Source organism: Triticum aestivum, chromosome 7A (assembly GCF_018294505.1).
Source record: "Triticum aestivum cultivar Chinese Spring chromosome 7A, IWGSC CS RefSeq v2.1, whole genome shotgun sequence".
In the NCBI taxonomy this organism is placed as follows: Eukaryota; Viridiplantae; Streptophyta; class Magnoliopsida; order Poales; family Poaceae; genus Triticum; species Triticum aestivum.
In genome coordinates, this window is record NC_057812.1 from 374352031 (window position 1) to 374640388 (window position 288358).

Here is a 288358-nt window from a genome sequence, read left to right on the forward strand (position 1 = left end):
CGCGTACTTCGTTTGTGTCCAGCGACCAGACCAGGACGTCACAGAACCCCACCTTGATCAATAAAGCGTTCATCTTATATTCGCAATATCCAGATTGCAATCTCAGTTTCTTGCTTGTTCTTCGTTTGCTTGCAGGAAACAGGCCCTCGTGGTCAGGTTGATCGTGCTCAGGCGTGGCCAATAACCCCTCGGAGTTGGTTTAGCGATTGCTAAGGCGCGATGTCCTCGCACATTCGTAGTCGGATCGTCAAAGTCGACTTCCTCTAAAACGATAGCCACCATCTCATCGAAAGACGGGACACCTTTGCCTCTATGAAGTGGTATCAGATTTCCAGGTTGCTCGGTGAGATTTTACAATTTTTTGTAGTTTAGATCGAGTCCGTTCTTCATACCTAGAGTCCACGAAAAAAAAACCAAAAAAATTGGATTAGTTCATCATATCCGAACCAATCTGAGCCTTTCCATAGTCTTTTCAATATTTTGCTTTGTTGAATTTGCGGTTGCATTGTCGTGTCTAGTTGCTGGTCTTAGAGTCTAGTCTTTTAGAGTTTCGAGTTCTGTTCATAAGTTGTCACCCCGCCGCCGCACCATCATCATCGCCCCTGCCATCTACCACCACCGCTTATTCGCCATCGATCCGTCTCCATATACCATCACCAATCCGTATCCATATACTACCACCAATCCGTATCCATATACCACCACCAATTCGTATCCATGTACCACCACCAATCCGTATCCATATACCATCACCAATCTGTATCCATATACCACCACCGCTGCCATATCCTACCACCATATATCCACCACCAATCCGAGTTCCTTTCATATTAGGTTTGTTTTCGAGGTCCGTCTAATTTCCGATTCGTGTTTCCTTGCCTGAGTGGTTAGTCATGCCTTTTGGGTTAACTAATGCACCTGGTACTTTGATGAGACTAATGAACGAAGTTTTACGTGCTTTATTGGACGATTTGTGGTAGTCTATTTTGATGATATACTGATTTATAGCAAATCTTTGGAGGAACATTTGGAACATTTACGTGATGTTTTTATTGCTCTACGTGATGCACGTTTGTTTGGTAACCTTGGGAAGTGCACCTTTTGCACCGTCCGAGTATCTTTTCTTGGCTATGTTGTTACTCCACAGGGAATTGAAGTTGATAAAGCCAAGATTGAAGCTATTGAGAGTTGGCCGCAGCCCAAAACGGTCACACAAGTGAGGAGTTTTCTTGGCCTCGCTGGTTTCTATAGGCGTTTTTTGAGACATTTCAGCACCATTGCCGCACCTCTCAACGAGCTTACAAAGAAGGATGTGCCTTTTGTTTGGAGTACCGCACATGAAGAAGCCTTCACAGTATTGAAAGATAAGTTGACACATGCTCCTTTACTCCAACTTCATGATTTTAATAAAACTTTTGAGCTTGAATGTGATGCTAGTGGAATTGGATTAGCAGGTGTGTTATGACAAGACGGCAAACATGTTGCATACTTTTCTGAAAAATTGAGTGGGCCTAGTCTGAACTATTCTACTTATGATAAAGAATTATATGCTCTTGTTCGGACCTTAGAAACATGGCAACATTATTTATGGCCCAAGGAATTTGTTATACATTCTGATCATGAATCTTTGAAACACATTAAAAGTCAGGCAAAACTGAACCGTAGACATGCTAAATGGGTTGAATTCATTGAGACTTTCCCTTATATCATTAAACACAAGAAGGGTAAAGAAAATGTTATTGCTGATGCATTGTCTCGTCATTATACTATGCTTTCACAACTTCGCTTTAAAATATTTGGTTTGGAGACCATCAAAGATCAATATGTGCATGATGCTGAATTTAAAGATGTATTGCAGGATTTTAAGGAAGGGAGAACTTGGAACAAGTTCATTCTTAATGATGGATTTGTGTTTCGTGCTAACAAGCTATGCATTTCAGCTAGCTCCGTTCGTCTTTTGTTGTTGCAGGAGGCGCATGGAGGAGGATTAATGGGACACTTTGGCATCAAGAAGACGGAGGATATACTTGCTACACATTTCTTTTGGCCAAAGATGAGACGGGATGTTGAGTGTTTTGTTGCTCGCTGCACTACATGTCAAAAAGCTAAGTCACGACTCAATCCTCATGGTTTATATATGCCTTTGCCTGTACCTAGTGTTCCTTGGGAGGATATATGTGACAGCCTGATTGTTGGCCCTTTCTTTTTCTTTTGTTTTTCTGAGGTTTTTGCTTGAGTTTTCTTTTTCTGTGGCTTTGTGGTCTGGAAAGTGAAGAAGATGCCTTCTTCTTTGCTTCCAGAGTGGCTTGTCATATCCAAATCCTTCCCTAGACCCTGTCATTTTCATCCTAGCCCAAATCCCAATATTCTTTTCCTTGGGAATATTCCTTTTCTATTAAAGGAATAACCCAAATTGCCCTAGGTTGTGAAGCAACCTTAATTTCCATCACTCATAAAAATCCCAAATAATTCTCATAAATTGTTTGGGTCATATCTTTCTCAAATATGGCAAAATATTTAATTTGTCATGTTTATCACCATGCTCAAATAATTCATTTCCTATTCTGCCCTAAATGGCAGAATGTGAAGCAAGTGCCATTTATCTTTTCCCAATTGACCTAAAATTCCTTGGACACCGTTTCCTGTCCATATCATTGCCACATGCCAAAGTGCAACCTCTAATTATGATTTTCCAAAGTTCATGTCTGAGGGAACTGGTTGTGAAGAAAGCACAAGCTAGGCATATCCAAATGAGTTGCCATTTTTCGTGATCTCTCATATCATCATATCATAGCCCTCCACCAAATAATAGCTCATGTCATGCCTCCATGTGAGCTCACCTTCAATTCTTTGATTCTGCCCAAAATTTCAGATTGTGAAGCAAGTATATTTTATCTTGCTCCATTATGGATGCCAATTTTTCTAAGCCTTATTTTACCCTTATAACTTACCTCCACCCATTTTGGGCATGTTTGATCAAGCCATTTATCCTCTAGAATTTTTGCAAGTTTCTGGTCAGTGAAAATGTTTGTGAAGGAAGTACCATTTTTAGTTATCCAATTGGTATGAAACCTTTTGCAGCATCTTCATATGGCCAAATAAGCCTGCCTTGCCAAAGTTCAGCTCATGTGGCTTCTCGATTTGAGAGCATCATCATGATCTTCATTCTGGACCAGATTTGGCAGTTGCAAAGCAACTCCGTTAATCCTTGATCCAAATGCTCTCCAAGTTACCAGGATGTAAGTCCTTCTTACCCTGAAGTTACCAGACAACTCCATTTGACCTAATCACCTCCCTGTTGAGCAGAAGTACACGATCAAGTTTATTACAGTAAACTTCAGGTGTTAACTGCCATTCAACCGTGTCACTTTTAACCAATATACCACCACGTTTGCAACCTCCCCAGTAAGTACCAACCCCTAGACAACAATTGCCAGCCATTTGGCTCTTCTTGATGCCAGTCTGCGCGGTGACCACCGTTTTGGCGTGCAATGGCCGCGCCCAGAACGCTGTTTGTGCTGGACCCCCTCCTCCTCTTGGCGTCTTCGAGCTCGTGAGCATGTCCATTGTCCTCCTCTCGTCGTCGCCGATCACCTAGACCCCTCTCCCCCTCCGTCCGCTTTCTCACCGACGCAAGCCGCCGCGCGTCCACGAGCGCACAGTGCCGACAATGCATTAATGGCGTTCGGATTCTTCTCTCTGCACTCCCTTGGTCTCCTCTTCCCCGTGAAGCTCTCCCCTATGCCTCCACCGTCGCCTTCCCCCGAACTTGAGCGCGTGCACACGCGTCCGCGGCGCCGGACGCGCGTCCGCGGCGGTGCCAGCTCGACCTCCTCCCCTGCTGGCTATTTAAGCCGTCCCCGAGCACCTCCGAGCAAAGCACCAGCCTCACAACCCTCCTTCGGTCCCGCCTAGCCATCCCCTCGAGCCCAAGGAGCTCTCTGGAGTCTCCATTGGCGCCATGGCCGTCGCACGGCCTCGGTTAAATTCGGCCGACCCGAGCCTCCTCCCTCCCTCCTGACCTCACCAGAGGACTGCCCGGACCCCATATCTCCTCCCCCAACCCTCCATTCGTCGCCGGAACCACCATGGCCGCGGGTCTCCTCCTACCCGAGCCCTCGCCCGCGCCCTCTGTTCCCGTGCGTCGCCGCCTCCCTACTCCTCCCCGGCGCCGGACGACCCTCTGGATGGGTGCGGAAGGCCTCTGCGCACCCGCCGGTGCCATCATCCAGGCGGGAGATGGCCGGAGCCGGCCGGGCCCTCGCGGGCAGCGCTCTGCCTCCCCTCGCTCCTGTCCCCGATCGGGAGGAGGAAGACAGGCGCACGAGGAGAGAGAGACGACTCCGCGGGCCCCGCACGGCAGCCTCAGCAGCCTTGACCCCGGGCAGCCAGCGTGGATAAGTGACGGGCCCCACAGCCCGTGGGACCCGCCCGTCAGCCGCACAACGCCGCGGCCCCGCCCTACTGACTGGATAAGTGGAAGCGTACATCCCAGAAGTACGTTTTCATCTTCAGAAAGCGTATTCTCCTGCGAGTACGTTTTCTTTTAGAGAAAGCTTATTTCCGTTCTTCGTCAGCCCCAAATGCGTTTTCAATTCAGTGAAAGCGTATTTCGCTGATTGCGCTTTCTGCTTTTCTGTCCAGGCCCAGATTTTGAAGTTTTTCATTACAGATGGGTCCCTGGCAGAAAACACCTCATATCTTTTTAACCACAACTCCAAATGAGGGGATTTCAAAGCCCATTTCTTCGTCTCGTCGAACCCGTTCTGTTGGTTTCATTTTCACTATGGTTTGACACTACGAAAATGACCTTTTTGCCCTTGCACGTAAACAGCCCCTCTGAGAGGGAACTGTTTCCGACAAATCTTTTCGCGGCTTCACCACACTTCTTCCCGGAGTATTCTTCATCCCCAAGCAAGCCACAATACCCACTTGCATGATAGTCATGCAGCAGCCATGGTTTTCAACTTGAATATTTATTAAATGATTGCTTGTTTAAAAGATGGTTATCGTTGTTTCGGTAATGTTTCTGGGTTAGTGCTTACTTGTTTGCTATGTTGTTATGCACCTGGTTATCATGCCCTGCTAGTTGTTAGTATTACTTTAATATTGCCATGCTTGATAGTAGTACATGTTTGGTTGGTTATGCTCTTCGGTGCATGACTAACGTCGGTTACCGAGTACTGTTAATAGGCATTGTTCCATTGCTGTTAGTTGGTTAAGTGTTACTCGGTGATGTTATTGATAAGTTCTTGCATGTTATTTATGGTTAATGCTAGTGGTCATGTTATGTTATACTATGAGTAGTGTTGCACCTGTAATATTTATGCTCATCATTATGCCATGTTCAGTTTGAGATTATTTCATAGTTGATATGATGGACAGTTGTGTTGCATCATGTGCTTATGTTGATATCATGCTCATGCTTTGTAAATGCAGCATGCTATTTTATCATGGCTCAGCATATTGCATTCAAGTTTAACCAGATTTAATTGAACTTGAACAACTGTTGGCTGAGTCATGGTGTCGCCAGATCGAAACTGACCAGTGCAACCACGCTTACCGTATGGGTAAGGTCCTAACTGGGTCTATTGGCATGCATCTTGCCGGTGCCTCCAACTAGAGAAGGTTATGGGCGTGCGTACCCTGGCCCGGTAAGCAGACATAACCTTGTGTGCTTGTTGTTTTTATGGATCCGGTCCCCGTGAGGGAGTTTTTCCCGTGAGGGAGTTTTCCCCGTGAGGGAGTTTGACCACGACGGTGGTCGGGGTGTCTTTGGTAGACACGGGGCCACCCAGGACTAACCCAGTTGGGAGTGGGTCGGAGTGGCCGTGAGAGTGTCATGCCAATAGATCGGTTTTGTCGGAACGCCGTTGGTCCACCCGAATGGGAGTGCGAGGCCATGGGTTCCGTGGTGTGGGTATAGTGTGCTAACCTCTGCAGAGTCTATATTAATCTATCGATAGCCGTGCCCATGGATAAGGGCCCAGTTCACGTCAGTCCCACCGTGAGTCAACAGTATTAATAATAACTTGATTAATAACAACCCCGGTTCGAAGATGAGATAAGTTGGTTGTGATCGCTGTAAGGATCATGGGCCAAATATTGGTCGTGGTTGTGATCGCCGTAAGGATCATGGTTTGAGACCAAGTGTTGGTCGTGGTTGTGATCGCCGGAAGGATCACAGTGGTATCGAGGATACCGAGTTGTTGGATATTCGTGATGTTGTGCGAGAATCATGGGTAAAGATCAAGCTCCTTGTGGTCATTTAATGATTACTGCGGTATTGTTCATACCAAGCTTGATTTGATCCTGAGATGATCGTGTGATGTCCGAGGTTGGTAAGTGCTGTGTGTGATGGTTACGAGATAACCCGAGCAGAATAATTGGTGCATGTAGTGTTATCATGTTGCATGCTAGTATCATCAGATTCATATGTTCATGCTATGCTCATATTGTTCTAGAGGTATCATGTTCATGTTGCCTTTGGATTCTTAGTGGCTATTATGATTATTGTCATGATGGTAGATGGTATTATTTTGGGAGTACTACTTTGGATGTCATGTTGTTCATGTCATGTTATTATGAGGATCTCATGTTAATTCCTGCTTAACCTGTAATTTCCATGTTGTTGTTTGTCTTGAATGCTTCTGGTTTATTGTGAGATTGCAAGTACATTCAATGTACTGACCTGGCTTGTCATGCCAGCTTGCAGGTCGTTCCTGGATTGCATGCTTTTTTGCCGTGGATTCTTTGTTTGCGAGCTAGGATAAGCGTTCCAGCCAGAGTCCCTGCGGATTGGAGTTCACCGTCGTCGTTGTTGTTCCGCTGCCAATAGTTTTTCCGCTGCTAGAGTTATTCCGCTGCTTCGAGTTGTTCTGCTGCTTGCATAGAGCAACTGAGGATGGCGTAGTGTCGCCGTGCCGATGTTATTCATTGTAATATCGGAGACCTTGTAATCATATTCGTGTAATAATAGAAAGATGGTTTGTTCTATGCTAAGCAGTGCTGTATTCCACAAGACTTCTCCTCGATCTCTGGGCTGGAATACGGGGCGTTCCAGTTTTCTCTGAGCCGTGGTGCCACAATATATCTATGGACTTTGTTTTAAGATTACCTCGAACAAAGAAGGGGAGGGATAGCATATTTGTTGTCATGGATAGATTTTCGAAAAATGGCACACTTTATACCATGTCATAAAAGCGATGATGATGTTAATGTTGCTGATTTGTTCTTTCGTGAAATTATTCACTTGCGTGGTGTGCCAAATACTATTATTTCAGATCGTGATACTAAATTTCTTAGCCACTTTTGGAGATGTTTATGGGCTAACTTGGGGACTAAACTGCTTTTTAGTACTACTTGCCACCCCCAAACTGATGGACAAACTGAAGTAGTCAATAGAACTTTGTCTACTATACTTAGGGCTGTTTCGAAGAATAATAAGAAAATGTGGGAAGAATGCTTGCCTCATATTGAATTTGCTTATAATCGTTCATTGCATTCTACTACTAAGATGTGCCCTTTTGAAATTGTGTATGGTTTCCTACCTCGTGCACCTATTGATTTGTTGCCTCTTCCATCTTCAGAGAAGGTCAATTTTGATGCTAAAGAACATGCTGAATTGATTTTAAAAATGCATGAGTTAACTAAGGAAAACATTGAGCGTATGAATGCTAAATATAAACTTGCTGGAGATAAGGGTAGAAAACATGTTGTGTTTGCACCTGGAGATCTTGTTTGGTTAAATTTGCGTAAGGATAGATTTCCTAATTTGCGCAAATCAAAGCTAATGACACGTGCTGATGGTCCTTTTAAGGTGTTAGAGAAAATAAATGATAATGCATATAAACTTGAGCTGCCTGCAGATTTTGGGGTTAGTCCCACTTTTAACATTGCAGATTTGAAGCCTTATTTGGATTAGGAAGATGAGCTTTCATCGAGGACGACTTCATTTCAAGAAGGGGAGGATGATGAGGACATCAATACCATTGTTACAGCCACAACCCCTGCTGCTATATATACTGGACCAGTTACTAGAGCTCGGGCACGCCAATTGAATTATCAGGTACTTCCGTTTCTTGGTAACGATTCTAATGTTCATGAGAATATGATGTTGCCTAAATTGGATACATTTGTTTTGCTTACAAATGAAGTGCCTAGCTTGGACAAGACAGATGAACCTTGGAGCAAGTTCAAGCATGAAGATGATGGCATGCGCAAGAGGAACAAGAACGGAGTTACAAGTGATGATTCCAGGACTTTGAAGCCACCATAATGAGTGCATGAAGCCTTGGATGAAATATACAAGATGCCACTTCATAAATTTCGTCCAGAGGCTATTCTAGGTGCTGTGTCACCTTATTTTTGGGCCAAGCCCATGTAATTTCGAAATACTTGATTATAGGCAGTTTTTAGAGTCCGTATGTGTGGGGAAACAAGAGTTAGGGTTGGTTTCGGACCCCTCCTCCAAAGACCATGAAATCCCCCCTCTCTTCTCCATATATACAGCCCTTAGGGCATCGCTTATACTTTGAGTTTTGTTTAGATTAAAAGTTCGCCATAGCTGCAACTTCGCGTACTTCGTTTGTGTCCAGCGACCAGACCAAGACGTCACAGAACCCCACCTTGATCAATAAAGCTTTCATCTTATATTCGCAATATCCAGATTGCAATCTCAATTTCTTGCTTGTTCTTCGTTTGCTCGCATGAAACAGGCCCTCATGGTCAGGTTGGTCGTGCTCCGGCATGGTCAATAACCCCTCGGAGATGGTTTAGTGATTGCTAAGGTGCGACGTCCTCGCAGGTTCGTAGTCGGACCGTCAAAGTCGTCTTCCTCTAAAACAATAGCCACCATCTCATCGAAAGACGGGACACCTTTGCCTCTAGCACCTATTAGAAGTTATGATATTGAGTTGCCACCTGCTTTTCTGGATTATGAGGCTATGGTATGCCACCAGTTTCTTAAGAGGAACAAACAGATCCTCCAGTACCGACTAATCTTTGATAGACGGCGTGCCATCCTTGTTACTCTTCCCGCTCCTACTTTCTTTAACTTTCAGGCAAATGGACGATAATTTTATAACTAGAGACGAGGCAGACGAGTATGAGAGAATAGAGGAAGGTGCTCGCCTCCATGCTGCAGCCCTCCAAGCGGTAGCTGCCGCAGCATAGTACGACCCCAACCATGACTCCGGATATCATCCAGGCCAGTGGTGGCCGTAGACCAACTTAGGCCAAAAGCCTAAGCTTGGGGGAGTACATATTTCTCACCTACGTTACATTCATGTTCACACACTTATTATAGATGTCGGTGCTCATACTTTTTCATTGTAATATCCATGCTAGTTTATTTTCTTTTTCTGCTTTCTTCTTGTGTGTTTTATAAACCTTAAGAAAAACCAAAAAAATTTAGTGGTAGTTAGTTTACTTTATATGCATGCTTAGTAGTATTACTAAAAGAAAACCCAAAACGATTTCTCATTCTTCTTTTGTTTGTTGGGAGCTTTCCCGTGTAAATAGTTTCTCTCGTTATTGTTTTACTTTCTTTAGAAAAACAAAAACTCCAAAAACATTTCAGTGTGTTTCTTTGAATTTTTGTTCTTTTCTTTGGGGGTCGAGAAGAGAAGACCACAATGAAAATGTTGAGTGGCTCTCATATGCATTATTGTTGATCTAACAAGAGCCCATATAACCTTGTCTTCTCAATAAATGTTGCAGATCCATCTTAGTCTGATGCACGTGCACCATTATTATTTATCCACACCGTTTGGTCATGCAAGTGAAAGGCAATAATGACGATATATGATCAAATGATTGAGATGAGGAAATGCTGGTATGAACTCGACCTATCTTGTTTTTTGTAAATATGATTAGTTCATCATTCCTAATTCAGCTTATTATGAATGAAACATGTTTCAATGAAAATTAGAGATTATAGTTACTCATGCCATGCTTAATTAGCTAGGAGTTTATAATGGTTTACCTTGTGTGCCAACATGGAAATTAAAATGGTTGTGATGTCGTATGATAGGATGGTATCCTCCTTTGAACGATTCGAGTGGCTTGACTTGGCACATGTTCACGTATGTAGTTGAAACAAAATCAACATAGCCTATACGATATTTATGTTCATGGTGATTTGTATCCTACTCATGCTTGCATTCAATGTTGGTTAATCTCAATGCATGTTTATGACTGTTGTTGCTCTCTAGTTGGTCATTTCCCAGTCTCTTTCTAGCCTTCACTTGTACTAAGAGGGAATACTGCTTGTGCAACCACTTCCATAAACCCCAAATTGTTACATATGAGTCCACCATACCTACCTATATACAGTATTTACCTGCCGTTCCAAGTAAATTTGCATGTGCCAACCTCTAAACCTTCAAATAATAATCTGTTTTGTATGCTCAAATAGCTCATGTACCAACTAGAGCTGTCAATATCTTCCATGCTAGGTGGGTTATTCTCACGATGAGTGGACCCTACTCATCATTCACGAGAAAATGGCCGGTAACCGGGATGCCTAGTCCCTTGCTCAAAGCAAATCAAATCAAAATAATTGCAAACAAAACTCCCCAAGGATTGTTGTTAGTTGGACGGTACCCGTTGTTTCGGACCTGTCATGGAGTGTGCTTGTTGGTGGTGGGGAAGTATAAACTTCACCATTCTGTTTGGGAACCGCCTATAATGTATGTAGCATGGAAGATACCAAGATCTCTTGGTTGCTATGTTGATAATGAAAGCATACTGCTCAAAATATTATTCCTCTATTTCAAAACTCGAGCTCTGGCACCTCTGCAAATCCTTGTTTCCCTCTGCGAAGGGCCTATCTATTTACTTTTATTGCCGAGTCATCATCCTCTTATAAAAAGCACCAGTTAGAGAGCACACTGTCATTTGTATGCATTGTTATTAATTCATATTGAGTATGAATGGATCTCTTTCACCATGAATTACAACGTCTAGTCAGTCCTTGATCTTCAGGGGTGCTCTGCATTTATGTTTTGCGCTCTCAGAAAGGGCTAGCGAGATTACCATCTTGTTATATTATATGATGATTGTTTTGAGAAAAGTGTTGTCATCTGAGATTTTTATTATTATTGCTTGCTAGTTGATTATGCCATTGATATGAGTAAATGTGAGACCTAAGAGTTATTGTGAATATGGTTAGTTCATAATCTTTGCTGAAAACTTGAATGTTGGCTTTACATATTTGCAATAACAAGATTAAAAAGAGTTTGTAAAAGTTTTTCTTTATCACTTTCAGTTTGTCAACTAAATTGCTTGAGGACAAGCAAAGGTTTAAGCTTGGGGTAGTTGATACTTGTCCGTCGTATCTACTTTTCCAAACTCTTTTGCCCTTGTTTTGGACTCTAACTTGCATGATTTGAATGGAACTAACCCGGACTGACGCTGTTTTCAGCAGAATTTTCATGGTGTTATTTTTGTGCAGAATAAAAAGTTCTCGGAATGACCTGAAACTTCAAGGAGCCAAGTTTTGGAATTAATAAAAATATTGGCGAAAGAATGAGCATCAGGGGGCACACCCTAGCCACAAGGGTGGGGGCGCGCCCTCCGACCTTGTGGGCCCCTGGACCTCCACCGACCTCAACTCCAACTCCATATATTCTCTTTCGGGGAGAAAAAAATCAGAGAGATGGATTCATCATGCTTTACGATACGGAGCCTCCCTGTTCTTCCTCGGGAGGGATGATCTGGAGTCCATTTGGGGCTCCGGAGAGGGGAATCGGTTGCCATCATCATCATCAACCATCCTCCATCACCAATTTCATGATGCTCACCGTCGTGCGTGAGTAATTCCATTGTAGGCTTGCTGGACTGTGATGGGTTGGATGAGATCTACGATGGAATCAACTTAGTTTTGTTAGGGTTTGATCCCTAGTATCCACTATGTTCTAAGATTGATGTTGCTATGACTTTGCTATGCCTAATGATTGTCACTAGGGCCCGAGTGCCATGATTTCAGATCTAAACCTATTATGTTTTCATGAATATATTTGTGTTCTTGATCCGATATTGCAAGTTATAGTCACCTACTACGTGTTATGATCCGGCAACCCCAGAGTGACAATAGTTGGGACCACTCCAGATGATGGCTGTAGTTTGAGGACTTCATGTATTCACTAAGGCTAATGCTTTGGTCCGGTACTCTATTAAAAGGAGACCTTAATATCCCTTAGTTTCCAATAGGACCCTGCTGCCATGGGAGGGTAGGACAAAATATGTCATGCAAGTTCTTTTTCATAAGCACATATGACTATATTCAGAATACATGCCTACATTATATTGATGAACTGGAGCTAGTTCTGTGTCACCCTATGTTATAACCGTTGCATGATGAATGCCATCCGACATAATTATCCATCATGGATCCATTGCCTACGAGCTTTTCACATATTGATCTTTGCTTCATTACTTTTCCGTTGCCACTGTTATGATTGCTACAAAACTGCTACTATTACTTTTGCCATTGTTACCATTACTTCCATACTAGTTTGCTACTAAATACTTTGCTGCACATATTAAGTCTTTCAGGTGTGGTTGAATTGACAACTCAACTGCTAATACTTGAGAATATTATTTGGCTCCCCTTGTGTCGAATCAATAAATTTGAGTTGAATACTATACCCTCGAAAACTGTTGTGATCCCCTATACTTGTGGGTTATCAAGAGTGGTGCGCCGGGGAAGGGGGCCAGCGGGGGTGGAGGGGCGAGCGCCGGAAGTATGGGGCAGCAGCAGTTGGAAGCAGGGAGGCGGCGGTGGTTGGGTCGGGTCTGGCTGGGGGCGGCGACACGCGGTAGCGGGGATGAGGACAGCGGCACGCGGTGACCGGGCAGGGGCGACGGCGCGTGGCAGTCCGGCGGGGGAGGCAGTGCACGACAGCGGGGTTGGGGGTGGCGGCGCACTGAAAGAGATGGGATCGGGGCTCGGGATGTGGTGGGTGGTGTGTGGGCTAAATTCTTTGCGCACACGTATATATGACCTATACTTGAATATTGATAGAATATGCATATTGATAAAATATTATCAATAATATGGGCAGGGTAGACCCATACCAAAAAACACACGAATATTTCTGCAAGAAGCAAGCATCATCTGCAAAAAGGAGAAGAAGAATAAGACAAGAAGAGCAAGCTTGATCTTGGCCGCATACATCGTAGAAGAAGGCAGATGTCTGAGTCAAGACAGAATCTGAGTAACGAAGCTGAGAAGGCCGCAATGCAAGTAAGGAGGAGCTGAGAAGGCCGCAATGCAAATAACGAGAAGTTGTCGGTCATTCTTGTGAAGGCATCCTTATCATCGCTCTAGAAGGCTCTCCCATATGAATAAAGAAGAGAAGGCTCCCTAACGCCTCCCTCAACTATAAAAGGAGAGGCTGGCTTCACAAGAACGGAGCACCAGCACAAGTAGAGCCCAAAGTCTCGAGCAAGAAGAGCAGCCTCCAGACACTCTTAATAGTAGTACCACCACCACTTGTAGAATAACCGCCATATCAAAGGCATTGTAATCGCCAAGAAAAATAAGGTATCCTTCCTAGTTCGTGTAATCCCTTCGGGGCTTCCCGAAAGGGAAAGCCATATGTAAATTATGTTATTGAAATGAAGTAGTTTCGTTCTTCAATTGGAATTTTTATTTATGAATTTATAGGACGAGTTCCTATGCCAGGGATCCTATAGGAGAAACCTCTGCCAGTAGTTCTCTGTTTAGCCTTGTGTGGCGTTTGAAAGAGAACCTTGCAGCCGTAGAGAAGTGTTCCCTTCGAGTGGAACTGCCTGGGAAGATGACAAGAATTTACCCTATAAATTTGTATTAAAAATATCAAGTGAACGAACTTAGCTACATCTGAATACAACATAATGAGAAATATGGTGAGTACTGAGTGGGATATCACACCACCATGAACATCACCAATTGTACTATTGGCCTCACCAGCCCTCGATAGATCCTGCATTACAAAATGACCATCTTAATAAAGAATATGTGTAAACAGTAGTAAAGAATTGAATATTAGAGACTAAATAGAATACTACCCTAATCAACGTATTAGCCTAATTGCATATTAACCTAATCACAAATTAGCCTAATCGCATATTAGCTTAATCGCCTATTAACCTAAGCGCATATTAACCAATCTAATATTAATTTATTTAATTAAATAACATCTTTATATAGTTGGTATCAGGTCCAGTGTTTAATCATTGAAAGGTTAAGGTATTTGAATTTAGAAGTTAGTACAGGTAAGGTAATAAATAGTAAAGAAAATATTAATATAAGATGCAGAATTAATCCCTCTGAAGAACATATGTGGCATACTTCTCATAGCCAACTAAATTTAATTGTTGATATCAACCATAACTTTTACATATCTTGGGGGAAAAGGCAAGATAATTTAAACCAAAAATTTGAAAATTTGTTTAGAGAATATAAAAAATTAGCAAGAAAATACTCAGGTTTCAATAATAAAATTGATCTAGCTCTACATAAATTAGAAGAAGCAAAAGGAAGAAATCTTACAGTCAGTAAGAACAATGATTATATTAAAGAAGAAGTGGTATCCATAGGCAAGAATCTAAGTGGTGTCCTAAATAAAGGTAACGATCCATTATCAGGTGCTAACATAAGACGCAAAATATTTGAAGTCAAAAAGTTAGTCCAAGAGGTTAAAACCCTAGTTATATTGTAATTTATACGAGTGAATATAGTCAAGCATTAAACGAAGTAGAAAAATATTTATCACCCCCCATCGGCTTTCCTGATCATGACTCGCCGAAAGAAGACTCCAAAATAATAATAAGACAAAATAACACAATTATGTCAGTGTACACAAGTAGGGGCTCTCCTTTTTACCCCTCTACTTGTGCACGGGCAGTCAGAGCGGCACCCGCAGCCACACTTTGCGGGGCAAAGGGAGGAAGCAGAAGCATAAGAATAGCAGAGCAGCGCTCCAGCCAGGGGCGTAGAAGACGGAGCAGCAAAACGGGTTTTTCCCGGCAAGATCCTTGCAGGGGAAGCTTACGCAGCCCCGGCAAGAGCCTTGCCGGGGCAGCTCACCCAACGCTGATGAGGACATCAATACCATTTTTACACCCACAGCCCCTGTTGCTATACATACTGGACCAATTACTAGAGCTCGCGCACGCCAATTGAATTATCATGTACTTTCGTTTCTTGGTAACGATTCTAATGTTCATGAGAATATGATGCTGCCTAAATTGGATACATTTGTTTTGCTTACAAATGAAGGGCCTAGCTTGGACAAGAAAGATGAACCTTGAAGCAAGTTCAAGCATGGAGATGATGGCATGTGCTAGGGGATCAAGAACGAAGTTACAAGTGTTGATTTCAGGACTTTGAAGCCACCATAAGGAGTGCATGAATCCTTGGATGAAATATACAAGATGCCACTTCATAAATTTCGTCCAGAGGCTATTTTAGGTGCTGCGTCACCTTATTATTGGGCCATGCCCATGTATTTTTGAAATACTTAAGTATAGGCTATTTTTAGGTTCCGTATGTGTGGGGAAACAAGAGTTAGGGTTGGTTTTGGACCCCTCCTCCAAGGGCCACGAAAGCCCCCCTCTTCCTCCATATATACAGCCCTTCAGGCGTCGTTTAGACTTGGGGTTTTGTTTAGACTGAAAGTTCGCTATGGCTGCAACTTTGCGTACTTCGTTTGTGTCCAGCGACTAGACCAAGACGTCATAGAACCCCACCTTGATCAATAAAGCTTTCATATTATATTCACAATATCCAAATTGCAATCTCAGTTTCTTGCTTGTTCTTCATTTGCTCATAGGAAATAGGCCCTCGTGGTCAGGTTGATCGTGCTCTGGCATGGTCAATAACCCCTCGGAGTTGGTTTAGTGATTGCTAAGGCGCGACGTCCTCGCACGTTCGTAGTCGGATCGTCAAAGTCGACTTCCTCTAAAACGATAGCCACCATCTCATCGAAAGACGGGACACCTTTTCCTCTATCAAGTGGTATCAGATTTCCAGGTTGCTCGGTGAGATTTTTACAGCTTTTCGTAGTTTAGATCAAGTCTGTTCTTCATACCTACAGTCCACCAAAAAAGCCAAAAAAATTAGGGTTTGTTCATCATATCCGAACCAATCTGAGCCTTTGCATAGTCTTTTTAGAGTTTTGCTTTGTTGAATTTGCGGTTGCATCGTCGTATCGAGTTGCTGCTCTTAGCGTCTAGTCCCTTAGAGTTTCGAGTTCTGTTCACAGGTTGTCACGCTGCGGCTGCACCATCGTCATCATCATTACCTTATACCACCACCCCACCATATACATCGCCGCTGCCATATACAACCACCAATTCGAGTCCAGATATACCATCGCCATATACAACCACCAGTCCGAGTTCCACCAGATTCATCGCCGCCACCAGTCCGAGTTCTACCATATTCATCTCCGCCACCAGTCCTAGTCCGAGTCCAGTATTTTCTTACTCTGTTTTGGCTTTCCAGATCACGTGATACTCCGAGTCGTGACAGAGTAGGACTCCCAAACTTTCGTACTACCCGCAGAAGAAAAATAGTTCCAAACTCAAAAAAAAATTAAGTCTGGAAAATTCTGGCTAGGCAGTTTTTAGACCATTTGTAGACTTTTTCGAAAAAAATTGTTGCGGAGCAAAAAAAAGAGGAAAAAAGTGCAAAAAAGTGGAAAAAAATCAGAGCGTGCTCCTCCCTTGTTTACGTGCAGTGCCGTGATTTTGTTAGTGTTCTAGGCTCGCATCTCTAGCATGGTCTAGCCTAGGACCAGCACAGTACCGTCGTTGAGCATTTATTCAACTTTGCATCTCTGAATTGATTATTGATGACCCTTTTTTCTACCATATTATAAGCCTTCCTAGCTCCACATACATCTATGTCGTCCGTTTGACTCTCCCTGGTAATCGCTCGATACAAGCTTTCAGAATTTTGACTATGACGGTTGCCGATCACCACCTGCTGTTGGGTAAGAACTGGTAAGAATTTGAGATTCGCTTGCCGGATTTGTGATACACCGCCACCACCACCACCACTTCCTAGTAGTCTGTAGGATCATATTCTTGTGTGTTTCTATTGATGCTAACCATGGCAGGATCACAAGCCGATGAGACAGATTGGGAGAACATGACGAACAAAGAGCTACATGATAAATTTCAGCAAATGATGAGTGGACAGGTGCAAGATGTGCTAAACAGATTTGAAGAGGCCATGGAGAAGATAGATGGCATGGAGAAGACGTTCGAAACAAAGCTCGATAACAAGTTTAATGAATTGCTCGCGTGTCTTCCACCACCACCACCGGCTGCAGCTAACGCACCTCTACAACAACAACAACAACAACAACAACAACAACAACAACAACATCGCCTTCCAAATCAAGTGGGACGGGCACTGCGCATTCCCCTTGAGCCTGGTCAAAATTCTGGTGCCGCTGTTGATACTTCTGTAGCTCCTGCTGCTACTGCAGAGGTGGAGGACCATTATGAGGATGAGGTTGATCAAAATTAGAACTACGTGCAACCACCAGCACCACCGCCACCAGGTCGTCCTCATGCATATCATCGCAATGGTAGGGTTGCACAACCACCTCAGGTACGTGATCATGACCATCTCCTTAAACTGAAATTGAACATTCCACCATTTGAGGGTAGATATGTTCCTGATATATATCTTACTTGGGAGTTAGAAACTGAACAACGATTTACATGTTTACAATATCCTGAGGAGAGACGTGTTCCTGCTGCTGTTTGTGCTTTCACTAGCTTTGCATGTGTTTGGTGGTCTGAACATTGTAGATTATATCCTATTCCAGCTACTTGGGCTGCTTTGAAAACTGCTATGCGTACTCGTTGGGTTCCACCATATTATCAACGTGAATTACTTCAAAAATTGCAGCGTTTAAGACAAGGAAAAAATTCTGTAGAAGAATATTATCAGGAATTACAAACTGGCATGATTAGATGTGGTATTGTTGAGGAGAATGAAGCTATGCTTGCACGTTTTATGGGTGGATTAAATAGAGAGATTCAGACCATTCTAGAGTATAAGGAGTATACTAATATCACTCGTTTATTCCATCTTGCTTGTAAAGCTGAACGTGAAGTGCAGGATCGACAGGCATTGGCGCGAACTAACTTTTCTGCAGGTCGATCTTCATCATGGACACCACGTGCATCCTCAATTTCCAATGCACCAGCACCTCCATCAGGTGCCACCTCCACCCGTGATACAAGAAAGCAAGCACAACCACCACTATCTTCCAAGAGCACACCTGTTGGGCCACAGAGTTCTTCTTCCATGGCATCAACAGGGCACACAAGTGATACTATTTGTCGTCGTTGTAAGGGACGAGGAAATTTTGCGAGAGAATGCAAATCTCAGCGTGTGATGATTATTACTGAGGATGGTGGGTATGAGTCCGCTAGTGACTATGATGATGAGACTTTGGCTCTTACTACACATGAAGAACATGGTGGAGAGGATTCTGATCATGAGACGCAATACATGGCTGCTGAAGATGCTGATAGGTATGAATGTTTAGTTGCTCAACGTGTTTTGAGTGTGCAGGTTACACAAGCTGAGCAAAATCAGAGGCATAATTTGTTCCATACAAAGGGAGTTGTGAAGGAACGTTCTATTCATGTCATCATAGATGGAGGGAGCTGCAATAATTTGGCTAGCATGGAGATGGTGGAGAAGCTATCTCTCACCACAAGACCACATCCACATCCTTACTACATCCAATGGTTGAACAACAGTGGCAAGGTTAAGGTAACATGTACTGTTCGTGTGCATTTTAGTATCTCTATATATGCTGATTATGTTGATTGTGATGTGGTACCTATGCAAGCATGTTCCTTATTACTTGGTAGACCATGGCAATTTGATAAAAATTCTGTACACCATGGTAGAAACAATCAGTATACTCTTGTTCATAAGGATAAAAATATTACTTTGCTTCATATGACTCCTGATTCCATTTTGAAAGATGATATTAATAGAGCTAATAAAGCAAAACAGGAGAAAAATAAGAGTGAAAATCAGATTGTGGCAAAAGAATTTGAGCAACAAATGAAGCCTAATAATAAACCATTTAGTGTTGTTTCTGAAATTAAATTGAAAAGTGCATGTTTACTTGCCACCAAATCTGATATTGATGATCTAGATTTTAGCAAATCTGTTTGCTATGCTTTTGTGTGCAAAGAGGCATTATTTTCATTCGAGGACGTGCCTTCCTCTTTGCCTCTGCTGTCACTAACATTTTGCAGGAGTTTGCTGACGTCTTTCCACAAGACGTGCCACCGGGATTACCACCTATTAGAGGAATTGAACATCAAATTGACATAATTCCCGGTGCATCATTACCCAACCATGCACCATACCGTACCAATCCAGAGGAGACAAAGGAGATTATGCGTCAAGTACAAGAACTGCTCGACAAAGGTTATGTACGTGACTCCCTTAGTCCTTGTGCTGTTCCTATCATTTTAGTGCCGAAAAAGGATGGTACGTCGCGTATGTGTGTTGATTGTAGAGGCATTAATAATATTACTATTCGTTATCGTCATCCTATTCCTAGGCTAGATGATATGCTTGATGAATTGAGTGGCTCTACAATATTCTCCAAAGTTGATTTGCGTAGTGGCCCATCAAATTCGTATGAATTTGGGAGATGAATGGAAAACAACATTTAAAACTAAGTTTGGATTATATGAGTGGTTAGTCATGCCTTTTGGGTTAACTAATGCACCTAGTACTTTCATGAGATTAATGAACGAAGTTTTACGTGCTTTCATTGGATGATTTGTGGTAGTTTACTTTGATGACATACTGATTTATAGAAAATCTTTGGAGGAACATTTGGAACATTTACGTGCTGTTTTTATTGCTCTACATGATGCACGTTTGTTTGGTAACCTTGGAAAGTGCACCTTTTGCACCGACCGAGTATCTTTTCTTGGCTATGTTGTTACTCCACAGGGAATTGAAGTTGATAAAGCCAAGATTGAAGCTATTGAGAGTTGGCCGCAGCCCAAAACGGTCACACAAGTGAGGAGTTTCCTTGGCCTCGCTGGATTCTATAGGCGTTTTGTGAGAGATTTCAGCACCATTGTTGCACCTCTCAACGAGCTTACAAAGAAGGATGTGCCTTTTGTTTGGGGTACAGCACAGGAAGAAGCCTTCATAGTATTGAAAGATAAGTTGACACATGCTCCTTTACCCCAACTTCCTGATTTTAATAAGACTTTTGAGCTTGAATGTGATGCTAGTGGAATTGGGTTAGGAGGTGTGCTATTACAAGATGGCAAACCTCTTTCACACTTTTCTGAAAAATTGAGTGGGCCTAGTCTAAACTATTCTACTTATGATAAGGAATTATATGCTCTTGTTCGGACCTTAGAAACATGGCAACATTATTTATGGCCCAAGGAATTTGTTATACATTCTGATCATGAATCATTGAAACACATTAAAAGTCAAGCAAAACTGAACCGTAGACATGCTAAATGGGTTGAATTCATTAAGACTTTCCGTTATGTCATTAAACACAAGAAGGGTAAAGAAAATGTTATTGCTGATGCATTGTCTCGTCGTTATACTATGCTTTCACAACTTGACTTTAAAATATTTGGTTTGGAGACCATCAAAGATCAATATGTGCATGATGCTGAATTTAAAGATGTATTGCCGAATTGTAAGGAAGGGAGAACTTGGAACAAGTTCGTTCTTAATGATGGATTTGTGTTTCGTGCTAACAAGCTATGCATTCCAGCTAGCTCCGTTCGTCTTTTGTTGTTGCAGGAGGCGCATGGAGGAGGATTAATGGGACACTTTGGCGTCAAGAATATGGAGGATATACTTGCTACACATTTCTTTTGGCCAAAGATGAGACGGGATGTTCAACGTTTTGTTGCTCGCTGCACTACATGTCAAAAAGCTAAGTCACGACTCAATCCTCATGGTTTATATATGCCTTTGCCTGTACCTAGTGTTCCTTGGGAGGATATATCTATGGACTTTGTTTTAGGTTTACCTCGAACAAAGAAGGGGAGGGATAGCAGTTTTGTTGTCGTGGATAGGTTCTCGAAAATGGCACACTTTATACCATGTCATAAAAGCGATGATGCTGTTAATGTTGCTAATTTGTTCTTTCATGAAATTATTCGCTTGCATGGTGTGCCAAATACTATTGTTTCAGATCATGATACTAAATTTCTTAGCCACTTTTGGAGATGTTTATGGGCTAAGTTGGGGACTAAACTGCTTTTTAGTACTACTTGTCACCCCCAAACTGATGGACAAACTGAAGTAGTCAATAGAACATTGTCTACTATGCTTAGGGCTGTTTTGAAGAATAACAAGAAAATGTGGGAAGAATGCTTGCCTCATATTGAATTTTCTTATAATCGTTCATTGCATTCTACTACTAAGATGTGCCCTTTTGAAATTGTGTATGGTTTCCTACCTCGTGCACCTATTGATTTGTTGCCTCTTCCATCTTCGGAGAAGGTTAATTTTGATGCTAAAGAACGTGTTGAATTGATTTTAAAAATGCATGAGTTAACTAAGGAAAACATTGAGCGTATGAATGCTAAATATAAACTTGCTGGAGATAAGGGTAGAAAACATGTTGTGTTTGCACCTGGAGATCTTGTTTGGTTACATTTGCGTAAGGATAGATTTCCTAATTTGCGCAAATCAAAGCTAATGCCTTGTGTTGATGGTCCTTTTAAGGTGTTAGAGAAAATAAATGATAATGCATATAAACTTGAGCTGCCTGCACATTTTGGGGTTTGTCCCACTTTTAACATTGCAGATTTGAAGCCTTATTTGGGTGAGGACAATGAACTTTCGTTGAGGACATCAATACCATTGTTACACCCACAGCCCCTGCTACTATACATACTGGACCAATTACTAGAGCTCGCGCACGCCAATTGAATTATCAGGTACTTTCGTTTCTTGGTAACGATTCTAATGTTCATGAGAATATGATGCTGCCTAAATTGGATACATTTGTTTTGCTTACAAATGAAGGGACTAGCTTGGACAAGAAAGATGGACTTTGAAGCAAGTTCAAGCATGGAGATGATGGCATGCGTAAGGGGATCAAGAACAGAGTTACAAGTGATGATTCCAGGACTTTGATGCCACCATAATGAGTGCATGAAGCCTTGGACGAAATATACAAGATGGCACTTCATAAATTTCGTCCAGACACTATTTTAGGTGTTGCGTCACCTTATTATTGGGCCAGGCACATGTATTTTCGAAATACTTAAGTATAGGCTGTTTTTAGAGTCCGTATGTGTGGGCAAACAAGAGTTAGGGTTGGTTTCGGACCCCTCCTCCAAGGGCCACGAAAAACCCCCTCTTCCTCCATATATACAACCCTTAGAGCGTCGTTTAGACTTTGCGTTTTGTTTAGATTAAAAGTTCGCCATAGCTGCAACTTCGCGTACTTCGTTTGTGTCCAGCGACCAGACCAAGACGTCACAGAACCCCACCTTGATCAATAAAGCTTTCGTCTTATATTCGCAATATCCAGATTGCAATCTCAGTTTCTGGCTTGTTCTTCGTTTGCTCGCAGGAAACAGGCCCTCGTGGTCAAGTTGGTCGTGCTCCGGCGTGGTCAATAACCCCTCGGAGTTGGTTTAGCGATTGCTAAGGCGCGACGCCCTCGCACGTTCGTAGTCGGATCGTCAAAGTCGACTTCCTCTAAAACGATAGCCACCATCTCATCGAAAGACAGAACACCTTTGCCTCTATCAAACACCAACATCACGACCACCCTTGAGCCTAAGAGTACCGACACCATCGACATCATTGGAACCAAGGCTTGGGAAGCACCTGCATAGTTGGCATGCTGATATTTGTGAAGACAAAGAGCCCACAAGACTAGACGATGACCAGAAAACAAGACAATCGCAAGCCCCCTTGCCGAGGATGCCCCCGAGGCCCCAACAAGGCTCCTTGCCGAAAACGCTCATAAGGCCCCGGAAAGACTCTTGCCGAGGGCGCTCACAAGACCCTGGCAAGACCCTTGCCTGCAATATAAGTGGGACCGCTGATGAGGACATGACTACCTTGGATATGACCAAAAATATTGCATATATGCATATTTGTCAGGTGATTTCTAGTGCAAACTATTCAATAATCTATTTATGTTATCCAGAACAAAAATACTTCACACACTTTTGTGTTTGGTCTAATTGCAGGTGTATGGGACATTTGTACAATCCACATATGAACATAAGGAAGAAAGAGATGTTTATTTGCTGTCCAAAAAGTTCTCTCACGTCACTTTTGGCCCAAGAGAAGACAGAGTCCAAGTCTCTCACGTTCTGGATTCAGATTCGGACTGCACAGACATACCTGACTCAAAACGCACACAAGTTTTTCATACGGACTCCGAATTGGGTGATTCTTTTTTTGTTGGAAACTAGATTTCGTGCACTTTCCAACCCAATTGGAATCACCTTCAAATTCGTCCGGAGCATTGAGTTGTGGACGAAACAATCTGATGCTGCAGCAGAATCCGAGTCAAACTACAAGTCCAAAGGTGTTACATCACCTCCACTTGGGCCCATTGGCCTTGTACGACCTAGATTTAGTTTTAGGCTGCCTTGGGACGTCCTCCCACCTCCTTGGCCGCCACCCCTTGCTCCTATATAAGTAGATCCATCTAGTAGCTTTTCCTTGGGATTTGTTTAGTTAAAAGTTAGCCAACGCAACTTCGTGTACTTCGTTTGTGTCCAACGACCAGACCAAGACCGCTTTCGGATCCCCACCTTTATCAATACTTCATACATATTCGCGATATTCAGATTGCTTTTATCATATTCTTGCTTGTTCTTCGATTGCTTGCAGGAATAGACCTTCGTGGTCAGGTTGATCGTGCTCCGGCGTGGTCAATAACCTCTCGGAGTTGGTTTAGCGATTGCTAAGGCACAACGTCGTTGCACGTTTGTAGTCGGATCGTCAAAGTCGTCTCCACCAAATCGATAGTTATCATCTCATTGAAAGATCGGGACACCCCGCCTCTATCAAGTGGTATCAGTTTTCAGGTTGCTCGGTGAGAATTTCCAGTTTTTCCTAGATTAGATTTATTTTCTTACCTATTGTCCAAGAAAAAGCCACAAAAAAAGAGTTAGATCTATTCATCCTTGGTCCAAGCCAGTCTGAGCCTTTGCAATTTTCTTTTCATTGCTTGCATAGTTGAATTATCGGTTGCATCGTCGTGTCGAGTTGCTGGTCTTAGTGTCTAGTTCCTTTAGAGTTTCGAGTTCTGTTCACATTAGTCACGCAGCCGCTGCATCATTATCCCATCCGCTGTCCACCATCCAATCCACCAATTTCCACCACGTGCTACGCACTGTTTATTGTCATAATCATAGTTGAGGTCACTCACATCTTCGCCTGATCGAATCTGCATCTTATCTAGTTTGTCTTGGAAAGAGGGAGAAAAAGAAGATAAAGAAAAAAAAGAGAGAAAAAAGGAAAGAAAAAAAAAGAAAAAGAGGGAGAAGAAAAAGGAAAAAAAAGCGTGAGAAAAAAAAAAGAAGAAAAAAAATTGGATCTATCTAGAATCAATCTCGTACCTGAATTCGGATTGGAATCTGTTTTGTGCACTGTTCAGTAAAACAACTTGGCTATTGTTTCACATCATTATCTTTACTGCCGTTGTGATCTTCACTTATATCTTGCTGTCCAGAGCTACTTTGTATCCTTCATTGATGCTGGTTGTGCTACGACGTGACCTCATTAGTGTTCTAGGCTCGCGTCTCTAGTTCGGTCTAGCCTAGGACCAGCACAGTACCATCGTTGAGCGTTTATTCAACATTGCATCTTTGAATTGATTATTGCTAATCTTTTGCTACCATATATAGCCAACCCAGCTCCACATATTTCTACACCGTGTATACGTACGCTCCCCTAGCAATCGCTTTACTCAATATTCGGAGTTACTTGACACCGCTGGTTGCCAATCACCGCCTGCTGCATGGTAAGAACTTGTAAGACATTGATATTTGCTTTACTGTGAGCGTTTTACCACCACATCCTAGTAGTTATAGGAACATTATTTTTGGGTTTTGTTTCTTGTTCTACTAATCATGACAGGATCCAGAGTCAATTCATGGGCTTTGTCGATCGCGGGAGACGTGCCACCACCTTTGCAAATACCACAACCGTCACGAGAGGTGCACAAACATCCAAATGCACATGATCAGGAAATAAAACGACGTGTTGGCCACGAGGAGAACAAGCGCACGGTGCACATTCCAAGAGTTGATATGATTGTTCCTTCAACTACTAGGCATACTATGACAACCACATCCATTGTTGTCAGGACTACATCACCTCCACCATGTGACACATCGCCCCCGAGAGTGGCTACATCATCTGAGTTGATCATAAGAGGTAATGACAAAGGTACTGATCTTCCATCTCTACATGAGAATGATGAATGCCTTGTCAATTTGAATGCACCATCTGATGAGCTACCCACTACTTTGATCACACCACCTATTTTAGAGGACTACATTGATAATTTGACTTTGCCATGTGATCAAACAACTGAAATACCAACAATTTTGAGTGCACCCATTGAATTAACTATTGATGCAAAAGAACCAATGTTTAATCATTTTGATATGACCTCTAATCTTGGTGATGATTCTGTGTTGAATGACTTATTGCATGTTTGCTTATTTAAGCATGTTGTAGCATGTAAATTTGATGCAAGTAAGGTTTATTCACCAATGTTGGGATGGTTTAATGATGAACATTGTCAATCTTTTGAAATGAATAAGAGCTTCACTTATATGTGCAAACTGAGTTGCAACAAAAAAAAACTTGATAGAGGCGGGGTGTCCCGATCTTTCAGTGAGATGATAACTATCGATTTGGTGGAGACGACTTTGACGATCCGACTACAAACGTGCAATGACGTTGTGCCTTAGCAATCGCTAAACCAACTCCGAGAGGTTATTGACCACGCCGGAGCACGATCAACCTGACCACGAAGGTCTATTCCTGCAAGCAATCGAAGAACAAGCAAGAATATGATAAAAGCAATCTGAATATCGCGAATATGTATGAAGTATTGATAAAGGTGGGGATCCGAAAGCGGTCTTGGTCTGGTCGTTGGACACAAACGAAGTACACGAAGTTGCGTTGGCTAACTTTTAACTAAACAAATCCCAAGGAAAAGCTACTAGATGGATCTACTTATATAGGAGCAAGGGGTGGCGGCCAAGGAGGTGGGAGGACGTCCCAAGGCAGCCTAAAACTAAATCTAGGTCGTACAAGGCCAATGGGCCCAAGTGGAGGTGATGTAACACCTTTGGACTTGTAGTTTGACTCGGATTCTGCTGCAGCATCAGATTGTTTCGTCCACAACTCAACGCTCCGGACGAATTTGAAGGTGATTCCAATTGGGTTGGAAAGTGCACGAAATCTAGTTTCCAACAAAAAAAGAATCACCCAATTCGGAGTCCGTATGAAAAACTTGTGTGCGTTTTGAGTCAGGTATGTCTGTGCAGTCCGAATCTGAATCCAGAACGTGAGAGACTTGGACTCTATCTTCTCTTGGGCCAAAAGTGACGTGAGAGAACTTTTTGGACAGCAAATAAACATCTCTTTCTTCCTTATGTTCATATGTGGATTGTACAAATGTCCCATACACCTGCAATTAGACAAAACACAAAAGTGTGTGAAGTATTTTTGTTCTGGATAACATAAATAGATTATTGAATAGTTTGCACTAGAAATCACCTGACAAATATGCATATATGAAATATTTTTGGTCATATCCAAGGTAGTCATGTCCTCATCAACCGCGACAAGACCTTGCCGCCCCATCGCCGCCCCAGCTCAGCGGCCAACCCACCAACCGAGGCTAGTACCCACGTGGCAGTACGTGGATGCTAATCCAACTAGCCAAACACCAGCGTGGCGGCATGAAGATCTTTGTGAAGACCCTACCACCACGCCATCTCAGCAGCCTGCCAGCTTACGTGGCGCTGCATGCCTTGTTGGCCTGGCCGCGTGTCGGAGTGAGGCGGAGCGGCAACGGACGGGACATGCCTCGTTACCGCCCCCGATAAAGAAAGTGGACACCTAAGTAGTGCATTTAATGCACTTTTTCCTGTGATGACAGGAGATAAGCTTGTACACTGTATACCTTTCCACCTCCTATGTGCCACTGTGGTGACCCCTTTTGACTATAAAAGGAGGCCCACGATGTACTGAGAGAGGATTCAGATCTTTTGGACTACGCACGCACCGCAGCTAGTTCGATAGCTCAAGAACACTCAAATATACACCAAAGTAGGATTAGGGTATTACGCATCCTTGCAGCCCGAACCTGGGTAAAGGATCTTTGTGCTGGCTACTAGACCCGCTCTTTGCACAATCCCGCGCCTGCCAATCATAGAATGGATCCCAGTGATTCCATAGGTGTCGTTTTCACTGACATCTTTGGCGTGCCAGGTAGGGGGCGCAGTTGTGAAAATCAGTTCTAGCTGTTAGTTTAGCAGTTGTGAAAATCGGTTCATCGGGAGCTGAACGGCCCACACCAGTGCGGGCGAGTGGTGGGGCAGTCATGGTCGGAAGCCGAGGCGCAGCCCGCGAACACCCACATCGCACTGGCAGTCAAAGCATGGCGAGTGGCATCGTTTGTGCGCGAGATGACAGGCCGCACGCCACCAAATCCAAAGACGGAGCCCCCCCCCCCGCAGGCGGCCCGGGGCTCTCCAAGGTTGGCGTCGTGCCACCCATAGGCGGCGCGGCGACTTCCAAGACGCCTACGCCAGTGCCCACAATGCGCTCTTCCCAGGTTGTGCGCGACGAGTAGCGTCACCACACTGGTGACCCCGGGCGCCGCCGTGGGAAGAGTCCTGGGCCTCATCCGCGGGATGTAGAAGGCCAGCATGCACGCCAAGGCGCTGTCGAAAATGGCGCACAACCGCAAGGCCGTGATAGAGCTCCTTCTAACATGGTTAGAAGTCGGAGCGCGTCACGGTCCATGCATCTTTCGCCGCCACCCATGCTAGCAGAAGCTTTGCGCGCGCAGTTGCTCCTCGACTTTCCTCCTGCGGCAGAAAAGCTCGATGAGTGGAGAGCCACCATCCAGAGCCTCGTCGGCATTGCCAACAAAGATGAGCCGCGACCAGCAGGGCCCTCAGGGTGGCGCTCCATTGAGCCACCCCATGCCAGTGGTGGAAGGACCGGAGGTGCTGCGGGGAGAAGACCGGCAAGACCTCTCGCACCCACTCCGGCAAGCGCACCTCTTTGGAGTGTTGTGCTCCCGTCGAGGATGTGCCAGAGGGCTCCACCAGCAAGAGCAATAAATCCAGAGCTGCACCACCAGAGACCAAGAAGGTGTCCATCAAGGAGGATGGCACGGGAGGGGCTTTCACCATAAGCTCCTCCCTTGACATCAAATAGGAAGGCGCTCTCGTCACCTTCCTGCGGGCGAATGTCGATGTGTTTGCATGGCAAGCATCCGACATCCCCGGCGTTCCCAGGAAGGTGATTGAGCACCATCTTGCTGTCTGTCCTCATGCGCGACCCGTCAAGCAGAAGGTCAGGAAGCAAGCTTTGGAACGGCATAAGTTCATCAAGGAGGAGACCAGGAAGTTAGAAGCGGCAGGCGTGGTGAGGGGAGTACTTCATCCGACGTGGTTGGCCAATCCGGTGGTGGTGCGCAAGGCAAATGGGAAGTGGAGGCTGTGTATTGATTACACAGATATCAATAAGGCTTGTCCGAAGGACCCTTTCCAGTTGCCGTGCATTGACCAGATTGTTGACTCCAGGGCCGGGTGCGACTTGTTATCGTTCCTTGATGACTACTCAGGATACCACCAGATCTTCATGACGAGAGAAGATGAATAGAAGACAGCATTCATCACCCCATGTGGTACATATTGTTTTTTACGAATGCCTTTAGGGTTGAAGAGTGTTGGCTCAACGTTTGCAAGAGCAGTCCAAATTGGTTTTGAGCCCCAGCTACATAGAAATATGGAAGCTTATATGGATGACATAGTGGTCAAAACCAAGGACAGGGCAACCCTCATACAAGATTTAGAAGAGACATTTGCAAATTTGCGCAAGATCAACCTCAAGCTGAATCCTGAGAAGTGTGTCTTTGGTGTTTCGTCCGGCAAACTTCGCGGGTTCTTTTTGTCACAGCGTGGGATCGAGGCGAATCCAGACAAGATCAAGGCCATTGAGAAGATCGAGGCACCTAGGCGGATCAAGGATGTACGTCGGCTCGCTGGCTGCGTTGCCGCCATGAGCATATTCATCTCCAAGTCTGCTGAATGTGCCCTTCCCTTTTTCAAAATCTTGAAAAAGGCGGACCCAATGGAATGGACCCCAGAGGCCAAGCTGGCCCTGCAGGATTTGAAAAAGTACCTCTCCTCTACGCCAATACTAGTTGCGCCTAAACCACAAGAACCGTTGCTGCTATATCTAGCGGCAACGAACCAAGTGGTCAGCGCCGCGCTAGTGGCACAGAGGGAGGTCGATGAAGAGGCAATGGCAATGGCAGGGCTGGCGGATGGCAAACCAGAGCTCCCCCTGGCAGGGCCTGGTGCCGGTAAGGTAAGGCCCCCTGCAGAGTCTGGCGCTGGCGAAGCAGAAGCGATGCAACCAAATGAAATAGTGCATAAGAAGAAGATGATGCAGCACCCGGTTTACTTTGTCAGCTCCATCTTGTAGGGGGCTACGTCAAGGTACTCCGGTGTGCAGAAATTGCTCTTCGGCCTCCTTATGGCCTCGAGGAAGCTGTGTCATTACTTCCAAGCACACGAAATCACCGTAGTCACCCGCTTCCCATTGCAAAGGATATTGCATAACCCAAACGCAACCGGAGGATTGTGGAATGGGCTTTGGAACTGTCAAGCTTTGGTTTGAAGTTTGAAAGCACTTCGACAATTCAGAGTAGAGTCTTGGTGGAGTTCATTGCGGAATGGACCTCAACGCCCGACGAAGAGATTCAGGAGACCACTCTCCCCGGCAAGGAAACAAGTCGCGAATGGATTATGTACTTTGATGGGGCTTTCTCGCTGCAAGGCGCCGGTGCTGGTGTGCTGCTCGTCGCACCCATTGGAGAGCACCTCAAGTATGTAGTCCAGATGCACTTTCCCAGGGAGATGTCAACAAACAACACTGCTGAATACGAGGGTTGCTTGCCAGTCTCAGGATCACGATAGACCTCAGAATCAAGAAGATCATCGTCAGGGGTGATTCACAACTTGTCGTCAAGCAAGTTAACAAAGATTATCAAAGCCCATTGATGGAGGCCTACGTAGATGAAGTGAGGAAGCTGGAAGAGCATTTTGACGGTATACAAGCAGAGCATGTTCCCAGAGTGGAGAACGGCATCGCCGACTACTTGTTGAAACGTGTTGCCTTCAAATTGCCTGTGGAACCAGGTACTTTTGTGCTTCGATTAACTCAACCATCCGTTGAACCATCGACAGGGCAGAACAAGCGGAGGAAAACAGGCCTTGACAAGTGCTTTCCCACCGAGCTCCCTAGAACCGCCGGCAAATATGTTGCCATGGACACTAGGCCTGCCATGGGGCAACAGACTCCAGCAGGGCGTCAAGCCCTGGCCGTAGAGACAGCCGCTCCCATGGCAGAGGAAACGCCTTTAGCGCTTGTCGTCGAGCCTCGGGCTCTGGCATGGGCACAGCATACCGTCTGATTCCTCCAAACAGGGGAACTTCCTAAGGAGCAGGAAGAGGCGGAGAAAGTATCCCGTCGATCTGCCATGTATCAGTTCATCGACGATGTTCTGTATAGAAAAAGGAGTGCATTCCCCGGGAGGAAGGACTGGAGCTGTTGGCAGAGATCCACGGAGGCATATGTGGCTCCCACATAGGGTCAAGGGCCCTTGCCGACAAGGCATTCTAGCAAGGTTTCTTTTGGCCCACCGCCCTCCAGGATGCAACTGCCTTAGTAACCAAGTGTGAAGCGTGCCTGTTCCATTCAAAGAAGCATCGTCAACTAGCTCAAGCTCTCCAAACAATCCCTCTTTCCTGGCCATTATTGGTCTAGGGGCTCGACATACTGGGCCCCTTTCCCCGTGATGTCGGGGGCTTTGAGTACTTGTACATCGCAATCGACAAGTTCACGAAGTGTCCGGAGGTGGAGGCGGTGAGAAAGGTGACAGCACAGTCGACCATCAAATTCTTCAAGGGACTAGTCTGCCATTTTGGTGTGCCAAATAGAGTCATCACCGACAATGGCACGTAGTTCACGAGCCGCACCTTCATGCAGTACATCCAGGACCTCGGCAGCAAGGTCTGTTTTGCTTATGTTACACACCCATGAAGCAACGGCCAAGGCTGAGAGTGCGAATGCTGAAGTATTGCGAGGCCTCCGGACAAGAACTTTTGACAGGCTACACAGGTGCGGACGACACTGGTTTGATGAATTGCCAGTGGTTCTTTGGTCAATCAGAACGACACCAAATTGAGCCACCAGCCAGACCCCTTTCTCCCTTGTTTACGGGGCAGAATCAGTTCTCCCCACGGAACTCACGCACGGGTCACCTCGAGTGCTCGCTTATGATGATCTTGAGCAAGAGCAGTTGCGGCAAGATGACGCAACGCTCCTTGAGGAAGATCGTCTTCGGGCGGCTGTGCGAGCAGCACGCTACTAGCAAGCCTTGCGCTGCTACCATAACCACAAGGTTTGTGCCCGAAGCTTTGAGGAAGGCGACCTTATTCTTCGGCACGTTCAGTCAAGCAAGAATTCCAACAAGTTGACGCCAAAGTGGGAAGGCCCTTATCGGGTAATACGAGTCACCAGGCCCGGCGTAGTCCGCCTGGAGACCGAAGATGGCATTCCAGTGTGCAACTCCTGGAACATCGAACATCTTTGCAAGTTTTACCCATAAGGTGCGGTTGCCGGGCTCCCCGGCAAACCACCTTTTGTGCAAGCCTTGCCGGCAAGGCATGTAACCATTTGTACAAAGCCAGGCGCAGACCCTGAGCACAAAAAAATGAAGCGCTGGTGCGCTAAGTTTTAGCATGCATGCTAGGTTGAGTCTCTCTCTGTGTTAGGGTTGATAGTGCTTGGTGGCGACTAACCCTTAGCATAGAGGTCGAGTATGCATCTCTTTGTTCCTTCCCGTCTTTTTTGGTTCGCAGGGTGCATGGACATTTCTGCTGAGCTATTTTGGAAGAAAGAGAACAGGTCGACGCCCCGACCCCGACAAGCCAAGGTTGCCGGGGGCTGCAGGTCTAAGGATTCGATCACGGAAAGCCAAGGTTGCAGGGGGTTGTGACATCAGATAAGTTTTTTCCCCCACTCCGTGCCTCCGTATGAAACTTGAACGTACGAGACTTCGCTTGCTCTCATACCATCTTGCTCCGTCTGTCCCGTGTCCCAAAACCTTACTTTGGGCTGGAACTTGGTTGTAGTGCGATGAGAAGGGGATGAGCGATGGGCCTAATTCTACTCGGCCCCTACCTCCGCCAAGGGCGTGAGTGTAGCCGAGCTATAGAGCAGAAAGACGGCAAGGCCTGTTGCCGGGTTACAGTGTTTATCTTAAGATAACGAGGACTCGTTCATTGGTGTGGCCCTCGCCCACGCGCAAAAAAAACCCGGCAAACACCCTTCTCATCATTAATACGTTGCTAACAAGTACAATTCGTATGGGATGCATACATGAGCAAGGGGGTTACGAGATTTAAATCCTAGAAAGGCCCGTAGGCTTAAAAACTAAAAAGAGATAAGATGCCCGTAATCCCTTTCTTGTCGCTCTCCTCAAGAAACGGAGCAATATGGAGGAAGGGCAAAAGGAGTGCCTTGGCAAGGTACGAGTAGCAGTACACGCCAAGAGAACATATCGGCGATCATCCGAAAGGAGGCTGGTGATGACGGTGCCGGAGGAAGAGCCGAAAGACGAGGCAGCGGCCCGGCAATACGCAACGAAGGCGTCGAGGCCATCGTACTCCGACTTGACGGCCCGCCACACGCCTTCTTCGTCTTCCCCGTCCCTCCAACGCCAGCCGCCCAAGGTGACGACCCCGAGAAGTTCAAGGAGCTGGCGATGCAGATGATGGTGCTGCCGGAGTCGCCCAGCAACGGTGTGCCCGACGCTTAGTCGGACCCATCATCCTCCCTCCCACTACCCTCGTCGTCACTGTCGCTGTCCTCCTCGTCACTCTCGCCCGAAGAGGAGCTTTCTCCATCAGTCGAGCTCTCCGCACAACACCCTAGCCTGTGTCCCGAGCACCCGAAGACCTTGACGGAGAGCAAATCGCTCTCCGCTAGCTTGAAGCAGAGGACGTGCCCATCCATCAAGCAATGGGCGCGTGAAAAGGTTTTCCAGCCCCGGCGAAGGAGCATCACTTGAGGGGCGGGGAACCCTGTGTTCACCCACATATCGCCATGGCAACACCCCTTCATGTGAAGCCTCAGCCGCGGTGGCTGGTCGATCTCCAGCACCCTCGCAAACGCCCGAGGAAGACAAAGGCGGCGGCGCAGCGGCCCATGCAGCTGCAGGATAAACTCGAGCACCGAGTCCACGACATGGCCACTCGGCGAAGCAGGAGGAGTTGGCGGGGGAGATGACGACGGAGACGGAGACGACACAGGCATCCCCCTTCCACGCCCACCTCTGCCTCGGCTGCCTCTGCCTCGACCGCCTCACGGACCGCGGCCCCGTCCAGCGGCCCTGCCTCGAGCATGGCCGTCACCCTGGGCATCTAGCTCTTCCTTGACCGCTGCAGCTCTCTAGCGGGAGGAGGACCTGGTCGCCTCTGTAGAAGAACGGCCGCGACCATGCCCCCTCGCCATGATCGTGGGTGGGGATGGAGACAAAGGGGAGACGCAGGGAGATACTCTTCCTCCTACCCCTGAGTTCCCTTTTTATAGTTGGGGAGGGGAGGCCGAAAGACTAGCTCTATGCCCCTTAAGAGCCCGGTTGAATCCGGCTCATTAAAGTGGCAGGAAGCGAGGCCATCGAGCCCCTCCCTGCCCAATCGAAGGCACATGAGTATCGGCCCTCGCACGCCTTCCCATATTCCATGCGTCTGTCACCTACCCTGCGTCGTGCATGCGGCGTACGTGGCATAAGGAGCAGGCGTTGTGGGAAACATGGAATGACGGTTCCAAGGCGGAGAGAGTAAATGAGCGGCGGCTCTGCCATTTCGAGAGAACATGCAAGCCGCCTCTTTAATGTTCACCACGGATGATGCAAGCATGCTGCGGTCATGCCGCGCACGACCCCCATGTCACGCATTCAACACGGGTCGTGGGGAAGCGCGACAGGCGAGGGAATTACCATATTAAAACTCCGCCCCGCATGCCCGCACACCGTTCTGGGCCTGCTCCAACAACACGTTGCGCTTATATGTGGCCCATGCCTGGGGGCTCTTGTTGGTGTACAAAAGTAGGGGCTCTCCTTTTTACCGCTCTACTTGTGCACGGGCAGTCAGAGCCGCACCTGCGGCCACACTTAGCGGGGCAAAGGAAGGAAGCAGAAGCACAAGAATAATAGAGCAACGCTCCAGCCAGGGGTGCAGAAGATGGAGCAGCAAAATGGGGTTTCTCCCCGGCAAGGATCACATGCCCGACAAGAGCCTTGCCGGGGCAGCTCAGCCAACGCCAACATCGCGGCCACCCTTGAGCCTAAGAGTACCGACACCATCGACAACATTGGAAGTAAGGCTGGGGAAGCACCTGCATAGTTGGCATGCAAATCTTTGTGAAGACAAAGAGCCCACAAGACTAGACGATGACTAGAAAACAAGACAATCACAAGCCCCCTTGCCAAGGATGCCCCCGAGGCCCCGACAAGGCTCCTTGCCAAAAATGCTCACAGGGCCCCAACAAGACTCTTGCCGAGGGCGCTCACAAGACCCCAGCAAGACCCGTGCCGGAAATATACGCGGGACCGTGACAAGACTTTGCTGCCCCATCGCCGCCCCAGCTCAGCGGCCAACCCACCAACTGAGGCTAGTACCCACATGGCAGTACGTGGATGCTAATCCAACTAGCCAAACACCAGCGTGGCGACATGCAGATCTTTGTGAAGACCCTACCACCACACCATCTCAGCAGCCTGCCAGCTTACATGGCACTGCATGCCTCGTTGGCCTGGATGCGTGTCAGAGCGAGGCGGAGTGGCGACGGACGGGACGGGCCTCGTTACCGCCCCGATAAAGCAAGTGGACACCTAAGTAGTGCATTTAATGCATTTTGTCCTGTGATGACAGGCGATAGATTGTACACTGTATACCTTTTCACCTCCTGTGTGCCACTGTGGCGACCCCTTTTGACTATAAAAGGAGGCCCGCGGCGTACTGAGAGAGGATTCAGATCTTTTGGACTATGAACGCACCGCAGCTAGTTTGAAAGCTCAAGAACACTCAAATATACACCAAAGAAGGATTAGGGTATTACGCATCCTTGCATCCCGAACCTGGGTAAACGATCTTTGTGCTGGCTACTAGACCCGCTCTTTGCACAACCCTGCGCCCGCCAAACATAGAAGGGATCCCAGTGATTGCATAGGTGTCGTTTCCACCGACCTTTTCTCCATCTACTAATCCAGGTTTTAGATAAGATAAATAGTGTTCAAAGCAACAAAGAAATTGTCCTATCATCCTCCGGAATAGTATCCTCATCAAGAAATATTAATTCAGAAACATGGACATATCTAAAGGCTTCCTTAGAAGAGACAAAACCCTCCAATTAGTAAGGCAAGATTCAAGACCTCTAGCTATGAAGCATAGATTATCATGTAAAGCTAATGATATTGATAGTATTGAAGAAATTATAGATATTCGAAGAGACTTAGAGAGATATCAGAAGGACACTCTAAGAAAAATAAAACTGCAACAAGTATATCATATGGGTATGTTTGAAAGTTAGAGCGGTTTATACATAATATCTAGAGAAGTAGAGTTAAGTGTGTTAACGCAGCCAGTAGATTTAATAGTTGTGAGAAAAAATATTGAAAATGAACTAAATTATTTTGGTTATAAATATATTCATCAAGGTATATATATCATAGGAGTTAAAGGCATGACAAGAAAGAAATTAGGAGCGAAGGTACTAATAACGCTATTAGACAGAAGATGGGAAACCGTAGATAAAGCAGCATTAGGATTTTTGGAAGGAGACATGAACAAAAATAGTATAATAACATATATAGTTCCAGACCTAATGATGGTTGTAAAAGAATTTATTAAAAAATGAGTTTTGGTTTCCAAACTAAAAGATGTGAAGATTTTAAAGGAACAAATTTGTTAGTAAGCATAGAATTTATAGGAGGACTTAGTAACAGAAGTAGCTCTAGATATAGAGTGAATGTGAATGATGTTATTGATAGTATGCAATCAAAAAGTATAAAATTCATGAATCCGCTTAAAATTGCTTCTGAAGAAAGAGCGGGTGAAGAATGGAAGATAGGTGAACTAATAGAGAAAAAAATTAAAGTTACTTGAAAACTACATAAGCTATCAAAACTGTGAATGAAGTAGTAGTATTAGGTTCATGAACTATAAAGTTGGATTAATAGAAGATAAAGAATCTCTTATGTCAGAAACGGAAATTAGTAGTGACAAAGATAAAGGTGCAACTGAATGCATGGAAAAGACTAATTTAGATGATGAAATAAATCATTGGGAAAAGAAGCTTAAGCATATAGAATGGGAATATAGCAATTCTATGACAAAAGATTGGCCCAAGATAGGAGAAAGGGAATTTTATCATTAGAGAAATTGCAAGGTTAAAGAAACTAAAAAAATGAGAAAAAGTTAGCCACTAGCAGTCCAACCATATCAAGCAAAGCCATAGCATTGGTAGAAAGGAGAGAAGATATTAATATTAAAAATAATGCTATCATTAATAATAATAAGGATAAGAATATTGTTCAAAAAGACAAAGTTGTTAGTGAAGAAGAGCAATGGGACACAAATAATAAACTTTTACTAGCAAGTTATGAGGAGGAAGAAGAATTAATGAAAAAAAATGTTAATATAAGATCCAAATTATGATGATTCAGAACAAAATAGTGATGTGTTAAACTCACTAGATGATGTTGGTCTACATAATTTAGAGAATGCAATGGAAGCTATGGAAGTAGAAAGTAGTCATGAAAGAAAAAGATCATAAGGGGAAACCTCGGTAAAAAGAGAAGGTGAAAGAGAGAGAGAGACCTACTAGACCAGCTGGTGAAAGAGAGCGACCTACTAGATCAGCTGGTGAAAGCACAAGTGATACCTGGGTGATTTTGGTAATTAATGTCAACATATCTTTTGTTGGACTAATGTTTTTATCTAGTGTACGTCAGACAAGTTCAACAATGGCGTGGCATGGACAAGAGGATGTGGAACCCCTTCAAAATGCTAAGGACACATATTGGCAAAGCTCAAGAATCTTCATTTATATTTTAGTGATCCAAGATCACATTGAGTCCATAGGAAAGCCAATACTTTTAAAAGGGGACGAGGTGTTGCTTAATGGTCTACTTGCTCAAAATGCTTAGTGATATTGCTCCAAAGCCCTCAACCACTTTCTAATTTCCAAATATGTCCAAAACCCAAAGTCAAACTCGGCCCCACCAAAATATCCTATCTGGTGCCACCGAGTTCATTTGACATACCCACTGCCAGAAAACCTAACACCTCGGTCACACCGATACGGATCTTGGTCTCATGAGATGGCCCTGCAAACTCTCTGTTTCCCTTTTTGTAACATTTTGGTCTCACTAAAATGAGCGGTCGGACACACCGAGTTTGCTTGACCAACTCTTTGTTTGCTCTGTGCTGAAATCAGTCTCACCGAGTTCACGCAATCGGCTCCATCGAGATGATGTTTGGCCCTAGCCCTAGCACACTGGTCCCACCGAGTTGTTCCAGTCGGTCCCACCGAGATTCCTAACATTCACATTTTGAACTAAATCGGTCTCACCGAGTTCTTCTATTCGGTTTGACGGAGTTGGGTCAAATGTTTGTAATGATTGGATTTTTTGTGGAGGCTATATATACCCCTCCCCCCTTCTCCATATGTGAGAGAGCCATCAGAACGTGCCTACACTTCCAACCTACATTTTCTGAGTGAGAACCACCTACATGTGTTGAGATCAAGATATTCCAATCCAACTACAAGAATCTTGATTTCTAGCCTTCCCCAAGTTGCTTTCCACTCAAATCATCTTCCCACCATATCCAAATCCGTGAGAGAGAGTTGAGTGTTTGGGAGACTATCATTGGAAGCGCAAAATCAAGGAGTTCATCATCAACACAACATCTATTACCTTTTGGAGAGTGGTGTCTCCTAGATTGGTTAGGTGTCGCTTGGGAGCCTCCGACAAGATTGTGGAGTTGAACCAAGAAGTTTGTAAGGGCAAGGAGATCACCTACTTCGTGAAGATCTACCCGAGTGAGGCAAGTCCTTTGTGGGCGTTGGCCATGGTGGGATAGACAAGGTTGCTTCTTCGTGGACCCTTCGTGGGTGGAGCCCTCCGTGGACTCGCGCAACTATTACCCTTTGTGTGTTGAAGTCTCCATCAATGTGAATGTACGATAGCACCACCTATCGGAACCACGCCAAAAATCTCTGTGTCATCATCGCGTTTGCACTCTCCAAACCCTTCCCTTTACCTTCATATGCAATGTTTTACTTCCCGCTGCTACACTCTTAGATTTACATGTGTAGGTTGATTGCTTGACTTGTGTTAATTTCTAAAATCTTCCCACAACTAAAATTGGGAAAATGTTAGATTTTTATATGGTTAAGTAATCTAATCACCCCCCTCTAGACCTACTTTCGATCCTACAAGTGTACCAGTGCTTTGGTCTCCATTTGCCTTGATTTCCATAGCTTTGGGGATCATAGCCTTGGTTTCATAACCTAGGAGAGTAGGGTGTCTTGCGAGGGAAATTACCACTGTAGAGGTCCTTACTTTGATGGTACTAATTTTGCTAGTTGAAAGCATAAGATGAAAATACATATTCTTGGTCATAACCCCGTCGTTTGGGATCTTGTGCGTATTGGCTTGCAAGGTGATTTCTTCGAGGATGGAAAAAACCGGATCGTGAAGCAACAGTGGAAGAAATGAAGATGTTGGAATACATTGCTCAAGCTTGCGATATTCTCTTCAATGGATTGTGCCCCGAAGAATTCAACAAAATCAGCTGCCTTGAGAATGCAAAGGAAATTTGGGATACTTTGTTTGATATGCATGAAGGTACCGACTACGTCAAGGAATCCAAATTGGATGTGCTTCAAAGTCAACTTGACAAGCTCAAGATGAAGGATGGTGAAGGAGTTGCTGAGATGTACTCTAGGATTGCTCTCATCACAAATGAGATTGTCGGCTTAGGAAGCCAAGATATGACCGACAAATTCATCATCAAGAAGATCCTAAGAGCCTTGGATGGAAAAATATGATATTGTGTGCACCTTGATCCAAATGAGGCCCAATTACAAAGATCTCAAGCCCACGAAAGTCTTGGTAGAATTGTTGCTCATGAGATGTCACTCAAGGATAAGGAAGAGCTCCACAACAAGTATAGTGGTGCCTACAAAGCTTCAAGTGAAGATCCTACAACATCAAGTGAGAAACAAGTCTTCAATGAAGAATTGAGCTTAATGATGAAGAACTTCAACAAGTTCTACAAGAATAGAAGCAAAGGGAGAAGCTCCAAGTCAAGATCCTACAATGATAAAAAGATCTTCTACTCGTGATCGTAATTGCTACAATTGTGGAAGACCCGGACACTACTCAAATGAGTGTATGACTCCCTACAAGAAAAGAGAAGATTCACCTAAGAGAAGTAAAAGCGATGAATCACCACCAAGAGAGAGAAGGAGTAGAGATGATCATTATGAACGAAGACCCTCTTGTAGAAGCAAGGATTCGGAAAGGAAGGGCAAGTCATCAAAGAGCTACACAAGACGAAGACATCAAGCTCATGTTGGTGAATGGGTATCCGGTTCCGACTCCGACAACCAGTCTGAGAGAAGCTATCACTCAGACTCCGAATATACTCAAGATGAAGGTGTTGCCCGACTTGCACTTGTGTCATCCAACTCCTACAACATATTTGACTCACCAAATGAAGGAATTGGAAGATGCTTCATGGCTAAAGGCCCTAAGGTATCACACCTCGAGTATGTTGATTTCAATAGGGATGAAGATGATTTGCTAGGTGATGATGATTTACTTGTTGACAATACTAGTGATGAAAACTATGATGAAATTGCTAATATTCATGCTAATCGAGATGAAACGAATGACAATGATAAGAAGGAGATCGAGTGTCTAACCAAAGAAGTAAACACTCTTAAGTTAGCTAATGAAACAACTCTAGAGGATTATAGAGAGCTCTTAAAGACTCATGAGAATCTATGCTTCGAGAAGCTAAATTTAGAACGAGAGCATGAGTTCATAAAAGCTATCAATGATGATCTTCGAAAGAAGAGTTCTTCTTATCTTGCCAAACATCTCCTCTTGTCTACTTATATGCCAGAAGTAAAGGTTGGCCAAATCATAGAATATCATTTACCAATGGTATTATGTATCCTGGAAAGAACTCCTCGAGGTTTTTGTATACGAAGGACACTGTCAAATGATAATTCAACAAAGGATTTGATGGTTCATAACAAGCTGATGTGAGCATCGACACACAACCCGAGGAACAAAGAATGCAAGGAGATCCGACTATAGAACAACTGACTAATTCAAAGCTCAACTGCAAAGGAATTTATGATGTCCAAATCAAGGGATCAAAAGAAAACATTCTAATCGAAAATGAATAAGTTTAATAGACTTAGAAGCATAATCGATCAAGGCATTGATTGGTCAGGAACCAGCTCATATCCAAATGACGTCTGAGATGGAAGGATAAAACCCAAGGATTGCGAGCATCTGCAGCATACTGAGTCGACGGACTCAATATGATAGTAACAAAGGATGCCAATAAGATTACTAGACTTATGTGATTAACCATAATGTAAGCAAGAAAGAATTTCAAGAGCAATAGGCTGCTGAGGATTTTCGGAAGATCGAATAGAATTTTGAAGATTGGTGACATACATGAATCAAATGGGGATGAGTGGATACTCGGTAAGTGTAAGAAATTATCCGTAGGTGTATTCATGTGGCAAAGAACTGCAAGGCAGTAGGCACAAAGTATTATCTTAACAATGGAGAGAATTTCAGGGTATCTTGTAATAACAAGGTCAACGGGAAATGATTGTATGAATGTAAAGTGTACTTGGTTATCCAATTGGGGTTTATCGATGGAAAGGAATTGCAAAAGCGATGGCACAAAGTATCGAGGGAACATCAGAGAGTAACTTCGGAATCTTCTAGTGCACCAAGTAATCATCTGGAGTGAGGGGCTCTCCGGGACGAAGTAGTTACGAGAACCTAGAGTCAAAGTTAGTAAAATCATTTAACCCGAATAGAAGAGAGATCAGAGTCCCAGAGTAAAGACGGGGAATAAAAGATCCTAATACCAACCAATGGCGACGTGGGCCTGTAAGACACACAACCATGTTGGTAAAAGTTTTGTAGTGACTAGACTCGACTTCGGCCAAGGAGTTTGGAAGGGGGATTCCTATACGCAGTCGGCTCTAATACCAACTTGTGACGCCCTCGATTTAATTGTACACTAATCATACACGCAAATGCGTACGATCAAGATCAAGGATTCATGGGAAGATATCGCAACACAACTCTAGACACAAATAAAATAATACAAGCTTTATATTACAAGCCAGGGGCCTTGAGGGCTCGAGTACAAGCACTCTATCATAAACGAGTTATAGGAAGCAATAATATTTGAGTACCGACATAAGTTAAACAAGTTTGCCTTAAGAAGGCTATCACAAAAGTAGCAATGATCAAAAAGGCAAGGCCTCCTGCCTAGGACCTCCTAACTACTCCTCGAAGTCAAACTCCACATAGAATCATCCTCGGGATGCTCTAGCTCCTGGACTCCATCATCTGGTTGCGACATCCGAGAAGAGAAGGAAAGGGGGAAAAGAGGGAGCAAAGCAACTGTGAGTACTCATCCAAAGTACTCGCAAGTAAGGATCTACACTACATATGCATTGGTATCAATGAAATGGGTAGTATGTGTAGACTGAACTGCAGAATGCCAAAATAAGAGGGGGATAGCTAGGCCTATCAAAGACTATGCTTCTAGCAGCCTCCGTCTTGAAGCATGTAGAAGAGAGTTGCAAGTAGTAACAAGTGTCAACGCATAGCATAATCCTACCCGGCGATCCTCCCCTCGTCCCCCTATGGGAAAGCGATCACCGGGTTGTATTTGGAACTTGTAAGAGGTGTGTTTTATTAACTATCCGATTCTAGTTGTCATAAGGATGAATTACAACTCTGGGTCGTCCTTTTACCGAGGGACACAACTATTTGAATAGATAAACTTCCCAGGGGTGCACCACAATACCCAACATGCTCAATCCCTCTAGTCGGGCACGCGTTACTGGGTCATACCCGGCCTCAGAAGATCAACACGTCGCAGCCCTACCTAGGCTCAATAGAGAGGTCAGCACGCCGGTCTAAATCCAAAGCGCGCAGGGGTATGGGCCCATCGCCCATTGCACACCTGCACGTTGCGAATGCGACCGGTGAGCAGACCTAGCCCCCTTATACAAGATCAGGCATTCTAGTCCAACCCGACGCGCACCGCTCAGTCGCTGACGTCAAGAAGGCTTCGGCTGATACCACGACGTCAAGTGCCCATAACTGTTCCCGCATAATTGGTTAGTGCATATAGGCTAGTGGCCAGACTCAGATCAAATACCAAGATCTCGGTAAGCATCTTAATTTGAAGTAACCGCGGACGTCGACCAGGTACCAGATCCACCTGTCTCCTAGGTGGTCGCAACCTCCCCTGTCACTCGGCCACAAAGTAACAATCAGGGGGCTTCTAGGAACCCAGGCCCATCACTACCTAGATGGAACCACTTTCCCCTTCAGCCCCCCACATCAAAATCACTTGCGGGTACTCAATGAGCCGACCCGACTTTAGTCACATCATGTAACCTATATAATATGTATGTATGTATGTATGTATATACCCGTGATCACCTCCCGAGTGATCACGGCCCAATAGTATAGCATGGCAGACGGACAAGAATGTAGGACCACTGATGGAATACTAGCATCCTATACTAAGCATTTAGGATTGCAGGTATAGGTAACAACAGTAGCAACAATGACATGCTAATGCAACAGAATAGGAGCTATCGAATCAAAAATAGTAGCAAACCTAATGCAAGAATAAGAGAGAAGAGAGTGGGTGATATCTGGTTGATCAAGGGGGGTTTGCTAGCCTGGAAGCTCTGCTGAGAAGGAGGGGTGGTCTACACCGTAGTCGAACTGGGGGTCGTCAGCAGTCTCGGGGTCTATCGGAAAGAAGTAACGGAGGGGGAACACAACGAATAACAGAGTAATCAAAGCATCACAAAGCATAACATGGATGTCGGATCATGGGTTCCAGCAAACCCTTGAGGTTCAAACACTGGGGTGCGCATGAAGATCTCTCTCTTCCTCGCTCACTCTCGCAATGATACCTAGGCCTAGCTGGCCGAACCCAAGGAACAAGAGACACGAGAGTTTATACTGGTTCGGGCCACCGTTGTGGTGTAATACCCTACTCCAGTGTGGTGTGGTGGATTGCCTCGCGGGCTGAGAATGAACTAGTACAAGGGATGAATAGACTCCTGAGGAGAGGTGTTCTTTAGCTCGGTGAGCTTGGGTGTGTGAGGATGGTCTCAATGATCCATCCCAGATGAGCCAATCCTTGACTACGGTGGTGGCTATCCCTATTTATAGAGGCCCTGGTCCTCTTCCTAAATGTTTAGGCGGGAAGGGATCCCACAACGGCCAATTTCGAAGGGGGACAACTAGTACAAGCTATCCTGACAAAATGTGGTCTTCACCTGCCAAAGGTGATGTAGGGTAGGAACCCTATCACCCGATCTTTCACGAAAGGAGCGGAATCCCGCGAAGAACACGAAGAACACAAAGGGGAAAACGAGGGAAACACAAAGGAAGACAAAGAGGAACACTCAAACCACCATGAATAGATCACACATGTGCTAGATCCTCGGATACATAGGAACGATACACGATCCAAAGTCAACGACGGACGATACACGATAACCGGTCTTCTCCGTGAGGATGTCTTGAATCCACGAGGGGATCTTCCCTTAGAAAGGGGGCTTGAATCCAAAGGGATCTTCTCCGAAGAGGCCGCGGTCTCTCGCAAGGAGGAGATCCTAAGTGGATGAGCGTAGCTCTATCTCTGAAATGAGCTAGACCAATGCTAACCCTCAAATGGTGGAGGTGGAGGAGTATATATAGTCTAGGGCCACGAAGGGGTAAATGAGGGAGAAGGGATACATGGGCTCGGCCCGATACACTATGCATAGACAGGCGTCGGACGTTCGACGGGTACCGGACATCCAGTGGCTCACGAGGGTCCGGTCGTCCGGTACTTGTCGGACGTCTGGAGTTTTGGCTCGTTTGACGTGGCGCCGGATTTCCGGAGACGGTCGGACGTCCGGTCGTTGGAGTGTGTCGGACGTCCGGGACTTGTCAAACGTCCGCTCGTTTGGCTCGGGTGCGGGATTGTCGGTCGTCCGGGCCGGGCCGGTCGTCCGGTGGGTCTTCAGGCGTCGGACGTCTGGTCCCGACCGGTCGTCCGGTGGCTGGAGCTTCTTCCGTGGCTCTTCTTCTCGTTCCTCGCGCTTGGTGTCCTCGCCTTCTTGTCCAAGGGCTTCCTCTTGGTTCCTGGTCATGCATAGCACACATGTTTGAGGTAGTAGCCATGTCTCACGTATGGAAAGTGATGGTTCGAAGATGAGCGAGTTCACATTGTGTCCAATGGTGTATAGATGAGGTCTCGTCTTATGTTCTCTTAGGGCTTGGAGAGTAGTCAGAGTGTACATGGGGATGAACGTGGGATGCTCCGCATCAAAAGGCTCTGGTGGTGATGTAGCTATGGACTCCGTGGTGACCTCCGTCCTGCTGGTCTTGGTCTTGTTGCACTGATATGGAAACCATTGCCTGATGCCTCGAGACTCCTCACCTGCGCTTGCCCCTTTAGCACCAAAGAGGAAACTGGCACCCTGCGCCCACTGGCGCCCGCCTGGCCTTGGTCGTCATGGCTCACGTCACGCTGGCCTCGCGAGGTGCATCTTGCATAGATATCTTCGCTCCTCTGGAGCCAACCTAGGGAGACTGCCCTAGAGAAGGTCTTGTGTCGTCCGCCTCGCGAGGCTTGGCCCCTCGCGAGGGTCTTGAGTGGTTGTTGATGAAGATGGGCCGTACCAGGCCACTGGATAAGCCACACCCTAGGCCGCAGGCAGGCAAGTCTGGGTGATGCGGAGGATCCTACGATCATCCCCATGTACACTCAAGCATACGCCTTTGGACCTAAGGTGAACTCGCTCCTTTCCGAATCTTCCTTTTCCACATGTAAGACATGGATGCTACTTCAAGTGCGGACCTTGTGCATACTCAGGTATACCCAATGAGACCATGGAGAGCCAAAGGACCAAGGCCAAGTGTGCACGGAAGTGAAGGAAGGAGAAGGAAGAAGGGCCAGCTACTACAGCGGCCGGACATCCGGCCTAGCCCGGACATCTGGCCCGACCCCCGGAAATCCGGCATCAGCCATCCAGAGAGCAGCGCAAAGGCCCAGCGCAGCCCGGACATCCGGCTCCTCCCGAAGCCCCAGACATCCGGCCCCCTTCGCCTAGAAATCCGGCCCCTCCATCACCGAATGCATCTGGAAGACCCAGGCCAGCCCGGACATCCGGCCCCTTGCCCTGGACATCTGGCCCGTCCTGAAGCCCCGGACATCCGGCCCCCAGACCGGACATCCGGCCCCTGCCTGTGTGCAGAGAACGGGCCAAGGGCCCATGTATCCTCTCCCACTTACCCCTTCGTGGCTAAGGCCTATATATACTCCTCCACCTCCTTCTAGTTAGGGTTAGCATCGTGATAGCTCATTTGAGAGATAGAGCTTCGCTCATCCATATCGGATCTACTCCACGAGAGAGACTGCGACCCCTCTACAAAGAAGATCCACCTTGGATTCAAGACCTCACGGAGGAGACATCAAGACCTCCTCACGGAGAAGAACTAGTTACCCTTTGTATCGTCCCTTGTTGATCGTGGATCTTGTATCTCTCTTTGTGTTTCGAGGATCTAGCACATGTGTGATCATTCTTGTTGGTTTTAGTGTTTCTCTCGTGTTTCCCCTCGTGATTCCCCTCGTTTTCCCCCTCGTGTTCTTCATGTTCATCGCGGGATCCACTCCTTTCGTGAAAGATCGGCTGATTAGGTTCTACCCTACATCATCTTGGTATCATGAGCCACGTTGATCATGATTCAAGAGCCTCCCCTCGTAGTTTTCTAGCCTAATTTTGTTATGTTCTTCCCCAATTTCGAAAATCCCCACCAAAAATAGCCCCAATTTTTTTGTGATTTGTTGGTTTGACAAAGTTTTGTTGATTTTGATCCATGGATTTGCTTGGTTTCGAGTGGATCTAGCATATTCCCAATTTTCCCCACTTTCCATCCACAAAATCCATAAAATTTTGCCCTTGGAATCATCAATTTCCGCCCCTAATTCGAAAATTTCCGCCCCAAACGAGATCTGGATTCGTCGGGCCGGACATCCGGGGCAAAGGGCGGACATCCGGGCCATTGGGCTGGACATCCGGGTCCCCGTCCGGACATCCGGCTCCTGGAGCACCAAATCTGTTCGGTTCTGGACATCAGGTCCCGGATTTCCGGCCCTGAGCCCGGATGTCCGGCCCCTGACATCTTAGCCACCCCCGTTTCACCATTTTGTCCATAACTAATTCATTTGAAGTCCGATTTCCACGTTCTTTAGCTCGTTGAAAAGCTCTTGACATACCCCTTCACACACAAATACTACCAACACCATTTGTCTCCATCGAATTTTTGGAACTTTGGCATCTTTGCCTAGGGCTTCCACCACAACCTCCACATAACCACCACCGACTTCCGCAACCTAACCAATTTTGTTCCTTATAGCATTTGTGGTTGCTTTAGTAGTGATTCGAGTCTCCTAAGGTGTTTAGGCTACTTAGGGACGGTTGCTTCTTCATCAACCACTACCACCATAACTCCCACATAGGCTTTCCCACCATACACTTCCACCACCCCAACTTAACCCAATTTTGTTAGTGTTGTGAGTTGTGTCTCCTAAGGTGTTTCGGCTACTTAGGGACCGTTCTTCCAACTCTGACACTGTGTATAGTCCACCACCTTACCCTCCATTTCCGCATTGCGTACTCCACAACCCATCATTGCCATTCCGCAATTCCATTGAGCTTTCACAAAACCACCACCGCATTCCCGCTACCACCATTTGACATTTGACATTTGAGATTTTGAGTTCGCGGTTTTTCCGTTTCCTAAGGTGTTTCGGCTACTTAGGGACGAGTCTCCATCATCTTGGTATCTCCATCAAGATCACCGCCACTCATCATCGACATGGACGGTAACCTCCATATCATCTTGGTATCATGGTATCCCTCCATTGTATATTCCCTTGCCATTGCATTGATAACCCCTAGCCCATTTTGCGTCACTTGCCTATCGAGACTATCCATTTGAGTATTGCCGGCAACATTACTTGTGCACATTAGTGATCTACACCATACATTGCATACATACCATATCATATTGGTATCATATCATCCCTTGTGTCACAAGATTGTTCCCGTATATACCCAATTGCTATCTTGGTTTGTGCATTTCGCATTGTGGCCATACAAAAAAAAAGAATAGGCTTTTAAGCAAAAGAGTTAACAAAGAGCTTGTAAGCAAGTGCCATATCATCATACCACATTGCATAAGATTGTGATATCCGATCATCTTGGATCATACCACCGGAACATCATATACATAGCATTGGGATAGAAGTCGTTGCATTTTTGTCTCCTATAGGTTGTGCACAAGTGTCGTATCCGCCTATTGAGCAATCGTGCTAGCGTCTCTCTAGAGTTGTGCACCAAGAGCATTTTCCGTGGATTCCACATTTTGAGCTCATCCCTTGGTTGCACGACCCCATTTATCTATCCATGTGTGTGTTTCCATGTGCCACATATTGCTATTTGTCTACTTGTTACACTTGCGAATTTGTGAATATCTTTCAACATTATTGACTCTTGCTAATATTTTGCATTAAATTTTTCGTGCCACTATCCTCACCGAGCTCCACCATAAGCCTTATTTGTGTAGGTGTGAGAAACCGACAAGAATTGGTACCAATTGTGCTATTTCCTTGTCCACATTGGAGTGATCATTGATCCACTTTCAAATTCGGTCAAGGTACATTTGGTATTCGTTCTTCTCTTTCTACCACTCACATTTTTCTCTTGGAGTGATGGATAGGCAAGGCATTTCATCTCCAGTCTTCCACAACAACGATGGCGTGAACAACTACATCACCAAAGCGTCAATCTTCGATCTACAATGACAAATGCAAGGCGCACAATCAAGATTGCGAGAGCGCATCGAGAACCTCTCCATTGACATTCGCTACTCCAAAGCGAGGAAAAGGGACTACATCGACAACAAGCTTTCCGCACAAAAGGAGGAGCAAGATGCAAGGATGGAGGAGATTCGGACCTTGTTGATCAACCGTTCTTCTCCTTCATCATCCTCAAGGTGGCGACATTCCAATCACAAGTCTTCGGAGTGCAAAAATGATGCAAGCGCAAGTCGTCCATGTCCACATCTCCATGGCGACCACCATCGCGTTCGTGATCCACCTTGTCATGAAGGGCAAGTCACCTTGAAGCAACATGTGCACGACGACGACGAACGACATCTACTACGAGCTCAAGTGCGACAACGCCAACATCATCATGACGATGCTCACCAAGAGCAAATGCACAAGTCCCAACAAGCCCTACTTCACGCCAAGTTCAAACTTCATGAGCACAAGAGAAGACCACGAGACGAGCACCACCAAGATGGTGCTACGGCTACTACCACCACCACTTTGGCATCTTCGCCAAGTTCTATCAAGGCATCTTCGCCTTTGGACGTACGGCATCTTCGCCTACTTTCTGTGAGTTCGCCTACATCGACATCATCAAGTACAAGGCGACCACCTACAAGCGAGGGCGATACTTCCATCTTCGGGAGCCCCCCCCCCAAGGAAGATGGTCGAGCATGGGACATTCCCTTCGGTCATGGAGACAAGCTACAAGGTGCCACATCATATGGGCCTCCTACAAGCGACAAGAAGGTCGAGCAAGGGCCATCCCCTTAGACCACGGCGATGAGCATGAGCCTCTTCAACAACATGAAGACGGCGCCCCCAAAGGACTCATACTCATAGTCAAGCTACAAGACCGCACATGAGACCTTATCTTTGGTCTTAGAGGAGAGTGATGATGTGCCATCTTCGACCTTCATCCACGGGTACGACCACGACATGATTGAACATGAAGACATTTGCACCTACATCTCTCCGACACCCATATGTCATGAGATGCCCAAATTGCCATGTGAGGAAAGCCACCAACACATGAGTGACATGTGTGACTCCACCATACATGACATTGAGAGCATTTCCTATGAGAGGATGAGTGTGACCACCACTAGCCCCACACTTGAGAGCATGCCGCACATCCTATGTGAGGTTGAGAGCCATTTGAGTGACTCCACCATCCATATGAGTGAGAGCATCCAAGAGGGAGTGAGTGAGCCACCAAACTTAGTGAGTGAGGTAGTTGACACGGCACGTGAGGCCACTATGATTTACAATAACTTAACCTCTACTCTGAGTGTGTTTTCTTTCGTGTTAGGTCTCCTACATGATGACACGCCTATCCTCGACGAGTCCATACCTCCAATGGAGACAACGATGGCCATGGTGGAAGAAGATGCACCCCCATGTGGTTCCATCAAGATGAAGATGACCACGACTTGGTCTTCGACACCTCACCTACAACACATGAGCGATGCTCCAAAGGTAACATAGGCGATGGTGCTTCTCTTGTCCCACTAGTGGACTATTTTATGAATGATTGCTTGCATGATGTTGACACACCTATACCCATGCTTCATGCTAGTGCGACTTCTTCATGTCATGACTTACCTATTTATGATGAATATGATGACGAGCATGTCGAGTTGCCTAGTTGTGATGCTATGCGCCATAGGATATCATGTGGAAATTCTTTTCGTCACATCATGTTTGACAATCCATTAACCTTGTCATATGCTATGAGTGAGATATCCCATATTGCATCTTTTGAATCTCAACATAGTAACTATGCCTGCCCCATTAAAATCAATCCCATTTGCACTTATGGCATAGATGACGAGATGATGGTCATTGGCTTTTATTTTTCATGTGATGATATTGCTATGCTTCCTTTACAAAATTTGCACAATTCATCTCATATGCCATGCCATGAAAATTATTGTGTATCGCATGATTACATCCCTTGTGTGCACCATATGCATACCTTTCCTCACAATGCTCTAGATATTGCGAGTGATGCATTACATCCTTTGAGTCTCCATTATGCCATACACAACAACAAACGTATCATGATGGATGACATGTTTCTATATGATGCATCTCATTTATTTGAGCATTGGATATTTTGTGCTAACCGACACAAGCATGTGAGCATCATGATGGATGATGTGTACATCTACCACGCACACACAATTTTCCCGTTGTCTTTGTTTTGTGTAGGTACTCACGTATACTCGTCAACCTCTCAATCCCAAGAGTTGATGAAACAAGCTCTTGAGAGCAAAGATGAGTTGAGATTCCGTGGACTATCCTTACCACCGTTCCTTTTGCGCAATGACTGCGCGCATCTCTCTCACTTGGATCTCACACGGCTATGGGCTATATACTGCTTGTCGCTTCATGCTCATTTTTACCGTGTTCACTTTGCATGCTATGCTTGCTTCTATGCCTTTGCCATGCAATTGTGACCCTTGATTGCATCTACCCATGATTCACAATTATGTTACTCCTATGTGTATTTGCATGCTTGGTGGAGATCCTTGTTGCTATTGCCATGTTTATCATGTGCCTCATGCTATTGATGCTATTTTGCTCATATCCTCCTTTCATGCTTGTGCTATGTCATGTGAATTATTCATGCACACGTTTTGCACCCATGATATGCTTGCCATGATTCCTTCTAGTATTTTGCATCTTCGCACTACTAGCTTGCTTGACTTGATCACCATGATTGCTTGCTTTGTCGCATCACCCACGTTCAACTCTTACTCGCTTTCTTGGGTTGATGACATATATGTTTGTGCCTCTCACATGATACATCTTGTTCATTGTCGCTTGCCTCCAATTGTTGCATCTATGCTCATTGATGTTGGAGACTTGGACATATTACTTGTGATGCATGCTTGTTTACTTGAGCCTATTGTCTTTGGTTGTTGTCGCATCTTATGCTTTCATACCATGCCACATATTGTACTTTCTTATGATAAGCATGATGACAACACTTGTTGGGTATCTCACCATTCGAATGATAGGTGTTGCATTTGCACTAACCTCATTTGTTTTTCCGAGTGTTTGTCATGTTCTTTCATTTTAAAGGATTCACACGGTGGCACCGTCATGAAACACCTTGGTCATGTGAAGGCGTACATGATGCACAACACCAACATTTTCGACATCCTCATAGAGGTGAACTCATTCCCTTTGAGCCATCCTCAAATATGCATATTGGATGGGTCACTCTTTCATTGTTGTTTCCTTCTTGTTGTTTACATGGTACATCTCGCGAACGGAGGAGCGTCATTGAAGATTGGCTCTATGGACCTTCACATTGAGGAGCGCTCGGACTTATTGGATGCACCTTCGAACCTCCACTCATGCCATGACATTGAGCATTGGTACACCAACACCTCCATATTTGTTGATTGTGCTCACACATGTCATGCTCGATGGACATATCATACACATGACAAATTTGCATCTTATGCATGGATTGACTCACATCATGATTGCCTTGTTGCATCTTGTATTCGCATGTCATCCATGATATATGAGCTTGTGCATTTCCTTAGCAAATTTGTCGTGATCTTTCTTGATGGCATATTCATACATCATGATCTTATTGCCTACCATCAATTTCATGATCACATGACATTGAGCATCCATTACCATATTCATGCTATTGATAAACCGTCTCACTATGACATCATTTTGCACGGTGGTTGCATTGCTCATATTCACAACACATTTGGGTGTGCAATGAATGATTTTGCTCCCATGAATGCTTTGCATATCATTCTCTATCATCTTGATAAGCTTCATGTGTTTTGTCATGAACAATCTTGACGCACGGACTCATTCTTACATGATGGATACTTTGTGCGTGCTAACCATTGTATTTCCAAGTGTCGTTTGTGTTTGCTCTTTTTGCATGTATACCACTCTGGCAACACCTTGGAGTACTTGGATTGCGCCATGTCTTCCTCTTCGTCCAACTACAAGTCCGTCCACGACAACCGTTTCCATGGTGATCAGGTTTTCGATCCGAGGTCGGATCTTTCCCAAGGGAGGGGAGATGATGCGGAGCATCCTACGATCATCCCCATGTACACTCAAGCATACGCCTTTGGACCTAAGGTGAAGTCGCTCCTTTCCGAATCTTCCTTTTCCGCATGTAAGACATGGATGCTACTTCAAGCGCGGACCTTGTGCATACTCAGGTACACCCGAGGAGACCATGGAGAGCCCAAGGACCAATGCCAAGGGTGCACAGAAGTGAAGGAAGGAGAAGGAAGAAGGGCCAGCTCCTACAGCGACCGGACATCCGGCCCCGCCCGGACATCCGGCCCGACCCCCAGAAATCCGGCATCGGCCATCCAGAGAGCATCGCAAAGGCCCAGCACAGCCTGAACATCCGGCCATCACCCCAGACATCCAGCTCCTCCCGAAACCCTGGATATCCGGCCCCCTTCGCCCGAAAATCCGGCCCCTCCATCACCGAATGCATCTGGAAGACCCAGGCCAGCCCAGACATCCGGCCCGTCCTAAATCCTTGGACATCTGACCCCTGCCTGTGTGTAGAGAATGGGCCAAGGGCCCATGTATCCTCTCCCACTTACCCCTTCGTGGCTAAGGCCTATATACACTCCTCCACCTCCTTCTAGTTAGGGTTAGCGTTTTGATAGCTCATTTGAGAGATACAGCTTCGCTCATCCATATCGGATCTACTCCGTGAGAGAGACCGCATCCCCTCCACGGAGAAGATCCACCTTGGATTCAAGACCTCCTCACGGAGAAGACATCAAGACCTCCTCACAGAGAAGAACCGGTTACCCTTTGTATCGTCCCTTGTTGATCGTGGATCTTGTATCTCTCTTTGTGTTTCGAGGATCTAGCACATGTGTGATCATTCTTGTTGGTTTTAGTGTTTCTCTCGTGTTTCCCCTGGTGATTCCCCTTGTTTTCCCCCTCGTGTTCTTCGTGTTCATCGCGGGATCCGCTCCTTTCGTGAAAGATCGGCCGATTAGGGTTCTACCCTACATCACTGGGTACCCCTGTTCCTAGGATGCCGACAGTAGCCCCTGGGCCCAAGGCGCGCTCAGACTTGGCTTCGAGGCGAAGCCAAGGGTCAAGTGTGGAGCGCCGCGGGCCCCAATAGCATGTGGCCTTGATTGAAGCATGGTGATTGATAGGTTGTGCGCATCTCCACTTCCCCACGCTGCCTCGGCAACTTCCCGACTTGACGAGACCCTGCTGCATGCAGAAGAAAATAATCATTACCTTAGATCATGGAGGCCGGCGGTTGGCCTCCCTCTGGCTATAAATGAGGAAGGGGCGGAGCCCCCGTTGCTCATTTCCTCCTCCACTCTGCTTGCTTCTTCTTCTTCCTCCTTGCTGCGACATCCATGGCGCTGATATGGAGATTTTCTGCCGCCGAGAAGGGAAAAGCCCCTCGCGAAGAACTTGGGCCACTCCCACCAAAGAAGAGGCCGGTCCTCTCCCGCGACATCGTCGTGAGGCCAAAGGTGACAAGGCCTTGGTACGAGCGGCCTCCCCCGGGCTACCCGCTGCCCTTGTACGCTCAGGCAGAAGGCTTCGGAGGAGGAGGCAGCGACCAACGCCTCTCGCGCCACGGCTGCGATGGCCGTGTAGTCGTGGCATGCGCCGCCGCCCTACAAACCCACGCCGAGGGCTCCTCGTGAGAACTTGTGATGTGGGTGGCGATGCCACCGCGCACATGGATCCACTTCCCACCGTTATTTGCCAAAGTGATGCCGCTAAGGGGACCACTCGAGTTGTGCCTGCAGCATGCCGGGTGCGACACCCCAGCGACGGGAGCAAAGGTCGAGGTCGTCTCCTAGGCAAGATCTTCATGACCCGCGGATGGGGCAAGGTCGCCCGCGTCTGCCACACGGAGGGGGCCCTCGTCATCCATTTCGAGTATGACGGCGCCTCCATGCTGTTCTTCAAGGTCTTCGACGAGTAGGGCAGTCGCCTGGAGTGTTGCCCTCGAGGGGGCCGTCAGGGCGGTGCAGCGCCAGGCGCTCAGCCCGCCCTTGGTTATGCCAACAACTCCTCCAGCAGCAGCGGCGGCTCCTGGGATTCCAGCGACTCTCCCGAGCCTGACAAGACTCCGGAGACGAGTGATGATAGCTATGTGCCCCGAGCTCCCATCGTGCGCGGAGCACAGCAGCGGCGTCCACTCATCGTCGTCGCTGATCTGGATGGGGTTGGTGCCGGTCCCTCGTGGCCCACTGTTGATGGTGGTGCCGATGGTGATGCTGGTAGATAGGGCTCCTAGAAACTTCCTTCTTTTATTCCCTGCGAGGAATCAAGACGAACCCCGTGGGGGCGTGTAAAGGATCTGTAATGCTTTGCATCAATATTATCTTCACTGCGGAATCCGTGATTGCACGTCTTGCTCTGGCACTGAGGTGTTGTAGGAGACGTAGTTGGGTCCATGAGGATGGCCTTGGGATGCTCCGCATCACCCTCCTATTGAAATGGCTGATAAACAAGAAAAGTAATTGAATGTACAGACATTGTAAGATAGATAGGTGCAATGGATAGTAGGGAAGGAAACATGGCATGAAATAATTCACATTTATGTTGTCTAACCAAAGAGAATAGCATGACATAATTTCGCATATATGATGGCTAATTAAACATGATAGCATGACACAATTTCACATGTATGATTGATAGAGGCGAGGGGCCCAATCTTTTGATGAGATGGTGGCTATCGTTTTGGTGGACGTCGACTTTGACGATCCGACTACGAACGTGCGAGGACGTCGCGCCTTAGTAATCGCTAAACCAACTCCGAGAGATTATTGACCACGCCGGAGCATGATCAACCTGACCACGAGGGTCTATTTCCTGCAAGCAACGAAGAACAAGCAAGAAATTGAAATTGCAATATGGATATTGCGAATATAAGAGGAAAGCTTTATTAATGAAGGTGGGGTTCTGTGACGTCTTGGTCTGGTCGTTGGACACAAACGAAGTACGTGAAGTTGCAGCTATGGAGAACTTTTAATCTAAACAAAACCGAAAGTCTAAACGATGCCCTAAGGGCTGTATATATGGAGGAAGAGGGGGGAATTTCGTGGCCCTTGGAGTAGGGGTTCGAAACCAACCCTAACTCTTGTTTCCCCACACATACGGACTCTAAAAATAGCCTATACTTAAATATTTCAAAAATACATGGGCCTGGCCCAATAATAAGGTGACGCAACACCTAGAATAGCCTCTGGACGAAATTTATGAAGTGGCATCTTGTATATTATGTCCAAGGCTTCATGCACTCATTATGGTGGCTTCAAAATCCCGTAATCATCACTTGTAACTCCGTTCTTGCGCACGCCATCATCTCCATGCTTGAACTTGCTCCAAGGTTCATCTTTTTTGTCCAAGCTAGGCCCTTCATTTGTAAGCAAAACAAATGTATCCAATTTAGGCAGCATCATATTCTCATGAACATTAGAATCATTACCAAGAAACGAAAGTACCTGGTAATTTAATTGGTGTGCGCGAGCTCTAGTAATTGGTCCAGTATGTATAGCAGCAGGGGTTGTGGGTGTAACAATGGTATTGTTGTCCTCATCAATGATGGCTAGCTAAACATGATAGTATGACATACTTCAAAATATGAAGACTATGTAAATAGGATGACATGATATAACTATACGATGTGTCTATTAAAGTTGCTGGCATGCCATAAATCACAAACATGCCATCGATGGAAACATGATGGCATGATATAATTCATGGATAGAATCACATAATTCAAAATATGATGACTATGCGAAGTGTGAACAAGATGAGATGATATAACTATATTATGTCTTTAGAAAATGGGTTGGCATGTCATAATTCAGATACATGATGTCTATGTAAACATCATGGCATGGTATAATTCAAATATATTATTTATATACTAAGGAAGTGAGCAGAGGGCAATCGCATATATGATGTGTCAACTAAGGAGATGGCATTCAGTATCGTGTATATGATGTAAAAACTAAGCATTGCAATACAACATATGCATGATATGAGTAATATAACCCTACCATGTTTGAGCATACACCTCAGGGGGATAATAGGACTGGTCATCTGGCTCTGAATCCTCCTTTGAAGAGCTATCTGTAACCAGCAAGATATCTGCTTCACCAGGTAGCATTGTCTGCTCTGAAGACCTTGTTTTCACTCCAAATTTCTCCATCACCAATTCAAATGGCTGATGCACAGGAAGAGCAGTTGAATATACAAACATTGTCGACAAAACCAATGAGAAATACAAAAAAAGGACGGCATGATATAATTCACATATATGACGCTTGGCTAAACAACATGGCATTGCATAATTCACATATATAATGCCTTGCAACAAGATAGCATTGCATAATTCACATATATAATGTCTTGCAACAAGATGGCATTGCATAATTCACATATATGGTAATTAGACACTAAACAGGTGGCATTCACACAAAGCATGTCTAAACTAAGCAAATGACATATCAATGCAAGATACCATATGCACGATATGAGCAACATAACCCTTACAAGTTAGAGCATGCACCTCGGGGAGGGGGGGAATAGGACTGGTCATTTGATAGAGGCAAAGGTGTCCCATCTTTCGATGAGATGGTGGCTATCATTTTGGAGGAATTCGACTTTGACGATCCGACTACGAACGTGCCAGGACGTCGCGCCTTAGCAATCGCTAAACCAACTCCGAGAGGTTATTGACCACGCCGAAGCACGATCAACCTGACCACGAAGGTCTGTTTCCTGCAGGCAAAGGAAGAACAACCAAGAAACTGATATTGCAATCTGGATATTGCGAATATAAGACGAAAGCTTTATTGATCAAGGTGGGGTTCTGTGACGCCTTGGTCTGGTCGTTGGACACAAACGAAGTATGTGAAGTTGCAGCTATGGCGAACTTTTAATCTAAACAAAACCCAAGGAAAAAGCTACTAGATGGATCTACTTATATAGGAGCAAGGGGTGGCTGCCAAGGAGGTGGGAGGACGTCCCAAGGCAGCCTAAAACTAACCCCAGATCGTACAAGGCTCATGGGCCCAAGTGGAGGTGGTGCAACACCTTTGGACTTGTTGTTTGACTCGGATTCTGCTGCAGCGTCAGATTGTTTCATCGATATCTCAATGCTCCGGACGAATTTGAAGGTGATTCCAATTGGGTTGGAAAGATCACGAAATCTACTTTCCAACAAAAAAAGAATCACCCAATTTGGAGTCCGTATGAAAAAGTTGTTGACGTTTTGAGTCAGGTATGTCTGTGCAGTCCGAATCTGAATCCAGAATATGAGAGACTTGGACTCTATCTTCTCTTGGCCCAAAAGTGACGTGAGAGAACTTTTTGAACAGAACCTAAACTTATCCTTTTCCCTTATCTTCATATGTGGATTGTACAAATGTCCCATACACCTACAATTAGAAAAAACACAAAAGTGTGTGAAGTATTTTTGTTCTGGATAACATAAATAGATTATTGAAAAGTTTGCACTAGAAATCACCTAACAAATATGCATGTATGAAATATTTTTGGTTGTATCCAAGGTAGTAATGTCCTCATCATCATTTGTCTCTGAATCCTCCTCTGAGGAGCTATCTATAACCAGCAAGACATGCACTTCGTCAAATAGCATTGTCTGCTGTGAAGACCTTGCTTCCACTCCAGATTTTTCCATGACCGTGTCGAATGGCTGATGCACAGGAAGAGTAATTGAATGTACTAAAATTGTTGAAAAATTTAACATGTAATAAAAATGATGTCATGATATAATTCACATATAAGATGACTGGCTAACCAGGGTGGCATTTCACATATATGATGCCTGGCTAAGCAAGATGGCATTGCATGATTCACATATACGATAAAGAAACTAAACAGATAGCATTGACACAAAGCATGTCTAAACTAAGCAGATGACATCTTTGATGTATACAGTAAGCAATGCAAGGCACCATATGCATGATTTTACCAACATCAGCATGCCAAGTTAGAGCGAAGACCTCATGGGATAAATAGGAGTGGTCTTCCGCTTCTGAATCCACCTCAGAACAGTTATCTTCCTCTTGATTACGATCCAAAATGGGTGGAGGGGGGCTGCCTTTGCGCCCACCATGGAGCGACATCTGCATGAAATTTTATTTCCACGCAAGGCTCGTCTCTTTTGCTCTGCATGTTCAGTACCATTATGTACAATAACTGACATGCATAGGGATAAAACATAGTGAGATTATGTAAGGAGTGCATGCACAAATCCAGAGTGATGGTAGCAAACTGTGGATAGACCCAAAACAAATGATAGCAGGCAGATAATAGCTTTAATTAAAAAAATACAGATAATGGCTCCTTTAATGTTTGTTTGCACCCAACATGAAACTCATAGTAGACACCCGAGATTAACCCGATAGTAGACAGATAGTACTGATTGTTGTCCCAATATGTACCCCACAACCATTTAAAAACTCAAGTTTCAGCATAAGTTTGGACCTGAGTCGGAGTCTAATAGGTGAACACGACGATAAAGTAGCATGTCATCATATTAAGCAATGCATAACATAAGCAGACACGAAAGAGTGCGACCTCTCTTGCGGACCCGTGTAGTCCTCAAGGTTATCTGCTCAGTTGATGATGGTAATGCAATTGTCATGGCTGCCGGCGGCGGGGAAGAAGATCTGAGGTGGCGAAAGACTGTCTGGAGAGCGGATCCCTGCTGTGGTGAACCCTTCCGTCGTTGGAGCAGCTGAGCTGGGGTGGAACACAGCACCGCAGGAGCAGGACAAACCACACAAGGTTTTCTTTGACACATATCTGTAACAGAAGTAATTGTGTAAGGGCTTGTTTGAATTTGAGGATTCTAACAATGCAGGGATAGGAAATAGACAGGAATAGGATAGGAATGCACGTGCAAAACAGAGAATTTAAAAACACAGGATTTCTATCAATCTGGGTGTTTGGTTCACAAGAATTGGAAGATCAGAGGATGCAAAGAAGCATGGTGAGATTAAGTCAAACCACAAGAAGTGTACAACCTCTTTGGCGAAGCCATGTTGATCTCTGCGTGATTGGGTTGGCCGGTGAGGATGCTCCGTCTGACTTGGCTATCGGAGGAGGGGAAGAAGATCTTAGGCTCCGGTGTCATGGAGGGTTTCGTCGTTGGAGCAGCTCCGGTGAGTTGTACGATGCCAAGGCTGAAGCAGGACAAGAGAGACAACGTTAACCTAAGTGGACTTCTAATAGCATCTCCAATAGATGACGTAAAATACATAACCACAAAGTGCTAGATGTATATATCAGCCACTCATTTCTGAACTTAACTGTCGAAACTGAATTTAATTGTCGAAACTGAACTTAACTGTCGAAACTGAATTTTGCTGTCGAAACTGAATTTTACTATCGAAACTGAACGCAGTAGAGGTGAGGCTACACGTCAGTCGTGTAAGTGCATCTAGTGCCACCCCTAGTTGGTTTTGGAGTATTGACGACAAACCTAGTTGAGAGACTAATGTGTTTGTGAGAATTGCAGGATAACACAGGTAGAAGTCCCTCATTGATTCGGTTTTCCTACCAGAGATGACCCCTAAAAATGTATGAAGACATTGAAGTCAAAGGTGGTATATGAAGACATTCACATTGAAGACTATGACAAGAGAAGACATCGCACGAAGCCTATGGAGCTCGAAGACTTAGATCTTTCGTAGTTCTTTTTCTTCTTTGTTGAGTCATAGGAACCACCGTACTGTTAAGTGGGGTCCAAGAGAACCGTTCAGAATGACTGAAGTGATGCCTAACCAAAACCTATGTCTTCGAGTGAAGACTATGAGAGCGAATCTTGTCCAGAGTCGGACAAGTCAGCTTTGCTTGCAGCCCAAGTAAAGTTGCCGTGTGAGTTTGAAATCTGACTGTTGGAACACGTGTCAGTTCCTTAGTGACCCAGGGTCATTTCGGACAAATCAGGTCGGGTTGCCTTGTGGCTATAAATAGCCCACCCCCTACAACCATAAATGGTTGGCTGCTCAGAGTTAGTGTATGGCTTTTGTCATTTGAGAGCAACCCACCTCGAAGCATTTGAGAGAGAATTCCTTGCGAGGATAAAGCCCTAACCACCCAGATCCAAAGAGAATTAGGCATCACTTAAGTCTTCTTGTCTGTGTGATCTAAAGACTTATTACACTTGAGGACTGTGCATCCTCCAGCCGGTTAGGCGTCGCGTTCTGAGCATCCAAGAGACATTGTGGATTGCCGGTGAACGAAGTCTGTGAAGGTTTGGGAGTCTACCTTGAAGACTTACCAGAGTGATTGGGCGAGGTCTGTGTGACCTTAGCTCAGGGGGAATACGGTGAGGACTGGGTGTCCTGAGCTGCGTGTTCAGGACTGGGTGTCCGGGACTGTGTGTCCTCAGGTTTAAATACCTAGCTGCCCTAACCAGACGTACAGTTGTCACAGCAACTGGAACTGGTCCAACACATCATTGTCTTCAACAAGTCACTGGTTTCATCCTTCCCTTCTCTTTATGTACTGTTACTCCTTGTGAAGACATTGTATGATTGCACTATCTTTTATCTTCACTGAGTGACTGCGTGTTCTGTTTGGCTTCATAATTTCTTCCTACTTGATCCTTACTACATTACTGCTCTTAGTCATTGTACTCTCACTCTATTGAATACTTGACTATGGCTTGCCTAGTGTAGTCTACCTTCTGCTGCAGGGTAATAGGTTTATTTCGGTCGTTTGTCTTCATAACTTCCACGTTTTGAAGACTTTCATAAAAATCGCCTATTCACCCCCCCTCTAGTCGATATAACGCACTTTCAATTGGTATCAGAGCAAGGTACTCCCTTGTTCTGTGTGATTCGGTTTAACCACCTGGAGTTTTAGCTATGTCGACTGCAGGGATAATTAAAGTCTCCGCTGCGTGCCCCGTCTTCGATGGAACTGAATATCCCTACTGGAAGAATAAGATGTGCATGCATCTTGAAGCCATTGACGTCGACCTATGGTATGTCATCAAGAACGGCGTTCCCAAGGCTGGAGAAGGTGTCACTGCTGCTAACGTCAAGAAGTTCGTTCAACTGGACTCTACTGCCAAGAATATCATCTGTGGTCATCTGACCAAAGGACAGTATGGCCGCGTGAGTGCTTTGGAAACATCTAAGCTAGTCTGGGACTGGCTCTCCAAGGTCAACGAAGGTGTCTCAACCCAGAGAGATCAGAGAATCAGTGTCCTTCGCAACCTCTTCAACCGCTTCAAGAGAAATGACAATGAGAATGTCCAGCTCACATTTGATCGACTCACTAACATCACGAATGAGCTTCAAGCCCTTGGCACTACTGAGATCACCAAGCATGAAGTCGTCAAGACACTACTGAGATCACTTGACAGTTCGTTTGACACCCTAGCCCTGATGATTCAAGAACGTCCTGATTTCAAGACACTCAAGCCGTCTGACATACCGGAGAGGCTCAACACACATGCGATTCAGCTTTCTGAGAAAAGAGATATCTACGGTCCAAACTATGGGCGAACTCGTGCCTTGAAGGCAAAAGCTGTTTCCTCATCTGAAGAAGAATCTGACAGCAGTTCTGATGATCCTGAAGACATTGGAAGGGAACTTGCTATGCTTGTCAAGAAGTTCCAAAAATTCACCAAGAAGAAAGGCTTCAGAAAGTCTTCCCGATCAAGCTCAAGGAATGATGAAGCTTCTGCTCATGACTACAAGAAGAAAACATGTCACAAGTGCAAGAAACCTGGCCACTTCATTTCTGAGTGTCCACAGTGGGACAATGAGAACAAAAAGAAGAAGAATAGCAAGGAATATGACTCTGACGACAAGAAGAAGAAGAAATACTCAAAGTCCTCTTCCAAGTCTTCTTCAAAGTCTTCATCACACAAGAAGAGCTCATCTGGCAAGGCACGTGCGTTTGTTGGCAAGGAAATGGATTCAGAGGAGGAGTCCGCTTCTGAGGAGGCGGAGGTGGAGTCTGAGGAGGAGTCCGATTCTTGCGTCGCAAGTCTGGCTACAGCATACGTTGCCAAGTCCATCTTGAACACTGAAGACAATGACCTCATCACCGACACCGATGCAAATGACAAGGACTACTCCGCTCCTACCTACTGCTTCATGGCACGCGGTGCCAAGGTAAACACACGCACTACTCACTATCAAACATCCAGTGACGATGACTCTGATTGTGGTTCAAAACCCAGCTACAAAACACTTGCTAAAATTGCAACTGAGCAACAGAAAGCCATGGAACATATTCAAAAACTATTAGACAAAAGCGATGATCTGTTAGGCGCTGAAATGACTCGTTCTGAGTCTTTAATTGAAGATATAAAAAATCTTCACGTTAAGTATGAGGAACTTGAAAGTCGTCATGAAGCGCTCTCAACAACTCATGAAAAGCTTTCCTATGATTATCTTCAAAGGAAGCAAGATCTTGAGAAATTGAGAGCGGCTCATGAAGATCTTCAAAAGGAAAATGAGTCACTTCGCTCCAAACAGACCAGTTCTGCTCAGGAAGGATTTGAACCACCATTTCTTAAGTGCATTGAGCGTGATAATGCTACTACTATTGTTGAATGTTCTACTGCAGCTACTGTTGCAATATCTTCAACTGTTGATGTGGGAACTAACCCCTCTGCTGAGGATTCCACTGCTATTGCTTATGAGAATGCTAGGTTGAAGACATTGCTTGAAACAGGGATGTACAAAAGTCTTAAAGGGCATCAGACACTATGTGATGTCCTCAAAAAGCAGATCTTGAACCGAAACCCTAGGAAAGAGGGTGTTGGGTTCGTAAGGAAAATGAATGCTGATGGCTCTTACTGGAAACCTGAGCAGTACCCCAAAACCACATGGGTTGCTGCAAAGGAATATTCAGCAGATCTATCCAATCTATCTGGCTTCTCTTGTGCAAATCCCATTGTCATTGATGAATCCTTTGATGCAAACTATAAACTGTTTAAGAATCAAAATGGTGAAGTGTTTGCCAGGTACATTGGTACTAACTGCAGGAATGGACCGCCTATGAAGAAGATCTGGGTTCCGAAGAAGTGTCTGGAGAATCTTCCTGTGAATGTCATCATGACACCACACGTGAAGAAGACAAACCTCAGACCACAGACTTCACACGGTCAAAAGGCTTCATACAGACAGAGGACTCACCTGAGTCGCACTAACGCAAATGTTTTGCAGGGAAAACGTACTTAGGCCTATGAATATGAGCGCGGTTCATCAAACCGCCATGTTCATAAGACCAAGAACTATTCTGCTTATTCTTATGAGTACTATTGTCCGCCTGCAAGACTTTTTGCTAGGGCTCCAAAGCCAAAATTCTCAGACACTGCACTTAGACTTATTGCTTCTAAGCCACCCTTGAAGATGTGGGTGGCTAAGAAAGCTTAACTCTCTTTTGCAGGGAAAGGTCTCCAGCAGAAAACCAAAATCATCTGACGCTATTGCTGGGGACCTTAAATATCTTGTAGGGCACAAGATCAAATGCCCGAATGGTCTTACTATGTACTTCGTTCCTGAATCGCTTGCTACTCTCCCTATCAGTCCTAATCTGGATCTAAGCTTTCATAACCCACTGGTTCATCAAATGTTTTTGCTTCACAATTCTCTTCATGAAGCCTATCCCCCTAACTGCACTATAGGGTACGACACCAGCGTCTTCAGAATGGATTATTGATAGTGGGTGTACCAACCACATGACTGGCAAAAGAAGCCTTCTTATGGACTCAACCTTACGTCCATCCGACAAGAGTCACATCACATTTGCTGACACTGGTAAAAGTAAGGTATTGGGTCTAGGTAGAGTTGCAATCTCAAAGGATCAACACATGGATAAAGTCATGCTTGTTGAATCCCTTGGCTTCAACTTAATGTCTGTCTCAATGCTTTGCGATTTGAACATGATCGTAATATTTGGAAAATATCGTTGCCTTGTACTAATGGAATCTGACAAGTCTCTAGTGTTTGAAGGGTATCGGAAAGATGATTTGTACGTGGTAGATTTTTCGGCAGGACCACAGCTTGCCATATGTCTTCTAGCAAAGGCTTCAGAATGCTGGCTCTGGCATCGGAGGCTAGGGCATGCTGGCATGAGGAACCTCCACACCCTTGCAAAAAAGAAGCATGTCATAGGCATCGAGGGCGTCAAGTTCAAGAAAGATCACTTATGCGGTGCCTGTGAAGCAGGGAAGATGACGAGGGCCAAACATCCCTCGAAGACAATCATGACAACCACTCGACCCTTCGAACTTCTCCACATGGATCTTTTCGGTCCCACTCATTACTCAACTCTTACTACTACTGCTTGCCTCTATGTCTTTGTTATTGTTGATGATTATTCTAGATATACTTGGGTGCACATAATCCTTTACAAGACTGAAGTGCAGGATGTCTTCAGACGCTTCGCCAATCGAGCTACGAACAATTATGGCGCCAAGATAAAGCACATCAGAAGTGACAATGGCACTGAATTCAAGAACACTGGCCTTGATACATATCTTGATACCTTGGGCATCACACATGAATTCTCGGCCCCGTACACGCCACAGCAGAATGGCGTCGTCGAACGCAAGAACAGAACACTCATTGAGATGGCCAGAACGATGCTAGATGAATACAAGACCCCAAGAAAATTCTGGCCTGAAGCCATTGATACTGCATGCCATACAATCAATCGTGTTTATCTTCACAAGCTTCTAAACAAGACATCTTATGAGCTCCTTACTGGCAAGAAGCCAAATGTCAGTTACTTCAAAGTATTTGGTGCCACGTGCTGGATCAAGGATCCACATCACACTTCAAAATTTGCACCAAAAGCACATGAGGGTTTTATGCTTGGATATGGAAAGGATTCGCACTCCTACAGAGTCTTCAATCTCTTTCTCTATAAAGTGGTTGAAATAGTGGATGTGCGATTTGATGAGACTAACACTTCACAAAGAGAGCACCTGCCAAATGTGCTAGATGAAGTTCCATCCAGTGAATCAATCAAGCTAATGGGAACTGGAGAAATCATACCCTCTGAAGCTCAACCTGAAGAGGAACTTATCATCTCCGCACCTGATCAACCTGAAGACAATGCTCAGTCTGAAGACAATCCCACTAACAATGACAATGATCAGCAAGAGCAAAATCTTCGCCCTGTACATCCTCGTGTTGCCAATGAAGTGCAGATTGAGAGAATAATTGATAGCATCAATGCACCTGGTCCGCTTACTCGCTCAAGGGCGACTCAGCTGGCAAATTTCTGTGGGCACTTCGCATTCGTCTCAATAACAGAACCCAAGAAAGTTGAAGAAGCCTTCATGGAACCTGAATGGATTCAAGCTATGCAAGAAGAGCTTCAACAATTTGAGCTGAATAATGTATGGGAACTGGTTAAGCGTCCTCATCCTCGGAAGCACAACATAGTTGGCACCAAATGGATATACCGCAACAAGCAAGATGAGCATGGTCAAGTTGTCAGAAACAAAGCTCGCCTCGTTGCTCAAGGATATACTCAAGTAGAAGGCATTGACTTCGATGAAACATTTGCTCCTATGGCTTGACTTGAAGCCATACGCATACTACTGGCCTATGCAAATCATCATAACATACTTCTATATCAAATGGATGTGAAGAGTGCTTTTCTCAATGGCAAGATCGAAGAAGAAGTGTATGTTGCACAACCGCCTGGTTTTGAAGATCCAAAACATCCTAACATGGTATACAAGCTCAACAAGGCACTGTATGGCCTCAAACAAGCCCCTTGGGCTTGGTATGACACACTCAAATACTTCCTGAAGAGCAAAGGCTTCATACCTGGTTCCCTCGACCCCACTCTCTTCACGAAGACATATGATGGTGAACTGTTTGTGTGCCAAATATATGTGGATGACATTATCTTTGGCTGCACCAATCAGAAGTACAATGAAGAGTTTGGATATATGATGTAAGAGAAATATTAGATGTCCATGATGGGAGAGCTGAAGTTCTTCCTCGGTCTCCAAATACGACAGCAATGCAACAACATCTTCATATCTCAAGAGAAGTATCTCAAAGATTGCCTGAAGAAGTTTGGTATGCAAGACTGCAAAGGCTTCACGACGCCAATGCCAGCCAAACATCATCTGGGTCCCGACGACAATGGTAAAGAGTTCGATCAAAAGGTATACCGCTCCATGATTGGTTCTTTACTTTATCTATGTGCATCTAGGCTAGATATTATGCTTAGTGTTTGCATGTGTGCTCGATTCCAAGCGGCACCAAAGGAGTCGCATCACTTAGCTGTGAAGCGAATTCTTCGATATTTGGCTCACACCCCAACTCTAGGATTATGGTATCCAAAGGGCTCATAGTTTGATCTGGTTGGATTCTCGGATGCTGATTATGCTGGTGACAAGGTGGATCGCAAGTCTACATCAGGCACATGTCATTTTCTGGGACGATCACTTGTATGTTGGTCTTCAAAGAAGCAGAACTGTGTATCTCTCTCCACTGCTGAATCTGAATACATTGCTGCTGGATCTTGCTACGCTCAGCTTCTGTGGATGAAGCAAACACTCAAGGACTATGGCATTCATCTGAAGCTAGTGCCACTCTACTGCGACAACAAAAGCGCCATCAAGATTGCCAACAACCCAGTTCAGCACTCAAAGACAAAGCACATTGAAATTCGTCATCACTTTCTCAGAGATCATGTTGTGAAGGAAGATATTGATATCATACCGTCAACACTGAAGAGCAATTGGCAGATATCTTCACCAAGCCCTTGGATGAGAAGAGATTTTGCAAGTTACGGTGTGAGCTAAATATCTTGGAATCCTCAAATGTCCTGTGATTAGGCACACATCCTAACACTTATGCATATTGATGACTTAGATGTGCAACACACGAAGAAAAGTATATCTTCAATCAATGAAGACATACATTCTAAGTGTGAATACATTAATGTGGAATTTGACTTCGGAGCGCCACGATAATTGTGCGCCGTGTCTGGGTCTAATACTTCCTATACGGTGGGTAAAGCCACCACCAAACTTTCTGTTTGAAGTGCTTCACTCATGGTGTTACATTAGCTATGTCTTCACATTTGGTTTGGCTTCAATCTCAACATGTCTTCATGATTATCTTCACTATGTTGATTATATATATACATATACTAGTGTTCTGTCCTCTACAGCATTCACTTATAGCTATGTCTTCTTGTTGAATCTTTTGAACTAAGTGAATGTGATTGGACCCTAACCTCTCTATGCTTTCTATCTCAAACTCTATCTCTCCAAATCATATGCATTCTATTGAAACTGTCGAATGTCTTCTCTGCATCCTTGTCAGCAGAAGATATAGAGACAACCATTAAGTCCGTTTTCAATGCTCATTCCTTCACCTGAAACCCGGAGAAGTGGGAACGACCACCCAACAATCCAGGCGTGCATGGGACGTGGAACAACCCCCGATATGCTGCATGACGGCCACGTGCCCATCATATGTGAATCGCCAGGGGCACCTGTGTAATAACGCAGTGCCGCCCCTGTACCTATAAATACACGCCTCACCATAGTCATTATCTCTTCTTCCACTCTCGCACGAACCCTAGCGCCACCGCTAGCACTCGACGACGCCGGCGACGAAGCGCTTTGCTGCCGCAACCTCTCCGACACCGTCTTCATGTCGACCGCGGACATCGTCCTCTCCGCCGTCGCCGTAGGTGTCCTCCGTTGCCAAGTTAGGGCACGGAAGATCGAACTGCTCGGCCTCCTCTTCAACTCCGTCTAGCAGTTCTTCGTGTGGTAAATAAAACCTCCTTTTACGGCCCCCCTTTGATCCTATAGCTTTATCACTTTCTACCACAAGCAGTTTCTATTCACACAAGTTGGATCCCTTTCATACTACATCTCATAACATGCCTAGTATATTCAGTTATGTTTCACAAAGTAGTTAGATTCCTCACTTGTACTGATATGTGGATTCGTACAAATCTGGAACCAACTCCTTATCTATGAGTGAATGTCTTTGCACGATGAGGTCAATGTCTTCTAAACTGATTTATCTTCAAAATCGTCTGAGAATGCATATGACCTCTTCCCCTTCCCTCGCACCTTAATGCTGTCACGGGTACATGTCCGTGGGAGAATCCCTTGGTTCTCATAGTCTGCATTCATTTGCAGAATTCTTACAGCATCACATAAATTCTCCCGAAGCCAGTTCCTGTTTGTCCAGCAAGCGAAAACCTTTGAAGCCTCTGAACATATTGAAGCCTTTCAGATTAAGGTTCATGGCTTCAGAAAAATCAGCAAGGAAGGGTGGCAGAAAGCGTCAAGGAGAAACATCAAGAGATCTTCCCGATGACCTCTCAGAGCTATACAAGACAGATCCTGAAGAGGATTACAATCAGCGCAAGACACGAATCCAATGGATTCAACGCTATTGGGCAGAACAGTGGTTCAAGTACAGATTTGTGACCAAGGAATATGCTGAAAAGAATGCCATCAAGCGACCATGGGGAGACATCCTCTACAAAAATCTTCAACCCAGAACCAGAGATGAAGCCATTGAACAAGGCTTCTATCCCTGCATGGTCTGTGGACCACAACCTGCGGATGCTGACCCATCGTCCCTGCTATGGTGTCGTGACGACATTCTGTTCAAGCGCAACTTCCAGTTTGCCCAGAACTCAGCAAAGCAGAACAAGAAGACATTGGGACTAGACTTCAACCCTGGTCCTTCTGCTCCAAGGGTTGACAACACACGTGATGCAGAACCCAATGTCGTGGGTCCTTTCTACAACCTTGAAGGTCTCATCACCCATATCTTGGTTCAAGGGACTGCCGTGAACGAGCCTACAGATGACGCTGAATCAGATGAAGCGCCTACATCACCGAAGCCAAAGAAGCAGCCAAAAGCTTCAAAGCCTGCCTCTACTCCAAAACTCTCACGGGCGAAGCCACTGGCAACTGCACCTCCTGAAGACAGTGTGCAGTCTGAAGATTTGTCACGCATCTCCAAGCCCCAGAAGGTCAAGATGCCTCTACCACACACCGGCCAAGAGCTAATAGCTACTGCCATTCTGCGCAATGATGCCATTGATCTGTCAAGTGATGAAGATCTTGCAGATGACGCTCTTGAGCAACTCATCAAGAGCAAAGAAGAAGCAGAAATCTTCAATGATCTGCCTCTATTTGATGTAACAATCATCCACAACTTCATTGATGAATGGTTTGACACGCCAAACATCAGCTTTGACGATCTACAACTACCCATTGGCCTCAGTGTCGCCTTCCATGGCGCCATTGCTTCAGAGTTAGCTATCGCCCATCGCATTGTTGGAGTAAAGCAAAAGACTGACTATGAAAAGGCTCAGTTCAAGAAGCATATGGCCAAGCTCAACGTGCAAGAGGTGAAGAACTTCAAGATTATGCTGCACGAGCTCAAGGAAGCCTTTCTCAAGAAACATGCAGAAGCTCAGGGTTCTCGTGAGCGCATGAAGGTTCTGGATGACAAATGTGTGCAGGCCTACAATGAGGCTGAGAAGCGCAAGGCCCTTGGGCGTCCTGGCATCGACCCCAGGATGGCAGCAAAGAAGATGAAGAAGCCCGCTACGGCTGCACCTGACGCACCAAGGCAGGAAGCAGATCCCATTGTCTTCCCAAATAGAATGACTGGCTCGAAGCCAAAAATCCGGTCAACCGCTTCAGAGCTCAAGAAGACGAGGACTGCTGAGGCTGAAGCCAGGAAGAGGAAACATCCAGAAGCCTCTCCTACTTCCCCCTCCAAGAAGAAGAGGAAGACCAAGAAAGATCGGGCTGCTCCCACAGAGCCTTTGATAGTTGAACCCATTTCCATGGTTCGTCCTAACCTTGAACGCCAACTGACAATCCATGAGCCTGCTTTCACAGAGGCTCATGAAGCTGAAGACTTTCTAGCAGCTGATCCCATCGCTGCTGAAGACATTGGTCAACATGACCATGTAGAAGACGGTGCAGTCCTTCCTTAGCTTGAGAACAACGAACTCATCAGCATTGGTCGTCCTCTGACGCCAATCGCTCATGATGCTTCATGGGCTGATCGCCCACAAGAGGAAGAAGACTTTGAGGCCCAGCCAACTCCAACTACATAGGCGTCGCCTGCGTTGCGCAGGCTTCGCAAAGGACCTAGGCCTCCAGTCTCTGCGTCTGAAGCTCTAACTACTGAAGGCATTCCGGCTGCATCAGCCGATGAAGAAGAAGTCCCACAAGCTGCTACTCCCCTGTCCCACCAAGAAGCGGTTCTCGAGGAGAACGTGATTGTGACCGACCCTCCAGCTCGTCAAGTGGAGGTTGAAAATCTTGAGGCTGCCACCACCACCACCAATGAAGCCACTGACGCTGTCATGGCTGAAGCTAATGTGGAGCCCTCCCCAACAAAAGTATCAGAAGTCAGCGAAGCCACTGATCCCACTGCTTCTGTTCCTGCACCTACTGCCGGTCCCCAGTTCTACTATCATGTTGAGCACAGGCCTTAGGTACAGAAGCCAATCCCAAGATTGCCCAGGTTCCCAGGTCCTGCATCAGCACCTGGATCCTTCAATATCAATGGCTTCAGAGCAGACAACACATTCTTCAATAGCTCCAGGAACCCCTACTCAAGGGAAAGGATATCATCTGATCGGTTCTGGAGCTATCCGCAGCGAAGCTATTACTCCTGCATTCTATACAATCAAGGTCGCATCTTCCCCCACAAGCGTCTTGACATTGAAGCTATCGCTGGTCTTCCCTGTCAGGAAGAAGCTCTGGATTGCTTCAAAAAAGTTGGATTACTGCCATTCGTCACTGACCAAGAGCATTGGAATGAAGAGTTGCTGCTCCAATTCTATGCCACACTTCACATCTGCGGGTATAACAGAGATCCGAAGACTTGGGTCCTGGAGTGGATGACAGGAAATGTTCATCACGAAGCTAAAGCCTTTGACATCATTGAGCTCACTGGTCTGCCCACTCCCGGAGATCTCTACGAATCTAGCTGTCAACTTCACAGTGAAGCTGTGGAGAGCATCTTTCAGAAGCCTGAACCTAACATGAGTCAGATGCTCAGTATGATGAAGCCATTACCCCAAGATGCTGCATATCCCAAAGAGTTCTTTGTTGAAGACCTAGAGTATCTGCCAAGGACTATTTATCACATCACAAGGCGAACTCTCTGGCCCATCAAAGGGCACTCTCCACATGCCAAGCTTGAAGGTGCAATGAAGACTTTGGTCTTCTATATTCTTCATGGAAAATGCTTCAATGCACATGACTTCTTCATTCGCCAACTTGCTACATCAGGCTCTGATCTTTTTGGCTTGAAGTTCTACGCCCCATGGATAATGCGGCTGATCAAACTTCACTCTGCTATCTCATATCAGCCATCTGCTCGCAATCATCGGATTTTTTTTCCTGATGTGGATATGTCTATTGAAGCCATCTATCCTGAGCCTGCCAAGGAACCTCTAAGTCTTCAGAATGCGGAGCATCAATGTTTTTCTCAGAACATTGAAGGAGTTGAAGCAGTCACTCGTGTGTATCCTTTGGCTGGCACTACACGTGCACCGCATCCTGCTCTCACTGAAGCCACTGACAGTACAACTGCTCCACGACCCAAGAAGCACACTCGTGTTCTCAATGACCGAGAGCTTCTTGTGGCTCTTCATCAGAAACAGGATAGGCATCATGACTGGCTGAAGCGTCAAATGCAAAGCCTCTTGGTGGATGTTAATCGCATTCGCAATCTTGCCACCAAGAATGCTTTTGTTGCCCATGAAACTTCTCGCCGCACATGGAAAGGGCTGACACTGATGTGTTCTGAAGATGATCTTCAAGAGGATATCTTCACTGAGCGCTTCAAGTTTGACTCCACACCTCCTCGAAGGGCAGTGCTGCGACAAACTCCATCTCTTGAAGACTCTGAGTTCTCTTCCTCTGCTGCAACTGTAAATGCCAGAGTGATCGAGGATGACGACGATGCTACTTCACCGCCGCCTCCTTTAGCAAGCTTCGACACTGCTCCAAGCTCTTCTGCACCGCCAAACACCACCGACGACCCTGCTGCATCACCTACTCTTCATGAGGACGAGTAGATGCTCTATGTCTACGAACCTTTTTGGTCCTTACTGACAAAAGGGGGAGAAGCATACGAGTTTGATAGTCTTCAAGCGGGTCCATATGGGCGGGTGCTTTATATTTTGCTTCGTGTTTACAACTCTCGTTTTGATACATTTGGTTCTTTGAGTTGTAACACTTAAAACTTGATGGTCATCTGCTACTTATTTGCCACCTTGTGATGCGATGATAAATTCTACATGTGCGACGATAAATTCCGCACTTAGATCATTTTGCAGACGTCAATTTTCCATTATGCATGCCATTATCTTCACATACCCTTTTCATGCATAGTGGATTGTCAGCATAAGTTGAAGAGGATCTCCACAAGCACAACCTGCCATGTGCATTTGCATTCCAAAAGCAAATTACTTATATGCACATCTTCAAGGGGAGCCCTTGCAACTTATGAAGACAATTCCTTATCCTTTACAATTTCACATATTATATTCCCCGTTGAAAACTTCAACTAGTTTGTCATCAATCACCAAAAAGGGGGAGATTGTAAGTGCATCTAGTGCCACCCCTAGTTGGTTTTGGAGTATTGACGACAAACCTAGTTGAGGGACTAATGTGTTTGTGAGAATTGCAGGATAACACAGGTAGAAGTCCCTGATTGATTCGGTTTTCCTACCAGAGATGACCCCTAAAAATGTATGAAGACATTGAAGTCAAAGGTGGTATATGAAGACATTCACATTGAAGACTATGACAAGAGAAGACATCGCATGAAGCCTATGGAGCTCGAAGACTTAGATCTTTCATAGTTCTTTTTCTTCTTTGTTGAGTCATAGGAACCACCGTACTGTTAAGTGGGGTCCAAGAGAACCATTCAGAATGACTGAAGTGATGCCTAACCAAAACCTATGTCTTCGAGTGAAGACTATGAGAGCGAATCTTGCCCAGAGTCGGACAAGTCAGCTTTGCTTGCAGCCTAAGTAAAGTTGCCGTGTGAGTTTGAAATCTGACCGTTGGAACACGTGTCAGTTCCTTAGTGACCCAGGGTCATTTCGGACAAATCAGGTCGGGTTGCCTTGTGGCTATAAATAGACCACCCCCTACAACCATAAATGGTTGGCTGCTCAGAGTTAGTGTATGGCTTTTGTCGTTTGAGAGCAACCCACCTTAAAGCATTTGAGAGAGAATTCCTTGCGAGGATAAAGCCCTAACCACCCAGAGCCAAAGAGAATTAGGCATCACTTAAGTCTTCTTGTCTGTGTGATCTGAAGACTTATTACACTTGAGGACTGTGCATCCTCCAGCCGGTTAGGCGTCGCGTTCTGAGCATCCAAGAGACATTGTGGATCGCCGGTGAACGAAGTCTGTGAAGGTTTGGGAGTCTACCTTGAAGACTTACCAGAGTGATTGGGCGAGGTCTGTGTGACCTTAGCTCAGGGGGAATACGGTGAGGACTGGGTGTCCTGAGCTGCGTGTTCAGGACTGGGTGTCCGGGCTGTGTGTCCTCAGGTTTAAATACCTAGCCGCCCTAACCAGACGTACAGTTGTCACAGCAACTAGAACTGGTCCAACACATCATTGTCTTCAATAAGTCACTGGTTTCATCCTTCCCTTCTCTTTACGTACTTTTACTCCCTGTGAAGACATTGTATGATTGCACTATCTTTTATCTTCACTGAGTGACTGCGTGTTCTGTTCGGCTTCATAATTTCTTCCTACTTGATCCTTACTACATTACTGCTCTTAGTCATTGTACTCTCACTCTATTGAATACTTGACTATGGCTTTCCTAGTGTAGTCTACCTTCCGCTGCAGGGTAATAGGTTTATTTCGGTCGTTTGTCTTCATAACTTCCACGTTTTGAAGACTTTCATAAAAATCGCCTATTCACCCCCCCTCTAGTCGATATAACGCACTTTCAAGTCGACTGACTTTTTCATCTCTGGTCAGTCGATTTTGCAGCCGTTGGATACGAAATCAAGGGCCTGCAGTTCATCTTCATCCTCGACCCCCCTGAGCCGCCAGCCAACACCGGCCAAACAGCCGCACCACGCTGCCCGCGGCCGGCGGTGGGTCGCCCCGCTCGCCCCGAAAACACTCCCCACCGCCGGTCCGCCGCCGCCCCGACTATCCCTGTAGGGCCCCCCAAGCCGAGAGTTTTCTCCGGCGATCCCCACGCCACCGCCCCACCACCGGCGGCAACCACCGCCCCCACCCTGAACCCTAAGATAGATAGTGGGGTACCTCTCCGTCGAGCCCCCTCCCCGATGCGGCTGGTTCTTCCTTAACTCCAGCGAGCCCCCCCACCTCGTGAAAATTGACTGACCCAAAAGTCGATTCAGTCAACTGAAGTGTAGCTAAATCGGAGCAGCATCGCAAGCAAGAGCAAGAGCGAGAGCAACAGCAGACCAGGCAGGGGACCGAGAGCAAGAGCAGAGCAGCAGCGCAAGCGAGAGCTATAGCAGCAGCAGCTCCTACAGATGTGGACGCGCCACCGAGGGAGCGACATCATGGAGGAAGTGGCCGGCGCTGCCGCCGTGGATGGAGCCGCGCCGTGTCGGCTCGGGACCGAGCGCAGGCAGCACTGTGAGATCGAATCAAGAAGAAAATGCGGTGATTAGTGTACAACCCTTTGGTGGCACCGATTAGGCCGCAGCTTCATCCAAGGAAATAGTGATGATGATGCTCTTCCGGTGGTGCAGGTGAAGACGGTGGTGTGGAAATGGAGGTGGCGCGAAAGACGAGGGGAACGTCGGGGCAGCTCCTTGGAGGTGGAGGACGAGGTTGCTGAACTGGCAGGACGACCAGATCGACGACGGATCCTCATCCGGTACGGTGGATAAAGGACGTCGAGGTGTTGCTGTGGACTACGTCGTCGGGGAAGAGGCTCCGGCTGGGTGGCTAATGTAGGGTAGAACACTAATCGCCCGATCTTTCACAAAAGGAGCAGATCCCGCGATGAACACGAAGAACACGAGGGGAAAAAGAGGGAAAACACAAGGGAAACATAAGAGAATCACTAAACCAACACAAGAAAGTCACACATGTGCTAGATCCTCGGATACATAAAGTTCACACGGTACACGATCAACTAAGGACGATACAAGGGTAACGGTCTTCTGCGTGAGGAGGTCTTGATGTTCTTCCCTAAAGAGGGGTCTTGAATCCGCTTGGGGGATCTTCTCCATAGGAGGCTCGAATCTCCGAGGAGAAGGTAACCAAGTGGATGAGCAAAGCTCTCACACGAAAAATGAGCTAATCCTTTGCTAACCCTAGAAAGGAGGAGGGAGAGGTCTATTTATAATCTTAGTGCAAAAGAGGAGGGCGAAGGGGTACATGGGCTACGGCCCAACACGAAACAGCACACAGGCGTTGGACGTCCGGTAGTCACCGGTCGTCCGGAGGCTCGTGAGGGTCCGGACGTCCGGTGCCTGTCGGACGTCCGTAGATTCGGCTCGGGTGGACTTCAGTCGGACGTCCGGACGGGGTCAGACGTCCGTAGCCTGGAGGTCGTCGGTCGTTCGTAGCGCTTCGGAAGTCCGTAGTTTTGGCTCGGGTGTGGAAGAGTCAGTCGTCCGGAGGGGGCCGGACTTCCGGAGCCTGGAGGTTGTCGGACGTCTGGGGTCTGTCGGTCGTTCGGAGCCTGGGGACTTCGAGCAGTTCTTCTTCTTGTTCCGTGAACTTGGCGTCCTCACCGTCTTGTCCGTTGAGTGTAGTAGCCAATTCTCATGCATGGGAAGTGGAAGTTCGGAGAGCAGTGGTTCACCTTATCTTTGATAGCCTTGGCTCAGGCTCCTGTCATTGGTCCAAGTGGTGACGTTGGAGGTGTAGGTGCGTCCATGGGGATGATCGTGGGAAGATACGTCTCCAACGTATCTATAATTTTTGATTGCTCCATGCTATAGTATCTACTGTTTTGGGCAATATTGGGCTTTATTATCCACTTTTATATTATTTTTGGGACTACCCTATTAACCAGAGGCCCAACCCAGATTTGTTGTTTTATGCCTATTTCAGTGTTTTGAAGAAAAGGAATATCAGACGGAGTCGAAACGGAACGAAATCAACTGGAGAAGTTATTTTTGGAAGGAAACACACCTGATAGACTTGGACCCCATGTCAGAAGATACGGGAGCTACCCACGAGGGTGGGGGCGCCCCCCTAGAGCGCGCCCCCTGCCTCGTGGGGCCCCTGTGGCTCCCCTGACGTGCTTCTTCTGCCTATATAACTCCATATACCCTAAAACTCCCAAAAACACACATTAGATCAGGAGTTCTGCCGCCAGAAGCCTCAGCAGCCACCGAAAACCAATCTACACCCGTTCCGGGACCCTACCGGAGGGGGCAATCCCTCTTCGGTGGCCATCTTCATCATCCTGGTGCTCTCCATGATGGGGAGGGAGTAGTTCTCCCTCGGGGCTGAGGGTATGTACCAGTAGCTATGTGTTTGATCTGTCTCTCTCTCTTGTGTTCTTGATTTGGCACAATCTTGATGTATCACGAGCTTTGCTATTATAGTTGGATCTTATGTTTCTCCTCCCCCTCTTCTCTCTTGTAATGAATTGAGTTTCGCCTTTGAAGTAATCTTATCGGATTGAGTCTTTAAAGACTTGAGAACACTTGATGTATGTCTTGCCGTGAATATCTGTGGTGACAATGGGATATCACATGCTACTTGATGTATGTTTTGGTGACCAACTTGCGGGTTTCGTGACATTGGGAACCTATGCATAGGGGTTGGCACACGTTTTCATCGTGATTCTCCGGTAGAACTTTGGCGCACTCTTTGAGGTCCTTTGTGTTGGTTGAATAGATGAATCTGAGATTGTGTGATGCAAATCGTATAATCATACCCACAGATACTTGAGGTGACATTGGAGTATCTAGGTGACATTAGGGTTTTGGTTGATTTGTGTCTTAAGGTGTTATTCTAGTACGAACTCCAGGGCTGTTTGTGACACTTATAGGAATAGCCCAACGGATTGATTGGAAAGAATAACTTTGAGGTGGTTTCGTACCCTACCATAATCTCTTCATTCGTTCTCCGCTATTAGTGACTTTGGAGTGACTCTTTGTTGCATGTTGATGGATAGTTATGTGATCCAATTATGTTAGTATTGTTGAGGGAACTTACACTAGAGAAAGTATGAACCCTAGGCCTTGTTTCAACACATTGCAATACCGTTTATGCTCACTTTTATCACTTGCTACCTTGCTGTTTTATTATTTCAGATTACAAAAACTATTATCTACTATCCATGTACCACTTGTATCACCATCTCTTCGCCGAACTAGTGCACCTATACAATTTACCATTGTATTGGGTGTGTTGGGGACATAAGAGACTCTTTGTTATTTGGTTGCAAGGTTGCTTGAGAGAGACCATCTTGATCCTACGCCTCCTACGGATTGATAAACCTTAGGTCATCCACTTGAGGGAAATTTGCTACTGTCCTACAAACCTCTGCACTTGGAGGCCCAACAACGTCTACAAGAAGAAGGTTGTGTAGTAGACGTCAAGCTCTTTTCTGGCGCCATTGCCGGGGAGGTGAGTGCTTGAAGGTATATCTTTAGATCTTGCAATCGAGTCTTTTAGTTTCTTATTTTATCACTAGTTTAGTTTATAAAAGAAAACTATAAAAAATGAAATTAAGTTTATCTCATACGCTTCACCTTTTTAATATCTTTCGTGAGTATGATGGAAAGGATAATTGTGCTCAAGTGCTAGAAGAAGAAATCTATAAAATGTTTGGCACTAAATATTTGAATGATGAGCATGATTGCAATGTTATTAGTATGAATTCCTTGAATATCCATGATGCTAATGATATGCAAAGCCACAAGCTTGGGGAAGCTACGTTTGATGAAGATGATATTTTTTGTCCCCCAAGTTTTGATGAGCAAATTTATTATGATGATACAATGCCTCCTATTTATGATGATTATGTTGAAGAAAGTGGTTTCGGAGAGGTCATGACTTTATTTTGTGATGAATCCACTATTCCGGAAGAGGTTCCAATTGATTATGAGAATAAAGTTGCTATCTATGATGCTTATTATGATGACTTGTATGCTGTAAAGAATAATTATATCCATGAAACTTGTCATCATGATTTTAGTTTTCAATTGGATTATGCCTCACTTGATAATTATTTTGTTGAGTTTGCTCCAACTATTATTCATGAGAAGAATTTTGCTTATGTGGAGAGTACTAAATTTTCTATGCTTGTAGATCATGAAAGTAATGCTTTAGGTGCTGGTTATATTGTTGAATTCATTCATGATGCTACTGAAACTTATTATGAGGGAGGAACTTATGCTTGTAAGAATTGCAATAATATCAAGTTTCCTCTCTATGTGCTTAAAATTTTGAAGTTATCCTTGTTTTACCTTCCTATGCAAGTTGATTCTTGTTCCCACAAGTTGTTTGCTCACGAAATCCCTATGCATAGGAAGTATGTTAGACTTAAATATGCTAGTCATATTCTTCATGATGCTCTCTTTATATTTTAATTCTTTTCTTTTATGTGAGCATCATTGAAATCATCATGCCTAGCTAGGGGCATTATACGATAGCGCTTGTTGGGAGGCAACCCAATTTTATTTTTGTTCCTTACTTTTTGCTCCTGTTTAGTAATAAATAATTCATCTAGCCTCTGTTTAGATGTGGTTTTATGCTTTTAATTAGTGTTTCTGCCAAGTAGAACCTTTGGGAAGACTTGGGGATAGTCTTGTAGATCTTGCTGTAAAAAACAGAAACTTTAGCGCTCACGAGAATTGCTGCCATTTTTATTTGGAGAGTGATATATAGTTAATTCTTTTTGCAGATGATTAATAGATAAATTCCTCAGGTCCAGAAATGTATTTGAGAATTTTATGAGTTCCAGAAGTATACGTTTGATCCAGATTACTACAGACTGTTCTGTTTTTGACAGATTCTGTTTTCGATGTGTTGTTTGGTTATTTTGATGAATCTATGGCTAGTAAAATAGTTTATAAACCATAGAGAAGTTGGAATAAAGTATGTTTAAAACCAATATAAATAAAGAATGAGTTCATTACAGTACCTTGAAGTGGTGTTTTGTTTTCTTATACTAACGGAGCTTACGAGTTTTCTACTTTAAGTTTTGTGTTGTGAAGTTTTCAAGTTTTGGGTAAGGATTTGATGGACTATGGAATAAGGAGTGGCAAGAGCCTAAGCTTGGGGATTTCCAAGGCACCCCAATGTAATATTCAAGGATAGCCAAGAGCCTAAGCTTGGGGATGCCCCGGAAGGCATCCCCTCTTTCGTCTTCGTTCATCGGTAACTTTAATTGGAGCTATATTTTTATTCGCCACATGATATGTGTTTCGCTTGGAGCGTCAATTTATTTTGTTAGGATTTGCTTGCTGTTATTTATAAAAATGTTTTGCATCTTTTATTTCAATAAAAGTTGCATTGATAGTCTTTACTATGCCTATGTTACAAGTATACATGTTGCTGTCTGAAAACAGAAAGTTTACCGCTGTTGCAATAATTCCCTAGAAAAGTCAGAATGTGATAAAATGTTGAAACCTTTTGCATATTAAGCTCTGATAAATTTACTACAGTGTGAATTTTATTTCATAATTTTTGGAGCTAGGGAAGTATGGATGTTGCAATATTCTTTACAGACTATCCTTTTTAGGCAGATTGCTGTTATGTTTGCATTGTTTGCATATGTTTGCTTCTTTAATGATTCTATTTGAGGATAGGAATATTAAATATGCAGAGGCATTTAGTATGCAATGTTTAATAATAATTTTAGTGATTTTCTACAGTAGAGTATGATAAGGTTTTGGCAATGGTTTATACTAACTTATCTCACGAGTCCTTGTTGAGTTTTGTGTGGATGAAGCTTTTGAGATTTAGGGAGACCGTGATATGAGAGGAATTAAAGAGACACAAAAGCTCAAGATTGGGGATTCCCAAGGCATACCAAGATAATATTTCAATAAGTCTCAAGCATCTAAGATTGGGGATGCCCCGGTTGGCATCCCACCTTTCTTCTTCAACAATTATCGATTAGTATCGGTTGATCCTAAGTTTTTGCTTCTTCACATGATGTTTGCTATTCTTAGAATGTCATTTTATTTTGCTTTGCTTGATGTTTGGATAAAATACCAAGATCTGAAATTATTAAATGTTAGAGAGCCTTCACATAGTTGCATAATTATTTGACTACTCATTGATCTTCACTTATATCTTTCGGAGTAGTTTGTCATTTGCTCTAGTGCTTCACTTATATCTTTTAGAGCATGGTGGTAGTTTTATTTTGAATAAATAGATGAACTCTCATGTTTCACTTAGATCATTTTGAGAGTCTTAAATAGCATGGTAATTTGCTTAAAATCCTAATATGCTAGGTATTCAAGAATAATAAAATTCTCTTATGAGTGTGTTGAATACTATGAGAAGTTTGATACTTGATAATTGTTTTGAGATATGGAGATGGTGATATTAGAGTCATGCTAGTTGAGTAGTTGTGAATTTGAGAAATACTTGTGTTGAAGTTTGTGACTCCCGTAGCATGCATGTATGGTGAACCGTTATGTGATGAATTCGGAGCATGATTTATTTATTGATTGTTTTCCTTATGAGTGGTGGTCGGGGATGAGCAATGGTCTTTTCCTACCAATCTATCCCTCTAGGAGCATGCGTGTAGTACTTTGTTTCGATAACTAATAGATTTTTGCAATAATTATGTGAGTTCTTTATGACTAATGTTGAGTCCATGGATTATACGCACTCTCACCCTTCCACCATTGTTAGCCTCTCTAGTACCGCACAACTTTCGCCGGTACCATAAACCCACCATATACCTTCCTCAAAACAGCCACCATACCTACCTATTATGGCATTTCCATAGCCATTCGGAGATATATTGCCATGCAACTTTCCACCATCTAGTTCATCATGACACATTCATCATTGTCATATTGCTTAGCATGATCATGTAGTTGACATCGTATTTGTGGCAAAGCCACCATTCATAATTCTTTCATACATGTCACTCATGCATCATCGCACATCCCGGTACACCGCCGGAGGCATTCATATAGAGTCATATCTTGTTCTAAGTATTGAGTTGTAATTCTCGAGTTGTAAGTAAATAAAAGTGTGATGATCATCATTATTAGAGCATTGTCCCAGTGAGGAAAGGATGATGGAGACTATGATTCCCCCACAAGTCGGGATGAGACTCCGGACGAAAAAAAGAGGCCAAAGAAGCCCAAATAAAAAAAGAGGCCATAAAAAAAGAGAAGGCCCAAATAAAAAATATATAAAAAATAAAAAAAATAAAAAATGAGAGAAAAAGAGAGAAGGGACAATGCTACTATCCTTTTACCACACTTGTGCTTCAAAGTAGCACCATGATCTTCATGATAGAGAGTCTCCTATGTTGTCACTTTCATATACTAGTGGGAATCTTTCATTATAGAACCTGGCTTGTATATTCCAATGATGGGCTTCCTCAAAATGCCCTAGGTCTTCATGAGCAAGCGAGTTGGATGCACACCCACTAGTTTCTTTTGTTGAGCTTTCATACATTTATAGCTCTAGTGCATCCGTTGCATGGCAATCTCCCATTAATATCTATTGATGGGAATCTCCATAGCCCGTTGATACGCCTAGTTGATGTGAGACTATCTTCCCCCTTTTCTGCCTTCTCCACAACCACCACTCTATTCCACCTATAGTGCTATATCCATGGCTCACGCTCATGTATTGTGTGAAGATTGAAAAAGTTTGAGAACATCAAAAGTATGAAACAATTGCTTGGCTTGTCATCGGGGTTGTGCATGATTTAAATATTTTTCATGGTGAAGATGGAGCATAGTCAGACTATATGATTTTGTAGGGATAACCTTCTTTGGCCATGTTATTTTGAGAAGACATGATTGCTTTGTTAGTATGCTTGAAGTATTATTATTTCTACGTCAATATGAACTTTTGTCTTGAATCTTATGGATCTGAATATTCATACCACAATTAAGAAGAATTACATTGAAATTATGCCAACTAGCATTCCACATCAATTTTTTTATCATTTACCTACTCGAGGACAAGCAGGAATTAAGCTTGGGGATGCTTGATACGTCTCCAACGTATCTATAATTTTTGATTGCTCCATGCTATATTATCTACTGTTTTGGGCAATATTGGGCTTTATTATCCACTTTTATATTATTTTTGGGACTAACCTATTAACCGGAGGCCTAGCCCAGATTTGTTGTTTTATGCCTATTTCAGTGTTTTGAAGAAAAGGAATATCAGATGGAGTCGAAAAGGAATGAAATCAACTGGAGAAGTTGTTTTTGGAAGGAAACACACCTGATAGACTTGGACCCTACGTCAGAAGATACAGGAGCTGCCCACGAGGGTAGGCCCCACCCCTAGGGCGCGCCCCCTGCCTCGTGGAGCCCCAGTGGCTCCCTTGACGTGCTTATTCTGCCTATATAACTCCATATACCATTAAACTCCCAAAAACACACATTAGATCGGGAGTTCCACCGCCAGAAGCCTCCGTAGCCACCGAAAACCAATCTAGACCCGTTCCGGCACCCTGCCGGAGGGGGAAATCCCTCTCCGATGGCCATCTTCATCATCCCGGTGCTCTCCATGACGAGGAGGGAGTAGTTCTCCCTCGGGGCTGAGGGTATGTACCAGTAGCTATGTGTTTCATCTCTCTCTCTCTCGTGTTCTTGATTTGGCACGATCTTGACGTATCGCGAGCTTTGCTATTATAGTTGGATCTTATGTTTCTCCTCCCCCTCTTTTCTCTTGTAATGAATTGAGTTTCCCCTTTGAAGTAATCTTATCGGATTGAGTCTTTAAAGACTTGAGAACACTTGATGTATGTCTTGCCGTGAATATCTATGGTGACAATGGGATATCACGTGCCACTTGATGTATGTTTTGGTGACCAACTTGCGGGTTTTGTGACATTGGGAACCTATGCATAGGGGTTGGCACACGTTTTCGTCGTGATTCTCCGGTAGAACTTTGGGGCACTCTTTGAGGTCCTTTGTGTTGGTTGAATAGATGAATCTGAGATTGTGTGATGCATATCATATAATCATACCCACGGATACTTGAGGTGACATTGGAGTATCTAGGTGACATTAGGGTTTTGGTTGATTTGTGTCTTAAGGTGTTATTCTAGTACGAACTCCAGGGCTGTTTGTGACACTTATAGGAATAGCCCAACGGATTGATTGGAAAGAATAACTTTGAGGTGGTTTCGTACCCTACCATAATATCTTCGTTCGTTCTCCGCCATTAGTGACTTTGGAGTGACTCTTTGTTGCATGTTGAGGGATAGTTATGTGATCCAATTATGTTAGTATTGTTGAGGGAACTTACACTAGCGAAAGTATGAACCTTAGGCCTTGTTTCAACACATTGCAATACCGTTTACGCTCACTTTTATCACTTGCTACCTTGCTATTTCTATTATTTCATATTACAAAAGCTATTATCTACTATCCATATACCACTTGTATCACCATCTCTTCGCCGAACTAGTTCACCTATACAATTTACCATTGTATTGGGTGTGTTGGGGACATAAGAGACTCTTTGTTATTTGGTTGCTGGGTTGCTTGAGAGAGACCATCTTCATCCTACGCCTCCTACAGATTGATGAACCTTAGGTCATCCACTTGAGGGAAATTTGCTACTGTCCTACAAACCTCTGCACTTGGAGGCCCAACAATGTCTACAAGAAGAAGGTTGTGTAGTAGACATCATGGGATGCTCCGCATCATCTCCGCTCCCTTGGGGAAGATCCGTCCTTGGATCAAATTCTTCATCACCATAGTACGGGGGTAGATCTTTGACATTGAAGGCGTATTCAGCGATCGGTAGGCACGGTTGCAAGATTTCTCTTCAAAATAGATGTGTAATATGTGAAGTATCGTCTATCTTGTGGCAAGATATGAAATGAGCTTTGGTGGAGAATCGGTTCACAACAAAAAACACGGAATCCTTTCCATTCCTATTTCTAGGCAACCCAAGCACAAAATCCATATGAAAATCCTCCCATGGGTGATATGCAATTGGAAGTGGCAATGAAGGGCCATGAGATTGAGCTTTGTACTTAGCTTTGCGATATGTAGGGTATTGGTTGGTGAAGCGGTTGATGTCGCGAAGCATCGAGTGCCAAGAATAGGGCTGGGAGATCATAGCAAGTGTCTTGTCGTGTCCAAGGTGGATGAGTAGTTGATCTTGCCATTGGATCTCTTTAGGTTCCTCGGGGTTGACGCGGTAGGGAACCTTGTTAGGAAGGGGCGCTCCGGGGATGATGTCGAGTCGGTGCTTAATGCCTTGTAGTGGAGGTAGTCCCGGAGGTAGCTCGTCGGGGAAAACATCGTGAAATTCCTGCAAAAGAGAAGACAACACTAGAGGAAGAGTGTGAGACGTGTTAGTTTGTGGTGCATTGTCCTTGCACACGAGGACGTAGTGTAGGACCCTAGATGGGTTCTCACACACTCCTCTTATCTCACTTTTGGTGGCAAATAGGACTAGGTTCTTCTTTTTGCTCATCGTGGAGGTGTTCGATTTGGGCTTGTGGCGCTCACTCTCTTCTTGGTGGCTCGCTCTCTCACTATGATCTCCACGATGGGTGTCTTTCTTGTCGGCGATCACTTGACATTAGCGACATTGAAGATGTAGTGGTTCGTTTGGCCGTTGTGGATTACTCCTCTATCGAATTGCCATGGGCGTCCAAGGAGAAGATGGCAAGCGGTCATTGGAACGACGTCACACTCCAAGGTGTCTTCGTAGGCGCCAATTTTGAAGGAGACTTGTACTCGGTGCTCGACTTGGATGGTCGCACTCCAAGGTGTCTTCGTAGGCGCCAATTTTGCATGACACTAGATGGGTTCCCACACACTTCTCTCATCTCACATGTGGTGGAAAATAGAACGAAGTACTTCGTGTCGCTCATCGTGGATTCTCTCAATTTGGGCTTGTGGCACTCACTTTCTTTTTGGTGGTTCGCTCTCTCACTATTTTCTCCATGATGGGTGGCTTGCTTGTCGGCGATCACTTGGCTTGGCGACATGGGGCGAAGTACGTACTCCTTTCCCTTCATCTTGAAGATGTAGTGGTTCGTTCGGCCGTTGAATGACTCCTCTATCAAATTTCTATGGGCGTCCAAGGAGAAGGTGGCAAACGGTCATTGGAACGACGTCACACTCCAAAATGTCTTCGTAGGCACCAATGTTGAACGAGACTTGTACTCGATGCTCGACTTGGATAGTTCCGGAGTCGCCAAGCCATTGCACTTTGTATGGATGTGGGTGCTTCATCTTGGGCAATTGGAGCTTGGAGCAGAGTTCTTCGCTTGCGAGATTATGACAACTCCCTCCATCGATGATGATCTTGACGGATCTTCCATTGATGCCGGCCTTGGTGTGGAATATGTGGCATCTTTGGTCTTCGTCCTGGTGATGTTGAAGAGTCAAGACCTTGGAGACAACGAGAGCGGGACTTGAATCTTCGACTTGATTCTCTTCTTCTTCGGTCACGCACCGGTGCCTTGCCACTTGCTCAAGGGCTTTCATCTCCTCATCACTCATGGAGTCGTATGTACCATCGTCATTGAGGATCATGGTTCGCTTGTTGGTACACTCGGATGACTTGTGGCCTTGGACGCCGCATGTGAAGCATTTGAAGGAACTCGTCTTAACAGTCTCATCGGTTGGGGGAGATGATGATGAAGCTCTCGGCTTGAAGTTGCTTGTAGTAGGATGATGACTTGGGGTGGTCGAAGATGTTGGAGTCATTGAATCTTGATTGTTGGAGAAGCCGTCGGACTTGGATGAGAACTTGGCATACTTGAAATCGTTTTACACTTGACGTTCCGCTTTGGTATCTTGATGCACTAGCTCGATGAGGTTCCAGTATGGTTGGAAGTCGGCGATCTTCTGGATAGGATGGTTGAGTCCATTCAAAAAACATGCCATAGTTTGCTCATCATCTTCCGTGCCATTGACTCGTATCATGGCAATCTCCATCTCCTTGTAGTACTCTTCAACGCTCTTGGTTCCTTGATTGAGTAGTTGGAGTTTCTTGAAGAGGTCACGGTTGTAGTAGGTAGGCACGAAGCGTGCTCTCATGACATCCTTCATTTGTGCCCAAGTAGTGATGGGTGGTTCACCTCTTGCCTCACGGCGCTCGATGACTTGTTCACACCAAATGAGGACATAGTCTTGAAACTCAAGTGATGCCATCACAATCTTATTCTCTTCTTTATAGTTGTGCAAACGGAAGATCTTGTCAACCTTCAATGCCCATGATAGGTACTCTTCGGGGTCGTTGCTTCCATTGAACTTGGGCATGGTGAACTTTAGCTTCCCGTAGTGTTGCTCTTCATTGTGTTGGGGTCGAGGGTGATGACGCCCATGTTGTTGATGATTGTCAAGCTCATGTTGCTCTTGGTGAGGAGGGTTGTCAACCTCATGTTGCTCTTGTCATGGAGGATTTCCATTTTCTTCATGCTCTTGATGACCTTGATGTTCTTGGCCAGCTTGTGGAGGAGCTTGTCGAGCTCGAGGAGGAACTTGAGGGACGTGACGGTGCATGTGAGCTTGATGTCGTCATTCATGAAGTTCTTCGCAAAATGCTTCTTCTTGTTCTCGAGCTTGTCGGCCTCGATAGGCTATGGCTCGACTTGAATCTCGTAGGGCTTGTTGCGCCGCAAGTGCTTGAGCTTCACGGAGTAGTTGTTCTTGGCGTTGTGCTTCGGCATCTTGTGTTTCTTGGTGTAGATGCGCGCGCTCTTCCTCGTCATGTTGGCGTTGTCGTTGCCGTTCTCGCGCTAGTGCAAAAGCCTCTTGAGTTTGACGTTGTCGGTGCTCTTGAGAGTCGGTATCGCATAGAGGATTGAGGCTTTCTTGACGATCATTGCGCGCGACGTGGCAAAGAGTGTTCGATGTCGGTGTACTTGAGCCAGAGAGGGTGAAGTCGGAGTGTCGACTTGAGCGGGTCCTTTTTGATGAAGACGAAGTGGAAGAAGAGCGGTTGAGCAACAAAGCATGAATCTCGTCCATTCTTGCGTGATTCTCTTGCTTGTGATCGTCGACCTTGTGGTCGAAGTTGTCCCTTGTACGTTGCTCGGAGAGTTGCAAGTTGGTGGTGGGGTTGTCGATGCGTTCACTCATTGCTTGTTGCTCTTGATGCAAAGAACGTTGTGCACCAAAGAGGTGCCTCTTGGTGACGTAGGAGTTCATATCGTCATCGTGCTCAATGAAGAGTGGGTTGGTAGAAGTACTTGGCCTATCCATCGTTCCAAGAAAAATGTGAGTGGTAGAAAGAGAAGAACGAATACCAAATGTACCTTGACCGAAGTTGGAAGTGGATCGATGATCACTCCAATGCAAGACAAGGAAATAGCACAATTGGTACTAGCTCTTGTCAGTTTCTCACACCTACACAAGTAAAAGCTTATGGTGGAGCTTGGTTAGGATGGTGGCACAAAATTTGATGCAATTGTAAGAGAGCTTCAACAATGTTGCAAAAGATTCGCAAGATGCAATGTAACAAGTAGACCAATCATATAAGGTACATGGAAACACACACGCAAAAAGATGAGTGGGGTTGTGCAACGAAGGATGAGCCAAAATGTGGAATCCACAAAAATTCTCTTGTTGCACAACACTAGAGAGACGCTAGCACGATTTCTCAATAGGCGGATACAAAGAACTTGTGCACAACCTACTTAGCAAAAATGCAACGACTTCTATCCCAAGTATGCTCTATGCAAGGTGTTTCTATGATATGATCCAAGATGATCTAGTATTACAATCTTAATGTTGTATGATGCTATGGTTCTTGCTTAAAAGCTCTTTGCTTATCTTTCCTCTTTGCTTAAAAGCTTGTTTGGCTCTTTGATGTTGGAGCTCTTTTCTCATGCGATGCTTCACGAACCAAGATAGCAATTGTGTATGCGATGAGAACTTTGGGACACAAGAGATGATACCAATATATGCAACAATGATGTATGTATGATATGGGAAGTATGATCACTAATGTGCACAAGTCTCGTTGTTGACAATACTCAATGGCTAGTCTCGATGGGTAAGCAACGCATAGGAGTAAGGCTATGATAGCGATCAATGTAATGGCAAGAGTGATATGTCCAATACCAAGACGAGGTTACCGGTCTTGATTCCGGTATGGTGTCAAAATGGTGGCACGAATACCAAGATGTAGTTGAGGTGGTCGTTGTCGATGATGCGTCTGTGGCGAAGATGAGCGACGGTGATGTTGATGTCGAACCGTACCTAGATGGCCGAAACACAAAAGGATACAGAACCGCAACTCAAATTCTCAAAGCGCGAAGTGGAAACACTTGTAGTTGTGCAAAATGGGTAAGCAATGGTGGTGGTATGCGGAAGTGGTGATGGTGTATTGGTGGTAGGAGTGTGTATGCGGAAATGTGGGGCGGTGGTGGTGACTATACTGAAATAAATTCAGTTTCGTCAAGGTTCGTCGGACATCCGGGCTGGGTCGGACGTCTGGTGCCTGGGCGAAATTCGGGCATGGGATGAACAGCTAGGGTTCGAGGTGGAGATGGCGAAAATGGTCAAATCCGGAGGGTTTTGTGGATGGAAATGGTGGGGAAAGGGGGGGAAAGCTAGATCCACTCAAAACAAAGCAAACCCACAGATCCAAACCAACAAAATCTCAACACACTAACAAATCACAAAAAAATTAGGGCTATTTTTGTGGGGAATTTTCAAATTAGGAGGAAAAACAACAAAATAAGGCTAGAAACACAACGGGGAGGCTCTGAAATCGTGATCAACGTGGCTTTAGATACCAAGATGATGTAGGCTAGAACCCTAATCGCCCGATCTTTCACGAAAGGAGCGGATCCCGCGATGAACACGAAGAACACGAGGGGGGAGAGGGAAAACACACGGGAAACACAAGAGAATCACTAAACCAACGCAAAAAAGTCACACATGTGCTAGATCCTAGGATACATAGAGTTTACAGGGTACACGATCAACTAAGGACGATACAAGGGTAACGGTCTTCTGCGTGAGGAGGTCTCGATGTTCTTCCCTAAAGAGGGGTCTTGAATCCACTTGGGGGATCTTCTCCCTAGGAGGCTCGAATCTCCAAGGAGAAGGTAACCAAAGTGGATGAGCAAAGCTCTCACACGAAATATAAGCTAATCCTTTGCTAACCCTAGAAAGGAGGGAGAGGTCTATTTATAGTCTTAGTGCAAAAGAGGAGGGCGAAGGGGTACATGGGCTGTGGCCCAACACGAAACAGCACACAGGTGTCGGACGTCCGGTTGTCACTAGTCGTCCGGAGGCTCGTGAGGGTCCGGACGTCCGGTCCCTGTTGGACGTCCGTAGATTTGGCTCAGGTGGACTTCGGTCGGACGTCCAGACGGGGTCAGACATTCGGAGCCTGGAGGTTGTCGGTCGTCCGTAGCGCTTCGGAAGTCCGTAGTTTTGGCTCGGGTGTGGAAGCGTCGGTCGTCCTGAGGGGGGCGGACGTCCGGAGCCTGGAGGTCGTCGGACGTCCGGGGTCTGTCGGTCGTCCGGAGCCTGGGGACTTCGAGCAGTTCTTCTTCTTGTCCCGTGAACTTGGCGTCCTCACCGTCTTTTCCGTTGAGTGTAGTTGGTTCGTGGCTTTCCTCCAAGTACCTGATCACACATAGGGTTTCCACTTGAGGTAGTAGCCAATTCTCATGCATGGAAAGTGGAAGTTTGGAGAGGAGTATGTTCACCTTATCTTTGATAGCCTTGGCTCGGGCTCTTGTCATTGGTATAAGTGGTGACGTTGGAGGTGTAGATGCGTCCATGGGAATGATCATGGGATGCTCTACATCAGTGGCGGATGGAGGAGGGTGTGGGGCTTCACGGGTTTTGCCGGCCTCGGTGTATGAATGGGTGGGAGGATGGGATGGGAGTGGGGGAACCATGGCTTAGGGGCGCGCTTGTCCGAAATGTGGGGTAAGTTACGAAAGTACCCCCACCGATTTGAGACGGTTCTTCCGGTTCAGGGGTATCACGGGCATTTCACGTGTCAGGATTTCACAGGAGGTGGGAGTTTCCGCGCGCATTGTAATTTTGGAATAGCAAGGCGCGGGTTGAGATGGAGGGAGTTGTCGGAGCACAACGAGACAAAGATTTATCTTAAATATTTCAGGGTAACAAGGCACGGGTTGAAGAGGTCGGAGTTTCACAGCACGATAGACAAAGACGCTAGCTTGAAATTTCGGCATAACAAGGCACGGCTTGAAATTTCGGGAGAACAAGCTTAACGTGTACCCAAAAGAAAAAAAACAAAATTTAGACTAGTATGATATACTACGTACAATGTGTTTAACACGAACAACACACACACACACACAGACACCATTTAGACTAGTAAGGTACACGTGCATTGCACACATGAGATTTGGCAACCAAATTATGAATAAATACCACATTATAACATGTAAGCTTTGAGTCATATATGCATGATGTAGATGTTCATTTAATTCTTATAGTTCATTTCGTTCAAAATCATCTAGTTTTTATAAGAAAGCTAATCTATTTTAAGATTCATGGAATTGTGCGTTGTAAGTCATAAAGTAAAAACAAATCATGTAGAAAAACATTTGGGCAATTTAGATACAGAAGATTCTAGAACAAAGAATAAGTGCTTGTGTTTTGAGGTTTGTGCATTATGCTTAAGTTCAACCATAGAGTCTTCTAGATTGTACATGTGGCCAAATCTGGTGGAATCTAGATGATATCCAACGGCCGGTAGTGCTCAAATTTTCCAGCTCTGCACCATCGGATTGGCCTCATCCAACGACCATCTTTCAAAGTTAAAGTTATCTGCACACTATATAGAAAATATAAAATATAATATATATGTATAGGGGTACAGATATAGATATGTGACGCGACAGCCACCCATCATCTCCAATTAGAATAGTGTGTCCATGCACGGATGCAATGTGGCCAAACGATGTCTGCCATTGGTATCTCAAATTCAAACCAGCCTGACCTTGTTCAATGTGTATGCATTACAACATGCTCGTTTCCAAACCACACCGCGCAGATCTCCGTTATATTCATGCATGCATGGGTTTCAAACATCATGATCTCTTATTCAAATATTTGAATTCAACTTTACATTGATTATGACCTCACCTAGTCTTTTACACCCACACATTGGTCTTCTCTTTATAATTGTACCATTAACTTTCTCTCGTGCATGCATGCACACACACTACCAGTCGGCATTATCGATCGCACACATGCAATCTTTTTCTTCAGGTCGGTCTCCCATGAAGGCACCCACACACACACATCCCCCTCTCCATCACATCGGGCATTCTTTATCTCTCACATGCATGCGCAACGATCGATGTTCCTCTATGTGTGTGTGTGTGTGTGTGTATAGCTAGGTCTTTCATAGTTTTCCACATAAACCGATCAATCTATATATCTAGTGAGGTCTCACCCTCTTTCCCACGTCCACATCGATCAATCTATACCTCTGATGAGGACATCAATACCATTGTTACACCCACAACCCCTGTTGCTATACATACTGGACCAATTACTAGAGCTCGTGCACGCCAATTGAATTATCAGGTACTTTCGTTTCTTGGTAACGATTCTAATGTTCATGAGAATATGATGCTGCCTAAATTGGATACATTTGTTTTGCTTACAAATGAAGGGCCTAGCTTGGACAAGAAAGATGAACCTTGGAGCAAGTTCAAGCATGTAGATGATGGCATGCGCAAGGGGATCAAGAACGGAGTTACAAGTGATGATTTCAGGACTTTATAGCCACCATAAGGAGTGCATGAAGCCATGGACGAAATATACAAGATGCCACTTCATAAATTTCGTCCAGAGGCTATTTTAGGTGCTGAGTCACCTTATTATTGGGCCAGGCCCATGTATTTTCGAAATACTTAAGTATAGGTTGTTTTTAGAGTCTGTATGTGTGGGGAACAAGAGTTAGGGTTGGTTTCGGACCCCTCTTCCAAGGGCCACGAAATCCCCCCTCTCCTCCATATATACAACCCTTAGGGCGTCGTTTAGACTTTGGGTTTTGTTTAGATTAAAAGTTCGCCATAGCTGCAACTTTGCGTACTTTGTTTGTGTCCAGCGACCAGACCAAGACGTCACAGAACCCCACCTTGATCAATAAAGCTTTCATCTTATATTCGCAATATCCAGATTGCAATCTCATTTTCTTGCTTGTTCTTCGTTTGCTCACAGGAAACAGTCCCTCGTGGTCAGGTTGATCGTGCTCCGGCGTGGTCAATAACGCCTCGGAGTTGGTTTAGTGATTGCTAAGGCGCGACGTCCTCGCACGTTCGTAGTCGGATCAGCAAAGTCGACTTCCTCTAAAACGATAGCCACCATCTCATCGAAAGACGGGACACCTTTGCCTCTATCAAGTGGTATCCGATTTCCAGGTTGCTCGGTGAGATTTTATAGTTTTTCGTAGTTTAGGTCGAGTCTGTTCTTCATACCTATAGTCCATGAAAAAGCCAAAAAAATTAGGGTTAGGTCATCATATCCGAACCAATCTGAGCCTTTGCATAGTCTTTTTAGAGTTTTGCTTTGTTGAATTTGCGATTGCATCGTCGTGTCGAGTTGCTGGTCTTAGCATCTAGTCCCTTAGAGTTTCGAGTTCTGTTCACAGGTTGTCACGCCGCCGCCGCAGCATCATCATCATCATTACCATATACCACCACCCCACCATATACATCACCGCTGCCATATACAACCACCAATCCGAGTCCACATATACCATCGCCATATACCACCACCAATCCAAGTCCAGATATACCATCACCATATACAACCACCAGTCCGAGTTCCACCAGATTCATCTCCGCCACCAGTCCTAGTTCGAGTCCACTATTTGTTGCCTTGTTTTCGAGTTCCAGATCACGCGATACTTCGAGTCGTGACCAAGTCGGATTCCCCAACTTCCGTGCTATCCACAGTAGAAAAATAGTTCCAAAATAAAAAAAATAAGTCTGGAAAATTCTGGCTAGGCAGTTTTAGACCATTTGTAGACTTTTTTGAAAAACAAATTGTTGCGGAGCAAAAAAAGAGGAAAAAAGTGCAAAAAAGTGAAAAAAAGGAAAAGAAAATTCAGAGAATGCTCCTCTCTTGTTTACGTTCCGCGCTGTGATTTTGTTCATGTTCTAGGCTCGCGTCTCTAGTACGGTCTAGCCTAGGACCAGCACACTACCGTCGTTGAGCGTTTATTCAACTTTGCATCTCTGGATTGATTATTGCTGACATTTTTGCTACCATATCATAAGCCTTCCCAGCTCCACATACATCTACATCATGCGTTTGACACCACCTGGCAATCGCTCTATCCAATCTTTGAGAGTTTTGACTACGACGGTTGCCGATCACCACCTGCTACTAGGTAAGAACTGGTAAGAATTTGAGATTCTCTTGCCGGATTTGTGATACACCACCACCACCACTTCCTAGTAGTCTGTAGGATCATATTCTTGTGTGTTTCTATTGCTGCTAACCATGGCTGGATCACAAGCCGATGAGACAGATTGGGAGAACATGACGAACAAAGAGCTACATGATAAATTTCAGCAAATGATGAGTGGACAAGTGCAAGATGTGCTAAACAGATTTGAAGAGGCCATGGCGAAGATAGATGGCATGGAGAAGACGTTTGAAACATAGCTCGATAACAAGTCTAATGAATTGCTCGCGCGTCTTCCACCACCACCACCGCCTGCACCTAACGCACCTCTACAACAACAACTACAACAACAACATCGCCTTCCAAATCAAGTGGGACGGGCACTGCGCATTCCCCTTGAGCCTGGTCAAAATTCTGGTGCCGCTGTTGATGCTTCTATAGCTCCAGCTGCTACTGCAGAGGTGGAGGACCATTACGAGGATGAGGTTGATCAAAATCAGAACTACGTGCAACCACCAGCACCACCGCCACCAGGTCGTCCTCATGCATATCATCGCAATGGTAGGGCTGCACAACCACCTCAGGTACATGATCATGACCATCTCCCTAAACTGAAATTGAACATTCCACCATTTGAGGGTAGATATGTTCCTGATATATATCTTACTTGGGAGTTAGAAACTGAACAACGATTTACATGTTTACAATATCCTGAGGAGAGACGTGTTCCTGCTGCTGTTTGTTCTTTCATTAGCTTTGCATGTGTTTGGTGGTCTAAACATTGTAGATTATATCCTTTTCTAGCTACTTGGGCTGCTTTGGAAACTGCTATGCGTACTCGTTGGGTTCCACCATATTATCAACGTGAATTACTTCAAAAATTGCAGCATTTAAGACAAGGAAAAAATTCTGTAGAAGAATATTATCAGGAATTACAAACTGGCATTATTAGATGTGGTATTGTTGAGGAGAATGAAGCTATGCTTGCACATTTTATGGGTGGATTAACTAGAGAGATTCAGACCATTCTAGAGTATAAGGAGTATACTAATACCACTCGTTTATTCCATTTTTCTTGTAAAGCTGAACGTGAAGTGCAGGATCGACAGGCATTGGCGCGAACTAACTTTTCTGTAGGTCGATCTTCATCATGGACACCACGTGCATCCTCTATTTCCACTGCACCGGCACCTCCATCAGGTGCCACCTCCAGCCATGATACAAGAAAGCAAGCACAACCACCACTATCTACCAAGAGCACACCTGCTGGGCCTGCACAGAGTTCTTCTTCTTCCATGGCATCAATAGAGCTCACAAGTGATATTATTTGTCGTCGTTGTAAGGGAAGAGGACATTTTGCGAGAGAATGCAAATCTCAGCGTGTGATCGTTGTTACTGAGGATGTGTAACATCCCAAATTTTCAATTTGGAATGTTATACATTAGATCATCATTGAATATCATATTTTATTTTGCTTTTGGTTGATCCTAGAAATTCTACGCAACTCAATGACCCACGGAGAGAGTTGGGGATTTTGTTATTTTCATATTTGAGTTTTCTCAAATTTTGAGAATAGGGTCATTTGATTTTATTTATTTCATCATCAATTATTTCTATTACAAAAATATGAGAGAGGGAATAAAATGACTTTCCCAAAATAAAGAAATATTGAGGATTTAATAATAAAATCAAATAAGATTTTATTTCAGAGTTTTTCGGTGTTTTATTTGAATTTAGGAAAAATGTGCGTTTTTTAAAATTGCATTTAGGTCCCACATAAATGTTCACCTTGTGCAGCTTGATTTTAGAAGCCCGTGAAAATTTATTTCAGAATTTTTGGAGTCAGTTTAGTATTTCTTTTTATTTTTCTTCCGAGCGGAATAAATAAAAAAACGAACCGACCTACAGGCCCTGTCCGACTAGGACTCCGGCCCGAGGGGTCGGGGCAGCCCACCCGGGGAAACCCTAGACCAGCCGCCGCCCTAGCCGCCGCCCCAGCCGCCGCTTCCGCCGCCGCCCGCCGCCGCCGCTGCCGCTCGCCGCCGCGCTGCCCCGCACCGCCGTCGCCGAGGTTCGCCGCCACCTCGACTTTCATGCCAACGTTTTTATAAAAAAAATCGATTTTTGTTGGTTTTTTTAGATTCGATTTTTTTAAATAGATCGGTTTTTCTGGTTTATTTAAATAGCGAGCGTTCGTCCGTTCGTTCGTTCTAGCGAGCGTTCATCGTTTTTCTTTTTCTCAGATTAAATCCACGATTTTTCTGATCGCGATTCCTGATCCGATTTTCGTTTTAGTTTAACTTTTTGCTCGTTTATCGGAATCAGGCGATTCAAGCGCCTAGAGATTCGTCTCGAAACCCTCTATCCGTTTAACCAACTTAAACAAGATTTTGCTACTGTAAAATTTGCCCTAGATCCAGATTACTAGAACGAAGTTGTTTTCTTTCGCCGTTTGACTTTTGTTGCTTCGTTCGATTTGATTCTTTTTGCCAACCGGAGTTCTTAAGATGAACCTTCTGGTTAGATCTCTTATTTGCGTTTTACCCGTGCATTAGATGATTACTTATTGTATGCTTGTTTGTTTGTCTGCGATAGAATATCCGGAATGCGCCGCCTGTTACTTCGAATCGTTAGGTTTCGCGGATCATCAGCAAGGCAAGTAACACTTTGATCATACCTTTCTACTACCCAGTTTTATTGCATTAGATCAATCCTCACACATTGCATGATTAGGATCTAATTAAATTGTGGGATGGGAAGTAGATGAGGTAGTACCTATTACCTATTATTATCAAATCTTTGGGAGTTACTTCTACGTTTGCTTATTATGCCATGCTATGCTAGTAGACGTGGATTGGGTGAGTGATATCCATGACAGATGTGAGATTGTTAATTAATGGTTTATCTAAGGTGGCAACTTAAACACACATCTGGGTGGATTGAGGCACCTGGGTATTCCAGGACTTGCCTGTTTTCTTTTGGACCGCCACCCAGGCTCAAAGGGATCATGAGACTATTCATACTAGAAACTTCCGTGTGCAGCCACAAGCTATTATGGGCTCTAGCATAGTTGACTAAGTTGTGCGAACTCTTACAGTGGTAGACTAGCAGATGTAGGGGATGTAGGTGGTACGGTCTACCCGATCGTAAGGTGCTAGCGCTTCTGAAAGACTATGTCTCGGTCATCCGTCTTCTCAAACACCATGTAGTGCGAGAAACCAAACGGAGGCGATCGAGTCTTGTGGGGAAAAGTGCGCAAACCTCTGCAGAGTGTAATAAACTAATCATGGTTAGCCGTGTCCCCGGTTATGGACATCTTGAGTATCTAGTACTTGGATTATCATGTGAATCTCAACATGTTACTCTAAATTAATTTTGTTGGGTTATGTTTAATGATGATGCTTAATTGGGATTGAGAATGCTGTCAACCATTCTCAATGTTTAACAACTACCATGATAGTTAAATAAATTTATTCCTTTGAAGTAGGGAAAAATTGGCTTTACGCAAAACTGTAACCATAGAGCTTTCCACCAGCCAAATATGCATATAGTATAGCTGTTTCATTCCATTACTCTCTATGTGTTACCTTGCCAGCATATTCCATGTGCTGACCCGTTTCGGGCTGCAACGTTAATGTTGCAGACTTTTCAGACGATGATTAAGGAGTTTTTAGGTCGTGGTTCTATACTCAGTGATGCCGTTGGAGTTGATGGACTCACTTATCTTCCAAGCCTTCCGCTGTTATCGTTATTAGATGGCCTTAAGCCATATTTATTGTAATAAGTTCTCTTTTGAGACACTCGATGTAATAAGTGTGTGATTGCTACTCTGCTATAAATCCTCCGAGTACTGTGTGGTGTCAGCATTACTGATCCAGGGATGACACCGGAGCACAGAGATCAGACTGTTTGAGGTCTGGTCGCTACAGAGATGGTATCAGAGCACACGCTGACTGTAGGACACGACCACTAAGTTAAAGACCTAGATCACTATTCACTCTCTTCTCTTCTGACCTCTCATCTTTTCTACTCTTTAGGATGGCGGATGCAAGGAACAAGTTCACACAACCGGATGAAGATACACCCTTTGGACGACACTTGAAGGAAGTCACTAGATACCTGAACATAGGAGTACCAAGCTTCACGGGAACCTACAACGCCACTTTACCTGAAGAAGAGCGCTGGATGATTCAAGTTCAAGTTCCAGGAAGGACGTTCATGCCAGTCACTGAGCCCATAGAGTTTTCTTTTGATGCACCAACTTGGAGTCTAGGAAAGAGCATGGCAGCTCACATCGCCATGGGACGCATTGGAGAAGTCTACCGCAAGGATCTCAAGGATACTATCTACCAGATTTGTGGGCGCCGAGATGAACACTGGGAGATGATCAGCACCAGGAAGGATAGATCAATCGCAGCTTTTATCCAGGAGTTAAATCAGCACATTCGACGACAGGAGAACCAGATGTGCGCCGACATGATAGATCTGAAGAAGGCTAAGACTAGAATCAAGGAACTGGAGGAAGAACTCAAGGCTACACGTGAAGATTATGAAGAGGAAATTGAAGTATTGGTGGAGAAGAATGACGACCTGATCAAGAAGATTGGAATATTTATGGGAGGCCCTACGCCAGTAGATGAAGACGAAGAACCCCAGGAGATTAGCCCGGAAGACTACATCATCATCGACGGCACCGACTCGGAACCAGATAGTAGCGATGATGACTATGTTGATGAAGCTGGAGCAGATATCATGGAGTCTGCAACCGAAGAATATTTCTAGTAGACCACCTCATCAGTAGTAGTAGTCCACCATGTAAATATAGTAGTCCGAGCACTTTTGCGATAGATTAGATCGATTGTATGCCCTTGTTTGATTGATTGAAGTGAATTGTTTGTTTTTGCCTCATGTGCATATGGGTAGTGTTTTCTCTTTAGACCCCCTCTATTCTTATATCTCATCTTTTCTAAACCCTCAGATGCCTCCGAGACGTGACCCCGGATTTACCTTTCCACCGGAGCTCACCCAGTTGATCCAGCAGCAGAACACATTGATGCAGTTGCTAGTCCAGAATCAGAATCAGGGGAACAACAACAACAACCCACCACCACCACCACCACCTGTTGACCACTTAGCCCGTTTTCTTAGGCTGAATCCGCCGGTGTTTTCCAGTAGCACCGAGCCGATAGTAGCAGATGATTGGCTCCGCAAGACAGCTAGGGAGTTGACCACAGCAGGATGCACAGATGCGGAGAAGGTGAAGTTTGCCGCACATCAGCTAGAAGGACCCGCAGCATCATGGTGGGAGAATTTCACAGCCACTTTCCCTGTCGACACTGTCACATGGGACCAGTTTCAGCAGGCTTTTCGTACTGCACATGTTTCAGCAGGAGCTATGGCCATGAAGAAGCGTGAGTTTCGCAACTTGCGCCAAGGAGGACGGACAGTTGGCCAGTATGTGGAGGACTTTAGTAAGCTAGCACGTTATGCCCCAGATGACGTCGCTACGGATGCAGCTAAGCAGGAGAAGTTTCTGGAAGGACTGAATGATGAGTTGAGCATGCAGTTGATGGTAGCAACCTTCAACAACTACCAGGAGTTGGTAGATCGTGCTCTTATGATTGAAGGCAAGCAGCAGCAAATTGAGAACCGCAAGAGGAAGTATGGACAAGGAAAGTACAATTCAGGAGCTCAGCAGAAGCCATGTTTTACCCCTAGACCGGGAGGACATTTTCAGCATACCCATGGAGGAGGTAGCTCGCACAATCACAATGGCACCAAGAATGGTAATGGCAATGGAGGAAGCAACGGCCAGAATCGCACCAACCCATCAACCCCAGCCAAGAAGGACCTAAGCCAAGTCACTTGTTTTAAGTGTCAGAAGACCGGACATTATGCCAATGAATGTCCTGAAGGCCAAAATGGCAATGGAAGTTCTGGGAAGAAGCCGAACCCTTTCAACAGGGGACAGGTGAACCACGTTAGCGTGGAGGAGGTTGAAGCTCAGCCCGATGCAGTAATAGGTAAGTTTTTGGTTAAGTCATTTACTGCACTCGTTCTTTTTGATACTGGTGCATCGCATTCATACATCTCAAGGGGATTTGTGGATAAGTATAACCTACCAACCCAAGCCCTTAGGTCACCCATGTTAGTAACCTCGCCCGGAGCAGAGTATGTGGCTAGTCTATGGTGTGATCGGTTACCATTAAGGATTGGTAACTATGTTTTTCCCTCAGACCTAATAGTATTGGAATCTCAAGGATTGGATGTGATATTAGGCATGGATTGGTTATCAAAGTATGAAGGGAATATTGAGTGTGCTAGTAAGTCAATTTTGCTTACCACCCAGAAGGGAGAAGGATCAAGTATGTATCCCGACATGTGCCAAAGAGGACTCAAGTAAATTGCTTAACAGGAGTTGTGCAGGAGGAAGTACCGGTGGTAAGGGATTTCCCTGATGTATTTCCAGAAGAGTTGCCAGGCATGCCACCGGATAGAGATATTGAGTTTTTGATTGAGCTATTGCCAGGCACAGGGCCAATATCAAAGAGACCATATAGGATGCCAGCAAAGGATTTGGTGGAAATTAAGAAGCAGATTAAGGAGTTACTGGATAAGGGATATATTCGCCCAAGTTCTTCGCCTTGGGGATCGCCAGTACTACTAGTGGAGAAGAAGGATGGATCGTTAAGGATGGTTGTTGATTATCGAGGATTGAATGAAGTAACGATCAAGAACAAGTACCCACTACCAATGATCAACGATCTGTTTGATCGATTGCAAGGAGCTAAGGTATTTTCCAAGATCGATCTGCGATCAGGATACCACCAGTTGAAGATTCGAGAACAGGATATTCCGAAGACAGCTTTTACCACCAGGTATGGGCTGTATGAGTATACCGTTATGTCATTTGGTCTGACTAACGCACCTGCCTATTTTATGAACATGATGAACAAAGTGTTTATGGAGTTTTTGGATAAGTTCGTCGTAGTGTTCATTGATGATATCCTGGTTTATTCGAAGAATGAAGAGGAGCATAAGGAGCATTTGCGTTTGGTACTTGGAAAGCTCAGAGAACATCAATTATATGCCAAGTTTAGCAAATGTGAGTTTTGGTTGAAGAAAGTAGGATTCCTCGGACACGTTATATCTGGAGAAGGTATAGCAGTTGATCCCACTAAAGTTGATACCATGACCAAGTGGGAAGACCCAACAACAGTTGGAGAGATCCAGAGTTTTCTTGGACTCGCATGATACTACTGGAGATTTATTGAGAATTTCTCAAAGATTGCAAAGCCTATGATTGAGTTCTTAAAGAAGGATACCAAGTTCATATGGACAGAGGAATGTGAGGCTAGTTTCCAGGAGTTGAATAAATGCTTGGTTACCTCACCAGTGTTAATTTTGCCAGACCAGACCAAGGATTATGAGGTGTATTGCGACGCTTCACGTCGAGGACTTGGAGCAGTGCTTATGCAAGAAGGGAGAGTTGTTTCATATGCCTCAAGACAACTGAAGCCTCATGAGTTGAATTATGCTACGCATGATTTGGAGTTAGCAGCCGTAGTGCATGCTTTGAAAACATGGAGACATTTTCTCATTGGAAACCATTGTGAGGTGTACATGGATCATAAGAATTTGAAGTACATTTTCACACAGAAGGAGTTGAATCTCAGACAAAGGAGATGGTTGGAGCTTATCAAGGATTATGATATGAAATTGCATTATCACCCCGGAAAGGCTAATGTAGTAGCTGACGCATTAAGCCGTAAGAGCCATGTCAATACGTTAATGACGGGAGAAATACCCAAGGAGTTAGTAGAAAATCTTCGTGAACTATGTTTGGAAATAGTTCCGAGAGGCTATGTAGCAGCATTGGAGATTCAGTCAACTTTGATGGATAGAATCAGAGAAGCTCAGAAAGCTGACAAAGAGATTGCCGCTATAAAGGAGAAACTGAGCAAAGGAAAAGCTAAAGGATTTCGTGAGGATGAGCACGACACCCTATGGTTTGAAGACTGCGTTTACGTGCCCAATGACCCAAAGATCAGGAAGTTGATTTTGCAAGAGGCACATGACTCACCGTATTCAATTCACCTAGGAAATACCAAGATGTATTTGGATTTGAAGGATATTTTCTGGTGGACCGGAATGAAGAAGGATATTGCGGAGTATGTAGCAGTTTGTGATGTATGTCAGAGAGTAAAGGCAGAGCATCAGAAGCCAGCAGGATTGTTACAACCATTGCCGATACCCGAATGGAAGTGGGATAAGCTAGGCATGGATTTTATCACGGGATTGCCCAGGACTCGTTCAGGCTATGACTCGATTTGGGTTGTAGTCGATCGATTGACGAAAGTAGCTCATTTCATCCCAGTAAAGAGCATTTACACCAGTGCTAAGTTGGCAAAGATATACATGACCAGGATCGTATGTTTGCATGGAGTTCCAAGGAGTATCGTATTAGATAGAGGAACCCAGTTTACCTCAAAGTTCTGGAAGCAGTTGCACGAAACTTTGGGAACCAGGCTAGAATTCAGTACAACTTTTCATCCACAGACAGATGGACAGACCGAGAGAGTCAATCAGATTTTGGAGGATATGCTGAGAGCTTGTGCGCTAGATTATGGATCTAGTTGGGACGATAATTTGCCATATGCAGAGTTCTCTTACAACAATAGTTGCCAAACCAGTTTGAAGATGGCCCCTTTCGAAGCCTTGTACGGAAGGAGGTGCAGGACACCGTTGTCGTGGGACGAAGTTGGAGACCGCTAGTTGTTTGGTCCTGACTTGATTAAAGAGTCTGAATAGAAGGTGAAGTTGATTCGCGATAGGCTCAAGGTAGCCCAGTCCAGACAGAAAAGTTATGCCGATTCTAAACTTAAGGAGACAGTTTACGAAGTCGGAGATAGAGCTTATCTTTGAGTATCTCCACTTCGAGGAACAAAGCGTTTTGGAGTTAAAGGGAAGTTAGCGCCACGATTTGTAGGACCATATCGAGTTTTGGAGCGTATGGGAGAAGTGGCCTACAAGTTGGAATTGCCCGAAGGATTGTCAGGAGTTCATGATGTGTTCCACGTTTCTCAGTTAAAGAAGTGTCACGCGGAGATGGCTGACATACCCTTGAGAGACACAGTGCCATTGGAAACTATTCAGTTGGGTAACGATTTGACCTACGAGGAGAAACCAATTAAGATCCTCGAGTTTGCTAGCCGAGTTACCCGCAGCAAGGTTATCAAGTTTTGCAAAGTTCAGTGGAGCCACCACACGGAGGATGAAGCCACCTGGGAGCGAGAGGAAGATTTGCTCAAAGACCACACTCCCTATTTTCTAGCGAACCCGAATCTCGAGGGCAAGATTCATCTTAAGGGGGTGGTAGGTTTGTAACATCCCAAATTTTCAATTTGGAATGTTATACATTAGATCATCATTGCATATCATATTTTATTTTGCTTTTGGTTGATCCTAGAAATTCTACGCAACTCAATGACCCACGGAGAGAGTTGGGGATTTCGTTATTTTCATATTTGAGTTTTCTCAAATTTTGAGAATAGGGTCATTTGATTTTATTTATTTTATCATCAATTATTTCTATTACAAAAATATGAGAGAGGGAATAAAATGACTTTCCCAAAATAAAGAAATATTGAGGATTTAATAATAAAATCAAATAAGATTTTATTTCAGAGTTTTTCGATGTTTTATTTGAATTTAGGAAAAATGTGCGTTTTTCAAAATTTCATTTAGGTCCCAAATAAATGGTCACCTTGTGCGGCTTGATTTTAGAAGCCCGTGAAAATTTATTTCGGAATTTTTGGAGTCCGTTTAGTATTTCTTTTTATTTTTCTTCCGAGCGGAATAAATAAATAAATAAACGAACCGACCTACGGGCCGTGTCCGACTAGGACTCCGGCCCGAGGGGGGGCCTTTATAAGCCGGGGCAGCCCACCCGGGGAAACCCTAGCCCAGCCGCCGCCCTAGCCGCCGCCCCAGCCGCCGCTTCCGCCGCCGCCGCTGCCGCTCGCCGCCGCGCCGCCGTCGGCGGACGCTGCCGCCGCCGCCGAGTTTCGCTGCTGCCTCGACTTCCGTGCCAACGTTTTTATATATAAAAAATCGGTTTTCGTCGGTTTTTTTAGATTCGGTTTTTTTAAATAGATCAGTTTTTCCAGTTTATTTAAATAGCGAGCGTTCGTCCGTTCGTTCATTCTAGCGAGCGTTCGTCGTTTTTCTTTTTCTCGGATTAAATCCGCGATTTTTCTGATCGTGATTCCTGATCCAATTTTCGTTTTAGTTTAGCTTTTCACTCGTTTATCGGAATCAGGCGATTCAAGCACCTAGAGATTCGTCTCAAAACCCTCTATCCGTTTAACCAACTTAAACAAGATTTTGCTACTATAAAATTTGCCCTAGATCCAGATTACTAGAACGAAGTTGTTTTCTTTCGCCGTTTGACTTTCATTGCTTCGTTCGATTTGATTCTTTTTGCCAACCGGAGTTCTTAAGATGAACCTTTTGGTTAGATCTCTTATTTGTGTTTTACCCGTGCATTAGATGAGTACTTATTGTATGCTTGTTTGTTTGTCTGCGATAGAATACCCGGAGTGCGCCGCCTGTTACTTCGAATCGTTAGGTTTCGCGGATCATCAGCAAGGCAAGTAACACTTTGATCATACCTTTCTACTACCCAGTTTTATTGCATTAGATCAATCCTCACACATTGCATGGTTAGGATCTAATTAAATTTTGGGATGGGAAGTAGATGAGGTAGTACCTATTACCTGTTATTATCAAACCTTTGGGAGTTACTTCTACGTTTGCTTATTATGCCATGCTATGCTAGTAGACGTGGATTGGGTGAGTGATATCCATGACAGATGTGAGGTTGTTAATTAATGGTTTATCTAAGGTGGCAACTTAAACACACATCTAGGTGGATTGAGGCACCTGGGTATTCCAGGACTTGCCTGTTTTCTTTTGGACCGCCACCCAGGCTCAAAGGGATCATGAGACTATTCATACTAGAAACTTCCGTGTGCAGCCACAAGCTATTATGGGCTCTAGCATAGTTGACTAAGTTGTGCGAACTCTTACAGTGGTAGACTAGCAGATGTAAGGGATGTAGGTGGTACGGTCTACCCGATCGTAAGGTGCTAGCGCTTCTGAAAGACTATGTCTCGGTCATCCGTCTTCTCAAACACCATGTAGTGCGAGAAACCAAATGGAGGCGGTCGAGTCTTGTGGGGAAAAGTGTGAAACCTCTGAAGAGTGTAATAAACTAATCATGGTTAGCCGTGTCCCCGGTTATGGACATGTTACTCTAAATTAATTTTGTTGGGTTATGTTTAATGATGATGTTTAATTGGGATTGAGAATGCTGTCAACCATTCTCAATGTTTAACAACTAATATGATAGTTAAATAAATTTATTCCTTTGAAGTAGGGAAAAATTGGCTTTACGCAAAACTGTAACCATAGAGCTTTCCACCAGCCAAATATGCATATAGTATAGCTATTTCATTCCATTACTCTCTATGTGTTACCTTGCCAGCATATTCCATGTGCTGAGCCATTTCGGGTTGCAACGTTAATGTTGCAGACTTTTCAGACGACGATTAAGGAGTTTTTAGGTCATGGTTCTGTACTCAGTGATGCCGTTGGAGTTGATGGACTCACTTATCTTCCAAGCCTTCTGCTGTTATCGTTATTAGATGGCCTTAAGCCATATTTATTGTAATAAGTTCTCTTTTGAGACACTCGATGTAATAAGTGTGTGATTGCTACTCTACTATAAATCCCCTCCGAGTACTGTGTGGTGTCAGCATTACTGATCCAGGGATGACACCGGAGCACAGAGATCAGACTGTTTGAGGTCTGGTCGCTACAGGATGATGGGTATGAGTCCGCTAGTGACTATGATGAGGAGACTTTGGCTCTTATTACACATGAAGAACACGGTGGAGAGGATTCTGATCATGAAACACAATACATGGCTGCTGAAGATGTTGACATGTATGAATGTTTAGTTGCTCAATGTGTTTTGAGTGTGCAGGTTACACAAGCTGAGCAAAATCAGAGGCATAATTTGTTACATACAAAGGGAGTTGTGAAGGAACGTTCTATTCGCGTCATCATAGATGGAGGGAGCTGCAATAACTTGGCTAGCATGGAGAAGGTGGAGAAGCTATCCCTCACCACAAGACCACATCCACATCCTTACTACATCCAATGGTTCAACAACAGTGGCAAGGTTAAGGTAACACGTACTATTCGTGTGCATTTTAGTATCTCTACATATGCTGATTTTGTTGATTGTGATGTGGTACCTATGCAAGCATGTTCCTTATTACTTTGTAGACCATGGCAATTTGATAAAAATTCTATACACAATGGTAGAAACAATCAATATACTCTTGTTCATAAGGATAAAAATATTACTTACGCAGGGGAAGCTTACGCAGCCCCGGCAAGAGCCTTGCCGGGGCAGCTCACCCAACGCTGATGAGGACATCAATACCATTGTTACAACCACAACCCCTGTTGCTATACATACTGGACCAATTACTAGAGCTCGCGCACGCCAATTGAATTATCATGTACTTTCGTTTCTTGGTAACGATTCTAATGTTCATGAGAATATGATGCTACCTAAATTGGATACATTTGTTTTGCTTACAAATGAAGGGCCTAGCGTGGACAAGAAAGATGAACCTTGAAGCAAGTTCAAGCATGGAGATGATGGCATGTGCTAGGGGATCAAGAACGAAGTTACAAGTGATGATTTCAGGACTTTGAAGCCACCATAAGGAGTGCATGAAGCCTTGGATGAAATATACAAGATGCCACTTCATAAATTTCGTCCAGAGGCTATTTTAGGTGCTGCGTCACCTTATTATTGGGCCAGGCCCATGTATTTTCGAAATACTTAAGTATAGGCTATTTTTAGGTTCCGTATGTGTGGGTAAACAAGAGTTAGGGTTGGTTTTGGACCCCTCCTCCAAGGGCCACGAAAGCCCCCCTCTTCCTCCATATATACAACCCTTAGGGCGTCGTTTAGACTTGGGGTTTTGTTTAGACTAAAAGTTCGCTATAGCTGCAACTTTGCGTACTTCGTTTGTGTCCAGCGACTAGACCAAGACGTCATAGAACCCCACCTTGATCAATAAAGCTTTCATATTATATTCACAATATCCAAATTGCAATCTCAGTTTCTTGCTTGTTCTTCATTTGCTCGCAGGAAATAGGCCCTCGTGGTCAGGTTGATCGTGCTCTGGCATGGTCAATAACCCCTCGGAGTTGGTTTAGTGATTGCTAAGGAGCGACGTCCTCGCACGTTCGTAGTCGGATCGTCAAAGTCGACTTCCTCTAAAACGATAGCCACCATCTCATCGAAAGACGGGACACCTTTTCCTCTATCAAGTGGTATCAGATTTCCAGGTTGCTCGGTGAGATTTTTACAGTTTTTCGTAGTTTAGATCAAGTATGTTCTTCATACCTACAGTCCACCAAAAAAGCCAAAAAAATTAGGGTTTGTTCATCATATCCGAACCAATCTGAGCCTTTGCATAGTCTTTTTAGAGTTTTGCTTTGTTGAATTTGCGGTTGCATCGTCGTATCGAGTTGCTGCTCTTAGCATCTAGTCCCTTAGAGTTTCAAGTTCTGTTCACAGGTTGTCACGCTGCGGCTGCACCATCGTCATCATCATTACCTTATACCACCACCCCACCATATACATCGCCGCTGCCATATACAACCACCAATCCGAGTCCAGATATACCATCGCCATATACAACCACCAGTGCGAGTTCTACCATATTCATCTCCGCCACCAGTCCTAGTCCGAGTCCAGTATTTTCTTACTCTGTTTTGGCTTTCCAGATCACGTGATACTCCGAGTCGTGACAGAGTAGGACTCCCAAACTTTCGTACTACCCGCAGAAGAAAAATAGTTCCAAACTCAAAAAAAAAATTAAGTCTGGAAAATTCTGGCTAGGCAGTTTTTAGACCATTTGTAGACTTTTTCGAAAAAAATTGTTGCGGAGCAAAAAAAAGAGGAAAAAAGTGCAAAAAAGTGCAAAAAATAAAAAAAATCAGAGCGTGCTCCTCCCTTGTTTACGTGCAGTGCCGTGATTTTGTTAGTGTTCTAGGCTCGCATCTCTAGCATGGTCTAGCCTAGGACCAGCACAGTACCGTCGTTGAGCATTTATTCAACTTTGCATCTCTGAATTGATTATTGATGACCTTTTTTCTACCATATTATAAGCCTTCCTAGCTCCACATACATCTACGTCGTCCGTTTGACTCTCCCTAGTAATCGCTCGATACAAGCTTTCAGAGTTTTGACTATGACGGTTGCCGATCACCACCTACTGTTGGGTAAGAACTGGTAAGAATTTGAGATTCGCTTGCCGGATTTGTGATACACCGCCACCACCACCACCACTTCCTAGTAGTCTGTAGGATCATATTCTTGTGTGTTTCTATTGATGCTAACCATGGCAGGATCACAAGCCGATGAGACAGATTGGGAGAACATGACGAACAAAGAGCTACATGATAAATTTCAGCAAATGATGAGTGGACAGGTGCAAGATGTGCTAAACAGATTTGAAGAGGCCATGGAGAAGATAGATGGCATGGAGAAGACGTTCGAAACAAAGCTTGATAACAAGTTTAATGAATTGCTCGCGTGTCTTCCACCACCACCACCGGCTGCAGCTAACGCACCTCTACAACAACAACAACATCGCCTTCCAAATCAAGTGGGACGGGCACTGCGGATTCCCCTTGAGCCTGGTCAAAATTCTGGTGCCGCTGTTGATACTTCTGTAGCTCCTGCTGCTACTGCAGAGGTGGAGGACCATTATGAGGATGAGGTTGATCAAAATTAGAACTACGTGCAACCACCAGCACCACCGCCACCAGGTCGTCCTCATGCATATCATCGCAATGGTAGGGCTGCACAACCACCTCAGGTACGTGATCATGACCATCTCCTTAAACTGAAATTGAACATTCCACCATTTGAGGGTAGATATGTTCCTGATATATATCTTACTTGGGAGTTAGAAACTGAACAATGATTCACATGTTTACAATATCCTGAGGAGAGACGTGTTCCTGCAGCTGTTTGTGCTTTCACTAGCTTTGCATGTGTTTGGTGGTCTGAACATTGTAGATTATATCCTATTCCGGCTACTTGGGCTGCTTTGAAAACTGCTATGTGTACTCGTTGGGTTCCACCATATTATCAACGTGAATTACTTCAAAAATTGCAGCATTTAAGACAAGGAAAAAATTCTGTAGAAGAATATTATCAGGAATTACAAACCGGCATGATTAGATGTGGTATTGTTGAGGAGAATGAAGCTATGCTTGCACGTTTTATGGGTGGATTAAATAGAGAGATTCAAACCATTCTAGAGTATAAGGAGTATACTAATATCACTCGTTTATTCCATCTTGCTTGTAAAGATGAACGTGAAGTGCAGGATCGACAGGCATTGGCGCGAACTAACTTTTCTGCAGGTCGATCTTCATCATGGACACCACGTGCATCCTCAATTTCCAATGCACCAGCACCTCCATCAGGTGCCACCTCCAGCCATGATACAAGAAAGCAAGCACAACCACCACTATCTGCTAAGAGCACACCTGTTGGGCCACAGAGTTCTTCTTCTTCCATGGCATCAACAGGGCACACAAGTGATACTATTTGTCGTCGTTGTAAGGGAAGAGGACATTTTGCGAGAGAATGCAAATCTCAGCGTGTGATGATTATTACTGAGGATGGTGGGTATGAGTCCGCTAGTGACTATGATGATGAGACTTTGGCTCTTACTACACATGAAGAACATGGTGGAGAGGATTCTGATCATGAGACGCAATACATGGCTGCTGAAGATGCTGATAGGTATGAATGTTTAGTTGCTCAACGTGTTTTGAGTGTGCAGGTTACACAAGCTGAGCAAAATCAGAGGCATAATTTGTTCCATACAAAGGGAGTTGTGAAGGAACGTTCTATTCACGTCATCATAGATGGAGGGAGCTGCAATAATTTGGCTAGCATGGAGATGGTGGAGAAGCTATCTCTCACCACAGGACCACATCCACATCCTTACTACATCCAATGGTTGAACAACAGTGGCAAGGTTAAGGTAACACGTACTGTTCGTGTGCATTTTAGTATCTCTATATATGCTGATTATGTTGATTGTGATGTGGTACCTATGCAAGCATGTTCCTTATTACTTGGTAGACCATGGCAATTTGATAAAAATTCTGTACACCATGGTAGAAACAATCAGTATACTCTTGTTCATAAGGATAAAAATATTACTTTGCTTCCTATGACTCCTCATTCCATTTTGAAAGATGATATTAATAGAGCTAATAAAGCAAAACAGGAGAAAAATAAGAGTGAAAATCAGATTGTGGCAAAAGAATTTGAGCAACAAATGAAGCCTAATAATAAACCATCTAGTGTTGTTTCTGAAATTAAATTGAAAAGTGCATGTTTACTTGCCTCCAAATCTGATATTGATGATCTAGATTTTAGCAAATCTGTTTGCTATGCTTTTGTGTGCAAAGAGGCATTATTTACATTTGAGGACGTGCCTTCCTCTTTGCCTCCTGCTGTCACTAGCATTTTGCAGGAGTTCGCTGACGTCTTTCCACAAGACGTGCCACCGAGATTACCACCTATTAGAGGAATTGAGCATCAAATTGACTTAATTCTCGATGCATCATTACCCAACCATGCACCATACCTTACCAATCCAGAGGAGACGAAGGAGATTATGCGTCAAGTACAAGAACTGCTCGAATAAGGTTATATAGACGAATCCCTTAATCCTTGTGCTGTTCCTATCATTTTAGTGCCAAAAAAGGATGGTACGTCGCGTATGTGCATTGATTGTAGAGGCATTAATAATATTACTATTCGTTATCATCATCCTATTCCTAGGTTAGATGATATGCTTGATGAATTGAGTGGCTCTACAATATTCTCCAAAGTTGATTTACGTAGTGGATACCATCAAATTCGTATGAAATTGGGAGATGAATGGAAAACAACATTTAAAACTAAGTTTGGATTATATGAGTGGTTAGTCATGCCTTTTGGGTTAACTAATGCACCTAGTACTTTCATGAGATTAATGAACGAAGTTTTACGTGCTTTCATTGGATGATTTGTGGTAGTTTACTTTGATGACATATTGATTTATAGCAAATCTTTGGAGGAACATTTGGAACATTTACGTGCTGTTTTTATTGCTCTACGTGATGCACATTTGTTTGGTAACCTTGGAAAGTGCACCTTTTGCATCGACCGAGTATCTTTTCTTGGCTATGTTGTTACTCCACAGGGAATTAAAGTTGATAAAGCCAAGATCGAAGCTATTGAGAGTTGGCCGCAGCCCAAAACGGACACACAAGTGAGGAGTTTCCTTGGCCTCGCTGGATTCTATAGGCGTTTTGTGAGATATTTCAGCGCCATTGCTGCACCTCTCAATGAGCTTACAAAGAAGGAGGTGCCTTTTGTTTGGGGTACCGCATAGGAAGAAGCCTTCACGGTATTGAAAGATAAGTTGACACATGCTCCTTTACTCCAACTTCCTGATTTTAATAGGACTTTTGAGCTTGAATGTGATGCTAGTGGAATTGGATTAGGAGGTGATAAAGGCAAAGGTGTCCCATCTTTCGATGAGATGGTGGCTATCGTTTTAGAGGAAGTCGACTTTGACGATTCGACTACGAACGTGCGAGGATGTCGCGCCTTAGCAATCACTAAACCAACTCCGAGGGTTTATTGACCACACCGGAGCATGATCAACCTGACCACGAGGGCCTGTTTCCTGCGAGCAAATGAAGAACAAGCAAGAAACTGAGATTGCAATCTGGATATTGCAAATATAAGATGAAAGCTTTATTGATCGAGGTGGGGTTCTGTGACGTCTTGGTTTGGTCGCTGGACACAAACAAAGTACGCGAAGTTGCAGCTATGGTGAACTTTTAATCTAAACAAAACCCAAAGTCTAAACGACGCCCTAACGACTGTATATATGGAGGAAGAGGGGGGGATTTCGTGGCCCTTGGAGGAGGGGTCCGAAACCACCCCCAACTCTTGTTTCCCCACACATATGGACTCTAAAAACATCCTATAATTAAGTATTTGGAAAATACATGGGCCTGGCCCAATAATAAGGTGAAGCAGCACCTAAAATAGCCTCTGGACGAAATTTATGAAGTGGCATCTTGTATATTTCGTCCAAGGCTTCATGCACTCCTTATGGTGGCTTCAAAGTCCTGAAATCATCACTTGTAACTCCGTTCTTGATCCCCTTGTGCATGCCATCATCTCCATGCTTGAACTTGCTCCAAGGTTCATCTTTCTTGTCCAAGCTAGGCCCTTCATTTGTAAGCAAAACAAATGTATCCAATTTAGGCAGCATCATATTCTCATGAACATTAGAATCGTTACCAAGAAAAAAAAGTACCTAATAATTCAATTGGCGTGCGCGAGCTCTACTAATTGGTCCAGTATGTATAGCAGCAGGGGATGTGGGTGTAACAATGGTATTGATGTCCTCATCATCCTCCCCTTCTTGAAATGAAGTCGTCCTCGACGAAAGTTCATCGTCCTCGCCCAAATAAGGCTTCAAATTTGCAATGTTAAAAGTGGGACTAACCCCAAAATCTGCAGGTAGCTCAAGTTTATATGCATTATCATTTATTTTCTCTAACACCTTAAAAGGACCATCATCACGTGACATTAGCTTTGATTTGCGCAAATTAGGAAATCTATCCCTACGCAAATGTAACCAAACAAGATCTCCAGGTGCAAACACAACATGTTTTCTACCCTTATCTCCAACAAGTTTATATTTAGCATTCATACGCTCAATGTTTTCCTTAGTTAACTCATTCATTTTTAAATTCAATTCAACATGTTCTTTAGCATCAAAATTAACCTTCTCTGAAGATGTAAGAGGCAACAAATCAATAGGTGCACGAGGTAGGAAACCATACACAATTTCAAAAGGGCACATCTTAGTAGTAGAATGCAATGAACGATTATAAGCAAATTCAATATGAGGCAAGCATTCTTCCCACATTTTCTTGTTATTCTTCAAAACATCCCTAAGCATAGTAGACAATGTTCTATTGACTACTTCAGTTTGTCCATTAGTTTGGGGGTGACAAGTAGTACTAAAAAGCAGTTTAGTCCCCAACTTAGCCCATAAACATCTCCAAAAGTGGCTATGAAATTTAGTATCACGATCTGAAACAATAGTATTTGGCACACCATGCAAGCGAATAATTTCACGAAAGAACAAATTAGCAACATTAACATCATCATCGCTTTTATGACATGGTATAAAGTGTGCCATTTTCGAGAACCTATCCACGACAACAAAAATGCTATCCCTCCCCTTCTTTGTTCGAGGTAAACCTAAAACAAAGTCCATAGATATATCCTCCCAAGGAACACTAGGTACAGGCAAAGGCATATATAAACCATTTGGATTGAGTCGTGACTTAGCTTTTTGACATGTAGTGCAGCGAGCAACAAAATGCTCAACATCCCATCTCATCTTTGGCCAAAAGAAATGTGTAGCAAGTATATTCTCCGTCTCCTTGACGCCAAAGTGTCCCATTAATCCTCCTCCATGCGCCTCCTGCAACAACAAAAGACGAACGAAGCTAGCTGGAATGCATAGCTTGTTAGCACGAAACACAAATCCATCGTTAAGAACGAACTTGTTCCAAGTTCTCCCTTCCTTACAATTCTGCAATACATCTTTAAATTCCGCATCATGCACATATTGATCTTTGATGGTCTCCAAACCAAATATTTTAAAGTCAAGTTGTGAAAGCATAGTATAATGACGAGACAATGCATCAGCAATAACATTTTCTTTACCCTCTTGTGTTTAATGACATAAGGGAAAGTCTCAATGAATTCAACCCATTTAGCATGTCTACGGTTCAGTTTTGCTTGACTTTTAATGTGTTTCAAAGATTCATGATCAGAATGTATAACAAATTCCTTGGGCCATAAATAATGTTGCCATGTTTCTAAGGTCCGAACAAGAGCATATAATTCTTTATCATAAGTAGAATAGTTCAGACTAGGCCCACTCAATTTTTCAGAAAAGTATGCAACATGTTTGCCATCTTGTAATAACACATTATTTATGGCCCAAGGAATTTTTCTTCTACGGGTAGCATGAAAGTTCGGGAGTTCTACTCTGTCACGACTCAGAGTACCGCATGATCTGGAAAGCTAAGTCACGACTCAATCCTCATGGTTTAGGTTGAGCGTTTTGTTGCTTGCTGCACTACATGTCAAAAAGCTAAGTCACGACTCAATCCTCATGGTTTATATATGCCTTTGCATGTACCTAGTGTTCCTTGGGAGGATATATCTATGGAGTTTGTTTTAGGTTTACCTCAAACAAAGAAGGGGAGGGATAGCATTTTTGTTGTCGTGGATAGGTTCTCGAAAATGGCACACTTTATACCACGTCATAAAAGCGATGATGTTGCTAATGTTGCTGATTTGTTCTTTCGTGATATTATTTGCTTGCATGGTGTGCCAAATACTATTGTTTCAGATCATGATACTAAATTTCTTAGCCATTTTTGGAGATGTTTATGGGCTAAGTTGGGGACTAAACTACTTTTTAGTACTACTTGTCAACCCCAAACTGATGGACAAACTGAAGTAGTCAATAGAACATTGTCTACTATGCTTGGGGCTGTTTTGAAGAATAACAAGAAAATGTAGGAAGAATGCTTGCCTCATATTGAATTTTCTTATAATCGTTCATTGCATTCTAGTACTAAGATGTGCCCTTTTGAAATTGTGTATGGTTTCCTACCTCGTGCACCTATTGTTTTGTTGCCTCTTCCATCTTCGGAGAAGGTTAATTTTGATGCTAAAGAACGTGCTGAATTGATTTTAAAAATGCATGAGTTAACAAAGGAAAACATTGAGCGTATGAATGCTAAATATAAACTTGCTGGAGATAAGGGTAGAAAACATGTTGTGTTTGCACCTGGAGATCTTGTTTGGTTACATTTGCGTAAGGATAGATTTCCTAATTTGCGCAAATCAAAGCTAATGCCACGTGTTGATGGTCCTTTTAAGGTGTTAGAGAAAATAAATGATAATGCATATAAACTTGAGCCGCCTGCAGATTTTGGGGTTAGTCCCACTTTTAACATTGCAGATTTGAAGCCTTTTTGGGTGAGGACGATGAACTTTTGTCGAGGATGACTTCATTTCAAGAAGGGGAGGATGATGAGGACATCAATACCATTGTTACACCCACAGCCGCTGCTGCTATACATACTAGACAATCAGGTACTTCCGTTTCTTGGTAACGATTCTAATGTTCATGAGAATATAATGCCGCCTAAATTGGATACATTTGTTTTGCTTACAAATGAAGGGCCTAGCTTGGACAAGAAAGATGAACCTTGGAGCAAGTTCAAGCATGGAGATGATGGCATGCGCAAGGGGATCAAGAACGGAGTTACAAATGATGATTTCAGGACTTTGAAGCCACCATAAGGAGTGCATGATGCCTTGGACGAAATATACAAGATGCCACTTCATAAATTTTGTCCAGAGGCTATTTTAGCTGTTGCGTCACCTTATTATTGGGCTAGGCCCATGTATTTTCGAAATACTTAAGTATAGTCTGTTTTCAAAGTCCGTATGTGTGGGGAAACAAGAGTTAGGGTTGGTTTCGGACCCCTCCTCCAAGGGCCATGAAATGCCCCCTCTTCCTCCATATATACAACCCTTAGGGAGTCGTTTAGACTTTGGGTTTTTCTTAGGTTAAAAGTTCGCCATAGCTGCAACTTCGCGTACTTCGTTTGTGTCCAGCGACCAGACCAAGACGTCATAGAACCCCACCTTGATCAATAAAGCTTTCATCTTATATTCGCAATATCCAGATTGCAATCTCAGTTTCTTGCTTGTTCTTCGTTTGCTCGCAGGAAACAAGCCCTCGTGGTCAGGTTGATCGTTCTCCGGCGTGGTCAATAACCCCTCGGAGTGGTTTAGCGATTGCTAAGGCGCGACGTCCTCGCACGTTCGTAGTCGGATCATCAAAGTCGACTTCCTCTAAAACGATAGCCACCATCTCATCGAAAGACGGGACACCTTTGCCTCTATCAACCTCTCTCTATAGGATTACATATATAGCTAATACACCCACATTAATTATATATCCAACGCCCCCCTCTCATCATCCATGCCTTCCGCTTCATCTCTCAGACGCGCGGACAATGGCGAAGACAGGGGGCAGCAAGGGCCCTGCCCCCCGCCCTAAAATCACTATATATCGAGGCAGATATGAATGTGATCATTAGAAAATTGCTGGTAAAAATGGTTTAAGTTGATGAATTGGCCCTCCTCGTAAAGGATTAGCAATGCTTGCCCCCCTAGCCCATGGGACATTTTTCATGGCTCCCCCACTGCGCACAACAGCGCACGTTCTCGCCCCCTCTATCTAAATATCAATCTCGCAGTTGTGCACTCCTTCGTAGTCTCCCTCCACTCGGCCCCTCGCACCATCTTCTAGCCCCCCATCAGATTTTGCCACATGTACAATCGAGCAGACTCCATGGTTGAACTTAAGCATAATGCACAAATCTCAAAACAACAGTGGTTCTCCTTTGTTCTAGAATCTTCTGTATCATAACTGCGCAAACTTTTTTTCTAGTTGAATTGCCATTATTTGTTTTTACTTTATGCTTTACAATGCACAATTCCATGAATCATAAAATAGATTAAGGGCTTCTTTGATTCAAAGGATTCTCGAAGGAATTTTGGAGGATTCTAGTCCTTAGGAATTTTTCGTATCTTGGTTGTTTGATTCATAGGATTGTAAACCATAGGAATTTTTCCATATGATTCATTTGCACTAGATCATAGGAAACATCCCATCCACTCAAACCTCTTTGAAAGAATTCTGTGTTTTTTCTATGCACAATCAAACACTCTTACCATCCTATAGGATTCAAGATGACATTCCACTCTAATCCCGAGTTCTTCCTATTCCCGTGTTTTGGAAATCCTATGAATCAAAGAGGCCCTAGGTTTTTTGTAAAAACTAACTGATTTTGAATGAGATGAACTATAAGAATTAAACGAAGGTCTACATCAGGCATATATGACTCAGAGCTTACATGCTATAGTGTGGTATTTATTCATAATTTGGATGCAAAATCTGACGCGTGCAATGCACGTGTACCTTACTAGTACTTTTAGTATGTGCAAAAGACAATGGCACACTACACAGTGTCTCTCTTACAGTTCAGGAAGCCACGTGGCACATGTGGAGGTGTGGTCGTGACATCCTTGTGTGGCTTGATCACAGTGATGTGCTGCTGGTTCCAGAAGAATGTACTCGTCCTCCCTGAGCTGCACTGGCGGTACATGCACGAAGCGAAGATGTGCACGCATGCCATGCACGCACTCATTCCCTCGCACACACACGCGGTTACATGGGGGGACACAATTTTGTACCAAGATCCACCCCATGTGATAATTTGATGCGTGTAAAGTCCTTCACTTCATTGATGGTTAATTAATACAACGCATGCAAATTGAGTGGACGCGAGGGCGGAAGAAAGACATGCGCGTACTACTGCGCGCATGCGAGTAGTTAAATCATGGGTTGCTAGTAGTACTTCCATTGGTCTCCTTCGTATTTTGTGCCAATTTTTGACAGTAACATAATATTTACGCATCTGAGTAGTGTAGTCTACTTGAAATTTATGTTCCACTAAACTCATCGGGAGCCGTTTCGGGCCTCGAAACAAAAAAACATCAATTAATTTTTACCTTGTTCTCATCACATTCGAAAGTACTAGTGCTACAATTAAGTGCAAACCTTCTCACACCTACCAGTACGTACCAAACCTGAACATGTTCCCACTATGCAAGTTTTAGTACTAGTGCTAGTACTTAGGTTATAAAAAGGGAAACCACCTAACCGAAAATTACTCTACCTTCCTCCTCATAAGTCCTCCTTCTTCGTCCGTCCTTGCCATGGCCGTTGTGCAGAGCTCTAGGTCGAGAACTACTCGTAACAAGGGAGTGGCAACCAAGGCTGCAAAAAAAAGAGAGGGATCGCCGCCACGCAGAGACCTCGAAAGATCTCTCACGGGTAGGCGATGGCTCCCAGGAGCGCCCTAGACGCGGAGGCAAACATGTGGCGCTGGAGTCGTTATCCCTCGACGGCATGCCCGATCAGCTCAATAAGCACCTCAATAAGTAGAAGGAGTTCATCCACGGCTTGGTGGAGCTGCTGAAGGAGAGCCTCGACGACATGCCCGCTGAGCTCAATGAGCAGGGGGAGTTGACCTCCGGCTTGGTGATGCTGCTGAAGAAGAGCATTGCCTCGGAGAAGAAGGCGACCGACAAAATCCTGCAACTTCAGGAGGACAAGGCGAAGCTCTGCCACGAGCTCGACCTGCTAAAGGAGGAGAATGCCGGCTAGAAGAAGCTGCATGAGAATAGTAGTTCCTCGATGAAGATGTTGCAGGCCGTCGTCATGGAATAGAAGGAGGAGTTGGCGAAGCTCCGCATCGAGCACTCGGCTACTGTCAAGGTACGTAATGCGGCCGTGGAACAGATGATGAAGGCTCACGTCGAGAAATCCCGCGGCATGGACACAATGATGAAGATGGCGTAGGAGACGCGCAAGGAGATGGAGGTCGTGGAGGCAATGAAGAAGCAGTTACGACTCCGCAGCCAGCAACCCTTCATGTAGTGAGAGCAGCGCCCCAGACTTGTGTGTGCGTCTTCCTTCTTTTTTGGGGGTGATAATCCTCCTTCTTCTTTTGCTCCTATTTTCTTATTTTGCTTCGGGTGTTTGGCCGCATGTGTGACCTTCTCTGCGAGGAATGAATAGAACAATGCTAAAAATGAGATGACTAGCAAATTAGATCATTCTTTATCACCAATAGAACAATGCCTCTTACTAGTAATATATAATAAGAGTAGAGAGTAGAGGATATGGCACTGGGCTGCCGTGTTTCGTGCTCCTCCGTCGTACTCCAGTGGAAACCTTGAGTATACCGCATGGTTCTTTGCTCCTCCTCAGGTCGTCAGCACATTTATACGAGCAGTCAAATCACAAGGCCCCGCTTTCCAGCAGTAATGAGCCTTCAAATCACAAAGGCCTTCGGCTCTCGTGAAAAGGACCAAGCTAGACTGCCCTGCCCTTTAGCCTTTTAAAAAATGTATACATTTGTACAGTAGTAGTATTGATGGATTGCGCCATGGAGCAAAACTAACAAGATGTAATTAAAGAAAAAAGGTGGTACATATAGAGAGCGCTCGTCGCCAAATTATGCATATACTATATGACACTACCCACTACAAAGGTACTAGTAACATAGACTAGTAACTAGTCTATGCTACTATCCACTATGACCAGCCAAAGTCAAGGCGCGGATACCAACGAGGGCCTGGTTGTGTCTATACTTGGAGAACTCACCCAACTGCATGCACACTAGGCAGACGAAGCTCGTGTCGTGTTGGTGCCGTGTGCGGCCCGCACATTCATCAGTCTTGCTATAAGTCCCAGTAGATGCTATATAGGTCCGTCAGATCTTACATCAAGATCCATGCAAAATTTTCTTTTCAGATTTTCTTTTCTCTCTCTTAAATCTCAGTCAAGTGAGACATTGCCACGCCATTAAACAGAGGCTCGGGTGCCATTAATGGAGACCTTGGGAGAGAGGTGGACGACAGATGGAGGTCAAAGGGCTCGCACGCCTCCCGTACTCAAATAGCTACCCTGCACGGTGCCTCCTAGCTAATAAAAAAAGGGGACGCATGGCGGCACGTAAATGGTAAATAGAACACCCACGATTTCAATAATACTTATGTTTCCGATTGTAACGTGACAGCACTTGTTCCAAAATGACTTTGTTGATTGTTAACGTGTGCGCCTTTGCAAATCGAAAAGCAAAATTACCACAACATGTTGGTGCCATGTCATGACACCAAGCCAAGTTTCATGATTTTCATGCGTGTTTCGGATTTACAGGAATTAAAAAACCAAGTTTCTCAATGTTTCCAGCCGAGCCATGACGCCGAGATGTTTGAATTCCATTCCCATTTCTGGCATGGGACCTAGAAATTTACCCGAGACACACATGTGATTTTTCAACCAGCTTTGGTGCACTGGAGCATGTGCTTGTATTTAAAATTTGAATTATGCACACAAAGGTGTCATGTTCCCTCTCAGAACCACGAGCCTTCTTGAGGGAAGCTTCGGTTTGCAAGAAACTTTACCAAAACTTGTTCCTATTCTGCAATTTTTTTACCACATCATGGTAGTACCATGAAATGACACCATGCCAAGTTTCATGATTTTCAGGCGTGTTTGGGATTTACAAGAATTTTAAAACCAAGCTTCTCAATGTTCTCGGCTGAACCACGATGCCCAGATGTTTGAATTTCATTCCCATTTCTTGCATGTGACCTAGAAATTCACCTGAGGACACACATGTGATTTTTCAATCAACTTTGGTGCACGGGAGCATGTGTTTGTAGTTCAAATTTGAATTATGCACATTAAATGACTAGAAACTCAATTAATGTATAAAAAGGCCAAACGAACCCGGAATAATTCCAAAATTTAACAAGGCACTCATATAGTTCTATGTTGCCTCTGTAAAGAAAATCTGGGGGGAGCCAGCGTATATTAGAAATGCCATTAGACATTGTTATTTTCACGTCAAACCCGTTGACCATGTTACATGACAAAAATAAGCCGATTCTCACAATGATAAGTTAATGGTCTCCAGAACAACACACCTTCAAATAAAACTAAGCACCCTGGAATTCTTTGACAAAACTAAGCACCCTAAAATTCTTTGACAACTAAACTGCTGGCTATATGATGTTGGTCTGTACGTATGCAATGTGAAGAAATGAGTGGTAGTACTATACCATCTAAAAGATGAAATGTACAAAATATAACGAGAAGAAACATAACATAGTTCTGTTGAGGGCTCAGCACAACACACCCCTCAAATAAAACTAAGCACACCTGAAATTAAACTAAGAAACTAATCCGGTAGACACTGCATTAGAACAACCATGAGCAACGACACTGCCACCTTACTCGGACTCCTCATTGACGTCCTCGACTTCGTCCTTGTCTCTCTTCCTCTTGGCCGATACTTCTTTGCTTGAACCGCACACTTGGCTCTTGCTCTTCATCCAATCCTTGTAGATATTGAAACAAAGGTAGCCATCCACTGCAGCGTAGTGGATGTGGTCTATATCTAGTACATTCCACTCCCATGCACGATGAAACCTGAACGGAGGTTTCTTCAGTGTACCGTACGAAGGATGAACCATGGCTGCTGCCAGGGTCAGCATTGGAGGCTGATCACGGGAGGGCACCAGCCCTTTCTTCTCGAGGTCGAAGGGGTCGCCTACAACAAGGCCTATCCGACCCAGGATTTCCTTGTCGTTCCTAAAGTCTACAGTAACGAATTTGACTTGGCCGTCCTTGAGGAAATTCTTAAAGTGCTGGCACTCAACATCGGCATGGCATATGTGGTAGACCAATCATAAGTCATGCACACAAACCTGGATCATGACGGGCTTCTTCTTCTCTGCCTCCTTTAGATTCTTCTCTCTTCCCAGGACGATGGTGTACTCAAAATCTAGCCCAGCGACCCACTCATCATTTGAGTTTTCGAACATGCGTTTGAAGCAAGCAAGGCATTCTTTCACCGTTGTGGAAGAACGGGTGTAGATGATGTCGAACTCATCGCCGGCGATGGTTCTAACCTTGTACTCGCTGCCAATCATGGACATTTGGGACGCCATGGATTTGGGAGGAGGGTTAGGATTAGTGGAACTGCAGTAATGTGAAAGGAAGGGACGACAAGGAGAGTTTTATCGATTGTAAAAATGTCGAGTGGGGGGCGCGTGTGAATGGCATGGTAGTGGCTTGCCTAGTGGATAAATGGATTCATGCACAGTACTATGGGGCCCCAATTAGATGTCATGTCTACTCGATGCCCAATTAAATGGCTTTCGATGTCATGTCAAGTGTCGGGAAAATTACAGGTGATACGAAGCTTTCCATTCTCCCATGATATGGGCTTCCGAGAGCCCTTGGATCTGAGATCGAATGGTTGCATGGCGTGATTCTAGACCTATGGGTGAATATCCTATCCTGGAGGGTTATTGTGCAAATTTTCAGCAACTTAGCATGTGATCGTTCGATCTCATATCCAAGGACTGCCAGCAGCCCGTATCATGGTCGCGCCTACCATGACCGTCGCCTCGCTCGCGCAGCTGCGCCCTTGGAGATTTAACATGGTGCGTTAGGCTATCTGATGTTGGCATGTCATACATAGTCATCACTTAGTCACTCATACAACAAGGTTAGCTATAAGGTTGGCTATAAGAGTATTTTTTTGTTTACTTCTCTCTATCTCTTTCTTCATAGTATTTATTGCATTTGCCAAGGAGTAAGCTCTTCCAATGAAATGGTGCTTAGATGAGGTGCTATGGGCATTAAATGGCTTAGCAACTCAAGTCCCCAATGCATAGGTGCTTAGTTTTTTGTTGCTAAGTTTGCTTCATCTAGGTACATGGGCTTATCACCGTTTCTTCCTGGGGTCACCAAACTAGTCTGTCTCTTCTTAATTAACTTGCCAGATCAGACTTTATGCCTATGTGGCAGGCTTAGCACCTATAGGATCAAGTACAATAGTGGGCTATAAGCCCGCTTTACATGGCATTTTTGCATATCTGGGGGAAAGAGGCAAGGAAAAAGTGGAGGAGTGGGCTCTCAAGCAAGAGCCAGCCTCTACACAGTGGAGCATCGGGAGAGGCACTTGTATGGAGGTGGTTAGGAATCGGTACACATGTACGGAGTATACAGCACGCCCGTCGCGTACGCGTCGCACCCCAGACGGTCGGTCGGTCTGGCACGCTACTCTCCGAATGGAACGCGCATCATATTGCGTTTGCACACACATGTGGGCGTGCAATTGAGAACCGACCATAGGCACACTCCCCGGCCCCGCAAGTCGGGTGAGTTAATAGAAGTAGTACATACGTTGGTACCTGGACGATCCCTGCAAGACACGGAAGATCAGTTCGTCCATGCATGTGACCAGACTCCAGCAGACATGCCTGGATTGGCTATTGTCTACATATCATGCAGGCTGTGTTGTACATGGCTGTAGTTCTGGTGATAAATCTAAAAAAAGGTTTCTTGTCATCTCGCAAAATTAGGTGTCATGTGCTTCGGATCACTGCGAGGGTTAAATAGGGACAACTGAGTTGGGCTAGTCATTGGGGGCACATGCACGAAGACTACTCAGCTGCCATCTAGGTCAAGCCGGCTATGTTAATTAGGACATCTATCGACGGACCCCTTTTCTACGAGTTTATCTTTAATTTGAGCTTTGATCCTCGTCTAGTTTGTCCGCCGGGATTCATCTTGATAGAGGCGAGGGTGTCCAGATGTTTTGATGAGATGATAACAATCAATTTGGCGGAGACGACTTTGATGATCCGACTACAAACATGCACGACGTTGCGCCTTAGCAATCACTAAACCAATCTCCTGAGGTTACTGACAATGCCGGAAGCACGGTCAGCCTGACCACGAAGGTCTATTCCTGCAAGGAATCGAAGAACGAGCAATAATATGATAAAGCAATCTAAATATTGCGAATATATATGAAGTATTGATAATGGTGGGGATCCGTAAACGGTCTTGATCTGGTCGTTGGACAAAAACGAAGTACACGAAGTTGCAATGGCTAACTTTTAACTATACAAATCCCAAGGAAAAAGCTACTAGTTGGATATAATTATATATGAGCAAGGGGTGGTGGCCAAGGAGGTGGAAGGACATCCCAAGGCAGCCTAAAACTAACCCTAGGTCGTACAAGGCTCATGGGCCCAAGTGGAGGTGGTGTAACACCTTTGGACTTGTTGTTTGACTCAGATTCTGCTGCATCGTCATATTGTTTCGTCGATATCTCAATGCTCTGGACAAATTTGAAGGTGATTCCAATTGGGTTAGAAAGAGCACGAAATCTACTTTCCAACAAAAAAAGAATCACCCAATTCGGAGTCATTATGAAGAAGTTGTTGATGTTTTGAGTCAGGTATGTTTGTGCAGTCTGAATCTGAATGCAGAACGTGAGAGACTTGGACTCTATCTTCTCTTGGCCCAAAAGTGACGCGAGAGGACTTTTTGAACAGAACCTAAACTTCTCCTTTTCCCTTATCTTCATATGTTGATTGTACAAATGTCCCATACAGCTGCAATTAGACAAAACACAAAAGTGTGTGAAGTATTTTTTTTCTGGATAACATAAATAGATTATTGGATAGTTTGCACTAGAAATCACTAGACAAATATGCATGTATGCAATATTTTTGGTCATATCCAAGGTAGTCATGTCCTCATCATCCTCCCGTTCTTGAAAACAAAGCCGTCCTCGGCATTGATTAATCTGAAATGTGGCTAACAAAAGAGACAAGGTGTACATGTTGTATATGTATATTTCATCCATTTTTACTTCCCTTGATTTTTGTACATATGACACATGTATACATGAGTAACTTTCATAGTTCATAAAATCTAAAGCCAAAAAATTATCACAAGTAGAAGGCATGAAAATATTGCAACTCAGTTTGCACATATAAGTGAAACTCTTATTCATATCAAAAGATTGACAATATTCATCATTAAACCATCCCAACATTGCTGAATAAATCTTACTTGCATCAAATTTACATGCGACAACATGCTTAAATAAGCAAACATGCAATTAGTCATTGGACACAGAATCATCACCAAGATTAGAGGTCATATCCAAATGATTAAACATTGTTTCTTTTACATCAACAGTTAATTCAATGGGCGCACTCAAAATTGATAGTATTTCAGTTATTTGATCACATGACGCATTCATGATAGTAAGAAGATTCTCTAAAATAGGTGGTGTGCTCAAATCAATAGGTAAATCAACACATGATGCATTCAAGTCAACTAGGCATGCATCATTCTCATGTGAAGTTATATCATCAATACCTTTATTGTTACCTTGTCGCAAAGACGTAGCTGATGTAAGTACGGATGTTGACAATGTACCATACTCTTGAGATGATGTCGTGCTCACAATCTGAGGTGGGGCTGCTCTAGTAGGTGCAACGGTGGAGGAACCAACCGACGGTGGTGAGCATGAACTGGAATAGTAGTAGTAGTTGTCACCCAATGCATCCTCCTATATCTGTCTCTCAAAGGTACAAGCACGAACATACATACCAGTAATGCAACGAGGAATATACTGAAATCTTGCACGGATATCATGGTTCAAACCACCAAAAAATCTATTCATTGTATCATCCTCAGATTCTTCCATGTCACAATGATGCATATAAGATTTGAACTCTTGGTAGTAAGCATGAACAACGTTACTGCCTTATTTTAATTGTTCCAATTTGCGAAGCAATTCACGATGATAGTGAGGAGGAAAAAATTGTTGTCTCGTTACAGCTTTCAAAACTTTCCAAGTTGTGGGTTGGTTAGCAATGTTTTTCTTACAATGTACACTCCACCAAACAGAAGCAAAACCAGTAAATGCTCTAGTGGTAGCTCGTACTCTCTCAAGTTCAGAAAAATCATGGTGAGTAAATACTTGTTCTACTTCAAGCTCCCAAGCTAGATAAATAGCAGGATTAAATCTACCCTCAAATGACGGTAAAGAGATAACCTGACCATGTGCATGTGTGTGTTGTCCCAACTCTCGTGATGGTGAAGATGTGTCCGTCGTCCAAGAACTTCTATCTCCAGAAACTGTCATGATTAGTAGAAACAAGAAACAAAATTCAAGAATAATGTTCCTATAAACTACTAGGATGTGGTTGTAAAGTGCTCACAGTAAAGCAAATATCAATATCTTACACGTTCTAACCATGCGGCAGGTGGTGACAGGCAACCAGCGGTGTCAAATAACTCCGAAGATTATATAAAGTGATTGCCAAGGGAACATACGTATACACGGTGTAGAAATATGTGAAGCTGGGTTGGCTATATATGGTAGCAAAAGATTAGCAATAATCAATTCAGAGATGCAATGTTGAATAAACGCTCAACGACGGTACTATGATGGTCCTAGGCTAGACCGGACTAGAGACGCAAGCCTAGAACACTAATGAGGTCACGGCGTAGCACAACTAGCATCAATAAAGGATATGAAGTAACTCTGGATAGTAAGATATAAGTGAATATCAGAATAGCAGTAAAGATAATGATATGAAACAACAACCAAGAATGATATATCAACAATTTTCTCTCCAACATTCCTCTGGAAAAAGTTTGTGCCAATTTTTTTGATATTTTTTCAAGAATGGTATTGACTCAAGCTTTCAAACGCAAAAGGAATCACTCAATTCCGAGTTGATATGAGGAGTCAAAAAATTCGAAAACTAGCGTGAAAAACTGGAATAAGCTGTGTTCATGCACTTCGGAGAGCAAAAAGACCTATTTAGAAGCCAATTTTGAGGTGCCAAATATTGAACAAGCTTTTGCAACTATTTAGATGCAGCTCGTCGCTACCTTTCATTTGAGTACTTCCGAAGCCAAAACGGATTTCGTATGAGAGAGTTATGCCTGTTTTAATGAACAGTGCACAAAACAGATTCTAATCTGAATTCAACTACGAGATTGAGTCTAGATAGATCCGAATTTTGTTTTTTTTCTTCTCTCTTTTTTTCCTCACACTTTTTTCTTTTTCTTTCTCTTTTTTTCTGACTTTTTCTTTTCTTTTTTTTCTTTTTTTTCTCTCTCCTTCTTTCCAAAACAAACTAGATAAGATGCAGATTGGATCAAGCGAAGATGTGAACGATCTCAACTATGATTATGACAATGAACGGAGGGTAGCACGTGGTGGAAATTGATGGATGGGTGGTGGACAGTGTAAGAGATAACGATGCAGCGGCGGCGTGACTAATGTGAACAGAACTCAAAACTCTAAACGAACTAGACTCTAAGACCAGCAACTCGACATGACGATGCAACCGATAATTCAACTATGCAAGCAATGAAAAGAAAATTGCAAAGGCTCAGACTGGCTTGGACACAGGATGAATAGATCTAACTTTTTTGTGGCTTTTTCTTAGACAATAGGTAAGAAAATAAATCTAATCTAGGAAAAACTGGAAATTCTCACCGAGCAACCTGAAAACTGATACCACTTGATAGAAGCGAGGGTGTCCCGATCTTTCGATGACATGATAACAATCAATTTGGTGGAGACGACTTTGATGATCCAACTACAAATGTGCATGACGTTGCGCCTTAGCAATCGCTAAACGAATCTCCTGAGGTTACTGACGATGCCGGAAGCACGGTCAGCCTGACCACCAAGGTCTATTCCTGCAAGCAATCGAAGAACGCGCAAGAATATGATAAAGCAATCTAAATATTGCGAATATATATGAAGTATTGATAATGGTGGGGATCCGTAAGCGGTCTTGGTCTGGTCGTTGGACACGAACGGAGTACACGAAGTTGCAATGGCTAACTTTTAACTAAACAAATCCAAGGAAAAAGCTACTAGATGGATCTACTTATATAGGAGCAAGGGGTGGCGGCCAAGGAGGCGTAAGGACATCCCAAGGCAGCCTAAAACTAACCCTAGGTCGTACAAGGCTCATGGGCCCAAGTGGAGGAGGTGCAACACCTTTGGACTTGTTGTTTGACTCGGATTCTGCTGCAGCGTCAGATTATTTCGTCGATATCTCAATGCTCCGGACGAATTTGAAGGTGATTCCAATTGGGTTGGAAAGAGCACGAAATCTACTTTCCAACGAAAAAAGAACCACCCAATTCGGAGTCCGTATGAAAGTGCAAAATGCTCATCCCCTGTTTATTTTTTGATAATATTGTTGCGCCCACCCCAACATTATAATTATAATAAGCCGAGCAAAATCATGTATTTCGAGAAAGTGCAAACGGCCTGTAATTTTTTAGGAAAAACATAAATGGGCCGCATGGACGCTACATTATTTGTTCACCCAACCCATCTAATGGACTGTAATTCAAAAAAAAAGATCAAATGGACTATAAATTCTACCCCGCAAAAAAAGACTGTAAATTCTGAAAAAATGGGTTGAATACGTGCCACATTTTTGGAGGCTGAAATGTGGGCCAATAGGTCGAAGCCAATGCAAGTCGTTGTCAACTTAGTCAACAAATGATTCTGACATCGTTAGGCATTGGATTTACATCCAACGACCGGCATCCATCTTCAATCTCTCGTCTTCTTCCTCCAGCGCCGACGGGTCCACCTGCTCCCGCCTCCACCCCCCCACACCTCCTGTTCTTCTGCACCGACTGCCGAATCACACCGCACCAGAACCAGTTAACCCTCGTACACCTCTCTGTCTGCGACTCTACTCCCGTGCCTTCCCATCTCCGGCTCATTGTTGTCCGGGGCCTCGCTGTCGTCCACCACCTTGGATGTGCTCGGCGCGAAGTGGTCAACATGGTTAACGAACGACACTAGCGGAAGTAGACTGTGCGTGGAGAGGTTGACAGCTGGGTCCACGGCCGCACACAAGGAAATGCCTCCTTATTACGCGCAAAATAATGATTCCTCCACCTGACAGCTGGGACCCACCGGAAGGGCCTCTGTATTTCACGAAAAATGTTCCCATCACTGACAGGTCGGACCCACCAGCTATATCTCCGCACGCAGGGAAGTGCCTCCTTATTACGCACAAAAAAAAATGAATACCCCCTACTAGATGGGACCCATAATAGTGGGAGGCTGACTTGCGGGCAAACTAAGTTGACGGGGACGGAGGACTATGTCAACTTAGTCAATATGAACGATTCTAACTCAAGTGACCATACGATGTCCATCCAACGGCCATAGTGCTTCTTCAACCTCTGGTCTTCTTGCTCCAGCCATCCAAAGCAGTGCTGGTCGTCCCTCGTGCTCCTGCCTCCTGTGGCCGGCTGCGATGCCGCGGAGGCCTCACCGCCCCCTACTACTCCCACCGCTGGCCAGGCCATCCCTCTACTCACCCACACCCCCTCTAATTCTACGGCGATGGCAGCCTCACACCACAGCGAACCAGCGAACCCTCGTACTCCTCTACCCGTGGGCATCCACGGCCACATCTTCCCCGGCTCGACGTCGTCCCCTTCCTAGGCCTCGCCATCGTCCACAGCCCTGGTGCTCTCAGCGTGGCATGGTCAACATGGTCAAGGAACGACTTCCATCGGAAGAGTACTGTACATGGAGAGGCTGACAGCTGGGTCCACGGCAGCCGCAAGGAAGTGCCTCCTTATTACACGAAAAATAATTATTGCTCCACCTAACAGCAGGGACCCACCAGACGGGCCACCGTATTTGGTAAAAAAATGTTTCCCCCTGACTGCTGGGACCCACTGGACGGGCCATCGTATTTCATGAAAAAAACATTCCCCCCGCTGTCAGCTCGGACCCACCGGAAGTGCCTCCTTATTACGCACACAAAATGAATACTCTCCCTACTAGTTGGGACCCACCTTGGTGGGTGGCTGACTTGTGGGCCTACTAATTTGACAGGGACGGAGTGCTTTGTCAACTTAGTCAATATGAACGATTCTAGCTCCAGTGACCGTACGATGTCCATCCAACGGCCGTAGTGCTTCTTCAACCTCTGGTCTTCTTGCTCCAGCCGCCCAAAGAAGCGCCAGTCGTGCCGCATGCTCCTGCCTCCCATGGTTGGCTGTGCTGCCGCGAAGGCCTCATCGCCCCCCTACTATTCCCACCGCTGGCCAGGCCCTGCGGCGACGGCAGCCTCACACCGCAGCCGAACCAGTGAACCCTCGTACTCCTCTCCACGCGGGCTTCCACTGTCGCGTCTTCTCCGGCTCCGTGTCGTCCCCTTCCTAAGCCTCGCCGTCGTCCACCGCCCTGGGGCTCTCGGCGCAGCGTGGTCAACGTGGTCAAGGAATGACTTCCATCGGACCTGGACTATATGTGGAGAGGCTGACAACTGGGTCCACGGCCGTAGCAAGGAAGTGCCTCCTTATTATGCACAAAATAATTATTCCTCCACCCGATAGCAGGGACCCACCGGACGGACCACCATATTTCGCAAAAAAAATATTCCCCCTGACTACTGGGACCCACCAGCTACATCTTCGCACACAATGAAGTGCGTCCGAGCAAAAAAAAATGATTCGCCCCCCTGACTGCTGGGACCCACCAGCTACATCTTCGCACGCAGGGAAGTGCCTGACAGTCAGGACACACCTGGTCGAAGCGTACGTAGCATTGTCATTCTGGTCGCGAATGTGTACATACATACTGGTCGATGTAGAGGCGTGCACGTGTCGTAGCAGAGGCGCGCACGTAGCATGTACACGTACGTACAGCGGCCAGGGTGCAAGAAAGTAAGTATGGCCACGTACGTACATACGGGCGGGGTCTCGAACGCCTACTCACGCGTACGTACGGCCAGGGCTCATGTACATGGCTGGGTCGGAACGGAGAAACAGCGTCTTCGTCGTGTTCATGGGGAGCCAACCGCCTGGGTCGGAACGAAATGCGTCGTCGTGTTCATCGGGAGGGCCTGGATGGAACAGCCGATGGAAACGAGGCCTTGCGTACCACAGAACAGAGGAAACGGCTTTGTGTTCGACCGGCCACGGTCCAAACGGGATCCTTTTCATCGGGAGGGGTCTGGCGTACTGCAAAACTGTCAGGACCCCGATTCCAAGCCACATCGATCTAGCCGGTAACACCTCATATCACTTTGCAACGTCACGCACAGTATCCCACGGGTGTCGCCTTACCATGGCCCGGGACCGTTTGCGCCTTTTGGCTCACGTATATGATAGTGTCGCTAGCATCCATATGATAGAGAACCCGGGCCGACATGGCTAGTCGTGAACCCAAAGCGGCACAGACCTATGGAGACAGGCATACATGAATCACATCGAGCATGTCGGTCATCAGCGAGTGATTTCGGGCTTTAGCACTAGGCTAACAGGACTCCGGAAGTCTCCGCGTGACATTTCCCTGAAGGGACAGACATAGGAACGAAGTGAAACACATGCCGTCCAGTCAAGTGTCCTGCACAGTAGTGCTGGGCTAGCAGGACTCCGGTGAACCGGGCTGTAGCGGACTACTATGGCTCGAGGAACACTAGACTACATTTCCCCATAAGAAAGGCTGCCAAGGATAAACAACTAGATTGTCGGATCCCACTCATACCAAGCATTTCAATCATACGCACAATATGCCCGATATGAGTACATCCAACATGGCATCACAACAAAACTCTACAACTCAAGTACTTTATTTAAAGGCTCCAGAGAGCCATACATAACATGTTCATACAGACAGGGGTCACATGACCCGACACTCAAGTCATACAATCATACAAGCACATGCGGAAGCAACTAGTCTGAGTACAGACACTAGAAAGAAAGAAAGCTTCTCGAAGCCTGTCTATCTACATAGGGCCCTTCATGGCCAGGATCACCACCTGGGTGGCTAGTCACTCATCGACGTCAAGGTCTACGTAGAACCCATCGGAGGGGGCGGTGTTGTCGTCTGAAAATAGTAATTAAGCAAACATGAGTACAAGGGTACTCAGCAAGTCTTACAACAGAACCTACTATACATGCTTATTATAAAGAAGGAGGTGGGGTTATTGCAGCAAGCCAGCTTTGACTCTTGGCTAAGCTATCCTACGGAACTCCACCAGTAAAATAGTTTTCGCACACGAGTCCACTACTCACCAACACAATACTCCACCGAGGATCCTCCCTCGTCATCCTACGAGAGGGCCATTCTCGGTACTCACACTTATCTTGAGTCTTTTAGTAGTATCCATTAACTTGTCTATGAACTGCATAGGCAACCAAGTAGTCCTTTACCGCGGACGCGGCTATTCGAATAGTTTTATACCCTGCAGGGGTGTACTTCGTCACACATGTTTCCACCACTTAGCGTCTGCACACGACATGTGCTCGGCAGACTTCAAGCGAAAATCGACGTGGGTGTAGACCACGACCTGACTAACCTCACAAGTCTCTAGTCCAGGTTTATCGCCTATTCAGGTTCCATCCGCAAGGAAATCCGGCCGGGGTGTCCTCAACGGCCCCAAACGATGTGTACAGGGTCCCGAGACGCCAAACGGGCGCCCGACATACCCGGCCACAGTGTATGTTCCGCATCATAGCCCACCCCTAGGGCAGCGCTACGCACGGCCGCCAACACATGTCCTACAAACACCAGAAACTAGTTGCAACTCCTGGACAGAGGGCGAGAGGGGTCAGTAAGTCGAGCGGGGTCATATTTCAGGGCCCAATGTGTGGTAGTAGCTGAATCTTAAATCACGCATACAGATCTAAGTTCTTATGGACGGTCTCACTGAAACAACCCACCATGTACTCCTACATGGCCTCTCATCGATACCTTTACCAAAACATGTTCAACACATTCCTCACATTATCGACATATCATATCACTCTAGCCCATCACCCAGATGAACCAGACCTGACACAACTCTAAGCATAGCAGGCATAGCAAGGTAGGAATCACATACATGGCTCAATCAACTCCTACACATGCTAGTGGGTTTCATCTAGTTACTATGGCAATGACAGGTCATGCAGAGGATAAGGGTTCAACTACCGTAACACACAGTAGTTTGAATCGCGTTGTCTTAATGCAGTAAACCAGAGCAGAAGCGAGAACATGGTTTTGTATCGGAATGATCAATGGGTTGCTTGCCTGTTGTAGTGGTAGTAGGGTACTGCCCTTCAGACGGATACTCGGGGTTATCCTCGGAGGCAGAACCTACCACGAAAGACACACCGAAACATAATGAACACATGACAATATGCAACAATATGATGCATGCTATGACATGGCAAGATGAAGATGTCTTGGCCTAATGCAAGCTAAAACAGAAAGGGATGAACTCATTTGAGTCAAAGATTCAATTATTAGCTTATTAAACATGGCTTTATTAGTGCATTACCTTATTCTGCTTAAACAGCAAGGTTAACTTGTTTTGTCATGCATGAAACCATTACAGATGGATAGATTGAATTTTTCTAATCATTTTTCATATATAAATCTTTGCATTTGGAGCTATGGTTGATTTTCTATGATTTTTAGAAGTTCTGATTATTTTTTGGAATTTCCTATTAAAGAATAAATCCAGAAATTGAATTAATTCATCGGCACTGCGTCACTGTGACGTCAGCGGGTCAAAGGCACCAGCCCAGGTCAAACCTGACTGGTGGGCCCCTTCCGTCAGTCTCTCAGCTAACTAACAGAGTTGGTTAGTGTTTAGTTAGCACTAAACTGGGTTAGTTAGGCTCTGGGCCCACATGTCGGTGAGAGAGGGGTAGTTAACAGCGTCATTAACCTCTAACAGAGTGATTAGATCTAATTTAAACTAATCTAAATTAGTTAGAAGCCAGCCCCACACATCAGTGTCTCAGATGGAGTCAAACTAGGGTTAAACCCCTGGTCAGCGGGGCTAATCCCGCCGGCGTTGAGTCGCCGGCGAGGCCGAGATGGCGGAGAGCTTCAGATTTGGTCCTCCGGTGACCAAATCGCCGGTGGAGACGTGCTACGCGTAGCTGGGGAGTTACCGCATCCAGTGGTGCAAGTGGTTGGACACGGGAACGCCGGAAACGACGCCGGCGAGCTCGGCAGCGACAGCCGGAGTTCGGATGAGGTTGGGTTCGACGCTACGGTGCACGGGAGAAAGAGCTGGTGGTGGCTACGGGCTCCTGGTGCTGCGCTGAGCACAACAGTGAGCTTGGCTTCGAGCCACTGTGGCTCTAGCCACGACGGCGCCATGGCCGGCGGCGGGGAGCTTTCGGGTGCGGTGGAAGTGGTGACTACAGAGGCCAAACAAGCACGGGAGCTAGGGGAAGAGGAAGAGGAGCTCACAGCAGGGTCAGAGAGGGGGTCAGCGAGCTCGGGGAGGTCCTGGCGGCGACGAATCGACCGGAGACGGCTCGGGTGCCCGAGGTTGAAGACGAGGGAGAAGACGGCGTTCGGCGGCGTTTGGAGTCGCGTGGGTCAGCGGAGAGGTCCAGGGCGATGAGGCGGAGCTATTGGGCTTGTCGGAGGGGCGAGGGGGTGGCTCTGGTGACGTCTACGGCGAACGGCGGTGAGGATCGCGCTCGGCCATCGCGGGAGAGGGTGAGGGAGACGAGGGGGAGAGTGAGGGAGGATGAGAGGAGGACGTGGGGGTCGGCGTGGCATCCCTGGACGTCTCTAGGGCGTCGGCAGAAGCAGGAGGTGGCCGGTGTGTGGCCGTGGGCGCCGGCCACGCGCTCCTCGTCCTCCTGGCGGGAGGAGGACGACGACTGGCAAGGCCAGTCGGCTGGGCCGAGCCAGGTGGGCTGGGCCAGCACAGGCAAGGCCCAGGTGGGCTTCCCTCTCTCTTTTTTTTGATTTGTTTCTGTTTTTCTATTTAACTGCAACTGTTGGGCTTTATTAAAAATACTAAAACGGTTCCAAAAATCCTGAAAATAAATGTGGGCTCTGTTTAGAATATTTCCAACAGTATACATTTATTTCCAGAATTATTTGAGCATTTAAATTATTTTATAGCATTTAAATGCCCAAAATCAAATACTTATGATTTAATTCAATGACCTTCTATTGACCTAGAAAATTGTGCACCAATTTTGCCAGAGGTTCTATCCCAAGACAAAGAGAGTGAACTTTTTAGAAGGGAATTTCAGGTTCATTGAAAAATAATTTTAGTAAACCCTAGTTGTTTTCAGGGGGGGGTGTTGGGGGTTCTGTCTTCCCCATTTCAAATTTAAGAGGAATTTAAACATGATGCACACTCTAATGCTTGAACTAACTAGGGTGTGACAACTCACCCCCACTCAAAAGAATCTCGTCCCGAGATTTAGGATCCTCCGGGAAGAAGGTGGGGTACTCGAGTCGAAGACGATCCTCCCTTTCCCAAGTGGCTTCTTTCTCGGAATGGTGTGACCATTGAACCTTGAGAAACTTGATATTATGACGTCGAGTGGTACGCTCGACTTGATCAAGGATACGAATGGGATATTCCCGATAGGAGAGGTTATCTTGTAGATCAAGCGTTTCGTGGTCCACTCCACGGATGGGATCCGTGAAGCAATGCCTGAGTTGAGAAACGTGGAAGACATCGTGAACTCTGGAAAGATGCAAAGGTAGTTCCAATTGGTAGGCAACTTCTCCTCGTTTGGCAAGAATGCGAAAGGGTCCAATGTAACGAGGAGCCAATTTGCCTTTGATACCGAAACGATGGGTTCCCTTTAACGGAGTAACCCGAAGGTAAGCCTTCTCGTCAACTTCATAAGTCATAGGCTTATGTTTACGATCATATTGACTCTTTTGACGAGATTGGGCTGTTTTCAATTTCTCACGAATAACGCGAACCTGCTCTTCTGCTTCCTGAATCATATCCGGGCCAAAGAGTTGTCTTTCCCCGGTTTCTGACCAGTTAAGAGGCGTTCGACATTTTCGTCCATAGAGAACTTCGAAAGGAGCCTTGCCCAAGCTGGCTTGATAACTATTGTTATAAGCAAACTCCGCGAATGGAAGGCATTTCTCCCAACTCATTCCGAACGAGATAACAGAAGCTCGGAGCATATCTTCCAGAATTTGATTAACTCGTTCTACTTGACCACTTGATTGAGGATGGAAGGCGGTACTAAAAGAGAGACGAGTTCCCATAGCATTTTGGAAACTTTCCCAAAATCGAGAGGTGAAGAGACTCCCACGGTCTGAGTTAATTTCCAATGGAACACCATGAAGAGACACTATTCGGGAGATGTATAAATCGGCTAGCTGGCTAGCGGTGATACTCTCACGAACAGGTAGGAAATGGGCTACTTTGGAAAGTCGGTCGATCACGACGAAGATGGCATTATTCCCTCTCTTGGTTCTGGGAAACCCAGTGATGAAATCCATACTGATTTTATCCCATTTCCATTCAGGAATAGCCAAAGGTTGAAGGGTGCCAGCAGGCCGTTGATGCTCTGCTTTAACACGACGACAAACGTCGCAATTAGCAATGTATTGAGCGATTTCTCTCTTCATCCTAGTCCACCAAAACCTCTGGCGTAGGTCTTGATACATTTTAGTACTACCGGGATGGATGGTGAGAGGGGATTCATGAGCTTCCTTAAGGATCAACTGGCGTAGATGTTGTTTCTTGGGAACCACCAAACGGTTCTCGAAGAAGACAGCACCCCGCTTATCCATGGAAAAACATTTAGCAACTCCGCTAGCAATGTTTTCCCTAATCCGGGATATGCCCTTATCACGCTTCTGGGCAGCTATGATTTGATCCATAAGGGTAGGTTTCGCCACCAGGGTGGATAGGAATCCTCGAGGAACAATGTGAAGATTAAGCTTACGGAATTCCTCATGGAGAAGTGGTTGACTTTGTTGTAACATCAGGTTGTTACAATAGGATTTACGACTTAGTGCATCAGCCATGACATTGGCTTTGCCCGGGGTGTAAGTTATTCCTAAGTCGTAATCCGAGATCAACTCGACCCAACGTCTTTGCCTGAGATTCAAATCTGGTTGGGTGAAGATATATTTCAAACTTTGGTGATCGGTGAAGATCTCGCAACGATTACCGAGGAGGTAATGTCGCCAAGTTTTAAGTGCATGGACTACAGCTGCAAGCTCTAGATCATGTGTGGGATAATTTTCCTCATGTGGGTGTAATTGCCGTGAAGCATAGGCAATTACCTGACGATCTTGCATGAGTATGCAACCTAGTCCTTGTCGCGAGGCGTCGCAATAGATAATAAAGTCCTTGGAGAAATCTGGTGGTACCAGTACGGGAGCAGATGTCAGGCGTCTTTTCAGTTCCTGAAAGCTGAACTCGCACTGTGGAGTCCACTCGAACTTTTTATCTTTCTTGAGGAGTTCAGTTAAAGGTTTAGCAACCTTGGAGAAATTCTCGACGAAGCGGCGGCAATAGCTCGCTAAGCCAAGGAAGCTCCGAACTTGCTTAACCGTCTCAGGTGGAGTCCAATCAAGGACGGCTTGAACTCGCTCGGGATTGACAGCAATACCCTTACCAGAGATTACATGGCCTAGATAGGTCACTTCTGGCAACCAAAATTCACACTTGGAGAATTTGGCATAAAGGCGATGCTCTCGAAGTTTCATCAATACCAGCCTTAGATGTTCGGCATGTTCCTCTTCATTCTTGGAGTAGATGAGTATGTCATCGAGGTATACTACGACGAATTTATCCAAGTACTCCATGAAGACCGAGTTCATTAACCGAGAGAAGGTAGCTGGGGCATTTGTTAAACCGAAGGACATGACGGTGTACTCGTATTGGCCATAACGAGTAACAAAGGCCGTTTTGGGAATGTCCCCGTTTCTGATTTTGATTTGATGGTAGCCCAACCTCAAATCCATCTTGGAAAAGACTGAGGATCCAGCGAGCTGATCATACAGATCGTTGATCCTGGGAAGCGGGTATTTGTTCTTGATGGTGACCAAGTTGACAGGTCGGTAATCCACAACCATTCGATCCGTTCCATCCTTCTTCTTAACGAAGAGGACGGGGCAAGCCCAAGGAGAGGAACTAGGACGGATGAAACCCTTTTTCAAGGACTCATCGAGTTGGTTCTTAAGCTCGGCTAGTTCTAAGGGTGCCATCTTGTAGGGTCTTCTAGAAATTGGAACGGTTCCTGGAACAAGGTCTATCACAAACTCAACATCCCTGTCAGGTGGAACACCTGGCAGTTCTTCTGGAAAGACATCCGGAAAGTCTCGGACTACCGGAACATCCTCAAGGTCTGGAAGGGGGTTGGCATTTAGGGAGTAAAGTTGGCGCTTGGCCACTCGGGTTAAGACATTGACTGTCTTGCCCGATGGGTGAGTAAGTTGAACGGTTCTAGTGGCACAATCGATCTTAGCATAATGAGCTGACATCCAGTCCATACCCAAGATGATGTTTATGTCCGAGGACTTGAGAGCTATTAAGGATGCAAGGAAGACAAGTCTATCGACAAGAATTTCGTTCCCATGGCTTACTCTAGAAGTTTGCCATCTAGAGCCAGGGGTTTGAATTTCCATAGCAGAGGGCATGTCACAGAATGTCGTGTTATGCAATCGAGCATAGTTGTCGGATATGAATGAATGAGATGCTCCAGTATCGAAAAGAACAGATGCCGGATGGCAGTTAACAAGGAGCGTACCAAGGACGACGTTAGGATCCTCATGAGCCTCCTCGGCTGAAACATAGTTGACATGGCCACGTGCAGTGGTGGCTGGCTTGGCGTAGAATGTTTTTCCCGCGGGCTTACCACGGCCAACGGACTTTCCAGTTTGATTGGAGTTGTTGTTCTGGGGACACTCTCGACTATAGTGACCCGGCTCTCCACACTTAAAGCATGTCACCATATTGGGGCGTGGAGCAGCGTTAGCAGCGGGGCCACCATAGGGCTTGGGTGGTGCAAATTGCTGGTTAGGACGAGGCGCCTCAAAGGATGGCCTCGGAATGAACCTGGGTGGCAGCGCCGTGCTTGGGATCCACACCCGGCGCTTCTGAGCTCCAGAGCCGGATGAAGAGCCAAAATCACGGGAGTGCTTGCGTGAAGCGTCATAATCAGTCTGGCCTGTCTCAGCACTGATGGCTTTATTGACCAACTTCTGAAAAGAGGTGCACTCGTGCAGACGAAGATCGCGGCGAAGCTCAGGGCTAAGTCCCTTGCGGAACCTTGCCTGCTTCTTAGCGTCAGTAGATACCTCTTCAGGGGCATAACGTGCCAGATTCCCAAATTCACGACTATAAGCATCCACAGTCAGTCTTCCTTGGGTGAAGTTGCAGAACTCCTCCCTCTTGCGATCCATGAGACCTTCCGGAATGTGATGCTCACGGAAAGCCTCACTGAATTCAGCCCAAGTAGTAATTTGGCCGACCGGGCGCATAGCTTCAAAATTTTCCCACCAGAGGCTAGCAGGGCCTTCGAGATGGTAGGCAGCGTAAGTAACCTTGTCGGCTTCGGCTACGTTGGCAGAACGTAGCTTGTGGGTGATGCTGCGAAGCCAGTCATCCGCGTCGAGGGGCTCGACGGAATGGTTAAACTTTGGTGGGTACAGCTTGATAAAGTCATTGATTGACACCAAGTCATTTCGCGGATGGCGTGCAGTGTTCTGCTCAATCCGCTCTAGCAGGCGGTTCTCACGCTTGTTTCTTTCCGCCTCCAGCATTACTTCGGCCAGAGAAGGCGGGTGAGGCAGATTTTCACCCCTAGCTGCACTGGCTTCCCCCTGCTCCGAGGCAGCAGGGTTGCTGCGGGTGTTGACCATCCTAGGAGAAAACAAGACAACGGTTTAGATAAGGATGGCTCAAGCTTAGCAAGGAAGTGCAGAATGTAATGGATAACACGGAATGCAGAGATGTTCATCCGTATGTCATGGTAATATAAAACTGCCATATATATACCAACGGTCATACACATCATACATAGTTTAGTACAAGCCCAGGCTACAGTACAACTATGATGAAAGACGTTACATCTCATCAGAGGCATCCCAAGCTCCTATACATTATTTGTCTACACCTCCGGAATTGATTACACACAAAGTCATATTCCACAAGTCACGCAGGACAGTGGAGATACAACTACTACAATACTAGTGGTACTACTACTAACTCAGACAGCTCCGTAGTAGTCCTCATAGAAATCACCTCCATAGCCTGGAAGTTCAACATGACCATCCGGGAACAGACGGTCCTGAGGAGCCTGTGGACCATAGGGGCTAGGATGAGGTCTTGGACCAACAAACGGTGGCCTGCGGGGACCACGGGGTGGGGTGATGCCTCCCACATCACGCCAATCCACCATGTCTGGCAAAGCAGATCTCACAGGATACAGATCCCTTGTATCCATACATCCAGCTTGCACCGCAGGTGCAAACCGAGTCAATGTAGCCCAATGATCAACACGGGTATTGAAAAGCTCCAGCCTCAAGGCCCGATTCTCTCGGTCCTTATCTTCGAGCATCTCGGCAGTGGTACGAGTTAATGAGTCCTCCTGAGTGGAGTCAGCATAGATAGCCTGAAGATACCCTTGCGCTCCCGGAAGTGAAGCTGGCATGTAACGGAAGTCGGTGTTCCGAAGCAGGCCAGTCCGGACTCGCATGATGGTCATCATGGAATAGGCAGCATCCTGCACAGCCATCTCAACAGTAACCCCGAGTCCATAGGAACAGTGAAGGGGCTCGGTAGATCCAGGATAAGAAGGAAATATCCTGACGGTGCAGAAATATTGGCTTTGATTAAAGTCTCGGAATTGCTCTTCGACGGTGTATTCGGGATACCAACGGTAACCCGTCTCGATCATTACCCGGACTAACATAGCAGTATGACCGGGCACGTCGAGGCACCGGGTCAGGCGAACCACTTGGTTTTGAACACGGTTGGCCATCTGAAAGCACAACCACAATGCAAAGACATCAGAATTTCTAGGGAAAATTGGACAGCATAACAGCTGTAAATGCTCAGAAAAAGATTTGAGACATCCACAACAGTTCGCAATACCACTCAACAACATCATATCAAGGTTCTGATCCAAATAGCAACATACTAAAATAGTAGAAACTGAACTGGGGCTTGTAGCAACAATCCTATAAGCTACTACGGATTAGTAACACGTGAACCTGATAGAAGAAGAGAGCCTAGTCCTTAACCCACGTTGAATGAGAAGAGAATGACTCAGATCAGAGGCATAGGGTAAAGGAGTAAAAGAGCCTTACGTTCCCTCCCACAATCAATTCCCCTACATATTACTAAAGCATTTCTAGACTCGACATCGACCAGCTTGGCTCAATGAACCTACAGGCAGTCCGGCTCTGATGCCAACGCTGTCAGGACCCCGATTCCAAGCCACATCGATCTAGCCGGTAACACCTCATATCACTTTGCGGCCTCACGCATGGTATCCCACGGGTGTCGCCTTACCATGGCCCGGGACCGTTTGCGCCTTTTGGCTCACGTATATGATAGTGTCGCTAGCATCCATATGACAGAGAACCCGGGCCGACATGGCTAGTCGTGAACCCAAAGCGGCACAGACCTATGGAGACAGGCATACATGAATCACATCGAGCATGTCGGTCATCAGCGAGTGATTCCGGGCTGTAGCACTGGGCTAACAGGACTCCGGAAGTCTCTGCGTGACATTTCCCCGAAGGGACAGACATAGGAACGAAGTGAAACACATGCAGGCCAGTCAAGTGTCCTAAACAGTAGTGCTGGGCTAGCAGGACTCCGGTGAACCGGGCTGTAGCGGACTACTATGGCTCGAGGAACACTAGACTACATTTCCCCATAAGAAAGGCTGCCAAGGATAAACAACTAGATTGTCGGATCCCACTCATACCAAGCATTTCAATCATACACACAATATGCCCGATATGAGTACATACAACATGGCATCACAACAAAACTCTACAACTCAAGTACTTTATTTAAAGGCTCTAGAGAGCCATACATAACATGTTCATACAGACAGGGGTCACATGACCCGACACTCAAGTCATACAATCATACAAGCACATGCGGAAGCAACTAGTCTGAGTACAGACACTAGAAAGAAAGAAAGCTTCTCGAAGCCTGTCTATCTACATAGGGCCCTCCATGGCCAGGATCACCACCTGGGTGGCTAGTCACTCGTCGACGTCAAGGTCTACGTAGAACCCATCGGAGGGGGCGGTGTTGTCGTCTGAAAACAGTAATTAAGCAAACATGAGTACAAGGGTACTCAGCAAGTCTTACAACAGAACCTACTATACATGCTTATTCTCAAGAAGGAGGTGGGGTTATTGCAGCAAGCCAGCTTTGACTCTTGGCTAAGCTATCCTACGGAACTCCACCAGTAAAATAGTTTTCGCACACGAGTCCACTACTCACCAACACAATACTCCACCGAGGATCCTCCCTCGTCATCCTACGAGAGGGCCATTCTCGGTACTCACACTTATCTTGAGTCTTTTAGTAGTATCCATTAACTTGTCTATGAACTGCATAGGCAACCAAGTAGTCCTTTACCGCGGACGCGGCTATTCGAATAGTTTTATACCCTGCAGGGGTGTACTTCGTCACACATGTTTCCACCACTTAGCGTCTGCACACGACATGTGCTCGGCAGACTTCAAGCGAAAACCGACGTGGGTGTAGACCACGACCTGACTAACCTCACAAGTCTCTAGTCCAGGTTTATCGCCTATTCAGGTTCCATCCGCAAGGAAATCCGGCCGGGGTGTCCTCAACGGCCCCAAACGATGTGTACAGGGTCCCGAGACGCCAAACGGGCGCCCGGCATACCCGGCCACAGTGTATCTACCGCATCATAGCCCACCCCTAGGGTCAGCGCTACGCACGGCCGCCAACACATGTCCTACAAACACCAGAAACTAGTTGCAACTCCTGGACAGAGGGCGAGAGTGGTCAGTAAGTCGAGCGGGGTCATATTTCAGGGCCCAATGTGTGGTAGTAGCTGAATCTTAAATCACGCATACAGATCTCAGTTCTTATGGACGGTCTCAATGAAACAACCCACCATGTACTCCTACATGGCCTCTCATCGATACCTTTACCAAAACATGTTCAACACATTCCTCACATTACCGACATATCATATCACTCTAGCCCATCACCCAGATGAACCAGACCTGACACAACTCTAAGCATAGCAGGCATAGCAAGGTAGGAATCACATACATGGCTCAATCAACTCCTACACATGCTAGTGGGTTTCATCTAGTTACTGTGGCAATGACAGGTCATGCAGAGGATAAGGGTTCAACTACCGTAACACACATCAGTTTGAATCGCGTTGTCTTAATGCAGTAAACCAGAGCAGAAGCGAGAACATGGTTTTGTATCGGAATGATCAATGGGTTGCTTGCCTGTTGTAGTGGTAGTAGGGTACTGCCCTTCAGACGGATACTCGGGGTTATCCTCGGAGGCAGAACCTACCACGAAAGACACACCGAAACATAATCAACACATGGCAATATGCAACAATATGATGCATGCTATGACATGGCAAGATGAAGGTGTCTTGGCCTAATGCAAGCTAAAACAGAAAGGGATGAACTCATTTGAGTCAAAGATTCAATTATTAGCTTATTAAACATGGCTTTATTAGTGCATTACCTCATTCTGCTTAAACAGCAAGGTTAACTTGTTTTGTCATGCATGAAACCATTACAGATGGATAGATTGAATTTTTCTGATCATTTTTCATATATAAATCTTTGCATTTGGAGCTATGGTTGATTTTCTATGATTTTTAGAAGTTTTGATTATTTTCTGGAATTTCCTATTAAAGAATAAATCCAGAAATTGAATTAATGCGTCAGCACTGCGTCACTGTGACGTCAGCGGGTCAAAGGCGCCAGCCCAGGTCAAACCTGACTGGTGGGCCCCTTCTGTCAGTCTCTCAGCTAACTAACAGAGTTGGTTAGTGTTTAGTTAGCACTAAACTGGGTTAGTTAGGCTCTGGGCCCACATGTCAGTGAGAGAGGGGTAGTTAACGGCGTCATTAACCTCTAACAGAGTGATTAGCTCTAATTTAAACTAATCTAAATTAGTTAGAAGCCGGCCCCACACATCAGTGTCTCAGATGGAGTCAAACTGGGGTCAAACCCCTGGTCAGCGGGGCTAATCCCGCCGGCGTTGAGTCGCCGGCGAGGCCGAGACGGCGGAGAGCTTCGGATTTGGTCCTCCGGTGACCAAATCGCCGGTGGAGACGTGCTACGCGTAGCTGGGGAGCTGCCGCATCCAGTGGTGCAAGTGGTTGGACACGGGAACGCCGGAAACGACGCCGGCGAGCTCGGCAGCGGCGGCCGGAGTTCGGACGGGGTTGGGTTCGACGCTACGGTGCACGGGAGAAAGAGCTGGTGGTGGCTACGGGCTCCTGGTGCTGCGCTGAGCACAACGGTGAGCTTGGCTTCGAGCCACTGTGGCTCTAGCCACGACGGCGCCATGGCCGGCGGCGGGGAGCTTTCGGGTGCGGTGGAAGTGGCGACTACAGAGGCCAAACGAGCACGGGAGCTAGGGGAAGAGGAAGAGGAGCTCACAGCGGGGTCGGAGAGGGGGTCAGCGAGCTCGGGGAGGTCCTGGCGGCGACGAATCGACCGGAGACGGCTCGGGTGCCCGAGGTTGAAGACGAGGGCGAAGACGGCGTTCGGCGGCGTTTGGAGTCGCGTGGGTCAGCGGAGAGGTCCAGGGCGACGAGGCGGAGCTATTGGGCTTGTCGGAGGGGCGAGGGGGTGGCTCTGGTGACGTCTACGGCGAACGGCGGTGAGGATCGCGCTCGGCCATCGCGGGAGAGGGTGAGGGAGACGAGGGGGAGAGTGAGGGAGGATGAGAGGGGGACGTGGGGGTCGGCGTGGCATCCCTGGACGTCTCCAGGGCATCGGCAGAAGCAGGAGGTGGCCGGCGTGTGGCCACGGGCGCCGGCCATGCGCTCCTCGTCCTCCTGGCAGGAGGACGACGACGACTCACAAGGCCAGTCGGCTGGGCCGAGCCAGGTGAGCTGGGCCAGCACAGGTAAGGCCCAGGTGGGCTTCCCTCTCTCTCTCTCTCTCTTTTTGATTTGTTTCTGTTTTTCTATTTAACTGCAACTGTTGGGCTTTATTAAAAATACTAAAACGTTTCCAAAAATCCTGAAAATAAATCTGGGCTCTGTTTAGAATATTTCCAATAGTATACATTTATTTCCAGAATTATTTGAGCATTTAAATTATTTTATAGCATTTAAATGCCTAAAATCAAATACTTATGATTTAATTCAATGACCTTCTATTGACCTAGAAAATTGTGCACCAATTTTGCAAGAGGTTCTAACCCAAGACAAAGAGAGTGAACTTTTTAGAAGGACATTTCAGGTTCATTGAAAAATAATTTTAGTAAACCCTAGTTGTTTTCAGGGGGGTGTTGGGGGTTCTGTCTTCCCCATTTCAAATTTAAGAGGAATTTAAACATGATGCACACTCTAATGCTTGAACTAACTAGGGTGTGACAAAAACGGAGGAAACGGACTTCCTACGGTCGAAACGGGGGTCCTGTTGATTGGGAGGGGTGTGGCGTACCACAAAAAGGGACTCCACGGGATACTGTTCATCACCACCATCAACCCCCTCCAGCCTCCACGGGCTAATGTTCATCCACTGTAGACCTCCTCCAGCCTCCAATTGCGACTGTTCATCCACGGGCTCCTGTTCATCCAGCCTCCACCGAGCGCTACTCCATCGGCTACTATTCAACCAGCCCTCTCCACGGGCTCCTGTTCAACCACCCCTCCACGGGCTACTGTTCATCCAGCCCTCCACCGTCTACTGTTCATCCTGCCCTCCATGGGGTGGTCCTGTTCATCCAGCCCTCCGTGGGGTCCTTCGTCCAGCCCCAACCGGCTCGATCGATCGGGGTCCTGTTCATCCAGAGGCAATACCACGGGGTCCTGTTCATCCACCCCCATTGGGAACTGCTCATCCAAACCCCCCAGCAATGCTCACTGTTCATCCAGAGGCAGCATCGATCGGCTTCAGTTAGCAGCAGTAGCAAAGGAATCGCTCGATCGGATTCAGTTAACAACCTTCAACCGTTCGCTTGGGTTCAGTAACGCGTAGCCTGCAGTGCCATCGCTCGGGTTCAGTTAGAGCCCAACACCTCGCTCGGGATCAGTTAGAGCCCAACGCCTCGCACCCACGCGTGTGCGTGTACGAGAGAAACGCGCATCGCTTGGCCCCGACCACCCACCGTAACCGGGAACACCCTGATATTTTCCTCGCCCTCGCTTCTACCATAGTTTTTTCAGTCATGGACAACCCAAAGAATGTCATGCAGCTACGTCTCCAGCCCGCCCAGGACGAAAAGCCCATTTTCTGTCATGACTTTTTGCCATAGAAGTAGGAACCCACCACATCTATGATGATACCGTGTTTTGTCACAATTATTGTCATAGAAGTGTCATAAGTATGATAGAAAAAAAATTCGTTCGGCCCAAAATGTCACGGATGTGTCTTTTTTTGTAGTGCTATGGCTGGCAACGTCTCGTTGCCCTTAAAGAGCAACTTCCAGGCATCTTCGTGAGTGGTTCCGAAGAGCCTTTCCAAGGTTCGGTGCTTCTTCGGATCGAATTCCCATAAAGGGAAGCTTCGGCTTTGGCATGAGAGGATCCGGCGAACCAGCATCACCTGGATTACGTCGACGAGCTTGATGTTTTTATCCACCATGCTTTGAATGCACGTTTGCAACGCTATCATCTCGTCCGACGAAGACCAATTTGGGCCGTTCTCCATCCAGGAGGTGAGCCGCATTGGAGCTCCGGAGTTGAACTCAGAAGCCGCGGCCCAGGTGGCATCGCGGGGCTCTGTCATATAGAACCACAGTTTCTGCCACTCCTTATCGCATTGGGTAGCTTGCTCACCATGGCGCCTCCGCACTCCGTGTGTTGGCTGTCCAGCACCTTCGGCTTCACGTTGAAAATCTTGAGCCACAGTCCCAAGTGGGGTTGGATGCAGGAGAAGGCCTCACACACGACAATGAATGCCGAGATGTTGAGGAAAGAATTCGGGGCTAGGTCATGGAAATCTAGCCCGTAATAGAACATAAGCCCACGGACGAAAGGGTGGAGAGGAAACCTTAACCCACAGACGAAATGGGGGATGAAGACCACCCTCTCGTTGGGCTTCGGGGTGGGAACGATTTATCCCTTGGCTGGAAGCCGGTGGGCGATTTCTTTCGCCAGATACCCGGCCTCCCGAAGCTTGGTGATGTCCTTCTCCCTAATGGAGGAGGCCATCCACTTGCCTTGCCCTCCAGATCTGGACATGGCTGAGTGCTTCCTTGAGGCGGAAAGAATGAGGACTTGGGCGCTGGAGCTAGAGAATGGAAGGGCGGAGGAAGAGAGAAGGCGTGGGTGAAGAAAAGGGAATCCTTATCTCCTTATAAAGGCAGTGAATATCAAGCGCCTCCCCACTCGCCTTAAAACTCGCATGTTCCCAAGGGCTGTGTAAACAGCACGGTTAGATTACCCATGCCCGTATTGATGAGAATCCCGCAATAAGGGGACACGATCTCTGCTTCGACAACACGTGCCTATGAAAATTGCGTCTCGAAACATGGAACGGCAGACGAAAAACGGTTCGAAATGATGACCAAGCAGATGTGATGTCACATTACAAAAAGTTGTTTGCGGATTGGACTTGTGCAATATTATATTCTCTGTGATTGTGTGTGGTACTTGTGTTGCAGATCCGGACACGTTCATTGCGTCTGAAGACTTTCTTGGAGTATTCGGAGAGGGGAACCCGCCTTGCAATGCCAAAGACAATCTGCGCTGCGGACACCTCGTCATTGAAGCTTGGTTCAGGGGCTACTGAGGGACTCCTGGACTAAGGGGTCCTCGAGCGTCCGACCTGCTAGACATGGACCGGACTGATGGGCTATGAAGATACAAAGACCGAAGACTCTACCCGTGTCCGGATGGGACTCTCCTTGGCGTGGAAGGCAAGCTCGGCATCCAAATATGAAGATTCCTTTCTCTGTAACTGACCTTATGTAACCCTATATCCCTCTAGTGTCTATATAAACCGGAGGGCTAGGTCCATAGACATAGATCCTCATAATCATAGTCAGACAGGCAATACTTTTAGGGTTTAGCCATTATGATCTCGTGGTAGATCAACTCTTGTAATACTCATATTCTTCAAGATCAATCAAGCAGGAAGTAGGGTATTACCTCCATAGAGAGGGCCCGAACCTGGGAAATATTGTGTCCCCTGCCTCCTGTTACCATCGACCTTAGACGCACGGTTCGGGACTCCCTACCCGAGATCCGTCGGTTTTTACACCGACACCTGCCTAGCCTTGGTCGTCATGGCTTGCGTCACAGGAACCTCGCGAGGTGCCCCTTGCCTTGATCTCTCCGCCCCTCGCGAGCAAGCCTGGTGAGGCCGCCCCCGAGGAGGTCTTGCATCATTCGCCTCGCGAGGCTCGGCTCCTCGCGAGGGTCTTGAGTGTTTGCTGGTGAAGATTGGCCGTACCAGGCTGGTGGAGGAGGCACACCGTGGGCCGCAGGCAGGCAAGTCTGGGGACCCCCATTCCCAAAACACCGACAGTAGCCCCCGGACCCAAGGCGTGCTCGGAGTTGGCCTCGAGGCGAAGCCAAATGTCAAGTGCGGAGCGCTGCGGGCCCCAATAGCCTGCGGCCTCTATTGATGCGTGGCGACTGACGGGACGTGGGCACCTCCGCTTCCCCATGCTGCCTTGATATCTGCCTGGCTAGGCGGCCACCGCGACCTACACAGTTATTCCCTTGTCGTTGACGACGTACTCATCCAACTCTTCCGCCTCCCCACAACGACAGCTTGTTCTTCCAATCTGCCCTGGGCTCCTTCCTCTTCATTGCCATGGCGCCGAGCCGGACGAGGAAGGGGAAGAAGAAGCCCCAGCCCTCATCCGAACCACCTCCGGCCTTTGGGCCAGCCGTCGAACAGTCGGTGGTGCTCAACCAGGAAGCCATGGACAAGGTTCGCCTTGCGCTCGCCGCCGATTTCAACGAGTGGGGGAAGACGGTGGCCTGGCCCACGTCCCGTGCCTCCGTTGACAGGACAGTCACTGAGGTCCATGTTTTCCTTGATGCCCTATGGGCCGCCCTGATCCCCCTTTCTCCACCTTCTTCAACACCGTGCTTTCTCATTACCAGATCCATATGCTTCACCTAGATCCTCAATCCATCACCCTCCTTGCTGTCTTCGCCTTCGTCTGCGAGGCCTTGGTGGGCATTGCTCCTTCTGTGGCCCTACTTCGCCACTTCTTCTCACTGCACCTAACCGACCCTCACCAGTGCTCGGGATGCCTGAGCTTCCAGGCCGTGGCTGCGACGGCCGGCTCGGGGATTGACCTTGAGCCCCCGCCGCCAACAAGGGGGTTCCAGAAGCGATGGTATTCATGGACGTCGGCGTGCTCAGCCCCTGCTCTCGCTTTCGTCTACACCCGCCATTCCCAGCTCTGGCTGGGGCCACGTGAGGCTCGTTGACCCGCGTCTTGCCTACGTCTGGTTCCGGTTGAAGAGGCTGAAGGATCTTGGCGTGTCTTCCCCCATGGTGGTGAAGGAGTTCGTCCGGCGCCGTGTTTCCCCGCTTCAACGCCATTCTCGACCAATGTGGACCTTGTCCGGCAGCAAGGACCGCATGAGGCTTCATGAGTCCGGGCTTCCCCTTGAGGCGCAGAAAACCGTGCTTCGGATCCTGACGGGCGACCCGTCTCCAGCCAGCATGCCTGAGGAGGGTTGTCTCTTGTATTGCTGCTCGAACAAGGTGGATTTTGCGAGGCAAATGCCCTCCTTCGATGAGTGGGGTCTGCAGCCGACCGACCATGAAGGGCCTCACGAGAACCCGGTCCCTATGGCTGCCTTGCCCGCCACCAGCGAGGCGACCCCCCTGGAAGTGGGCGCAGGGGGGCAACCACCGTCGGCCGCTGCGTCACGGCCGCTGAGGAGTCGCGCTGCTCGGGGCTCCCGGAGGGCCACCCCACGGCCCTCCAGAGAGCCGTCTTGAAGAAGCCGCCAGAGGGGCCTCGCATCCTGATACTCCTAAGGCTACAACCCCTGAGGCCCCGGCGGATCGCCGCGAGGCGGAGTATGGCACCCCCGAGGTCGCCTCCTCAGGAGTTACCCCAGCTACGCCCGGAGCTGGTGACCGTGCCCTGGGCTTCGGACGGCTTCGACTGAACTTTGATATGCTCTGGAAGAGGAAGGGGTCTCCAAGATGCAGTGGTGATGCCTACCGACCATTGAAACAAAGGAAGTATATCGCCATAGACGAGTGAGTACCTTATCTTTGAAGTTTCCCGTGTGCTGCTTCCCCTTCTGACTATGGTTCCTTAGGGTCCCTTCTGCTAGGGCGGCGAAATCTCTCAAGAAGCCACTTCCTCCTTCTTCGAGTCCCCCGCCGGTCTTGAGCGCTCCCAGTCAGCACGTCGCGCTTGGCGCGAGGTCTGCCGGAGAGGCAAGCATGCCCTCCTGGTGCCTCGAACCTGCGTTCCTGCCGTTTCTTCTTCGTGGCCTTGCCTGGGGGCCAGGAGGTGTGCCAAGGGCTCCTCTCCTGGTTATTGACGGTGGTCTAATCACCTTGGTCCTAGCCTCTTCTTCGAGCGACGAGCCCTCGCCCCTCCGAGCCTCCGTTGAGGCCCGAAGGGTGACTGGGAAGGCGCCAGCCCCCAGCCCCCTGCTGGGAGGAAGCGAGCCTCTTCAGACCCCTTCGACATCCTCTGGCATGGAGGATGGACCTGGTCGCGTGCTCGAGCTTGTGCGCAAGCGGGGTGCCGTCCGCCACGACCTCTTCCGGGAGGCAATGGGCGCGCTAAGCAAGCTTGGGGAGGAGCTCGTGGATGTTGATGCTCGTCTTGAAACCAAGGGCCTCCGGCTGGTGGACGAATGGGATCAATTGAAGGTGGGCATCAACCTCGGACGCCTCCAGCATGAGCATGCTAGTGAGGACGCCGAGGCATACCTCGAAACCTCGTGCGAGGCCAGCGCCCATGCCTTGTAGGAGGCCAGGGAGGTAGACCACCATCGCGAGGTTGCCGAGGAGCACAGGCGGGACTCCAGGCCCTGAATGCCTCCCTGGAGTAGCAAGTGGAGGCCCGTAGAGCTGCCTTGGCAACGATGAAGGGAGCACCATCCGACGAGGGGGAGATCTTGAGGCGCGAGGTAGAGCTGATGTTGGAGATCTTGAGGAGCGGTTGGAGACGAGGGAGATTCAGGTTGCTCAGGCGGAAGATGCCGCCAGTGTGCGTGAGGCCAGGATCTAGGAGGAAGTGGACCGCGGGGTGGCAGAGGCTCGCGCTGATCTTGCCAATAGGTATGACCTGAAGCTAAAGCTCGTGGAGGCCGAAGCTAAGGGCAGGACCACCGCCCTCAGGTCAAGGCTGACGGAGACGGAGCAGCGCGAGAAAGCCGTCACAGCTACCCTAATCTCCATGCAGGCTGAGTTAGCCGCCACCCGTGCCGAGCTGCTCCTGCTGCAGCAGCGGGTTACTGCTGATGAGTCCCTTGCGCAGCAGAGTAGGGAGGAGGTGCTTCGATGACAGAGGCTGCTGCGCGAGCATGCCCCCATGCTCCGGGACCTGAGGACGAGGGCCAACCAGGCGCTGGGCGCCGTTTGCGACGAACACACCCCTCATCCCCACATAGAAGACTACGCCAGCCACCTTCGCTTCTTCACTGATGTCGTGACGCGCCTAGAGAACTGGGCTGAGAGGGCTCGTGAGCTTGTCGAGGAGAAGAGCCGAGACCTCCTCAGGCTTGCGTTTTCCTGCATTTTCAGCCATCTCCTGAATATCAATCCTGATTTTTACTTTGACGCCGCCATCGCTCCGGTGCTCAAGGACATCCGGGACAACCTAGCACGTTGGGTGGACGACAATGTGGATGCTCTGGTCAGGGCTTTCTCCTCCAAGGACGATGCACTGGTGGTCATAGCAGACGAGGGTGGCGCGATTGATGATGGTGAAGATGGTGCCAGTGACAACGACAGCGGTGCCAGTGGTGAGGACATCAATACCATTGTGACACCCACAGCCCCTGCTGTTATACATATAGGACCAATTACTAGAGCTCGCGCACGCCAATTAAATTATCAGGTACTTCCGTTTCTTGATAATGATTCTAATGTTCATGAGAATATGATGTTGCCTAAATTGGATACATTTGTTTTGCTTACAAATGAAGGGCCTAGCTTGGACAGGAAAGATGAACCTTGGAGCAAGTTCAAGCATGGAGATGATGGCATGCGCAAGGGGAACAAGAACGGAGTTACAAGTGATGATTCCAGGACTTTGAAGCCACCATAATGAGTGCATGAAGCCTTGGAGGAAATATACAAGATGACACTTCATAAATTTCGTCCAGAGGCTATTCTAGGTGCTGCGTCACCTTATTATTGGGCCAGGCCCATGTATTTTTCGAAATACTTATGTATAGGCTGTTTTTAGAGTCCGTATGTGTGGGAAAACAAGAGTTAGGGTTTGTTTCGGACCCCTCCACCAAGGGCCACGAAATTCCCCCTGTCCCCTCCATATATACAGCCCTTAGGGCATCGTTTCGACTTTGGTTTTTGTTTAGATTGAAAGTTCGCCATAGCTGCAACTTCATGTACTTCGTTTGTGTCCAACGACCAGACCAAGACGTCACAGAACCCCACCTTCATCAATAAAGTTTTCCTCTTATATTCGCCATATCCAGATTGCAATTTCAACTTGTTGCTTGTTCTTCGTTGCTTGCAGGAAATAGACCCTCGTGGTCAGGTTGATCGTGCTCCGGCGTGATCAATAACATCTCGGAGTTGGTTTAGCGATTGCTAAGGCGCGACGTCCTCGCACGTTCGTAGTCGGATCGTCAAAGTCGACTTCCACCAAAACGATAGCCACCATCTCATCGAAAGATCGGGCCCCTCGCCTCTATCAGCCAGTGACGCACCTGATAATGACCCGGAGGACGCGGTGAGCGACATGTCCGACTCAGCCCGCACTCCTTTGTTTCGAACCTGCATGCAAAAGCTGGTGCACGGCCCCTCAAGGCGTAAGAGCATTTTGGGGAGGGGGAGCCACTCATGTAATCAGACTACTGTTTTATTCCACGAACCATACGTAAAGCATGCTTTTGCATGCTCACGAGCCCCTTGCGAGCGTGCGATTGTGACTTACCTCGGCCCAGGCAGGTTTTACACTGATTTGGCTGCTGCAGACGTGCATTTTCTCAAGGGGAGTCCTTTATGGGCTCGGGAGGCTTGGGGATCCTGAGGTGTCTGCTAGCCCGCCCGAGAGGGCCTCGCAAGGAGCGAGCGCCAGTCATGGCGGGGTGCGCGCGCGGCACGTGCACGCAACACCCAAACCCGGCTCGCGAGGTCCTCGAAAGGGGGGAGGTGGCAGATGCGAACCTCAAAACAAGGCACGAATTCAGAAAACTCATGAAACTAATACGAATGAGAAAAGACACCCCCCGCGATTACCAATGAAAACATGATTTCAAATTCAAATCCAAAGGCTGCAAATTGAGCTACAGAAAAAGGGGCTGGAAACAAAAGGCCGCATCTGGCACCTAGCTAGTCTTCTTGTCTTCTCACCAGCGTGGAGCCTAGTGCCTTCGTTAGTCATGAGCTTAATCATTGGGGGACAGTGTCGATGGCCAGCTCGAAGCATGGTGCTTCCACTAGGACATGGGCGGGAGCCCCCGAGGCCCGAGGGCGGCTCTCCGGAGACTCCAGGGCATGTACAGCCCCACTCATTATTACACGAGAGTGTCACGGGTAGAGACCTTCACATGCGTGAGCCTTGCTTCATATCGCTAGATGAGGGCCCCGCCTTGCGCCACCCTCGACCACCGTTGGGGCGTCTGGAAACCAGGACGAGACCAAGGGGCAGAGAGGATGCCAGCGGCGCCCTCGGCGACCATGGGCCCTTTGCCGGGGGGATGGCTCGGCAGCGCCTCCCCGGCAGAGGACCTACCTTTGGGTGATGCCTTGCCCCGCGTGACATGGGGGTGGGTGACGGTGTCCTGGACTAGGGGGTACTCACCACGTCGTCTCCTGACCAGCTGGATCGGGCCAAAGACCCCCATGGCGGTTCACTCATGGGCCACTTCGGGCAGCCCATGCCGCATACAAGGAGGTTTATACAAGACTTGGCACCCAAGCCAAGGGCTCTCCAAAACCCTAGGCCTCCGGTGTATTATATTAACCAAGGCCAGGCTAGTCAATAGGGGAGGATATTCATTAGGTCAATCTCGTTGTACACACATGTACCCTGTACCACACCCATATCAATATAATCAAAAGCAGGATGTAGGGTTTTACCTCCATCAAGAGGGCCCGGACCTGGGTAAAATCCCGTGTCCATGTTACCATCGCTCCAAGACGCCTAGCTTAGGACCCCTACTACGAGATATCCCGGATATAGAACCAACAATGGTCCTTTCATTGAGAGCCTGCTAGGTGTTCGTCGCGGTTTGGTGGGAATTGAATTCAACGATCAAGTGATATCTTTTGGGTTAGATCTGTTCTATGTAAATTATCTTGTTTTTTCCAAATCCTTGCTGCTGGTTCCGCGCTATTTTGGTTGCAGGCGGATCGAGACAATAAAAATTGGCGGCGACTGTCGTACTCGACGCCTGGCAATACAATGAACCCATGCGCCGCATGGAGATCCCGAAGAAGCTAGCGCACATGCAACCGTTTGTGAAAAACAGGCTAAAGGAATCCAATCCATCAAGTGACGCGCCGGCCAAAGGATCACAATCGGATTAGCAAGGCCATAAAAGAAACACCCCTATGCACGAATTCGAAAAGGCATCATGACGTAAAGCTTCCCAAGCTAAGTATCCAACTTGGTTTTCTTTCTTTTTGTACTAGTACTTTCTCCCGTACTAGAAGTTGAGACCAATTAAATTTCGGTACTGGTTCTCTTACTTGCTAATTGCTGCCATCAGTATAACCCTATGTTTTTCGATTAAATTCATTTTCGTGTAAGTTTTTCTCTCCTGCAAAAGCGTTACTGCTATGTCGTGCTATCTATTTGCAGCCAGATCGGATCGAGATAATTTTTGAACGGCAGCGACCATATCCGCCATCTGGTAGAACATCAGATCCGAGCTACCTTGCGTGCTGTAAAGATCCTGGTGATATGTTTTGTAACCGGCGGCATAGTTGACGGACTGGCTACAAGACGACGGCGACCCGGCCAAGGAGAGCGTGAAAGCAATAGGGAGGCTCTCTTCCTTTTTCCTTTTCTTTCCTACTAGTATCTACGCTGTCGTTCATGGCCTGCCACTTCTTATTGAGCATGCATAAGACAAGTGCTAATGTACTAGTACTAATTTGAAACACGTTTTTCAAGGTTTGCTTGATTAAAGGTGCGGCTAGCTTTGCGCGTACCACTTGATGTTAGGGAAACCACACGGCGACACACCAAACCGTGAAGAAGCCAATCTTTTCGGTCGATCTGTCTGCTGGCCGAGGCGTCAGACTAGGCCGACGTGCCTGTGCACAAGGTCCAAGGAGCGAGAGGCGATGATGCTTCGCAATGCAAATACTGATCACCTAAACCGTTAGTGGTCAGCTTCCTCGTATGAATGCCTGGTGCCATCTCTCCAAAGTACTTTCAATGTATAATATTTTTCTTTGAGGAGCGAATTATTGCTTGGGCCAGTGTTATTTTCTCTACACAGGTTAGCTAATTTGTGGCCACAATGATATCGCCCTGCAAATTCATGTTTCATCATGCTGCCACTGCGCTACATCCGTGTCGTTATCCCGGGCACCCTGAGTCCAGCTGAGGAGGACGAGCACGTCCGTGTACAGTCCGCGCCGAGCAGTGCCCGTAGCTAACACCAATTCAGCCATGCAGCAACCCACAGGGAGATAAATCCTTCCTTTTCTTTATTAAGAATCCTCGGGTGCTATTCTTCGTAATAATTATATGCAGTACAAATTATCTGTGCCATTATGTTTTCTATTAGGTGTGTACTGCTATATGTATATAGATTGCAATACGGTCTATGTTCGCGTCTGTTGCTTGATGGTACATTGAATCCGGATACATCGGATCCGGACTCAATCTGACCAACATGCGATCTAGCCGAAGAGATAGTGCGGAAGTAGTACCCTTGCAGTGACTTGGCTCCAAGACAGCACACAAACAGAGAGATTTAATTATTTTTTCCTTTTTAATTCAGCTCTTCGTCGGCTGCTGGCAGCTCCTAGTACTCCTTTTCGAAAAGTGCATAGACCTAGAGTATTTCTAACCTAATTAAATACTTGTTTTGCAAGCACGGTCCTTGTGGTCTAACCTGCAAACACTACTTCACGTATTGATGAGTGCTAATAGTCCAACTAGAACTACTTCAGGCAACGACCAAAGTTCGACCGTTGTTTCTTTATTTGCTTCGGTCCTCCACGATCATCGCCGTCCAGGTTTTATTTTTCTTAGCTATTTGTTTAGCACATAAATTATTATACAAAGAATATTTTCTGTTCTTTTGTGCTGCATTATTTTGTAGAGAATTTTTTTCCGATGTTGTCGTACCGCGCATGGCGACCTGCATCGACACCTCCGGGCTACCACTTCGTCGAACTGATCTTGGCGCCCAGGCCAAACTTACCTGATTAATTATGTAAAAATAATATTTCTCAATTATTATTGTTTCTTGCTCGCAATGTTTTATGTGTGCATGTAATGAATTTCGACTACGTCACGTGGTCACTTCGGTCTGCCGATGTCATCATCCTGCCTCCGATGACCAAATTACTGCGGGTTTCACCTTGCCACAGCGTTCATGATGTGTAGTCACTTCGGAGTGTCGAGCTCCCCGCTTGGCCACCTCAGGACTAGCCTGGGGGCTGGAATCTTGTCCCGCACCAAGCCTGGACCGCGTCCTCAACACCGAGAACATTAACCAGCTAAGTCTCTTTCATGCTCAAAAACTTTTAGTTTTAAATTTTGTCTGGTTCGACCAAGCATTATACTTTTTTGGCGAAAAGTTGTTTGTGAAAAACTTCCTTGTCAAAACTTTGTTTGTGACACACAAATTCAAATACCTCGTCTACTTGGGGACTTCCTTTATGAAGCCTTTCCTCTTGCATATGGTTGTACTTGTATGGCTTCGTTCCTTGTTCGTGTATTACGCCACAATATGCACCATGTTGACTTAAGTGTTTCGCAAGCTGGGTTGCCTTTCTCCTATGTTTACCCCTACGTTCCCGATTATTCGGCTAGGGAGTAAAGGGAGCACCTCTGCGATAGTCATGATCGGGTCATTCGAGCTCGAACGTCAGACTGTGTGAAGCCGAAAGCTAGCGCTCTTATTGTTTTCAATCATGGTCGGCACACAACGGAACTCATGAGTACAAAAAATCTATTGCACAAGTCTCATAGTAATAATGAGCAACCGAAGAAAGGTATCAGTGGGGGTACTATTTTCTTCGAACATGCTTCTTACACTTTGTTGGTAATGTAGAATAAGTTCCCTGAGCGCGCTTTGTCTGTTACAGCCTTATGGCCTGATTGCCTGGTTATCAGAAACACCATCGATATTCTTCACAGGTGTTGTACATAACACTTTTTGGCCCTTGAACAAAGAGGGAGAAGCCGACGGTCGGTTAAGACGTGTTTAAAGTTCGGGTGAACACAGATATGATACAAGTACTTCGGTACATACAATCATTATACATACTTTTTTTACCCAAGTGACTTGGGGGTTCTTAAATTAGTACACTCCATTTTATAATAGATGTTTTCTTCTTAGTCGCTGCACAGTCTTTTTCTACCACTCCTTTCTTGACTCGGGTGTATGATCAATAGCCGGGTAGCCTGGTTTCTCTCTAAAGCCGCTTGCGTTTAGTTCGCTAAACTGGCCCGAGAAACACTCCGCCTTTGGGATAGGGACGTTGAAGCCGAAGGCTGACCCACTTGAAGTCTAGAGATCAGATGTGTCATGTCAAAGCACGACGGAAGTACAAATTTAAGACCAATTTCATATTGGCACCAAGACAGCTTGACTCAATCTAGACGTAAAGTTTTTTACGCATGTTTGTTGGCCTTTTTTTGAGCTGATAACATCTTTCACCTATTTTTCAAGAAGCGGGACATTCTCTTGGTTGAGGTGTTCGGCGTGAAACTCTTTTCTAAAACTACAGTTCGGCATCTTTCCTACTGAACTCCATCTCGGTATTGTCAAAACATACATGACAATTAAACTTGTTCCCGAGGAGGTACGATCCTAGGGTCAGCCATTTTGCCCAACCCAATTCTCAGGGGCTACCGCATTGACCATCCAATGCAGAAAATTTAAAGTGCAATATAGTTTTAGAGGAGATTATGATCCTCGGGTTGGTCGGCCGCACCCAACCTGAGTCTCGAGGACTTTGCACACCGCTTTTTGTGTCCCGAAGTATTCTGCCGAGCTAGGAGTTGATCCTCAGGCAGATTTTGCGAATCAACCTGAGTCTCAGGGGCTACTCGGAAAAGTGGTCTTATGTCATCCTTCAGGTGCATCTCGGGTTTTAGACCGATACACACCTTGAGGGCTACTGGCTATATATCTCGGCAGAGAATAAATGGCACCAATCAAAAATATTGACAAAAAATCAGCCCGCAGTCGGGATGGTGCACCACCTTGGAAGCAGTCTGGCATAAAGCTCGACCGCCAGTGGCTGGCTCTATAGAGGGCACTTCTGGCATTAAGCTCGGCTAAACTCCTTCGACTTTTTTGAGCCAAGGTGATGAAACCTCAGATACAGTCCGGCGTTGGAGCTCGGATATAGTCCGACGTTGGAGCTCGGATACAGTTCGGCGTGGGAGCTTGGATACAGTCTGGTGTTGGAGCTTGGATACAGTTCGGCGTTGGAGCTCGGATACAGTCCGGCGTCGGTGCTCGGCTACAAAGGATACCTCGAATGTAGTCCGACGTTGGGCCTCGGATGCAAGAGGACACTGTCGCACGGGAACAACTTCTAATCCGAGGTGTGGTGTAAAAATAATAAGGCATTGTTAAAGGCCGAAGACTTAAAGGGGCTCCTCGGTTACCCGACGTGTAAACTCTTCGGATTCACTTCGACGATCCTCAAGATTAAAAGATTTGTTGAACCATTTTTCAAGACCAACGACCGAAGATGAAGAATGGTTTGGAAGAATTGAGGAGCGTCCCCAACTTGAAGACCGGTTCAGGGGGCTACTGACGGTGTCCTGGACTAGGGGGTACTCACCACATCGTCTCCCGACCAGCTGGATCGGGCCGAGGACCCCTATGGCGGTTCACTCATGGGCCACTTCGGGCAGCCTATGCCGCATACAAGGAGGTTTCTACAAGACTTGGCACCCAAGCCAAGGGATCTACTAAACCCTAGGCCTCTGGTGTATTATATAAACTAAGGTCAGGCTAGTCAATAGGGGAGGATATTCATTAGATCAATCTCGTGGTAGACACATGTACCCTGTACCACACCCATATCAATATAATCAAAAGCAGGATGTAGGGTTTTACCTCCATCAAGAGGGCCTGAACCTGGGTAAAATCCCATGTCCATGTTACCATCGCTCCAAGACGCCTAGCTTAGGACCCTACTATGAGATACACCGGATATAGAACCGACAGTGGGCCTTGGTCCGGACCCCTTCTGCGCAGCCCCCAGTGCGCCGCCCCTAGCTGGGGTGGGGCCTCAGCGCTGGGGGCTCCATCCGCTGACACGGCCTGGTCCACCTGCGATTCATGGTTAGCGTAAGCCTGCTCCTGAGTAATTAGTGGTACCCTATGGTGGTTGGCATCGGCGGGGTCGGCGAGGCTCTTGGGTGGCTCGTAGGAGGCCTTGGCTTCGAACATCTATTCTTCCCAGCCCAGTTCATGGAACATGCAGGGGTCATCCTCTGGCGCGTACTCCCGACTCACCATGCGGGGCACATAGGCTTCCTGGGCTGCCTCACCGGGACCTCCGCTAAGGCACCCCGCGCCCCACGCCGCCGAGCCCGGCGTGCCTTCCTGGTGGCCGTGGGGTGGTGCTCGATTGGGACCGTGGGGAGCAACACCCGCGCCCACGCCACCTAAGGGAGGCGAGGGTGCGGCCGGGTGTCCGACGCCGCCGGTCATGCCAACGCTGGCGAGCCCTCCTGGAGCACGCGGGTGCAACGAGGCCCGTCGTGTGACCTAGCCACAACTTGAGATGTCAGTGGGGAGCAGAAAGGTGGTGTACCCCTGGCCGCAGCATCCAATAGCTCGGCGACACGTTCCTGCAGCGCGTCGCGGCCGCTCTCCATCAGCCGGCATCGCAGCAGCTCCCGCGCCACCAGGAGCGCGGCTCGCATGTTCGCCTGTTCCCGTCAGGTGTGTGGCATCGTCGCTGCTGCGTAGCTTGCGGATCTTGCAGCGGCCCGCGCGTGCCGCAGCGTGAGGGCGGCGGACGTCGATTTGGGCCGCCTACGTCCGCGGGCGTTGGGCGGCGTGCGGGCCGCCTAGAGCGTGGAGTTGAGGTCTTCTGGAACTGATGGAGGTGCTCGAGCTGGCCGGGCCGCCCAGCGGTCGGTCTGGGCCCTCAGATAGTCACACATCGGAGGTGTGGGGCGACGACAGATCAGTCGATGGGGGAGAAAAACTCGGCGCACCCCTACTTGGCGCGCGAAATGTCAGATTTCGGGTTCCGGCAAAACCCTTGAGGTTCGAACACTGGGGTGCACACAAAGATCTCTCCTCCCCCTTTGCACTCTCCCTCACCGCGATCTCAAGGCTCAGCGCGTCAAACTCGCAGAACAAAGGTGATAGGGGCGAGGGTCCCGATCTTTTGATGAGATGATAACTATCGATTTGGTGGAGTCAACTTTGACGATCCGACTACAAACGTGCACGACGTTGCGCCTTAGCAATCGCTAAACCAATTTCCCGAGGTTACTGACGATGCTGGAAGCACGATCAGCCTGACCACAAAGATCTATTCCTATATGCAATCTAAGAAAAAGCAAGAATATGATAATGCAATCTGAATATTGCGAATATAGATGAAGTATTGATAAAGGTGGGGATCCGGAAGCGGTCTTGGTCTGGTCGTTGGACACAAACGAAGTACACGAAGTTGCAATGGCTAACTTTTAACTAAACAAATCCCAAGCAAAAAGCTACTAGATGGATCTACTTATATAGGATCAAGGGGTGGCGGCCAAGGAGGTGGGAGGACATCCCAAGGCAGCCTAAAACTAACTCTAGGTCGTACAAGGCTCATGGGCACAAGGGGAGGTGATGCAACACCTTTGGGCTTGTAGTTTGATTCGGATTCTGCTACAACGTCATATTGTTTCATCCGTCTCTCAATGCTCCGAACAAATTTTAAGGTGAATCCAATTGGGTTGGAAAGAGCACGAAATCTAGTTTCCAACAAAAAAAGAATCACCCAATTCGGAGTACATATGAAAAAGTTGTTGGCGTTTTGAGTCAGGTATGTCTGTGCTGTCCGAATCTGAATCCAGAACGTGAGAGACTTGGACTCTATCTTCTCTTGACCCAACAGTGACGTGAGAGAACTTTTTGAACAGAACTTAAACTTCTCCTTTGCCCTTATCTTCATATGTGGATTGTTCAAATGTCCCATACACCTGCAATTAGACAAAACACAAAAGTGTGTGAAGTACTTTTGTTCTGGATAACATAAATAGATTATTGAATAGTTTGCACTAGAAATCACCTGACAAATATGCATGCATGCAATATTTTTTGTCATATCCAAGGTAGTCATGTCCTCATCACAAGTGACACAAGATTATACTGGTTCCGGCCACCGATGTGGTGTAATACCCTAATCCAGTGTGGTGTGGTGGATTGCCTCTTGGGCTGAGGATGGACAGTTACAAGGGAAGAACAACCTCCTGAGGAGAGGTACTCTTGTGCTTGGAGAGTTTGTGTGGATGAGGATGATCTGAATGGCCTCGGATCCATCCCAAGATGAGCTCCCTCCTACTGTAGTGGCTAGTCCTATTTATAGAGGCCCTGGTCCTCTTCCCAAATGCTGGCGGGAAGGGATGCCACAACGGCCAAATTTGAAGGGAGACAACTAGTATAAGTTATCCTGACTAAAGGTGGTCTTCGCCTACCAAAGGCTCTGGTGGTGACGCCGTCCTGGGCTCCACGGTGACCTCCGTCCTGCCGTCCTGCTGGTCTTGGTCTCGTTGCACCGATATGGAAACCTTTGTCTGATGCCTCGGGACTCCTCACCTGCGCTTGCCTCTTTAACACAAAAGAGGAAGTGAGGACACTGTGCGCGCTGGCGCCCGCCTGTCCTTGGTCGTCATGGCTTGCATCGCAGGAACCTCACGAGGTGCCCCTTGCCTTGATCTCTCCGCCCCTCGCGAGCCAGTGATAGAGGCGAGGGTCCCAATTTTTTGATGAGATGATAACTATCGATTTGGTGGAGACGACTTTGACGATCTGACTACAAACGTGCATGACATTGCGCCTTAGCAATTGCTAAACCAATCTCCTGAGGTTACTGACGATGCCTGAAGCACGGTCAGCCTGACCACGAAGGTCTATTCCTGCAAGCAATCGAAGAACGAGCAAGAATATGATAAAGCAATATGCATATTGCGAATATATATGAAGTATTGATAATGGTGGGGATCCATAAGCAGTCTTGGTCTGGTCGTTGGACACAAACGAAGTACACGAAGTTGCAGTGGCTAACTTTTAACTAAACAAATCCAAGGAAAAAAGCTAGTAGATGGATCTATTTATATAGGAGTAAGGGGTGGCGGCCAAGGAGGTGGAAGGACGTCCCAAGGCAACCTAAAACCAACCCTAGGGCGTATAAGGCTCATGGGTCCAAGTGGAGGTGATGCAACACCTTTGGACTTGTTGTTTGACTCGGATTCTGCTGCAACTTCAGATTGTTTCATTGATATCTCAATGCCTCGGATGAATTTGAAGGTGAATCCAATTGGGTTGGAAAGAACATGAAATCTACTTTCCAACAAAAACAGAATCACCCAATTCGGAGTCCGTATGAAAAAGTTGTGGATGTTTTGAGTCAGGTATGTCTGTGCAGTCCGAATCTGAATCCAAAACGTGAAAGACTTGGACTCTATCTTCTCTTGGACCAAAAGTGACGTGAGAGGACTTTTTGAACAGAACCTAAACTTCTCCTTTTCCCTTATCTTCATATGTGGATTATACAAATGTCTCATACACCTGTAATTAGACAAAACACAAAAGTGTGTAAAATATGTTTGTTCAGGATAACATAAATAGATTATTGAATAGTTTGCACTAGAAATCACCTGACAAATATGCATGTATGCAATATTTTTGGTCGTATCCAAGGTATTCGTGTCCTCATCATCCTCCCCTTCTTGAAAACAAAGCCGTCATCGGCGTTGCTTAATCTGAAATGTGGCTAACAAAAGAGACAAGGTGTACATGTTGTATATGTATATGTCATCCATTTTTACTTCCCTTGATTTTTGCACATATGACACATGTATACATGAGTAAGTTTCATAGATCATAAAATATAAAGCCAAAATATCATCTTAAGTAGAAGGCATGAAAATATTACAACTCAGTTTGCACATATAAGTGAAGCTCTTATTCATATCAAAAGATTGACAATATTCATCATTAAACCATCCCAACATTGGTGAATAAATCTTACTTCCATCAAATTTACATGCGACAACATGCTTAAATAAGCAAACATGCAATAAGTCATTGGACATAGAATCATCACCAAGATTAGAGGTCATATCAAATGATTAAACATTGGTTCTTTTGCATCAATAGTTAATTCAATGGGTGCACTCAAAATTGTTGGTATTTTAGTTGTTTGATCACATGGCAAAGTCAAATTATTCACATAGTCCTCTAAAATAGGTGGTACGAGCAAAGTAGTGGGTAGCTCATCACATGGTGCATTCAAATTGACAATGCATTCATCATTCTCATGTAGAGATGGAAGAACAGTACCTTTGTCATTACCGCTTATGATCAACTCAGATGATGTAGCGACTCTCGGGGGCGATGTGTCACATGGTGGAGGTGATGTAGTATGCCTAGTAGTTGAAGGAACAATCGTATCAACTCTTGGAATGTGCACCATGCGCTTGTTATCCTCGTGAGCAACACGTCATTTTATTTCCTGTTCAGCTTTGCAAGAAAGACGAAATAAATGGTCCATAGGATAACACTCTTCATGAATTAATATCTCTTGAATATCACGGTTTAATCCTCCCCAAAATCTATCCATAAAATCATCTTCACTTTCTTCTAAAGAGGAATGCAACAAGGTAGTTTGTAAATCATCATAATATTTTGTTACAGTGTCACTACCTTGTTTTAAATGTTGTAACTTCTTAATCATGTCATGAGTATAATAAGCGGGAACGAAAGTATGGCGCATGGCAAGTTTCAAATCATCCCAAGTAGTAGGTATATAATCAGGGTGTAACCGACAATATTCACTCCACCAAACCAAAGCATAACCAGTGAAAGAACCAACCGCAACCTTAACCTTTTTATGTTCATCAAAATTATGGGAAGCAAATATATTTTTTATGTTGAACTCCCATTCAATATATAAAGGAGGTCTAAAATGACCATTAAATGGTGGTATAGATACATTAACCTGGTCATGTGCATTTGGATGTTTATGCACCTCTTGTGACGATTGTGGTATTTGCAAAGGTGGTGGCCCGTCTCCCACGATCGACAAAGCCCATGAATTAACTCTGGATCCTGTCATGATTAGTAGAAACAAGAAACAAAATCCAAAAAAGTTCCTATGAACTACTTGGAAGTGGTGGTAAAACGCTCACAATATAGCAAATCTCAATATCTTACAAGTTCTTACCATGCAGCAGATGGTGATCGGCAACCAGCGGTGTCAAATAACTCTGAAGGTTGAGTAAAATGATTGCCAAGGGAACGTACGTATACATGGTGCAGAAATATGTGGAGCTGGGTTGGCTATATATGGTAGCAAAAGATTAGCAATAATCAATTCAGAGATGCAATATTGAATAAACGCTCAACGATGGCATTGTGCTGGTCCTAGGCTAGACCGTACTAAAGACGCGAGCCTAGAACACTAATGAGGTCACGTCATAGCACAACTAGCATCAATAAAGGATAAGAAGTAGCTCTAGACAGCAAAATATAAGTGAAGATCACAATAGCCGTAAATATAATGATGTGAAACAACAACCAAGTAGGATATATCAACAACTTTCTCTCCAACTTTCCTCTAGAAAAGTTTGTGCCAATTTTTTGATAATTTTTTCAAGAATGGTATTGACTCAAGTTTTCAAATGCAAAAGGAATCACTCAATTCCAAGTTGATATGACGAGTCAAAAAATTCTAAAACTGGCCAGAAAAACTGGAATAAGTTGTGTTCGTGAACTTTGGAGGGCAAAAAGACCTATTTAGAAGCCGATTTTGAGGTGACAAATATTGAACTCGCTTCTGCAATTATTTAGATGCGGCTCGTCGCTAGCTCTCATTTGAGTACTCACATGGCCCAAACGGACTTCGTATGAAAAAGTTAAGCCTGTTTTACTCAACAGTGCACAAAACAGATTCCAATCTGAATTCAACTACGAGATTGAGTCTAGATGGATACAAATTTTGTTTTTTTCTCCTCTTTTTTTTCCTCACACTTTTTTCCTTTTTCTTTCTTATTTTTTTCTCTAACTTTTTCTCTCTCTCGTTTTTTCTCTGTCTTTTTTTCTCTCTCCCTCTTTCCAAAATAAACTATATAAGATGCAGATTGGATCAAGCGAAGGTGTCAATGATCTCAACTATGATTATGACACTGAATGATGGGTGGCACATGGTGGAAATTGATGGATGGGTGGTGGATAGCGGAAGGGATAACGATGCAGCGGCGGCATGACTAATGTGAACAGAACTCGAAACTCTAAATGAACTAGACACTAAGACCAGCAACTCGACACGACGATGCAACCGATAATTCAACTATGCAAGCAATGAAAAGAAAATTGCAAAGCCTCAGACTGGCTTGGCAAAAGGATGAATAGATCTAATTTTTTTTGTGGCTTTTTCTTGGACAATAGGTAAGAAAATAAATCTAATCTAGGAAAAACTGGAAATTCTCACCGAGCAACCTGAAAACTGATACCACTGAATAGAGGCGAGGGTCCCGATCTTTCGATGAGATGATAACTATCGATTTGGTGGAGACGACTTTGACGATCCGACTACAAACATGCACGACGTTGCGCCTTAGCAATCGCTAAACCAATCTCCTGAGGTTACTGACGATACCGGAAGCACGGTCAGCCTGACCACGAAGGTCTATTCCTGCAAGCAATCGAAGAACGAACAAGAATATGATAAAGGAATCTGAATATTGCGAATATATATGAAGTATTGATAATGGTGGGGATCCGTAAGCGGTCTTGGTCTGGTCGTTGGACACAAACGAAGTACACGAAGTTGCAATGGCTAACTTTTAACTAAACAAATCCCAAGGAAAAAGCTACTAGATGGATCTACTTATATAGGAGCAAGGGGTGGCGGCCAAGGAGGTGAAAGGACGTCCCAAGACAACCTAAAACCAACCCTAGGGCGTACAAGGTTCATGGGCCCAAGTGGAGGTGATGCAACACCTTTGGACTTGTTGTTTGACTCGGATTCTGCTGCAGCGTCCGATTGTTTTGTCGATATCTCAATGCTCCGAACGAATTTGAAGGTGAATCTAATTGGGATGGAAAGAGCACGAAATCTACTTTCCACCAAAAAAAGAATCACCCAATTGGGAGTCCGTATGAAAAAGTTGTTGGCGTTTTGAGTCAGGTATGTCTATGCAGTCCGAATCTGAATCCAAAACGTGAAAGACTTGGACTCTATCTTCTCTTGGCCCAAAAGTGACGTGAGAGGACTTTTTGAACAGAACCTAAACTTGTCCTTTTCCCTTATGTTCATATGTGGATTGTACAAATGTCCCATACACCTGCAATTACACAAAACACAAACGTGTGTGAAGTATTTTTATTCTGAATAATATAAATAGATTATTGAATAGTTTGCACTAGAAATCACCTGACAAATATGCACGTATGCAATATTTTTGGTCGTATCCAAGGTAGTCATGTCCTCATCAGCCAGCCTGGTGAGGCCGCCCACGAGGAGGTCTTGCGTCGTTCGCCTCGCGAGGTTCTTGAGTGTTTGCTGGTGAAGATGGGTCGTACCAGGCCGGTGGAGGAGCCACGCCGTGGGCCGCAGGCAGTCAAGTCTAGGGACCCCCATTCCTGGAACGCCGACAACACTATTCACGTGCTATCGAGGATAAAAAATATTGCGTAGTAGGTGCCATCAAAGTGCACGATTCACTTATGCACTGCTTATCTGATTATCTCCATTTTCTTGCATGACACGTGCACCTTAATGCTAGATGTCTCGCGTGTTGGCAAAAGGATGAACATATATTCCCAATGACCGAGAAGGAGCAAGGAACCATGCGCGTTATCCCCTATTTTTTGCCACCTGCCCACTTATAAACAAATAGAAGAACATGAACTCTTTGCTAAACACTAGAGACGATACGGCAGGATGCTAAGTTGAAGATGTTTTATAGTTTATATTGATAACCACGCAAGAAGCCACGCATGTACAGGACGCATGCAGCCACGCGTGTACACATGCCAATGCACTAACTCATGCCGATCCAACTCGTGCACATACACGCACAGCATGGAGCACACAACGCATGTACATAACACATGCATGCACACACACTCGGCCATAGAATGCACGTGAATAACACATGCATGCGCACACACTCGGCTGCATGAAGGCGTGCGCCATCTGCGGCAGCGTCTGGTTCGTCGTGCTACGGCGAAGCTCGCACACAACAGCGCCTACACATCTCTTGTAGCACCTCTTTGCCATCGTTGCTCAACGACTAGTCGGAGATGAAGATGACCACAACATCGGCCTTAGAGCTAACAACGATGGAAAAGCACGCATGTTGCATGCACACGAACACGTACGGAGTGCCCACGACATGGTGCCCCCCCAGTCGCCTCTAGTCCATCTGCGCACGTTGTCTATCAAGGCGGCTGCATGTCTAATGATGATGTGGGTGAGATCTTCTAGGACTCAGATGATGACGAGGAAAATTATGGGGAGTGGGCTCTCATGCAAGAGCCTAATTATTGCGGATTCCTAGACAAATAGAACAAATGTGAAGAAAGAGAAAGAGAGAAGGTTGAAAAAGGTACTAAGTGATGTTATAGCCAACCTTGTAGCCCACACTACTATATGAGTGACTACTAGCAATGTGCCCATGCGTTGCAAAGGATTCAAAATAGAATAATACATGTTCACAAACTTGAAAGAAAAACACTCTAGTTTGGTGTATATATCACTAAAAATATACTCATATTAGGTTTCACTCAAAATATATTCCTTATGGCTGTTTTGATGAGGTCGGGGCGGATGTGGTTAGTTTCAAGATACTATGGGGTTTCTGCAAATTGGAGCAGAGAAGTGGGGTCTTGTTGCAAAAAATGCCACGACTTACATCATAGTCGTTAGATGTCGATCTGATGGTCATAAATGACGGATGGCAGACACACCATCATCACCAACTGGGTGTTTTATAGGATTAATTATAGGAGTAGAGATAAATGGTGGCTATACATGACATGGCAGTTTCTTATAGCCATCAGCTGGCTATAGTATTAAACATGCTCTTAGGCTGGTCAGAGTGCAGAGTAACTTAGACTTGTGTTATGCATATGACACTAGTCTAAATTACTACATCCATAATGCAAAGTAACATAGTAGTAGTGTCATACTAGTTGGCTTCATTTATTACCTTGTAGACTCATCCTCTCTTGGAAAGCGTTGTGTTATAGTAACATATTTTTTTCTCGAATACGCACGAGTGTGTGTATCATTCATTAAAGAAGAGAGGGGAAAGAGCCTCAAATCCACGGTTACAAGCTTATTTACATGCGGAATTAATATGTCACCACCATTGTTTCTACTCCCTCTGTCCCATAATATAAGAGCATTTTGACACTACACTAGTGTAAAAAAGATCTTATATTATGGGACGGAGGGAGTACAATGGACTACTCGCTTGTGCCCCACAATATGTTACTCTAAACACATCTCTCCTCATTAAATACATGCCATATAAGCAAACTTGTCATGGACTACGCTATGTTACTCCCACTATGAACTGTTGCACGTCCACCGCAGCAAAAGTTTCTCCTCGTGTTGCGGGCCACTGCACACGCGTTGGCGAGGGAGAAGGCGTAGTAAACAAGCTTCTCGTCGTTCTGCGAGTTGCCGCGTGTTGGCAAAAGGATGAACAAACCTCACGTCAATAAAAAAGAGTGGAAGAGTATAGATACCCGACGACCGAGAAGGAGCAAGGAACCTCATGGTGGAGCGTCTGCACTCATAATATTTTATATTATACAACGATATAAAATCAACCAATCATCTCCATAGTGGACTAGAAGAGTACGAAACACGGCAGCCCAGTGTAGTTACATCATACTACATGGCTAACCCATGCTATCACCATTTTTCTTTGCCTCCGTGCGACACCTAGCTCTAGTAATCCAGCAGCCCGTATCGCTTCTCGCTCCTCATCTCTCTCAAAGTGCGGCGGCCTAGCGTTTTTGCTTTCTATTGAGGTCGGTTAACTTGTGAGAGACTAGCAAGATGCCCATGCATTGCACGGAACATCAAGATGCATTTGTATGAGTAGTTTATCTTGTGAGAGAAAAGGATGAACGAGGGAAGGCCTTATTTGCAAATGTGGAGAGGGGTGTGGGTATCTTTTTGCAAAATTGCCATAGTTTCCTTCCTATCCGTTAGATATAAATCGGACGGCCTATTTTGCAGGATGGCAGGGACACCATCATCACCAACTCTGTTTTTATCACTAACTCCTATAAAAGACTCAGTTGGTGAGGATGGTGTGTCTGCCATCCGTCATTTCTGACCATCAGATCTGCATCTAGCGACTATGATGTAAGTCGTGGCATTTCTGCAACAAGACCCCACTTCTCTGTTCCAATTTGCAGAAACCCCTTAGTATCTTGAAACCAACCACATCCCTCCCACGCCTCATCAAAACAGCCACAAGGAATATATTTTGAGTGAAACCTAATACGAGTATATTTTTAGTGATATATACACCAAACTAGAGTGTTTTTCTTTCAAGTTTGTGAACATGTATTATTCTATTTTGGATCCATTGCAATGCACGGGCACATTGCTAGTAAGAGTAGAGAAAGGGATGAACAAGGGAAGGCCTTATTTGCAAACATGGAGAGAGGTGTGGGTATCTTTTTGCAAAATTGCGATAGTTTCCTGCCTATCCGTTAGATATAAATCCAACGGCCTATATTGCAAAATGGCACGCACACCATCATCACCAACTCTGTTTTCTACTCCCCCCATTCCTAAATATTTGTCTTTTTAGAGATTTCAACAAGTGACTACATATAGTGCAAAATGAGTGAATCTACACTCTAAAATATGTCTACATACACATCCGTATGTGGTACTCCATTTGAAATATGAAAAAGACAAATATTTAGGAACAAATGGAGTATAAGAGTAGACATGGAGATATATCTCCAGCATGGTAGTCTTTAACTTTTGATTTCTGTATTATATATTACTTATTTAATATATACTTCTTTCGCTACTGTACTGATAGTGGAACTCACACAGTACTTAGAATACAAGATTAAGATGGACTTGTTTCTTTTTAACTTTCTGTATGAAGCTGTAGCCACCCTGCAAGTCACATGTACACCATACATGCATATAACGTTTTACAGAGGGAGAATCATACACGCAATTAACTCAAATGGATTGGATGTGACTCTATTATTTCCAGCATAAGAGCATCTCCAATGGCAGCCAGCAAATTTCCTCCCGCTTCCTTCCGTGGAGGACGACATCAAATGCCAGCGGCATCCATTTTCACAACTCTAACCAACTAGATGAAATTCATGCAAACACGGTCTGTTTTCATATAAGCATGCAGGATTTTGTATAAAAAAGCCAGATCTTCATATAAACATGATGGATTTCATTACATTTATAGGAACTAAGTGGTGCTAATCCAGCTCTCTTGGTATAATGAATACTCCCTCCGTCCGGAAATACTTGTCCTAGAAATGGATGTGTCTAGACTTATTTTAGTTATAGACACGTTGATACGTCCATTTTGCATCATGCTTTTATATTGATATTTATTGCATTATGGGTTGTCATTACACATTATGTCACAATACTTATGCATATTCTCTTGTATTTTACAAGGTTTACATGAAGAGGAAGAACGTCGGTAGCTGGAATTCTAGGCTGGAAACGGAGCAAATGTTAGAGACCTATTCTGCATAGCTCCAAAAGTCCCGAAACTTCACGGAAGTTATTTTTGGAATTAATAAAAAATACTGATGAAAGAATCCACCAGAGGGGGCCCACACCCTGGCCACGAGGGTGGGGGGCGCGCCCCCTGCCTCGTGGGCCCCCTGGCTGGCCTCCGGTGCCCATCTTCTGCTATATGATGTCTTTCGTCCGAGAAAAAATTATAAGAAAGCTTTCGGAAGAAACTCCGCCGCCACGAGGCGGAACCTTGGCGGAACCAATCTAGGGCTCCGGCAGAGCTGTTCTGCCGGGGAAACATCCCTCCGGGAGGGGGAAATCATCACCATCATCATCACCAACGATCCTCTCATCGGGAGGGGGTCAATCTCCATCAACATCTTCACCAACACCATCTCATCTCAAACCCTAGTTCATCTCTTGTATCCAATCTTTGTATCCAAACCTCAGATTGGTACCTGTGGGTTGCTAGTAGTGTTGATTACTCCTTGTAGTTGATGCTAGTTGGTTTACTTGGTGGAAGATCGTATGTTCAGATCCATTATGCATATTAATACCCCTCTGATTATGAACATGAATATGCTTTTAAGTAGTTACGTTTGTTCCTGAGGACATGGGAGAAGTCTTGCTATAAGTAGTCATGTGAATTTGGTATTCGTTCGATATTTGATGAGATGTATGTTGTCATCCCTCTAGTGGTGTCATGTGAACGTCGACTACATGACACTTCACCATTGTTTGGGCATAGAGGGAGGCATTGGGAATTAATAAGTAGATGATGGGTTGCTAGAGTGACAGAAGTTTAAACCCTAGTTTATGCGTTGCCCCGTAAGGGTCTGATTTGGATCCATATGTTTCATGCTATGGTTAGGTTTACCTTAATACTTCTGTTGTAGTTGTGGATGCTTGCAATGGAGGTTAATCATAAGTGGGATGCTTGTCCAAGTAAGGACAGTACCCAAGCACCGGTCCACCCACATATCAAATTATCAAAGTTCCGAACGCGAAGCATATGAACGTGATGAAAACTAGCTTGACGATAATTCCCATGTGTCCTCGGGAGCGCTTTCCTTCATATAAGAGTTTGTCCAGGCTTGTCCTTTGCTACAAAAAGGATTGGGCCATCTTGCTACACCTTATTTACTTTTATTACTTGCTACTCGTTACAAATTACCTTATCACAAAACTATCTGTTACCCATAATTTCTGTGCTTGCAGAAAATACCTTACTTAAAACTGCTTATCATTTCCCTTCTGCTCCTCGTTGGCTACGATATATCCCCTACACTTGTGGGTCATCCAGACTCTTTTCTGGCGCCGTTGCTGGGGAGTGAAGCACCTTTGGTAGATGGAATTTGGTAAGGAAAAATTTATATAGTGTGCTGAAATTTACTGTCAATTGTTTCTATGGAACATAATCCTTTGAGGGGCTTGTTCAGGGTATCTTCACCCCGACCAATAGAGCAAAGAGTTTCTCCTCAACCTATTGAACCTACTGAAATTTTTTACTTTGAAATTCCTTTGGGCATGATAGAGAAACTGCTAGCTAATCCTTTTGCAGGAGATGGAACATTGCATCCCGATTTACAATTAATCTATGTGGATGAAGTTTGTGGATTATTGAAGCTTGCAGGTATGCCCGATGATGTTATCAAGAAGAAGGTCTTCCCTTCATCTTTGAAGGGAGAGGCATTGACATGGTATAGGCTATGTGATGATATGGGATCATGGAACTACAAACGATTGAAATTGGAATTTCATCAGAAGTTTTGTCCTATGCATCTTATTCATTGTGATCGTAATTAGATATATAATTTTTGGCCTCGCGAAGCAAAAAGCATGGCTCAAGCTTGGGCAAAGCCTAAGTTAATGTTATATTCATGCCCCAATCATGAGCTCTCAAGAGAAATGATTATTCAAAAAATTTATGCTCGGCTTTCTCTCAATAATCGCTCCATGCTCGATACTTCTTGTACTGGATCTTTTATGATGAAGACTATTGAATTCAAATGGGATTTATTGGAAAGAATTAAACACAACTCTGAAGATTGGGACCTCGATGAAGGTAAGGTGTCAGGTATAACACCTAAGTTTGATTGTGTTAAATCTTTTATGGATATCGATGTTTTCCATGAATTTAGCACTAAATATGGACTTCACTCTGAGATAGTAGCTTCTTTCTGTGAATCCTTTGCTACTCATGTTGATCTCCCAAAGGAGAAGTGGTTTAAATATAATCCTCCCACTGAGGTAAAAGTAGTTTCTCCTATTAAAGTTGAAGAAAAGACTATGACTTATGATGATCCTGTTGTTCCTGCTGCTTATATTGAGAAGCCACCTTTCCCTATTAGAATAAAGGATCATGCTATAGCTTCAATTGTAGTCAAAAAAGTAATATTAGGACACACAAACCCCCTGAGCAAGTTAAAGTTGAACCTAAAATTGCTATGGTTAAAGATCTCTTGGCCGATAATATAAATGGGCATGTTATTTACTTCTGCAATGAAGCTGCTAGAATTGCTAGACCTGATGCTAAAAATAAACATAGACCTATTGTAGGCATGCATGTTATTTCTGTTAAAATAGGAGATCATTGTTATCATGGCTTATGTGATATGGGTGCTAGTGCAAGTGCAATACCTCATTCCATATATGAAGAAATTATGCATGATATTGCACCTGCTGAGATAAAAGATATCGATGTTACCATTAAACTTGCAAATAGAGATACTATTTCACCGGTTGGGATTGTTAGAGATGTTGAAGTCTTGTGTGGGAAGGTTAAATATCCTGCTGATTTTCTTGTTCTTGGTTCCCCACAAGATAAGTTTTGTCCATTATATTTGGTAGACCCTTCTTGAACACTGTTAATGCTAGGATAGACTGCGAAAAGGATGTTACTAATGGTTTGGGTGATATGTCTCATGAGTTTAATTTTGCTAAATTTTGTAGACAACCCCGTGATGAGGAATTGCCTAGTAAAGATGAAATTATTGGTCTTGCTTCAATTGCCGTGCCTCCTAGTGATCCTTTAGAACAATATTTGCTAGACCATGAAAATGATACATATATGAATGAAAGAAGGGAAATAGATGAAGTATTCTTTAAACAGGGACCTATTCTGAAATCCTAGGGGATCCTCCTCCACCTAAGGGTGATCCCGTGTTTGAGCTTAAACCATTGCTTGATACTCTTAAATATTCTTATCTTGATGAAAAGAAGATATATCCAGTTATTATTAGAGCTAACATTTCAGAGCATGAAGAAGAGAAATTATTGAAAACTCTGAAGAAGCACCGTGCTGCTATTGGATATACTCTTGATGATCTTAAGGGCATTTATCCCACTCTATGTCAACACAAAATAAATTTGGAGAAAGACGCCAAACCAGTTATTTATCACCAACGACGGCTAAATCCTAAGATGAAAGAAGTGGTAAGAAAGGAAATATTAAAAGCTCCTTGAAGCAGGTATAATTTATCCCGTTGCTGATAGTCAGTGGGTAAGCCCTGTCCATTGTGTCCCTAAGAAGGGAGGTATTACTGTCATTCCTAATGATAAAGATGAATTGATTCCGCAAAGAATTATTACATGTTATAGGATGGTGATTGATTTCCGCATATTAAATAAAGCTACTAAAAAAGATCATTACCCTTTGCCTTTCATTGATCAAATGCTAGAAAGATTATCCAAACATACACATTTTTGATTTCTAGATGGTTACTCTGGTTTCTCTCAAATACCCGTGTCAGCTGATGATCAAGAAAAGACTACTTTTACTTGCCCTTTCGGTACCGTTGCTTATAGAAGTATGTTTTTGGTTTATGTAATGCACATGCTAGCTTTCAAAGATGCATGATGGCTATATTCTCTGACTTTTGTGAAAAGATTTGTGAAGTTTTCATGGATGATTTCTCTATCTATGGATCTTCTTTTGATGATTGCTTGAGAAACCTTGATCGAGTTTTGTAGCAATGTGAAGAAACTAACCTTGTCTTGGATTGGGAGAAGTGCCACTTTATGGTTAATGAAGGTATTGTCTTGGGGCATAAAATTTCTGAAAGAGGTATTGAAGTTGACAAATCTAAAGTTGATGCTATTGAAAAGATGCCGTGTCCCAAGGACATCAAAGGTATAAGAAGTTTCCTTGGTCATGCCGGTTTTTATAGGAGGTTCATTAAGGACTTCTCAAAAATTTCCAGGCCTCTGACTAACCTATTACAAAAAGATATTCCTTTTGTCTTTGATGATGATTGTGTGGAAGCATTTGAAATACTTAAGAAAGCCTTGATTTCTGCACCTATTGTTCAGCCACCTGATTGGAATTTACCCTTTGAAAGCATGCGTGATTCTGGTGACTATGCTGTAGGTGTTGTTCTAGGACAAAGAGTTGATAAAAAATTAAATGTTATTCAATATGCTAGTAAAACTCTAGACAATGCCCAATGAAATTATGCTACTACTGAAAAGGAATTCTTAGCAGTTGTATTTGCTTGTGATAAGTTTAGACCTTATATTGTTGATTATAAAGTAACTATTCACACTGATCATGTTGCTATTAAATATCTTATGGAAAAGAAAGATGCTAAACCTCGACTTATTAGATGGGTTCTCCGGCTACAAGAATTTGATTTGCATATTATTGACAGAAAGGGAGATGAGAATCCCATTGCAGACAACTTGTCTAGGTTAGAGAATGTTCTTGATGACCCAGTACCTATTGATGATAGCTTTCCGGATGAACAAGCTGTCATAAATACTTCTCATACTGCTCCATGGTATGCTGATTACGCTAATTACATTGTTGCTAAATTTATACCACCTAGTTTCACGTACCAGCAAAAGAAAAAGTTTTTCTATGATTTAAGACATTACTTCTGGGATGACCGACACCTTTATAAAGGAGTAGATGGTGTTATTAGACGTTGTATACCTGAGCATGAATAGGAACATATCCTACGCAAGTGTCACTCCGAAGCTTATGGAGGGCACCATGCTGGAGATAGAACTGCGCATAAGGTATTGCAATCTGGTTTTTATTGGCCTACTCTCTTCAAGGATGCCCGTAAGTTTGTCTTATCTTGTGATGAATGTCAAAGAATTGGTAATATTAGTAGATGTCAAGAAATGCCTATAAATTATTCACTCGTTATTGAACCATTTGATGTTTGGGGCTTTGATTATATGGGACCGTTTCCTTCCTCTAATGGGTATACACATATTTTAGTTGCTGTTGATTACGTTACTAAGTGGGTAGAAGCTATTCCAACTAGTAGTGCTGATCATAACACCTCTATTAAGATGCCTAAAGAAGTTATTTTTACGAGGTTTGGAGTCTGTAGATATTTAATGACTGTTGGTGGTTCACATTTTATTCATGGTGCCTTTCGTAAAATGCTTGCTAAGTATGATGTTAATCATAGAATTGCATCTCCATATCACCCGCAGTCTAGTGGTAAAGTAGAATTGAGTAACAGAGAGATCAAATTAATTTTGCAAAAGACTGTTAATAGACCTAGAAAGAATTTGTCCAAGAAACTTGATGATGCATTATGGGCTTATAGAACTGCATATAAAAATCCTATGGGTTTGTCTCCGTATAAATTGGTTTATGGAAAAGCATGTCACTTACCTATCGAATTAGAACATAAGGCATATTGGGCCATCAAGGAGATTAATTATGATTTCAAACTTGCCGATGAGAAGAGGTTATTTCATATTAGCTCACTTGATGAATGGAGAACTCAGGCCTATGAGAATGCCAAACTGTTTAAAGAAAAAGTTAAAAGATGGCATGACAAAAGGATACAAAAGCGTGAGTTTAATGTAGGTGATTATGTGTTGCTATTCAACTCTCGTTTAAGATTTTTTGCAGGCAAACTTCTCTCTAAATGGGAAGGTCCTTACGTTATCGAGGAGTTCTATCGTTCCAGTGCCGTAAAAATCAACAACTTCGAAGGCACAAATCCGAAGGTGGTGAACGGTCAAAGAATCAAACATTATATCTCAGGTAATCCTATAAATGTTGAAACCAATGTTATTGAAACCGCAACCCCGGAGGAATACATAAGAGACACTTTCCAGAACGTTTCAGACTCCAAAAAGAAATAGGTATGTGGTACAGTAAGTAAACCGACTCCAAAACAGTTCTAATGGAAATTTTTCTCCGTTTTGGAATATTTAAGAAAATAGGAAAATAAGAAATAGTTAGGGAAGGACACGAGGCTTCCACGACGATGCGGAGCATCCCAGGATCATCCCCATGGACACCACCTCAACTATCCAAGCTCCAAGTGGGCCCATGACAAAAGCTAGGGCACGTGCTATTCAATTCGAGGTGACATCACTCCTACTTGAGTTTCCCTCCTCTTCAAGTGAGACATGACTACTGCCTAAGTCCGAGATGCTATGTGTGATCAGGTATAACGCTCAAGACATGGAGCAGAGGGCTGAAGAAGAAGAGACATGCGTCAACACTCTGGACTGCCCGAAACCTCCGGCCAGAGCCTGGAACTTCCGGCCCCCGGACCCTCCGGCCGACCCAGAGCTTCCGGCCTCCGACGTCTTCGACCAGCCCAAGCGTGTCCACTCTCTGGTTATCTCGGAACCCGTCCCGGACCTTCCAGCACCCGGAACCTCCGGCCAACCCGGACCTTCCGGCCCCCAGACGCCAACCCAGCTCCACCCCGCGCCAACTATCTGGTTAGGCCGGAACCTCCGGCGCCCGGAACTTCCGGCCCTGCCTACGCGCAGCGACTTGGGCCGACGCCCGTGTACCCTTTCGTCACTTAGACTATAAATACTCTTCTCCTACCTACGTTTTAGGGTTAGCAAAGGTTTAGCTCATAGTTGTGTGAGAGCTTTGCTCATCCACTTGGTTACCTTCTCCACGGAGATTCGAGCCTCCTCCGGAGAAGATCCTCCAAGCGGATTCAAGATCCCTTTTAGGGAAGAACTCAAGACCTCCTCACGGAGAAGACCGACTACCCTTGTATCGTCCTTAGTTGTCCGTGGATCGTGTATCTTCTCTTATGTACTCGAGGGTCTAGCACATGTGTGACTTATTCATGTTGGTTTAGTGTTTCCTCTTGTGTTTCCCTTTGTTTTTTCCCTCTTTTCCCCCTTGTGTTCCTCGTGTTCTTCGCGGGATCTGCTCCTTTTGTGAAAGATCGGCCCTAGGGTTCTTACCCTACATCATCTTGGTATCAAAGCCACGTTGATCACGATTTCGGATCCTCCCCTCTTTGTTTTCTAGCCTAATTTTGTTGTGTTCTTCCCCAATTTTGAAAATCCCCACCAAAAATAGCCCCAATTTTTTTTGTGATTTGTTGGTGTGATGAAGTTTTGTTGGATCTAATCCATGAATTTTGTGTGTGGCTCGTAGATCTAGCTTCCCTACCCTTCTTTTCCACCAATTTATTTTTTTCTTTTTATTTTCCGCTTCGGATTTGGTTTTTTCCTCAAGTTTTTCCACCCAAATCCACAATCACCAATTCTTTGTTCTTGCCAGTTTCGCGACCACCGGAACTTCCGGCCATGCCCGGACCTTCCAGCCCCCGGACCTTCCGTCTTGGCCGGACCTTCCGGCTTAGACAGAAAGTTCGCACATCTTCGACGATTTCCGCTACTTCGACAACTCCATCCATGGTGCAGCGGCATCTTCGCCAACGTACTGAAGACCGTGCACTATGACAACGACTACAATCTCATCATTTTGAAACCTTCAACCATAAGCAAGAACGGTAACCTCATCATTGGTATTGGACATATCACTCTTGCCATTACATTGATAGCCATCATAGCCTTACTCCTTTGCGTTGCTTACCCCTCGAGACTAGCCATCGCGTATTGCCGGCAACGAGACTTGTGCACATTAGTGATCATACTTCCCATAGCATACATACATCATTGTTGCATATATTGGTATCATCTCTTGTGTCACAAAGTTGTAACCGCATACACAATTGCTATCTTGGTTCGTCAAGCATTGCATGAGAAAAGAGCTCAAACATCAAAGAGCCAAACAAGCTTTTAAGCAAAAAGGAAAGATAAGCAAAGAGCTTTTAAGCAAGAACCATAGCATCATACAACATTAAGATGGTCATACTAGATAATCTTGGATCATATCATCGGAACACCTTGCATAGAACATACTTGGGATAGAAGTCATTGCATTTTTGCTAAGTAGGTTGTGCACAAGTTCTTGTATCCGCCTACTGTGCAATCGTGCTAGAGTCTCTCTAGTGTTGTGCAACAAGAGCATTTTTGTGGATTCCACATTTTGGCTCATCCTTGGTTGCCCAACCACACTTATCTTTTTGCGTGTATGTTTCCATGTACCTTATATGCTTGGTCTACTTGTTACATTGCATCTTGCGAATCTTTTCCAACATTATTGAAGCTCACTTACAAATTACATCAAATTTTGTGCCACCATCCTAACCAAGCTCCACCATAAGATTTTACTTGTGTAGGTGTGAGAAACCGACAAGAATTGGTACCAATTGTGCTATTTCCTTGTCCTACATTGGAGTGATCATCGATCCACTTTCAACTTCGGTCAAGGTACATCTGATATTGTTCTTCTCTTTCTACCACCCACATTTGTCTTGGAATGAAGGATAGGCCAAGTAATTCTACCAACTCACTTGTCATGGAGCAAGACGATGACATGTACTCCTTCGTCACCAAGAGTCACGTCTTTGGTGCACAACATGCTTTGCATGAAGAGCAACAAGCCATGAGTGACCGCATCGACAACCTCGCCACCGACTTGCGACTCTCCGAGCAACGTACAAGAGATTACTTCGACCACAAGCTCAATGATCACAAGCAAGAGAATGATGCAAGGATGGACGAGATTCGTGCTTTGTTGCTCAACCGTCCTTCTTCCACTTCAAGAAGGAGCCATTCAAGCCGCCACTCCGACTTTACCCTCTCCGGCTCAAGTACACCGTCATCGAACACTCTTCACCGTGCCGCGCGCCACGAGCATCAAGCAAGCCTCAATCCTCTACGCGACACCGACTCGCAAGAGCACCGACGACATCAAAACCATGAAGCCTTTGCGCTAGCACGAGAACGGCAACAACAACGCCAACATGAAGAGGAAGAGTGCGCGCGTCTACACCAAAATGCACAAGATGCCGAGGCACAACATCAAGAACAACAACTCCGTGACGCTCAAGCACTTGAGGAACAACGAGCTCTACGCGATTCAAGTCGAGCCGTAGCCGACCAAGGCCGACAAGCTCGTGAACACACTGAAGCACTTCGCGAACAAGTCCGCGAGAGGATTTATCAAGCTCGCGTGCACCGTCAAGTTCCTCCTAGAGCTCGACAAGATCCTCCACAAGTATGCCAAGAACAACAAGTTCCTCAAGATCATGAAGACAATGGAGATCCTCCACGACAAGAGGAACACGAGGTCGACAACCCTCCGCACCAAGAGCACCATGAGTTGAACAATCATCAACAACATGGGCGTCATCATCCCCGACCCCAACACAATGAAGAGCAACGCTATGGCAAGCTCAAGTTCACCATGCCCAAATTCAACGGAAGCAACGATCCCGAAGAGTACCTTTCATGGGCATTGAAAGTTGACAAGACCTTTTGTTTGCACAATTATGAAGAAGAGAACAAGATCGCGATGGCATCCCTTGATTTCCAAGACTATGTCCTCATTTGGTGGGAACAAATCATAGAGCGCCGAGAGGCAAGACGTGAACCACCCATCACTACTTGGGCGCAAATGAAGGATGTCATGAGAGCACGCTTCGTACCTACCTACTACAATCGCGACCTCTTCAAGAAACTCCAACTAATCAAGCAAGGAACCAAGAGCGTTGAAGAGTACTACAAGGATATGGAGGTTGCCATGATACGAGCCAATGTCACGGAAGATGATGAACAAACAATGGCACGTTTCTTGAATGGACTCAATCATCCCATCAAGAAGATCCCCGACTTCCAACCATACTCGAACCTCATCGAGCTAGTGCACCAAGCTACCAAAGCGGAACGCCAAATGCAAGATGATTTCAAGTATGCCAAGTTCTCATCCAAGTCATACGGCTTCTCCAACAACCAAGCTTCAACGACTCCAACACCGACTACCAAGCCTTCTACTAGCACCATCGACAAGTCGAGTTCCAAGAAAGCTTCATCAACTCCAAGTCATCCTCCTCCTACAAGCAACTTCAAGCCGAGAGCTTCATCATCATCAACTCCAACCGATGAGACCTTCAAAACGAGTTCCTTCAAGTGTTTCACTTGCGGAGGCCGAGGCCACAAGTCCTACGAGTGCACCAACAAGCGGACCATGATCCTCAACGACGATGGAACTTACGACTCCATGAGTGAAGGCGAAATGGAAGCCCTTTATCAAGTCACCATGCACCACCAAGTGAACAATGAAGAAGAACAAGTCTTTTGCGATGAAAATTGGCGCCTACGAAGACACCTTGGAGTGCGACGTCGTTCCAATGACCGTTTGCCATCTTCTTCTAGGACGCACATGGCAATTCGATAGAGGAGTCATCCACAATGGCCGAACGAGGAGTATGTACTTCATCCCATGTATCCAAGTCAAGTGATCGCCGATAAGCAAGCCACCCATCATGGAGAGAATAGTGAGAGAGCGAGCCACCAAAAAGAGAGTGAGCACCACAAGCCCAAACTGAACACCTCCACGATGAGCGAAAAGAAGAACTTAGTCCTATTTGCCACCAAAAGTGAGATAAGAGGAGTGTGTGAGAACCCATCTAGTGTCCTACACTACGTCCTTGTGTGCAAGGACAATGCACCACAAACTAACACTTCTCACACTCTTCCTCTAGTGTTGTCTTCTCTTTTGCAGGAATTTCACGATGTTTTACCCGACGAGCTACCTCCGGGACTACCTCCACTCCGAGGCATTGAGCACCGCATCGACCTCATCCCCGGAGCACCGCTTCCAAACAAAGCTCCCTACCGCGTCAACCCCGAATAAACCAAATAAATACAAATGCAAGTAAAGCATCTCATAGACCATGGACATGTGCGTGAAAGTTTGAGCCCTTGTGCCGTACTGGTCATTCTTGTGCCAAAGCGTGACGGTAGCTTTCGCATGTGCTCCGATTGTAGACCTATCAATGCTATCACCATTCACTATAGGTATCCCATTCCACGCCTAGATGATATGCTTGATGAACTTAGTGGTGCCACTATCTTTTCCAAAATTGATCTTAAGAGTGGTTACTATCCAATCCGCATACAAGAAGGTGATGAATGGAAAACCGCCTTCAAAACTAAGTTTGGTTTGTATGAGTGGTTAGTCATGCCTATGGGTCTCTCGGAAGCACCGAGCACTTTTATGCGCCTTGTGAATCATGTCTTTTGCCCTTACATTGGTATATTTGTTGTGGTTTACTTCGATGACATTCTTGTGTTTAGTAAATCTATCAAAGAGCATGTCACCCATGTCCGCACCGTTTTGCAAACTCTTAGAAAAGAGTGCCTCTATGCTAATATGGAGAAATGCCTTTTTGGTGTTGATAAGCTCTATTTCTTGGGTTTTGTTGTTTCTTCTAAGGGTGTTCATGTTGATGAGTCCAAGATCAATGCTATTAAGACTTGGCCGCAACCAACCAACTTGCATCAAGTGCGTAGTTTTCTTGGCCTTGCGGGTTTCTACCGTCCTTTTGTCAAGGATTTTAGCACCATTGCATCTCCTTTACATGCTTTGAGCAAGAAGAATGTGCCTTTTGTTTGGGGACCATCCCAAGATACCGCATTCAATGAGCTTAAGAATTTGCTTACTCGTGCTCCTGTGCTTGCTTTACCAACTTTGACAAGCCTTTTGAGATTCATTGCGATGCTAGTGGTAATGGCACAGGAGGTGTGTTAACGTAAGAGAAGCGCCCCATAGCTTACTTTAGTGAGAAACTTTCCGGAGCGCAAGTCAATTACCCCATCTATGAAAAAGGACTATATGCTTCAGTCCCCGTTTTGCATGAATGGGAACATTACCTTCGTCCCCATGAGTTTATCATTCATACCGATCATGAGACTCTCAATTACCTTAAGGGTCAAACCAAGTTGAACAAGTGTCATGCCAAGTGGAGTGAATTTATTGAGTCTTTTTGAGGGAGTCCTGGATTAGGGGGTGTCCGGATAGCCGGACTATACCTTCGGCCGGACTCCTGGACTATGAAGATACAAGATTGAAGACTTCGTCCCATGTCCGGAAGGGACTTTCCTTGGCGTGGAAGGCAAGCTTGGCGATACGGATATGTAGATCTCCTACCATTGTAACCGACTATGTGTAACCCTAGCCCTCTCCGGTGTCTATATAAACGGGAGGGTTTTAGTCCGTAGGACGAACAACAATCATACCATAGGCTAGCTTCTAGGGTTTAGCCTCTCTGATCTCGTGGTAGATCTACTCTTGTACTACCCATACCATCAATATTAATCAAGCAAGACGTAGGGTTTTACCTCCATCAAGAGGGCCCGAACCTGGGTAAAACATCGTGTCCCCTACCTCCTGTTACCATCCGGCCTAGACGCACAGTTCGGGACCCCCTACCCGAGATCCGCCGGTTTTGACACCGACATTGGTGCTTTCATTGAGAGTTCCTCTGTGTCGTCACTTTTAGGCCCGATGGCTTCTCCGATCATCAACAGTGATGCGATCCAGGGTGAGACTTTTCTCCCCGGACAGATCTTCGTATTCGACGGCTCTACACTGCGGGCCGATTCGCTTGGTCATCTGGAGAAGATCGAAAGCTATGCCCCTGGCCATCAGGTCAGATTTGGAAGTTTGAACTACACAGCCGACATCCGCGGAGACTTGATCTTCGGCGGATTCGAGCCACAGCCGAGCGCGCTGCACTGTCACGATGGGCATGATCTAGCTCTGTCGCCGAATAGTGCCCTGGAGGCCGCATCTGTGTCCGCTCCGACCCCTAGCTCGGAGCTGATCACACCAATCGAGGATGGGTGGTTAGACACCGCCTCGGGGGCTGCAATCTCTACGGCGATCAAGCCGAACACCAGCCTTGTCCTCTGCGAAGCCCGTGACTCCAAGGTGTCGGACTCCTCTCCGGACTCTGAGCCCTCCGCGCCCCTACCGATCGAATCCGATTGGGCACCGATCATGGAGTTCATCGCCGCAGACATCTTTCAACACTCGCCCTTCGGCAACATACTGAATTCACTCAGGTCTCTCTCTTTGTCAGGAGAGCCCTGGCCGGACTATGACCGGCAGGATTGGGATAGGGACGACGAAGAAATTCGATGCCCACCCACCACCTACTTTGTAGCCACTATCGATAATTTAAACGACGTGCTCGACTTCGACTCCGAAGACATCGACAGTATGGACGACGATGTAGGAGATGAACATGAACCAATGCCTATAAGGCACTGGACAGCCACCTCATCTCATGATGTATACATGGTGGACACACCCAAAGGAAGCGACAACGAGGAACACAGGGATGCAACGAGGGATTGTTCACTCGAAAAGCAATCAAAGAGGCAACGTAAGTGCCGCTCCAAGCCCTGCCTCGACAGAGACAGCAGCCATACAAACCCAGCCATAGAGCAGGACGAGCCAGCGGACGACGAACATGCCTTCGAGCAAGTGTCCGAACAGGGCAACTTGGATAAACAAACCGAAGACCCCGTCCTCGGCGAAAACAACAGTCTGGACGACCTTACGCCGGATAAACTCATGGAGCAGAAGAACCTCCACAAAAGGCTCGTCGTCACTGCGCATGGCCTGAAAAAGCAGAAGCGGAAGCTCAAAACTGCGGAAGATGCACTCAGAATCAGATGGAGCAAAGTACGCAACACTGCAAACAAATATGGCGGCAGTCGCCGCACAAAAAGCTATCCAAAGCAAAAGCTACTGCCTGAATTTGACGAGGAGGCCTTAGAGCCCCCGCAGTCAAAAAATAGGAAAGCCATCCGGTCGGATGGACGACCGCATGGCCAGCATGGAGCGGCAAGCGGTGCCGCACACAAGCGGGCACGCGATCCACCAAAGGATCCGCATCAGAAAGACGGCCCAGCCAGATCTATATACGGGCCAAGAAAGCAAGCTCTAGTAAACAATGCAACACAACAAATATCCAAACATCACGGCACACCCAAATACAGGGGTGCTGCACACCCCTTATGTTTCACCGATGAGGTGCTGGACCATGAATTTCCAGCGGGATTCAAGCCCGTAAACATAGAGGCGTATGACGGAACAACAGACCCTGGGGTCTGGATCGAGGATTATATCCTCCACATACACATGGCCAGAGGAGATGACCTCCACGCCATAAAATACTTACCCCTCAAGCTTAAAGGGCCAGCCCGGCATTGGCTCAAAAGCCTTCCCGAAAACACCATTGGAAGTTGGGAAGAGCTTGAGGATGCTTTCCGGGCAAATTTTCAAGGGACCTATGTCCGCCCTCCGGATGCAGACGATCTCAGTCACATAATTCTGGAACAGATTTCTTACTAAAAAGAATCAGATAGTCGACTGTCCGGACGCCGAAGCCCTAGCAGCTTTTAAGCATAACGTTCGAGACGAATGGCTTGCCAGACACCTCGGCCAAGAAAAGCCAAGAACAATGGCCGCATTAACAAGCCTCATGACCCGCTTTTGCGCAGGAGAGGACAACTGGTTGGCAAGATGTAGCACCAGCAACCCAAGTACATCCGAAGTTAGGGATGGAAATGGAAAACCCTGACGCAGCAAGGACCAGCGCCGGAATAAGGGAAACAGCCCAAAGAGCACGGCGGTCAACGCCGGATTCAAAAGCTCGCGGCAGAATCAGAGAAAGCCGCCCCTGAAGGATAACAGGGACGAGCTATCCAACTTAAACAAAATCTTGGACAAGATATGTCAAATACACAGTACTCCCGGGAAGCCTGCGAACCATACACACAGAGATTGTTGGGTTTTCAAGCAAGCCGGCAAACTCAACGCCGAACACAAGGGGCTCGACACACCAAGTGAGGACGACGATGAACCCCACAAGCAGAGCACCAGGAAACAAAAGGATTTCCCACAAGAAGTCAAAACAGTAAACTTACTTCACGTGACGAACAGAACGGCGCCACCAGAGATACGCATCATGCGGCCTATCCTAAAGGAGTCTCGCCAATGGTTGTTAAAACCGATCACCTTCGACCATCAGGATTACTCTAGAAGTATCCGGAACACAGGCTGGACTGCCTTGGTATTAGATCCAATAATCGGCGGAATCCACTTTACAAATGTCCTGATGGACGGTGGTAGTGGTCTAAACCTGTTATACCAGGACACAATCTGCAACATGGGGATAGACCCAACAAAAATTCGCCATAGCAAAACCTCCTTTCAAGGGGTAACGCCAGGCCCGGATGCCCGCTGTATGGGTTCTCTCCGGCTCCCCCGATAACTTCTGTCGCGCTGCTGGGATGCAAAGCTTTCGCCCGCTTTAACGCAATACCGCATTATGCATCTCTTACACTTAAGATGCCCGGTCCACGAGGCATCATCTCATTAAAGGGAAAACATTGAGTGTTCCTCTCGCGTGGAAGATAGTGCGGCTGCCTTGACAGCCCCACAATAAAGCGGCTTCACCAGCCAAAGCACCTAAACAGGTCGTCAAGACCACGGACACGGCTAGACGAGTCCGGCATAAACATACAATTGATAAAGGCTTAATAGCCGTATACTACTGTACTAGGGGCTCTGCGCATATAAAACAAGAGACAATAAAGCTCAATTTTACCCATTTCGATTTATACTTTGTTTATTTAGTATAACTTATGTTCGGCACGATCTTTCTTCAACTAAGTTCCTCTCTTTTACAGATGAACACCGTGCTACGCCCGTCCAGGATATGGCACAAAGGAGACACAGGCGCAGACGTGCAGCAGGGACCCGTTCCAAGGATTCTTTTTAGATTAAGACCCCGCGTAAACCTTTTTTACTGTCTCTTGTTGATACACATCCCCTGGTTTCTTGGTATAACCAAGGAGGAGGCTGGCGTTTTGGCATGTGGCCACGTCAGAGTTTTGCACGTACTTGGACACTAGGGGCTTATTACTAAGGGCCTTATCCCGCCCGTCCTCATAAAGACCGAATACCTTAGGGAGTGTTCAGCATCGCGAGTTTGGCCTTATATGCATCAGCTTCGAATCATGTCTTTGGTCAAATGTTGGGTTTGCCCGGCTCCTGTGTTTTGCTGCCTTACGTTCCGCTCTATCGGCTAAGGCGGCACCAGGAGAACTACTACGATTGTGCCCCGGTTCGGCCAGGCGAGCACCTCAGTAGAGAAAGCCGAAAACTGACTGTCATGATATAGCGTGAGACTGGTCAACCACTTTATGACTTACCGGAATCTTTAGGATTCCTCCGCATTAACGAAGGGTCGTTTCCCGGCTAGCCACATACGCGCCCCGAGTTCGGGCGAGCACAGGCGCCACCAGGGGCTATATAAGTAGCCTCACTGTCAAACTCCTATGGCTAAGTGAAAGTGATAAAGCATCATAGTCCGATTGCCTAGTTCGCTGTGGTATCACCTCTTTTGTAGGACCAAGACGTTGGATCAAGTGTGAAAATGCGCCTTCTGCGAACACCCCCGCATTATGTGCGTGGGGGCTGAAGCCAACGACTGCCATCTTTCAGATTATATATACATATATGTTAAACTGCCGCACAGGAGGTATTATAATACTTGCAAGCACAAGTATAAAAAGCTTCTACAATTTATCAAAATATTGTTTTACAATAATATATGCTATTCGAATATAGTATCCTTCGAGCACTGCGTCTCTATTAAACAAGCGCCTTGCAGAACTTCCTGAAAATAGTGCTTGGCAGGTACTCGACTTCCATCCGAGTCTGGGGATGCAACAGCGGTGGCCTCCATTTCCGCCCAGTATGTCTTGACATGGGCAAGAGCCATCCGCGCACCCTCTATGCACGCTGACCTCTTCATCGCGTTGATATGCAACACCGCACCAAGGAACTGCTGCACCAAGTTGAAATAACTTTTCGGCTCTGGCCTCTCTGGCCACAGATGACTCATGACATACTTCATGGCGAGTCCGGACAAACTATTCAGCTTGGCCCATTCGGCCAAACGATCGGCTAATGATAGTGGATGCTCTGGATTGTGGAACTGCGACCAAAAGAGCTTTTCCACTTCGCGATCTTCTTGATCTCGGAAGTGTTCGGCCGCATCTGCGGCACTCGCTGCCAAATCTAGATAGGTGTCCACCGTACTCCACATGCAGTTTAACGGAGCATGTTTAGGATCACAGAACTTCCTCCGCAGCATAAAGGGCTTTCCAGCCGCGATCTCTCCGGCCTGACGCAGCTCCTCCTTCATAGCTCTCATCACAGAGCGAACATCCTTGGCATCGGCAACGGCCTTCTCCAGGTCCGTCTGTTCCGCCTGATCTTCTTTTTCAAGAAGCTTGCAACGGTTAGTAGCACTCTTCAGCTTCACAGCCATCTCGGCCATTTCCTTCTTGCTTCGGCAGTGAGCAGCATGTTCGGCTTTCAGCTCTTCAATTGCCTTTCCGGTAGCCGCATCACTTTTTCTGGCTTGCTCCTTGGCTCGGGCAAGTTCCGCCTGAAGATTCTCCATGGCAGCAGCACCATCTGCATCAAGCGCACACATTGTAAGATACTGGCATTAAGCTCCTCTTACCAGGTGTTGCCGGAGTAATTACATACCTTGTGCCTCGTCAAGCCGCTTGTTGACAAGCGCGATGTCGGCATCTGCCACATCAAGTTGCCGCTTTAGCTCGGCAAATTGATCAGTCCGGCTGGCCACCCGACACTTCGCCACCTACGTATGAAGGCGGCATATTAGACCTGGGATTATGATCCTCTGCGCGCCGTCACTTTTGACAACGCACAGAGTCTCATGGGCTACTATCTACACAGGGCGCATCTTATTTATGCGCAACTGTCCAAAAAGGGTACATTATCTCACGTACCTCAAAACCCGTCAGTAAACTCCTGACGGCCGCGTGCAATCCGCTCTCCGCGGATGAAATCCTCTCAATCACTATACCCATCAATGCACGGTGCTCCTCTGAGATAGATGCTCGCCCTAGCAGATCCTGCAGCTCCTCCGACCATGCACCAGACGGTGCCGGACTCATTCGATGGCCCTTTTCGAAGGCCGGACGCGGAGGGCTTTGGGGGGCCATATGACTACCTTCCGGCCCTGCCGGATTCGGAGAAACCCTCCGCGACGATACCTCAGGGTCGCCCTCCTCGCAAGGCGGTACGGCAGGGGGAGGCGTTCCGCTCTCCATCATCTCCGGAAGAAGATCCCCCGAAGACGAGCTCTGCTGAGAAGGGCTAATGTCCGAGCTACAAGGTAAATTTTCGATTACTTTTCTCAGATATAAAGCAGGGATTTATCTCATTTCCTAAAAAGAAAACTCCTCTCTACTTACGGCTCGTTGGAGGGCTGATCCCCTTGAGGGCATAATTCGGCCGAAGTATCCCCCAGCACAGGACCCTCTGGCGAAGATTTCTTCCCCCGCTTTGAGGACATGGTCTCCGGGTCTTCAGAGGCAGACCTCTTCTTCCCCTGAGGAGAGGAATTTTCGATTCCTCCCTTCCAAACAGCCTCCTTCGAGGAGGCCGTAGCTTCCTTGTCCCCTCCCTCGCTTTCCTCCGAAGGCACAACCTCCAACATCCTGACTAGCACGGGACCCGGTGTGGTCTCGGGGAGGGGGGCAGGACACCTGATTAGCTTTGCTTTCGCTATCCACTCCTGTTTAAAGGACAACTCCTTTAAGGGCAATTTTATAAATATGTGGATTGCGAGTCCGGGCACAGGGCTACTTACTTGAGTATTTGGGCTGCAGCTCAGACTTGCGTCCTCGGTCAAGTATGGACACATTGCTTGTGATTCGAAGAACAATTTGTACATCTCCATGGGCGTCGTGCCCATAAAATGTTGGAGAGCTCGTGGTCCCTCCGGATTGAACTCCCACAGGCGGAGGGGGCGACGTTTGCAGGGCAGAGCTCGGCGAATTAGCATAACCAATGTCACCGCGACCAGACTGATATCTCTTTCTAGGAGATCTCGAATGCGGCCCTGCAACAAGGGCACGTCCTTGGATGGACCCCAGTCTAGTCCTTTATTGACCCATGACACTAGCTGTGGTGGGGGACCCGAGCGAAAGGCAGGTGGCGCCACCCACTTGGTGCTCCTGGGAGCGGTGATATAAAACCACTCTCATTGCCATAGGCTGGACTCCTCTTGAAAGCCCTCGGGCCATGGAGCACCAGCATTCTTGCTTATAAAAGCACCTCCGCACTTCGCGTGCAGTCCCTCGATCATCTTCGGCTCTACTTTGAAGGTCTTGAGCCATAGTCTGAAGTGAGGAGTAATACGGAGGAAGGCTTCACACACGATGATGAATGAGGAAATATGGAGGATGGACTCTGGGGCTAAGTCGTGAAATTCCAGCCCATAATAATACATGAGCCCCCTCACGAAGGGATCCGTCGGGAAGCCTAGCCCCTGAAGGAAGTGAGACATGAACACCACACTCTCACCAGGCTTGGGAGTGGGAATGACCTGCCCTTGAGCAGGCAGCCTATGCCAGATTTCACCGGTCAAGAACCTAGCCTCTCTCAACTTCAGCACGTCCTCCTCTGTGACGGAGGAGGGCATCGGTAAAGAAAACATCATAGCGGATGCTCTTTCCCGCATATGCATGCTTGTTACACAACTTGAGTTAGATGTCATTGGCTTCGAGCATATCAAAGACTTGTATGAGCATGATGCAACTTTTGCTACTCCTTATGACATGTGTTTGTCGCATACATCTTGCGAACGCTATTACATCAAAGATGGATATCTTATGCGAGCTAACAAACTTTGCATCCCCGAGTCTTCTCTTCCTTTGTTACTTTTGCAGGAATCTCATGGAGGGGGCTTAATGGGTCATTTCGGATGCGACAAGACGTTCGCCATGCTCTCAAAGAACTACTTTTGGCCCAAGATGTTTCGGGACGTCAATCGTTTCACCAACCGATGCTCTGCCTGTCGCAAAGCTAACTCCAAAGCTCAATCTCATGGCCTCTATATGCCTCTACCAATTCCATACCAACCATGGGAGGACATTAGCATGGACTTTGTACTTGGTTTGCCTAGGACCCGAAATGGGAAAGATTTCATATTTGTCGTTGTGGACCATTTCTCTAAAATAGCACATTTCATTCCTTGCAACAAGATAGACTGTTGTAGGGTAGAACCCTAGTGGCCCGATCTTTCATGAAAGGAGCGGATCCCGCGATGAGCACGAAGAACACGAGAGGGAAAACGAGGGGAACCACAAGGGGAAACACGAGAGAACACTCAAACCAAAAAGAATGATCACACATGCGCTAGATCCGTGAACACAAAGGGAGATAAAAGATCCAAAGTCAACAACAGACGATACAAGAGGTAACCGGTTCTTCTCTGTGAGGAGGTCTTGAATCCACAAGGGGATCTTCCCATGAGGGGTCTTGAATCCAAGGTGGATCTTCTCCGTAGAGGGCCGCGGTCTCTCTCGTGGAGTAGATCCAATATGGATGAGTGAAGCTCTATCTCTCAAATGAGCTATCACAATGCTAACCCTAAAACGTAGGTGGAGGGGGAGTATATATCGTCTAAGGGGCGAAGGGGTACATGGGCCACGGCCCAGATGCGCTGCATGCAGGCAGGGAGGCCGGATGTCCGAGCGTCGGGCCGGATGTCTGGGCCTTCCCGAGACGCCGGATGTCCGGGCACTGGGGCCGGATGTCCGGGCTGGCTGGGTCCAACCTTGTTGCTCTCTGGAATGGCGGGGTCCGGATTTCCGGGCTGGAGGCCGGATGTCCGGGGGCTCGGTATGCGCCGGATGTCCGGGATGGTCGCCGGATGTCCGGGCCCTGTAGACTTGGCCGCTGGCTCCTTGCTGCTGGTGACACGTCCAGGGGCCGGATGTCCGGGTCCTAGAAGCTGTCTCTGTCTTCTTCCGTCGTCGCTTCCATGCTTCCCTCGCGGATGGTGTGGTTGTTCCTTAGCGCTTGCACTCCTCCTCGTCATCCGTAGTGTGCCTACAATACCTATGCATGCACACGAGAGGGGTGTCAAGTAGTATACCATCCTCGAAGGGGTCAAGTGAGCACGTGTAAAGGAGATATTCACCTTTATGCATATGATGTAGATGTCCCACGTGTCACTTGCCAAACGGACTCTTGACATGGTGATGTCCATAGGATGCTCCGCATCATCTCCCCTCCCTTGGGAAAGATTCGACCTCAGATCAAAATCCAAATCACCATGGGAAAGAGATGGCGTCACCATGTAGGAGTGGTCGATCACCAAGTTCTCGTCATCTTGAAGCTCGAAATGGGCACTCTCCAATGTCGTACCATCTTGGGATTCCTGCAAAACTAGCAAAGACAACAAACACTTGGAAAAACAAATGTGGTTAGCGTCAGTGCAAACCCAAGCATTCAAGAGGTGATTCACCAAACAAGTGTCGTCATCATGCAAAGCATATGGTTTGACAAAGGATTGTGACATGGCATATAAGCATATCAATTGAGCACAAGCAAGGAAATCATGGGGACAAGCATGTGAATGTGAGGTAGTGATGCAAATATGTGTGACAATAGAAGAAGCATCTACCTCAAGTTCATAGCAAGCATTCACCAATTGATCAATGAAAGTTCTATGGTAGGCATATGAAACATTCACAACACCAAATAAAATGAAGTGTCTAAACACATGGGTCAAGTGCAAGACAATCCAAGCATAATGTGCATGGGGTGTAGTGAATATCATGTGGCACTCAACACAATGGAAAGAGCAACTGTTCATCATGTGTGAGGCAATCAAGGAAAGCATGTAGCAGTCAATGGGACATGGCATATGTGAAGTGATGACATTGTTGCAACCAAACTTGTGATAGGAGGAAGTAATCCAAGAATTGGATGCAACACACAAGGCATATATATCATGATGCATGGAATTGTGAAAATGACAAGTGGAAGCAAGATCTCTAACATGTGCATAAGCAAGGGGTCCAAGATGACAAATAAGTCACATGGTGCAAGCAACACAAGTAGTATGATCCACAATATGCATGCTCATGGTTTGGGGGTTCTCAAAAGAGAAGGATATCACCTTGAAAGCATGTTCTTGTGTGTCCTTCACAATGCCAAAGTACAAGCAAGTGCGATGTAGAATCGTCGTGGTAGAAGGTGGTTCGCTCTCAAGAGCTCGGATTGTCAACTCACGTGACGTGGAAGTTGACACGAAGTCCAAGTATCCTACACATGCACACAACAAAAGAAAGAACGTATGCGCATGGTAGATAAACACATCATCCATCATGATGGTTTTATTCTCTTGCACATAACCATTAGAAGCACAAGTGCGTGAAGAATATGATGCAACAATGGCAATATTCATGGAACTAGGTATATGGTGCAAAGAGGCAAGACAAGCATGCTTCATAAGGAATATGTCAAAATCTCCAAATATATGTGAGAATTCTATGGGGGCAAACTCATTATCAAGACTAAAGGCATAATTGCACTCAATACATGGCAAATCTAGCATTAGAGAGGCAACATATGGAGAGATATAACAAGAAGCAATAACAATCATGTCGTGCAAACTAGTGGAGCGAAGATGCAACACACTAGAGGAAATCATGGCAATGATGTCATGTGAGTAAATAATAAGCATAGGCAATGCACATGACATATCGCAAGCACAAACACAAAGCAATATCATAGTATCATCATAGGCATGGGGCACAAAGCAAACATGGCAATAACCAGCAATATCTCCACCAAGCTTGCAAATACACATACTAGTATGAGAATCAATCATCATGTGTAATGCAAAGCATTGGTCATGAATGCATGGCAAAGGCATAGTAATGAACATATCATGCAAAGTGAACATGGCAAGATGGGCAAAGGATATATAATGGAGAATAACCCATAGCCAAGTGAGGGTCATGTAGAAGAAATGTGCGAAGTCTTTGCGCGAAGAGAGCAGTGGGAAAGACACTCCATGGGATCCCAAGTCATCGTTGCTCTCTAGAGCTCATTTTGTTAACTCGTGGGATTGCGAGGTTGACAAGAATTCATGGGTACCTACACAAAGGAGACACAAACGGAAGAAATTGTGTGTGTGGTAAATGTACACATCATCCATCATGATGTGTATGTGCACGTGAGAGTTAGCACAAGATAAGCATCGCTCAAAGAAATTTGATGCATGGTATAAGAACATGTCATCCATCATGAAAGAATAGTTATTGTGTATAACACGATGGGGATGCAAATTGAGCATACAAGTACTTAAATCATGCAATGGATGGGATGAATCGAAATCTCCTAAAATGTATGAGGAAACTATGGGGGTCTCCTCATGAGCAATGTTGGAAACATCATATGAAGAAAATGGACAACATCCAAAACAATGCATATCCGTAGCTAGATGATTATGGCATGGCATATGAGATAAATAATGCAAAGGTAGCATGTCAATATCATCACAAGAGAAACAAATGCCAATAACCATGGGCTTGTCATCTATGCCATATGTGCAAATTGGGTTCATTTTAATAGCATATGCATAATCACTATGAAGAGATTGCAAATATGACATATGATTGATCTCATGCATAGCATATGATAAGTCAAGCGGATTGTCAAACATGATGTGACCTAGAGAATTGTCACAAGAAATCCTATGTAACATGGCATCACAACTAAAAGACTCCACATGGAAACCATCATACTCATCATAAAATGGGTAAATCATCGCATGAGGAAGTCACACTAGCATGAAGCATGGAAATAGGTTGATCAACATCATGCAAGCAATCAACGTCATGATGTCCACTAGTGGGACAAGAGCATCACCTTCACCTATGTTACCTTTGTCATTGCACTCATGTGGTGTAGGTGAGGTGGGTAAGACCGAATGGTGGTCAAGATCATCATTGTGATGGAACCATGTGGGGGTGTATCATATTCCAGCATGGCCATCGTCTCATCCAAAGGTAGGACGTAGTCGTCGCGAATCGGCGCGTCATCATATATGGGAGCTAGCACCAAATGAGAAGACACAATAGAGGTAGATGTCAAGTTGTTAGTGTTGGAAGTGGCCTCACATGACCTATCAACTATCTCACTCTCTCTATGTGGTGGTTCACTCACTTCCTCAAAATAGTTGCGCTCAAACTCACATATGGTGGAGTCACTCATCTCACTCAAGAGGTGGGGGTTGTGGCTGTCCTCACATGGGAATTGTGGAAACACATCATATATGGGGCTAGTGGTGAAGTCACTCTCACTTTCAATATGGTGGCAAAAGTCACTCAAGTCATCATACGTCGTCGTGGTAGAAGGGAAAATCCCATGCTCAACCATCTCGTCTTCGTCGTCGTGGATGAAGGCCGAAGATGGCACATCATCACTCTCGCCTCCAAAGATGGAAGCATCATCCTTGCTCGTCACCATGTCGCTCACCTCCGAAGCTTGGTCCTTGATGGTCTCCGTAGTCGTAGTCGTCACCGCACCATCTTGAAAAAGAGTCATGGAGGACTCGGCATCATCAATGCCACAAAGAGGGATGGCGGTGAAGTCGAACTTGGGAGCATCGTCTTGGAGCTCATCGGGCTTGGACATCTTGGTGGTACTAGCCTCATGCACGTTCTCATGGAGCTTGGTCGTCGCGAAGTGTGCTTGGGGTCGAGAAGCCTTGGCCTTCATGAGTTCTTGTTCCGCCTTGATAGCACCAATGTAGTTGTCGTCAAGGGACTTGTAGTTCTCGAGGAAGATCGTCTTGGAGATGTCGTTGTGTAATCCCATCATGAAGTGGAACTTCATCGAAATGGGGTCGTCCACGCCGGCTCGTCGCAAGGCAATCTTCATCTCCTTGAAGTACTCGTCGATGGACTTGGATCCTTGGGTGGTGTTCTCCAATTGGCGTAGAAGTTGTTCCGTGTAGGTTGGAGGCACGAACTCTCGCCGCAAAGCTCTCTTCGTCTTGGGTCAACTCATGTCGTAGCTCTCCAAAGGTGCGTGAAGCCACCATGTGGACGCGTAGTCGTGGAAGTTCCTTGTGACGCACGTCACTTGATCTTCGGGAGGAACTTGATGTAGCTTGAGGTAATCGTCCATCAAATGCTCCCACTCGAGATACTCCTCGGGTTCTAGAGTCCCATAGAAAGTAATCTCATGGTCAATGTTGAGGTCGTAGTAGCTCGTGGAAGTCGCGGACTTGAGCTTGGGGAGCTTATCTTGAAGTGCTTGTGCGCGAAGATGCCGTATGTCTGTAGGCGAAGATGCCTTGAAGTTGCTTGGCGAAGATGCCAAGGGAGATGGTGAAGTCATTGAGCGGTTGTTGGTGTTGAGCTCTTGACCTTCACGTCCTTGTTTGTGATGGTGTCGATGCTGATGTGATCTTGCCGGAGATGGTAGCTCAGAGGCATGTGCTCTTGAGCGTCTTCTCGAAGATGAGGAAGACCGCTTGTAGGACTTGATGAGGGCTTTGATCTCCTCCATTTGAGCTTGCATCTTGGCGTCGGTGGAGTTTTGTGTGGCATCGAACTCGTCGTTGTTGTTGTAGACCGAAGATGAAATTCCTTGCCTATCCATCACTCCAAGAGAAAAATGTGAGTGGTAGAAAGAGAAGAACAAATACCAAATGTACCTTGACCGAAGTTGAAAGTTAATCAATGATCACTCCAATGTGACAAGGAAATAGCACAATTGGTACCAATTCTTGTTGGTTTCTCACACCTACACAAATAAGGCTTATGGTGGAGCTCGGTGAGGATAGTGGCACAAAAATTTGATGTAAAATGTTAGCAAGAGTCAATAATGTTGAAAGAGATTCACAAATTCGCAAGTGTAACAAGTAGACCAATAGCAATATGGGTGGCACACAGAAACGCACACACGGATAGATAAATGGGGTCGTGCAACCAAGGAATGAGCTCAAAATGTGGAATCCACGGAAAACGCTCGTGTTGCACAACTCAAGAGAGACGCTAGCACGATTGCTCTATAGGCGGATATGACACTTGTGCACAACCTATAGGATGCTAAATGGATAACTTTCTATCCCAAGTATGCTATATATGTATGATGTTCCGGTGGTATGATCCAAGATGATCGGATATGACAATCTTATATGCAATGTGGTATGATGCTATGGCACTTGCTTACAAGCTTCTTTGCTCTTTCTCTTTTGCTTAAAAGCTTATTCTTTTTTTCTTTGCATGGCCATTTTGCACAATGCACAAACCAAGATAGCTATTGTGTATATGCGGGAACAAACTTGAGGCACACGAGATGCTATGATACTAATATGATATGGTATGGTGTGCAATGTACTGTGTAGATCACTAATGTGCACAAGTAACGTTGCCGGCAATACTCAAATGGCTAGTCTCGATAGGCAATTGACGCAAAATGGGCTAGGGGTTATCAATGCAATGGCAAGGGAATATACAATGGAGGGATACCACGATACCAAGATGATATGGAGGTTATCGTCCGTGTCGATGATGAGTGGCGGTGATCTTGATGGAGATACCAAGATGATGGAGACTCGTCCCTAAGTAGCCGAAACGCCTTAGGAAACGGAAAAACCGCGAACTCAAAATCTCAAACGTCAAATGTCAAAATGGTGGTAGCGGGATGTGGTGGTGGCGGAAGCTCAATGTAATTGCGGAATTGCAATGATGGGTTTTGCGAGTAGGCAATACAGGAGTGGAGGGTAAGGTGGTGTACTATACACGGTGTCGGAGTTGAAAGCACGGTCCCTAAGTAGCCGAAACACCTTAGGAGACACAACTCACAACACTAACAAAATTGGGTTAAGTTGGGATGGTGGAAGTGTATGGTGGTCAAGCCTATGCGGAAGTTATGTTGGTGGTGATGGTTGATGAAGAAGCAATCGTCCCTAAGTAGCCTAGACACCTTAGTAGACTCAAATCACTCCTCAAGCAACCACTAATGCGATGGGGAACAAAATTGGTTAGGTTGCGTAAGTCGGTGGTGGTTATGCGGAGGTTGTGGTGGAAGCCCTAGGCAAAGATGCCAAAGTTACAAAAATTTGATGGAGTCAAATGGTGATGGTAGTATTTTTGTGGGAAGGGTGATTTCAAGAGCTCTCCAACGAGCTAAAGAACGTCAAAAACGGACTCTGGATGAATTAGTTATGGACAAAACGGTGAAACGGGGAAGCTGAAATGTACAGGGGCCGGATGTCCGGGGTGGAGCCCGGATTTCCGGGACTGTATGTCCAGAACCATGTGGATTGTGCATTCCAGGTGCCAGATGTCCGGCCCGACGATTCCAGATCTCATTTGGGGCGGAAATTTTCGAATTGGGGGCGGAATTTGATGATTCCAAGGGCAAAATTTGATGGATTTCGTGGATGGAAAGTGGGAAAAATTGGGGATATGCTAGATCCACTCAAAACCAAGCAAATCCAAGGATGAAATCCAACAAAATTTCGTCAAACCAACAAATTACAAAAAAAATTGGGGCCTATTTTTGTGATTTTCGAAATTGGGGAAGAACACAACAAAATTAGGCTAGAAAACTACGAGGGGAGGCTCCGAAATCGTGGTCAACGTGGCTCTAGATACCAAGATTATGGTATCAAGAGACAAGCTGGCTCTGATCCAAGATGATGTAGGGTAGAACCCTAGTGGCCCGATCTTTCACGAAAGGAGCGGATCCCGCGATGAACACGAAGAACATGAGGGGGAAAATGAGGGGAATAACGAGGGGAAACACGAGAGAACACTCAAACCAACAAGAATGATCACACATGCGCTAGATCCATGAACACAAAGGGAGATACAATGATGCGGAGCATCCTACGATCATCCCCATGTACACTCAAGCATACGCGAAGGAAGAAGAGTCTGCTGCTACAGCAGCCGGACATCCAGCCATGGCCCGGACATCTGGCCCTTCACGAGCCGTCGGACATCCGGCCCAGGTCCCGGAAATCCGGACACCGTCGAACCCGAGAACAACAAGACCAACCCCGCCAACCAGGACATCCGGCCCCTCCATCCCGGACATCCGGCCCTCCGCGAACGCCCGGGCATCCGGCCCGTCGCCCGGACATCCGGCCTTCCCTGCCTGCGTGCAGTGCATCTGGGCCGAGGCCCATGTACCCCTTCGCCCCTTAGACTTTATATAATCCCCCTCCACCTAGGTTTTAGGGTTAGCGTTGTGATAGCTCATCTGAGAGATAGAGCTTCGCTCATCCATATCAGATCTACTCCAAGAGAGAGACCACGGCCCATCTACGGAGAAGATCCACCTTGGATTCAAGACCCCTCATGGGAAGATTCCCTTGTGGATTCAAGACCTCCTCACAGAGAAGAACCGGTTACCTCTTGTATCATCTGTTGTTGACTTTGAATCGTGTATCTTCCCCTTTGTACTTGAGGATCTAGCACATGTGTGACTATTTGTTGTTGGTTTAGTGTTTCCTCTTGTGTTTCCCCTTGTCTTTTCCCTCGTTTTCCCCCTCGTGTTCTTCACGGGATCCGCTCCTTTCGTGAAAGATCGGGCGATTAGGGTTCTACCCTACATCATCTTGGTATCATGAGCCACGTTGATCACGATTTCGGAGCCTCCCCGTTGTATTTTCTTGCCTAATTTTGTTGTGTTCTTCCCCAATTTCGAAAATCCCCACCAAAAATAGCCCCAATTTTTTTTGTGATTTGTTGGTTTGACGAAGTTTTATTGATTTTGATCCATGGATTTGCTTGGTTTCGAGTGGATCTAGCATATCCCCACTTTTTCCCACTTTCCATCCACAAAATCCATCAAATTTTGCCCTTGGAATCATCAATTTCTGCCCCCAATTCGAAAATTTCCGCCCCAAACGAGATCTGGACTCGTCGGGCCGGACATCCGGGCCAAAGGCCAGACATCCGGGTCCCTGTCCAGACATCCGGCTCCTGGAATGCAAAATCCGCACGGTTCTGGACATACGCCCCCGGAAATCCGGCCCGAGCCCCGGATGTCCGCCCCCTGTACATTTCAGCTTTCCCGTTTCACCGTTTTGTCCATAACTAATTCATCCGGAGTCCGATTTTTGCGTTCTTTAGCTCATTTAAAAGCTCTTGACATCCCACTTCCAACAAAAATACTAGCAACACCATTTGACTCCATCAAAAATTTGAAACTTTGACATCTTTGCCTAGGGATTCCACCACAACCTCCGCATAACCACCACCGACTTCCGCAACCTAACCAATTTTGTTCCTTATAGCATTTGTGGTTGTTTGAGTTGTGATTTGAGTCTCCTAAGGTGTCTAGGCTACTTAGGGACGATTGCTTCTTCATCAACCACCACCATCATAACTTCCGCATAGTTTTGCCCACCATACACTTCCACCATCCTAACTTAACCCAATTTTATTTGTTTTGTGAGTTGTGTCTCCTAAGGTGTCTCAGCTACTTAGGGACCGTGCTTCCAACTCTGACATCGTGTATAGCCAACCTTACCCTCCACTTCCGCATTGCCTACTCGAAAAACCCATCATTGCATTTCCGCAATCCCGTTGAGCTTCCGCAACCACCACCGCATCCCGCTACCACCATTTTGACATTTGACGTTTGAGATTTTGAGTTCGCGGTTTTTCCGTTTCCTAAGGTGTTTCGGCTACTTAGGGATGAGTATCCATCATCTTGGTATCTCCATCAAGATCACCGCCACTCATCATCGCCAAGGAGGGTAACCTCCATATCATCTTGGTATCGTGGTATCCCTCCATTGTATATTCCCTTGCAATTGCATTGATAACCCCTAGCCCATTTTGCGTCACTTGCCTATCGAGACTAGCCATTTGAGTATTGCCGGCAACGTTACTTGTGCACATTAGTGATCTACACCATACATTGCATAAATACCATATCATATCGGTATCATATCATCCCTTGTGCCTCAAGTTTGTTCCCGCATATACACAATCGCTATCTTGGTTTGTGCATTTCGCAAAGTGGCCATACAAAAAAAAGAATAAAGCTTTTAAGCAAAAGAGACAGAGCAAAGAAGCTTGTAAGCAAGTGCCATAGCATCATACCACATTGCATAAGATTGTCATATCCGATCATCTTGGATCATACCACCGGAACATCATATACATAGCATGCTTGGGATAGAAGTCGTTGCATTTTTGACTCCTATAGGTTGTGCACAAGTGTCGTATCCGCCTATTGAGCAATCGTGCTAGTGTCTCTCTAGAGTTGTGCAACAAGAGCATTTTCCATGGATTCCACATTTTGAGCTCATTCCTTGGTTGCACAACCCCATTTATCTATCTGTGTGTGTGTGTTTTTGTGTGCCACATATTGCTATTGGTCTACTTGTTTCACTTGAGAATCTGTGAATCTCTTTCAACATTATTGACTCTTGCTAACATTTTGCATTAAATTTTTGTGCCACTATCCTCACCGAGCTCCACCATAAGCCTTATTTGTGTAGGTTTGAGAAACCAACAAGAATTGGTACCAATTGTGCTATTTCCTTGTCCACATTGGAGTGATCATTGATCCACTTTCAACTTCAGTCAAGGTACATTTGGTATTCGTTCTTCTCTTTCTACCACTCACATTTTTCTCTTGGAGTGATGGATAGGCAAGGCATTTCATCTCCGGTCTTCCACAACAACGACAACGTGAACAACTACATCACCAAAGCGTCAATCTTAGATCTACAACGACAAATGCAAGGCGCACAATCAAGATTGCGAGAGCGCATCGAGAACCTCTCCATCGACATTCTCCACTCCGAAGCGAGTAAAAGGGACTACATCGACAACAAGCTTTCCGCACAAAAGAAGGAGCAAGATGCAAGGATGGAGGAGATTCGGGCCTTGATCAAGTCTACTTCCCCTTTGTCATCTTCAAGGCGGCGGCGAGCACATCGATCCTCTTCGGAGCGCCCAAGCGATAGAAGCGCGAGTCGTCCACGTCCACATCTCCATGGAGACCACCATCACATTCGTGATCCACATCATCATGAAGGGAAAGTCACCTCCAAGAAACATGTGCACGATGACGACGAACGACATCTACGAGCTCAAGTACGACAACAACACCATCATCATGAAGATGCTCAACACGCGCAAATGCACAAGTCCCAACAAGCTCTACTTCACGCCAAGGCCAAGCTTCAAGAGCAAAAGAGAAGACTGCGAGACGAGCACCACAACCAAGACGGCGCTACGGCTACAGCAACCACTTCGGCATCTTCGCCAAGTGTTATCAAGGCATCTTCGCCTTTGGACATACGGCATTTTCGCCTACTTCCCATGAGTTCGCCTACATCGACATCATCAAGTACAAGGCGACCACCTACGAGCGAGGGCAACACTTCCATCTTCGGAAGCCCCTCAAGGAAAATGGCCGAGCATAGGAAATTCCGTTCGGTCATAGAGACGAGCTATGAGGTGCCACATCATATGGGCCTCCAACAACAAGGCAATGACAAGAAGGTCGATCTAGGTCCATCCCCTTTGACCACGGCGACGAGCATGAAACTCTTCAACAACATGAAGACGGCGCCCATATTGGAATCATACTCCGAGTCAAGCTACGAGACCGCACATGAGACCTTATCTTTGGTCTTAGAGGAGAGTGATGATGTGCCATCTTCGGCCTTCATCCAGGCTACGACAACGACATGATTGAGCATGGAGACATTTGCACCTACATCTCATCGACACCCATATGCCATGAGATGCCCCTATTTCCATGTGAGGAAAGCCACCAACACATGAGTGACATGAGTGACTCCACCATACGTGACATTGAGAGCATTTCCTATGAGAGGATGAGTGTGACCACCACTAGCCCCACACTTGAGAGCATGCCACACATCCTATGTGAGGTTGAGAGCCATTTGAGTGACTCCACCAACCATATGAGTGAGAGCATCCAAGAGGGAGTGAGTGAGCCACCACACTTAGTGAGTGAGGTAGTTGACACGGCACGTGAGGCCACTATGATTTCTAACAACTTAACCTCTACTCCGAGTGTGTTTTCTTTGGTGCTAGGTCTCCTACATGACGACACGCCTATCCTCGACGAGTCCATACCTCCAATGGAGACGACGATGGCCATGGTGGACAATGATGCACCCCCCACATGGTTCCATCAAGATGAAGATGAAGATGACAATGACTTGTTCTTCGACACCTCACCTACAACACATGAGCGATGCTCCAAAGGTAACATAGGTGATGGTGCTTCTCTTGTCCCACTAGTGGACTATTTTACAAATGATTGCTTGCATGATGTTGACACACCTATACCCATGCTTCATGCTAGTGCGACTTCTTCATGTCATGACTTACCTATTTATGATGAATATGATGACGAGCATGTCGAGTTGCCTAGTTGTGATGTTATGCTACATAGGATATCATGTGAAAATTCTATTGGTCACATCATCTTTGACAATCCATTAAACTTGTCATATGCTATGAGTGAGATATCCCATATTGCATCTTTTCAATCTCAACATAGTAATTATACATGCCCCATTAAAATCAATCCCATTTGCACTTATGGCATAGATGACGAGATGATGGTCATTGGCTTTTTGTTTTTCATATGATGATATTGTCATGCTTCCTTTACACGATTTGCGCAATTCATCTACTATGCCATGCCATGATCACATTGCTCCAAATATGCATTGCTTTGAATGTTGTCAATATTCTCCATGTGATGTTTCCATTACTGCTCATGAGGATACCCCCATAGTTTCATCATACATATTAGGAGATTTTGATGCATTCCATACTTTGCATGATTCTCATAATTGCTTGCACCATATGCATTCCATGAATAACAATGATCTACATATATATCATGATGCATTGCCCAATTTGGGTCTCCATTATTCTATACATAACAACAAACCTATCATGATGGATGACATGTTTCTATATCACGCATCTCATTTGTTTGAGCATTGGATATTTTGTGCTAACCAACACAAGCACGTGTGCATCATGATGGATGATGTGTACATCTACCACGCACACACAATTTTCCCTTTGTCTTTGTTTTGTGTAGGTACTCATGTATACTCGTCAACCTCTCAATCCCAAGAGTTGACGAAACGAGCTCTTGAGAGCAAAGATGACTTGGGATCCCGTGAACTATCCTTACCACCGTTCCTTTCGCGCAATGACTACGCGCATCTCTCTCACTTGGCTCTCGCACGGGTATGGGCTATATACCGCTTGTCGCTTCATGCTCATTTTACCGTGTTCACTTTGCATATGCTTGCTTCTTTACCATGGAATTGTGACCCTTGCTTGCATCTACTCATGATTCACCATTATGCTACTCCTATGTGTATTTGCATGCTTGGTGGAGATCCTTGTTGCTATTGCCATGTTTATCATGTGCCTCATGCTATTGATGCTATTTTGCTCATATCCTCCTTTCATGCTTGTGCTATGTCATGTGAATTATTCATGCACACTATTTGCACCCATGACATGCTTGCCATGATTCCTTATAGTATGTTGCATCTTCGCACTACTAGCTTGCTTGAATTGATCACCATGATTGCTTTCTTTGTCGCATCACCCATGTTCAACTCTTACTCGCTTTCTTGGGTTGATGACATATATGTTCATGCCTCTCACATGATACATCTTGTTCATTGTCGCTTGCCTCCAATTATCCTTATTGATCTTGGAGACTTGGACACCTTACTTGAGATGCATGCTTGTTTGATTGAGCCTATTGAATTTGGTTGTTCTCGCATTATATGCCTCCATACTATAAAATGCTCCATTGTCCTTTCTTATGATGAGCATGATGCATACACTTGTTGGGTATCTTACCACACGAATGATAGGTTTTGCACTTCCACTACCCTCATTTGTTTTTCTGAGTGTTTGTCATGTTCTTTCATGTTGAAGGATTCACAAGGCGAAACTGTCATGATACAATTTGGTCGTGTGAAGTCATACACAATGTGCAACACCAACATTTGTGAGAATCTCCTAAAGGTGAACTCCTTCCCTTTGAACCATCCTCAAATATGCATATTGGATGGGTCACTCTTTCATTGTTGTTTCCTTCTTCTTGTCTACATGTTACATCTATTGGATGGAGGACCGACATTGGAGATGGAACCCATGGACCTTCAAGTTGAGGAGCGCTCGGACTTATTGGAAGCACCTTCGAATCTCCACTCATGCCATGACATCGAGCATTGGTACACCAACACCTCCTTATTTGTTGATTGTGCTCACACATGTCATGCTCGATGGACATATCACACAGATGACAAATTTGCATCTTATGCATGGATTGACTCACATTATGATTGCCTTGTTGCATCTTGTATTCCCATGTCGTCCATCGTCCATGATATATGGGCTTGTGCATTTCCTTAGCAAATTTGTTGTGATCTTCCTTGATGGCATATTCATACATAATGATCATATTGCCCACCATCAATTGCATGATCACATCACATTCAGCATCAATTGCCATGTTCATGCTTTTGATAAACCATCCCATTATGACATCATTTTGCACAATGGTTGCTTTGATCACATTCACCACACCTTTGTGCATACTACAAATCCTATTGTTCTCATGAATGCTTTGCATATCATTCTATATCATCTTCATAAGCTTCATGCACTTGTCACGAACAATCTTGCCGAACGAACTCATTCTTACATGATGGACCCTTTGTGTGCGCTAACCATTGTATTTCCGAGTGTTGTCCGTGTTTGCTCTTTTTGCATGTATACTCCTCCGGCAACACTTTGGAGTACTTGGATTGCGCCATGTCTTCCTCTTCGTCCAACTACAAGTCTGTCCATAACAACCGTTTCCATGGTGATGAGGTTTTCGATCCGAGGTCGGATCTTTCCCAAGGGAGGGGAGATGATGCGGAGCATCCTACGATCATCCCCATGTACACTCAAGCATACGCCTTTGGACCTAAGGTGAACTCACTCCTTTCCTAATCTTCCCTTTCCGCATGTAAGACATGGATGCTACTTCAAGCGCGGACCTTGTGCATACTCAGGTACACCCGAGGAGTCCAAGGAGAGCCCAAGGACCAAGGCCAAGCGTGCGCGGGAGCGAAGGAAGGAGAAGGAAGAAGAGTCTGCTGCTATAGCAGCCGGACATCCGGCCATGGCCCGGACATCCAGCCCTTCACGAGCCGCCGGACATCCGGCCCAGGTCCCGGAAATCTGGACACCGCCGAACCCGAGAGCAACAAGACCAACCCCGCCAGCCCGGACATCCGGCCCCTCCAGCCCTGACATCCGGCCCCTCCAGCCCTGACATCCAGCCCCTATAGCCCGGACATCCGGCCCTCCGCGAACGCCCGAACATCCGGCCCGTCGCCCAGAAATCCGGCCCGTCGCCCGGACATCCGGCCTTTCCCTGCCTGCGTGCAGTGCATCTAGGCCGAGGCCCATGTAACCCTTCGCCCCTTAGACTATACATACTCCCCATCCACCTATGTTTTAGGGTTAGCGCTGTGATAGCTCATTTCAGAGATAGAGCTTCGCTCATTCATATCAGATCTACTCCACGAGAGAGACCACAGCCCCTCTACGGAGAAGATCCACCTTGGATTCAAGACCCCTCACGGGAAGATCCCCTTGTAGATTCAAGACCTCCTCACGGAGAAGAACCGGTTACCTCTTGTATCGTCCGTTGTTGACTTTGGATCGTGTATCTTCCCCTTTGTACTCGAGGATCTAGCACATGTGTGACTATTTCTTATTGGTTTAGTGTTCCCTCTTGTTTTTCCCCTTGTGTTTTCCCTCGTTTTCCCCCTCGTGTTCCTCGTGTTCTTCACGGGATCCGCTCCTTTCGTGAAAGATCGGGCGATTAGGGTTCTACCCTACATCATACAAGATCCAAAGTCAACAACGGACGATACAAGAGGTAACCGGTTCTTCTCCGTGAGGAGGTCTTGAATCCACGAGGGGATCTTTCCGTGAGGGGTCTTGAATCCAAGGTGGATCTTCTCTGTAGAGGGCCGCGGTCTCTCTCGTGGAGTAGATCCAATATGGATGAGCGAAGCTCTATCTCTCAAATGAGCTATCACAACACTAACCCTAAAACATAGGTGGAGGGGGAGTATATATAGTCTAAAGGGCGAAGGGGTACATGGGCCACGGCCCAGATGCGCTGCACGCAGGCAGGGGGGCCGGATGTCCGGGCCTTCCCGAGACGCCGGATGTCCGGGCGCTGGGGACGGATGTCCGGGCTGGCAGGGTCCAACCTTATTGCTCTCTAGAATGGCGGAGTCCGGATTTCCGGGCTGGAGGCCGGATGTCCAGGGGCTCGGTACGCGCTGGATGTCCGGGCCCTCTAGACTTGGCCGTTGGCTCCTTGCTGCTGGTGACACGTCCAGGGGCCGGATGTCCGGGCCAAGGCCGGATGTCCGGGTCCTGGAAGCTGTCTCCGTCTTCTTCCGTCGTCACTTCCATGCTTCCCTCGCGGATGGTGTAGTTGTTCCTTGGCGCTTGCACTCCTCCTCGTCGTCCGTAATGTTCCGACAATACCTATGCATGCACACGAGAGGGGGGTCAAGTAGTATACCATCCTCGAAGGGGTCAAGTGAGCACGTGTAAAGGAGATGATTCACCTTTATGTATGTGAAGTAGATGTCGCATGTGTCACTTGCCAAACAGACTCTTGACATGGTGATGTCCATAGGATGCTCCGCATCATAGAGGATGCTTCAAGTGTTGCTAATCTCTTTTGTAGGGAAATATTGCGTCTACATGGTGTGCCAAAGACTATCGTCTCGAACCGCAACGTCAAGTTCCTTAGCTACTTTTGGAACACCCTATGCGCCAAGCTCGGAATCAAGCTACTCTTCTCCACGGCTTACCATCCTCAAACAGATGGCCAAACTGAGGTGACCAACCGCACACTCTCCACTCTACTTCGAGTACTCATCAAGAAGAACATCAAGGAGTGGGAGGAGTGCCTACCTATCGCCGAGATTGCCTACAACCGAGAAAGACACTCAACAACCGGCAAGTCGCCCTTCGAGGTCGTCTACGGATTCAACCCATTGTCACCATTGGACATTCTTCCTCTACCACTCCAAGAGCGCATCAATTTGGACGCAAGTACGTGTGTGACACATCTCAAGAAGGTGCATGAAGATACAAGAAACACCATCGAGCGCCAAGTTCAACGCCTTGCGACCAAGCGCAACTTCAACAAGCAACCTATGGTCTTCAACATTGGTGATATCGTGTGGCTACACCTTCTCAAGGACCGCTTTCCAGGAGAACGCAAGTCCAAGCTTCGACCACGAGCGGATGGACCCTTCAAGTTGCTTGCACGCTACAATGACAACGCTTACAAGATCGACCTCCCACGTGACAAGTACAACGTGAGCGACATCTTCAACATCAAAGATCTCTCTCCCTTCCATGGTGATGAGGATTTGGATCCGAGGTCAGATCTTTACCAAGGAGGGGAGATGATGGGGAGCATCCCACGATCATCCACATGGACACCACCTCAACTATCCAAGCTCCAAGTGGGCCCATGACAAGAGCTAGGGCGCGTGCTATTCAATCCGAGGTGACATCACTCCTACTTGAGTTTCCCTCCTCTTCAAGTGAGACATGGCTACTGCCTAAGTCCGAGATGCTATGTGTGATCAGGTATAATGCTCAAGAAACGGAGCCGAGGGCTGAAGAAGAAGAGACATGCGTCAACACTCTGGACCGCCCGAACCTCCGGCCAGAGCCCGGAACTTCCGGTCCCCGGACCCTCCGGCCGACCCAGAGCTTGCGGCCTCCGACGTCTTCGACCAGCCCAGGCGTGCCCACTCTCTGGTTAGCCCGGAACCCGTCCCAGACCTTCCGGCACCCGGAACCTTCGGCCAGCCCGGACCTTCCGGCCCCCTGACGCCAACCCAGCTCCACCCGCGCCAACTCTCTGGTTAGGCCAGACCCTCCCCGGAACCTCCGGCGCCCGGAACGTCCGGCCCTGCCTGCGCATGATGTCTACTACACAACCTTCTTCTTGTAGACGTTGTTGGGCCACCAAGTGCAGAGGTTTGTAGGACAGTAGCAAATTTCCCTCAAGTGAATGACCTAAGGTTTATCAATCCGTAGGAGGCGTAGGATGAAGATGGTCTCTCTCAAACAACCCTGCAACCAAATAACAAAGAGTTTCTTGTGTCCCCAACACACCCAATACAATGGTAAATTGTATAGGTGCACTAGTTCGGCGAAGAGAGGGTGATACAAGTGGTATATGGATAGTAGATAAAGGTATTTGTAATATGAAATTATAAAAACAGCAAGGTAACTAATGATAAAAGTGAGCGTAAACGGTATTGCAATGCGTGGAAATAAGGCCTAGGGTTCATACTTTCACTAGTGTAAGTCCTCTCAACAATACTAACATAATTGGATCATTAAACTATCCCTCAGCATGCAACAAAGAGTCACTCCAAAGTCACCAATAGCGGAGAACGAACGAAGAGATTATGGTAGGGTACGAAACCACCTCAAAGTTATTCTTTCCAATCAATCCGTTGGGCTATTCCTATAAATGTCACAAACAGCCCTAGAGTTCGTACTAGAATAACACCTTAAGACACACATCAACCAAAACCCTAATGTCACCTAGATACTCCAATGTCACCTCAAGTATCTGTGGGTATGATTATATGATATGCATCACACAATCTCCGATTCATCTATTCAACCATCACAAAGGACCTCAAAGAGTGCCCCAAAGTTCTACCGGAGAATCACGACGAAAACGTGTGCCAACCCCAATGCATAGGTTCCTGGGCGGAACCCGCAAGTTGATCACCAAAACATACATCAAGTGAATCACGTGATATCCCATTGTCATCACAGATACGCACGGCAAGACATACATCAAGTGTTCTCAAATCTTTAAAGACTCAATCCGATAAGATTACTTCAAAGGGGAAACTCAATTCATTACAAGAGAGAAGAGGGGGAGGAGAAACATAAGATCTAACTATAATAGCAAAGCTCGCGATACATCAAGATCGTGCCAAATCAAGAACACGAGAGAGAGAGATCAAACACATAGCTACTGGTACATACCCTCAGCCCCGAGGGAGAACTACTCCCTCCTCGTCATGGAGAGCACCGGGATGATGAAGATGGCCACCGGAGAGGAATTGCCCCCTCCGGCAAGGTGCCGGAACGGTTCTAGATTGGCTTTCGTTGGCTATGGAGGCTTCTGGCGGCGGAACTCCCGATTTATTGTGCTCTCAGATGTTTTTAGGGTATATGGAGATATATTGGCGGAAGAAGTATGTCAGGGGGGCCACGAGGGGCTCACGAGGGTGGAGGCCCCCCCCCTGCCTCGTGACCTCCTCGCAGATCCCCCGACGTGCACTCCAAGTCTTCTGTGCTTCTTTCCTTCCAAAAATGAGTTCCGTGAAGTTTCAGGTCAATTGGACTCCGTTTGATTTTCCTTTTCTTCGAAACCCTAAAACAGGGTAAAAACGGAAACTGGCACTGGGCTCTAGGTTAATAGGTTAGTCCCAAAAATGATATAAAAGTGTATAATAAAGCCCATAAACATTCAAAACAGTAGATAATATAGCATGGAGCAATCAAAAATTATAGATACGTTGGAGACGTATCAGCATCCCCAAGCTTAATTCCTGCTCGTCCTCGAGTAGGTAAATGATAAAAACAGAATTTCTGATGCGGAGTGCTACTTGGCATAATTTCAATGTAATTCTTCTTAATTGTGGCATGAATATTCAGATCCGTAAGATTCAAGACAAAAGTTCATATTGACATAAAAATGATAATACTTCAAGCATACTAACTAAGCAATTATGTCTTCTCAAAATAACGTGGCCAAAGAAAGTTCATCCCTACAAAATCATATAGTTTAGTCATGTTTCATTTTCATCACACAAGAATGCTCTCATCATGCACAACCCCGATGACAAGCCAAGCAATTGTTTCATACTTTAGTAATCTCAAACTCATAAACTTTCACGCAATACATGAGCGTGAGCCATGGATATAGCACTATGGGTGGAATAGAATATAATGATGGGGGTTATGTGGAGAAGACAAAAAGGAGAAAGTCTCACATCAACGAGGCTAATCAATGGGCTATGGAGATGCCCATCGATTGATGTTAATGCAAAGAGTAAGGATTGCCATGCAACGGATGCACTAGAGCTATAAATGTATGAAAGCTCAACAAAAGAAACTAAGTGGGTGTGCATCCAACTTGCTTGCTCACGAAGACCTAGGGCACTTGAGGAGGCCCATTGTTGGAATATACAAGCCAAGTTCTATAATGAAAAATTCCCACTAGTATATGAAAGTGACAAAACACGAGACTCTCTATCATGAAGATTTTGAAGCACAAGTGTGGGAAAAAGGATAGTAGCATTGCCCCTTTTTTTGGGCCTTCTTTTTTTTCTTTGGCCTTCCTCTTTTTTTTGGGACAATGCTCTATTGAATGATGATCATCACACTTCTATTTATTTACAACTCAATGATTACAATTTGATACTAGAACAAAGTATGACTCTATATCGATGCCTTCGGCCGTGTACCGGGATATGCAATGAATCAAGAGTGACAAGCATGAAAAAATTATGAACGGTGGCTTTGCCACAAATACTATGTCAACTACATGATCACGCTAAGAAATATGACAATGATGAATGTGTCATGATAAACTGGATGGTGGAAAGTTGCATGGCAATATATCTTGGAATGGCTATGGAAATGCCATAATAGGTAGGTATGGTGGCTGTTTTGAGGAAGATATAAGGAGGTTTATGTGTGAAAGAGCGTATCATATCACGGGGTTTGGATGCACCGGCGAAGTTTGCGCCAACTCTCAATGTGAGAATGGGCAATGCACGGTACCGAAGAGGCTAGCAAGGATGGAAGGGTGAGAGTGCGTATAATCCATGGACTCAACATTAGTCATAAAGAACTCACATACTTATTGCAAAAATCTACAAGTCATCAAAAACCTCGGCACTACACGCACGCTCCTAGGGGGATAGATTGGTAGGAAAATACCATCGCTCGTCCTCGACCGCCACTCATAAGGAGGACAATCAAATAACACCTCATGTTTCAAATTTGTTACACAACGTTTACCATACGTGCATGCTACGGGACTTGCAAACTTCAACACAAGCACTTCTCAAATTCACAACTACTCAACTAGCATGACTCTAATATTACCATCCTCATATCTCAAAACAATCATCAAGTATCAAACTTCTCTTAGTATTCAACACACTCATAAGAGAATTTTATTATTCTTGAATACCTAGCATATTAGGATTTCAAGCAAATTACCATGCTATTTAAGACTCTCAAAATAATCTAAGTGAAGCATGAGAGTTCATCTATTTCTTCAAAATAAAACTACCACCATGCTCTAAAAGATATAAGTGAAGCACTAGAGCAAATGACAAACTACTCCGAAAGATATAAGTGAAAATCAATGAGTAGTCGAATAATTGTGCAACTATGTGAAGACTCTCCCATTCAATAATTTCAGACCTTGATACTTTATTTAAACAGCAAGCAAAACTAAATAAAATGACATCTAAGAATAGCAAACATCATGTGAAGAAGCAAAAACTTAGGATCAACCGATACTAATCGATAGTTTGTTGAAGAAGAAAGGTGGGATGCCAACCGGGGCATCCCCAAGCTTAGACGCTTGAGACTTCTTGCAATATTATCTTGGGGTGCCTTGGGCATCCCCAAGCTTGAGCTTTTGTGTCTCCTTAATTCCTCTCATATCACGGTCTCCCTAAATCTCAAAAGCTTCATCCACACAAAACTCAACAAGGACTCGTGAGATAAGTTAGTATAAACCATTGCAAAAACCTTATCATACTCTACTGTAGAAAATCACTAAAATTATTATTCAACATTGCATACTAAATGCCTCTGCATATTTAATAGTCTTATCCTCAAATAGAATCATTAAAGAAGCAAACATATGCAAACAATGCAAACATAACAGCAATCTGCCTAAACAGGATAGTCTGTAAAGAATGCTGCAACATCCATACTTCCCTAACTCCAAAAATTATGAAAGAAAATTCCCACTGTAGTAAATTTATCAGAGCTTAATATGAAAAAGGTTTCAACATTATATCACATTCTGACTTTTCTAGGGAATTATATCAATGCCACTTTTATTGGAATAAAAGATGCAAAAAAAATTCTAAATAACAGCAAGGAAATCCTAACAATATAAATTGATGCTCCAAGCAAAACACATATCATGTGGCGAATAAAAATATAGCTCCAAGTAAAGTTACCGATGAACGAAGACGAAAGAGGGGATGCCTTCCGGGGCATCCCCAAGCTTAGGCTCTTGGCTATCCTTGAATATTACCTTGGGGTGCCTTGGGCATCCCCAATCTTAGGCTCTTGCCACTCCTTATTCCATAGTCCATCGAGTCCTTACCCAAAACTTGAAAACTTCACAACACAAAACTTAACAGAAAACTCGTAAGCTCCGTTAGTATAAGAAAATAAATCACCACTTCAAGGTACTGTAATGAACTCATTATTTATTTATATTGGTGTTAAACCTACTGTATTCCAACTTCTCTATGGTTTATAAACTATTTTACTAGCCATAGATTCATCCAAATAAGCAAACAACACACGAAAAGCAGAATCTGTCAAAAACAGAACAGTCTGTAGTAATCTGAATCAAACGTATACTTATGGATATAATAAAATTCTAAAATAAATTACTGGACCTGAGGAATTTATCTGTTAATCATCTTCAAAAAGAATTAACTAAATATCGCTCTCCAAATAAAAATGGCAGCAATTCTCGTGAGCGCTAAAGTTTCTGTTTTTTTACAGCATGATCAACAAGACTTTCCCCAAGTCTTCCCAATGGTTCTACTTGGCACAAACACTAATTAAAAGCATAAAACCACATATAAACAGAGGCTAGATGAATTATTTATTAATAAACAGGAGCAAAAATCAAGGAACAAAAAGAAAGTTGGGTTGCCTCCCAACAAGCGCTATCGTTTAACGCCCCTAGCTAGGCATGATGATTTCAACAATGCTCACATAAAAGATAAGAATTGTAACATAAATAGAGCATCATGAAGAATATGACTAGCACATTTAAGTCTATCCCACTTCCTATGCATAGGGATTTTGTGAGCAAACAACTTATGGGAACAAGAATCAACTTGCATAGGAAGGTAAAACAAGCATAACTTTAAAACTTTAAGCACATAGAGATGAAATTTGATATTATTGCAATTCCTACAAGCATATATTCCTCCCTCATAATAATTTTCAGTAGCATCATGAATGAATTCAACAATATAACCAGCACCTAAAGTATTCTTTTCATGATCTACAAGCATAGAAATTTTACTACTCTCCACACAAGCAAAATTCTTCTCATGAATAATAGTGGGAGCAAACTCAACAAAGTAACTATCATGGGATTGAAAATTGAAATCAAGATGACAAGTTTTATTGTTATGATTATTCTTTAAAGCATACGTGTCATCACAATAATCATCATAGATAGGAGGCATGCTTTCATCATAATAAATTTGCTCATCAAAACTTGGGGGACAAAAAATATCATCTTCATCAAACATAGCTTCCCCAAGCTTGTGGCTTTGCATATCATTAGCATCATAGGTATTCAAGGAATTCATACTAACAACATTGCAATCATGATCATCATTCAAATATTTAGTGCTAAACATTTTATAGATTTCTTCTTCTAGCACTTTGGCACAATTTTCCTTTCCATCATACTCACGAAAGATATTAAAAAGGTGAAGCGTATGAGACACACTCAATTCCATTTTTTATAGTTTTCTTTTATAAACTAAACTAGTGATAAAACAAGAAACTAAAAGACTTGATTGCAAGATCTAAAGATATACCTTCAAGCACTCACCTCCCCGGCAATGGCGCCAGAAAAGAGCTTGATGTCTACTACACAACCTTCTTCTTCTAGACATTGTTGGGCCTCCAAGTGCAGAGGTTTGTAGGACAGTAGAAAATTTCCCTCAAGTGAATGACCTAAGGTTTATCAATCCGTAGGAGTAATATGATGAAGATGGTCTCTCTCAAACAACCCTGCAACCAAATAACAAAGAGTCTCTTGTGTCCCCAACACACCCAATACAATGGTAAATTGTATAGGTGCACTAGTTCGGCGAAGAGAGGGTGATACAAGTGGTATATGGATAGTAGATAAAGGTATTTGTAATCTGAAATTATAAAAACAGCAAGGTAACTAATGATAAAAGTGAGCGTAAACGGTATTGCAATGCGTGGAAATAAGGCCTAGGGTTCATACTTTCACTAGTGTAAGTCCTCTCAACAATACTAACATAATTGGATCATAAAATTATCCCTCAACATGCAACAAAGAGTCACTCCAAAGTCACTAATAGTGGAGAATGAACGAAGAGATTATGGTAGGGTATGAAACCACCTCAAAGTTATTCTTTCCAATCAATCCGTTGGGCTATTCCTATAAGTGTCACAAACAGCCCTAGAGTTCGTACTAGAATAACACCTTAAGACACACATCAACCAAAACCCTAATGTCACCTAGATACTCCAATGTCACGTCAAGTATTCGTGGGTATGATTATACGATATGCATCACACAATCTCAGATTCATCTATTCAACCAACACAAAGGACCTCAAAGAGTGCCCCAAAGTTCTACCGGAGAATCACGACAAAAACGTGTCCCAACCCCTATGCATAGGTTCAGGGGCGAAACCCACAAGTTGATCACCAAAACATACATCAAGTGAATCACGTGATATCCCAATATCATCACAGATATGCACGGCAAGACATACATCAAGTGTTCTCAAATCTTTAAAGATTCAATCCGATAAGATTACTTCAAAGGGGAAACTCAATTCATTACAAGAGAGAAGAGGGGGAGGAGAAACATAAGATCCAACTATAATAGCAAAGCTCGCAATACATCAAGATCATGCCAAATCAAGAACACGAGAGAGAGAGAGAGAGATCAAACACATAGCTACTGGTACATACCCTCAGGCCCGAGGGAGAACTACTCCCTCCTCGTCATGGAGAGCACCGGGATGATGAAGATGGCCACCAGAGAGGAATTGCCCCCTCCGGCAGGGTGCCGGAACGGGTCTAGATTGGCTTTCGGTGGCTACGGAGGCTTCTGGCGGCGGAACTCCCGATCTATTGTGCTCTTGGATGTTTTTAGGGTATATGGAGATATATAGGCGGAAGAAGTACGTCAGGGGGGGGGGCACGAGGGGCTCACGAGGGTGGAGGGCGCGCCCAGGGGGGTGGGCGCGCCCCCCTGCCTCGTGACCTCTTCGCAGATCCCCCACGTGCACTCCAAGTCTTCTGGGCTTCTTTCCTTCCAAAAATGAGTTCCGTGAAGTTTCAGGTCAATTGGACTCCGTTTGATTTTCCTTTTCTTTGAAACCCTAAAACAGGGTAAAAACAGAAACTGGCACTGGGCTCTGGGTTAATAGGTTAGTCCTAAAAATGATATAAAAGTGTATAATAAAGCCCATAAACATTCAAAACAGTAGATAATATAGCATGGAGCAATCAAAAATTATAGATACGTTGGAGACGTATCAGCGCGCGGTGACTTGGGCCGAGGCCCGTGTACCCTTTCGTCACTTAGACTATAAATACTCTTCTCCTACCTACGTTTTAGGGTTAGCAAAGGTTTAGCTCATGTATGTGTGAGAGCTTTGCTCATCCACTTGGTTACCTTCTCCACGGAGATTCGAGCCTCCTCCGGAGAAGATCCTGCAAGCGGATTCAAGACCCATTTTAGGGAAGATCTCAAGACCTCCTCACGGGGAAGATCGGCTACCCTTGTATCATCCTTAGTTGTCCGTGGATCATGTATCTTCTCTTATGTACTCGAGGATCTAACACATGTGTGACTTATTCATGTTGGTTTAGTGTTTCCTCTTGTGTTTCCCTTTGTGTTTTCCCTCTTTCCCCCCTCGTGTTCCTTGTGTTCTTCGCGGGATCCGCTCCTTTCATGAAAGATCGGCCCCTAGGGTTCTTACCCTACATCACAGGAGGGTGGAGGGCGCGCCTACCCACCTGGGCGCGCCCCCTACCTCGTGGGCACCTCGTGCGCTCTCCAGACTCCGTTTTCCTGCATGATACTTCTTTTGGTCGGTAAAAAGTCATTATATAATCTCCCGAAGGTTTTGACCACCCTACCAGGAAATCATCCTCTGTTTTTTGTTTCGAGCTATTTCTGTTGCAGGTTTGGAGCAAGATGTCATCTCAGGATTCCCACGGAGAGAGCTATGTCTCACATCTCGTTTGCTGACCCAAAGACCTATGGGGATCTATCTCCTTGTGGTCGAACTACAGATGATGAAGAGGATGCTCATTTGATGAGGAACAATGATTCAAGTTCGGAGGAGGAGGAGGATGTCCCTCTACCTCAATCTGGGGATATGCACGTGAAGTTCAAGAAGTCTAGTCTTCCTAAGAGGGCTAAACTGTCTAACATCCGCTCTATTCCTTCTCATTTTCGGCAGAAAAGCAAAGGGGATTTATGTGACAAAATCCTGAAGCTGGAAACGGAAGTCGATGATTTAAAGGAGGAAATTGCTCTTCTCAAATACAATATGAAAAAGCAGAAGGCGCAATTAACTCCATCATCACCACCCTCGAAGAAAGAGACATAATCACATGGGTATGGCACTCCCCTTGGCAACTGCCAAGCTTGGGGGAGGTGCCCCGGTATCGTACCACCATGACACTCCTATCTTTACCATTTTTCTTAGTTCGATCCTTTTGGTAATATCTTGAGCTAGTAGAATAAAGCTTTAGTATGATTTAGTTGTGAGTTTTGCTTTATGATCATCCTATGTAATCTAGTCCGTGAGCTATATATAATAAAGATTAGTGTTGAGTCAAGGGCTTGATTATTTTGCTATGATCTTGAGAGAATAAAATAAAAGAGAAGAAATAAAAAGAAATAAAGAGATCATATGAATCTTATGGAGAGTAATGAGCTCACATATAAAGAGTATGATGAATAAAAGTTGTTGAGAGTTGACAAACATAGTTTTGGTCATCGTTGCAATTAATAGGAAGTAATAAAGAAAGAGAGGTTTTCACATATAAACATACTATCTTGGACATCTTTTATAATTGTGAGCACTTATTAAAGTATGATATGCTAAAGAGTTGACGTTGGACAAGGAAGACAACGTAATGGGTTATGTTTTCTTACATCTAAGATAAATTATATTGTCATGGATCATCCAACATGTTGAGCTTGCCTTTCCCTCTCTTGCTAGCCAATTTCTTTGCACCAAGTAGAGATACTACTTGTGCTTCCAAATATCCCTAAGCCCTGTTTTGCCATGAGAGTCCACCATATCTACCTATGGATTGAGTAAGATCCATCAAGTAAGTTGTCATCGTTGAAAGCTATAAGAATTACCCTCTAAATATGTATGACTTATTAGTGTGGAGAAAATAAGCTTTATATGATCTTGTGATGTGGAAGAAATAAAAGCGACAGACTTCATAATAAAGGTCCATATCACAAGTGGCAATATAAAGTGACGTTCTTTTGCATTAAGATTTTGTGCATCCAACCATAAAAGCACATGACAACCTCTGCTTCCCTCTGCGAAGGGCCTATCTTTTATTCTTGTCTTATACTTCATCCAAAGAGTCATGGTGATATTCACCTTTCCTATTTACATTTTACCCTTTGGCAAGCACAATGTGTTGGAAGGATCCTGATATATATGACTAATTGGATGTGGGTTTTCATGAACTATTATTGTTGACATTACCCTTGAGGTAAAACGTTGGGAGGCAAAACTATAAGCCCCTGTCTTTCTCTGTGTCCGATTAAAACTTCATAACCATAAATATCGCGTGAGTGTTAGCAATTATGAAAGACTAAAAGATGGTTGAGTATGTGGACTTGCTGAGAAGCTCTTATATTGACTCTTTCCTATGTTATGATGAATTGCAATTGCTTCAATGATTGAAATTATAGTTTGTTAGTTTTCAATGAAGTTTCTGATTCATACTTGAGTATGTGAATGAATTGTTACTTTAGCATGGGAGATCATATGACAATATATATATATATATATACTATTCTGTTACTAGTAACAGAATATTATTCTGTTACTACCGTCCCCTATATAGGACCGATGACAAATCCCGAACCGGTATATGTAGGAGTACTATTAGTAAAAAAGGAAAAATGGCAAAAAAAACTTATCTTCTGTCTCCGCCTCCGCAATCACCACTCCCATCCTACCGGCTCCGGCCATCGCCCCCGCTCCCGTCTCCCTGGCTCTAGCCACCGTCCTGCTCCCGTCTCCCCGGCTCTGGCCACTGCCCCCACTCCGGTCTCCCTGGCTCTGGCCACCACCCCGCTCCCGTCTCCCCTGGTTCCGGTTGTCGCCCCACTCCCAAATCCCCTGGCTCCGGCCGTCGCCCCGCTCCCGTCTCCCTTGGCTCCGGTCGTCGCCCCGCTCCCGTCTCCCCGGCTCCGGTCGCTGCCCCGCTCTCATCTCCCCCTGCTCTGGCCGCCGCCCTGCTCCTATCTTCTTCGTCTCCGGCCGCCGCCCACCCCATTCTCTCCCGCCATTGGCCACCACCCCACCCCCGTGTCTACTAGATCAAGCTGCCACCTTGTCCCCAACTCCTCACCGACCTCCATCACTGTCCAGCTCGCCTCCCGCTCAACGCCGGCAAGCCCTCTCGCAACTCATCCTTGCTCCTCCTGAGACCAAAGTGTGCAGCCGCCGGCAACCTGGCCGCCATGCGTCACTGTTGGCCGTATTCCTCCGCGCCTCCTCAATCCACCACGCGCCACTACTGCTCCTCCGGCGTCACTCCCTGCCGCCTAAGCTCACCGTCCGTTCAAACTCAGTCACCAGGCCATTCGTCACCACTACCAAAGACCATTCAGTTGGCATCATTCGTGCAGCTGCCAATGTGGTCGCTGGGGCTAGTCAACTGGAAGATCTACAGGTCATTAGTCCAACTTCTCGCTCCGCCGCCGGTCACTCAAAAAAGAGTCGTGTGTAGGCCACCCCATGCTCCGCCCCCTGATCCGACATTTTTGGTATGAATTTGATGAATCTTCTGATGCTCTGTTCTTATTCATCTAGAGATTTATGCTCATATTGACTATTTGCATTGCATGTACCAGTTTCAAAAATTTAAAGAGACTCAAGTCCAACTCGCAAACCAATAGCAGTCCGCGGGCCACTACTACAGCAAATATCCGAGTGAGTTGCAGTACAACTTGAGCTCGATGAGAGGGTGATAAATTTAAGAAGAATCAGGGTTGTATGTGTGCTGTGTCATTGATCTTTCTCTGAACAATGCTTTCTCTACCATGGACGGATGCCTTCTCTGTAGATAAGTGCATATGACACTCTGTGCTCTGAAGGTGCTTGTTGATATGCCAATGAGAACATGTACATTTTTCTGCAGGTTTTCTTGTTGATTTATGAGGGATACCACAAGTTCTATTTTTACAGAAGTTGAACTACAGGATATGAAGTTTGATGGATGTGGAGGTTCTTTGACCTTGAACTTTATATGAGTTCAGCTTTTACTTGATTTTCAGTTCAAAATTTGCATTATTTTCGGTACATCAACTTTAATGTGCACTCTATGTCTTTTTCTTATGCTTACAAGTATTCTGCACTCACACTATTATGCATAAGTTCAGGTCGTGTGTGGAGTTTTAGATATATGCAATTGAATTAGAGCACCATGCTCTCACCCATGTAATTTGCAGGGAAAACATAATAAGTTCTAAGAAAATAAATATAGAAGTTCATATTTCAAAACAAGTGAAGTATTTGGGAACTAAAATGAAGTATTTCAAAGTACAGAACTTCTTTTTAGGTTTCTTTTATGTACTTCTAATGTTATTGTGCATGAACTTGTCGTTATTTTTACATGTTTTACATGATTATTATGGTCATTTTGATCTTGACAAATTTCATTTGCTTTTTTCTGTTCATCTTATAGGTCGAAGGAGCTCCCTTCAGTTCAATGAATTCAACAAAATAATCCATGCTGCCTACTAGAACTTGCGTGTGTGCTGTGGTGTGTGTGCTAGTGCATGCCTGGTGCCTGATGCGGCGTGCGAGCATGTACACTAATTGAACTGAATGATCTCCGGTAAGTGAACTCAATGATCTCCTGTATCTGAACGATAGGGGAGATGCATCATGTACAAAAAATGGTAGGATCTTGAGGTGCTGCTGGTACTTCTTTCTTCTCATGCCCTACTGTTGCTCCATTCGATTCCATGCTACTTATATGAAAATAATTGATGGTCTAGGTGCTTGTTGAAATGCTTATGAGAACCAATTTTTGTTGTTTGGTATTTGGTATAATAGGGCAAAGAAAGGATACCCTATGTTGCCTCTTGCCGAATAGATTTATTTGAAGTTCCATTTTTCCAGCAAGTGTATGGTCAGATTCTCTTGAAAATGTTATAAAAGACACAAGTGTTGCAGCGGTGCCGCCACACATTCAGTTTCTCATTGGTATATTTTCCACATGATCTGCAGCAGTTCTTCACTACGTGATTCGACAAAAAGACCATCAGTTCAATTACTAAATTACTAAATATCTTTTTGGTTCAGTTCAATTACTAAATTTAGTTCAGTACAATTCTTGTTATAGTTACAGATCAGTTCAATAGTTATAGTTTCAGTTTAATTTAGGTTAGTTCAATTACAAGCTGATGTTTAGTTCCTGATGTAGTATTTTTTAGAGCATCCTACAATATTTCCTCTCAATTTTTGTTAGCAGATGTGATGCGTAGAAACATCATCTCCACACCCCCTCTATTCATGCGCAGAACGGGCTTCTCCAGCCGCCGCGCCACCTGGATCCAACGAGGCTACGTCACACCGGCCCCGGATCTGCCTACTTCCAATGAGGCTGCGTCACTCGCCGGCACACCTCTGCCTCACCATGGGCAATGGATGCTCCTCCATAGGTCAACCTCTTGGTAGAGGGTAGTTCGATGCTCCCTGTCATGCTACGTGCATCGCTCCCTCGAGCTCCACACGAACTTCTTTCTTACTGCGTCTGCACCTCTGAGAAGGTACTAATTCAAGCACTGATCTTGGTTCTTCAAATGGTTAAACTAAAATTATTACTTGAGTGAAGAACTGCATGAAAGTATAGCATAAACATAGGAGCTTTGATTTATAAAAGGTAAGGCACCACCACCAGCCCGTCCACCACGGTTGCTGGCAGTCGTCCAAGTTGAGCGCTGATGGTAGTCCTCTGTGTGCATCCAATGCATAGATGTGTTGTTCTGTTAATTGAGTAATTGGGAAGATGTGAAAAGAACATGCTCTTTAGGTGTTGTCACTATTCCTGTGAGCACAAGTTTTAAAAAATGTTTACTTTGTGCTCTTGCGTATGTTTTTGGGCAGTACAAACACATCGCCATAGTGAGTACAGATGCAACACCTTGGTAAGTACTAACATTGCCGCGCTGGGCTTTCCGTGTGCAGTGTCCACTGGGTTCTGTCTTGAGAGAAGCATCGCCGGCTGGGAGAGTTCAATGATAGTTATCCGGCGACACCAGAAACAAAAATTAAATGTTCTTGTGTTCAAAAAATAAATGTTCTTTGTTGTTACTTTTCGGTAGTTGCATTATATGTTCAATGATATGTACACTTTATGAACTGATGTGTTCATGGCTAGTTTCCCTGAGAGATGTAGTCTTTATTAACTGATGTGTTTATGATTAGTTTCATGAGAGATGCACTCTTTATGGGCTTCTTTGTATTTTGTGAATAAGGCCCCGTTTGGGAATACTCCGCTCTAGGCTCCGCTCCGGGAGCGGAGGGAGCTCTAGTACAAAATCTGGGAGCGAGCAAACCGTTGCTCCGCAGATTCTAGGAGCTGGTGAATTCCCGAACACGGCCTAAATGTTTATATAATAAATGTTCACATAGTATACTCCCATGGTTGTACAAGTAAACATACACTAAGTGTAGACGTTCACTATGTGCTTTATCATCAGTTAAAAAATTGACGGGTGAGTTCAAACTAGAAAGACAGATAAGTCCAAAATCTGCACAGCAAAAAAGTTTCACCTGCTAAAGAAAATGTGGCACTTCCACATGAAGTTAATAAACAAGGGTTAGAAAAAAGGATGTTTATATAAAATAAAGTGCTTAAAAGTTCAACTACTCTCCATGTGAATGTTCATACACTCTGTTTCCAAAAGAGAGTGCACATTTTACTAGGAAAAACTTGGGTAAGTTCAAGGACAGAAAAAACGGAACTTCAAAATCGACAAAATAGTAGTGAGGAAATACAAAATAAAGTCCGGTTTTGTGAAAATCATGCTCAGTACAAACCCATACAAAGATGAATTTGAGTACTCTGTTGTTTTCAGGACGAAAACAACAACACGACCGGTCTCACCTTATTCAACATTACTTTGCAAAAAATACCTCAGTACAAACACACACATAGATTAGTACAAGTACTCTATTCATTCCGACTGCCATTTTAAAGTCAGTACTGAGGTATGTGAAAATACCTCAGTACTAAAGAAGACGATTAGTTCGACCAAAATGAGAGCATCAGTTCAACCCCACCACGTCGGCGATCCCACTTGGGTATGTTAGCTTGTAGTCGATTCCCAGTACTTGAAAAGAGTTTCGTTTCACCAAATCGTCAGTTCAATTGAAGACCAACTGCGACTACGAAATCGACTATAAATGTCTTTTTCATCAAGAACAAAATAAAATGCAGATTAGCTAGATTCCGTCAGCATTGTAGCAAACGATGACTTGGGGGTTGATCGTCGATGTTGAAATTCCGGTTAACAAGTGAGAACAGGGGAAAATAATTTTTGGGGAGGAGGTGGAGGGAATAATCACCGTCAATGACCACAACCCTGATGCTATGGTCTTGCGAGCAGTGCCAAATTTTCAGTATGTCTGATAGTAACACCAACGACCAAGAAAAAATCAGGAAGTGTGCCTCACCATGGACACGGAGATATCACACAAGGGGGGCACAGAAGTATGGAAATGGAATCGTTTGTACCTTCCTGAGAGGGAGCAGGGTGAGCAAGCCCACGAAGCTGACGTCGAGGAGGAAGTCTAGCCGATGCCGGGTTCCTTGTAGCTCCCCGGCACGTTGCCCGGCGTGTTCACCCCGGACAACTCGTACGTCTTCCTGTCCAGCTCCAGCAAGAAGGACCCAAACCCACCCGCATGCCCAGGATTCAGCGCAAGACCAGAATTAGTTAGCAAGCTAATCAAGATTTTATCTAAAAAAGGTTCGGTAATGGCGGGGATGCTGAATTGGGGGTAATAAACTGATTTTCGATCAGGCCGGCATGAGAGAGATGGAGGGAGGAGCTTACCGCCGAAGCCGATGGTGTAGCAGGCGACGGCCCAGGTCTGAACGACAGTGTTCTCCTGGCGTGTGAAGGGGCGATAGGCAATGCCGAGGCGCGAGCAGCGCGGCGAAGAGGTTGAGCGTGGGGACGAGCCCCGTGGTGAGGCTGAGCTCATGACGATCACTATGTACACCACGCCGATGAGCAGCGCCGCCACCATCCCATGGACCGTCACCTGCTCGCGCCACGGCGGCACGTGCTCCGCCGCCCGCGCCGCCGCCGGCTCCAACTCCATGTCCGGCGTGGCGGCCTTGCGCAGCGTCTTGTCGAATCTCACCGGACGCGCCCAGGTCGTGGCGGTCCATTTGGGCGCCCGCGAAGGCCCTCGGGGCGAGCAGCTCGAGCTCCTCGATAGCGGCGGTAGCTGTGGCGATTAAGCTGCGGGGATGAAAACGCCATGAGCCCAGTAACACAGGTCCAAACTGAGAGCATCACTTCATAAAAGAAGATGATCAGTTCGACAAAAATGAGAGCATCAGTTCAACCCCTCGAATTCATCAGTTCAACAATGGTAACAGAATAATATTCTGTTACGCGAAACAGAATAGCCTAGATGTATATATATATATATATATATATATATATATATATATATATATGTATATACATATATATACATATATATATATATGTTTCTATTCTAAGAATGATCATGATGCCCCCATATCTGTATTTTATTTTATCGACACCTCTATCTCTAAACATGTGGACATATTTTTCGATATCGGCTTTCGCTTGAGGACAAGCGAGGTCTAAGCTTGGGGGAGTTGATACGTCCATTTTGCATCATGCTTTTATATCGATATTTATTGCATTATGGGCTGTCATTACACGTTATGTCACAATACTTATGCCTATTCTCTCTTATTTTACAAGGTTTACATGAAGAGGGAGAATGCCGGTAGCTGGAATTCTGGGCTGGAAAAGGAGCAAATATTAGAGACCTATTCTGCATAGCTCCAAAAGTCCTGAAAGTTAACGGAAGTTAATTTTGGAATTAATAAAAAATATTGATGAAAGAATCCACCAGAGGGGAACCACACCCTGGCCACGAGGGTGGGCGGCGCGCGCTACACCCCTGGGCGCGCCCCCTGCCTCGTGGGCCCCCTGGCAGGCCTCCGGTGCCCATCTTCTGCTATATGAAGTCTTTTGTCCGAGAAAAAAATCATAAGCAAGCTTTCGGAAAGAAACTCCGCCGCCATGAGGCGGAACCAATCTAGGGCTCCGGCAGAGCTGTTCTGCCTGGGAAACTTCCCTCCGGGAGGGGAAAATCATCACCATCATCATCACCAATGATCCTCTCATTGGGAGGGGGTCATTCTCCATCAACATCTTCACCAGCACCATCTTATCTCAAACCCTAGTTCATCTCTTGTATCCAATCTTTGTATCCAAACCTCAGATTGGTACATGTGGGTTGCTAGTAGTGTTGATTACTCCTTGTAGTTGATGCTAGTTGGTTTACTTGGTGGAAGATCATATGTTCAGATCCATTATGCATATTAATACCCCTCTGATTATGAACATGAATATGCTTTGTAAGTAGTTACGTTTGTTCCCGAGGACATGGGAGAAGTCTTGCTACAAGTAGTGATGAGAATTTGGTATTCGTTCGATATTTTGATGAGATGTATGTTCTCATCCCTCTAGTGGTGTCATGTGAACGTCGACTACATGACACTTCACCATTGTTTGGGCCTAGAGGGAGGCATTGGGAAGTAATAAGTAGATGATGGGTTGCTAGAGTGAGAGAAGCTTAAACCCTAGTTTATGCGTTGCTTCGTAAGGGGCTGATTTGGATCCATATGTTTCATGCTATGGTTAGGTTTACCTTAATACTTCTGTTGTAGTTGCGGATGCTTGCAACGGGGGTTAATCATAAGTGGGATGCTTGTCCAAGTAAGGATAGTACCCAAGCACCGGTCCACCCACATATCAAATTATCAAAGTACCGAACGTGAATCATATGAACGTGATGAAAACTAGCTTGACAATAATTCCCATGTGTCCTTGGGAGGGCTTTCCTTCATATAAGAGTTTGTCCAGGCTTGTCCTTTGCTACAAAAAGTATTGGGCCATCTTGATGCACCCTATTTACTTTTATTACTTGCTACTCGTTACAAATTACCTTATCACAAAACTATCTGTTACCGATAATTTCAGTGCTTGCAGAGAATACCTTACTGAAAACTGCTTATCATTTCCTTCTGCTCCTCGTTGGGTTTGACACTCTTACTTATCGGAAAGGCTATGATAGATCCCCTACACTTGTGGGTCATCACACATCCAATTTATCCATTCTTAGAACAAATATTTCCCGCCAGCAGGAGAGGGAGTACCTAATCTAAATGGCGTCCCGCGAATCCCATTGTCTTCCTCATGTCCAGCAGACACTTGCGGGGTCGATGAAGGTCCTCGGAAGAGACGAAGCCACCTGAATGCGCAGTCGTCGCCTCGGCGGTGGCCTTCATGGGACCCAAGTGGCAGCGGCCTCCCATGTTCTACTTCTCCTCGATGATGGCGGCAGACATGGAGAAGCTGGCCACCGACTCGTCGCTCTCCACACACCCGGCTTCTGTCTCTGCCTGCATGGCGTTGCCGCAAGCATGGGAGGCGCGGCCGGACGCACGGGAGGCACGGCCACGCAGACACTGGTGGCGCGGTACGATACCGGCGTGGAGAAACTCACCACGCCTCGTCGAGCTGAACTGGAGCGGTGAGTTGCTGAACCACGCACCGGATTGGGGCGGCAACTAGCTCCGTCAGGCCAAGCAAGGTTGATGAAGCAACGAGCGGCCTCGCCCGTATCCGGAGGGCTCGGCGGGCCACCCAGTCAGGTAGTATGCTGGAGAATGGCTCCTGAGAAGCCATCAGAATAGTGGAGAAAATGGTGAAGGAGGAGATGGGGGAGCGCCGGAGGGGTACGATTCTTGCCTGTTTTCTGTCTGGCCTCGTTTAAATAGAGGGCGGACGGTAGGAGCTTGGCCGGCTTTTGGCCTAGTTTAAACTGAGGGCGGATGGGAGGAGGTCGGACGATGTTGCGTTTAATTCTGGCCCGCTTATGAACGGACGTGTGGCCGGAGTAGGTTTCTCAGTTTGCATGCGGGTTTAACGGAGCGGTTTGATGGAGGTGACGAGGCGTGTTCAGTCGGGCATGCAGCGGGCGGCGCAGTACTATTCGATTTGACAGTAGGCGGCACAGTTCCCGATACGGCTTTAATGCAAACGAGGGAGGGGTAGCGGTTCCCGAAATGTTGAACGGCCAATAATGCACCCTCCTTCAATTAGCATCGTGCATGCATGACGGGAGTAATGGCAGGAGGACCGGGAAAAGAGGCTGCACTATGTGAATGCAACGAGTTTGCACTCATATAAAGGGACCCCTCCATTCCAATGCATCTACCACATCATACGCACCTAAGCATTTGCCTAAGCACCTACACTAAGCACAAAAGTTCTCACTCCAGACCCATGGCGGCGATGCGCGCGAGCGGCAAGCAGCTGTGCCAGATGGTCCATGACGCCGGCCTGCGGCATGGCATCAAGGATCGTCTCCAGACAGTGTTCACGACTGGATGGTGGATGTCCGCCGTCGACGCCAACTACGACTCTCAGTTGGACCAGATGATCGTTGCCACCACCAACAAGCTCACCGTCCTCAAGAAGCTCGGGGACGACATCGCCGTACTCCTCCAGCCCACACGCCAGGGCTCCTCATTGCCTGCCACCCTAATCGGCCTCCATGGCCGGAACCTCTTTCAGGAACTGGTGGCCCTGCGACTGCCCGCCGATGCCATGAAGAATGTCCACCTGGAGGTCGCGCTCGCCGCGAGGCGCCTCGCCGTGCAAGAATCCGTCGACCTACACATCCACATGTGATACGTCTCCAACGTATCTATAATTTTTTATTGTTCCATGCTATTATATTATCCATCTAGGATGTTTTATATGCATTTATATGGTATTTTATATGATTTTTGGGACTAACATATTAACCTAGAGCCCAGTGCCAGTTTAAGTTTTTTCCTTGTTTTTGAGTATCGCAGAGAAGGAAAACCAAACAGAGTCCAATTGACCTAAAATTTCATGGAGATCATTTTTGGACCAGAAGAAGCCCACGGACTACCAGAGATGGGACTGAAGAGTCTCGAGGCCCCCACGAGGGTGGGGGCGCGCCCTACCCCCTCGGAGCGCCCCCTACCTCGTGGCTGCCTTAGGGACCCCCCGACTTGTTCCCGACTCCAACACCTCTTATATAACCCCAAACTTCCAGAAAGAAACCTAGATCGGGAGTTCCGCCGCCGCAAGCCTCTGTAGCCATGGAAAACCAATCCAGACCGGTTCCGGCGCCCTACCGGAGGGGGGAATCCCTCTCCGGTGGCCATCTTCATCATCCCGGCGCTCTCCATGACAAGGAGGGAGTAGTTCACCCTCGGGGCTGAGGGTATGTACCGGTAGCTATGTGTTTGATCTCTCTCTCTCGTGTTCTTGATTCAACACGATCTTGATGTAACGCGAGCTTTGCTATTATAGTTGGATCTTATGACGTTTCTCCCCCTCTACTCTCTTGTAATGGATTGAGTTTTCCCTTTGAAGTAATCTTAACGGATTGAGTCTTTAAGGATTTGAGAACACTTGATGTATGTCTTGCACGTCCTTATCTATGGTGACAATGGGGTATTCACGTGATCCACTTGATGTATGTTTTGGTGATCAACTTGCAAGTTCTGTGACCGCGTGAACTTATGCATAGGGGTTGGCACACATTTTTGTCTTGACTCTCTGGTAGAAACTTTGGGGGACTCTTTGAAGTTCTTTGTGTTGGTTGAATAGATGAATATGAGATTGTGTGATGCATATTGTATAATCATACCCACGGATACTTGAGGTGATATTGGAGTATCTAGGTGACATTAGGATTTTGGTTGATTTGTGTCTTAAGGTGTTATTCTACTACGAACTCTTGAATGGATCGATCAAACTGGATAACTTTGAGGTGGTTTTGTAACCTACAATAATCTCTTTGTTTGTTCTACTCTATTAGTGACTTTGGAGTGACTCTGTGTTGCAAGTTGAGGGATTGTTATATGATCCAATTATGTTATTATTGTTCAAAGAACTTGCACTAGTGAAAGTATGAACCCTAGGCCTTGTTTCAATGCATTGCAATACTGTTTACGCTCACTTTTACCAATTCCTACCTTGCTGTTTTTATATTTTCAGATTACAAAAATCTATATCTACCATCCATATTGCACTTGTATCACCATCTCTTCGCTGAACTAGTGCACTTATACAATTTACCATTGTATTGGGTGTGTTGGGGACACAAGAGACTCTTTGTTATTTGATTGCAGGGTTGTTTTAGAGAGACCATCTTCATCCTACGCCTCCCACGGATTGATAAACCTTACGTCATCCACTTGAGGGAAATTTTCTAATGTCCTACAAACCTCTGCACTTGGAGGCCCAACAACGTCTACAAGAAGAAGGTTGTGTAGTAGACATCAACATGTACGAGCAAATCGTGTACATAGGTATCTACAAGGCCATTGAGGACGCTACGATGTTGGCCTTCCTCAACCGGCTGGAACCCTTGGATGCCTTTGCTGAGAAGCACCTTGACCTCGCCACAAAAGCCGCCGCTCCTTAGCCGCCGGTCGGTGGCCCGGCACACTAATTTGAGGAGGAGGAGGTCGTACGTTGATGGATGCATCTTTCTTCTTGCCTCCTGTAACCACCACTGCGATCGCATCATCGTGGCCTTAATTCTTATTGTGCTATTGCATTCTCGTTCTAGTCAATACTGACATGTGTGATCACTTTGCTTAATTATAGGGAAACTTTGTCTTTGCCACTCTAGCTTTTGCCAATTTTGCTTATGCCACTCTAGAATTTGACATCTCACCTTTGCCACTCTTTGCTTTTGACAATACATCACAAATGCCATTCCATGCCAAAAAGGATAATTTTTCATTTCACTTTTGCCACTCTTAGCTTTTGACAATGTATCACAATTGCCACTCCGAAAAGTTTGCTTTTGACACTGAATGGCAAAAGGGATATATTGTCAAAATCTAAGAGTGGCAAAAGTGAAATGTCAAATTCTAGAGTGGCATAAGCAAAGTGGGCAAAAATTAGAGTGGCAAAAACAAAGTTTTCCCAATATTATATGCATCACTGTAACTAGTACTCCATCCGTCAATTTATAAGTTGTGCTTACCTTTTCCATCAACTTCGTGCAACGCATGGGCATCTTGCTAGAAACACTAGAACATGTCTGACCGCATGTGACCAAACCGACGATGCGCCAACCTAGCTACTACGTACCCTGCTTATCTGGCAGAAATAGCCCCGCCCTAGCATTTCCAATCGTTATTTCTATCTAACGATTGTGCCAAGGAGCAGAACAAAATGTTATAATTTATACAATTTTCTCTACTCCTACTCCTATAAAAGACGCAGTTGGTGATGGTGGTGTGTCTGCCATCCGTCGTTTCTGACCATTAGATCTGCATCTAACGGCTGTGAGGTAAGTTGTGGCATTTTTGCAACAATAGCCCACTTCTCTGTTCCAATTTGCAGAAAACCCCTTATTATCTTGAAAGCAACCACATCCCTCCCTCACCTCATTGAAACAGCGTAAGAAATATATTTTGAGTGAAAAGTAATATATTAGGAGTATATCAAAACAAGAGTGATTTATTTCAAGTTTGTGAACAAGTACTACTATTCTACTACTTTGGATCTATTGCAATGCACGAGCACGTTGCCAGTAAAAGGAAAAGGCATGCCATGTTCGCGTCGCACCCCCACACGCCCGGGAATCGGGAGTACTCCATGGCCCGTCCAGCACGCCACATAGCTAGGGAAGGCATGTTGCCTAGCATTTTCACTTTCATGTGGGACCGCCGTTGAGCAAACTGACCATTGGCAAACCGCACCCCGCCCGCCGCCGGGTTGGAAAACATAAATGAGGGGAAGATCTAGCTGTAGCACTGAAGCCAAGATATTTGGTGTCTGATGGGGCTCGTTGATAGAGTGTTATTTATTCATAACTTGCAAGATGCCCATGCGTTGCACGGAAAATCAAGATGCATTTGTATGAGTAGTTTATGTTGTGGGAGAAAAGGATGAACAAGGGAAGGCCTTATTTGCAAATGTGGAGAGGGGTGTGGGCATCTTTTTGCAAAATTGTCATAGTTTCCTTCCTATTCGTCAGATATAAATCGAAAGGCCTATATTGCAGGATGGCAGACACATCATCACCAACTCTATTTTTATTAAGAGTATAGATATAGATATAGATATAGATATAGATATAGATATAGATATAGATATAGATATAGAGGGTAGAGAGTAGATATTTGGTTACCAAATCTCATGTGTGCAATGCACGTGTAGCTTACTAGTTGGTTACCAAATCTCATCCGGGTTTGCACGAGCTCGTACTGCAGGAGCACGACAAGGCCTACCGTAGGAGTTGCATTTCCCTCTCGAGGCCCATGGGACCGAGCTTCAGTGGCTTAGTGCACCGGCCTATGAGTCAATTACATGCGGACCTTAAATGTGGCAGGCCCACATGTCATTCTCATGGTGGTGGCATGGTTCGCGACTCACTCGTTCAAGATGAACCGACCGGTGGTGGCGTGGCCGTGGCGAGGGTGCCACAGCTGGGCGTCGAGGCGTTACGAGGCGTAGATGGCCACACCGGCGGGTACTACCTGTAGTACAGAAGTACTCCATCTGAGGATTGATGCCCGGGACGAAATGTGTCACAGCCGCTGGATGAAAGTTCGATGGTACGGGTGTACGGATCGGAGCAGGCAAACCGCGTCCAATCGGGTGTGGCTGTGGTAGAAAGTTGATGGTCGCCGCAGTTCAGCTGGCCCGCATGTCATGCACACAAAGGCAGAGGAGCGGTGGGGACGAGAGGGATGAGGCGCACGTCGGGGGACGTCATGCCATGGGTTGGAGCAGCGTCGTGGGAATTGTGTGTGGGTGTGGCAGTGGTAGAAACAAGAAACGTGATGGTCGTCGTGGTTCAACTTCCATGGACAAGCTATCACGTTTGTTGACACATGCATTGCATACCACTCACTAAAAGGAGCTGTAGTAGAGAAAACTTGTTCCAAAGATACCATTTTTCGATAAAATTCTCAAGATATAATTAGTTTTTACACATGGGATTACTCCTACAAGGGTCAATCACAACAGGTGTTTTGTAAAAAAATGCATCTTGATGTTCCCTGCAATGCAAGGGCATCTTGCTAGTTATAGAAGAAGGCCACACGGGCATCTTGCCGCAGGGTGTGCCACCGACCCAAACTCAATTTTTTTCATACGATCAGTGCAGATGTCGTGCCACGCTACAAAATGTAAAAAAATAGCTCCAATTTTTTTAAAACATATTATCTTCAAACCATCAAAACAGCCCGAGGAATATATTTTGAGTGAAGCATGATTTACTTTTACAGATATATGTATGTCAAAACTAGAGTGTTTATATTTCAAGCCCATGAACAAGTATTATTCTACTACTTTGGATCCATTGCAACACATGGGCCATCACATTGGTAGTAGTAGTTGTTGGGGAACACAGTAATTTCAAAAAAATTCCTACGCACGCGCAAGATCTATCATGGTGATGCAGAGCAACGAGAGGGGAAGAGTGATGTCCACGTACCCTCATAGACCGTAAGCGGAAGAGCGTTATGACAATGTGGTTTATGTAGTCGTACGTCTTCATGATCCGACCGATCCTAGTACCAAAAGTACGGCACCTGCATGATATGCACACGTTCGGCTTGGTGACGTCCGACGAACTCTTGATCCAGTTGAGTGTCGAGGGAGAGCTTCGTCGGCACGACGGCGTGATGACGGTGATGATGAAGCTACCGGTGCAGGGCTTCGCCTAAGCACTACGACGATATGACCGAGGTGGATTATGGTGGAGGCGGGCACCGCACACGGCTAAGAGATCAATGATCAAGTTGTGTGTCTATGGGGTGCCCCCCTTATATAAAGGAGTGGAGTAGGGGGAGAGGGCCGGCCTCCTAGGCGCGCCCAAGGGGGGAGTCCTACTCCTGGTGGGAGTAGGATTCCCCTTCCCTAGTTGGAGTAGGAGAGGGAAGGAAGGGGAGAGGGAGAGAAGGAAAGGGGGCCGCCCCCTCCCAATTCGGATTGGGCTTGGGAGGGGCACGCCCCCACCTTGGCGGCCTCCTCCTCCTTTCCACTATGGCCCATTAAGGCCCATTGACTCCCGGGGGGGGGGGGTCGGTAACCCCCCGGTACTCCGGTATATGCCCAAACTCTCTCGAAACCTTTCCAATGTCCAAACATAGCCATCCAATATATCGATCTTTATGTCTTGGCCATTTCGAGACTCCTCGTCATGTCCATCATCACATCCGGGACTCCAAACTACCTTCGGTACATCAAAACACATAAACTCATAATACCGATCGTCACCGAACGTTAAGCATGCGGACCCTACGGGTTCAAGAACTATGTAGGCAGGACCGAGACATGTCTCCGGCCAATAACCAATAGTGGAACCTAGATGTTCATATTAGCTCCCACATATTCTACGAAGATCTTTATCGGTCAAACCGCATAACAACATACGTTGTTCCCTTTGTCATCGGTATGTTACTTGCCTGAGATTCGATCGTCGGTATCTCAATACCTAGTTCAATCTCGTTACTGGAAAGTCTCTTTACTCGCTCTGTAATGCATCATCCTATAACTAACTCATTAGTCACATTGCTTGAAAGGCTTATAGTGATGTGCATTACCGAGAGGGCCTAGAGATACCTCTCCGATACTCCGAGTGACAAATCCTAGTCTCGATCTATGCCAACTCAACAAACACCATCGGAGACACCTGCAGAGCATCTTTATAGTCACCCAGTTACATTGTGACGTTTGATAGCACACTAAGTGTTCCTCCGGTATTCGGGAGTTGCATGATCTCATAGTCATAGGAACATGTATAAGTTATGGAGAAAGCAATAGCAACAAACTAAATGATCATCGTGCTAAGCTAACAGATGGGTCAAGTCAATCGCATCATTCTCTAATGATGTGATCTTGTTAATCAAGTGACAACTCATGTCTATGGTTAGGAAACATAACCATCATTGATTCAACGAGCTAGTTAAGTAGAGGCATACTAGTGACACTCTGTTTGTCTATGTATTCACACATGTACTAAGTTTCCGGTTAATACAATTCTAGCATGAATAATAAACATTTATCATGATATAAGGAAATATAAATAAGAACTTTATTATTGCCTCTAGAGCATATTTCCTTCAGTCTCCCACTTGCACTAGAGTCAATAATCTAGATTACATTGTAATGATTCTAACACCCATGGAGTCTTGGTGCCGATCATGTTTTGCTCGTGAGAGAGTCTTAGTCAACGGGTCTGCAACATTCAGATCTGTATGTATCTTGCAAATCTCTATGTCTCCCTCCTTGACTTGATCGCAGATGGAATTGAAGAATCTCTTGATGTGCTTGGTTCTCTTGTGAAATCTGGATTCCTTTGCCAAGGCAGTTGCACCAGTATTGTCACAAAAGATTTTCATTGGACCCGATGCACTAGGTATGACACCTAGATCGGATATGAACTCCTTCATCCAGACTCCTTCATTTGCTGCTTCCGAAGCAGCTATGTACCCCGCTTCACATGTAGATCCCGCCAGGACGCTGTACTTGAAACTGCACCAACTGGCAGCTCCACCATTTAATAAAAAACGGTATCCGGTTTGTGACTTAGAGTCATCCGGATCTGTGACAAAGCTTACATCGACATAACCATTTACGACAAGCTCTTTGCCACCTCCATAAACAAGAAACATATCATTAGTCCTTTTCAGGTATTTCAGGACATTCTTGACCGCTGTCCAGTGATTCACTCCTAGATTACTTTGGTACCTCCCTACTAAACTAATAGAAAGGACATCAGGTCTGGTACACAACATTGCATACATGATAGAACAAATGGCTGAAGCATAGTGAATGACTTTCATTTTCTCTCTATCTTCTGTAGTGGTGAGGCATTGAGTCTGACTCAACTTCACACCTTGTAACACAGGCAAGAACCCTTTCTTTGCTTGATCCATTTTGAACTTCTTCAAAACTTTATCAAGGTATGTGCTTTGTGAAAGTCCAATTAAGCGTCTTGATCTATCTCTATAGATCTTGATGCCCAATATATAAGCAGCTTCATCGAGGACTTTCATTCAATAAATCTTATTCCAGTATCCTTTTATGCTATTCAGAAATTCAATGTCATTCCCGATCAACAATATGTCATCTACATATAATATGGAAATGCTACAGAGCTCCCACTCACTTTCTTGTAAATACAGCCTTCTCCAAAAGTCTGTATAAAACCATATGCTTTGATCACACTATCAAAGCGTTATTCCAACTCCGAGAGGCTTGCACCAGTCCATAAATGGATTACCGGACCTTGCACACTTTGTTAGCACCTTTTGGATCGACAAAACCTTCTGGTTGCATCATATACAACTCTTCTTTAAGATATCCATTAAGGAATGCAATTTTGACATCCATTTGCCAAATTTCATAATCATAAAATGCGGCAATTGCTAACATGATTCAGACGGACTTAGACATCGCTATGGGTGAGAAGGTCTCATCGTAGTCAACTCCTTGAACTTGTCAAAAACCTTTTGCAACAAGTCGAGCTTTGTAGACACTAACATTACCGTCAGCGTCAGTCTTCTTCTTGAAGATCCATTTATTCTCTGTGGCCTGCCGATCATCGGGCAAGTCAACCAAAGTCCACACTTTGTTCTCATACATGGATCCCATCTCAGATTTCATGGCCTCAAGCTATTTTGCGGAATCTGGGCTCATCATCGCTTCCTCATAGTTCGTAGGTTCGTCATGGTCAAGTAACATGACCTCCAGAACAGGATTACCGTACCACTCTGGTGCGGATCTTACTCTGGTTGACCTACGAGGTTCGGTAGTAACTTGATCTGAAGTTTCATGATCATCATCATTAGTTTCCTCACTTACTGGTGTAGGAATCACTGGAACTGATTTCAGTGATGAACTACTTTCCAACAAGGGAGTAGGTACAATTACCTCATCAAGTTCTACTTTCCTCCCACTCACTTCTTTCGAGAGAAACTCCTTCTCTAGAAAGGATCCATGCTTAGCAACAAATATCTTGCCATCGGATCTGTGATAGAAGGTGTACCCAACAGTCTCCTTTGGGTATCCTATGAAGACACATTTCTCTGATTTGGATTCGAGCTTATCAGGTTGAAGCTTTTTCACATAAGCATCGTAGCCCCAAACTTTAAGAAACAACAACTTGGGTTTCTTGCTAAAGCATAGTTCATAAGGTGTCGTCTCAACGGATTTAGATGGTGCCTTATTTAACGTGAATGCAGCCGTCTCTAAAGCATAACCCCAAAACGATAGTAGTAAATCAGTAAGAGACATCCTAGATCGCACCATATCCAGTAAAGTACGATTACGATGTTCGGACACACCATTACGTTGTGGTGTTCCGGGTGGCGTGAGTTGCGAAACTATTCTGCATTATTTCAAATGAAGACCAAACTCGTAACTCAAATATTCTCCTCCACGATCAGATCGTAGAAACTTTATTTTCTTATTACGATGATTTTCCACTTCACTCCGAAATTCTTTGAACTTTTCAAATGTTTCAGACTTATGTTTCATTAAGTAGATATACCCATATCTGTTCAAATCATCTGTGAAGGTGAGAAAATAACGATATCTGTCGTGAGCCTCAATGTTCATTGGACCACATACGTCAGTATTTATGATTTCCAATAACTCTGTTGCTCGCTCCATTGTTCCTGAGAATGAAGTTTTAGTTATCTTGCCCATGAGGCATGGTTCGCAAGTACCAAGTGATTCTGTGACGCCCCAGATTCAATCGTACACTAATCATACACGCAATCGTGTACGATCAAGATCAGGGACTCACGGGAAGATATCACAACACAACTCTACAAATAAAATAAGTCATACAAGCATCATATTACAAGCCAGGGGCCTCGAGGGCTCGAATACAAGAGCTCGATCATAGACGAGTCAGCGGAAGCAACAATATCTGAGTATAGACATAAGTTAAACAAGTTTGCCTTAAGAAGGCTAGCACAAACTGGGATACAGATCGAAAGAGGCGCAGGCCTCCTGCCTGGGATCCTCCTAAACTACTCCTGGTCGACATCAGCGGCCTGCACGTAGCAGTAGCCACCTCCAGTGTAGTAGGAGTCGTCGTCGACGGTGGCGTCTGGCTCCTGGGCTCCGACATCTGGTTGTGACAATCAGGTAGAAGGGAAAGGGGAAAAGAGGGAGAAAAGCAACCGTGAGTACTCATCCAAAGTACTCGCAAGCAAGGAGCTACACCACAAATGTATGCATTGGTATCAAATGGAAAAAGGGGTATCATATGTCGACTGAACTGCATAATGCCGGAATAAGAGGGGGGATAGCTAGTCCCGTCGAAGACTACGCTTCTGGTAACCTCCATCTTGCAGCAGGAGAAGAGAGTAGATGGTAAGTTCACCAAGTAGCATCGTGTAGCATAATCCTAACCGATGATCCTCCCCTCGTCGCCCTGTGAGAGAGCGATCACCAGTTGTATCTGGCACTTGGAAGGGTGTGTTTTATTAAGTATCTGATTCTAGTTGTCATAAGGTCAAGGTACAACTCCAAGTCGTCCTGTTACCGAAGATCACGGCTATTTGAATAGATTAACTGCCCTGCAGGGGTGCACCACATAACCCAAGATGCTCGATCCCATTTGGCCGGACACACTTTTCTGGGTCATGCCCGGCCTCGGAAGATCAACACGTCACAGCCCTACCTAGGCACAACAGAGAGGTCAGCACGCCGGTCTAAATCCTATGGCGCAGGGGTCTGGGCCCATCGCCCTTTGCACACCTGCACATTGCGAACGCGGCCGGAAGCAGACCTAGCCTAGCAGGCATTCCAGTCCAATCCGGCGCGCGCCGCTCAGTCGCTGACGTCACGAAGGCTTCGGCTGATACCACGACGTCGAGTGCCCATAACTGTCCCCGCGTAGATGGTTGGTGCGTATAGGCCAGTGGCCAGACTCAGATCAAATACCAAGATCTCGTTAAACATGTTATCTTGAAATAACCGTGAACACCGACCAGGGCCAGGCCCACCTCTCTCCTAGGTGGTCTCAACCTGCCCTGTCGCTTCGCCACAAAGATCCACACAGAGAGGGCCATCGGGAAAGTATGTCCTTCTAGCCCCCAATTCGTGAATCAACCGCGGGTACTCCTCGAGCCAACCCGACTTTAGTCATCACATGTATCATGTATAAAGTATGTAGTATATACCCGTGATTACCTCCCGAGTGATCACGGCCCGATAGTATAGCATTGCAGACGGACAAGGATGTAGGGCCACTGATGATAAACTAGCATCCTATACTAAGCATTAGGATTGCAGGTAAAGGTAACAAAAGTAGTAGCAAGGACAGGCTATGCATCAGGATAGGATTAACGGAAAGCAGTAACATGCTACACTACTCTAATGCAAGCAGTATAGAGGAGAGTAGGCGATATCTGGTGATCAAAGGGGGGGCTTGCCTGGTTGCTCTGGCAAGAGAGAGGGGTCGTCAACACTGTATTCGTACTGGGTAGCAGCGGCGTCGGTCTCGGTGTCTAGCAAGAGAAGAGGGGGAAGAAACAATAAATATAATGCAAACAAATGCATGACGATGCATGACATGACAAAGCGTGATGCTAGGTGTGCCCTAACGCGGTACAAGGTGGTACCGGTGAAGGGGGGACACGTCCGGGAAAAGATCCCCAGTGTTTCGCGTTTTCGGACAGATGAATCGGAGGGGGAAAATTGCGTGTTCGCTATGCTAGGGATGTGTGGCGGACGAACGGGCTGCGTATCCGGATTCGTCTCATGTACAAAGTATTTTCATCCGAGTTACGGATTATTTTATATTAATTTTCAAAGTTTTAATCAATTCCTAGAATTCCTGAAATTATTACTAATTTCGAATTTACTTGAATACATGCTAAGTGAACACATGAATTCCTACCCAGAGTGTATGACAAGTGGGGCCAGAAAGTCAGCATAGTCAAAGTTGACTGGGTCAAAAAGTGAGCGGTGTTAGGGGCCCACATGTCAGGATTTTATCAATTTCTAATTGGATTTACTTAATCTAATTAGAGGGGTCCCACATGTCATTTGCTATAGACTAAGTTAACACTAATATAATCGTAAACTAACTTTTAATTAGGCTCTTAACTAATTGGGTTGGCCTACTATGTGGCTGTGCATCACGCACAAGTACACACAGGTGCACGACCATGGCTAGCAAAAAGGCAACGGCTTCAGCTAAGTATTAGCAGCGGCAGTAACAAGAGCAGCTCCAGCGGCAGGACGGGCAGCAACAGGGGAAGGAGCGCAGCAGCAGTAGAGCAAACAGCGGCATGTAGAGGAGCATAGCAGCCGCGGCAAGGCAGCACACAGTAGCAGCGGCAGCTAGCAGGAGCAGGGGCGCGGGCCGGGCAGATGTGAGCGCACGGCCTGGGACGGACAGTGGCGCGGGGGAGCATGGCTACGGGCGCGGCGAGCACGCGCGGGAGCTCGGCCGAACGCAGGGTACGGCGCGGGCGGAGTGGCCAAGGGCGACAGGAGCAGGGTCTCAGACGCGGTGACGGCGAGCGCGACATCGGCACTTCGGTGGCCATTTGGCCCGGGGTTTGGTCCTACTGGACGAGCGCGACGCTCCGCGCCCGGTGACGGCGGCGGCAGCGAAGCCGAGCGGAGGTCGGAGCATGGCTACGGTGGTTGTTCGCTACGAGGCACATGTGGTAGCAGGGAGATGGGGAAAACATGGTGGTGCTCACAGTGATGATGAGGGCAAGCTCGGGGAGGTGCAGGGGTGGTCGAAGAGGAGCTGACGGCGACGAATCCAGCGATGATGTGGCGGTGGCTGAAGGCGGAGAAGAGCTCGATCCCGACGGTGCGGCGGAGTTGAGGTCGAGATGGTACGCGTAGAGGACGTAGACGACAGAGGTGGACCTCCCGAGCAACTCTAGGGGGCGGGGGAACGACGGTGGCCACAGGATTTGACGACGGCGCACACCGGCTCCTCACAGGTGAGCTCCAGATCGAGGGGAAACGAGGCGAGGTGGAGGAGGGGGATAGTGGCTAGGGTTTTACCGGGGGGCACGGGGTCGGCCTTGTAGGAGCGGGGGAGCCGGCCGATGGCCGCCACTCAGGGCTCGGCTCGCCATGGCCAGGGGATATGCCCCACGACCCCCCCTGCCTCCCTGTAGCAGAGGAAGGGGACGAGGGGGTGGGCTGGGCCCCTTTCTCTTTTTTCGGCTTGTTGGTCCAAGTGGTCCGTTAGTTTTAGGTCTATTGTTTCTTTTTATTTCTCCTTTTTTCTGTTTATTAACTTCCTACTGTTCTATATTAAATTGAGCTAACAAATGATTTAGTTAAATATGCAATTTAGCACAATAATATTAGGTAAGGTATTGAGTTAGCACCAGTAGTTGCAAATTATTTTGAGAAGCATTCGTATTTATTTTAAATTGGAAAGCCCCATATAACTGCTGCTGGAGTAGTTTTAAAGTGCTTACGGGCATTCTAATATTTTTTAAAATGTTTATTCCCATATGAAAATTAGTTACTGAATATTTGGAACCCATCGAACATTTTTATTTGACAGTTTCAAGAAATAAGAATTTATCTTGTTATTCGAAATTTGAATTTGACTCTGATTTTCATCAAGTGGCAAATTGGCTTAACTTAACATGATGACATAGCCCATTAGGGTGAGGTTACTGTAGCTCAACTATCGGGGTGTTACAGATTCATAATCAAGTGATTCCAGAAGTCCATCAGAATGGAGTTTCTTCATGCGCTTTACACCAATATGACCCAAACGGCGGTGCCACAAATAAGTTGCACTATCATTATCAACTCTGCATCTTTTGGCTTCAATACTATGAACATGTGTATCACTACTACCAAGATTAAGTAAAAATAGACCACTCATCAAGGGTGCATGACCATAAAAGATATTACTCGTATAAATAGAACAACCATTATTCTCTGATTTAAATGAATAACCATCTCGCATTAAACAAGATCCAGATATAATGTTCATGCTCAACGCTGGCACCAAATAACAATTATTTTGGTCTAAAACTAATCCTGAAGGTAGATGTAGAGGTAGCGTGCCGACGACGATCACATCGACTTTGGAACCATTTACCATGCACATCGTCACCTCGTCCTTAGCCAATATTCGCTTAATCCGTAGCCCCGGTTTCGAGTTGCAAATGTTAGCAACTGAACCAGTATCAAATACCCAGGCACTACTACGAGCATTAGTAAGGTAAACATCAATAACATGTATATCAAATATACCATTCACTTTGCCATCCTTCTTCTCCGCCAAATACTTGGGGCAGTTCCGCTTCTAGTGACCAGTCCCTTTGAAGTAGAAGCACTTAGTTTCAGGCTTAGGTCCAGAATTGGGTTTCTTCACTTGAGCAGCAACTGGCTGGATGTTCTTCTTGAAGTTCCCCTTCTTCCCTTTACCCTTTTTCTAGAAACTAGTGGTCTTTTTTGCCATCAACACTTGATGCTCCTTCTTGATTTCTACCTCCGCAGCCTTTAGCATTGCGAAGAGCTCGGGAATAGTCTTATCCATCCCTTGCATATTATAGTTCATCACGAAGCTCTTGTAGCTTGGTGGCAGTGATTGAAGAACTCTGTCAATGACACTATCATCAGGAAGATTAACTCCCAGCTGAGTCAAGTGGTTGTGGTACCCAGACATTCTGAGTATATGTGCACTGACAGAACTATTCTCCTCCATTTTGCAACTGTAGAACTTATTGGAGACTTCATATCTCTCAATCCAGGCATTTGCTTGAAATAGTAACTTCAACTCCTAGAACATCTCCTATGCTCCATGACGTTCAAAACATCGTTGAAGTCCCGGTTCTAAGCCGTAAAGCATGGCACACTAAACTATCGAGTAGTCATCAGCTTTGCTCTGCCAGGTGTTCACAACATCTGGCGTTGCTCCTGCAATGGGTTGTCACCTAGCGGTGCTTCCAGAATGTAATTCTTCTGGGCAGCAATGAGGATAATCCTCAAGTTACGGACCCAGTCCGTGTAGTTTCTACCATCATCTTTCAACTTAGCTTTCTCTAGGAACGCATTAAAATTCAACGGAACAACAACACGGGCCATCTATCTACAACAACATAAACATGCAAAATACTATCAGGTACTAAGTTCATGATAAATTAAAGTTCAATTAATCATATTACTTAAGAACTCCCACTTAGATAGACATCTCTCTAATCATCTAAGTGATCACGTGATCCATATCAACTAAACCATGTCCGATCATCACGTGAGATGCAGTAGTTTTCAATGGTGAACATCACTATGTTGATCATACCTACTATATGATTCACGCTTGACCTTTCGGTCTCAGTGTTCCGAGGCCATATCTGCATATGCTAGGCTCGTCAAGTTTAACCCGAGTATTCTGCGTGTGCAAAACTGGCTTGCACCCATTGTATGTGAACGTAGAGCTTATCACACCCGATCGTCACGTGGTGTCTCAGCATGACGAACTGTAGCAATCGTGCATACTTAGGGAGAACACTTATACCTTGAAATTTAGTGAGAGATCATCTTATAATGATACCACCGAACTAAGCAAAATAAGATGCATAAAGGATAAACATCACATGCAATCAATATAAGTGATATGATATGGCCATCATCATCTTGTGCCTTTGATTCCATCTCCAAAGCACCGTCATGATCACCATTGTCACGGGCTTGACACCTTGATCTCCATCAAAGCATCGTTGTCGTCTCTCCAACTATTGCTTCTACGACTATTGCTACCGCTTAGTGATAAAGTAAATCAATTACATGGCGATTGCATTTCATACAATAAAGCGACAACCATATGGCTCCTGCCAGTTGCCGATAAATGTGTTAAAAACATGATCATCTCATACAATAAAATTTAGCATCATGTCTTGACCATATCACATCACAGCATGCCCTGCAAAAACAAGTTAGACGTCCTCTACTTTGTTGTTGCAAGTTCTACGTGGCTGCTACGGGCTGAGCAAGAACCGTTCTTACCTATGCATCAAAAACCACAACGCGGTATAGTGATTGCTTTTTGATCTTCAGAAAGAACCCTGTTCATTGAATCCGATTCAACTAAAGTTGGAGAAACTAACACCCACCAGCCACCTGTGTGTGAAGCACGTCGGTAGAACCAATCTCGCGTAAGCGTACGCGTAATGTCGGCCTAAGCCGCTTCATCCAACAATACCGCTGAATCAAGAATCAACTAGTGATGGCAAGCAATATGTATATACCCACGCCCACAACTCCTTTGTGTTCTACTCGTGCATATAACATCTACGCATAGACCTGGCTCGGATGCCACTGTTGGGGAATGCAGTAATTCCAAAAAAAATTCCTACGCACACGCAAGATCTATCATGGTGATGCATAGCAATGAGAGGGGAAGAGTGATGGCCACATACCCTCGTAGACCGTAAGCGGAAGCGTTATGACAACATGGTTGATGTAGTCGTACGTCTTCACTACCTGACCGATCCTAGTACTGAAAGTACGTCACCTCCGTGATCTACACATGTTCGGCTCGGTGACATCCCATGAACTCTTGATCCAGTTGAGTGTCGAGGGAGAGCTTTGTCAGCACGACGGCGTGATGACGGTGATGATGAAGCTACCGGCGTAGGGCTTCGCCGAAGCACTACGACGATATGACCGAGGTGGATTATGGTGGAGGGGGGCACCGCACACGGCTAAGAGATCAATGATCAACTTGTGTGTCTATGGGGTGCCCCCCGTATATAAAGGAGTGGTGGAGGGGGAGAGGGCCGGCCTCCTAGGCGCGCCCAAGGGGGGAGTCCAACTCCTAGTGGGAGTAGGCTTCCCCCTTCCTTAGTTGGAGTAGGAGAGGGAAGGAAGGGGGAGAGGGAGAGAAGGAAAGGGGGGCGGCCCCCCTCCCAATTCGGATTGGGCTTGGGGGCGCTCCCACCTTGGCCGCCTCCTCATTTCCACTTTGGCCCATTAAGGCCCATTGACTCCCCGGGGGGTTCCGGTAACCCCCCGGTACTCTAGTATATGCCCGAACTCTCTTGAAACCTTTCTGATGTCCAAACATAGTCATCCAATATATTGATCTTTATGTCTCGACCATTTCAAGACTCCACGTCATGTCCTTGATCACATCCGGGACTCTGAACTACCTTAGGTACATCAAAACACATAAACTCATAATATCGGTCGTCACCGAACGCTAAGCATGCGGACCCTACGGGTTCGAGAACTATGTAGACATGTCTGAGACACTTCTTCGGTCAATAACTAATAGCGGAACCTAGATGTTCATATTGGCTCCCACATATACTACCAAGATCTTTATCGGTCAAACCGCATAACAACATATGTTGTTCCCTTTGTCATCGGTATGTTACTTGCCTGAGATTCGATCGTCGGTATCTCAATACCTAGTTCAATCTCGTTATTGGCAAGTCTCTTTACTCGTTCCGTAATGCATCATCCCGTAACTAACTCATTAGTCACATTGCTTGCAAGGCTTATAGTGATGTGCATTACCCAGAGGGCCCAGAGATACCTCTCTGATACTCGGAGTGACAAATCCTAATCTCGATCTATGCCAACTCAACAAACACCATTGGAGACACCTGTAGAGCATCTTTAGAGTCACCCAGTTACGTTGTGACGTTTGATATCACACTAAGTGTTCCTCCGGTATTCGGGAGTTGCATGATCTCATAGTCATAGGAACATGTATAAGTTATGGAGAAAGCAGTAGCAACAAACTAAACGATCATCGTGCTAAGCTAACGAATGGATCAAGTCAATCACATCATTCTCTAATGATATGATCCTATTAATCAAGTGACAACTCATGTATATGGTTAGGAAACATAACCATCATTGATTCAACAAGCTAGTTAAGTAGAGGCATAGTGGTGACACTCTGTTTGTCTATGTATTCACACATGTACTAAGTTTCCGATTAATACAATTCTAGCATGAATAATAAACATTTATCATGACATAAGGAAATATAAATAAGAACTTTATTATTGCCTCTATGGCTCTCTATCTCTACTCTACTCTTATAAGAAAACAGAGTTGTTGATGATGGTGTGCCTACCATCCTGTAGTATAGGCCGTCCGATTTATATCTGATGGATAGGAAGGAAACTATGGCAATTTTGCAAAAAAATTACCCACACCTCTCTTATACTAGCAATATGCCCGTGCGTTACACGGAACATCAAGATCTTGTGGGAGAAAAGGATGAACGAAGGAAGGCCTTATCTACAAATGTGGAGAGGAGTGTGGGTAAATTGTCATAGTTTCCTTCCTATGCGTTAGATATAGATCGGAAGACCCATATTAAAGGATGGCAGGCACACCATCATCACCAACTCTGCTTTTTTATAGGCCGTCCGGTTTATATCTGATGGATAGGAAGAAAATTGTGGCAATTTTGCAAAAAGAAACCTACACCCCTCTCCACATTTGCAAATAAGGCCTTCCCTCGTCCATCCTTTTCTCTCACAAGATAAACTACTCATACAAATGCATCTTGATGTTCTATGCAACGCACAAGGATGTTTCCTTGGGGGTCTCTCCAGCGCGGTGTGGCCATAGTTGCAAGTTGACGCCCCTTGAGATGCCGACATTGAGGGGCACTCGGATTTTGTCCGATGAGCAGGTAAGATGAGTTTGATCATGTAGTAAATGCAGTCTAAAGACTACTTCCGTGTCCATTTCCTAATTTTCCCCCCGCCCTCTGTTTGAAAGGTTAGGCTCAGTGCGAGTGGAGATTGGCTTGCATATGTACGAGAGGGTACCAACATCAATTTGCACAACATTTACATCGGTGACACCGTTCCCGTAGAACCTTTGTCCAACATTGGGATCAGCCATGCAATGGGCCACCGCCTGAATTGGTAAGATGGAACCACGGTGAGATTGAAGAAGATAGCACGAACCTTGCACATGGCGGTCAAAGGTGGACGATGCTGTCTGCGACCGATTTGTTGTCGTACGAGTACGAAGACGTTGTGCTCCTTTCTAACCGCATCTTCGCGGTGATAAACCAGGGAACTTGTTTCATATGGGACACATCCAATGGTATACTCACTCTCTCCCAGTTTATTTGTTTTGATTTTTTCATTTTATAAGTTTCAAATTCAAATTTAGAGCTCCCCATCACATGTTGAGATTACAATGTCCATTAAATCGTTGCGTGCATGTATAGTAAAGAAAAATATCTCAAGTTTGCCACGAGTTCGTGCAGCAATAGCACCACAAGGCCTGGCGTAGGAATTACATTTACCTCTCGGGGCCCTCGGGTCTGAGCTTCAGCGCCTTATGACACCTGCCTTTGACTCAAAAACATGTGGACCCGATAGGTGGCTGGTCCACATGTAATGCTCCCAAAGGCAGAGGGGCAGTCGGCCCGAGAGGGGTGAGCCGCAGGTCGGGGGACATGTGGTGTCATGGGTTCAAGCGGCATTGTGGGAATCACGTGTGGCTGTGGTAGAAACTTGATGCTCGCCGCATTTCAGTTGGCCCACATGTCATGCACACAAAGGCAGAGGGGCGGCGCGACCGAGATGGGTGAGGCGCACGTCGGGGGACGTGGTGCCGTGGGTTGGAGCGGCGTCATGGGAATCACGAGTGGCAGTGGATGAAATGTGATGGTCGCCATAGTTGAACTTCCATGGACAAGCTGTCATGTCTACGGACACATGCATTGCATACCGATCACTGGAAGGAGTAGTAGAGAAAGCTAGGCGGATAAATAGTTCCTTATAGCCAAGCGGACGCACGCTACTACTTGTTCCAAAGACATGCACACCATCGAAATAGTCCATCTATATCAATATACATAGAGAGTGATGAGGACATCAATACCATTGTTACAGCCACAACCCCTACTTCTATACATACTGGACCAATTACTAGAGCTCGCGCACGCCAATTGAATTATCCGGTACTTTCGTTTCTTGGTAACAATTCTAATGTTCATGAGAATATGATGTTGCCTAAATTGGATACATTTGTTTTGCTTACAAATGAAGGGCCTAGCTTGGACAAGAAAGATGAACATTGGAGCAAGTTCAAGCATGCAGATGATGGTATGCGCAAGGGGATCAAGAACGGAGTTACAAGTGATGATTTCAGGACTTTGAAGCCACCATAAGGAGTGCATGAAGCCTTGGACGAAATATACAAGATGCCACTTCATAAATTTCGTCCAAAGGCTATTCTAGGTGTTGTGTCACCTTATTATTGGGCCAGGCCCATGTATTTTTGAAATACTTAAGTATAGCCTATTTTTAGAGTCCATATGTGTGGGGAAACAATAGTTAGGGTTGGTTTCAGACCCCTCGTCCAAGGGCCACGAAATTCCCCCCTCTTCCTCTATATATACAGCTTAGGGCGTCGTTTAGACTTTGTGTTTTGTTTAGATTAAAAGTTCGCCATAGCTGCAACTTCGCGTACTTCGTTTGTGTCCAACGACTAGACCAAGACGTCACAGAACCCCACCTTCATTAATAAATCTTTCCTCTTTTATTAGCAATATCCATATTGCAATCTCAGTTTCTTGCTTGTTCTTCGTTTGCTCGCAGGAAATAGACCCTCGTGGTCAGGTTGATCGTGCTTCGGCGTGGTCAATTACCCTCGGAAGTTGGTTTAGCGATTGCTAAGGCGCGACGTCTTCGCACATTCGTAGTCGGATTGTCAAAGTCGACTCCCACAGAAAACGATATCTATCTCATCGAAACATCGGGACACCTTCGCCTCTATCAAGTGGTATCAGATTTCCAGGTTGCTCGGTGAGATTTTACAGTTTTTCGTAGTTTAGATAGAGTCTGTTCTTCATACCTACAGTCCACGAAAAAAGCCAAAACAAAATTAGGGTTAGTTCATCATATCCGAACCAATCTGAGCCTTTGCATAGTCTTTTCAGTATTTTTCTTTGTTGAATTTGCGGTTGCATCGTCGTGTCTAGTTGCTGGTCTTAGAGTCTAGTCTTTTAGAGTTTCGAGTTCTGGTCATAAGTTGTCACGCCGCCGCCGCACCATCATCATCGCCCCTGCCATCTACCACCACCGCTTATCCGCCGTCGATCTGTCTCCATATACCATCACCAATCTGTATCCATATACCACCACCAATTTGTATCCATATACCACCACCAATCCGTATCCATATACCACCACCGCTGCCATATCCTACCACCATATATCCACCACCAATCCGAGTTCCTTTCATATTAGCTTTGTTTTCGAGGTCCATCTAATTTCTGATTCGTGTTTCCTTGCCTGAGTAGGTTTCGAAAAAAAAAGTCTGGAGACCCCTGGGCAGTTTTTAGGCCAAAATTTTCAGAGGCAAAAATATTTTTTCCCTATCCTATTTTTAGGCTTTTCTGAGTCTTTTGAGCCACGTGCCATCATAGTGATTTTTTGTCGCACTTTTTCATCGTCGCTGCCCTGATTTCCGAAAAAAGTCAAAAAAAATTCATGTCCATCCTGTCAGTTTGACAAGGGAAGAGTTTTGGGACACTCGCCATTATAGTGATTTTTCGCCAAAAAAAGAGGAGCGCCAAAAAAACAGAGCAAAAAAAAGTCCCAGAGTGTGCTTTTCCCTTGTTACGTGCAGCGCCGTGATTTTGTTAGTGTTCTAGGCTCGCTTCTCTAGCACGGTCTAGCCTAGGACCAGCGCAGTACCGTCGTTGAGCGTTTATTCAACTTTGCATCTCTGAATTGATTATTGCTGACCCTTTTTGCTACCATATTATAAGCCTTCCCAGCTCCACATACATCTACGTCGTGCGTTTGATTTTCCCTGGTGATCGCCCTATCCAAGCTTTGAGAGTTTTGACTACGACGGTTGCCGATCACCGCCTGCTGCTGGGTAAGAACTGGTAAGAATTTGAGATTTTCTTGACGGATTTGTGACACCCACCACCACCTCTTGTTAGTAGTCTGTAGGATCATATTCTTTTGCGTTTCTATTGCTGCTAACCATGGCAGGATCACAAGCCGACGAGACTGACTGGGAGAACATGACGAATAAGGAGTTGCCTGATAAATTTCAGCAAATGATGAGTGGACAGGTGCAAGATGTGCTAAACAGATTTTAAGAGGCCATGGAGAAGATAGATGGCATGGACAAGACATTTGAAACAAAGCTCGATAACAAGTTTAATGAATTGCTCGCGCGTCTTCCACCACCACCACCGGCTGCCCCTAACAAACCTCTACAACAACAACAACAACAACAACAACAACAACAACAACAACAACAATGTCTCTTTCCAAATCAAGTGGGACGAGCACATCGCATTCCCATTGACCCTGGGCAAAATTCTGGTGCCACTGTTGATGCTTCTGTCGCTCCTGCTGCTACTTCAAAGGTGGAGGACCATTACGAGGATGAGGTTGATCAAAATCAGAACTACGTGCAACCACCAGCACCACCACCACCAGGTCATCCTTAGGTATATCATCGCAACAGTAGGGCTACACCACCATATGAGGTACGAGATCATGACCATCTTCCTAAACTGAAATAGAATATTCCACCATTTGAGGGTAGATATGTTCCTGATATATATCTTACTTGGGAGTTAGAAACTGAACAATGTTTTACATGTTTACAATATCGTGAGGAGAGACGTGTTCCTACTGCTGTTTGTGCTTTCACTAGCTTCGCATGTTTTTGGTGGTCTGAACATTGTAGATTATATCCTATTCCAACTACTTGGGCTGCTTTGAAAACTGCTATGCGCACTCGTTGGGTTCCACCATATTATCAACGTGAATTACTTCAAAAATTGCAGCGTTTAAGACAAGGAAAAAATTCTGTAGAAGAATATCAGGAATTACAAACTGGCATGATTAGATGTGGTATTGTTGAGGAGAATGACGCTATGCTTGCACGTTTTATGGGTGGATTAAATAGAGAGATTCAGACCATTCTAGCATATAAGGAGTATACTAATATCACTCCATCTTGCTTGTAAAGCTGAACTAGAAGTGCAGGATCCACATGCATTGGCGCGAACTAACTTTTCTGCAGGTCGATCTTCATCATGGACACCATGTGCATCCTCTACTTCCACTACGCCAGCACCTCCATCAGGTGGCACCTCCAGCCGTGATACAAGAAAGCAGGCACAACCACCACTATCTGCCAAGAGTACACCTGTCGGTCCTGCACAGAGCTCTTCTTCTTCCATGGCATCAATAGGGCACACAAGTGATATTATTTTTCATCGTTGTAAGGGAAGAGGACATTTTTCGAGAGAATGCAAATCTCAGCGTGTGATGATTGCTACTGAGGATGGTGGGTATGAGTCCGCTAGTGACTATGATGAGGAGACTTTGGCTCTTATTACACATGAAGAACACGGTGGAGATGATTCTGATCATGAGATGCAGTACATGGCTGCTGAAGATGCTGACAGCTATGAATGCTTAGTTGCTCAACGTGTTTTGAGTGTGCAGGTTACACAAGCTGAGCAAAACCAGACGCATAATTTGTTCCATACAAAGGGAGTTGTGAAGGAACGTTCTATTCGCGCCATCATAGATGGATGGAGCTGCAATAACTTGGCTAGCATGGAGATGGTGGAGAAGCTATCTCTCACCACAAGATGACATCCACATCCTTACTACATCCAATGGTTCAAGAACAGCTACAAGGTTAAGGTAACATGTACTGTTTGTGTGCATTTTAGTATCTCTAAATATGCTGATTATGTTGATTGTGATGTGGTACCTATGCAAGCATGTTCCTTATTACTTGGTATACCATGGCAATTTGATAAAAAATTTGTACACCATGGTAGAAACAATCAGTATACTCTTGTTCATAAGGACAAAAATATTGCTTTGCTTCCTATGACTCCTGATTCCATTTTGAAGGATGATATTAATAGAGCTAATTAAGCAAACCATGAGCAAAATAAGAGTGAAAATCATATTGTGGCAAAAGAATTTGAGCAACACATGAAGCCTAATAATACCATCTAATGTTGTTTCTGAAATTAAATTGAAAAGTGCATGTTTACTTGCCACCAAATCTGATATTGATGATCTAGATTTCAGCAAATCTGTTTGCTATGCTTTTGTGTGCAAAGAGGCATTATTTTCATCCGAGGACGTGCCTTCCTCTTTGCCTCCTACTGTCACTAAGATTTTGCAGGAGTTCACTGACGTCTTTCACAAGACGTGCCACAGGGATTACCACCTATTCGAGGGATTGAGCATCAAATTGACTTAAATTCCCGATGCATCATTACCCAACCGTGCACCATACCAATCCAGAGGAGACGAAGGATATTATGCGTCAAGTACAAGAGCTGCTCGACAAAGTTTATATACGTGAATCTCTTAGTCCTTGTGTTGTTCCTATTATACTAGTGCCTAAAAAGGATGGTACATCACGTATGTGTGTTGATTGTAGAGGCATTACTAATATTACTATGCGTCATCGTCATCCTATTCCTAGGCTAGATGATATGCTTGATGAATTGAGTGCCTCTACAATATTCTCCAAAGTTGATTTGCGTAGTGGATACCATCAAATTCATATGACATTGGGAGATGAATGGAAAACAACATTTAAAACTAAGTTTGGATTATATGAGTGGTTAGTCATGCCTTTTGGGTTAACTAATGCACCTAGTACTTTCATGAGATTAATGAACGAAGTTTTACGTGCTTTCATTGGACGATTTGTGGTAGTTTACTTTGATGACATATTGATTTATAGCAAATCTTTGGAGGAACATTTGGAACATTTATGTGTTGTTTTTATTGCTCTACGTGATGCACATTTGTTTGGTAACCTTGGAAAGTGAACCTTTTCCACCTACCGAGTATCTTTTCTTGGCTATGTTGTTACTCCAAGATTGAAGCTATTGAGAGTTGGCCGCAGCCCAAAACGGTCACACAAGTGAGGAGTTTCCTTGGCCTCGCTGGTTTCTATAGCCGTTTTGTGAGAGATTTCAGCACCATTGCTGCACCTCTCAACGAGCTTAAATCTTGCCTTTTGTTTGGGGTACCGCATAGGAAGAAGCCTTCACAGTATTGAAAGATAAGTTGACACATGCTCCTTTACTCCAACTTCCTAATTTTAATAAGACTTTTGAGCTTGAATGTGATGCTAGTGGAATTGGATTAGGAGGTGTGTTATTCGAAGATGGCAAACCTGTTGCATACTTTTCTGAAAAATTGAGTGGGCCTAGTCTGAACTATTCTACTTATGATAAAGAATTATATGCTCTTGTTCGGACCTTAGAAACATGGCAACATTATTTGTGGCCCAAGGAATTTGTTATACATTCTGATCATGAATCTTTGAAACACATTAAAAGTCAAGCAAAACTGAACCGTCGACATGCTAAATGGGTTGAATTCATTGAGACTTTCCCTTATGTCATTAAACACAAGAAGGGTAAAGAAAATGTTATTGCTGATGCATTATGTCGTCGTTATACTATGCTTTCACAACTTGACTTTAAAATATTTGGTTTGGAGACCATTAAAGATCAATATGTGCATGATGCTGAATTTAAAGATGTATTGCAGAATTGTAAGGAAGGGAGAACTTGGAACAAGTTCGTTCTTAACGATGGACTTGTGTTTCGTGCTAACAAGCTATGCATTCCAGCTAGCTCCGTTCGTCTTTTGTTGTTGCAGGAGGCGCATGGAGGAGGATTAAAGGGACACTTGGGCGTTAAGAAGACGGAGGATATACTTGGTACACATTTCTTTTGGCCAAATATGAGACGGGATGTTGAGCGTTTTGTTGCTCGCTGCACTACATGTCAAAAAGCAAAGCCACGACTCAAGCCTCATGTTTTATATATGCCTTTGCTTGTACCTAGTGTTCCTTGGGAGGATATATCTATGGACTTTGTTTTAGGTTTACCTCGAACAAAGAAGGGGAGGGATAGCATATTTGTTGTCGTGGATAGGTTCTCGAAAATGGCACACTTTATACCATGTCATAAAAGCGATGATGTTGTTAATGTTGCTGATATGTTCTTTCGTGGAATTATTCGCTTGCATGGTGTGCCAAATTTGTTTCAGATCGTGATACTAAATTTCTTAGCCACTTTTGGAGATGTTTATGGGCTAAGTTGAGGACTAAACTGCTTTTTAGTACTACATGTCACCCCCAAACTGATGGACAAACTGGAGTAGTCAATAGAACATTGTCAACTATGCTTATGGCTGTTTTGAAGAATAATAAGAAATTGTGGGAAGAATGCTTGCCTCATATTGAATTTTCTTATAATCATTCATTGCATTCTACTACTAAGATGTGCCCTTTCAAAATTGTGTATGGTTTCCTACCTCGTGCACCTATTGATTTGTTTCCTCTTCCATCTTCGAGAAGGTTAATTTTGATGCGAAAGAACGTGTTGAATTGATTTTAAAAATGCATGAGTTAACTAAGGAAAACATTGAGCGTATGAATGCTAAATATAAACTTGCTGGAGATAAGGGTAGAAAACATGTTGTGTTTGCACCTGGAGATCCTGTTTGGTTACATTTGCGCAAGGATAGATTTCCTAATTTGCGCAAATCAAAGCTAATGCCACATGCTGATGGTCCTTTTAAGGTGTTAGAGAAAATAAATGATAATGCATATAAACTTGAGCTGCCTGCAGATTTTGGGGTTAGTCCCACTTTTAACATTGCAGATTTGAAGCCTTATTTGGGTGAGGATGATGAACTTTTGTCGAGGACGGCTTCATTTCAAGAAGGGGAGGATGATGAGGACATCAATACCATTGTTACACCCACAACCCCTGCTACTATACATACTGGACCAATTAGTAGAGCTCGCGCACACCAATTGAATTATCAGGTACTTCCGTTTCTTGGTAACGATTCTAATGTTCATGAGAATATGATGCTCCCTGAATTGGATACATTTGTTTTGCTTACAAATGAAGGGACTAGCTTGGACAAGAAAGATGAACCTTGGAGCAAGTTCAAGCATGGAGATGATGGCATGCACAAGGGGATCAATATCGGAGTTACAAGTGATGATTTCAGGACTTTGAAGCCACCATAAGGAGTGCATGAAGCCTTGGACGAAATATACAAGATGCCACTTCATAAATTTCGTCCAGAGGCTATTCTAGGTGCTACGTCACATTATTATTGGGCCAGGCCCATGTATTTTTGAAATACTTAAGTATAGGCTGTTTTTAGAGTCAGTATGTGTGGGGAAACAAGAGTTAGGGTTCGTTTCGGACCCCTCCTCCAAGGGCTACGAAATTCCCCCTCTTCCTCCATATATACAACCCTTAGGGCGTAGTTTAGACTTTGGGTTTTGTTTAGATTAAAAGTTTGCCAACGACCAGACGAAGACGTCACAGAACCCCACCTTCATTAATAAATATTTCCTCTTTTATTCGCAATATCTAGATTGCAATCTCAGTTTCTTGCTTGTTCTTCATTTGCTCGCAGGAAATAGACCCTCGTGGTCAGGTTGATCGCGCTCCGACGTAGTCAATAACCCTCGGAAGTTGGTTTAGCGATTGCTAAGGCGTGACGTCTTCGCACGTCCATAGTCGGATCGTCAAAGTCGACTCCCACAGAAAACGATATCTATCTCATCAAAACATCGGGACACCTTCGCCTCTATCAGAGAGGGAATATTTTTTTTACAAGAGAGGAAATAGTTCATCCATCCATAATGCCCTGCTGCTGGTGCAGCATCTTCTTCTTGTTGTTGTTGTTCTCATTTTCTGTGGGAGACGGCTTCACAACAAGCTCTCTAGACCTTGCAGCTATCTCGAAACTCACACGGGCATTGAGGGCAGCATATTTTTATCCGCTCGTACATCAAGGGACAATTCTCCCATCTAGACGACCTTAATGCCAGCGTCTCGTCACCCTTCTGAAGATTTGTTTCGAGCACAAAATTTGCTACGTCGAATAGGGATGGTGTCGGTTTATCACAATCTTCTACAGGAATTTTTATTTTGGTTTGTAGGTCAGCGATGCTTTTCGACTCAAGGTTGTACGGCTCCAACTTCTGTTTGTCCCCTGCGATGGCTGCCCCACAGAAGTATATGTCCTCCCGAGACAAGAAATCGTGAAGCTCACCTGGTATTGAGGGCACGTGTATGATGTGGTACACCAAAACATCATGTTCGAGGCACAGCTGAAGGACGACGACGCGTTGGATCTTCCCAGTGGCACGCTCCATGTACTCTGCGTCGAGACCGATGACCTTCATCTCCACCTTTTGGAGGGAGTTGGATACATTGTTGATCCACTTCCAAACAACCCTTGGGTGGTTGGTGACTGTGGCAACTATGCTCAATGAGCCTTCGACGAGGACATGTTGGACACTAAAAACCTGCATCTCGATCTCTTTCGCCATTTGGAACCGCTGGACCGGAGGGCTATGGTTTGGAGAATTAGGATTAGATGGCTAGTCTAACTGAAGCAGATGATTATTTACAGGGGCTTAGGAATTACTCTAGGAGCATGTGAAGAGGTTAAAACAATGTGAATGCAGTGTGGTTTGGATGCAAATGAAGATCAAGAAGTAGTGAAGAAGCCGAGTAAAATCGGTTCCCGATAGAGAAGTAAATGGGAGAAGTTATGCACATGCATGAGGAGAGCTGTGGTGGTTTGACTACTGCATGCAATGGATTGGACGGGCTCTTCGGTTGCCATTTCTCTCTCCCACGCGCACAGAATGGCCCACTTGCAAGGTGCAGTTTATTGGCTGGAGTTTGGCTGCAGTTGCTCATGCGTACGCTAATTAATGATGTGAATTCGGGGCATGGAGGGAAATGGGCGCATGCAAAAGGGTATATACGCAGACTAATAAGAGAAATACTGAAAAAAGTTATGCGCAGACAAAAGAGGACCAGAGGGAGTACTACTCATGCTCCTACTACTCCTACTAGTAGTAGTTGTACAACTATGGTACACTTGATGGTCAAAATACTATTATTCATCTGGTCCTCATAGTGAAGTGAAAAGACGCTGCACACGAGGTGACACCAGTCCTGGCGGCCTGTCCGGGTTACCAAAGTCAGCCTCACCTTGTGCATTGTGCATTCACTGTCACCACTGCTCTATAGCATGCCTCGCCTCGTCTCCCTCTCCCCTAGCACCACTCCATCTCCATCTCTGTCTCGCCGGAGATCTTGAGGTCACTCTTCATCATCTCACTATGCCCCCGCGTACCCTCGCCTCGCTCGCCTCTGCCAGTACCACTATTCCCTCGCTAGCCGCTCCAGCACCGAAAGCCTTCTCCCACGTAAATCAAGCCCCCCCCCCCCAAAAGTCCACCTTCCAAACTCCACCATGGCCGAACGTGAACTATGCAGGATCCATATGAGCCGCGATTGGAGCAATCTCCCCAGTGACGTCCTCGACCTCTGTTGTTCGTGTATGGATATGTTGAGTGCCCTGGGGCTGGCTGCATGCTCGATGGGCATGCACACGGCCGTCGTCGAAGCGAGGCCTAAGCTTTTCAAGACACCCTGCTTGCTGCTATCTGGTCTTGCGAGATTTGCTCACCATGATACGGAGGCGTACTTGATGCCCCTCGACTTCAATCCGACCTCCATTAGCCGAAACTTCTTTGCAGGTATGTAGTGGGTCGCCGTACATCATTTCCCTCGACTTCGATCCGATCACCATCGCCCGAAACTTCTTGCAGGTATGTACTGGGTCGGCATGAACTCCCACTGGATGGCTGCCATCAGAGAAGATGGGGAAAAGTTGGTGCTCGTGAACATCCAGACCTCCCATGAGATTATCCTTCCTTCGTTGGATGATATAGAGTTTTACCTTCGTGGTCCAAGTCATCTAGATTACGTCGTCAGTTGGACGCACCTTGTTTTGCAGAAGATTGTAATCTGCCAAGTGCCCACACGAGATGCGGATTACGCAGACTTCAGGCTAATTGCGTTGTTCGACAAGGGAGTCGCATATCTTTCCGCCGGTGCCTTCTTTAGCTAGAGACAGCTCATCTCGCAGTGGATCATCGTCAAAGCTAATGCACACTTCTGTGATGCTATTGAACACAATGGCATCATCTACACAATCGACAAACCAGATGGCACCACGTATTGCTGGGACGACGCGTGTAAGTTGTTTCTGTCTGATGTTAATGATGACGCCATGACACTGTTTGAACTTTTTGTGATGATTGACATATCCCTGTTTGAGCAGAATTTGAGTAGAACAATGGCAATGTATTAGAGACGTCATAAATCAGCTATATTTGGAATGAATTAATTCATGCGATTGTGACCATGTCATTACAGCCAATTTGTACCCCTGAATAATCAAACTGTTAGGGAGATATTGATATTCTCCTTATTTTATAGTAATCTATATACAACTAAATATGAGTGTGTATCAATGGCCATGTTAGTTTCCTCATTTTAATGATGTAGAAACATGCATCACACTGTTGATTTCATCTAACCATACATTAGGGAAGTAAATGTGCATATGGAGAACTCTATATTTTGAAGTAGTGAAATCCTATAGTGCTTATCGTGTGTACATACCTATGTTCGCCCTTCAGCAATCAATAGCTAGAATAATATGCTCACAAAAATTTTGCCCACAGAACATGAGTATATAACAATCCATGGTCTGTTAGTTTCCTTGAAGAATTTGTTTGTGACAAAACATGATTACATAACATGCATGACATGGTAGTTTCCTGTGAAGAATCGATTGTGAGATAACATGAGTATAACCATGCATGGCACTTCTTTATTTTCGAACCCAGTATACATTTCCCTGTATTTTCCTCCCAGTTCGAACAGGGACATATCAATGTTGTTTCTTGCATTATCCTACTCATACTCTAAACAATGCTGATCTTACATTAACAATGCCTGTCCTTTTTGATATGATGCAGTGTCCCTACAGTTACTGCCCTTTGTAATCACACCACCTTTGCCAAAAACAGGGAAGCACAACTAGTTCCTCGCTCGATCAGAGGACGACAAAAGACTAATGATCATTCGGACACATGAGCCAGAAAAGTTATATTGCAAAAACCCCACTATATGCAAGCACCATGAAATTCGTGAGTATCCAGACAGTGGCTGTTACGTCTATGAGCAGGATACCAGCTTGTTGGGGCCTACAGGATTTTTGAGTTGGAGGCGGGTAAACAACCTAGGTTCATACTCTCTGTTTCTCGGACTCAATTATCCGATTAACCAGGAGATCACCGTTGGCAAGGACCTTGATGGTAGAGAGGCTCTATTTGCTATGGAAAAATGTGTCTACACGGCGAGCCCTAGGAGTTCGGGAGCAAACTCCCCTGATTGTCAACGATATAGCCTGCAGCCAAAAGAAGGTGAGAATGACAAAGGCATCTGGATTAGCTTTGATCCTTGGATGTGTCGAGTCCGACAGGCAGTGATGTGGTTCAAGCCTTCAGGTTGATAGGTAATTAGGTTGTTGCATGGAAAGGGTGGAGTACTGGTGTCTCCGGATCACTAGTGGCTGAACCGGGGCAGCAAATTATGATGGTGTTGGATCATCCCTCTTCGAATGACTTGTTGTCTTTGCTGCTTGTTCTGGATGGGTAGTTCTCTCTTTTGTTATGCATATTCCTTGTCATTTGGTCATCCTCGTCTATGTCACTCTTACTATGTAATAGTTGCCTCTATTTAGAATGTCATTCTCGTCTGGATCACGAGAGTCTGGGCGCTGCAGATGGGTGTGTTTTGGTGGTGTAGCAAGACTTCTTATGAACTATCATGTCTTGCTGTTTATGTCCGTAGTAGTCACTAGTCAAAGATCTTGGCATTGCGCACGACATCCAAATAAGTGACTTGCTCGTCGAAGTCTGTCTACCACCGGCTGATTTCTTCATCAGGTCCGAACAACTTTCGACTTCAGTCGTGTGTTCGAATCTTCCCGGCGTTTGTTCTGTGATGGCGCGCTGGTGAGCTTTGATCGGTGGCACCCAGGATGGGGCTCGGTGCCCTCTGAGCTTGAGTTTTTAACAAAGCTTACCTTCCGTGGCATGCCTTGACATGCTTGGAACAACGAGTCCATGAATGAGCTTATCAACGACCTTAGAGGTGAGCTCGTAAGTATGTTTGTTCCTCCAGACAGCTGGGCTCTGATGGTTATGGCATGGATGAAGAAGCCGTCCACCATACCGAAGGTGATTCGTGTTGAGATATCGGTGCAGGAACCGGGGTTGTACTATTCGTCGCCACCAAGGCTACCGCGGACCACGTTAGGGATGTACCTATATTGAGTGTTTGTGCATGTCGAAGAAGTGGTCAATCCGTCAATCGAAGTCCTGCCACCATCGCTGGTGCCCGGGTCCGTCGACGACGTCCATTACAGGAGTCAACGTCAGACTTTCCCCGTGTTGCTCGGAACGATGGATGACACAGGGCCTACTCCATCGCGCGACGGAGGCCACTGCTTCTTTGGGATAAGAGGCATGGCTGGCTGCCTGGATGTGCTCTAATTTGAGGTAACAACTGAATCTTGTGAGATGACCTGTTCTATTTTTTACCTAAACTTTTTTTAGAAAGGGCTATACGTCAACTTAATATTCTAGCAGAACTTATATATTGTGTTGTCTGTCTATTTTCTTTGCACAACATTCAAGATATTTCCCCGTCATTGATAAAGACAATGAACCGTTATGTACAAGTTCGTTGGTTTCAACATAGCCCTACCCGTAGCGATCCACTGCTTCCACCCTGATTGCGCCGCCTGCGTGAAATTTTTGTATGCAAGTTCAGTGTGCTATGATGTTCTATATGATTGTGTCAACTATATAAGTTTTTTACTGAGCATCATCAATGCATATGGCTGAAAGATGTATTTACAAGCATCGACCGATGGGTCTCTCTCTCTCTCTCTCACACACACACGCACAAGTGGGACCCGTTGAATTATTTCTTCGCTCGTGATAGCTTTTAATTAGGTTCCACTATACTCTAACTTTTTTTCTTAAGTTATCAATTGAGCTCAATGACTTCAAAAAGTTGTACAGAAGCCTTGTTTGGGCCTTTTCGGCGTCGCTGAATGTGGGTTGAGTAGCCATGTAAGGTTGTACTGTACTACACAGGCCTTTTTTTCAACATCAGCAATGCAACTGGGCCGGCAGTTGTACACAATCCGGGTCAACTTGTTATTCTCCGCCCCGCTGGGCTGCAAATCTTTCCTAGGAGGGATGCATTAGGCTTAACAAGAAAATGGGCTTTAAGAAATAATAAATGGGATGTAATTATAAAAACTGCGCAGTAACTTAAAAAATGCACCAAACACATAATTAGTTTATAAAATATTACTTTTGGATTTTGAAAATTTTAATTTCATTAATTGTTGCGCGCGCAATGTTTCATTGGATTTTTACGTAATACAAATTTATATTGAAATTGTATTTAATCTGACTAGAAATTTCAAGACAAAAATATTTTGGATCCTATCAAAATGTGGGAAATTTTATTGAATTCTGTTTTGAACGGTTGGTTGAATTATTAATCGTTGTCCTAGCTAGAAAATGGGCTGTACTTTTAACAAACTGTAAATGGGCTGTAGTAAATTCCATTAGAATTCAAGAATGGGTTGTGCATTCTTACAAATCGCAAATGGGCTATAAGTTCTTTGCCACACACTTGTGGGCCTACTAAGTTGACGCGTATGCAAGGCTTTGTCAACTTATAGTCGACACACGGTTCTAGCAGCAATGTCCGTTGGATGTCCATCCAACGGATGTCGTGCTTCTTCTTCAATCTCAGATATTCTAGCTTCAGCCGCCCAAAAAATGATTCCTCCCCCTGACATCTGGGGCGCACTGTTTCGGAGGTTGGCCTGTGGGCCTACTAAGTTGACGCGTACCAAGGGCTTTGTCAACTTAGTCAATATAAACGATTCTAGCTGCAATGACCGTACGATGTCCATCCAACGGCCGTTGTGATTCTTCAACCTCTGGTCTTCTTGCTCCAGCCGCCCAAAGCAGCGCCGGTCGTGCCGCCTACTCCTATCTCCCATGGCCGGCTGTGCTGCCGCGGAGGCCTCACCTCTCCCTACCACGCCCACCGCTGGCCAGGTGATGAGGACATCAATACAATTGTTACACCCACAGCCCCTGCTGCTATACATACTGGACCAATTACTAGAGCTCGTGCACGCCAACTAAATTACCAGGTACTTTCGTTTCTTGGTAATGATTCTAATGTTCATGAGAATATGATGCTGCCTAAATTGGATACATTTGTTTTGCTTACAAATGAAGGGCCTAGCTTGGAGAAGGATGAACATTGGAGCAAGAACAAGCATGGAGATGATGGCATGTGCAAGGGGAACAAGAACGGAGTTACAAGTGATGATTTCAGGACGTTGAAGCCACCATAATGGGTGCATGAAGCCTTGGACGAAATATACAAGATGCCACTTCATAAATTTCGTCCCGAGGCTATTTTAGGTGCTGCGTCACCTTATTATTGGGCCAGGCCCATGTAATTTCGAAATACATAAGTATAGGCTATTTTTAGAGTACGTATGTGTGGGGAAACAAGAGATAGGGTTGATTTCGGACCCCTCCGCCAAGGGCCACGAAATTCCCCCCTCTTCCTCCATATATACAGCCCTTAGGGCATCGTTTAGACTTCGGGTTTTGTTTAGATTAAAAGTTCGCCATAGCTACAACTTCGCGTACTTCGTTTGTGTTCAACGACCAGACAAAGGCGTCACAGAACCCCACCTTGATCAATAAAGCTTTCATCTTATATTCGCAATATCTAGATTGCAATCTCAGTTTCTTGCTTGTTCTTTGTTTGCTCGCAGGAAACAGACCCTCGTGGTCAGGTTGATCGTGCTCCGGCGTGGTCAATAACCTCTCGGAGTTGGTTTAGCGATTGCTAAGGCGCGACGTCCTCGCACGTTCGTGGTCGGATCGTCAAAGTCGACTGCCACCAAAGCGATATCCATCATCTCATCGAAAGACGGGACACCTTTGCCTCTATCAAGTGGTATCAGATTTCCAGGTTGCTCGGTGAGATTTTACAGTTTTTCGTAGTTTAGATCGAGTCTGTTCTTCATACCTACAGTCCACGAAAAAAAATTAGGGTTAGTTCATCATATCCGAACCAATCTGAGCCTTTGCATAATCTTTTTAGGGTTTTACTTTGTTGAATTTGTGGTTGCATCGTCGTGTCTAGTTGCTGGTCTTAGCATTAGTCTCTTAGAGTTTCGAGTTCTGGTCATAAGTTGTCACGCCGCCACCGCACCATCATCATCGCCCCTGTCACCTACCACCACCGCTCCGAATCCGTATCCATATACCACCACCAATCCGTATCCATATACCACCACCGATCCATATCCATATATTACCACCGCTGCCATATACCACCACCGCTGCCATATACCACCACCATATATCCACCACCAATCTGAGTTCCTTGCATATTAGGTGTGTTTTTGAGATCCATCTAGATTCCTATTCGTGTTTCCTTGCCGGAGTAGGTTTCGAAAAAAAAAGAGTTCGGAAACCACCCTCCGTTTAGGCCCAAATTTTTTCGAAAACGCATTTTTTGAAAAAATTTCTGGCTATCCTATTTTTAGGTGTTTCTGAGTGTTTTGAGACAGGTGCCATTATAGGAAGTTTTTTTTGACCCGTTTCCAGTTTTTGGGTCCGGGCAGTCAAAAAAACGAAAAAAAAAAATTGGTCGAAAAAATTTCGTGCCCATCCTGTCAGTTTGACCTAGGAAGAGTTTTGAGACACTCGCCATTATAGTGATTTTTCGCAAAAAAAAAGCAGCGCAAAAAAAAAGAGCGAAAAAAAATTCCAGAGTGTGCTTTTTCCTTGTTTACGTGCAGCGCCGTGATTTTGTTAGTGTTCTAGGCTCGCGTCTCTAGCACGGTCTAGCCTAGGACCAGCACAGTACCGTCGTTGAGCGTTTATTCAACTTTGCATCTCTGAATTGATTATTGCTGACCCTTTTTGCTACCATATTATAAGCCTTCCCAGCTCCACATACATCTACGTCGTGCGTTTGACTCTCCCTGGTAATCGCTCTATCCAAGCTTTGAGAGTTTTGACTACAACGGTTGCCGATCACCGCCTGCTGCTGGGTAAGAACTGGTAAGAATTTGAGTTTTGCTTGACGGGTTTGTGATACACCACCACCACTTCTTAGTAGTCTGTAGGATCATATTCTTGTGTGTTTCTATTTGCTGCTAACCATGGTAGGATCACAAGCCGATGAGACTGATTGGGAGAACCTGACGAACAAACAGCTACATGATAAATTTTAGCAAATGATGAGTGGACAGGTGCAAGATGTGCTAAACAGATTTGACGAGGCCATGGAGAAGATAGATGGCATGGAGAAGACGTTCGAAACAAAGCTTGATAGCAAGTTTAATGAATTGCTCGCGCGTTTACCACCACCACCGCCGGCTGCACCTATCGCACCTCTGCAACAACAACAACAACGCATCCTTCCGAATCAGTATGGACGAGTGAAGCGTGTTCCTATTGAGGATGGCCAAACTTCTGGTGCTGCTGTTCCTGTTATTGATGCTTCTTTGGCTCCTGCTACTGCTGCTGCTGGTACCCAGGAGGATGATGAGTATGCGGGCGATTATGAGGATGAGGTTGATCAAAATCAGAACTACGTGCACCCACCAGCACCACCACCAGCAGGTCGACCTCAGGTATCTATTCGTAATGGTAGGCCTGCACCACCACCTCAGGTACGAGATGATGTGCATATTCCTAAACTGAAATTGAATATTCCACCATTTGAGGGTAGATATGTTCCTGATATATATCTTACTTGGGAGTTAGAAATTGAACAACGTTTTACATGTTTACAATATCCCGAGGAGAGACGGGTTGCTGCTGCTGTTTGTGCTTTCACTAGTTTTGCATGTGTATGGTGGTCTGAACATTGTAGATTATATCCTATTCCAACTACTTGGGCTGCTTTGAAAACTGCTATGCGTACGCGTTGGGTTCCACCATATTATCAACGTGAATTGCTTCAAAAATTGCAGCGTTTAAGACAAGGGAAAAATTCTGTAGAAGAATATTATCAGGAATTACAAACTGGCATGATTAGATGTGGTATTGTTGAGGAGAATGAAGCTATGCTTGCACGTTTTCTGGGTAGATTAAATAGAGAGATTCAGACCATTCTAGACTATAAGGAGTATACTAATATCACTCGTTTATTCCATCTTGCTTGTAAAGCTGAACGTGAAGTGCAGGATCGACAAGCATTGGCGCGATCTAAATTTTCTGCAGGCCGACCTTCATCATGGACACCGCGTGCATCTTCTACTTCAACTGCACCAGCACCTCAATCAGGTGCCTCCTCCAGTCGTGATACAAGAAAACAGGCACAACCACCATTATCTGCCAAGAGCGCACGTACTGGGCCTGCATAGAGTTCTTCTTCTTCCATGGCATCAACAGGGCACACAAGTGATATTATTTGTCGTCGTTGTAAGGGAGGAGGTCATTATGCGAGAGAATGCAAATCTCCGCGTGTGATGATTGCTACCGCAGATGGTGGATATGAGTCCGCTAGCGACTATGATGAGGAGACTTTGGCTCTTATTACACGTGAAGAACATGGTGGAGATGATTCTGATCATGAGACGCAATACATGGCTCCTGAAGACGCTGACAGGTATGAATGTTTAGTTTCTCAACGTGTTTTGAGTGTGCAGGTCACACAAGCTGAGCAAAATCAGAGGCACAATTTGTTCCATACCAAGGGAGTTGTGAAGGAATGTTCTGTGCGCGTCATAATAGACGGAGGGAGCTGCAACAACTTGGCTAGCATGGACATGGTGGAGAAGCTTTCTCTCACCACAAGACCACATCCACATCCTTACTACATCCAATGGTTCAACAACAGCGGCAAGGTTAAGGTAACACGTACTGTTCCTGTGCATTTTAGTATCTCTACATATGCTGATTATGTTGATTGTGATGTGGTACCTATGCAAGCATGTTCCTTATTACTTGGTAGACCATGGCAATTTGATAAAAACTCTGTACACCATGGTAGAAACAATCACTATACTCTTGTTCATAAGGATAAAAATATTACTTTGCTTCCTATGACTCCTGATTCCATTTTGAAAGATGATATTAATAGAGCTAATAAAGCAAAACAGGAGAAGAATAAGAGTGAAAATCAGATTGTGGCAAAAGAATTTGAGCAACAAATGAAGCCTAATAATAAACCATCTAGTGTTGCTTCTGAAATTAAATTGAAAAGTGCATGTTTATTTGCCACCAAATCTGATATTGATGAGCTAGATTTCAGCAAATCTGTTTGCTATGCTTTTGTGTGCCAAGAGGCATTATTTTCATTCAAGGACGTGCCTTCCTCTTTGCCTCCTGTTGTCACTAACATTTTGCAGGAGTTCGCTGACGTCTTTCCACAAGACGTGCCACCGGGATTACCGCCTATTCGAGGGATTGAGCATCAGATTGACTTAATTCCCGGTGCTTCACTGCCAAACCGTGCACCCTACCGTACCAATCCAGAGGAGACGAAGGAGATTATGCGTCAAATACAAGAGCTTCTCGACAAAGGTTATATACGCGAATCCCTTAGTCCTTGTGTTGTTCCTATTATTCTAGTGCCGAAAAAGGATGGTACATCACGTATGTGTGTTGATTGTAGAGGCATTAATAATATTACTATTCGTTATTGTCATCCTATTCCTAGGCTTGATGATATGCTTGATGAATTGAGTGGCTCTACAATATTCTCCAAAGTTGATTTGCGTAGTGGATACCATCAAATTCGTATGAAATTGGGAGATGAATGGAAAATAGCATTTAAAACTAAGTTTGGATTATATGAGTGGTTAGTCATGCCTTTTGGGTTAACTAATGCACCTAGTACTTTCATGAGATTAATGAACGAAGTTTTACGTGCTTTCATTGGACGATTTGTGGTAGTTTACTTTGATGACATATTGATTTATAGCAGATCTTTGGAAGAACATTTGGAACATTTACGTGCTGTTTTTATTGCTCTACGTGATGCACGTTTGTTTGGTAACCTTGGGAAGTGCACCTTTTGCACCGACCGAGTATCTTTTCTTGGCTATGTTGTTACTCCACAGGGAATTGAAGTTGATAAAGCCAAGATTGAAGCTATTGAGAGTTGGCCGCAGCCCAAAACGGTCACACAAGTGAGGAGTTTTCTTGGCCTCGCTGGATTCTATAGGCGTTTTGTGAGAGATTTCAGCACCATTGCTGCACCTCTCAATGAGCTTACAAAGAAAGATGTGCCTTTTCTTTGGGGTACCGCACAGGAAGAAGCCTTCTCGGTATTGAAAGATAAGTTGACACATGCTCCTTTACTCCAACTTCCTAATTTTAATAAGACTTTTGAGCTTGAATGTGATGCTAGTGGAATTGGATTAGGCGGTGTGTTATTACAAGATGGCAAACATGTTGCATACTTTTCTGAAAATTTGAGTGGGCCTAGTCTGAATTATTCTACTTATGATAAAGAATTATATGCTCTTGTTCGGACTTTAGAAACATGGCAACATTATTTATGGCCCAAAGAATTTGTTATACATTCTGATCTTGAATCTTTGAAACATATTAAAAGTCAAGCTAAACTGAATCGTAGACATGCTAAATGGGTTGAATTCATTGAGACTTTTCCTTATGTCATTAAACACAAGAAGGGAAAAGAAAATGTTATTGCTGATGCATTGTCTCGCCGCTATACTATGCTTTCACAACTTGACTTCAAAATATTTGGTTTGGAGACCATCAAAGATCAATATGTGCATGATGCTGATTTTAAAGATGTAATGCAGAATTGTAAAGAAGGAAGAATGTGGAACAAGTTCGTCGTTAACGATGGATTTGTGTTTCGTGCTAACAAGCTATGCATTCCAGCTAGCTCCGTTCGTCTTTTGTTGTTGCAGGAGGCGCATGGAGGAGGATTAATGGGACACTTTGGCGTGAAGAAGACGGAGGACGTACTTGCTACACATTTCTTTTGGCCAAAGATGAGACGGGATGTTGAGCGTTTTATTGCTCGCTGCACTACATGTCAAAAAGCTAAGTCACGACTCAATCCTCATGGTTTATATATGCCTTTGCCTGTACCTAGTGTTCCTTGGGAGGATATATCTATGGACTTTGTTTTAGGTTTACCTCGAACAGAGAAGGGGAGGGATAGCATATTTGTTGTCGTGGATAGATTCTCGAAAATGGCACACTTTATACCATGTCGTAAAAGCGATGATGCTGTTAATGTTGCTGATTTGTTCTTTCGTGAAATTATTCGCTTGCATGGTGTGCCAAATACTATTGTTTCAGATCGTGATACTAAATTTCTTAGCCACTTTTGGAGATGTTTATGGGCCAAGTTGGGGACTAAACTGCTTTTTAGTACTACTTGTCACCCCCAAACTGATGGGCAAAGTGAAGTAGTCAATAGAACGTTGTCTACTATGCTTAGGGCTGTTTTGAAGAATAATAAGAAAATGTGGGAGGAATGCTTGCCTCATATTGAATTTGCTTATAATCGTTCATTGCATTCTACTACTAAGATGTGCCCTTTTGAAGTTGTGTATGGTTTCCTACCTCGTGCACCTATTAATTTGTTACCTCTTCCATCTTCGGAGAAGGTTAATTTTGATGCTAAACAACGTGCTGAATTGATTTTAAAAATGCATGAGTTAACTAAGGAAAACATTGAGCGTATGAATTCTAAATATAAACTTGCTGGAGATAAGGGTAGAAAACATGTTGTGTTTGCACCTGGAGATCTTGTTTGATTACATTAGCGTAAGGATAGATTTCCTGATTTGCGCAAATCAAAGTTAATGCCACGTGCTGATGGTCCCTTTAAGGTGTTAGAGAAAATAAATGATAATGCATATAAACTTGAGCTGCCTGCAGATTTTGGGGTTAGTCCCACTTTTAACATTGCAGATTTGAAGCCTTATTTGGGTGAGGAAGATGAACTTCCGTCGAGGACGACTTCATTTCAAGAAGGGGAGGATGATGAGGACATCAATACAATTGTTACACCCACAGCCCCTGCTGCTATACATACTGGACCAATTACTAGAGCTCGTGCACGCCAACTAAATTACCAGGTACTTTCGTTTCTTCGTAATGATTCTAATGTTCATGAGAATATGATGCTGCCTAAATTGGATACATTTGTTTTGCTTACAAATGAAGGGCCTAGCTTGGAGAAGGATGAACATTGGAGCAAGAACAAGCATGGAGATGATGGCATGCGCAAGGGGAACAAGAACGGAGTTACAAGTGATGATTTCAGGACTTTGAAGCCACCATAATGGGTGCATGAAGCCTTGGACGAAATATACAAGATGCCACTTCATAAATTTCGTCCCGAGGCTATTTTAGGTGCTGCGTCACCTTATTATTGGGCCAGGCCCATGTAATTTCGAAATACATAAGTATAGGCTATTTTTAGAGTACGTATGTGTGGGGAAACAAGAGATAGGGTTGATTTCGGACCCCTCCACCAAGGGCCACGAAATTCCCCCCCTCTTCCTCCATATACACAGCCCTTAGGGCATCGTTTAGACTTCGGTTTTTGTTTAGATTAAAAGTTCGCCATAGCTGCAACTTCGCGTACTTCGTTTGTGTTCAACGACCAGACAAAGGCGTCACAGAACCCCACCTTGATCAATAAAGCTTTCATCTTATATTCGCAATATCCAGATTGCAATCTCAGTTTCTTGCTTGTTCTTCGTTTGCTCGCAGGAAACAGACCCTCGTGGTCAGGTTGATCGTGCTCTGGTGTGGTCAATAACCTCTCGGAGTTGGTTTAGCGATTGCTAAGGCGCGACGTCCTCGCACGTTCGTGGTCGGATCGTCAAAGTCGACTGCCACCAAAGCGACATCCATCATCTCATCGAAAGACGGGACACCTTTGCCTCTATCACCAGGCCCTGCGGCGACAGCATCCTCACACCGCAGCCGAACTAGTGAACCCTTGTACTCCTCTCCGCGTGGGCATCCACTGCCGCGTCTTCCCCGACTCCGCGTCGTCCCCTTCCTAGGCCTCGCCATCGTCCACCGCCTTGGTGCTCTCGGCGTGGCATGGTCAATGTGGTCAATGACCGACTTCCATCGGAAGAGTACTGTACGTGGAGAGGGTGACAGCTGGGTCCACGGCCGCAGCAAGGAAGTGCCTCCTTATTACGCAGAAAATAATTATTCCTCCACCTGACAGTAGGGACCCACTGGACGGGCCACCGTATTTCGCGAAAACAACGTTTCCTCCCTGACTGCTGGGACCCACCAGCTACATCTTCGCACACAAGGAAGTGTGTCCGTATTACGGGCAAAAACATGATTCGCCCCTTGACTGCTGGGGCCCACCAGCTACATCTTCGCACGCAATGAAGTGCGTCCATATTATGGGAAAAAACGATTCACTCCCTGACTGCTGGGACCCACCAGCTACATCTTCGCACGCAAGGACATGCCTGACAGTCAGGACCCACCCGGTCAAAGCGTAGGTAGCATTGTCATTTTGGTCGCGAACGTGTACGTACATACTGGTCGATTGGTCTGTCTGTAGGCTACATCAATGAACCATGGCCGTCTAAGGAAGGGCACATGTGGTAGTAGAGGCGCGCACGTGTGGTAGTAGAGGCGCGCACGTAGCATGTACATGTACGTACAGCAACCAGGGTGCAAGAAAGTAAATACGGCCGCGTACGTACATATGGGAGGGGTCTCGAACGCCTACTTGTGCATACGTACGGCCAGGACTCGTGTACATGGCTGTGGCTGGGTCGGAACGGAGAAACTGCGTCGTCGTCATGTTCATGGGGAGGCAACGAAATGCGTCATGTTCATCGGGAGGCAACGGAACGCGTGCTGTTCGTCGGGAGCCAACTGTCTTGGACGGAATAGGCAATGGAAACGAGGCCTGGCGTAACGCAGAATGGAGGAAACGGCCTTGTGTTCGACCGGCCACTGTGGAAATGCGATCCTATTCATCGGGAGGGGTCTGGCGTACCACAAAATGGAGGAAACATAACTCCTCCGGTCGAAACAGGGTCTTGTTGATTGGGAGGGGTGTGGCGTACCGCAAAACGGAGGAAACAGACTTGTGTTGTAGAGCTACGGTCGAAACGGGGGTCCTGTTCATCGGGAGGGGTGTGGCATACCGCAAAACGGGACTCCACGGGATACTGTTCATCTCCACCGTTGACTGCCTCCAGGGGCTACTGTTCATCCACCATCGACCTCCTCCAGCCTCCACCTGCGACTGTTCATCCAAGGGCTCCTGTTCATCCAGCCTCCACCGCGTGCTCCTCCACCGGCTACTGTTCAACCAACCCTCTCCACGAGGGTCCTGTTCAACCACCCCTCCATGGGATACTTTTCATCCAGCCCTCCACGGGGTCCTGTTCATCCAACCGCTCAATCGATCGGGGTACTGTTCATCCAGCGGCAACGACCACTACTACCACGGGGTCCTGTTCATCCAACCCCCCACTGGGAACTGTTCATGCAAACCCCCTCAACAATGCTCACTGTTCATCCAGAGGCAGCATCGATCGGCTTCAGTTAGCAGCAGTAGCAAAGGAATCACACTCGGGTTCAGTTAACAGCAAGGGATCGATCGATCGCTCGGGTTCAGTAACGCGTAGCCTGCAGTGCAATCGCTCGGGTTCAGTTAGAGCCCAACGCCTCGCTCGGGTTTAGTTAGAGCCCAACGCCTCGCACACACGCACGTACGTCCGAGAGAAACGCGCATCGCTCGGCCCCCGACCACCCATCATAACCGGAACACCCCGATATTTTCCTCGCCCTCGCTTCTACCATGGTTTTTTCCGTCATGGACGACCCAAAGAATGTCATGCAGTTGCGTCTCCAGCCCACCCAGGATGACAAGCCCATTTTCTGTCATGATTTTTTGTCATAGAAGTAGGACCCCACCACATCTATGATGATACCGGGTTTTGTCACAATAATTGTCATAGAAGTGTCATAAGTATGACAAAAAAAATCGTTCGGCCCAAATTGTCACGGATGTGTCTTTTGTTTGTAGTGTATGCCACGTCGCGATGCCGTGGTCAAGGCCAGTAAGAGCTCTTGAGGCGCGATGCTCAGGGGCCCTCCGTTTAATGCCCAAGCGAAAAGCATGAAAGGGAGCAGCTGGAGGGGACCTCCTGCAGCGAGGCTCCAGATCTTCCTGTGGGTTAGTGTAAGAGAGAGTGGGCCATAGCTGTGCTTGCCGTCCTGCCATTGCTACTTCCGCGAGAAGATGAAGGTACTGAGGATCTGGTAAGGTGGCGTACACGGAGTGGGCCGCGAGCCGGAGCTCGATCGCACAGGTTTATTAGTGTTGCAGTGACGGACCCGAGCACAAGCACTATGCCAACATGCGAGTCTCCCGTTGCGGGATAGGCAAGTGACCGATCGGCGGCGCAGGGGGTCGCGATGAGCATGCACTAGGTGAGCAGTGATTATGGAGCAATTCACGTGAGAAGGCAAATTAGTTCAGATAGATGCAAGAACGATACATGCCACTGGGGCGGACCCGAGCGGCCTGGGATGATGTAGCCCGAGGGGCGCCCCCAACAGAGTAAGCTAAAGATGCAAAAGGACACACGCCGCAGGGACAGGCCCATGCGACTTCGGTATAATGCCGCCCGATGGGCTCCCCTTACTGAATGAACTAGAAAGAGTCACCTGATACCGTGTTGGAGTGGTGTCGGGGCAGCTGAAGACGCATGCTGGAGAGGTTGCCCCTCACGAGCCGCCAGGGTCTTGCGCCTCAAGAGGCTCAGCAGGCCCTGGTAGCTCCTGAGGAACCGTCACCATCTCCTCCAGGACGGTGTGATGCCCGGCCTTCTGACCCGCCAGAATGCTCCGTGGGCGGCACTGGAAGGTGTCAGCCATGTTCGGCAAGCCAAATAGCATGCAAATGTAGCTGTGAGGGGGACCCTCGCACCGCCCAACGTGCGAAGGCCAGAATCGTTGCTGAGATGCGGCCCTGTTGAGCCCTGGAATGTCGACACAGACGCGCAGCCCGCGCCCTCACCAGGGTGGGGAGCTGCGCTGGATGGTGGGCAACGACCGCCTCGCATGGCCCCTGCTTATTGAAGCTCCTGGATCGCCTTGGTGATGAATTCCTGAGCACAAGGCGCTCCACGCCTCGTGCCCTCTTGAGGGAAACGTGCGGTGAAGCATGCCTCCACATGGTGCCTGAGCGCCTCCCTCGTGACGATGGCTAGGTATGAGGCCCTCCAGAAGAGAGCCCCCGAGCCCAGCCCGAGGAGGGCGTCGGGAACGCCTTCCTATGTGAGGGAAGGAGGCGCCCCATCTGTGGGCGTAGGTCCTGAGGTGGTGGTGCTAGTGACATCGCCCTCTTGAGGTCCTTGGCGGAGTAGCTGCTTCTTCTTCTTGGGGTTAGTCATAGAAGGGTGCGGGGTGCCTTCGTTGTCGGGATCTTCGACTGCTGCAGCCTGGTAAGTGCGCTCAAGGGAGCACACCGCATCTCATTCCTCATAGGCGACCGAGATGACGCTCCCACTCCCTGGCATCTTGAGGACGTTCTAGCCGTGGTGGGTCACTGCCATGAACTTGGCCAAGGCTGGGTACCCAAGGATGGCGTTGTACGGCAGTCGGATGAGGCGACGCTGAAGTCGATGATCTCGGTGTGGTAGTTGTCACGCTGGCCGAAGGTGACAGGGAGGCGGACCTGCCCTATTAGGGTGGTGGAGCTATCGATCACTGCTGAGAAAGGCTTGGTAGGCTATAGCTGATGCACCTGAAGGCTGTCAAATGTCTCGATGGATAGGACATTGAGCCCTACGCCGCCGTCGATGAGGGTCTTGGTGACTTTGTCGGCGTTTTGGGAATGGGGGTCCCCAGACTTGCCTGCCTGCGGCCCATGGCGTGGCTTTGCTAGCAGGCCTGTATGGCCCATCTTCATCACCAAGGCAATCAAGACCCTCGCAAGGGGCCAAGCCTCGTGAGGCGGACGACGCAAGACCTCCTCAGGAGCGGCCTCGCCAGGCTGGCTCATGAGGGGCGGAGAGTTCAAGGCCAGGCAAACCTCGCAAGGTTCTCGTGACATGAGCCATGACGATCGAGACCGGGTGGGTGCCAGGCGGGCGCCAGTGCGTAGCGTCCTTGTTTCCTCTTTAGTGCTAAGGGGGCAAGCGCAGGCGCGGAGTACTGAGACATCAAGCAAAGGTTTCCATATCGGTGCAACGAGACCAAAACCAGCAGGACGGCAAGAGGGAGGTCACCATGGAGCCCAAGGCGGCGTCACCACCAGAGCCTTTTGCAAGCGAACACCACTTTTGTCAGGATAAGATGTACTAGCTGTCCCCTTTCAAATTAGCCGTTGTTGTCTCCCTTCCCGCTCAATATTTGGGGAGAGGACCAGGGCCTCTATAAATATGACTAGCCACCACCGTAGAGAGATCATCTTGGACTGGATCCTCACACACACAAGTTCACCAAGCACAAGAACTCCTCAACCTCAGGAGGCTGTTCTTCCCCTTTGTACTGTTCGTCCTTAGCCTGAGAGGCAATCCACCACCAGCGCACTGGAGTAGGGTATTACACCACAACGGTGGCCCGAACCAGTATAAATCTTGTGTCCTTTGTGTTGCGAGTTCGTCGAGTTAGTTTGTAAGATCACAGCTGAGTTAGGACGTGGATCGGTAGGGGGGAATCTTTGCGCGAACCCAGTGTAGGGGTGCGCCGGAGTCTTCCTTCCGTCGACTTGCGCTTCACCATCTCCACGCCCGCTCCCCATGGCGGGCGCCCCTCCAGCTAGATCTACCGGTGCCCACGGCGGCGCCCGGGGGCTCAGAGCCCTTGTGATGTAGGGTAGAAACCCTAGGGGCCGATCTTTCATGAAAGGAGTGGATCCCGCGAAGAACACGAAGAATACGGGGAAGAATGGAGAGAAATCACAAGGGGAAATACTCAAGAACAAGTCCAATCACACATCCACTAGACAATCTAACAGACAAGATCCACAAGGTACATGAACAACAAAGGGAAAGATACAAGGTAAGGTTCACCTCCATGAGGAGGTCTTGAAGGGGGCCACCCAAGAGGGGGTCTTGAATCCAAGGGGATCTTCTCCGAAGAGGGGCCGCGGTCTCTCTCGTGGAGTAGATCCATAATGGATGAGCAAAGCTCTATCTCTAAATGAGCTACTACTTTGCTAACCCTAGTACAGAGCTAGGAGACAAGTATATATAGTCCAAGGGGTACGTTGGGGGATACATGGGGTGAAATCCCTCTCACTGCGCACAGGCAGGGCGGTTGTACCAGATATGTGAGCGGTTGTACCGCTAGGGGCTCAGGTACCGGTTTGTGGGTGTACGCGAAGGTAGGGAGCAGTTGTACCGGTGGTAGGACCGGTTGTACCGGTCTTGTCGTAGCTGGGGGAAAACCGGGGCTGTACCGGCCTTACACCGCTCGAATACAGAAGCTGGGCCGGAAGTTGGGCGGTAGTCGAGCGGTTGTACCGCCTGTGTGCCTTCAGCGGTAGTACCGCCTGGTGTGGGAAGTAGTACCGCTCGTTCCAGACTGGGTGGGTCCTCTTCTTCCTTCTCTTCCATGCTTCTCTCGCGGATGGTATAGTTGTACACTTGTGCTCGCACTCCTCCTCCTCGTCCATGGTGTTCTGACAATGCCTATGCAAGCACACGAGAGGAGTGTCAAGTAGTATACCATCCTCAAAGGGGTCAAGTGAACACGCGTAAAGGAGATGATTCACGTTTATGTATGTGAAGTAGATGTCGCATGTGTCACTTGCCGAACGGACTCTTGACATGGTGATGTCCATAGGATGCTCCGCATAATCCCCTCCCCCTTGGGAAAGATCCGACCTTGGATCGAAATCCAAATCACCATGGGAAAGAGATGGCATCGCCGTGTAGGAATTGTTGATCACCATGTTCTCGTCATCTTGAAGCTCGAAATGGGCACACTCCAATGTCGCACCATCTTGGGATTCCTTCAAAAGGATCAAAGACAACAAACACTTGGAAAAACAAATGTGGTTAGCGTTAGTACAAAACCAAGCATTCGAGCGGTGATTCACCCAACAATTGTCATCGTCATGCAAAGCATATGGTTTGACAAAGGATTGTGACATGGTATGTAAGCATATCAATCGAGCACAAGCAAAGAAATCATGGGACAAGCATGTGAATATGAGGTAACGATGCAAATATGTGTGACAAGAAAATAAGCATCTACCTCAAGTTCATAGCAAGCATTCACAAATTGCTCAATGAAAGGTCTACGGTAGACATAGGAAGCATTCACAACACCAAATAAAAAGAAGTTTCTGAACACATGGGTCAAGTGCAATACAATCCAAGCATAATGTGCATGGGGTGTAGTGAATATAGTGTGGCACTCAACACAATAGAAAGAGCAAGTGTTCATCATGTGTGAGGCAATCAAGGCAAGCATGTAGCAATCGATGGGACATGGCATATATGAAGTGATGACATTGTTGCAACCAAACATATGAGAGGAGCAAGTAATCCAAGAATTGGATGCAACACACATGGCATATATATCATGATGAAAAATAAGTCTCATGGTGCAAAGCAACACAAGTAGTATGATCCGCAATAGCCATGCTCAAGAAAGATGTGACCTTGAAGGCGTGTCCTTGTGCATTCTTCACAATGCCAAAGTGGTAGGAAAGGTGTTGGAGAAGCGAGTCGTGGTCGAATGTATGAGGCTCGCTCTCAAGAGCTTGAATGGTCAACTCATGTGAAGCGGAAGTCGACACAAGGTCCAAGTATCCTACACATGCACAAAACAAAGCAAATAACGTATGCGCATGGTAGATAAACACATCATCCATCATGATGGTTCTCTTCTCTTGCACATAACCATTAGAAGCACAAGTGCATGAATAATATGATGCAACAATGGCAATATTCATGGCACTAGGTATATGGTGCAAATGGGTAAGACAAGCATGCTTCACAAGAAATATGTCAAAATCTCCAAATATATGTGAGAATGCTATGGGGGCAATCTCATTAGCAATACTAAGATCATTGGTGCACTCAATACATGGAAAATCATCTAGCATGAGAGAGGCAACATATGGAGATATATGACGGCAAGCAATAACAATCATGTGCAAAGCATGTAGATGGTTGTCATCAACCGCATGAAGTGAGCAAGTATGAATCATTGGTGATGCAACATAAGCAAGCATAGTAATCAAGTCATGCAAGCTAGTAGTGCGAAGATGCAACATACTAGAGGAAATCATGGCAATCATGTCATGTGAGCAAATAATAGGCATAGACAATGCACATGATATATCAGAAGCACGAAGACAAAGCAAGATCATAGTATCATCATAGGCATGGGGCACAAAGCAAACATGTCAATAACAAGTGATATCTCCACCAAGCTTGCAAATACACATACAAGTATGAGAATCAATCATCATGTGTAATGCGAAGCATGGGTCACAAATGCATGGCAAAGGCATAGGAATAAGCATATCATGCAAAGTGAACATGGCAAGATGGGCATAGAACGATATATAATGGACAATAACCCATAGCCAAGTGAGGGCCATGTAGAAGAAATGCGCGAGGTATTTGCATGAACAGAGCAGTGGGAAAGACAATCCATGGGATCCCAAGTCATCATTGCTCTCTAGAGCTCATTTTGTCAACTCGTGGGATTGCGAGGTTGACAAGTATTCATGGGTACCTACACAAAAGAGACACAAACCAAAGAAATTGTGCGCACGGTAAATGTACACATCATCCATCATGATGTGTATGTGCACGTGTGAGTTAGCACAAGACAAGCATCGGTCAAAGAAATTTGATGCATGGTATAAGAACATGTCATCCATCATGAAAGAATAGTTATTGTGTATGACACGATGGGGACGCAAATTTAGCATACAAGTATATGGCACATCAATACCATGTTTATTCATGGGAAGCATATGGTGCGCACAAGTATTGGGATCATGCAATGAATGGGATGAATCAAAATCTCCTAAAATGTATGAGGAAACTATGGGGGTCGCATCATGAGCAATATTGGAAACATCATATGGAGAAAATGGACAACATCCAAAACAATGCATATCCGAAGCTAGGTGGTCATGGCATGGCATATGAGAGAAATGATGCAAAGGGAGCATATCAATATCATCACAAGAAAACAAATGCCAATAACCATGGGCTTGTCATCTATGCCATATGTGCAAATTGGGTTATTTTAATAGCATATGCATAGTCACTATGAAGAGATTGCAAATATGACATATGATTGATCTCATGCATAGCATATGACAAGTCAAGCGGATTGGCAAACATGATGTGACCAAGAGAATTATCACAAGTGATCCTACGCAACATGGCATCACAACTAATAGACTCCACATGGCAATCGTCAAACTCATCATAAATGGGTAAATCATCGCATGGGGAAGTCGCACTAGCATGAAGCATGGTAATAGGTTGATCAACATCATGCAAGCAATCAATGTCAAGAATGTCCACTAGTGGGACTAGAGCATCACCTTCACCTATGTTACCTTTGTCATTCCACTCAAGTGGTGTAGGTGAGGTGGTAAAGACCAAATGGTGGTCATCATCATCAACTTGATAGAACCATGTTAGGGGTGCATCATATTCCACCATGGCCATCGTCTTGTCCAAAGGTAGGACATAGTCGTCGTGAATCGGTGCGTCATCATATATGGGACCTAGCACCAGATGAGAAGACACAATAGAGGTAGAGGTCAAGTCATTAGAAATCATAGTGGCCTCACATGCCCTATCAACTACCTCACTCTCTCTATGTGGTGGTTCACTCACTCCCTCACAATAGGTGCACTCAAACTCACATATGGTGGAGTCACTCATCTCACTCAAGAGGTGGGGGTTGTGGCTCTCCTCACATGGGAATTGTGGAAACACATCATATATGGGGCTAGTGGTGAAGTCACTCTCACTCTCAATATGGTGGCAAAAGTCACTCAAGTCATCATACATCGCCGTGGTCGAAGGGAAAATACTCAACCATCTCATCGCTGTCGCCATGGATGAAGGCCGAAGATGGCACATCATCACTCTCAACTCCTAAGATGGAAGCATCATCCTTGCTCGCCACCGTGTCTCTCACCTCCAAAGCTTGGTCGTTGAAGGTCTCCGTAGTTGAACTCGTCGCCGCACCGTCTTGAAAAAGAGTCATGGAGGACTTGGCAACATGAATGCCACAAAGAGGTATGGCAGTGAAGTCGAACTTGGGAGCATCATCTTGGAGCTCATCGGGCTTGGACATCAATGTGGTACTAGCCTCATGCTCATTCTCATGGAGCTTGTCATCGCGAAGTGAGCTTGGGGTGGAGAAGCTTTAACCTTCATGAGTCCGTGTTCCGCCTTGAGAGCACCAATGTAGTTGTCGTCGAGGGACTTGTAGTTCTCGAGGAAGATCGTCTTGGAGATGACATTGTGCAATCCCATAATGAAGTGGAACTTCATTGAAATGGGGTCGTCCTCGCCGGCTCGTCGCAAGGGAATCTTCATCTCCTTGAAGTACTCGTCGATGGACTTGGATCCTTGGATGGTGTTCTCCAATTGGCATAGAAGTTGTTCCATCTAGGTTGGAAGCACGAAATCTCGCCGCATAGCTCTCTTCATCTTGGGCCAACTCATGTCGTAGGTATTCGAAGGTGTGTGAAGCCACCATGTCGACGCGTAGTCGTGGAAGTTTCTTGTGGCGCACTTCACTTGATCTTCGGGAGGAACTTGATGTAGCTTGAGGTAGTCGTCCATCAAACGCTCCAACTTGAGATACTCCTCGGGTTCTAGAGTCCCATAGAAAGGAATCTCATGGTCGATGTTGAGGTCATAGTAGCTCATGGAAGTCATGGAATTGAGCTTGGGGAGCTTCTCTTGAAGTGCTTGTGGGCGAAGATGTCGTATGTCCATAGGCGAAGATGCCTTGAAGTCGCTTGGTGAAGATGCCAAGGGAGATGGTGAAATCGTTGAGCGGTTGTTGGTGTTGAGCTCTTGACCTTCATGGTCGTGGTGGTGATGGGGTCGATGCCGATGTGACCTTGCCGGAGATGGTAGCTTGGAAGCATGTATACTTGAGCGTCTTCTCGAAGATGAGGAAGATCGCTTGTAGGACTTGATGAGGGCTTTGATCTCCTCCATTTGAGCTTGCATCTTGGCATTGTTGGAGTTGTTCGTGGCATCAAACTCGTCGTTGTTGTTGTAGACCGAAGGTGAAATGCCTTGCCTATCCATCACAAGACTCGAGTAGAGGTGAGTAGGAAATGATATAAACAATACCAAGTTACCTTTTCCTGAAGTTGAGGATGTATCTTGATTCACTCAATGTGAGATGAAAGAATAGTGGAATTGGTATGGGACTTGTTCACTCACACCTACAAACTAAAGCTTATGGAGTAGCTCGGTGAGGATAGTGGCACAAAAATTTAATGCAAAATGTTAGGAAGAGTCAATAAAGTTGAAAGAGATTCACAAATTCGCAAGTGAAACAAGTAGACCAATAGCAATATATGGTACACGGAAACACAAACACGGATAGATAAATGGGGTCGTGCAACCAAGGAATGAGCACAAAATGTGGAATCCACGGAAAACGCTCATGTTGCACAACTCAAGAGACACTAGCACGATTGCTCTATAGGCGGATACGACACTTGTGAACAACCTATGATATGCAAAATGTATCGACTTTCTATCCCAAGTATGCTAAGTATCTATGGTTCCCGGTGTTATGATCCAAGATGATCGGATATGACAATGTGGTATGATGCTATGGCTATTTCTTACAAGCTTATTTGCTCTTTCTCTTTTGCTTAAAAGCTTATTCTCTTTTTTTGTATGTATGGCCACTTTTGCACAATGCACAAACCAAGATAGCTATTGTGTATATGCAGAACAAACTTGAGGAACACAAGATGAATACTCAAATGATATGGTATGTATGGAACATATGGTGTAGATCACTAATGTGCACAAGTAACGTTGCCGGCAATACTCAAAGGGCTAATCTCGATAGGCAAGTGACGCAAAATGGGCTAGGGGTTATCAATGCAATGGCAAGGGAATATACAATGGAGGGATACCACGATACCAAGATGATATGGAGGTTACCGTCCATGTCGATGATGAGTGGCAGTGATCTTGATGAAGATACCAAGATGATGGAGACTCGTCCCTAAGTAGCCGAAACACCTTAGGTAACGGAAAAACCGTGAACTCAAAATCTCAAATGTCGAATGTCAAAATGGTGCTAGCGGGATGCGGTGGTGGAATGATGGGTTATGCGAGTAGGCAATGCGGAAATGGAGTGTAAGGTGGTGGACTATACACGGTATCGTAGTTGGAAGAACAGTCCCTAAGTAGCCGAAACAGCTTAGGAGACACAACTCACAACGCAAACAAAATTGGATTAAGTCGGTGTGGAAGAAGTGTATGGTTGGTAAGCCTATGCGGAAGTGGTGGTGGTGGTTGATGAGGAAGAAGCAACCGTCCCTAAGTAGCCTAGACACCTTAGGAAACTGAAATCACTCCTCAAGCAACCACTAATGCGACGGGGAACAAAATTGGTTAGGTTGCAGAAGTCGGTGGTGGTGTAGCGGATGATGTGGTGGAAGCCCTAGGCAAAGATGCCAAAGTTCCAAAAATTTTATGGAGCCAAATGGTGTTGAAACCTATGTATATGTATGGGGGATGTCAATAGCTACTCAACGAGCTAAAGAACACAAAAATCGGACTCCGGATGTGAAAGTTATGGCCAAAACTGTCAATCAGCCAAGGCTGAAACTGGGAGGGGCGGTTGTACCGCTTGCTAGGGCGGTTGTACTGCTCCTATAGCATCCTGGAGCTCCAAATTTAGCTGGCAGAAGTATCAGGTTATGGGGGAGAGGTAGTACTGCCTTGGGGGCCGGTTGTACCGCTAGTGTCGGGAAAAATTCACAGATCCGAATCGGGGTGGATTTTGGGGCGGAAATGGGTGATTTTGGGGTGAAAATTCGACGGATTTCGTGGATGGAAAGTAGAGAAACTTTGGGAGATGCTAGATCCACTTGAAACCAAGCAAATCCATGGATCAAATCCAAGAAAACTTTGTCAAACCAACAAATCACAAAAAAATTTGGGGCTATTTTTGGTGGGGATTTTCGAAATTGGGAAAGAACACAACAAAATTAGGCTAGAAAACAACGAGGGGAGGCTCTGAAATCGTGATCAACGTTGGCTCATGATACCAAGATGATGTAGGGTAGAAACCCTAGGGGCCAATCTTTCACGAAAGGAGCGGATCTCGCGAAGAACACGAAGAATACGGGGAAGAACGGAGAGAAATCACAAGGGGAAACACTCAAGAACAAGTCCAATCACACATCCACTAGACAATCAAACACACAAGATCCACAAGGTACATGAAGAACAAAGGGAAAGATACAAGGTAAGATTCATATCCATGAGGAGGTCTTAAAGGGGGCCACCCAAGGGGGGGTCTTGAATCCAAGGGGATCTTCTCCGAAGAGGGGCCGTGGTCTCTCACGTGGAGTAGATCGCAAAGCTCTATCTCTAAATGAGCTACTACTTTGCTAACCCAAGTACAGAGCTAGAAGACAAGTATATATAGTCCAAGGGGTAAGTTTGGGGATACATGGGGTGAAACCCCTCTCACTGCGCACAGGCAGGGCGGTTGTACCGAATATGTGAGCGGTTGTACCACTAGGATCTCAGGTACCGGTCTGGGGGTGTACGCGAAGGTAGGGAGAGGTTGTACAGGTGGTAGGATGGGTTGTACCAGTCTTGTCGCAGCTGGGGGGAAAACCGGGGATGTACCAGCCTTGCACCGCTCGAATACAGAAGCTGGGCCGGAATTGGGGCGGTAGTCGAGCAGTTGTACCGCCTGGGTGCCTTCAGCGGTAGTACCGCCTGGTGTGGGCGGTAGTACCGCTCATTCCAGACTGGGTGGGTCCTCTTCTTCCTTCTCTTCCATGCTTCTCTCGCGGATGGTGTAGTTGTACACTTGTGCTCGCACTCCTCCTCCTCGTCCATGGTGATCCGACAATGCCTATGCAAGCACACGAGAGGAGTGTCATGTAGTATACCATCCTCGAAGGGGTCAAGTGAACACGCATAAAGGAGATGATTCACCTTTATGTATGTGAAGTAGATGTCGCATGTGTCACTTGCCGAACGGACTCTTGACATGGTCATGTCCATAGGATGCTCCGCATCACCTTGCCCCCGCTTTGCGGCATGTGTAGTGGCCACCCAAGTTAAAGCCGAAGATGCTGCCACGCTACGATGGTGCGGCGGACCCGTCGACTTTCCTGCTAGCGTACGAGGAGGCCGTCCTAGAAGCCGGGGGCGACGACAAGATCATGGCCAACTAGTTCCTGATGGCCCTTGTAGGTGCATCACGCGCCTGGCTCCTCCATTTGCCGGAGTCTTCTGTCGCTACCTGGGAGGAGCTGCGCAACCTCTTCATCACTCGCTTCGGGGAACCGGTAGCCCCCATCGTCGCAGCTCTTCTCGGCGGTTCGCAAGCACCACCCTCGGATCGGCATGTCAAGCCGTACTTTCGCCAGATCAGCGCCGCTTCCAAGCGCCCGGGGGCTCCACCCGGCTGGGTCGCGCCAGAGGCCGACCTCACCTTCGACTCAGACGATCATCCCGCCTCCACCGTCATCTCGAGTGCGCTCCCGATGCTGTGTGCGCCCACCATCTGCCACGTATCCATCACCAAGACGCTCGTTGATGGAGGCGCCGACCTCAATGTGCTCTCCGTCGAGGCCTTCGGCCTCCTTCACATACCGATCAAGCGGCTCCGCCCCAGCAAGCCCTTCTCAGCGGTTGGCGGAGGCCCTGCCCGCTCCCTGCGGCAGATCCGCCTCCCCGTTACCTTTGGCACACGCAACAACTACCACACCGAGCTCATCGACTTCGATGTCGCCTAGATACGCCTGCCATACAACGCCATCCTCGGGTACCCAGCTCTGGCCCAGTTCATGGCAGCAACCCATCCTGCTTACAACCTCATGAAGATGCCAGGGAGCGAGGTGTCCTCACCATCCAGGGGGACACCAAGGAGGCCCTGGCGGTGCTCAAGCTTGCCCTCAAGGCCGTCGCGATAGCACGACCTGCCGACGCAGTTACCTCCAAGGCCAAGGGAGCCGCACCAACCAAGAAGAAGCAGTTCTTCACTCAGGACAAAGAAGAAACCAAGCAAGTGCCGGTCTAGGAGGACGGGTCCTCAGGGGCAACCTTTACCATAGGCGCCAACCTTGAGCCTAGTCAGGAGGAGGCACTAGTGAAGTTCTTGCGTGCGAACAAGGGTGTGTTCGCCTGGGAGCCCGGTCAGCTGGTAGGGGTCCCAAGAGAAGTAATAGAGCACCACCTGAAGGTGTGCCCAACTTACGCCCGGTGAAGCAGAAGGCGAGTCGGCAGTCCACGGAGAAGCAAGCTTTCATCATCCAATAAACCCGCAAGTTTGAGGCTGCGGGTGTCATTCGCGAGGTTCAGTACCCCGAGTGGCTAGCAAACCCCGTCGTCGTCCCCAAGAAAGGCGGGAAGGAGCGGATGTGTGTCGAATTCACCAACCTCAACAAGGCCTGCCCCCAAGATCCGTTCCCGCTTCCACGCATCGACCAGATCGTCGACTCCACCGCCGAGTGCGACTTGCTATGCTTCCTGGATGCGTTCTCAGGATATCACCAGATCAAGATGGCGGCAGAAGATGTGGAGAAGACAACCTTTCTGATGCAACCTTCCAGCGGCTCATGCACATCGCCTTAGGGCGGCAGCTCGGGAGAAACGCTAAAGCCTACTGCTACCTCTTGAACACTGCGTTGGTTTTCCCTTGAAGAGGAAAGGGTGGTGCAGTAAAGCAGCATAAGTATTTCCCTCGGTTTTTGAGAACCAAGGTATCAATCCAGTAGGAGACCACACGCGAGTCACCTCGTACCTACACAAACAAATAAGAACCTCGTAACCAACGTGATAAAGGGGTTGTCAATCCCTTCACGGCCACTTGCAAGAGTGAGATCTGATAGAGATGATAATAATAAGATAAATATTTTTGGTATTTTTATGATATAGATTGAAAGTAAAGATTGCAAAATAAAATAGATTGGAAACTTGTATGATGGAAAATAGACCCGGGGGGCATAGGTTTCACTACTGGCTTCTCTCAAGATAGCATAAGTATTACCGTGGGTGAACAAATTACTGTCGAGCAATCGATAGAAAAGCGAATAATTATGAGAATATCTAGGCATGATCATGTATATAGGCATCACATCCGTGACAAGTAGACCAAAACGATTCTGCATCTACTACTATTACTCCACACATCGGCCGCTATCCAGCATGCATCTAGAGTATTAAGTTCATAAGAACAGAGTAACGCCTTAAGCAAGATGACATGATGTAGATGGATAAACTCATGCAATATGATGTAAACCCAATCTTTTTATCCTCGATGGCAACAATAAAATACAATAGGTGTCGTTTCCCTTTCTGTCACTGGGATCGAGCACCGCAAGATTGAACCCAGAGCTAATCACTTCTCCGATTGCAAGAAAGATCAATCTAGTAGGCCAAACCAAACTGATAATTCGAAGAAACTTGCAAAGATAAACCAATCATACATAAAAGAATTCAGAGAAGATTCAAATATTGTTCATAGACAAACTTGATCATAAACCCACAATTCATCGGATCTCGACAAACACACCACAAAAAGAAGGGTTACATCGAATAGATCTCCAAGAGAATCGAGGAGAACTTTGTATTGAGATCCAAAGAGAGAGAAGAAGCCATCTAGCTACTAGCTATGGACCCAAAGGTCTGAAGTAAACTACTCACACATCATCGGAAGTTCCATGGAGTTGATGTAGAGGCCCTCCGTGATCAATGCCCCCTCCGACGGAGCTCCGGAAAAGGCCCCAAGATGGGATCTCTTAGGTAGAGAAGGTTGCGGCGGTGGAAATAGGGTTTCATGGTGCTCCTGGATGTTTGCGGGGTACATGGATATATATAGGAGGAAGAAGTAGGTCGGTGGAGCAACGAGGGGCCCATGGGGGTGGAGGGAACGCCCGGGGGGTAGGCGTGCCCCTGCCTCGTGGCCTCCTCATTGACTGCTTGACATCCAATCCAAGTCCTCTGGATCACGTTTGTTCCAAAAATCACGTTCCCGAAGGTTTCATTGTGTTCGGACTCCGTTTGATATTCCTTTTCTACGAAACACTAAAATAGGCAAAAAACAACAATTTGGGTTGGGCCTCCGGTTAATAGGTTAGTCCCAAAAATAATATAGAAGTGTAAAATAAAGCCCGTTATCATCGAAAACAGATACTATAATAGCATGGAACAATCAAAAATTATAGATACGTTGGAGACGTATCAAGCATCCCCAATCTTAATTCCTGCTCGTCCTTGAGTAGGTAAATGATAAAAACAGAAATTTTGATGTGGAATGCTTCCTAACATATTTCTCAATGTAATTTTTCTTTATTGTGGCACGAATGTTCAGATCCGAAAGATTCAAGATACGAGTTTAATATTGACATAAAAATAATAATACTTCAAGCATACTAACTAAGCAATCATGTCTTCTCAAAATAACATGGCCAAAGAAAGTTCATCCCTACAAAATCATATAGTTTGGTCATGTTCCATTTTTGTCACACAAGAATGCTCTCATCATGCACAACCCCAATGACAAGCCAAGCAACTGTTTCATACTTTAGTAATCTCAAACTTTTTTCAACTTTCACGCAATACATGAGTGTGAGCCATGGATATAGCACTATAGGTGGAATAGAATATAATGAAGGGAGTTATGTGGAGAAGAAAAAAAGGAGAAAGTCTCACATCGATGCGGCTAATCAATGGGCTAGGGAGATACCCATCAATTGATGTCAATGCAAGGAGTAGGGATTGCCATGCAACAGATGCACTAGAGCTATAAATGTATGAAAGCTCAACAAAAGAAACTAAGTGGGTGTGCATCCAACTTGCTTGCCCATTGATGGAATATACAAGCCAAGTTCTATAATGAAAAGTTCCCACTAGTATATGAAAATGACAAAACAATAGACTCTCTATCATAAAGATCGTGGTGCTACTTTGAAGCACGAGTGTGGAAAAAGGATAGTAGCATTGCCCCTTTTTATTTCTTTTTTTCTCCTTTTTTGGGCCTTCCTTTTTTGGCCTTTCTCTTTTTTGGGACAATGCTCTATAAATGGTGATCATCACACTTCTATTTATTTACAACTCGATACTAGAACAAGATATGACTCTATATGAATGCCTCCGATAGTGTAACGGGATTGCGATGAATCAAGAGTGACATGTATGAAAAAATTATGAACGGTGGCTTTGCCACAAATATGATGTCAACTACATGATCATGCAAAGCAATATGACAATGATGATGCGTGTCATAATAAATGGAACGGTGGAAAGTTGCATGGCAATATATCTCGGAATGGCTATGGAAATGCCATAATAGGTAGGTATGGTGGCTGTTTTGAGGAAGATATAAGGAGGTTTATGATATAGGATGGAACCCTAAGTGGAGATCTTTCACGAATTGGAGGGGGAATCCCCAAGAACAAGATGAACACAAGAGGGAAAACACTCAATTGACTGGATCCAATCACACATATGCTAGATCCAATCACACAAAGAGAGATACAATGATTCAAAGACAACAAAGGAAAGATACAAGGTACTAGTTCATCCCAATCCTATGAGGAATGAGGTCTTGGTGATCCTATGATGGGGATCTATCCACTAGGGATCTTCTCCCATAGGAGGTCTTGAGGTTGGTCACTCCAAGAGGAGGTCTTGATCTCCTAGTGGAGTTGATCCATGGAGCAAAGCTCTCATATGTCTATCATATCCTTTGCTAACCCTCACAAATGGTCTAGGTACGGAATATATAGGTGGCTGGAGGTGAGGGACGAAGTGGATGAAGAGGAGGCCCAAACAGCAATCACAACTGTCCATCCTGTAGGGCCCATGCGCACAGGGTATGTTGGGCCTGTGCGCATAGGGGTCCCGTGGGCACGGTACAAGCCCGTGTGCACGGGGTGCTCCAGCGCCAGCTCTCTGTGTAGCCCATGCGCACGTGGTCTTCGAGGCCCGTGGGCAAGGGGTCGCCTGGGAGGTGCAGAGTTGGTCTTCGTGCACTCCTTCTTCTTCCTTGTGGCCTTGGGGTCCTTCTCCTTGGCCTCCGGGAAGCTCCTTAGCTGCTTGGCGGCGGTCGCCCTCGTACCTAATGATGCACAACGTTCCGTGGTGAGGTAGCGACCAAGTCCCATAGATATTCATGTAAATCTTGAAGAGGGGCGGGTTCACCTTAAGTCCAGTAGGTCCACTTGGGGC